The 284,554-nt window shown below is 41.2% G+C and overlaps 15 protein-coding genes and 1 long non-coding RNA gene across 48 annotated transcripts; 9 read left to right on the top strand and 7 right to left on the bottom strand.

Moving 5' to 3' along the window:
- Positions 1-6,145: 6,145 nt before the first annotated feature.
- Positions 6,146-13,953, bottom strand: mapk12b (mitogen-activated protein kinase 12b). 3 transcript variants are annotated; one of them, XM_080886647.1, is made up of 12 exons: positions 13,640-13,953; positions 11,637-11,766; positions 11,444-11,502; positions 11,251-11,362; positions 11,131-11,160; positions 10,060-10,107; positions 9,854-9,968; positions 9,681-9,779; positions 9,362-9,441; positions 7,506-7,584; positions 7,257-7,430; positions 6,146-6,310 (listed from the first exon to the last, which is right to left on the bottom strand). In XM_080886647.1, the coding sequence occupies exons 1-12, from the start codon at positions 13,756-13,758 to the stop codon at positions 6,246-6,248; spliced, it is 1,110 nt and encodes a 369-aa protein (XP_080742773.1). In that variant the 5' UTR covers positions 13,759-13,953; the 3' UTR covers positions 6,146-6,245. The 3 variants fall into 3 exon arrangements, with proteins under 3 accessions (XP_080742773.1, XP_080742774.1, XP_080742775.1); XM_080886648.1 differs by having other exon boundaries at positions 9,681-9,752; positions 13,640-13,951; XM_080886649.1 differs by lacking the exon at positions 9,681-9,779 and having other exon boundaries at positions 13,640-13,952.
- A 367-nt stretch (positions 13,954-14,320) lies between these two features.
- Positions 14,321-30,694, bottom strand: mapk11 (mitogen-activated protein kinase 11). The gene is made up of 12 exons (XM_080886659.1): positions 30,449-30,694; positions 23,352-23,481; positions 23,190-23,248; positions 22,851-22,962; positions 21,086-21,115; positions 20,725-20,772; positions 20,518-20,632; positions 20,341-20,412; positions 19,857-19,936; positions 19,566-19,644; positions 19,203-19,376; positions 14,321-18,021 (listed from the first exon to the last, which is right to left on the bottom strand). Exons 1-12 carry the CDS (start codon positions 30,559-30,561, stop codon positions 17,948-17,950), a joined length of 1,086 nt encoding a protein of 361 aa, XP_080742785.1. The 5' UTR covers positions 30,562-30,694; the 3' UTR covers positions 14,321-17,947.
- Positions 30,695-37,961: 7,267 nt separating this feature from the next.
- On the top strand, positions 37,962-50,306 carry LOC308399163 (FYVE, RhoGEF and PH domain-containing protein 4-like). The gene is made up of 16 exons (XM_080886200.1): positions 37,962-38,195; positions 40,702-40,842; positions 40,970-41,534; positions 41,656-42,133; positions 42,343-42,488; positions 42,719-42,875; positions 42,956-43,094; positions 43,278-43,336; positions 44,487-44,630; positions 45,699-45,871; positions 45,991-46,021; positions 46,128-46,211; positions 46,352-46,477; positions 46,568-46,711; positions 46,810-46,950; positions 47,919-50,306. Exons 1-16 carry the CDS (start codon positions 38,075-38,077, stop codon positions 48,216-48,218), a joined length of 2,949 nt encoding a protein of 982 aa, XP_080742326.1. The 5' UTR covers positions 37,962-38,074; the 3' UTR covers positions 48,219-50,306.
- A 1-nt stretch (position 50,307) lies between these two features.
- Positions 50,308-63,580, bottom strand: LOC308399165 (DENN domain-containing protein 11-like). Its single transcript, XM_080886202.1, has 9 exons — positions 62,769-63,580; positions 58,204-58,303; positions 57,833-57,991; positions 52,893-53,049; positions 52,663-52,801; positions 52,221-52,352; positions 51,929-52,079; positions 51,224-51,292; positions 50,308-50,945 (listed from the first exon to the last, which is right to left on the bottom strand). Exons 1-9 carry the CDS (start codon positions 63,154-63,156, stop codon positions 50,750-50,752), a joined length of 1,491 nt encoding a protein of 496 aa, XP_080742328.1. The 5' UTR covers positions 63,157-63,580; the 3' UTR covers positions 50,308-50,749.
- Positions 63,581-63,732: 152 nt separating this feature from the next.
- Positions 63,733-70,233, top strand: arl1 (ADP-ribosylation factor-like 1). The gene is made up of 6 exons (XM_080886203.1): positions 63,733-63,879; positions 65,488-65,625; positions 68,217-68,298; positions 68,678-68,789; positions 68,963-69,141; positions 69,234-70,233. Exons 1-6 carry the CDS (start codon positions 63,876-63,878, stop codon positions 69,262-69,264), a joined length of 546 nt encoding a protein of 181 aa, XP_080742329.1. The 5' UTR covers positions 63,733-63,875; the 3' UTR covers positions 69,265-70,233.
- A 56-nt stretch (positions 70,234-70,289) lies between these two features.
- Positions 70,290-95,104, bottom strand: utp20 (UTP20 small subunit processome component). 2 transcript variants are annotated; one of them, XM_080886199.1, is made up of 61 exons: positions 94,884-95,104; positions 94,624-94,704; positions 94,462-94,528; positions 94,226-94,358; positions 93,949-94,137; positions 93,604-93,685; positions 93,066-93,203; positions 92,800-92,955; positions 92,571-92,723; positions 92,326-92,460; positions 92,116-92,193; positions 91,860-92,038; positions 91,614-91,778; positions 90,662-90,750; positions 90,151-90,256; positions 89,870-90,020; positions 89,651-89,713; positions 89,404-89,571; positions 88,632-88,708; positions 88,302-88,381; positions 87,928-88,183; positions 87,656-87,838; positions 85,241-85,331; positions 85,021-85,106; positions 84,371-84,496; positions 83,665-83,831; positions 83,014-83,222; positions 82,754-82,897; positions 82,586-82,665; positions 82,254-82,489; positions 81,567-81,711; positions 81,345-81,432; positions 81,039-81,182; positions 79,731-79,784; positions 79,430-79,582; positions 79,169-79,324; positions 78,918-79,058; positions 78,699-78,836; positions 78,459-78,598; positions 78,290-78,372; positions 77,908-78,200; positions 77,676-77,815; positions 77,414-77,570; positions 76,968-77,066; positions 76,686-76,853; positions 75,430-75,596; positions 75,143-75,290; positions 74,919-75,035; positions 74,658-74,828; positions 74,449-74,580; positions 74,246-74,356; positions 74,012-74,161; positions 73,699-73,881; positions 72,418-72,549; positions 72,199-72,331; positions 71,931-72,112; positions 71,750-71,821; positions 71,351-71,641; positions 71,125-71,251; positions 70,875-71,020; positions 70,290-70,785 (listed from the first exon to the last, which is right to left on the bottom strand). In XM_080886199.1, exons 1-61 carry the CDS (start codon positions 94,932-94,934, stop codon positions 70,630-70,632), a joined length of 8,436 nt encoding a protein of 2,811 aa, XP_080742325.1. In that variant the 5' UTR covers positions 94,935-95,104; the 3' UTR covers positions 70,290-70,629. The 2 variants fall into 2 exon arrangements, with proteins under 2 accessions (XP_080742325.1, XP_080742324.1); XM_080886198.1 differs by having other exon boundaries at positions 91,614-91,781.
- A 3,351-nt stretch (positions 95,105-98,455) lies between these two features.
- Positions 98,456-105,440, top strand: slc5a8 (solute carrier family 5 member 8; the record flags this gene model as incomplete). Its single annotated transcript, XM_080887027.1, has 17 exons — positions 98,456-98,674; positions 98,795-98,914; positions 99,518-99,583; positions 99,683-99,734; positions 99,848-99,915; positions 100,297-100,335; positions 100,617-100,732; positions 101,127-101,267; positions 102,057-102,186; positions 103,328-103,416; positions 103,595-103,704; positions 103,812-103,879; positions 104,013-104,099; positions 104,467-104,681; positions 104,857-104,957; positions 105,050-105,138; positions 105,219-105,440. The coding sequence occupies 17 exons, from the start codon at positions 98,456-98,458 to the stop codon at positions 105,336-105,338; spliced, it is 1,830 nt and encodes a 609-aa protein (XP_080743153.1). The 3' UTR covers positions 105,339-105,440.
- Positions 105,441-108,166: 2,726 nt separating this feature from the next.
- Positions 108,167-112,344, top strand: LOC308400136. Of its 4 annotated transcripts, none has more exons than XR_013972318.1 (5): positions 108,167-108,396; positions 109,472-109,563; positions 110,289-110,446; positions 110,866-110,923; positions 111,858-112,344. It is a non-coding gene; the product is annotated as an uncharacterized lncRNA (long non-coding RNA). The 4 variants fall into 4 exon arrangements; XR_013972319.1 differs by having other exon boundaries at positions 111,861-112,344; XR_013972320.1 differs by having other exon boundaries at positions 110,869-110,923.
- A 2,520-nt stretch (positions 112,345-114,864) lies between these two features.
- Positions 114,865-119,750, bottom strand: LOC308399189 (uncharacterized protein). Of its 23 annotated transcripts, none has more exons than XM_080886273.1 (9): positions 119,582-119,750; positions 119,206-119,285; positions 118,047-118,131; positions 117,389-117,568; positions 116,812-117,035; positions 116,199-116,319; positions 115,991-116,041; positions 115,597-115,718; positions 114,865-115,454 (listed from the first exon to the last, which is right to left on the bottom strand). In XM_080886273.1, the coding sequence occupies exons 1-4, from the start codon at positions 119,731-119,733 to the stop codon at positions 117,406-117,408; spliced, it is 480 nt and encodes a 159-aa protein (XP_080742399.1). In that variant the 5' UTR covers positions 119,734-119,750; the 3' UTR covers positions 114,865-115,454; positions 115,597-115,718; positions 115,991-116,041; positions 116,199-116,319; positions 116,812-117,035; positions 117,389-117,405. The 23 variants fall into 23 exon arrangements, 19 of the variants coding, with proteins under 19 accessions (XP_080742399.1, XP_080742397.1, XP_080742392.1 ...); XM_080886271.1 differs by having other exon boundaries at positions 116,812-117,311; XM_080886266.1 differs by having other exon boundaries at positions 117,389-117,563; positions 118,040-118,131.
- Positions 119,751-125,479: 5,729 nt separating this feature from the next.
- On the top strand, positions 125,480-139,493 carry LOC308400392 (sodium-coupled monocarboxylate transporter 1-like). 2 transcript variants are annotated; one of them, XM_080888054.1, is made up of 17 exons: positions 127,788-128,731; positions 129,094-129,213; positions 129,388-129,453; positions 129,561-129,612; positions 129,705-129,772; positions 130,600-130,638; positions 131,068-131,183; positions 131,303-131,443; positions 133,878-134,007; positions 134,100-134,188; positions 134,315-134,424; positions 134,551-134,618; positions 134,789-134,875; positions 136,939-137,153; positions 137,539-137,636; positions 137,770-137,858; positions 137,941-139,493. In XM_080888054.1, exons 1-17 carry the CDS (start codon positions 128,675-128,677, stop codon positions 138,043-138,045), a joined length of 1,650 nt encoding a protein of 549 aa, XP_080744180.1. In that variant the 5' UTR covers positions 127,788-128,674; the 3' UTR covers positions 138,046-139,493. The 2 variants fall into 2 exon arrangements, with proteins under 2 accessions (XP_080744181.1, XP_080744180.1); XM_080888055.1 differs by lacking the exons at positions 127,788-128,731; positions 129,094-129,213; positions 129,388-129,453; positions 129,561-129,612 and adding an exon at positions 125,480-125,495 and having other exon boundaries at positions 137,941-139,491.
- An 11,538-nt stretch (positions 139,494-151,031) lies between these two features.
- Positions 151,032-165,014, top strand: LOC308400393 (sodium-coupled monocarboxylate transporter 1-like). The gene is made up of 17 exons (XM_080888056.1): positions 151,032-151,341; positions 151,704-151,823; positions 151,949-152,014; positions 152,125-152,176; positions 152,269-152,336; positions 153,218-153,256; positions 153,690-153,805; positions 153,966-154,106; positions 154,430-154,559; positions 154,653-154,741; positions 154,868-154,977; positions 155,109-155,176; positions 157,822-157,908; positions 163,517-163,731; positions 164,273-164,370; positions 164,506-164,594; positions 164,677-165,014. Exons 1-17 carry the CDS (start codon positions 151,117-151,119, stop codon positions 164,779-164,781), a joined length of 1,818 nt encoding a protein of 605 aa, XP_080744182.1. The 5' UTR covers positions 151,032-151,116; the 3' UTR covers positions 164,782-165,014.
- A 9,104-nt stretch (positions 165,015-174,118) lies between these two features.
- Positions 174,119-180,577, top strand: LOC308400391 (sodium-coupled monocarboxylate transporter 1-like). Its single transcript, XM_080888053.1, has 17 exons — positions 174,119-174,373; positions 174,736-174,855; positions 175,030-175,095; positions 175,206-175,257; positions 175,350-175,417; positions 176,247-176,285; positions 176,714-176,829; positions 176,959-177,099; positions 177,423-177,552; positions 177,657-177,745; positions 177,872-177,981; positions 178,442-178,509; positions 178,655-178,741; positions 179,563-179,777; positions 179,903-180,000; positions 180,078-180,166; positions 180,249-180,577. The coding sequence occupies exons 1-17, from the start codon at positions 174,149-174,151 to the stop codon at positions 180,351-180,353; spliced, it is 1,818 nt and encodes a 605-aa protein (XP_080744179.1). The 5' UTR covers positions 174,119-174,148; the 3' UTR covers positions 180,354-180,577.
- A 1,176-nt stretch (positions 180,578-181,753) lies between these two features.
- Positions 181,754-182,990, bottom strand: lyrm5a (LYR motif containing 5a). Of its 2 annotated transcripts, none has more exons than XM_080886400.1 (3): positions 182,931-182,990; positions 182,670-182,725; positions 181,754-182,582 (listed from the first exon to the last, which is right to left on the bottom strand). In XM_080886400.1, exons 2-3 carry the CDS (start codon positions 182,712-182,714, stop codon positions 182,370-182,372), a joined length of 258 nt encoding a protein of 85 aa, XP_080742526.1. In that variant the 5' UTR covers positions 182,715-182,725; positions 182,931-182,990; the 3' UTR covers positions 181,754-182,369. The 2 variants fall into 2 exon arrangements, with proteins under 2 accessions (XP_080742526.1, XP_080742527.1); XM_080886401.1 differs by lacking the exon at positions 182,931-182,990 and adding an exon at positions 182,827-182,919.
- Positions 182,991-183,037: 47 nt separating this feature from the next.
- Positions 183,038-194,072, top strand: dnai7 (dynein axonemal intermediate chain 7). Of its 3 annotated transcripts, XM_080886397.1 has the most exons (16): positions 183,045-183,059; positions 184,374-184,391; positions 184,585-184,663; positions 185,675-185,763; positions 185,874-185,978; positions 186,066-186,203; positions 186,441-186,575; positions 186,680-186,783; positions 187,576-187,764; positions 187,841-187,947; positions 189,753-189,913; positions 189,994-190,153; positions 190,226-190,440; positions 190,535-190,693; positions 191,496-191,609; positions 193,669-194,072. In XM_080886397.1, the coding sequence occupies exons 1-16, from the start codon at positions 183,057-183,059 to the stop codon at positions 193,942-193,944; spliced, it is 2,052 nt and encodes a 683-aa protein (XP_080742523.1). In that variant the 5' UTR covers positions 183,045-183,056; the 3' UTR covers positions 193,945-194,072. The 3 variants fall into 3 exon arrangements, with proteins under 3 accessions (XP_080742525.1, XP_080742523.1, XP_080742524.1); XM_080886399.1 differs by lacking the exon at positions 184,374-184,391 and having other exon boundaries at positions 183,038-183,059; XM_080886398.1 differs by lacking the exon at positions 183,045-183,059 and having other exon boundaries at positions 184,509-184,663.
- A 580-nt stretch (positions 194,073-194,652) lies between these two features.
- On the bottom strand, positions 194,653-222,479 carry lrmp (lymphoid-restricted membrane protein). Its single transcript, XM_080886396.1, has 39 exons — positions 222,436-222,479; positions 220,841-221,556; positions 219,482-219,592; positions 218,475-218,655; positions 217,716-217,777; positions 217,497-217,572; positions 217,187-217,345; positions 216,971-217,088; positions 216,490-216,540; positions 216,252-216,329; positions 216,004-216,060; positions 215,793-215,852; positions 215,395-215,459; positions 215,114-215,207; positions 214,141-214,284; positions 213,896-213,991; positions 213,068-213,219; positions 211,639-211,750; positions 210,416-210,695; positions 209,077-209,129; positions 206,897-206,996; positions 206,097-206,274; positions 205,081-205,162; positions 202,174-202,220; positions 201,973-202,061; positions 201,711-201,847; positions 201,001-201,085; positions 200,869-200,911; positions 200,758-200,785; positions 200,293-200,433; positions 199,761-199,895; positions 199,529-199,676; positions 199,225-199,268; positions 199,050-199,115; positions 198,457-198,515; positions 198,122-198,220; positions 197,004-197,129; positions 195,371-195,519; positions 194,653-194,812 (listed from the first exon to the last, which is right to left on the bottom strand). Exons 2-39 carry the CDS (start codon positions 221,499-221,501, stop codon positions 194,670-194,672), a joined length of 4,509 nt encoding a protein of 1,502 aa, XP_080742522.1. The 5' UTR covers positions 221,502-221,556; positions 222,436-222,479; the 3' UTR covers positions 194,653-194,669.
- A 972-nt stretch (positions 222,480-223,451) lies between these two features.
- bcat1 (branched chain amino-acid transaminase 1, cytosolic) lies at positions 223,452-236,278 on the top strand (the record flags this gene model as incomplete). The annotated part of the gene is made up of 10 exons (XM_080887449.1): positions 223,452-223,481; positions 225,759-225,953; positions 226,292-226,402; positions 226,530-226,649; positions 226,735-226,895; positions 227,082-227,224; positions 227,798-227,883; positions 228,127-228,267; positions 231,050-231,121; positions 236,240-236,278. The coding sequence occupies 10 exons, from the start codon at positions 223,452-223,454 to the stop codon at positions 236,276-236,278; spliced, it is 1,098 nt and encodes a 365-aa protein (XP_080743575.1).
- Positions 236,279-284,554: the final 48,276 nt, after the last annotated feature.

A 284,554-nucleotide genomic window follows, 5' to 3' on the forward strand; every position in this document is an offset into this window, starting at 1 on the left:
TCTTCGCAAAACTGATCCTCAGCACCTAAAAAAGGATCTGAGAGAAAAGAACACAGAGACAAGAAGATAAATTATTTATCTGATGAAAAAAAATGTTATTGACACTAAATTGATGCTGACACTTAATAAATACTGTATAATAATAATACTCAAACGTAATAATAAACATGCTACTACTACTACTACAGCCAAAAACTATTTGTGTAATATTTAATAATGATAATAAACTGTGCAACATGAAGAGCCTCACCTGTTCTGTACTCAATCACAGTGTGAAGGCAGCAGCAATGCCGAAGGCAAGGAGCAGCAGGGCTGAAGTTTCTTCAGGGCGAGTGGACAGACTGCGGTCTATCACTGAACACAAGCAGAAAGCAAAGATCTGAGTCAAGTATCAGTAAAAACAGTTAATATCTTGTAAGCTTTACATCAAACCATGGTTTTCAGACTGTCTACCTTTCATCTGTACAGTTTTTAGGGCTGTAACTGTCTTCCTTGAGGCAGTATTTTGTGCTTCACACTTGAGAGTCACCGATTTAAGCGGATGATCCAGTGTCATCTCGATCACATTGCCCCTCACGGTCTGACTGTCCACAGACGACAGGAAGCGACAAGAAGGGTGACATTCGGCAGTACACACGTATTTATACGTTTCCGCAATTTCTACAACGTCTGGGCCTTCAATCTGAACCTTTGATGGTCCAACTGAAAGACAGATGATTTGTGAAACACATTGTCGTACAAAGTTAATATACAATTACCTCGTCAATATCTCTTTTAAACACACTACCAACAAACATGTGTCATGACAGCAAACATTCGCTTATCACTTCTGTTTCTTAGGTTAGGAAGGTAGCTAGTAGCTGGCTATACTGTAGCGGTGTCCCAAAACGTAGGCCGCATCCTTCGGACCGGCCTTCGCGGTCTACGTGGATCGGGTCCTTCGAAGACCGACAAGGCCGGAAGTGCGAGGCTGTGAAATGGGACGGTCTAGCCTTCAGATCTGCGTCTCCGTCTCGGTGGAGTTAAATAAACTCAGCCATCTGCTCCTTGCTATCTAAATATAACCGGACGCTGGCGTAAATTCTCGACCATCTCACACTTCTGTTTAGTCAGTTTTCTGTTTGACATTTATTCAGCTGTGCGAAAATCCCAGAGGAACCCACCCGAGTTTAAAGTTTAATTTAATCTAATCTAATCTAATAACTTTGATCTCAGCCAAACCAATTTACTCCGGAAAAAATAATACACCGAAAAAAGCCAAACAATTACATTTTTAAGTTATCCGAGTGACTGCAAAAGTATTCAGCCCCCTTGAACTTTTCCACATTTTGTCACATTACAGCCACAAACATGAATCAATTTTATTGGAATTCCACGTGAAAGACCAACACAAAGTGGTGTACACGTGAGAAGTGGAACAAAAATCATACATGATTCCAAACAGTTTTTACAAATAAATAACTGAAAAGTGGGGTGTGCATAATTATTCAGCCCCCTGAGTCAATACTTTGTAGAACCACCTTTTGCTGCAATTCCAGCTGCCAGTCTGTTAGGGTCTGTCTCTACCAGCTTTGCACATCTACAGACTGAAATCTTTGCCCATTCTTCTTTGCAAAACAGCTCCAGCTCAGTCAGATTAGATGGACAGCGTTTGTGAACAGCAGTTTTCAGATCTTGCCACAGATTCTCGATTGGATTTAGATCTGGACTTTGACTGGGCCAGTCTAACACATGGATATGTTTTGTTTTAAACCATTGCATTGTTGCCCTGGCTTTATGTTTAGGGTCGTTGTCCTGCTGGAAGGTGAACCTCCGCCCCAGTCTCAAGTCTTTTGCAGACTCCAAGAGGTTTTCTTCCAAGATTGCTCTGTATTTGGCTCCATCCATCTTCCCATCAACTCTGACCAGCTTCCCTGTCCCTGCTGAAGAGAAGCACCCCCAGAGCATGATGCTGGCACCCCCATATCTGACAGTGGGGATGGTGTGTTCAGAGTCATGTGCAGTGTTAGTTTTCCGCCACACATAGAGTTTTGCATTTTGGCCAAAAAGTTCCATGTTGGTCTCATCTGACCAGAGCAGCTTCTTCCACATGTTTGCTGTGTCCCCCACATGGCTTGTGGTAAACTGCAAACGGGACTTCTTATGGTTTTCTGTTAACAATGGCTTTCTTCTTGCCACTCTTCCATAAAGGCCAACTTTGTGCAGTGCACAACTAATAGTTGTCCTGTGGACAGATTCCCCCACCTGAGCTGTAGATCTCTGCAGCTCGTCCAGAGTCACCATGGGCCTCTTGGCTGCATTTCTGATCAGCGCTCTCCTTGTTCGGCCTGTGAGTTTAGTTGGACGGCCTTGTCTTGGTAGGTTTACAGTTGTGCCGTACTCCTTCCATTTCTGAATGATGGCTTGAACAGTGCTCCGTGGGATGTTCAAGGCTTGGGAAATCTTTTTGTAGCCTAAGCCTGCTTTAAATTTCTCAATAACTTTATCCCTGACCTGTCTGGTGTGTTCTTTGGACTTCATGGTGTTGTTGCTCCCAATATTCTCTTAGACAACCTCTGAGGCCGTCACAGAGCAGCTGTATTTGTACTGACATTAGATTGCACACAGGTGCACTCTATTTAGTCATTAGCACTCATCAGGCAATGTCTATGGGCAACTGACTGCACTCAGACCAAATAAGAGTAATATTAAAACTTAGTAGCTGCCGCCATTGTTGGAAACTGGAATTGGCTGGGTCGCGCTATGAATTCTGGGATATGGTGGGCCATGAAGGACACACCCGACCCATCCTTCAAATTTGGGGAAATGAAGGACGCATTTGTTGGCCGCATTTGAAGGAGTCGATGAATTGGGACAGCCCTCATCGCCTGGCTGTGACGTAACGGGTCTTCAAATGCAGCCTCCAAAGGATACAGCCTACGTTTTGGGACACATATAAATGGTTATTGTTAGCCATTTATAATTCTTAGATACAAATTTACTACCCATGGGTCAGAGCCAGCCAGCAGGGTTGGTAAAAGAAAAGCATCAAAGCAGTTGTGAGATGAATAAAGAGGATCAGTGCAACTTTTGGTACACAAATCTCTTGCTTTTGTTAGGTATGGTTGAATATGTAAGGTAAAATGGGATGTACAACAACTATTTTAATATCTGAAAAACATTTTTTCATCATTTGTAGCTCTTTCCAGTAGTAGGTGATTTTGTTTGAAGTTGTTTAAGTGTGGTAACATATTAGAACTTACTGCAGTTTGGAGTAAATATTTATTATGAACCTAATAGTTTTGCATTGAAGAAAAATTTTTTTTTGTCTATACTGTCAGTTATGGTTCTTAGAAAAAAATGAATTGGTGCATCACTACATAAAACAAGTCCCTTTGACACTTCTGTTTTTGTAGAAGATTAAATATGGTACAAAACATCTAAACCTATAAACTTTAGAGTTAGCAAATGAAAGGCTTGCAGTTCTGCTTGGGCAGGCTAACCGTCTGTAACAATCTTCTTTAAATATTCAACTTCCAGATTTCTTCTATTTAAAAAAAATTACTGGAACTTAAGAAGTAGTTATGACCATATCCCTCTTTTATTAGTAAAATAATCTTTGTGTAAAGGTATTTGCTCCCAGTTTTGCATTTGTCTCCAAATCTTGACTTACATGTCACAGCTATGTTTTGAGTAGCAGTGGCAAACAGCCCAGAGATGCGATTGGTGGCTTTGCAGGTGACAGTTTTGGAGGTGTCCATCTCCCGAGGAGTGATAGAAACAACATTTCCTTGACTACGGATCCATGGGCCTTTATCTGTCCTCCAGCTGTAGTAGCAGGATGGCTGACAGTACGCATAGCAATTATAGGTATGGCTCACTGTGGGATTCATCAAACTGGGGCCTGAAATGGAAACATTGGTAGGTCCAGCTATAATAGAAAAATATATATTTGTCATTAGTGGAACCAGTATGGGCTAGTGTCCGTAATTTTTCACATGACAATAACTCAGTGAACTGCTCTTAGTTTTGTAAAAGATCTAACAAGCTCATACCTAAAACCTGGATGTTCTTTGTTGCCGTAGCACTCAGCCCGTTGTCGCCTGAGACTGTACATGTCACTGTTAAAGAAGGTACCCAACTATTAATAGTAAAGGCTAGCATGTTGCTTTGACCCACGGCACTTTGTCCATCCAGAGACATGGAGTAGGTACATGTCCCACAACTGGAACCGCACTCAATGCTGCTTGGCACACCCACCGTCACATAGTTTGGGCCAATAATGACTGGTTTCAAGCCTTCAGAAAATGTCACAAAAATTAGTACTTTATTGCACATAATGTTCAAATTTATTTACAGCTACAGTTCATTTATTATATATTGTTTATGATGATACCTAGAACAGCATTAGCATAAGACTTGTATTGAATTAAATGTAAAATCACTTACCACTGTCAGCCAGTTCAGAGGGCTTTCCATCTGAAGACAGTACTGGGTGAAAGCCTAACAACCAGTAAAGCAAACTACATAAAACATGTAAGCTTTTAAGTTTACAAGAAAATGTAGGCCTAAACAAAGTTTCAGCTATTTTGGGCTGTTTTCGGTCATACAAGGTAAGGAACAGATTGTTAACAAGTTTTTTATTTGGGATTGTTTTTATTAATCAACTCTACTTGCTGCTTATCTTAAGCTAACAGGTATGTGAAGAATCATCTAACGTTAGCAAAGTGTAGCATTACTGCAGGCCTTGTGCTGACTTTACACTTCTTCTGTACTTGTGTTTATAATTACACCGTGTTAGTATTATCTTGTTAATCATGGCCATAGACCTATGCATATATCTGTGCAGGTTCTCAGTCATCCAGGTCATGCTAATCTAAGGAGCTTGGAAAGAAAAACAACTGGACTTCATTTCACCTCACCTCACCATAAAGAAGTCCAGCCGCTTTTCTCGCCAAGCTCCTTGGATTACTGATGCATAGGCTTACAGAGGCTGATGACTAGATATTACCAGTAACTATTTTACTTGGGAGGCTTAAATAAATTGCATAGCCTTCAAATTGTTTTTATGAATAATCTTCACATGGATCCATAAGTTACCCACTACTAACTTGGCAGCTGTTGAGCTTAAAGTTATACAAAAAATATACGATAGCAAAACATATTTTAAGAATCAAAAATAATAGTGCTCATAATGTCTAACTTGATTCAATTTACTTTTTCAGCATACTTTTGTAGATAAATATAGAATGTTAAACGTAAGAATTTGGAAAAACAGCAACAAAACTGAAAAAGCAGAAAAAGGTTAACTGTCAATAGAAACGCGTTAGCCCTATGTACAGTGTGCCACGCTAACTTTTTTATCACAGCTACATTTGAGTTCATCGAAGGATTGTGTTACCTGCCAGAAACAGAAACACCGAAATTCTGATGACATTTGTGTTTTCTCCTTTTGGTTTGGATGTGAAGGTATTATCCATTTTTACTGTACGAAGCTGAAGTGTATCTCCGGGAAACAGTCCACTGACACAGAGCAGTCAGGCAGCCAGTCAACATGACTAAGCACACAGCTCATATCAGTAAGAGCTGAAAAGAAATCACCCTTCTTCGTCACCGAGCAATCCATTGCTTTTGTTTCGTAGCACAGTGCGACCCATAGTGGTTACACAAAGGTTTCAGAATTTCATCAGCTATGTATAACCGATTTAGATGGATGAGTTTGTGCACCTTGGGTCAATTTTCCAGAAGCTGATTTTAAAGAGTGGAGAATTACACTGCAGCAGTACTCCCATCTTTGGGCTACAGGCTCAGAGCCAGATAAAAGGAGTGCTTTGAATCTAGGGTGGTGATAGTTGTAGAGAGTAGCCCAAAAAGGAAATGTCACAGGTCTGACCACTCGAACAGCAAACATTTAAATAGAAAGGCATTTATATAGCAGTTTTCTAGTCTTATTGACAATTCAAAGCACTTTATATATCTCAAACTAATCAAACACATGCATATAATAAACTACAACACAACAACTTAACACAACTTAAAACAACTGAATAGACCACATTTATTGAAAGCAAACATTTTGACAAACTAATAACATTCAGTCTTTCTACACAAATACTAAATGTCAAAGGAAAAGAATACTTGTGGGTGTAGGTGCAAGTAGGTGCAATTTTATTTGTAAGAATGTGTGTGTGTGTGTGTGTGTGTGTGTGTGTGTGTGTGTGTGTGTGTGTGTGTGTGTGTGTGTGTGTGTGTGTGTGTGTGTGCTCTTAAAGTGACGTCTCTTTCGAGTCCTTGAGTGGCCTGAAGGTCAGTATCTCTGTGAAAGTGTGACCTGCACAACACAAAAGAGGAAACTGTTATTAACAGCAATGCTAAACTCAAGTTTAACAACTAAGACACTGCCTGCCTTGCTGATTATGTTACGAATCAAGGCAGCTTCTGTGTATTATTAGATTTGAAATCTGCATCAAGTAAGATTAGCGTACACTGACCTCTTTTGGCCTAGGGAAGGTACTGCAACTTCATGGAATTAATTTTTTTTTTTTTTTTTTTTTTTTACTGTCATTCACATTGTCAATTTTTACCTATTATCTATACATCTTTTCTGTATGTTTGGGGTTATCTAAAGGAAAAATCTGGTTCTTCAGCAGTTAAATGCCCCACTTTGTTTGGTTGTTTGGTGTTAACCAGGAAGCATTAGAGGCTTTCTTAGATTTGTTTTTTTAACCTGAAGAACAACTGCTGGCTGCAGATTAGAACAAAAAAAGGAGAATTGGGGGGAAAGGACCAAAACAGTAAAGATCTGTGCCAAAACATTAACAGCTGAGTAATAGGTTTTTTGCAACTCGATTAATTTCAATTGAATTCTATTTTATATAATGTAAAATCACAACAACAGTCATCTCAAGGCGCTTTATGTTGTAAAGACCCTACAAATATGCAGAGAAAACCCCAACAATCAGATGAGCCCTGTGAGCAGGCACTTGGTGACAGTGGGAAAGAAAAACTCCCTTTTAACAGGACGAAACCTCTGGCAGAACCAGCCTCAGGGAGGGGCGGGGCCATCTGTCGTGGCAGCTGTACCTCCCATTCTACTTTTAAATACCTTCAGAACCACAAGTAAGCCAGCAATCTGATAGTGTGATGTAGAGGGGACACGGTTTTATGAGGTCTTTTAAGCTAAGATAACATGATTTTACATTCGATTCTGGATTCAACAGACTTCTGTCATATTTCTTTCAGAATATTTTTGAACAACTCCAGTATTTTTTTATTACGTTTCCACAGGTCCAGCGGCAGTTCTGTGTTGTCTAGGGTCTGATCGTATGGCAGCGCCTCGGTCTCCTCCTCCGTATCTCTGAACTCACTGAAGAAAGGGAGGTCAAGCGCCTCAGAGGCGCTCAGCCTCTGGTCAGGGTCCAGAAGCAGCATCTTTTCCAAGACACATACAGCTGTAATGCAGAGACATGTCATATTCTGGATGATAGTAGCTTAGTGTAATTTATGGATGGTGTATGATCACGTACCATTTGAGCTAGCTTTGGAGAAAATTGAGTGCAAATCCTTTTTTGGCACTTTTGGTAAGCTTCTGATGTAGTTTCTGGCCTGTTCGCAGAGGGAGAGGAAGAAGGTTGATCATTTGAAATATTAAATCAGTGACAGCACATATGTCTACTATTGTCATTTCAACAAGCCCCACCCACTTACTGCTCAAACCTTCTATTTGTGAGGGGCAGCCAATCATGAGAAAGTTGCTTTAAAAGGAGGAGGGGGCTGCACCAAATCAATCTAATGCAAACCAAGATTAAAACTTTTGGAAATGGAATTGAGCATAAGAGGTGACCTTTCCACATGCTTGATTAAAGTCTACACAGGAAAGTAATTCTTTAAAGTCTAATTCAATGCAAATGTCACCTGAGTGCTACTCATGTAGAATACAAGAATAAGACGCATGCACCAGTTTGGCGAAATGTACCGTATTTTCCACACTATAAGGCGCACTTAAAATCCTTTAATTTTCTCAAAAATCGCCAGTGCGCCTTTTAACCTGGTGCGCCTTATGTATGAATTCTGGATGTGATTACTGACCTCGAACTGATTTTATGTAGTACACGGCGCTCAAAAATCTGTCAAAAAATGTTTTAGTACGACTTTGGTAAGCTATGAAGACACAACGCTTGATGGAATGTCGGACAATTGTGACTACCGTAGTCAGAAGCCTTGCGGACTCTGTGTAATCTGGGTCTAAAATTCCGTCAGCTTCAGGTCCCAAAGTCAAACGAACACTGCAGCATCACTGAGAGTTAAAAACTGTCTAAATTCTTTCATCTTTAATAAAATGATCAGCGTGGCTGCTTTACCAGGTGTAACAATTAAGTTTAATATCCAGGCATCCATGAAAACAGAATTTATTAAATTTAATGGAGTTAGAAGTTAGCAGGAAGTTAGCTCGCTAGTTTCCACCTAAACATGATATAGCATGTTCTGACTGAGAGATTTCTGAAAAAATTCAAACGTACAGCTCTGCTGTCACTTCCAACATAAATGAAGACAGAAAACTAAACAGCAGTGAAGTTTGTAGGGTTACTGAAGTTGGGCTAGCTGGTATATAATGATGTGCTACGTGATCACTAGCAACACAGCTATGTTAGCATAACATAAGCACAGTGAAGCTGGAGGATGAACGCTAACTTTTTTCCACTCAATAAAGGTTTATGCGAGGGTTCCCGATGGTTAGGAACAAATGCAATTACATGGCAGGATGCTGTAAACTGACCAAACTTCAGTCAGGAGAACAACTGAGATAATCCATCCACAATATGAGGTTAGTCATTAATATACTGCAACAACATGGGAAACGAGCAGCTGCGAGAGAATTCAACATTAATGAATCAATGTTACGGAAGTGGAAGTAGCGAGAAGAATGAGTTGAGTAAAGTTTGACTTATCTGACTGTTTTGTTTCACTTAATGCACCTTATAATCCGGTGCGCCTTATGGTACGAAAAATAGAGCATTACAGTAACTAAGAAAATAGGTAAGGAAGATGCACTGCACTCGACTCCCAGTGCCGAGAAAGTCCTAAACACAGCTACTCCTGTGCTTTCAATCTGAAAAATATGTGTTTCAAACATACTGTGAGAAAAAAGGAATGGTTTTGATAAACTTCTGTGCATCTTTTTGTGATGAGAACTGTGAAAACGCTGTGACCAACTTTGTATTGGAATGCATTATAGCAACTATGAAACCAGACTGACCACAGCTGCTTTTCCCTTTGAGGTCTGAGAGAGCAAATTGCATATCTTTTACAGCCCTCCCCTTTTTCAACTTTACAGCCAGTGTTTCATACTCAAAGGGAACTGTAACCCCGGGTTATTACTTACATCTTGACTTTGTAGTTTCACAATAAAGTCAGGAGATGGGGTTCCTGTAATCTTCATGATTTCCCTCAGCTGGTCCAGGTCTGACAGTGAAATATGGTTAAGAAGGGTGTGTTTAACTGATTTTTGATATTCAATTGTGAGCTTTCTTTTCAGCTTGCAAGTATAATGGGATCAACATGAAGAGACAGTAAAAATAGGAAAATGGGGAATAAGTCTTAATTTTGCTGTGAAGTGAAGGATTCAGGTGGTTAGTCTTAAACATAGACTGCATATAAAAGATGGCAAGGGTTACACGCTAGACTAACACGGTGAAGGATACGGTCGTTGCCTTTGAACAACGGCTTTCCCAGCAGCATCTCCGCCATTATGCAACCTGCCGACCAGATATCCACTGCAACCCAAAGCCAAGCATCTTTATCTGCAATTTTGGATTAAGAAAGAAATATATCCTCCTGATTTTTACCCCCATCCCTATAAGAAAGATAGCTGTACCAGTTTGCGTATAGTGCATCCAGTTGAGGATAACCTCTGGCGCTCTGTACCACCGTGTCACCACATAGCCGGTCATTTCAGAATCAGCCTGCCTCGCCAGGCCAAAATCCAGAATCTGAAGTGGAGGAAATAACTGAACTTTAACACAGAACGTGACTACGTCTAAAGACTTCACATCGATACATCTTCATGCTATTCGGCATTACCTTTAACTCACAGTCTGGGTTAATGGCTAAATTTCCAGGTTTAAGATCCTGTGGTGAAAAGAAATGTTGAGACCAATGAGACCAAGAGATACAAACAGTATGTGATTCAGGTTTAACATTAGTCATTAAAAGTAGGAATTCAACTCAATTTTATTTACATTCCATGTAACAACCCTTATTATTGTGATACAGCACCACTAGGGGGTGTTGTCCTGCTATTGTAGTAGTTGGGGAGACTCCTAGTGTGTGTGTGAGTGCAGCGGCAGCCATTACAGCCGAACAGTCTGTTCAGAGAGAGACCTCATCATTGTAACGCGATGGCACCGGCGACTACCCATCCCCGCACATGTAAGTATGGACAGAGGAGAGCCGTGGAGACCTGGCATGTATGGTCTTATGTTGCTAACATCAAATAAGGTCTGTTGTTCGATTTAACTGACTGGCCTCGAGTTATCCAGCTAACCTACACACCACATGCCCGCTGGACCCACTAGCTGCTCTTTCTTCGCCAGACTGCCGTTACAATAACAGACATTGCCTCAAAGTGCTTTATATTGTATGCATAAATACCCTAAAATTTATTAGATTAAATTACATAATCCCCTGTGAGAAAGCTCTTGGTGACAGTAGGAAGAAAAAAATCCCTTTTAACAGGATGAAACATCTGGCAGAGCCAGGGTCGGGGAGGGGCGGCCATCTGCCGTGAGCGGTTGGTGGTGAGGGGAGAAGAAGAGAACGGAGGGAGGCAGGACAAAGGATTTGGAATTGGAAGGCTTGTTTCTTTAGCAGGGCTAGCAAGGGTGAAAAAAGGACACATTTTTTAGCAGTAATTGATACGTTTTCTGCTCTAATAAGCAGTTCTCTGAGAGGCAGGAAAAATCAAGGAAAGGCTTTTGAAAATAGACATTTCAATAACACGATCTAACAGTCAGCGTATCAGACACAAACGCACACACTCACATAACAAAGCTCCCTGTGTGGGAATCGAGATGAATGGGACCGAGTATAAAAAAGAGAAAGTAGCCCCGCCACCCCCAAAGCTCATAGTCTAAAAGGTCAAAGGTCACCTACCCTGTGAATGATCCCTGCTGAGTGGATATACTGTGGAGAAAGCAGAGAGAGGGGACATCAGATCAGCTCACTGAAACACTTTCCTGTTGTTTCAAGAAATTTCATGAGGGTTTCATTCACCTTGAGTCCTTTCAGCATCTGATAGACGAGGAACTGCACTCTGTCCTCCGATAACCTCTCCAGCTTCATCAGCTTGCCGAGGTCGGTGCCCATGAACGGCATCACCAGATAACTGCGGAGAGGCATGGGATCAATTCAAATGAGCTCTGTCTGATTCTTTAAGAGTGGTTAAGGAGAGCAGAGAGAAACTTACAAGTCACGAAACCGGTCGAGTGAGATTTCAGGAGTGAAAACATCCAACAGCCCAATGACCTGATAAGCCAGGAGGGAAAAAAAGCTCAATTAAAATCCGACTGGAATGATATTTAATCACATCTCTTCTCCTTCAAGCATGAACTTCAACATCTGCTATAATGTGAGTCGTATTTGCTGTTCCCGCGTCTTACGTTTTCGTGCTTCATGTGTTTGAGAAGTCGCAGCTCTCTGTAGGCCCTTTTGGCAAAAAGTTTGGTCTGGAAAGGCCGGTGGAGTTTCTTGATGGCCACCTGTGTCCCTATCCGGCGGTCCCATGCTGAACTGATGAGCAAGAAAACAGGTTTTATTGTCAGACTGAAATTTAAACTGGAATTACAAACCCCGATTGCACAATGAAACGTTTTTTAATGATCTGAATTAAAACCAGAAACAACTGCATCTTTCCATGTTTTTTCCATAGAAATGTGTTTCTTTTGTTGTGTTCTTGGTTTCAGTCAGGCACCTGCCCCATTTTTAGTGTGTGTGTGGATGTATTTCCCAGTTAAGCAAACTTGTGCTTTTCCTAGCAGGACAAGTCACCGTGTCTGCAGTGGAAAAAAATGTAGACTGCAATGTGACTGGAGACAAAGTGCATTCTGAGGAATTAACTCAGGGTCTTTAGCTTGACCCTAACAATAAGAGTTGGGGGTGGGTTTTCTTTGTTGACCCTCAGTCACAGTACACAATGCAAAGAGGGGCCCTAGACAGCCATCTGTGGAGAGACCACTGACCAAAAGAGCACATACAACCAGGACCTGATGCTTAGATAGGCTTTTATTGCAACATAAGATGCAGTGATGTGCAGAAATCTTGAGTCGCTTTTCATTTATTTACAATTTCCTAGAAAAATGGGAAATGGAAACAGAGATTTATTGAGACAAGTGTTAAAACATACATGGAAATAAAGCATATAAGCCAAAAACAGAATTTATAATTCTAATAAGCTTGAAAGTGGATAATTGGTAGGTCCAACATCATTCTTTAACACAGCCTGATCTCTCTTTGGCAAGTTTCCTTGTAGTTTCTTTAAGAAGTCTTCAGGACGGACATTCAAAGCTCTCCTTTGGATGTTGACTGACTGATACTACACTGCTTTGACAGTGTTGAGGTCCGGACTCTTGGGGAGGCCAATGCAAACACATACAATTGGCAATGTGTTTGTTATCAATATCCATTTTGACGAGATCTCCAACAGCTGGCTAAAATGGAGCCTCAAACCATGACAGAACCTCCAACATGTTCTATGGATGGCTGTAGACACTTGCTGTTGTACCTCTGTGCTGTCCTCTGAATCAATTTTTTAAATTTGTATTCATCAGCCCACAACACCCGTTTCCACTGATTTTCAGTCCAGTTCTGGTGTAATTTCTCTTCGTCCTCCTTCCTTGACAGCTGCCCTCAATAAACAGTAAATGGATCAACTGAAGAGTCAGGTGCATCTCTCAGGTCCTGTGTCAGCTTGGTTTTTTTTCCAGTTTCTTAAGGACAGGACTCTTTTTTTAACAACACACTGCACACGCTGCTAAGACATGCCAAGTTTTTGGCTAATAGCACTTTGGGAATTACCTTGTTGGTGCAAGGCAACATTTCATGCCTGTCCAACTGTGTTACTTTGGTATTTCTCATAGATTCAACTGAAGAAACAGGAACAAATGTTGTGTTTTTGCAACAAGCTGCTAGGAACAAAGTGCAAAACTGATTATTTGCTAAGCTGACTGTTGTCTGTAGGCAACACTTGAGTTAGGTGTCTTCTTCATGCTTTGCTGACCAATCAGCGAACAAGTAAGCAGGGAAAATAATCCCTCTGAAAATGGTCAGGTACAAGGACTGGACTGAAAATGGGTCAAAAAGGAGCCAAAGAAAAACGTTGAAAGATTTTGAGAAATCCCGAGGAAACAATTTAGAAATTACAAGCAAACCTGGCTCCCTGGAAGCAAAATATAAAGAAATGAAAGGAGGCTCAAGACTTTTCAGACCGTACTGTACTTTATAGCCTTTCACAGTATGTACACAGACGTTGCTTAAAGTCTAACAGACTTGTCCAACTGCATAACACGCACAGGATAGGTTTGTTGACAATCAGTCCAACACAACAGATTTTTTCTTTTTTAATCAAATTCTTTTAAAACTTTCAGCTACAGCTTGCATAACTCACCACACAGTCCCATATGCTCCCGTTCCGACCTGCTTCAAGTCTCGATACCGCTCCGGTACCTCCCACACGGTTCTGTTGATCTCCTGCCTGTAGAACCCCGTCCTGGAGCGCACAGCCATACCCTACCGACGAACAAGGCTGCGGCTCCGCTCCAAACTCTCATGTGAAGAAATAAAAGTTCCACAGTAAAGAGCAGCTGTAGAAACTGCTGGGGCGCAAAATTCCTCCAGATGCGATCTCTTGTGCGCTTTGGAGGATCGATACTCACGGCCCCCCAGGACGCACACGCAGACTCACGCGCACTGAATTGTTAGTGGTTGTTTCTGGTCGCCCATGGCACTCCGTGGGTGTGTCTACAATGTGGGGGAAAGACTGCAAAACATCTGTCCACCCTATAAGGTTAGGTCCCCCCTGCGTCCCTTCAGAGCTAACCTTGGCTTCTAACATAAAGTCAGTAAACTTTCTTTTTTTTGTTTTAGGGATTTTTAGGATTTTGATATTTTTTTGAGTTAAGTTATATTTTCTTTTACACCTGGTTGTGTGCACCTCAGTTTAAATACCTGATATACATGTCAGTGCTTTTAGCAGGGGAATGTCCAGAGTGGGCGCATGGGGTGCCTTGACCCCAAATCCAAAATATAGGATGTCTGAGCAAAATCCATGTTCAGCTGTCTTAATTAATTATTGGCAACACAAATTTTATTTTTTTGAATTCCTTCTACAGTGGCTCTGAGAGTTCAAACGCACTGCAACTTTAGAAAATTTCTGGAAAGCACAAAAAACACAGTGGATGTTAAATAAACACAACAAAAGCAGAAAAAGTGAAACAATGGAAGTAGAAAAAATGCTAGTGTTTGGGGGGGGAAGATAAAGATGTGATGGAACAGCTGCAGACACGACAGAAATCCAAATATGCGAAGGATTTTACTTAAACATGCTTAAAAGAAGGGGAGGATTCACTGGTGATGTGAGGGAGAAAAGATGCTAGGCAATGTGTCTTTTAATCACATTATTCATAAAATACTGTTTATGTTTGCTATTTACTGTTTAGCCTGTCATCATGAATTACTACCCCCCAATAACAAATTCTGTGTTTTGTGAGGGGTTTTTGTGTGGGGGCTCTTGCTATTTTTTTTTTCTCTTTTATTCAACTTTGATCGTCTTTGTGTACTTTTCCAGTGCTGGTGTTTTCTTACATTGCAGTGCATTTTTCCTCACAGGGGCACTGTATATTTTTGAAATATACAAAATATACTGCAAATTCCCTGTGAGAAAACCCATTTAGTCAGTTGGAACACCCCATTAAAAAGCAAACAAACAAAAATGGAAAACCTGTTTTCTTCAGAGCAAAACAAATACTAAATGATGAGGTTTGTAGTGTCTGAGTTTTACATGTAAAACCACCATCATCATCTAGATTGCTTTATGTCTTTACAGTATATATTTATGTCAACAATGTATTTTATTCACAATTAATGGTTCTAGTCCAAACTATAAAAATCACACGTTTAATGATATGAAGTATGCAAGAATGATGTGTACTCTATGTGAGACATTTTGGCAAACAGAGATGATCGAGTTTATTCTGTTGAAGCCAAAGCTTAAAAGTCATGGTACTGTCTGATGACGAGAAAATCCTTTGAATCATTTGGAAACTAAGAGCTGACATTCATTTTAGCGATTTGAAACTCAGGACTACAGTTGACTCACACGCCACCATGTATTCAAAAGTCATAACTTGTAACAAACATACATACATACATATACATTCAGTTTGCAGTTGCTAATTAAATCCACCACATATACAACATAAGCACATAACACTGTAACATTCAGAGCTCACACCTTGACTGAGACACAGTTTTGATTAATTTAGACTTCAAATTCAACATTTTTCATCCAGTATTAGTGGACAACTTGCACAAAAGGCTACATGTAGCACTCCAGTGTGAACCAATCTGGGGGGGGGAAGAAAAATAAAAGAATAAACTTTCTTTCTTGTGTCCTTAAAGAATTATTCTTCACGCAGAAGTAATCTTGCTGGTTGAGTTTAATGTGAGCAGATTGAATCAAGAAACTCAGAAGACTTTGCATTACTGCGATGGAGCACATATGGATATGTCCACGGGTACATGGTAATTTTTTTAAAACAGCGTTTTTCTGCTTTTTTGTTGTTAAAAAAAATTGTATTAAAAAAAAAAAATCACAGTGTCACACTCATTTACCTTAATTATGAGTGGACAAAAGGCCAAATGCAGAGAAAGAAGCTATGTTTACCAAAATGCCCGCGTACATGTGAGCAAGTCTGGGATACAATTTACTTCATGTAGCTAGGAGTGGTTTATCTGTCAAGACACATGCTAAAATTCAATTCATATGCTGTAGTATTAAACCTTAAATGAGTGCCAATGATGTGTATAGACCATTCTTTACTGACAGAACTGTATCAGTACATTTATTCTAGCTAGTTTAAAAAACCTAACTAGGCTACAATAACAGCTACAGTTTCACCTTAGCTAGTCTTGTGAATGCCTGCGCTAATACCTGACATCGGAAGGCAAGCCAATTCACTTATTTGTTTTATACCTGACATTCTAGCCAACATTTGCCAACATAGTTTACATATTGAATTAAACATCAGCAGCAGTCAGATATAAATGTGAATAGAGTGTTTAACTGGCTTACTTTGCTTCTTATCCTGTTGTTCAACATGGACAATTAAAATGATTCAATTACAATTTAAACCTATTATTTAGTTTGTTGCATTCAACTTCAAATACCTTTCACTTGATATTTTCACTGACCTTCAGGGCAAAATCTGTGGTTTGTTGGCTGTGCTTACAGTGGTTTAATACCATGCTATTATTAAAACAGCAGCAGCAGCAAAAAAAAAAAAAAGTTACGAGAACTGAAACTCCAGTTTGTGGCAAGATGAGTGACACATCAGTGGGGAAGTCAGCCATTTGTTAGAAAAATGCATATATGCGTTCGGCTTGTGTGCTTACGCAAATATTTCCAGTCAGAGTTGCCAAGCATGAATATTTATGTTACAATGTTGCACCAAGCTTTTAACTGCAGCAAACTAAAATACACGTAATGGAGGTTAAAAAAGAGATGATCCAAGAATTATGGAAAGAAAAGAAAAAGATGCTTAGGTAACATGAAAGATGACTAATGAGCTCCCTGGTTGCCACAAGCAGCCAAATATGGCTGCTTTCTGTGAATCATCAGTATGTGGTGTTTGACCGGTCAATGCTTGGATGAAGCTACAAGTTGCATAACAGATTATTATCCAGCATTGTTAGACACCTTCTGGGAACTGATTCTGACAATTTGCACAATGTCTGTAATGTTAACAGTTGTAAACACAAATGGGGATCTGTATAAGACAGCAGAGCAGTAGAGAGACCTTACGGAGCAGGGCCAAAGCCAACAGGTGATCGGTTGACAGCGGAATCTGTATATGAGGAAAGAGACTCACACTGTAAACACAGATCTGCAGGGCAATCATTCTGTTTCAGCTTTGGCATATATTAATTATCTTGCTAATTAATAGCACAATTGGTGTTTACTATTCTGTAAGGATGGGATGACTTTTCATCCATGGAAGAACATTTTCAGACATGAATTACAAAGACAGAGGAGGTGAAACACTGGTTACATTTCCTGGTAATGCCTCTTTCTCAACCCCAAACTGGTTTAATAGCAGTGTGGCAGACACAGTAAGCAGTGGTTATAATACACCACCAGTAATATGCTTTAACAATAAAATGCACAGAAGTCATGCATCAGTAGTATGCAGGCTGAATGCTAAGCTGTTCTGTGATGTGAAATGGTATCACTGCAAGCATGATTTTTATATATGAAAGCTTAATGGCATTCGTCTTGATGATGACACAGCATTCCTGTTGTTGCTTTGGAAATCCTAGTGTGCATTTTTTCCTCCTCCCACACCTTCTGTTGGTCTTTAAACAAAGTTCAGTTTCTTAAAGTTGCTTCCTCACATGAATCCTCACGTCCTCCGTGGCCCCTGATATTGAGCAGTTCCTTATTTTACCCTCAGTGAGCGGAACCATAACAGGAAGCAACTTTCTGCACTGGTGAAATCCTTTTTTTAAACTCGAAAATGTTCCCTGTAATAGTAATGTTCACATGTGATCCCATGGAGACCATCCTGCCCTGCTGCTCAGACAAACTCATGACAGGAAATCAAACACAGTCATTTCCTTTGCTTGTTTTTCCAGCCCTCCTTGCATTTATTGACTACATGGTCCTTCTTCAAGCAGAGGAGGCAGAGCAGTAAAAGTCTCACTGCTCCACCTGAAGGCTGTCAGTCTTGCTGCCAGATGCTTTGAAGCTGTTCACCTCTTCAAATACCAACTCTGTGGACGTAAATGAAGAAGAAGGGAGAAGAAACACTGTTAGGCGTGCTGCTCAATATTCGGAATGTAACAATAGAAACAATAGAAATTGTGACATTGCAAAAGCACCTTCTTGATGTTTCATGGCAACAACACAGGATAATATAATGTGCATACTTTAAAGTTTCTTCAGGTTGCTATATTAGTCCAATATAGCAACATATTACAGTCGATAAAACCCAAACATAAAGCATAAACTAAAGCTGGCTGCCCCTCCCTGGTTCTGCTGGAAGTTTCTTCCTGTTAAAAGGAAGTTTTTCCTTTCCACTTTTGCCAAGTGCTTGCCCTGAGGTCCTTGGATGGTCATCTCTGTGTTCAATATAAATTGCCTTCTTTAGGTTTTCAACAAACTTAAAGAAGTCCAGATGCTTTTCTTTCCTCGCTCCTTAGACTACGATGGCCTGGATGACTGAGAACCTTCACAGACATACCACCCACCATAACATTAGTACAGATGGTGTTTTAAGATCAAGACCGTGTGGGGCTATAGACATGACAGTGCTGCCCCCCCTGCAGAATAATCCATCTCATTACACCCCCTAAAACTGCTAGAGAATGATTTGGCAACGATGAAAAAAGAGCCCAAGGCACAGACCCAGGCTCAAAACTCTCCAAACTGCCTCTATTGGTTTTGCCAAAACAAACTCCATCCACAGAGGCCCCGTCCTGCCACCCACAGGACCCCATGAATTAGCTGCCAGTGTGCTCTTGCCAGACACCACAAGGTTTTCCCAGATGTCACGTGTCTATGCCCTGGCTGGTCAGAGTTGTTTTGGCAGCACAGTATGAGGCAGGTGGTGTTGTGGTGAATACTAGTCTCCGATATTGCACCATATTGCTTAGATGGTGCATTTCTGCAACACCCATGCAATATGAAATGTGAAAATCAGTGCAGCTTGAATATATTGTCTTCTTGTTCCAACAGACTTTTATTTCAAATGGTACTTTTTTATTTGCAGAAGAGGAAGTTGCTACTGGCACCACAAATCTAAAACCTCGACAAATGTCTTTCATAGTCATATTTTCTAGTTTGACAGCAGGGACTACAGCAGAATTCTGTGTTTCAGGTAAGACGTGAGTATGGTATCTTCTGTCAGCTGTTTTAAATCATAAAATCACCAAATTTTAAAAAGAGGCTTTACCTTTCCATTCTTCTAAAGTTCGGTCTTTGCTCTCCAGTGTTTGGTCATAGGGCTGGGCCTCTGGCTCGTCATCTGGATCATGGTACTGGGAGAAGTAGGGGTGGGAAAGAGCTTCGCTAGCTGAGATCCTCCCGTCACAGTCCAGAACCAGCATGCGCTTCAGCAGATCAACAGCTAAAAGAGAGACAAAAAACTAGACAAATAAAAGAAGGAAATAGCAGGAGGTCCAAAATTTAATTTAAGCCTATATGGTTAAAATGCATTTCAAATTTGCAGGCTGGAGAGAGTAACTTTTAGCAGAGTCTTAATGGTTTTCAATTGAATTTGAGAAGCTGATAATCCAATCTGCAGTCCATCACCCACCCAGTGGATTTGCCCCTCTGAAGATCTTTTCCAAGTCCTGTTGGGGCATGAAGGGCAGAGATTGGATGTACTTCTGTGCCTGCAAATACACACCAATGTTACACTCATGGCAAGTCACAATTTGGATAACATGTCCAACCACTGGTGATCAATTATGTCCAACACTCAGACATACTGACAGCCAGGTCAATGGAGTGACTAATCAATCAGAGCAGTTTGCTTTTGTCAGTAGAAACAGCTTTTGCGGAAAGCATTATTTTGACATTCCCAATCTCTTTGTAGAGTCCTCACATGTTCAGAGCAGATCTTCTTTAACAGCTCTGGTGTCGGAGTTCCCACCACCTCCATGATTCTCTTCAGCTGGTCGATATCTTAGCACAGGAGGAGTTAAGGGCCATCGAGATTTGCGGAAGTCATCAACTCGCAAGATTTGGCTCATTAGAGTATCTTTTCACATACCGAGGCAGATCGCTGCTTAAAAGACATCTCGAAGCCTGATAGCACAGAAAGATCAGTAAATCAAATTTGTTTTAGAGCCCCTCCGAGACACTGAATACAACAGCCTAGACAATTCAGTCTTTTGTGTTTGCTCCTATTCATTCCCCAGTTTCTCTCTGTTGAAGCAGCTCCCCCCATAGAAAGGCCTATGATTGTAATGCAAATCCACAAGAGGTCCGCATCCATGGGACGGTTTAAAGAGGCAATGGAAGGTTCCCACTAAGACAGAAGAAAAGCTGCAAATTGCGGTGGACTCACGCCACGATGATAAGGATACAGTCAGTGCCGGGAAAAAGGACTTTTCCCTTCAGTAGCTCTCCCATAATGCATCCCACTGACCAGATATCAACTGAAACAGAAACACTACAGGTTCAGCCATTCAGCATTTGCCCATTTTATTGCTGCCAAATGCAAAATACTTTGAAAACCTCATTTTCATTCGATGGCATCTTACCATTCTGATTGTAGTGCATCCAGTTGAGCATGATCTCTGGTGCTCGATACCAGCGAGTCGCCACATAACCTGTCATCTCATCATCTGTCTGCCTGGCTAAGCCAAAGTCAAGGATCTGTAGGACAGGTGAACATTTTATTTCCAGATTGATGGATTTCATTGGGTGTAATGTAGCATTTGTAGGGTTAAACTAAAGACCAGTCTTACCCTAAGCTCACAGTCTTCATTCACTGCCACATTGCTTGGCTTGAGGTCCTGAAGACGTTGGTTAAATAGATAGAGAAACATCACAAGAATTACAACATATCTGAAACTCAGCAGCATGAGCAAAATAACCATTATCCCATTTTCTGATCGACTTTTTTTTCAAAATGTGAAATGTACTCTCAGAATTTCACCCAATGAAACATGCTGATATGTTTATGTTATAATGCCGGACAGTCTGGAGGTGATTTTATCACCTTAAAACATTTTAAGAAATGAAATAGGAAAATGCTTAAGATGTTGTCGTTTCAACCACCAAAGTGCAGCAGTGGTCTCTTGACCAAGGCAAGAAGAAGGAACTCACTCTGTGGATCAATCCAGCTGAATGGATGTACTGTTCAACAGGTGGCGTGGCAGGGGTACAGGGGGAGGAGAGAGAGAGAAGATGGGGGTCAACAGTGCAGCTCAGAATTTAACTTTCTGCCTCTTTTGTCTATCGGAGAGTGAAGAGCCAGCATCTACAGGCAGCTGGATGATTCAGTGTTAGATGGCAAATCTTGGAATTGTGGATTTCAAAGTCTGTGTGCACTTCAGTGTAGTGATTTCAATGTTACATTGTATATAAATGATCAAAAGTTATCTATTTGATTTTCACAGAACTGTTTTGAAGCCTCGCCATCCACCATCTTTTGTTTTTTGAAGTCACATGTCAGTGGTACACTATGGTAGCAGTGTGTCAATCACCCTAAAGCATATTGAACTTTTTTTAAAAAACAAAAAACAAAACCAAACATAATGGGATGTATAGAACGAATGTCTTGTTATATAAAGTCACCAGAAAAATGTCAGAAATGATGTGTTTTTTTCAGCCAGTCTTCAGCACGTTTTAGGCATCAACAGATTAAAGGTGGACCTAGTGTTTGCCCCCTTCCTGATTTCCTAGTGTGTTGCATATTTGTCACACTTAAATGTTTCAGATTGTCAAACAAATTTTAATATTAGACAAAGATAACCCGAGTATATAGAAAATGAACTTGATAAAGTGAAAAAAGTTACCTAAACCTACCTGGTCGTGTGTGAAAAAGTAATTTCCCTTCTTGTTAAATGATTGATTAACTGTAATTAATCGCCATGTTTTGAAAATTTGAGTTCAGTTTGGCTAAACACACTCAGGCCTGATTACTGGCAGGACTGTTGAATCAAGAAATCACTTAAATAGAAGCTGTCTGACGAAGTAAAGCAGGTAAAAAGAGCTCAAAAAGCAACACATCACGCCACAATCTAAAGGAACTACTGAGAAACAAAGTTATTGACATCTATCTGTCTGGAAAGGGTTAAAAAGCCATTTCTAAGGCTTTAGGACTCCATTGAACCACAGTTTGAGCCATTATCCACAAATCGAGAAAATTTGGAACAGTGGTGATGATTCCCAGGAGTGACCAACCGACCAAATTTACTCCAAAAGCATATCAACAACTCATCCAGGAGGTCACAAAAGAACCCAGAACAACATTAAGGAACGACGGGCTTCACATTTCTCAGTTAAGGTCAGAGTTCATGGTTCAACAATAATAAAGAGACTGGGCAAAAATGGCATCCATGGGAGAGTTCAAGGAGAAAACCACTGCTGACCAAAAAGAACAGAAAGACTCGTCTCGCATTTGCCAAAAAGACTTTTGTGAACTGACAAGACAAAAGCTGAACTTTCTGAAATGTTTTAGTCCCGGTGGTAGTGTGATGGTCTGGGGCTTTCTGTCAAAACATCCTGAAGGAGAATGTCCGGCCATCCGTTTGTGACCTAGATACGGCAATTTGTGCTTACTTGTGTTACCTTTCTCTAAATATTTAAATTTGTTTGATGACCTGAAGCATTTAAGTGTGACAAACATGCAAAAAAGTGATCTCCAGTTAAAAAAACAAACAAACAAACAAACAAGAAAGAAAGAAAAAAACAAGATGGCGATGACCAAAATTCCAGGTTTGTGTATTCAAATCAGAGTCTGTCTGTCTTTTGTATACAGTCTATGATTCGCTGCTGTTACATGTGTCTGCTGGCATTAAAACAGACACAGCTGATTATTCATGTTGCAGTGTGGCATGCAGGAGATACTCGTGATGCAGTAAATTACCTTGAGGCCACGGAGGAGCTGGTAAATTAAGAACTGCACATGCTCATCTGACAACCTCTGAAATTTGACTATATTATTGAGGTCTGCGCCCATCAGGTTAGTCACCAGGTAGCTGGAAAAGAGGAGAGAGTCTACATGAGTGAATGGGGGAGGGCATTTCAGTTCAGAGGAGAACATGGAGGTGCTGCCATAGCAACCATCTGACATCTCTACAAGCCTATAATCCCCCTAGGATTGCCTGTATATATGCATCAGTATGCCCTCTAATAAGAGAAATATCTAAAAAGGTGGACAGCTGTACAGCTTGTAGAAAACACCGAGGGAAAAACAAAGATTTACAGCTCATTGAAGTCTTCTAATGTGGCAGCAGGTGTGAAGACGTCGAGCAGCCCTATTACCTGCAGAGACAGAAACAGAAGCAGAGCGGATCAATAACGGAGCGAAAAACATTCAGAGAGCCACGTCTGTCTGTCTCTGGGTATTTTTATAAGGAGCACTAACATTCTCGTGTTTCATGTGCTTGAGAAGCCTGAGTTCCCGGTACGAGCGGCGACTGTGTATGAGAGACTGGAAAGGCCTGGATAGCTTCTTCACCGCAACCTTTTGCCTTAAGACCACATCGTACGCCGAACTGCAAAGAGCAAACAGATAAAGCATTTAACACGTGTGTGGATATACTTAAATGCAGTGCCATTAACACACGAGCTAGGCTAAGCTACTACTTCACGCTGTGATGAATGCCTGAAAGTTGAAAATAAAAAGAGAAACGGGCTGGAAGAGTTTGAAACGCAAGCAGACGGGAGAAGTGAGTGAAAGAGGATGTGGTGGAACAAGGGAAGCGAGGATGTCAGATATTGTAAAAGTGCTGCTGGGTTTTTTTTCATCTCATCTCTTTTGAAATGTAGATGTCACTCCACATATTGAACACTGAGCCCTGCTGCGGCTCATGCTGAATGCCTTTGTGGTGCCAGTGTCTTTTCAGGCCTGCCAGCTTTGCAACCGCTCTTAGAAAGAATAATAATACAGCCATCAGAGGGTGGAACAGACCAACAGGAAGAGCGGGTGGGAATTGAGTAACAATGCATAACATTGCAAAAATAGACCAAGAAGTAAGAAAAAGAACTATGACCTGAAAATTTGTGTGATGAACAACACTTGCAAAACAACTGATGCAATAAAACGACTGTAAACATTTGACATTTTAAAACAAATATCATTTACATCTGGCAGCATGGATGAAATGTTTTACTCCGGTTTATGATAACATACTGTACATAAAGGATGGACAAAGCTTCCTGTTCTGATAAGTAAAGCCAGAGCTAAGTGCTTTAAAACCTGCATTATGTCTACTAGCCAGCGGGGGGGGTTACTCCTTTGGGCGCAGTGCCGCATTCCAGATTAAGTCTGAATTTCTTTATCTGGAACACCCTTTCAAGTCACATTTCATACTTAGAAAGTAAGAGCAGCCCCGCCAACCCTGAGCTAACAATCCAAAGTTGCATAAGTGAGCATAAACAGCAGTAAAACTTTAAAACTAATCTGTGCTGCCACTGTTGGCTAGCACTGACTCGACTCTATCCACGAATGTGCTCCAGTAGTGGTTTTAAGCTAAAAGCAAAGAAGTAGTATGCTCTATTACTCGTGATACTTGAAAAACTCTACCTTGCTAAGAACTAAGCAAGTTTTTTCTCGCTTTTCTAGCTTTACTACTGGAATTCACTAACTTCAGAGAGATTTCACTCCCAAGTTTCGACATCTGACTTCTGAGGTAACCGGAAAGTGACATAAAAGGAGGTTAGATTGCACAGACGTCATTGGGAAAATTATCCTAAAGCTCAGTTGATTCATGACCTCAGTTTCAATACTTGAAATGTGCAATTCACTTGTATTTTTATTTTTTATTCCTATTTATTCTATTTATCCCCTTCGTATATTTTATTTATATTGTCTCTGTATTTATATATATATGTGTGTGTGTGTGTGTGTGTGTGTGTATATATATATATATATAATATTCTGTAACTCTGTAACTCTGTAACTTCTGTCGGTGCTGTGCTTTTTTGGAAATCGAATTTCCCAGAGGAACCCACCCGAGGGATTAATAAAGTTCTATCTTATCTTATCTTATCTCTTATCTTATCTTAGTTATCATTTTCCTGGTGAGCTTATGGTCTCAATTGCTAGTCTCAAGTCTTATTTTATTTAATATATTATTATTACATTGTTATAGTACATTTATTCAGAATTTTTCCATTTTGTAATTGGGAAGTTGTTACCATATGACTGTGTAGCGTCCTTGATTTCCAGAAACACAACAAGATCAAGTCACAAATGCATAAATCAAGGCTTCAGAGTGGGACTGTGTAAAGTGATTGGTGACATGATGGTGCCTACATGTTAAGCTTTAGAAATCCTGTGTACGTTAGTGATTAGTATATATACATAGTGGCCTCATCTTCTCACCTAAGATGCCAAGGGAATGAAAACGCTTTTAACCAGAAAGCATCAAATTATTCTTCTAATTCATAACATCTTTGTTTAATTGAGTGTCCTCCTGTGCAGGTAAAAAGTACTGTTCCCTACAGAGATTGTGGATGATGTTCTTAGGCCATTTAGCAGCTTAATACATTTTTTCTTTTACCCTTAAGACCTGCAAAGATTCAGCTAACAGCAGGTATAACGTCTGTTTACTTTCAGACAGTTACAGTAGAGGTGTCCATGAAATGATGCATGTGTCCTGTTTTTTTTTCCTATACATACTATAAATATTGCTGTATCTTTTCCTGCTGATATATAATGCTTACGTGCTTGAGTTTGCTGCACTTTTGCACACTTCAGTGCATCCATGCGGCTCTCCGTCTCCAAATCACCTGCTGACAGCCCGGATGTCCCAGCTGGGCTACGTCCAGGTCAGCAGCCAGCCTCCTCCGTCTGACATAAAGCAGGCCTCACCGCCTTGAGCATATCTTCCCCCCTGCCATCTTCCATACATGGGTATGATGCACCATTCTCAATACAAACAAGCTAGCAAAGGCATCGATTTCTCCACTGTCCTTTTGTCTCAGTATGCCTTTAATATCCCAGCTCTTAATGCACATTGGGTTTCTCAGACAGAGACGGTGGAAGTAAACTGTTTTTGCAATGAGGAGAAATGTTTCATATAGATAAGATAGCTAGCAGTCTAAACAGTGATATATTCAGATTAAATTTAAGAGAAAGCCAAAAATGATTTGAGGGAGGCTGCTACATGGTGCTAAATCAAGTTGTCTGCATTAAGAGAATTTTATGTTATTTACATTTTTTTATAGGAATTATGCAAAGCTACGCAAACAGCTGCTACATTTAAATTTGTCTTCCAATAAGCTTATTTCACAGCTTTTACCCTGCGATCATTCACATGCTATTTATTCATAAGATCCACAACAACTCAGAATCCCAGTGTGCTTTTTCCTCCCTAATTTATCAAATTTCCAATCAACAATCTGACAAGCAGAGATATAACAATCTCGACAGGAGAAAATGAAGCAGTCATGTTTTATTCATAGTAATCCAAATGCAAGGCTTCATGCCCAAAGTCTAGTGAACAGATGTTACATATGCTCACATGAGATGAAAGCAGCCTTGATCAGCTCAACATATATTCTGTCTTGATGTTCAATCTCGAGCAAACGGTCCAAAATTGTCCCATTTTTTTGGTTGCGAGAAACCGAAGCAGAAAAGGAATATTAATTGGGATTATGGCTCAAGGCAGGAAGCTGAGAAGACAGTGAGGCTATATTAGACATAGAGTATGACAGCAAAATTCAAGAAGCAGTGAATGGTAAATTATTAAAACAGCTTTGTATTCTTGGTGCTACTTGCTCTAGTGTCTGTACTCCAAAGTTATTCCTTATGTATTTCCATGCAACTATTCCATTTTTCTCTCTTAAATCTGCCTTTTGATTCCCCTACTCCCAGTAAGGATGGGGGATAGATGTTCTTCAGCTCCAGCTATAATGGATTATATGAGCTTGTCGGGTCCTTGACCTAAGGCCTATTTTCTCGAGAGATTGCACTGAGAACATGGATCATTTGTGCACATTTCAAGACCTGGACTGCTTGAGTATCGACCCCCCCCCCCCCCCTCTCCATCACGACACGACAGATACAGATGCCATACCCTTAACCCCATCCCCCTACTGTTTGCTAATCAAGTCTTGCCATGAGAAAGTCAGTGACAATAGCTCAAGATCAACATTAACAATGCAGGGAAGCACTCGGTGTCAGCATGTGTGTGGAGGAATGCCCTTTGTGTATTTGTATAATTGTATAATAATCTAAAGCTCAACCATTCGCACTTGGCCTGTCTAGAAATTATGCTTTGAGAAGCAGGTGAGTAAGATAAAAGGATTAAGAGACCTGCTATGGAAGAAAGGTTTGATAGCTAAAAACAGTGGATAAATGGTTAAATTAATTAGCTAAAACAACTAGAACGAAGCTGATTAACCCTTTAAAACCTGAACCATGAAATAACTGCCAGGAAGTGTTTGTTGAACCTTTAGACAAAATATATATAAAAATACATCAAATGTTAATCTGCATATGAGTTTTCATTTGTATCGCATTTGCTACATTAGCCATATTTTTGCAATTTAGTCATTACAAATGTGTCATGCAATTTATATCATTTTGGGGGGTAAAAAAAAGTCCCGCTGATGATGCAGAAGTCTCAAAAACTCCCCAAAACACGTGTATCAAATACGATACGCTTGGCTTTAAAGGGTTAAAACAGTTGGCTGATAAGTGTTGGAAGCATTTAGCTTTAAAAAATGGATCGTTGGATAATGGATAAGTAATTAATAAGTGGTTATTACTTCTTCTTTTTTTTTAAAGAATGTAAGTAAGCTAAATAATGGATGAACTGGGCTAACTTAAAATAGGTGTTAAATGGATTAAATAGTTAGCTAAAATTATAAATAAATAAATAAATATTTTTAAATCACATACTAAGGAGGAGTAATGCTATATAAAGGATGAATTAAACACTTGCTAATACCTTAATAATGCTTAGTAATGTGACATTATTCTAAAGTGCTACCACTAAACCTCAGATAAACGGATTCATTTGGCTATAAACTGTTACATGCAAACTCTAATAGGGCGTCATTGTCCACTTTTATATATAAACAAGGGAAAAAATTCATTTAAATCAATATAGTTTGATGATCCAGAGTAATATGAGTGAACAGGTTCTGTGAGTTCACCTGTCAGGGCTGTGGTGATGTGTGTTAGCCAGGAAGGGTTTGAATAGCTCATATCTGTAGCCTACTGGCAACAGTTATGCATCATTTTCAGCATGAATCTGTCCTCAAAGGGGGGATTATGAGAGTCACTCACAATGCTAATGTTTACTTCAGTAATTAAGACTCAAGAAAACAGTCTATCAAATCATAATCATCCTTTTATGTAACCAGAGAAGAAGTCTAGAAAGTGCGTCTTGTGGCAGTAGCTAGCTATAAATAATAACTCTGCTTCTGGCATTGACTTTTCTGTCTATACACAAGCTCACTGCACCTTTAGAGAATATGAGTTACAAGCGTGAATTGCTTAGGGCATTTTTTTTTTCTCAAGAAGGACAAGATACGTGTTGAATGGACTTTTTTTCATAATGCATCCTTTGTACCATGAGTATCCAAAATGGGAATCAGACCTTAAACTTACTTTAAAAAATGTCCATGTGAGTATTACCTCGAGGCTGAAAGGCAAAGTCATGATCCACCCCTGTGCATTTTTAGTCTGCTGCTATTCTGAGCAGAACTCTAAAGCTGCAAATAGGCAAGATGCTAATGCTCAGTACTCCTGTGAAAGCTTCTATCACGACGTGAGGTAAGTGAGGGAGACACACATCCCATCATCCCATCATCCCATCCCAGTTCAAATGTTGCCTTAATTCAAATCTGACAGAAGAGGATGTTAGCCATCAAGACATAAACTGCTTTTGTGAGGACACAGGCAGTGACATCTTGGGTGTGGTTTAACGGGCTGAGATATGAGCTCTGTATATGTGTGTGACTGGACACAAGCTCCCACTACTACTGTGTAAGAAGGAGATAATAAAGTGAGACTAAGATGCAGGAAATTCAGCCTGGTTTTGGGTTCGGTTATTGGCACATTTTTTTGCCCGTGCAGAGAAAGCTCAAACAGAAAATGACACATCAAAACTTGACAGGCGATTCCAAACTGGCTGCACAGAGTGAGTGCTCCATCTGTAGAAACTTGGACTCCCTGCTATTATATCATATTATATCATCTGCCTCTTTTATTTCCTTGCTACAAAGCATCACAGGATTTGGGTTTAGACTTACAGGATTTGGGAACTTAGCAACGCTGACCTAAAATTTTAGAGTTTCTCATTTTAGCCTGAAAAGGCTGAGTGGGCTTGTGTCATGTGATGTCGTCACTTGGTGTCTACCCGGTTTAATGTGGAGGTGATGGCATAGCTTTTAACTACCTCTCATAAGGCTTTTAGAGTCATTGGAGGAAGGTCCGTTATATTATATCTGTAAACTTCTCTACAGTGTTTGGGCGTTTCGGCTCATAGATAAGTGTTTTGCTCAGCTGCCAGGATCAATCAGTTTGTAGTGGAAGGTTTTTCAGACTACTCACAGCTTTAATAGTCATTTCTCACTGATACCACTGAAGCTGGCAACATGCAAATCCGCTTAAATACGTGGCACAATGTGATTATTCCTCAGGGATCTGTCACACAAACACAATAACAATTTTGTCTGCGTTTTCATAGCCTCCTGGTAACAGCTTAATTAATATTAACTGTCAGAGGAGGTTATGCCATGACATATCGCCATGGCAACGGCATCCCACCGGCTGAGGCAGATTTATCCAAATCTAAGGCAGTTACATTTTGCAAAATTGATAGTGCATCCACACAGAGCGTGGGGGTTATAAACAAAGGAGAGTGAGTGTGCAGGTGCAAGGAATACAGCATCAAACTTGCAGCTGTGTTCCCATTCCAGATGTGCTACACACACACACACACACACACACACATATATATGAATATCTGCTGAGGTGCTACTCAAATTAAATCTTAAGATTCGAGACTTTTTTCCAAGACTATTTCTGTGTGTGTAGAAGCTGGGTGGGGGTGAGGAGAGGGTTATTGGGGAAATTCCTGTACTGTCTCATTCTGTCTTTCCCTCCCACACACAGGCTGTAAGACCCACAGACAGTGAGCGGTGGGACAAAAACAAGCCCTGCAGACCTGCCTGTCTTTCTATAAGGCTGACATCAGTGCAAGCAATGAAATCTTATTCATGCACACAAAAACAGGGGCGGAAATGGAATTTGAAGGTGTTTTGCTGAATATTGGGAGCATGATAATTAAAAAAAAACGCCAGTAATAACAGCAGTGAAGACAATAAAACATCCCAAACAATCAGTTAACAAAGCAGCTCGGTCCTGAGAGACACACACACATAAAGCGCTGTAGTCTACTGATGCATCATGAACAGAAATACCGTAAATGTTGTGACTGTTCAGCCTCGCCCCTCCACTCTCACAGCACACACACACATACATACACACACGCACACACTCACCACACCGAGCCGTAAGCTCCGGAGCCCACCGGCGTCAGGTTCTGATAGCGCTCTGGAACCTCCCACACAGTCTTGTTCAGCTCCTGCCGGTAAAATCCCGGTCTGGCGGACATTTCTGCGAGCCTGCTACAGAAAATAAAAGGTGTGCAATAAAGGGGAAGAGGGGGAGAATAGAAACGAGAGGAGGAAATCGGTAGATTGGCCGCCGTCTGCTGACTGAGCCAAGCTACTGCTGCAAGCACTGCACCGGCCAGTGACAGGCTCTCTCTCTCTCTCTCTCTCTCTCTCTCTCTCTCTCTCTCTCTCTCTCTCTCTCTCGCTATCTCTCTGTCTCTCTCCCACTTCTACACACCCAAGAATTTGTAACACAAGATAATAGACCATCATTAACAAAAACAAAGATTTATATTATATTATATTATATTATATTATATTATATTATATTATATTATATTATATTATATTATATTATATTATATTATATTATATTTTAGCTGAGTGTGCAGTTTCAATTTTTTATTTCATCGTCTCAAGGCTTTTTATATTGCAAAATAAAGAGTTTCCAGTTCCAGATCAGATGATCTCCTGTGACCAACCTGACCCTGGCAAAGGTAGGGGGGAAGAACTCTCGTTTTACAGCCTGTGGTAGCACCATGCTCAGGGATGGGCAGCTATCAATTTTAACTGCTTTGATGATGACAGAAAAGAGAAGTGTGGAAAGACCAGAAGCAACAAACAGCGACAAAACATAGTCTATGGGAGAGAGAAGACCAAAGTTAAATGCATGGGGTCTAAAAACACAGGGAGACGTGATCAGTCATTGTAGGAGCGGGGTGGTAGCTGCAGACTCTGCCTCCCTTTCTACTTTTAGACACTCTATGAAGCACAAGCTAGCCTGCAGTCTGTGAGAAATGTGTTCGGCTGGGTGGTTTTGATGATATGATGTGTTTGAAATGTCTGGGCCTGGTTATTCGGAGCTTTGTGTATGAAAAAAATGGGATTTTAATCTCAATTCTGGATGTAGCCGGGAGTAAACAAAGAGCAGATGATCTGTGAGGGATATGTTTGTAGCATTTTAGATCAAATGAAGGCTTTTCGCTAAGGAATAACAATAATCAGACTTGCAAGTAATAAATGCATTAACTAGTTTTTCCTCATCACTCTTCTACATCACTCTTATACACTCTTCTACAGCATGTTCACAATTTTGACAATATTGCTCAAATGAAAGAAGGCAGGCCCACACGTAGCTGTAGATTAACAGATTCATTTATGTTGTCTGGCTTCATCTCCATAGCAGTGTAAATGTTTGATGTGTTTCTAAAAAGACTGCTTAAGCAATGCTGCTCTGTGAAACCTCAGCTGATATCTCTCTGATATTATGCTGACTTCTCTGTGTGTTGCTTCTATGTGTTATGCTCACTTCTCAAACCTGCTAAAACCAGATTCTCAAATGGCACCAAAGGAGAACTAGCTCTTTATGAGCCAGTTATTTTTGGTCATAACAACCTTGTAAATTACCATTGAGGAAACCTACTTAATGGTGCATTCACCACAAAAATCAGTGACAAACCTATTTTGCATATCACTGTTTTTACAGACCAGGTTGCTGAATGTAACGCCATGAATTATCTGCTTTTGTCTAGCATATATCAGCCTATAGGCCTTCAAGGTTTATTGGGAAACACATACAAAGCAATGGCTTTGCTTCTTACTTCTTAAATCTTGTGTGGCCAATTATGTACGTGGTTACGCAAGTCCAGCAGCTTTCCTTCCACTGAAAATAATATCAGGGCCTTATGAGTTACACTGAGTCTGAGCGACTGGAACGTGTTCCGCCTTTATAAAGAAGACCAAACCTGAGTGGGCCATTAGTGGTGTAATGAGTAGCTCCCGGCACTCTGAATCCAATGATTTGAGTTCAAATTTCAGTGGAACCTCATAATAAGAAAAGAAACACAGGCTGTTTAGAAGCTGGAGTGTTTCTTATGTAAGTAGATATTTAGAGTCTGTGCTGATTATAAAGCTGTTGCTTAGAACTTTTGATTTCAACGCCTGTAACCCCATATCAAGCAGCTTGACATCTGTGCACTTGGTCTAAAACATACTAAAAAAGACTCTCAGCAAGGGACAAGAGCTTTGTGTTAAAAGTTCAATCACCAGCTCACTACATGTAATTTCCACCTTTTCCATCACAAGTTTAGATGCATTTTTTTGTCTGAATATTTTATAGCCTTATTAACAACCTCTGACAAGAAGTATATTTTAAGGAGAAGAAGCATGTTTTGTCTAACGTGAGGATGCCTAGTCAGTTAGCTGATGATGCAGCTTCTTTTTTTAGGTACAGCAGTCGAACCTCTGATGACATCAGCCTGAAGAGAAGCTTTAAAGGGGACATATGAGATATGAATGTGATACTAGTAATTTGACTGAATAAACTTTATTAGAACCAAGGCGAAATTATACAAGCTTGAACTGACGGTATTGCCATTAAATTCCTGAGCAGTTTCAAAGGTGTGCACGATATAATCTCACGATATAATGTAATATAACTTCATGTTTCCTCAACCCTTAACCAATAAATCCACTAGAGGGCAGGGAAAACCAGAGTGAAAGACCCTATTCACTGGCAGTAAAATTAGCTCGGTTACATTCATTTGATTAGCACTTGATTTGATTGTTTGTTTCTTCATCTGGCAGTACAGTACAAATACAATCCTTATCAGAAGGATAACTTCGTAAGATTATTGATAACAAATGAAAATAGTGAATCATCACTGATTATTGTCATTTACTGAGTATAACTGAAGAAGAACATTTATCCCAAAGGGGGTTAAACAAGCCTTTGAGTATTACAGTATTTCCTGTGCTGCAGTTTAGTAGACATGTGTGATGAATGTAGCTTTAACACTCCTGATGATCTTCATCATCAGCTGTCTGTGATGATGATGCTGCAGCAAATGAGGAGGACATGGAAGACCACTCGGGAACAAAGAATCATAGTGACAACCACGGGACAGATGAATAATAATAATAATAATAACAATAATAATAATAATAATAATAACAGATGAAGGTGGAAAACAGTAACAGCACTAAAGAAAAACAAAAAATAGCAATATTGTTGGTAATTACTGCATGTATTAAGCATCTGTTGGTCTTCACTGTTAAAGTAAGTTAATTATGTGTTTTGATCCTTGACACTGACTGTATATAAAAGATGGACATGACAAGCGAGTGTTGGATCTGATCCTGACCTACTGAAGTCTCATATGGTAGTGATGTGTTAATCACGACGTTACTTTGAAGTTTACCCTCCATTTTAAGTCCAGAGGTGACCATCAATTACAAAGTAATCCTCATGCTGTATACCAAACAGTACAATACAACTTATCCACAAAGTGCTTGTTCTAAATCACAGATCTAGGCAGTAGATGCCTGAATGCCACGTACTTCTTTACAATGAGATTTAATTAATCCTAATCCGTTAGGAGCTGCCCCCTGCTGGCTTTTGGAAAGAATTCAGGTTTAATGCACTGTAATGACGGCACTTTTACCTGGGTGTCCACATCACTCAGGACCTGTCATGGTCCTGTCACATCAACACCCTGGTTAAGAAAGCCCGTCAGCGTCTCTTCTTCCTCAGAAGACTTAGAGACTTCCATCTGCCACTGAAGGTGCTCAAGAACTTCTACTCCTGCACCATCGAGAGCGTCCTGACGTCAAACATCTGCACCTGGTTTGGGAACAGCACCAAGCAGGACAGACGAGATCTGCAAAGGGTGGTGCGCTCAGCCGAACGCATCATTCAATCAGAGCTCCCTGACCTGCTGTCCATCTACACCAAGCGGTGCAAGTCCAAAGCTAGGAAGATTATGATGGACCTCTCCCATCCCAACAATGGACTCTTCTTACTGTTGAGGTCTGGGAAGCGCTTCCGCTCCCTTAAGGCCAAAACAGAGAGAATGAGGAGGAGCTTCTTCCCCCAGGCTATTCGGGGCCTGAACCAGGTGTAGGACTGGACTCTCCCAAACACGTCACTATAAGACTGGACTCTCACACACGTCACCACACGCACCACCACACATTTCCTATAATCCTATAATTCCTATAATTTATAATCCTTATCTTTATAATCTCTTCTGCTATTTGCACATTCTTTACTGTAATTTCCTAAGTTAATTTGTAAATTTTTGTAGTAAATTGTAAATATTGTAAAACTTTTCTTCTGTCATTTAATGGTCGGGCATTGTACAGCTACAAGCATTTCACCCCCATGTCATACTGTGTATGGTTGTGTGTGTGTGACAAATAAAATTTGAATTTGAATTTGAACTTTTCAGATCTAGAAACTAGAGTGTGTCTTTTATATATGCTCTATGTTCTTTAACAGCCATGTCTTCCACTCTGTCTACTGTTTACACATGTTATTACCAGGCAGAGAAATCTCAGCCCTCTTTCTGGGTGCTTGTTTCATTTTCTGCTGCTTCTGTCAAACTTCTGTTCTTTGTTGTCATTTATGGATTAGTACTAGCTCTCGACGCTTCAGCTGTTGTGATCAAAAAGGCAAATTTATTTTTGATCCAAAAAGCTCTCTCAGGAGATCCGTAACTTTGTCATCATATCAGAAATAAAAAGCACTGAGAAATCAAGCGAGGTCCAAGATGGAGACAACACTGGCCTGTGTCCCATACTTGTGACTAAACTTGCTCTGGCCCCACTAAGTTAAAGTGTTTTATACTGGCATATACTGAAAAGCATCAGCTTTCCTGACCTACAATGTCATGGGTCAAACGCACAACTGGCAAAAAATGTCACCCTCAGGGACGCCTGCATCGTCATTGCTGTCTCTCATACTGTTTACAGCACGTTTGGTGCTAAAGCACATCAGAGGTAAAACCAGATCATCAGGGCACAACATAAACATTTAAAATAGTGTAATTATCTTGATAACTGTGAAAGTTTAAATAAGTGTCCAAATCTATGACACTAGCACTATAATTACAGTGTGTGTTAAAATGCATTGGTTCCCATAGTGGGGGGCGCAAGGGGAGCCCTATATGAATGATTTAAAAAAAAGAATGGTTGGACACTGCTAGCATAATGGACAGGTTTTTAATGGGGCTCCTACAACCGCAAAGCAGAAGATGAAGCATCGCCAAATATGCTTCCAAACCAACGTCCTTCCAAGCCAAAGACTAGAAAATATGATGAAGCATATCTTGCCTTTGGCTGCACAACGGTGGTGCCAAGGTAGGAATCCCGAATAGAACTGGGCTGTCCAAATTTATGTTTTTAAACCCATTTTAAAAAAAAAAATGCAATGTTGAATATTCTTACACAGTAAAAAAACAAACAAAACAACTACACGTAAAATAATTACACCATAAAGATGGTTTGCTTTTCCATTATTTAAAAGAGGTAGTACTTTATTTTATTGCTACCTGTGATTTGTTACAGTTTACTTTTATGTGTTTCATTGTTTACAAAAGGTTCGAGGTGTGAAATGAACCGCAATGGAGTTTGAAAACAAACCATGGTGTGTGTGGTTGGACGATGTCTTTGTGCCGGAGAGGGGGGTTATTGTAAAAACAAAGGGGGGCCTAGCAAAAAACGTTTGGGAACCACTGCATTAGAATAAGTTGGGTAAACTGGTGCATTGGTTTTTTCCCCTATATTGCTGTTCAATATATTTATTTAAAAGATACTGGACAGTTTTTTATTTAATACATGGGGGGTGCAGGTGTCAATGCACAGAAACTGGTAAATCTACTGAATGACAATGGCTTTTCTATTCTAGGTTTATGAAATGTGCAGTGATATGACATTTAATAGTGTCTGTGAAGGTTCTCAGTCATCCAGGTCATCGCAACCTAAGGAGCTTGCAAAGAAAATCGTCTGGACTTCTTTAAATTGCTTGAAGATGTTTCACCGCTCATCCGAGAAGCTTCTTCAGATGGTGGAGAGTCCCAGATTTAAGCCCTATTGGAGTGTCCCCACAAGAGGGACATGGACCCCCTATTGATCCTCTACCTAATCACACGAGTCAAGGTGTGAATGCGGGTTTGGGCACAATCAGCCAAGGTTTCAGGGGAACCCACTGTGAAACCTGGCCGCACCTTATCATGTGATTTCCTGAGGTCAGATGGCCCAGGATGTGAGTGGGCATTGAGCGTCTGGGGAGGGATCTCAAAACTGGATTATAGATGGCAGACAGTTGGTGTCGTAAACCACCGCCTCTGTTCAAAGATGGTCGCTCACAGTGGAAAAGCACAACATCCCGATGCACTTCAGACCCAGCCAAACACTCAGCCAAAAACTGGTTCATCCCAAAAACAAAACTCCAAAACACAAACAACAGCGTTGTGTATGCTGTACAGTACAACGAGGAATGCTCAGACCTCTACATTGGTGAAACCAAACAGCCACTTCATAAATGCTTGCCACAACATAGAAGAGCTACCTCGATGGGACAAGACTCAGCTGCCCATCTGCATCTAAAGGACAAAGGACACTAAAGGACACTTTTCGGGGACGCCAATGTTCACATTTTGGACAGAGAAGTCAGATGGTTTGAAAGAGGAGTGAAAGAAGCCATCTATGTCTTCAAGCAACTTAAAGAAGTCGAGACGCTTTTCTTTCCAAGATCCTTAGACGACATTTAGTAGCCATTTTCTGTTAGCATTCTTTTGACATTATTAAACACAAAAATTACAGATACCATGTATGGCGCTCTAATGCTCTCGTGGGTGTATTGGTAATACTTACAAACAAATATGTTGTAATCAATAAGCACTGTCATCGTGGTATGATGCTGTTTCATCAGTCTTAAACCCACTGGCTTCCTCAAAACGCCTCGCCCATCTCATGGTCTTACTGGGCCAACATGCAGTAAAGCTGAAGGCGGCTTGTTGTTAGTGCACTTTCATTTGTAACTGCTATCGCTACAAATGACTGCTTAAAATAAATTTGCCACTTTATGAGCTCACCTTGTGTTACATCATTTGGAGAAGGGCTTACTGCCACTTTATCCCCCTGTCTTCGCCTCAGGACTCATTGTAAAAAACATTTTTTGTGTGTGTTTAAGGCAGCGTGTCAATAAACAGCTTCAAATACAAATGGCTTATGTTTACTTCCAGGCTCTGGGGAGGCCAGTCCAGGTCGATTAAAACATGATTGTACTTTTTTTGCAGTTTTTGCATTAATAATTCCATAAATTTTGACAACACCCCCAATAGCACTGGGTGAAATGCAGCCCTCATCTATCGATCCATCTATAGATATATATAGATGACCAACCATATATATAGATGGCCAATGACCAAAGCAATATTGCTTTGGTCATTGGCTGCTTGCTCAGTCATTTCAGTTCCGCGGTTCCATCCACAGTGGTGAAAGTGATTGCGCTCTCTGATTGGTCTGCGTCCTCCTCCAGTGGACTTCAATTAGAGGCGGGGATTTATCAGCAGCTGTACGTGACGTTAGTGACGCTGATTAAACAGGTGAAGCAGGATCTTGTATTTGCTGGTATTTCGCGTTTGCTCTCCGATTGATTAAGAGCTCGTGGACTTCAGTGAAGCGTCTGCTTCAGTGGGCAGAATTTGAAAGCAGGGCTGCTCTGTCACCATGTTTGACCTGAAGAAGAGGAATAGTTTGACTCTGAGGGACAGCCGTGGGACGGAGGAGTTCAGACGAGTGGCGGTCAGACGGAAAGTCCAAGGTCCTGTGGGTGACTGTCAAACCTCAGGTGAGATACTTTGCGCTTTGGAAGGCTTTATGATGTTATTGGCTTCTAGACTGCATCAACTTTGGGTGTTAATTAAAAATAAATAAACAGATGAGAGTTTAGCTTTTGTGTTGATGCTAGTAGTTTATCCTTTCAAGGGGCAAATGTAAACTGCAGTGAAAGCTGGTAGATATAAGCTAATATTCACAATAAAACTCATATTACACTCATACTCATAACCAGTACTTATTGTATTCTGTATTATCCCGTTTCTATGTGTAGTTGCCAGTTTTACAAATTTATAAGCTAATACTAGTGAACTCTAAATTATCAGTCCAGCAGTAGAGACTGCATGCTATAAAGTTTATAATGTTTAGCCTCCGGAGGCCATTGTTTGTGGTGCTGTAATTGTGCATATAATATTTATACTTTAAAGGGCTTTCTAATATTTTGTCTGCAAGTCGAAACGCTTAAGAGCAAAGAAAATGCATTGAAAATAAAAAGGCACAGCTAACACTGGCAGTTTTGGCTCTGTATGAGGGTGACCAGGGCAGCAGGGTAAGGGCATTGACCCTCCTTGTTATGCACGGATTACATCAGTTAATACTATTTTGGTTGCTTTGTAAATCCAGTCCCTTTGGATTGTTCTCTCTGTGTGTATTTGAATTTTTTTTTAGCCACATTTGGCACCGTAGCTTGTTGGATTACTGATGTGAAATCTCTTCCCCCTGATTCAGCCTGGACTTTGGCAGTTTGTGCTTTGAGACCACCATTTGTCAGTTCCACTCAAAAGCGTCCACACAAAGTCTTACTGTTCCCTCACTGAGGCAGAATTATGTGCTTAGAAGTATGTTAGTGTCAATGGTACTGTCGCATGCAAGAGTGGCATCCATATTCTGAATGCAAATTATTCTTTAGGTTACCACTCTATGCAAAAAGCTGTGTTCTAAAACACAGCTTTTTGCATAGAGTAGTTTTTATTGCATGTTCAGAAATGGGAAGAAAAGGCAAAGATTTCCTTAAGATAACTTAAAACATTGCCTTTACTGTATGATGCAATTATGCTCAGCGCCATGCCCTCTGCACGGCAGAATAACCCACTCTGGCTCTATCTAAAGGTAAGAAAACCTAACAGTAGCTTTCAGCTGGTAGAGGAAAAAATAACAAATTTCCCAAATTAGTTGTTGATTGTTATTAAGAATTGTATTGTTGAATGATCTACCTACGTGCCCTTTAAAAACCTCATAGACACAGTTTCACTTTATGATAGTTTATTTAAAAAAAAAAAAAAAAAAAAGTCAGTGTGTTTCTTTGCAGTTCCTCTCAGATTCATGTTGTCTTGTAAACGCTGATGTAACTAATAAAACTGGCAAAGGTTAGACTCTGTGATGAAATACCCAGAAGTAAGAAGAGGAAGTATTACATAGAGAATGTCGGCTTTAGCCCCTCCACGTGACCAATCAATCCACCACACTTCAGCAAGGCGTTAGTTGGAAAGCTTTACACTCTCTAACAAGTAGCTAATATTACTGCGTAGGTTTGGCTATAATGTGCAGGTAAGGAAACGATAAGTTACACAATTACAAGTAGTTGTTGTTGGGTAAGGATGTCAGTCAATACAGTTAGAGGTCAGATTTCAATGAAGCCATAAATACTGTGTGGTTTCTTTTGTTTTGTTTGTTTTAATGGGACTTTTTTTTGGGGGGGTAGTTAAACTGGTCGTAACTATTACGACCAGTTTAACTAACAATGAAAAATGCTTGTGGAGGATTTGGAAAGTAAAAGAATCCTTACTGTGTGTGCATGCATGAAAAGGGAGCTTTATTCAGTCACTGCAGAGAATTCAGGTACTTGACTTTTTAATATTAACAAGATTATTAATAACAATATCATTGTGGGAAAATCACCACCTGATAGAAAGCATGAAATGGACTAGCACACTTTTTTTTTAATTTATTATTATTTTTTAAATAAAACCTTTAAGTATGTTAGTTAAGAATTGGAGGGGGCAGCTAATGTTTTCAGAAAATGAAAAAATATTTTTACTTAGAAATAAAAACAACTTTTCTTGATTTATAAAACTTAAAAAAAAGCTAAGAATATTTGAATGACACTTGCACTCTTCTTCATAAATCAATAAAAATTTTAGCAGCTGAAGAAGAAATGCTTTAAAATAACCAGGAAAAATGTCCAGTGAACATGCATAAAAACATTTAACGAGATTAAAAAAACAAAATCAGAGCTTTTAATAATGCAACTATAGTAGAAATTTTGGTAAAGGAAAATGACCTTGAATCATCCTCTTCAGTTTAGAGATGTCTTATGTTGTTCCCCGAAAGCAAAAAGGAGGATCTGTGAGGCAGATTCCTGGTCGTTGGCTGTAGCTGATACTAGTGAAAAGTTTAAATTGTGGCTCAATGATTTTACAATGTTTAAATGTTTAGTTTTCTGAATGTGTAACCAACTGACTACAATAACTACAACATGCAGAAAGCATGTGTGGTTTAATAACAGTGTTTGTTTTCAGATGTGAGCAGTGGTGTGAGTGGTTCATACAACGGTGGCCATGCTCATGGCAGAGTTTCTGGACCAGAACTGATCGCAAAAATTGCTACAGAAAAAGATGATGAGAAAAGCCCAACGAAGAGATCACCTTTTAAACCCCAAGGTAAGTTTAAAATCCTGCAAACTGCATACACAACTTGCAATGTTGTTGCCTCACATGGCAAATTTGTTACTGTAGCTGTTCATTGTTCTGCAAAGATGCTCAGCAACCACAATGTCTGTCTTTGCAGTGCCTCCTCAACCAGATCACCTCCAGAGCCCTCCGAGGGTAGGACAAGATCAAGCCTGCAGTCTCACTCCAGGAAAAGTGCCACCCCAGCAAAATAATGGAACAGAGGAGAACCAGAATAGATGCAATGGCGTTTCTATTTCCTGTGTAAGCCCACAGAATTGTTTAGACTCTCCAAGTAAAGAAGGGGGACGTTATTTTCTGAATGGGGTTTTGGATCCACACATCAACCCTGCCAGACATCCTCAGGGGATTCTGAATCTTACAAGCAGGCCACTATCAGGATCTCCAAGCCCAGGCAAAAGAGGCATTCAGAGCTGTAGCCCTCTGAGAGAAGAAGGCCACAGCCCCGGTAAGCTGTCCCCAAGAAACTATAGACCTCTCACGGGAAAACTACGTGCTTCGAGCCCTGTTCAAGGGAAGATGGGAAGCTACAGCCCTGCCAAGAGTTCTAAATCCTTGCTAGGACTGCACAGAATCTCAAGCGAGAAAATAGAAAGACGGGAGAAGAGAGCAGGAAAGTCTCTGAGTGTGCCTGACCTGATTGTGTATTTGGATGAGAGCAGGTAGTTGTTCAGTTTGTGATATGTTCTTGTAGTGCGTGTTGCATAGCAAGTGTAAAAGTCTTTTTTTTTTTTCTTTTTTTAATTGATTACATTTATTTATTTATATTTTTTTCCCCTCTAGGATTCCCTCAGATAAAGCTGAGCGCTCTCCACTCAAACTGCTGCACTCACCCAATTTTAATATACCTGCCATCACCGTCAAAGCATCAGCTAAGCATAGACGCAGTCTTACCACAAATGAAGAGCATCTGTTACACAGCGGCATAGAGCATTTCCCAGGACAAATGAATGGCATTGTGCAGGAGAACAAACAGCCAGCAGCAAATGGGATGAGGCAAAATGACAAAATGGAAGAAGGCAAGATACCTACAGGGTATGGCTCCAAGTTTTGCTGCCAGTGGACAGTGGCAACCACAGAAGATGAGAAGATTCACAATGAGAGAGCTGAACAAAATGAGGAGGAGAAACAGAAGCAAGAAGAGAGGGAAGGAGATGAGGCGAACAATAAAGAGAGCACAGAGCAGAAGCTGTTTAACATCGCTACTGAACTCCTGCAAACAGAGAAGGCCTATGTGACCCGCCTCCACCTGCTAGACCAGGTGAGTGTTTATGCTGTTGGCACGTCTAAAAGACAAATATGTGCACAATGCTTAAACGGAGAGTTATTGAAATGAAACTTAAAAACTGTTTAATCCTGTAGAATAATCATGTTATCACTGCTGTTCATAAGTGACGTTTACTTGCTGTGTAGAAGATTAATATCTGTGAAACTAAATGTGATGTTGCATTTCGCTGCCTCCCACCTCAGGTTTTCTGTTCACGCCTAACAGAAGAAGCAGGTCGAGGCTCATTTCCTCCCGAGGTGATAAGAAATATCTTTGCGAACATTTCCTCAATCTACTCTTTCCACAGCCAGTTTCTGCTGCCTGACCTGGAGAACTGCATCACACACTGGTGAGTCTTTCAGAGAGTTGGTACACTTCATAAACTTGCAACCCAAATACAAACTGCCTTATTGTTATTATTGCTATTTATACAGTTAACCTGAGAAGCTCATAACCTTCATATTATCATAAAGCTAAATGCTTTTGCACTCTTGTCCAAATTATTGTTTCATTTTAAAGCCAATGTGAACCAACATGTAATGGCTCCCTACATTTGCCCTCTCATCTGCTTAAATGTAGGTGTAAGAGCCCAGGCCTGGGTAAGGTTCTTCTACAGCACGCACCCTTCCTGAGGATGTACGCTGACTACGTCAGAAACTTCGACCATGCAGTGGAGCTGGTGAGGACCTGGACCGAACGCTCCTCTGCTTTCAGAAACATCATCCAGGACATACAGGTAAGAAATATTCTGCACGGTATACATCATCGCAAATTCATATTCCTCTCTCATCACAAGGTTTTGTATGTCTGTTTTAGAGTCAGGGGATCTGTGGCAAACTCACCCTGCAGCACCACATGTTGGAGCCAATCCAGAGGGTTCCACGTTATGAGATGCTGCTGAAGGTTTACCTGAAGAAACTGCCTGAAGATGACCCGGATTATGAGATTACACAGAGCAAGTTGTCTGTGTATTTATACCATTGACCTGTTCATTTTGTTATTGATGGTCTTGTCACACCATTAGTAATGGATGCTTATGTTGAATTTTTGTGTTGCCTTATTAATTACTATACATTCATCATCACTGTCCCCCATTTTTCTGCCTACTGTGTGTAATGCCTCCTGTCTCCTCCAACAGAGTCCTTGCAGACCATTTCCATGGCAGCCACACACTCTAACAGTGCCATCCAAAAAGCCGTATGTAACATTACTGATACTGTTTAGCAATGTTGTAAGGTTTTCCAGAGGTGTGGACTTGAGTCACATGACTTGGACTCGAGTCATTAATTTTATGACTTTAGACTTGACTTGAAAAAATGTTCTAAGACTTGTGACTTGACTTGGACTTTTACACCAATGACCTGGGACTTGAATTGGACTTGAACCGGTTTACTTGAAAAGACTTGATATTTCACCCCAAATATAAAATTTTACACGCATATTATATAGAAAGTGTGCACCATTAGTTCACTTCATTTATTCAAACCACACTCCATACATATGTGTGCGTGAGCTGTAGCACAGCCAATCAAATTAACCAGATTTTTAAAAAAAACTAAAAAAAAAAACTTCAAAAATGCTGCAAGGAGTTATTTTTTCAGGTACATAAACTATGAAGTAGTGAACAAAAAACCGAAATGCAATATGCAAAACATGCAAGAAGAGAATCACAGACAGATGGAACAACTTCCAACTTTCTCCGACAGTTGAAGTTGCATAAAGAACGGTAGGTGGTGGTGCTTTTGCTACGATGAGATGGCTGACTTCATCTAACTAGCAAATGTTGTCCAGGCTCCCTTGGTGATACGTGTGGGGTTTGTTTTTTTTTTTTTTTTTTGTTTTGTTTTTTGTTTTTTAAATGTGTATGATATTTTTGTCATGCGATTTTAAAGCCGGTCCTACAAGCGCATCCAAGAATAACATGCAGCTTATCTCAGAACTGTCGGTGAAAATTATTCTAGGAGCTAGGTTTAATTGAGCTGCATTTTATAGAGGTGCAATTTCACAATTTGTGTATATTTTCTAAGTTCACTATTTCGTCATGTGTTGAGAAAAACAAAGATTTAAAAATTACATGGTCTAATATTTACTTTTCTTTTTTATATTTTATTTATTTATTTTTTTAAAAAGACTCGAAAGGACTTGAAATTCAAAGTTTCAGACTTGTGACTTTACTCGGACTTTTACACCAGTGACTTGAGACTCTACTCTGACTTGCCTGACATTACTTGAGACTTGAGGATAAAGACTTGAGACTTGCAAAACAATGACTTGGTCCCACCTCTAAGGTTTCCTGATATTGTCTTGAACTGTTCCAGTATTTTATCTGTGAACATTTCCTTAACAGGAGGGTCTGAAGCGACTCTTGGAGATCTATGAGATGGTTGGAGAGGAGGAAGTCGTGAATCCAACCAACGAGTTTCTCAGGGAAGGTCGTCTGCTCAAGCTTGCTGCCAGGAACACATCAGCCATGGAGAGACACCTGTTCCTGGTTGGTGTATATAGAAACACATGCACACCCTATCTGTGACTGATTTTTCTCTTACCTCTGTCGTAAAGTTAGTAATATAAGTGGCTTAATCCCAAAAAGTTGATTCTGTTCATCTGGACGTTTTCGGTGGGAGAAACGTTTCGTCACTCATTCAAGTGACGTCTTCAGTCTCAGCTGACTGCAGGTTTCAATCTTATAAACAGTACAGTAATGACTGAAACCAGCCCAGTGAAGGAACAATGGGCTGGGAGGTCAGTTCCTTCTTCATGATTATGAAAATTCTCATGAACACTGATCAATGGCCATGAGTACCATTCAGAGTTGGGGAATGGCTGCACCCTTAGATCCCTCCCCAATTCAGAGATGGTCTTTCCATTTTCACTTGAATGGCCTTCTTGACTCTCACTTAAACCAGCATTCCTCCCTGTCCAGGATGTGTACATCCTCATCATTGAAAGAGCGTCCACTGGCCTGTAGGTGTGAATAGTCTGAAGAGTCCTGGCCTGGTGAGAAGGCCCTGAGTAAATGTGGTTATCCTAGTTGGACATTTGTCAAAGCTGAGCGAGCACCTAAAGAAAGCTCCAGCCGATCGAGGAGAAAAGGACAACTGCTCCATAAGCTAAAACTCTTAGTTATCCCTCCACCCCAAGGAATCAGTCCTCCAACACAAACAGAATAACATAGTGTACGCTGTTAAGTGCAGGAGGATTGCCAGGATTTCTACATCAGGGAAACCAAACAATCTCTGGCTAAGCAGACGGCACAGAAGAGCCACCTCGTCAGGCCAGGACTCTGCAGTCTATTCACACCTACAGTGGACACTCTTTCAATGATGAGGATGTTCACATCCTGGACACTCATCACTTGGATGAGTGCCGAAACATTTCTCCCATTGAAAATGTTACATCCAGATGAACAGAATGAACGTTTTGGGATTTCCTTACCTGGATGATTGAGCTTGCATGAAGACATAACTTGCTTAAATGGATATCTTTGTTTCACTCCAGCTGTCATCAGTCTAACACTAGTTCATTGCATAACTGATTGCTTGGTAACTTTTATCTACAGTTTAACAACTTCCTGCTGTGCTGCTCTCCAAAGTTCAGCCTGGTCGGTCAGCGTTTCACTGTGCGCTGCAGGATCGGGATGGATGGGATGCAGGTGCAGCAAACCACCAATGAGGATCATCCATACACCTTCCAAATATCTGGAAGGGAAAGGATCCTTGAGCTGCAGGCCAGGTGGATGTCATGATTGAAGCACATCAGTTCTTCTTGTTTATGTTTTTAACTATTTACTTAGATTGTTTTGAACAGTTACACTTATTAATTGTAAATGCATTCAATTTTGGTTTTCCAAGCTCCAAGCAAGATCGGGATGAATGGATAAAGGTATAATCAGATTTTATTTATTAAATTCTATTTTCTAGACATTAAACGATACATTGATTAGGAAAAAATGAGTTTTCTCATCTTCTAAAGCAAGTTTTGTCCCCAGGTGATTCGTGAAGCCATTGATGTGTTTCAGAAGAAAAATGATACCTTCAGACTGGCTTCTAGGGAGCTTACTGTAGCAGAACCAGTAAGTTGTATCAATTCTAGGAATATGGAGTAAAGGAGGATTTTCTTTCCTCAATGTTTATTCATCCATTCTCCTCAGCTTATTTAATTCAAGGTTGCCGGGGGGCTGGAGACTGTTTTAAAACAAAATGTGTTCCACAGACAGAGCAGCTTGGCAAACGAGCCCCTCGCTGGATCAGAGACAATGAGGTGATCCTGTGTATGTCCTGCATGGAGCCTTTTAACGCCCTTACCAGAAGAAGACATCACTGCCGTGCCTGTGGTTTTGTGGGTGACATGATAAACTGCAGCTTTGTATCACACAAAACTGAACTTTATCTGAGAACAGCTCACACATGATGGTTTCTGTTTCTACAGGTGGTGTGTTGGAAGTGTTCAGACTACAAAGTGGCTTTAGAGTATGACGGTTACAAGCTGAACAAAGTGTGTAAAGCTTGTTACGCCATCCTGACTGGCCCGAGAGGGGAGGGCTTGGATGGAAAAAAGAGAAGAATGCTGGATGTGAGCCTTGTCGTTTCAACTATTTAAACTTTATGGGTTGTTTTAGATCAAAAAGGCCACCTAACAAATTTTGATCATTGGTTTTTGTTTTTCCACAGTCCAAAGCATCTCCAGGGCCTACTGACAGTGTAATGAGTGGTTTCCTGCAGTATGGGGACAACCCCCAGACCTGGCAGCGAGTGTGGTCCGTGCTCACCAGGGCTGAGCCTCCGGTTCTTTACCTGTACTCCGTTCCACAGGTAAAGTGCTCTGAAAAAGTCAGGAATAATAATAATGTTGAAGGGATTTTGCTTTTACGTATAAGGGTAAAACTGTGTTTCTTTGGGACACCAGGATATTATGTTGCAACACAGCAAATACTTTATACAGTCAAATGAAGACAGACTTGAAATGCAGCTGGGACTGTAAAGATGGTATGGTACAAGCAGTGTTTGCCCCTCAGCTGTAAAAGACTGATGGGGTGTTGCGGTCACCCTGCCGGGCAGGTGGGCAACACGGACACAAAGTTTGCGAAAGTGATAACTCGAGAATGAAGTAATGTAGGACTTTTAAATTGATACCATAGGTGCATCTACTTGGGCATGGGTGAGGATCTCCAGGCCTTCAGGGCCAGTGTTCTGCAGGTTTTAGATTTTACCCTGGGTCAACACATCTGAATCAAATGATTAGTTCATCACCAGGCCTCTGGAGAACTTCAAGACATGTTGAGGAGGTAATTTGGCCATTTAAATCAGCTGTGTTGGATCAAGGACACATATAAAACCTGCAGGACACCGGCCCTCGAGGCCTGGAGTTCCCCCGCCCCTGCACTAGGGGGTTGAGGGGTATGACTGGCCACCACCAGTGTTTGGATAATTGGTCAAACACTCCTTACTGTACAACAGAACCCTTTGATGACAAACGTCCTTCGTGTCTGACTGGAGTCTTCTGTTATTATTAAACCAGTGAAGGCAAAGAGAGCCTACCTATGCCAAACATGCTTTTAAATACATCCCTCCACAAGTCATTTGGTCTCCTGGTGCACATGGTTTTCTTTCTGTTCTTAACGAATGTACTGCTGGTTGGTGTGCTGCCCCTCCCACAGGTGAAGGATGGTGTCATGTTATAAAAGGGTTCAGCCTCCAGTCTTTTATTGCAGCCCTGCTATGGGTCTTGTCATTTAAAACAAACCCTTTTTGAATCATTGTTTGTGTCCCTACATTTCCAGGATTTAAAGCCCCTCTTCACTATACCTCTACTGGGCTGCAGCGTAGAGGCTTTCCCCCAGGCGTTTCAGGGTCAGTCCTGCTTCTGTCTGACCCAGTCCAAAACCAGCCACACTTTCACCTGCGATTCTCGGGACATCAAACGCAGCTGGCTGAGTGCTCTGAAAGTTGCTGTGACAGGATGGCGTACAGCATGCTCACTGGCTGTTTGTGACAACAGCAGAGGAATCAGGTCTGGCATTAATGGGAGTCTCAGTGGTGAGAACTTTGTAGTCAGTGGCAACAAGGAACATCGCTCTTGAATGTTTGTAGTGTGTCACGTATGCAACAGCAGAACAAATGTCCATTGTTGTAAAATGAAAGTTCATGAATACAAAGGTTACAGTACTCTGAAAACTGTCTTTAAAAGTGTTGTGCACTTTATTTCAGAAATGGTTTACAGTAAAATAAATAAAGTGAAGGCGTTTTAACGTGAGTGAGACTATCCCTTCAACTACGACTGCATTTGCTTTAGCTCTGTACAAGTGCTAAGGTGCCAAGTGGAGAGAGAAAATGTGCTCAAGGTTATTTTCTTACAGCAGACAGTAGAACACACGATTGCAAAGAGTTCCAGTGACACACAGAGGCTCTGCGGGATCACGATCGCCTTATAAAACACATTCAGCTGATCCCATTTCTTCACATATTATTACAGTAAGTGGATATTTACACTCAACAGTTTACAGCTAAGCAACAAAAACACGAAAAGAACTGGAAAAGGAATGTTTACATCCTGTCATGTCTGCAGCACATAGAAACCAAAAGCACCAGGTTCATTTACTGTACAGTGTGTTTCAGTCACTGAGATGATGAATACAAATGTTCCTGTCTGACTGCATGTCCATGAAGCGGTCATGTGATGACAATAAAGAAACTTCCTCACACATTGGCTGTAGTGTTTGATGGCAGTTGTATCTGACTTGTGGAAACGTGCAGGCTAAACCTGAAAACATCCCACAAGAAGGAAAGCAGATTTGAAGCTCCATTAGGATAGTTTTTCACTTTTACATGAACAATTGTGACAGGAAAAGCTTTACTTTTGATAAAATTGCCACCAGAGCTCTGATGTCCTTTATACATGTTGGTTGTGCAGTAGAACCTCACATTTAAGCCAGCTTTTATCTACGATCAACAGTTGTTTTAACCAAAAACTGATCAATCCAGTGTGCAGCTTACAAAACAGCTCTACAAACTTTGCTGCTAGCTGGTGCCGTGGTCCTATCTGCTAAAAGAGCTAACTCGTGCTATTTTAGCAGTGAGCTTTTGAAGACAAAGGAACTCTTAAAAAAACAAAAAAAAAAAAAACCTGAACAAACAAATGTATAATTATAAAAAATGCATTAGTGTTTTAAATAAAGTGAACCTATATTCTCATTTCCAGCTAAATGGTTCAGCTCTAGGACTAGGATGTACTTGAAGGATCCTTGCTCAACTTATAAGGGGCCTTGGTGTAGCCCTTGAGTTCATCCTGTGTTTGAAGTTTTAGCTCACTTTCACCTTCTCTTCTGATTGGCTGCCCCTCCGGACAGCAAGTGGGTGGGGCATCTGCTACCATATTAGGAATATCCTCTCTTACTGACATCATACAGAGCCAGGATCAGTCTAAGACCTGAGCTTTTGTTTAAAGCGATTTTTTTTTTTTTTGCACGTACACTGACCTCAGTATTTCACAGTATCATCTTCTTTCGGTTGCTCTCTATAGGAGTCGCCACAGCGAATCGTCTGCCTCCATTTCACCCTATCTCTAGCGTCCTCTTGTCACAACAACCCTCTGCATCAATCTTCTTTGTCTCCTTCTTTTCCTCCTGCCAGCAAGCTCCATACTCAGCATCCAGAAAAGGAGGCAATAAAAAGCTAAAGCACTCACCCCCTGACTTGCTGGAGGTGAAAATATATAGTGAGTTCATTCTCTTCCTTACTTTCTCTTGACACTGGAGATGGTAAATTAAAATGAAAAATGAAAGAGACTTTGGGTGCCAACAAGCCATTTCAAAACTCCTCTGTGTGCATGGAGACAAATGATCTGTAGTCTTAGCTTTGCCTGGGAGATGTCAATGAAATTACTCAGCAACATCTTCCATTAGCTGCTTTAAATGCCACTTAAACGCTTATGCTTACGGACTTAAGAGGAAGGCAGTTTGACCTGTTAGTGAGGATACAAAAAAGGAGGCCCTGATATCGACAAAGAGGCTTCTTAGTTGGATGTTTAAATCCAGCACTTGATACAAGGAGAGCAACAGTGGCCTGAAATTTGGCCCTCCAGACACACATGGACACACGACACAAAGGAAAAATCGATATTTTATACAACAACCCTAACTCTTTTACTTAGATACATTAATTTTCAGTTTGAATAAAAGTTTCCATCTCTCTGTCTTCATCTTCCACTAGATGCCCCAGTTCTGTTTGTTCCAGTTTAGCATCAGTTATATCATCGATCCTGGGTTCGGAGAGGCTTCCTACGGTGTTCAAATGACGCGTTTCTTTCCTCGGCCGAGTTTGAGAAATTCAAACAGTTACTTTATCTCCTCTGTGAAGCTGTGCTGAGTAAAACTAACTACGTTACTTTCGTTTGTACCACAGCAGCTGACTTATTGTTGATCCTGCCAACAGGTTATGAAGGAGCAAAACTACAGCAAACAAAAGAAGCAGGTGGAGATAGAAAACAAAACGAAACAAAAGCTCCAGAGATGTTTCTGGACGCTCAAACTGTCCTGAAGACTCCATGAAGTGCAGCACTCTCAGTTGGCTCGAGGCAAGTCAGCCCACCTTCTAAAACCAGCAGTGGCGACTCTCAGCTGCAGCACAGCTGCTCTGACACCAGCAGGGTGTCGTAGCCGTAGATCTCCAGAAGGTGGAGCAGGAAGAGCCTGTCTCCGTGCGGATCCAGGCCCATGGCCCTCACGCTCTCCTGGGTTACGGTGGGGTCGGGGCTTCCTGCCACCTCGCTCAGCGTCTGGAAAATCCTGTTGTTCTGTTCCAGGAAAAACCTCGGGTAGACCAGGCAGACAAGGCAGACGAGTCAGTCACTGAAATCTGTTCAATCTGTTCTTTTTTCCTCCACTATTCATAACAGTAACTGTGGAGAAATCACAAAATCAGCACAAAACGACCCTCTGTGACACGTAATAGCTACCATGAGGATAATAAAGCAGGCTCACTGCCTGTTCACTGTTCTTTCTCTACAATCTTCATAAGATAGAGCCGTGTCTGCTCCGAGTACTGTAGTTAGTCACTAGACCGATTAAATAAACTGCTCTGTACTCACAGAATAAAGAGATCCTCTTCACTGGACACACAGTCTCCATTCTCCTCCTGGGAGTACAGCAGCATCTGTCTGCACACACACACAATTTACAGAAGTTCTCATAAGACAAAGTCATCCCAGCGTGCACACATGCAGCTGCTAGCAGTAAAACGAAGGCCAGGCTAGCAGCCCTGTGAGGCTGTATGTAGGCTTAACATGCTAACCCCACCAGCCAGCAGGTCCGAACCACCAACATTAGCACGACTAAATGTATAGAGTTAAATCATAACGCTACAGCTGCAAACTGTTTCTCCTGGGTTATCATGTTAACTTTTGCTACATGTAAGTACAGTAGGGGCAGCAGTGGGTCAGTTCTGTGAGCAAAAATGCCGTACGGAGGTCAGAGGTCAGAGGAGAATGTCCAGACTGCTCTGAGCTTACTCAAATACCTGCTGGGCCCAACCAAAGTATGCAGAAGAGCCTCTCTGTGCACACAATTCATTGAACCTTGAAGCAGATCGGCTCCAGCAGCAGAAGACCGCACCGATAGTCACTCCTGTCAGCTTAATGAAGGTATGCCATGAAAAACTAAGGCCGTTCTGAAGCTAAAAGCGTACTAGCAAGATTTACCAAGTGAAGAAGAATATTTGTAAAAAAAAAAAAAACCCAAAACAAAACTCAAACTTTTGAGCCTGTTAATGTTTTAAAAAGCAGACTTTAGCCTACCTCTGCTCGGTGAGCTTACGATACTTTTCCCTGTCGGCTGTGCTGAGGCGGAGCAGAGGCTTCAGGCCGTCTCTGTAGGTCTTTACATTCTGGTTATCTACGTACACGTCGTACAGATCCTTCTTCTCCTCAAAGATCTTCTCAGTGGTGCCTAAACATACAAACATGCAGAATCCCTCAAATTTAAGAACATGCTCAGCTCTCCTGGTTACACATCAGCCCGATGAGTCTGTTTTTTTAGTGAGGCTTTTTGTTTTTAACAAACGTCAACTTATTTTGAGCATCTACTTACACGCGACATAGGAAAGCTCGTTCTCCAGGGCGCTGATATCAGCCACATTAACGTAGAAGAAGGGCCGGAACTCGGGCACGGCCACGCCCACCCCGGGGATAGAGATGTTTGCCAGGCAACAGCAGCAGTACACTGACGGGGTGGAGGGAGAAATTAGAGAAATGATGCACGAGTGTGGGGGAGACCGAGAGGAGCAGAGCAGGTAATGTGCGCGTGATGTGTGGGCTAACAAAAGCTGCTACAGCTGGAAAGGAACTGTTTGTCCTGTGATGTGAAATCCCCACACCGTGACAGCTTAGTAAACAACAAAGATTTAATTGGCTGATTCTGTTTTTTAAGGACTTGATTAACATTTCCGGAAAGAAACATTTTTCACTACCTTGCTGAGGACCAGATGACAAGCAATAACAGGGAAGTCAACCTTCATCCAGATGTTTCTCACCTCTGTAGCAGACCACACCCACGGGTGGAGGAGAGAAGATGAGGATGCGTCGGCGGAGAAGAGCCAGTTTCCACAGTACCATGATCTGCTCCCCGAAGAAGCGGATGAAGTGGGACATGCAGCCGGCCGGGTGGGTGATCTGCTCCAAATGTATCCAAGTGAAGAAATATGCATTACTGAAGAACAAATAATCATTTAAGCTGTTTTAGGAATAAAATGGTCCATCCCACCTTCATCTCAGGATGCATGCTGTGGTTGATTGCTGCACTCCAAGCATTGGCTGGTAACGCAGTGACAACAGCGTCTCCACTAGGGGGCAGAAGTGCTCTCTTGTCCTCATAGAAGGCCTCAAGGTGAGAGTAGTGGCCCGGGGACTGAAGCTGGAGCCTAGAGAAAGGTAACAATGGCATCCAAAAAAAAGAAAGAGGTAAAAAAAAAAACAAAAAAACAGCGGGTTATTAAAAAGAAATGCAGATACCATATGATCAGTTTAACAGACACTGTCTCAAATCAGTTCACTGCTCTGTGTCTGCACAGATGGTGCTGCTCAGGCCATCAGCTAATTAAGTTAAAACGCAAACACTGTTCATCAGAGCGAGCCGTGATTTCAAAATAAAATGTGGAACACATAACTCTCGCTCATTAGTGCAGCGGTGTTGTTAAACAAATGATCATCTGCAGGGTTTTGTTACACAAATGAATTTCTGTATGGCCCTTAAATCATGCTTTAATGTGGCTCAAATTCCCATCAATATGCGGTGGACTGGACGTCAGTCTGAGGGAAAGAAAATGCTACCAAGAAGTCTCAATAACTAACTTAAAGCTGCCAAATGAAAGCTATTCACATTTTTTTCAGGACTTACTTTCCAAGTAGTATCAACCTTAGTCTAGCACATCAGGATAAATAGAGCCCAACCGGATTTTTGGAAGCCTGATACTGATACCAATATTTGGTGATTTAAAAGTCTGATATCTTGATATTTCAGACAATATCTTTTTCTTTCACACATGAAAGAAATAAAAGCTATCTAAAAAAAATGTGTTATGTTCAGTGATTTATTAAATTGTTTACCCTGCTCAGATCAGCTGATTATTTAATTTGTAGTGTTGTTGGTGGCAGGAACCTCTGTAAAATGAAGTCACTGCAGAAATGCTAAAATCTGTAATCCCTCAACTGGTAACTTTATCGTGCACTCATCTGGTCTGCATCAGCTAGCTGGTGTTATCTGATAACTTAGCACCTGCCTCAGCTGCAGCAGCCAAAATGATAATGCTGACGTTTACCAGGGGTCGTGGGTAAAGTTAGGGCAACTGCATCCATCTTTTATATACAGTCTATGAGTTTCATTGAGTTTTCACTGATAAACTAGATTGGAACAGCAATGTAATATATTCAGTTTTAACATTAATAAACTGCATTAAACTCTTACTCTGTGCTGCCAAAGCTACCATTCTGTCAAAAAAGGGGGAAAGTCACGCTAGCTCATTAATTTTTTTCCCAATATGCAGCTTACTCCTCATGGATTTGAGCTAAACTTTAAGTTGATCATGTTTCTTAACTCCTGAACCTCAGAAATGATTTAATATTGTCTTTTTTTCAAATTTTATTTCTTCCAAATTAGAAACTAAAATTACCAAATGCTCCTTTTTGGCCTGATAAATCTTTTTTGTTATTGTTGTTGTAAACCTACTGTGGATCCATTTTCTGTGACTCAACTAGTAAAACAGTAGTTTCAGCAATGAATCTTATTAAAGGCCTCAAAGGTTCATCACACAGGGTAAGTACTTATCAAGTAGCTGTTTGTGCTTAATCTCAAATCAAGGTAGAATTCTAGTCGCTCTGGCTCCACTGTCGGGTTTTACTACAAGATAAAGGGTCACATTTATCACCTGTAAATGTTTTTAATGTGTTTTGTGTTGCAGTGGGAGTTGCTTAGAGTTTTCAGGCTGCAGTTACTCTATGCCAAGACACAATTTCATTCATCACACCTTTCTTTTTTTAGCTTTTCCCTGCAAAACTAATGAGTTCCACAAGCTGCGAGTGCAAAGAGAAAACAAATAACAGAACATGTTTAAAAAAGCAGCGAGATCGAGCGAGCGAGGGGGGAAACTCTTCGCAAATTGCTAAATATCTTAATTGCCTTGTGACCAGCAAGAGAGGCCATTATGTAAGAAACAGATGACTACAATGGCAGCCAGCAGATGGGGAATGTGGTGTGAGCTATGTTGGAATTGGTGAGTAAAGAGCATGACCGCTGCATGACTGGAGGCCAGGAGAGGCCAGGGTGTGGGAACTGTGGAAAGAGGAAGAGAGGACTGTCAGGGAAAGCAGGGAGAAAGAGAGTCCGAGAACAGAGGGAGACGTGTTCGAGGAGCTGCTGAGGAGGAAGTGTGGCACGGCTTGGGATGAGGCACTGGAGTAAAAGGGCCTGTGCACACCACTAGTAACAATAAAGGGAAGTGAAGTGTTGTCTGGAGGAATGTGCTTCTTTTCAGAGAAAACAGGAAGCATGGAAAGTGCGAGCTGTTGCTGTAAGCAAGCCGGTGTCTTCTGTTGCATGTAGAGCTCTCACTTATTTGTATAGAAGAGATCGAGCGATTCTGAGCGGTGGAAGTAAAACGGCGCCGCCGGCTCCTCCACGTTGTCCTTAACCCCAAACTGCTCCCTGTGCAGCTGCTCGACAGCAAACACACCAGTCTGCACCAGGTGTGTCTGTGTGCTAAGGGTGTTCCCACTAGCCAAGTTTGCACACCCACATCAGGCAGAAATTTCTTATGATTACATCTTTTCAGACTTGTTTCAGCACAGAAAGGAAACATGGACACTGAATGCTCACTGTTAAGCTACTGATTTTTTTTTTTGGTGATTAATGAAATAATGATATACAGAAATGATCGTTTAGCCTTTAGTCTCAGTGTCACTGCTCTTCTGCAGCTCCTTACCAAAACTGCACTGTGTGATAACAATGAGAGGTGAACTATAGGCGATAAGACTGTACGGGATACACTGGTGCAGATCACATGACAGAGGATCAACAAGGAAGCCTGGTTCTGTGCCAATTTAGTCTTTGTGCACGTGGACTCAGGGTATCTCTGTTCAGAGCAAGTTGCACGGCACTCTGCACAACTGCACAGATTAACAGTGAAGAGAGGTGAAAATTAGCACTTCATTGCTGCCAAGCACAAGATTCCATTCCACATACCAAAAATAGCTGTAGAGACACTGATGTTGTCTCTTTGTAGGACACTTAGTGATAATCTTTTTAAACCGTTTGTTATTCTAGTGAGCAAAACTCACTCAGAATTGGCCAAAATCTGCCATTTTCTTAATGCTACATTTGGTTGTGAATAATCATACTGACCCAGGGTGAGTCTAATCTCTAATAAAGACACAATATAACACTAAACATTTATCGATCAATGAATAACTCATTGCAGTTTGTTCAAAGTGGAAGATTTGCTGAATTTATGACTTCTCACTATCTTATCGATTGATCTCAGCACTGAGAGAAACACTGACTTGAAACATGGACATTTAAACATCTGATCTGAGATCAGGACATACTTATTCTCTGGGAGAAGACATGTGGTCTGATCAAAACCTTCTTCTGATATATTTATCCTTTCATTTATCTGGATTATTAACAAGTGACCAAAAAGAACCTACAGTACTGCGTACTCATTTCTTTATAGTTTTTTTAATAGAACAGCTGGTAATAGGTGCAGGAATTTATTGTAACATCCAATCATAACAGGAAATACTTTATATAATACAAATTCTTGATTTAAAGTTAATATTTGGTATGCCCACCTTTATTCTTTAGCCTGAACTCTCTAAGTTAAGCTTTCTTATCATTTGTTTGATTAGTCATCTGGAATTTGAAAATGTTGACACTGACCTTGAGGACATGACTTTCAGATTCCGTTTGTCTGCTGCATTTAGTTTTTAGCCCTGTCACTTCTTCTCCTATCCTTCACTTATCCAGTTTCCCCAGATTTTTTTAAGGACGCATTGCACACAGTGCCATGATATGCCAAATTTTCAGCTAATGACCCTTTGTGATTGACTTAGTTTGCAAACTTATTTCAAGCTTATCTTTGGCATTTTTGTAGATTCAACAAAAAAAAAAAGTGAACAAAATATGTGTTATGTGACGTGCTGCTGATAACAAAAGTATCTGAAGATGGGTGTTATGCTTAGACAAAACTCTGGTTATTCTGTTTAGATAGTTGAGTAATTAAAAGTGTCAAGTGGCTTTAAAACATTCCCCTGAAACGGATGGGCACAGGGACTAAAAATGAGTTAAAAAGCAGTGAAACTCCAAAGGAAATGTGTTGAAAGACCTTCAGAAACCCTGCAGAACTATTGTTTAAGCAGACATTAAAAAATTACAAGTCTGGCTATTAGGAAGAAAAAAAACAGAGGGGGGGGGGGGGGGGGGGGGGGGGGTCAAGACTTTTAATCAACACTGCATTCAGTCACTACAGGTAATTACATGTTGTGTACAAGTAACATTAATTGAGGTGTACCACAGGGTTCTATTTTAGGTCCTTTTAAATTTTCAAACCAGTTTTCTTAGAGTTCAACTTGAACAGTCGACTAAAACGAAGGTCAACTCTTTTTCATTATAAACAAAAAGTCACTCACTCACTGGCCTTAAACCAGTTCAAAATAGGCATCACATCACATAACTCCAATTTCCACTGTCTTTGAAAAAGTTTCCTTTGCATTTTGTGTCCGTTCGGTAGGGGTTTTATATTTCTCTCAACTGTAGCTTGATGTTCATCTTATTTTGTTGCCATTACTGTTTTTGAAGTATTCTCTATTCAAAATATTATGAAAGCTAGAAAAATACATGCACACTCCTACCAAAGAAAGGGGATAGGTGCCGGGCCAAAAACAGATAGGAAAACAGCCCCCCCTCCCCACCCCCTGCTTGCACACTGCAGGGATAATTACATTGTTAATTCATGTGCACTTTGGGTAAACTTCTGTTGCTTTTAAACATGCAATATAAATAAGAGTGACCCACAATTCCCAAAAATATGCTATTTTCTTTACTAAAAAACTAAAAAGTACACTCAGTTGGTTGGTCTAAATGTTTCGTTGATAGAAAGTCATAGATCTTGATGAGCAGAGCTCTCCATTGTACAAGCTCAGTGCTCTTACCTGACCTGGTGCTCCAGGAAGCTCATGTAGCGGTAGAGCAGGGTGTAGGAGGGAGACAGGATCCCAACCGACTTCATCCTGGCCCCCCTCTCCACCGTGCTCTCCACTGCCATGTTGGCAAAGCAGGCGAGGCCAAAGTAGCAGCCCTTACGGAAGTAGCTGTGGAAAGAGGGGAGAGGGACACAGATGAGGCCGTGAGTCATGAAAAAGCAAAGATGCTGCCAGATGGCTGTTCCTTTTTTTTTTTTTTGTCAGGCAACACTTTCCTCGGCTCTGTCCTGCCAGGATGAGGACATGGGGGTGCATCCTAATACTTAAAATTAGCGACTCGGCTGTGTAAGAGTGTAAGAGACACAGATACTGATCCTTACATGAAGTCTGTGCTGACTCGGTGGGAGCCGCTGGCAATGGCTTTGAACTCCACTCCATCCAGGTCCATGTCTTTGGGCAGACACCACTCCAGCATGTTTCCTATCACACCCAAACAGCACAGAGACAATAATAATGATAAAACTTGAATAAATGGATATAGGCTGATACAGGAACAGACAGTGTGTTTTCAGGAGTCCAACTATATTCCCTGGAATTCATTACTTGTTGGTTGACGCAGCTGAGCAAATATGAGCTGACAGGAGCTGAGAAACCGAAGGTGACTCAGCCAGTGTGCCTTTCAATCTCATCATGAGATCTCTGCGTAAGAGTTTCTGCTGAAATATGAGCTGATCAGTGCTTAATATGAAGTTGCTGGTTTCTGTCATCCACGAAGAAAAGATGCTTTACCGACAGCTGGTAGTGACTTCAAGTGTTTAACTTTGACTCTCATGCAGTGCTAGGTGTATGGACCAGATGTTACTCATGGGTCTTGCTAAGAATGGAAAGTCAAAGTAATTTTACAAACATCTGGTTTTGCTTTGATCTATGATCTATGGGTGTGGATGCACAACTAACATCCGGGAGGAATTATCCTAAAATCCAAATTTTGTCTAAACATTCTCACAGCATCCTACAGCATTATTATAGGTGGAATAACAAAATCCCTGTACACTGAGCCTGGGTGTGCCTGAGGTTTGTTCCTGTTAAAAGGGAGTTTTTCCTTCCCACTGTTGCCAAGTGCTTGCTCATAGGGGGTCGTCTGAGTGCCTAAAGCTGCTATAAAGCAGCTTGAGACACCTGTTGCAGTAATTTGATGCTATATGACTAAAATTGAATTATATTGAATTCTGTCTAGGACCTGGTGCACCTTAGGACACTTACACTTTCCAGGAACACATTTGCCCAAATAACACATCCACATACCAGATACAAATACGAGAGAAGTTACTCAGCAATGAAAACCACGAACACTTGCCCACAACGACAATACAGCGATTCTGTGATGCTCAATATATTGCATGATAATCTAAATCAAATTTCATAAGCATATTTGCGATAAACTGCTTTATTTACTAACATGAGCACATATGAGCTCAGGGACTGAACCTTCAAGTACAAACTAATGATGATTTTTTTTTCATGTGTCCATCTGCCTCTGTGTTATTATGTTTCATTTCGATGTAAGGAATGAGTCATAAAACGGCGCTTCATCTCGTATCTGACATCAAATGCTGTGTATCAGAAAACAACCTTGATGAAGAACTCGTGTTATATAACTTCAGTTCAGTGCCTTTTCTAAAAAAACATTATAAAGTATTAAAATTAGATATTTGCAGAGTACCACAAGATCCAGAGGACACATATATTTCTATAACTTAAGGAGGAGAAATATATGTATTTATTCACCATGTTGTTTGTCTGTATACGTGTTATTATTTTCCAATTATAACGGTATATCAGTTCAAGTAATTAGCTCTACTTTGCTGTTCCTCACTGTCTGCCATTTTTCCATTATTAACCTTTTTATCCAGTACAAATTTTTTCACTTCAGTTCCCTTCGCTCTCATTCATCTGATAAGTGCTGCCAATGGGAGTCACGCCGAAGTGAGTCTGCCCACATAGCAAGCAGGTCTGGCCCGGATCTGGTATCAAGCCGGCACTGCTGGCTGACTTCTGGCATGATAAGACGTATGTGGTGGATCAATCTCTGGCTCCTCTAGTCTGCATGTCAAGAGTATGAATGTAGTCAGGAAGAACTCAGTTTAGAGAAAGTGTGTGATTGGGTAAATGTGGCATGTTGTATAGAGCACTTTGAGTAATCAGGGAGACTAGAAGCACTATATAAGAATCAGTCCATTCATTGTGTGAACAGAGTTTTGTCATGTTACTTTTGCACTGTTTTGCATGTTCTGGCACATGTTGTTTTTACATGGCTTGATTAAGGTACACATTAGGCTGACATTTGGGACCAGAGCTGAAACTATTCTGAGCCGGCACAGGGCCAGCAGCAGTGTGTCTACAACTGGCCCGTGGCTGCACACAACTTAGACATGGCCCACATACCACAAAGAATGACGGCCCTTTGGTGACCCAGATCAGGTTTGCCAGAGTAGTCCACATATGGGCCAGCACAGGACCACCAGTTTGTCTGCAACTGGCCTTGTGCTGGCCCATGTGTGGGCCCCATCTGTCAAACCAGATCTGGGCCACCAAAGGGCCGTCATTCTTCGCAGTATGTGGGCCATGTGTAAGCACACTGTGTGGGGCCAGATCCGGGCCATACCAGGTGGTAGGTCAAACCAGCATGGGGAATCCTTTAGTTTCACTGGTGTAGTGTATAGATAGCTGTGTCACAAGAAAATATATATACACATCGATATTCTAACAATGTTACAGTAATGTGCATAGAAGCTTTAAGAAAGAAATCATGGTAAATAATCATAATAACTCCCCCAGTAACTTTGCTTTGTTTGATATGTGATGAATAATGAATAACACTCAAAATATGAGTAATGACAAAAATAAATATATTCACTGTAAGTAACTGTATATGTATGTGTAAATAATTTCATCTTACAAATAATGATTTTGATTATTTCATATAAAAATGTCTGTGAAGGTTCTCAGTCATCCAGGTCATCATAGTCTAAGGAGCTTGCAAAGAAAAGCGTCTGGACTTCTTTAAGTTGTTTGAAGACGTTTCACCTCTCATCCGAGAAGCTTCTTCAGTTCTAAGGTCAAATGGTGGGGAGTCCCAGATTTAAACCTAGTGGGAGAATATCTCCCCACAGAGGGATAAAAGGACCCCCTGATGATCCTCTAATCGCCTGAACCAAGGTGTGAAACTGGGTGTGGGTCCCAATCAGTGGTGCATGCTGTACAGTGCAGCGAGGAATGCCCAGACCTCTACATTGGAGAGACCAAACAGCCACTTCACAAGCGTATGGCACAACACAGAAGAGCCACCTCCACAGGACAAGACTCAGCAGTCCATCTGCATCTTAAGGATAAAGGTCACTCTTTCGAGGATGCCAATGTTCACATTTTGGACAGAGAGGACAGATGGTTTGAAAAAGGAGTGAAAGAAGCCATCTATGTCCAGTGTGAGCGACCATCTTTGAACAGAGACGGTGGTTTACGACACCAATTGTCTGCCATCTATAATCCAGTTTTGAGTTCCCTCCCCAGATGCCTTAACGCCCACTCACATCCTGGGCCATCTGACCTCAGGAATTCGCATGATAAGGTGGGGCCAGGTTTCACAATGAGCTCACCCGAAACCCTGGCTGATTGGGACCCACACCCAGTTTCACACCTTGGCTCAGGCGATTAGAGGATCATCAGGGGGTCCTTTTGTCCCTCTGTGGGGGGATACTCCCACTAGGTTTAAATCTGGGACTCCCCACCATTTGACCTTAGAACTGAAGAAGCTTCTCGGATGAGAGGTGAAACGTCTTCAAGCAACTTAAAGAAGTCCAGACGCTTTTCTTTGCAAGCTCCTTTGACTTCATATAAAAATATTTGCCATTATATTATGTTGTGACAACTCTACCATTATAAGACACTATACTTCTATATTGATGCATCCTTCCTTTATAAACATATCTGGGTGGCGTTCGACTTAGAAGGGCACTGATGTTTCTAAGTGGTGGTTAAAGAAGAATTTGTCCAATGTGCCGCTGCTCGTTTGATCTGGTTTTCTTTTAAAATCCTACAAATGAACATCTTTTGTGTCATCCTGTTTTTATCATACCACAGACTAGACTCCTTAACAGAATGATGTAACTGGAAATTATATTGTGGAGATAAAAATGTATTATCACGTGGTTCCAGCAATAAGCAAGCATGTGGGATCGGGTCATGAGTGGCCTGGAAGTCCACGGTAACACTGATGAGTGGGAGCTGGGAACTGATTCAGCTTCAGCTTATCTGGTAGCTTGCTGGTTTCTAATTGAGGTCTTTCAGTGAAGCCCCTGTAACACAGGTACTTATGATTCTTTTCGTCAAATCTAGAAAATAAAACTGCTCATCACACCATGCTCCTGGTCTTCACTCAACCAGACACCGCAAAATCATAAAGTGGCCAGCTCCACCCTGTAGGGAATATCCTGCACTGCATGCCTCCAAAGCATCATCATGAAGCCTTAAATCCAGTGAATCGTAACCTGATCTCCTGCCTCCTAAGTAACTGTTTCATAGTGGGTTCGCCCCTGTCTTTAACATATCTGTCATTAAAAATGTATGGCTCTACTGTGCATAAAGCACCAGCTGATTGATTTTCTACCACAGCACTCTTCCTGACATTTTGTCATGGCTTATTCTGCCACTAGGCTTGCAGAAGATGTCGTGCCTTTAGATAATGTCTCCAAACTACTGTTGCAGGTCAGAAAAAGCCACACCTGTGGTGGTCTGCAGACTTGGTCATTCTGAGCGTCAGACACAACAGCTGCATCTGTTTATTCTGACCTGTCTATAAGCTGATCATTGCCCTTCTTTTAAAGCCTGCCTGTATTTGTTTTTATAAGGTTAAATAAATTCCATATAAGTACATTTGATGTCCCACCTGATCTGGTATTGAATGTAACCACAAACACCGACACTATCTGGTCCTTTTCCTCCCATTTCACCATCCTGTCTTCTAGCGACACCTCTCTCGGTCCTGTATCCGAGAGATGCTCCTCCTTGTCGGGTGGCAGCGCTTCGTCTGTACCCGCCAGATCGCTGGAGGTCGCGGGCGGGGCGCTGCAGCCGTCTGCGTTGGAGACAGACCTGCTGGCAATGGGACCCCCTGGTCCGCTGCTCCACCCAAACCCGGGCGCGGAGCATCCTAAGGCACGGCTGTTGGAGGGACTCGACAGTCGTTCCTTCGTCGGAGAAGTACCTCCGGTCTTCTCCGCGGACGGAACCTCTTCCCAGTCTAGCAAAGGGGCTCGGTCCGACCGCTCCACCATCCTGGCGGTCCCGCCTCAGTCTCACCGCGGATTTGTAAATGATGTCTCAGCCGACAGTGACCAGGTCCATTCGTGGATAACTAGAACTCAGAGCAATTTCTTCACAGCGAAGTTACTCCTAATTCATAACGGCTATTCATAACGGCTGCATCTCGTTTTAAATAAACATTACGTATTAGCAGCTTGAAAGCCTAGCTTTAAAATCTTTCCAGTATCTGGTGATCATAAATTTGATGCTGTTCAGAGAGGGCAACTCCTTCGTCTAATGCGAGTTGCGTTCAAAACTCTTCGCAATTTTATTTGTCACATTCCCTTGGCTGAGACTGGCTTCAAAACAGTTAGGAACGCGACTGCTTTTTGTCTTCTTGAATGTAGCCTGCGCTTTAACGTCTTCTTTTCGCGTGCCGCACTTTCGATCACTACGATTATATTTTTATAAAGCAGCGTAGCCAATACGACACATTTTATAGTAATATTTTTTTTTATAAACGGTCAAATTATTAATTTATTAGCCAGAGTTACTGAAGTTTGCTCCATTTGTCGCGATTTCTTTATTTTATATTTTATTAGCGCTTTTGTGTGTGACGAATGTTGCTAAGCAAACTCCAAGCGACAAGTTGGTGACGTCGTTCAGCGACACGTCAACCACACGGAAGAAGATCCGCATCCTGTGAAATCTGGCACTTTAGTGTGGAAATAAGGACCCTGGCTTTATCAAAATGGGTGAGTATTTTCACAATTGCTCAGCAAAACGTGATTTTGTGTAGTTACATGTAATCTTCGTGTGTATTAATGATTATATCCCGGTATATCCCTGTTTGTTTGTTTAATTTAATGTGCGAGTGTAGCCAGTTAGCTTGCCTGCCAAAATTAGCAACTTACAGTGAATATGTTTTGCTCTTTATTAACAGCATGTTGTTAATATTCCCCGACCAAACATTTCTGTTGTAATTAAAACATGAACATACTGGCATTGATCATGAATGATGACATGCATTTTATTTTCTGCTAATACCAAAACTCCATAACACTGTGTGTAGCTAAGCTAACTGCAGTTTGCCTGGTTGACAGTGACAGTAAATCGGTTAGTAGCTTCCATGGAAATCAGGAAGAGAGTAAAGAACTACAAGCCTAAATGTATTCGGCATATTCGCCTTTTTGGTCACTTCTGCTTGTCAAATCAAATCAATTTTATATTTATAACACCGAATCACAACAACAGTTGTCTCAAGGCGCTTACGATAAATTAAAACCAATAGAAATTGCTTTTATTTTATAATTTACACAGCTTTTTAACTTTGGTGGGAAAAATCATAAATTATATACATTTTCATAAAGATTTTAAGAACTGAAGCAGTGGAATCTCTCGCACAGGGCATCATACATTTTCACCTACTTAAAAGTGAAAAGCAAAGACTTGCGTCCATTGTTGGGGGCTGTATAGTATTTGGTATTCTGTACCTGTTTGGTCATTTATGGTTGTGATAAAAAGGCATGATTTTATCTGTCCAATTATGTCTTTGCGTTAAAGCATCTGCAGCTAAGCTCCCACGTGTTCAGTATACCTACAGTATGTAGTATGTGTGTGTATTATCATTAATACACTCTGCAATTAATCTCGGGCTTTGCTAACTGCTAGCTTGGTCTCTGTCGATGAAGATTTTTATTTTGGCCGGTGTTGTGCCAAAAAGTGATCGTCTGTCAAAAAATGATTAAATAACATTACAATTAGATAAATAACTATGTTAAACATATGTCAAATTTATCCATAGCCATGAGTGAAGTTAAGTTATCTTGAGATACAAACAATATTCCTGTCACAAGGGAGAAGCTGCAATCACTTTCTGGCAAAGTGATTTTTATATATCCTTTATTTACCCAGTTAAAAACTATCATTGACATTGAAATTGTCTCCTTTAAGAAGGATATGGATAAAGGGGTAGGAGAAATTGCAACAAATATAACATAAAATTTGTATAAAGATATTTGAAGTGGCTAAAAAGGTCTGGATCGGTTATAATGTGGGTACAATGTCACAAAGTCATAAAGATACTTTCGAGTTAATTTCTCTGTTTTTCATAAAACCCCATATAAATCCTGTTGACTACAATCTTTTAACCAATGCAAGCACAGACATTACACATTAAAAAAAAAAACACATAAACATCGGAAATGACTTTTTGGCGCAACACCAGCACTCTGTCAATGTTAAAAAAGAAAAAGCAATACTACCCCTAAAAATCCAAGGAAACTAGGTGTTTGATGAAAAGTAAATATTTCTGCACATTCATCCTTTTTTCTCACTACTCCTTTCTTTTTCTTCTTCTTCAGGTGGTTTCTTCTCTAGTCTCTTCTCTGGCCTGTTTGGCACCAGGGAGATGAGGATTTTGATCCTGGGTTTGGACGGTGCCGGGAAAACCACAATTCTGTACAGACTGCAGGTTGGAGAGGTGGTGACCACAATTCCCAGTACGTATTTGTTTTGTCTGTATCTCGATTGCACATTTAGTGGCTCCATAGTGTAGGGGTTAACGTATTCACCTTAGAGATTCTAGACTGATATCAAGAGGGGAGTCAAACCCAGCTTCAAGGGAGTCACAAGCTAGTGTTCTCCTGTGGTATTCCCAAGCCTGGGAGGCATCCATCATTAAATCTGCCATATACAATGTGGGTCTCCATGTATAGATTTGCTATAGTGACGCCTTTGAAAAAAGGGAGCAGCTGAATGTCTTTATGCCTTCATTTTCCTGCTGTGTCAAGTTCAACTTTAAATTTTCACACTCGTGTGCCTGACGTTCAGGAGCTCCAAACTCCTGCTGTTTTTCTGCTTCGAGAAATATTTGTATAAGCAATACCACACCCCCTCCCCTCCTCCCACATTCCAGTAATTCAAAGTGAAAAAAAGCTACCGATATTGTTATTGTGAAGAAAAATGCTGCAGTGCCTGTTCCACCTGTACCCGTATGAGACATGCTCCACCAGCGCGGTGCTGATGCAGAGCCTGTTCTGCCTTGGTGTCTTTTGAAAGCCAGCCAATATTTTGACAGGTTTGCCAATGATTTGTACATGGCATTACTTGCACAAGTAGCTTTGATATCCATGTGAGATGAATCATGCAGCAAAGAACTGTGCCACTGACTTTGGGCCCAGCAATTATGTGGTACGCTGTGCTGGTGGAAATACATAAACCGTTTTATGATTGGTCACCTCTACTGTGATTTTGGAACAGTGGTGAGATATTATAGGTGGATTTAACTGTTACATGAAGTGCCTCCCTGTAGGGCTGACACAAACGATTATTTTGATAGTCGACTAGTCACCGATTATTTTTGCGATTAGTCGACTAATCAGATCATCATCCATTGGACGGAAAATGTACAGCTTATTGCACCAGCATGCATCTGCTCTTATATAACTATCATTAGCTTACAGCTTTAAGTGTTTCATTTGTACGTGCTTTGTCTTTAGGGGCCACCGCATATATTTATATATAAACATATAAATAAAACCACTTTTTTTTTACATTAGTAATTCCTTTTGTGCATAATTTTATATTGTTGTTAATAATAAATTAATTAAAGCAACAAAACAACCTGAAGAGCCGGTTCGGAGCCGAAAGAGCCGGTTCTCTAAAAAGAGCCGGAAATCCCATCACTACTGAGCAGGGCCGCGCTATGAATTCTGGGACACTGCTTCTTCTTCTTCTTCTTCTTCGGGGTTTAACGGGAGCTGGCATCCTTGTACATGCAGTGCTGCCATCTTCTGTTTCAGTCCGTTATTACACTCTTAAATCCTGCTACTTATTCCTGCGTCTTTTGTGATCTTACAAAGCGTCAAACGACGCGTCGACTATTAAATCAGTCGTCGACGATTTTAATAGTCGACGTAATCGTGACTAGTCGACTACCTCCCTGCTAAGATAACCCAGCATCTCCAGCACAGATGACCTGATCCACAGCCAGATAAAATTAGTGCATTTGGCAAAGAATGGCCTGACTGATTTCCATGGCTCAGGTTTTATGTTGGCGAATGATAAGAAAATGTAATGTGGTTCAGTGAGAGAAAAAGAGAGAACCAGTGTAATTCGTGTAATATGCCTTTAATCAACTGCCAGACAGTGGGAGTTATCAGAGTTTGACACATCAAAGGCCAGCGAGCCGAGCAAACTAACGAAGCACTCTGACCCCAAACATCCCTTCTGTGAGAAACCTGTTTTATGCAATCACAGCGGATTTGACTTGGCATCATGTCAGATGACATGGAAGCTACTGTAAGTAGATATGAATACAGGTTTGGGGTTTTTTTGTTGCAATTTTTGCACATTGCACTTTATGTAGTCCTGTGTTGATTGTCTGTTATATGTAGCACCGTGGTCTTGTCTTGGAGGAATGTTGTCTTGTTTCACTGTGTACTGCACATGGCTGGAGTGACAATAAAGCCTCTTGACTTGACTTGACTTGAGTTGTGGCTGGGACAGAAAAGGTTTAAATGTATTGCTATGGAGACAGAGGTGTCTGTATAAACCAATCGAGAGCAACACCATAAATATCCAAAAATGTTCAGCTGACCTCGAGACTGGTTTTAATCAGATTTTGGTTAATTTAGTTTTAAGAACTCAAACTATCTTCTGTGTGTGAAGTTCACTTCACAGGTTGTTTACATTTTTAGTAGTTCTTAATCACAGTTCCACCCAAACTTCCCTCAAAGCCATGTTGCGTCAGTGAGTGAGAATCTTTTTATTTCTTTTTTTGTAAGATACCTGACTTATTTAGCTGTTATTTAAAGATAAGGGTATTTTGTTGTTTCCCATAACAAACAGGAAACCGTTGGATAAAACATTACAATAAAAACCCTTTAATACACCTGAAGTGATTGGAGCTACTCAGCTGCTTTCACATATTTCTTTTCCTAAATAAAGTGTTTTAATATTGAGCCTTATTTGTTTTTCTATGTCATCTTTAAACTGCACCACAAATATCTTTGCAGTATGCATTTTCTCCTCATCTTGTTATTATAGTGCATAACTTGATTATATGAATAATATTTTCTTTTGTCGGCAGCAATTGGTTTCAACGTTGAGACGGTCACGTACAAGAACCTGAAGTTCCAGGTGTGGGATCTGGGAGGACAGACGAGTATCAGGTAGGTGGTGCTGTGAAAATGCAAGAAAACAGCCTCCTGTGGATTTGTTAAGAGTAGAGAATTGAGGCCTGCGTGTGTTTCTAACTGGAGATTTACATTTTTCTTTTCATTTGAATAAGCAAAACAATTTCATCTTTGGTTGAGACCATACACAGATTACTGCTGTAAGAAGCTGTTGTGTTATTAGCTCGCCATCATTCATTTTCATTATTTTCTCAGTGTTTTCACCTTCCAAGTGTTTGGTATCTTTGCCTTCATCTTTATTTTTGGATTGTTGCACTCAGTCTCCACCTCTCACTCGCTCTTTGATGGAGTTCCTTCCTCTCATCCTACCTGTCTCCAGTTTATCAGCATTTCTATTTAATTTTCTGCTTCACAGGCCCTACTGGCGCTGTTATTACTCAAACACAGACGCAGTCATCTACGTCGTCGACAGCAGTGACCGTGACAGGATGGGCATCTCGAAGTCTGAACTGGTTGCTATGTTGGAGGTAAGTGTGCTAACTGTCAGCTAGCAGGTGATAATGAACCCAGCAGCTGGAGCTGTAAACGGCTTCCGTCATTTGTTTCCGTTTGTCTGATAATGTACAGCAGCTGCTTATTGAAAGTTGGAACAAAAAGGTCCACTTTTCACGCTGGAGTTTTGTGACCATGTCTTGTTCAGGAAGAGGAGCTGAAGAAGGCGATCCTTGTGGTGTTTGCAAACAAACAGGACATGGATCAGGCCATGACACCGACCGAGGTGGCCAACGCCCTGGGCCTGCCTGCCCTTAAAGACAGAAAATGGCAGATCTTTAAGACTTCAGCCACCAAAGGCACAGGGCTGGACGAGGCTATGGAGTGGTAGGCTGCTAATCACACAGAGCAATGAGACTAATGGAAGGATATCATTTACGTGTTCTCCTCTGAACTCTGTTTACTCTCACTGCTTGCAGGTTGGTGGATTCCCTGAAGAGTCGGCAGTAAAAGGCTGGCACCTGTTCTGTCAGAAGTCTTGTAATGGACTGCTCCCCATTTCCCTTTTTACATTGGACAGGTGATTGCACTCCTACCCTTCCCCATCACCTTCCCTACATTTGACCCATCTGAAGCCTTTGGCCGAGTCCTCCCCATGCCAAACGCCTCTGAAGCCTGGGACCGAGCAGCAGAGGCTGCAGTAACATGTGGACTGGACACAGACAAATGAAGGTTTGGGAGAACTGTAAGACTGCAGCAATGGATGAGCAACAGTTTAAATGTGGTGTCAACATTTTCCTATATCTTGGCAACACAAAGTGACAGCTGATAACTGTGACATATATAAATAAATGTTGCTAATTTTATTAATACATTTACGGTAGTTTTGAAGTCATCATGGATTAAAAATATTCATTCAGCTTCAGTTTTAAATCCTCCTGAAGGATGCTTTGCAGCCAGACAGCATTTACCATGTGACGAGCACTACAGTCACTGAAAAGATCCAGCAAATATCCACCAGGAGGCAGCGTTTGACCATTAAAGACACAAACATTACAGGACCCGACAGTCCTGCTCCTGAGAGGGTGAACGTCCACCTCAGTGCAGAATGTTTATAGTACACTGGACTCGCATTGATTTTCCATTCCTTGTTGAAAACAACATTCACTAAATCGCAAAAAAATTATTTTGACTCAGAATGTGGAAGAACACGTTTCTTTGTATCAGCCATCGTCTAGCCAAGTGTTACTGCAGCCTGACCATTTTTTGTACTATATAGCAGGCAGATGGTTTGTCACCAGTTTCTATTTTTCCTTCTGTTGATTTGTTTTAAATAATTTAGGGGTTAAGTTTTTGGGTGCAGCTTTGGCATATTAGTCTTTCAGCTACTGAACACTAACTGTATGCTCAAAGTTTTATGGTTGTATCTGCTTGTACAGTGAAACTTATTCTCAGTAAAGTTTGCTTTCAGTGATTGTATCAGCACTGAGACTTGTTTTTTTGCTTTTCATCGAGTGACATTAGACATGACAATAAACAGATGGATCTTTTTTAATTACAAATACATGTACATTTAACTGCACGGGATAGAAATTGGGGCAAAACTGTAGCCTGTTCACAGCAAGAAGATATAAAATAGATTCCAGCTTTGCAATTCACATGAATGAGTGCTGCGCCGTGACGTGTAACAGACGTTAATTCTGGGTTTTTCCACAGCGTCCTTGCTCTGTACACACAGTCAAGCTTCTGTTTGGTCTTTTGTGTTAAGTTGAATCGGAAGCCCACAGGATTCTGGGTATACTCTTATCCATGCTTCCTTTTGAGTCTGTTCTGCATCAGCTGGCCTAGCTTTCATCCCCTCCTAGCGTCCTCGGCTCACTGCACCATGGCCAGGTCTTTGAGCGCGTGGCTTCGCTGCTTCTTGGCTTTATATCCAGGCCGGAGGAACTCGATCTTCCTCTTTTTGGCTTCGATTTTGTTCTTGTGCTTCTTCAGCTTCTTCTTTGCAGCGATGTCTGGGTTTGCGACCGCCTGCAGAGACCGGAGGAGAAATTGTGAGGACGATCGATGGCAAATTAAAGTTGTTTCTCGTGTGTGTCTCATTGCGATGTCTATCATACCTGCATGGCTCTGTGTTGTTTGCGTGCCGCTCGTCTCTGTGAGAATTCCTTCTGGACGGCAGAGAAGGCCAGGGAGAATCTCTCCAGGCCCACATGTTTCTTCATCAGCTCGATGAGCTCCTGAGCAAGGTTCTTCAGTGTGGGATCTGGATCAGAGATTAGGAGACAACAGGGGTCATTCGGTGTATCTAACACTTTTTGTCAGGATGGGTTTTTTTTATTCTTGGCAACACTGGTTCAGAGCAGTTACCCTGGTCTGCGTATGTGCTGTCCAGCTCTCTGTACAGTGGCGTGATTATTGTGGTCAAATACGGGGCGAGCCGTTCTTTCCCCAAGTCCATGGCCATTGCTCCCAGGAACTTAAACACGCACGTTCTCTGAGAGAAATCACAGTGAAGGACAAACAGTGTCACATTACGGGCACTTCAAATCATCACTGGGTTTAAAAAAAACAAGACAAGTGTTTCTAAGTTTACCTTGAGGGGAACTTTGGGAGCATATGCAGCTTCTCTCTTTGCCATCAGAGACAGCTTCTTCATCAGCCACAGCAGGGAAGGAGGCCTGTCTTCTTTGTCATCTTCTTCCTCCTCCTCCTCCTCCTCTTCTTTTCCCTCTTCCTCTCTCTCCTCCTCTTCTTCATCTCCCTCATCACCATTCTCCATTTGCTCATCCTCTCCCTCTTTCTCTTCTTCCTGAGGAGTTATGATTTGGGACTCGGGGGAAATGAGGTAGATCACCTTGCCGACGAACAGCAAGTTCTTGATCACCTGTGGGTGAAGCAGAAGCGCCTCTGTTAGCCAAACACCTGTATGAGCTGATCTTTAAATGTATGAGGTGCAGGAAGGCAGGTGTGTGGCTCGGTGGGGTTTGCGCACCTGCTCTCCTGACGCCGTGTCCAGGTACTTGGACTGCAGCTGATAGCAAAAAGACAGCGCCAACTCTCTCATCTAGATTTCAGAAAACAAAGGGAAAGAAGATTTCATTTAAAATATAAGATGCAGAAATGAAGTCTGCTGCAAGAGGGGAAAAAAACAAAAACAAGCATCTTGGCTCTACCTTCTTATCCAGGTTGCAGGTGATAAAGTCGGTGGCTGCCAACTCTGATGAAGCATCTCCTTCGCCTCTCCAAACGGCGACCAGCTGCTCTGCCCGGTGAGCTGCAAACAGCTGGCCGAAAAGCTGTGAGGCCGTTAGCCACACCCAGCAGTGAGGGTACCGCAGGTGGGCTTCGATGTGACCTAAAATAAGGCAAAGACATGTTTTAATGAGCATGTGCAGAATGCATTTGTCAGTAACGGCGAGGTGATGCATGTGCGCTCTTTACCCCAGATGTTCCGGAGTGTGTCACTAGGCTTGCTGAGCTCCAGGAATCCACAGTGTTTGCTCAGCTTAGTGAGGAGAGTCAGATAACTGAAGAGCAGCCTGTCAGCTCCTTTCTCCTCCTGCTCCTCTTCGATCTGAAAGAGAAGGTTACAAATTAATCATTTATTCTGAACTCACTGCCTTCAATCGCACTTCTGCTCCTCCCTGTGTGATGACTCACATCTTCATAGTTGTCGGGGTCGATCTCCTTCTCCAGCAACGGCAGCAGGTCCTCCAGTCGACGGGAAAATTTCTCCTCCTCCACCTCCACGAACAGGCCGCATATCTGTGCCCCGAGACGCCGCAGGCTGACCTGGGAAGGAGAACATTTCTCAGTTTATACAAGGACAGATTTTGTAATAGGACCTTTAATATATGGAGGGCCAAAACTGCCAAATGTTGAATAAATAAATAATTGACACAAGACATAAGTGCATCAAGTTTGTTTTTCTGTTGAAGAAATGTAATCTTTCATGCAGCTTATTAATTTAATGTCACTATTTCCAAATGTAGCCACTACATGCACAATTAAACAAATTACATCAACCAGTCAGTTATGTAACCATCTCCTAACTGCTTATAGTAAATAAATGTGACCGATGAATGATTTATTGTGGATTTTGGCCCTTCATAAATTTTGACTAGTGCTGTTAGCGTTAATCTCGTTAATAGGACGTTAACGCCATAACCGCATTCACGAGGCAAATCCCCGTTAGCGAGTTAACGCGGATCACCGCATGCGAGGGTTAAATGGGGCGATCCGCGTTAACTCGCTAGCGGGGATTAGCCGCGTTAATAACGCTGACTGCACTAATTTTGACATTACTACACTATAAAATATAAACAAAACGTTAAAAATTATCTATTATAACGGTTCACTTTAACTAAAAAACAAGCAAACTGTAAAACTGTTCCCCTGCAAAAATCTATACAATCACGGGCCACTTTAGGTACACCGGCTCAACTTCTCATTAATTCAAATATCTAATCAGCCAATCACATGGCAGCAACTCCACATATTTGGGGATGTAGTCATGGTCAAGACAACCCGCTGAAATTCAAACTGAGCATGAGAATGGGGAGGAAAGATGATTTAAGTAACGTGGCGTGGTTATTGGTGCGAGAAGGGATGGTTTGAGTATTTCGGAAGCTGCTGGTCACACAACCACCAACAGGGTTTACAGAGAATAATCCGATAAACATAAAACATCCTGTTTCAGGAGAACGGCCAGAGTGCTTTGAACAGATGGGAAGGAAACAGTCACTCATAAAAACACAACCAAAATGCAAAAGAGCATTTCTGAACGCACACGTCTAACAATGAAGCAGATCGGTTACAGCAACTGAAGACCGCAGCGAGGGCCACTCCTCTCAGCTAAGAACTGGAAACTATTCCACCAAGAAATAAAGCACGTATGAAGAGCAAATGAGTTCCAAACCAGTAAAGCGTTTTTGTATGTACCTTTTCTGCATTCAGCCAAGTGCTGACAATGGAGAACAGCGTGTTCTGGTTGTTCGAGTCCAACTGTGTGAGCAGAGTCTTGATGGCCATGGCTGCCATCTTCTTGCACCGCGCCGAGTCATCGTTGACCACAACAAGAGCAAGCGGGGCAAAGAACAGAGCGCTGTGCCCCAAGAGAATTTTCTGAATGGGAGGGAAAGAAAAGAAGAAGCAATGTTTGACAACAGGACCGATGTTGTGAATGTGCAGTGCGGCTGGATTTCATTATCCTGCAGAGTATGCCGTTTCTATTATTTTGTATATTTTTACACACCTGAGGGAAAGTCTGGAAGATGTATGCCAGCATCTCCAGCACTGACTCCCTGCCCGTGTCTTGCTCATAGCGCAGCTGTGCCACCACAAACTCCAGGTGTAGTTTCAGCTTCTTCCCCAGCGGGTAGTCCAGCAGGTACTTCAGATAGATCTGCACCACATAAAAACATCATTTAGAAGCTGCACCTGAGAGTCTGCCAACGAGTCGGTGTGAAAGCAGAAAAGGAGTTTGTACCTGTCGACAGTGGATTCTGATCATAGCGTTGCTGCCAGTAACCGACAACTTGGCCACTTTTTTCATCACCTCCTCCATCTCGGGAACAACGAGCTTCCTGGACAGAATTGCCTGGAGTGTACACACACACACACACACACACACACGTAAGCACACTGCACATTACATTAGAAATGTTTCTGACTACAGCTCCACTGGTTTACCTTGAGCAGACCGAAGGCAGTAGCCTGGCGAGACTGGTCGTAGATGTCCTCCTCGGCGTATCCCAGAAGCACCTGCAGCTGCGTCTCAGAGATGTTGTTGGTTTTCACATTCTTCACCAGAACTGTCATGGCCTAGGAAAAAGAAAACATGTTACCTCATTCTCGATCATCTTTAAACCTCACTTTAAAGAGTACGATGCATTTTATACCTTGAAGCAGTTCTGGACCAGGTGGTAGTTCTCCCCGCGGGCGGCTCCAGCCTTGGAGTAATCCTTCAGCAGGACAAAGAGCTGCTTGGTCAGCTGCCCAGCGTTCTGCTCTACTGCTGGCAGAGGGAACTTTAACAGCCAAGTGAACGCTATCAGAGCCTCTGTGATCACCTGAGAGGGACACAAGCAGAGGTTGATGGAGGTTTATTTAAGCAATCCATGATAAACGAAATAAAAAGATGCCCAGGTAAGTGTTGGTACCTTGACATGCATGGAGTCGAGGCAGGTGAGCAACAAGTGCACAAAAGGATCCAGCATTTCCAGGACTGAGGGATCGGATGATGTCACTTTGGATTTCTTCAAACTCAGGTGGAGCAGCTGAGCATTAGACACGTGCACACATTAACACACATTTATTCCTTCTTGAGATAAAAGTACAGGGTGCCATGTTACAGAGATCATTCGTATTGTTGGAGAAAGCGCACCTTGAGGCCGGCATCCACCAGGATGTGCATGTTGGTGCGGCTGCTGACGGGAGCTTTCTGACCTCCTCTCTTTGGAGTGGGAGGCAGGAGCAGACAGCTGGGAGGGGGCAGTCTGGGATCTGGGGGAGGCTTAGCTGATGCTTTGTCCCTACAAGCAAACATGACATAGGCAGGAAATTGGACAAAATATTAGAAATAATTTATTGCACTCTGATATTAGACTGTGTGTGTGTGTGTGTGTGTGTGTGTGTGTGTGTGTGTGTGTGTGTGTGTGTGTGTGTGTGTACCGGTCTCTTTTTGTTAGAAGTGGCAGGCTCTGGCTGACAAGGCCATGGCTCAGCAGAAGGATGTCTTGCGAAGTCATGCCGCTGTTGACAAGCAGACCTGAGACCAGTCGCCGCAGTACTGCAGCCACCCGATTACACACCTTCAAACTCGATGTAGCCTCCAAGATCTGGTTTGAGAAAAATAAACGTTAGAATAAAAGTTATATACGTGCGTAATATACCCGTCACCAAATTTCACCAAAATTTGTATCGACAACGGCATTTTGTTCGACGTATGAATTTTGTTGTTAATAATTAACAATTTAGTTAAAAATGTTGTTGCTAACGAAAGAAAACATGGACTTAAAAATTAAGAAAGAAATACTATTAAGTAATGTTAAAGACGCTAGCTAGCTAAAACAGCTAACAAAATTTATTTATGTACAAGAGTTATATAAAACGGATGTGTATTAAATATATGGTTATATTTAATTCAATCCAGCAGCTAGTTAGCTAACTACCTAGGTAGCTAACTAGCTGACAATTCAAGTATGTTAGATAGCATTTTTAATGAAGCTAAACTAGCCACACAGTAGGGCTGTTACTTCACTGATGTTAAGAAATGCTTTGCAATTTTTTGTAAACTCCATGTAAGTACTAGCTATGATTATTGTTTATATGTTTTTGTGTTTAAAGTTGTTACTTAATTACTTTGTTACTTAATAACAGATTTTAGAGATTTTAAAAGCTATAAGTTAAAAAGAAGAAAAAGAGCTCAGGTGATTTCATCCCGAAAACATTACTGGAGTGCAGATAAGTTATAACAGAAAACTAATTGTAAAAAAAGTCATTATTAGAGGCCTTCACAAAGGGTATTTAGCTAGGCAGGTAACCTTGTGTTTGTACATTAATCAAAGTCTTAGTAAAGGCAAGAAACATGATTTATGTGATCAGTAGCGCCTGATTGCCAAATATTTCATGTCAATAAGTCTGCTGGAAAGTTTTTAAAAAATTTAACCGAATGTAACCATCTTTATTTTTAGCTTTTTTATAATTATTGATTTTTAAAATATTTTTTTACATTTTATATTTGATAACCTGACAATCAGTCAATAATTCATTATTTGGCACATTTAGATGCATCTTCATCCTGTCAGGGTAATCTTAAAACTGACAAAAAACAAACAAAAAAATCTTGTTGGCCACTTGGCCATATTATCCGCCACTGTGACTGATTACCAATTATCTTCTGTTTCTAAGTTCAAACCCCTCCTCACCTCCTTCAGGGGCAGTATGAGCTTGGTGATGCTCTCCTTGCTGCAGAATTGTGCCAGTAGCTCGTACGAGTCCATGCTCTTACTGTGGCGGGCCTCCATCAGCTTGGAAACGATACCCTTCACTTCCTTCTCCTCGGCGACCGTCCCAAACAGCTCGTTATTGAAGATCTGGTCAGTGGAGCAACAATAACAGAGAGGAGGAGAGTGTAATAGGGGGACAGAGATTAATATAAACACAAAAAAGTAAAAAGAAAAAATGTTCCTGAAAGACGTCAAGCTTACATCAATGAGCATGTTCATGCAGGGGTCCAGGTCTCCACTCTTTAGGGTTGGAGTGAGAGCTGAGAGCAGCTGGTACACTGTGAATGTTAACACGTGGAGCTGGATGGAGGAGGGACAAAAACAGACAAATATTAGGCTGATCAGGTTTGCCTCATGTCAACAAAGGTTTCTACTGTTATGACATCAACTGTAACATTAGATTATATTTCCTGTCTAGGGTTAGCTCAATTACATGTACTCATACAAGTCTGAGCATGCACATAAAAACATAACTGTCACGCTCTTTTATCACGTTTTACTTACTTGTACTTATGTTGGCATACTTCTACTTGAGGTACTCTTTTAAGCACATACTGCTGCATGATGCGTGCGCTATATTAAAGCTAAGGTGACCTGAAGCATTTATTGATGTTTGCAGGACTGCATTGTTGCGTGTGTGTTCCTACCTGGTATCCCTTGACCAGAACGCCTTGCATCTCTTTGAGCAGGTACTGCAGGTATCTGCAGCCTAAAGTCTCGATTATCTTCACCAGAGTTCCCCTTGCCACGTCACGGATCTCCTGGAAACGGTTCCTCAGCAGAACACAAATCTTGATCAGAATCCTGTAACAGAAGCAGAAATAATCAATCAGATGTCATATTACTGTCTAAGGTTTGAAATACACAGCAGATGATCTTTTTTGTGCTTATGGACACACGGCTGCGTACCCGGGGAGGTTGACCTCCATGACGTGCGGAGGCAGCGTCTGCATTAGTTTGACCATGGCGAAGGCGATTGGTATCCGCACCACCTCCTCGTCTTTCACATCCTTTGACTTCACTACCTTGTGCTCCTCGTCACGCTTCACCTGGAGGAAACCCACACATTATCACCAACACTCTGCTCCTGAAGGTTTTTAGAAAAACTACCAACACATCCACACGTTCGTGTGCATCGTACCTTTGCATTGAGACACTTGTGGAGACGGGGCAGGACGCTCTCATTAACAGTCTGATGGATCAAACCAATCAGAGACTCCAACTCTTCCGCGCTCTGCGGCAGTCCACTCACTGCCGTGGATAATTTAGGAGCTGCCTGCGCCTTGACTTTAGTGGCAGGAGCTTCCTCCATTTCCATGGTGACATCAGTGGAAGCATTACCATCGACTTCCATCGCTTCCTCATCGTCGCTCGCGTCAGATTCGTCATCCGCAGCTATGTTCTCGTCGTCTGCGTTGATTTCCACACTCCCAGCTTCCCAAAGACACACATTTATATTTCTTTACTTCATTTATTCATGTAGTTAGTCAAGAAAATTCATGTCACCCCCCAGAGCCGCTCACCCTCTCTGGCTTTGGCGGCTTCCATTTCTCTGCTGAGGGTCTGGTGGTCAAAATGGAAAGCCTCCAAGACTGTGACCAGCAAACTGGAGCAAGTAAAGCAGAACAACAGGTAGTGTAAAAAGAAAAGACAAAAAAGATATACTCAGATTACAAATATATGCAACCTTACCTGACAGCCAGTTTCTGTTCAGCCTGCGCTGTCTGCAGGATGTGGACGAACTGCTTGAGGTAGTAGAGGTATTTGGACCAGGTGAGCCTGCGACATACCGCGCCCACCACCTCCACCGATGCTGATATCATGTTCTCATGCTGCAGTATGGAAGGAGGAGAAAGAGGAAAGATTTTAGACACAAAGAAAAAGGAAAAAAATACGTCCTTAACTTTTAAAATGAAACCACAATCAAGTAACCTTCAGCATCTTTTCGTCCAGCAGGGCCGTCATGGCGTACGGCATGATGTAGTTCTGGAGGGAACGAGGCGTCAACAGCACCGTACCCTCGGTCAGCTGTTTGGCGAGCTTCCTCAGGGCACGACCCCGACGGTGGATCTGAACAGAGAGAAAAGGTGATCAGTGGGATAAAGGAGGAGGAGAAGGCAGAAGTGTGAGCTTTTGTGTTCCCTCTTTTACCTGGATGTGCTTCATATGCTCAAAGAAGTCAGACTCGGGGTCGCTGTAGTTGGCGAGCTGCACCAGGTCTCTAAACTCTTTCTTGGAAGGAAAGGTCTTCACCAGGCAGGCCAGTATGGTTGTATACTCATGCTGCACACTCTTGAAAGATAAAGAAGCACAACAGAGTGAGCAAGTGAGTTTAGTGGCTTCACAGCATCTGTGTCATTTGACAGAAACAAGAAAGCGGTAACCATAGTTACAGCTGTTACCTCCGTTTTGCTGCGGAGGCCCTTGTGCACAGCGTCCAGGATGATGTGTTGCACCACGTCCCTGTAGATCTGTTCTCCGGGCCCGACCGCTGCCAGCTGGGCGATCACTGCAGACAGACACAAGGTGGCGTTGTCTCCCAGTGACATGTCCCCGATCTGCATCGGAGGAGCGAGATGAGAATAGAAGCAAAACATCAGCCAATGAAATGTTTATCCTGAAGGTAAACAACTTCTAAAGTGTAACAGTGAATATTTATTTACCTCATAGGTGTGGAAACAATTGTGCATGACAGTGCTGATGTAGTCCAGGTCCAGAGTCTGCATGCCTTTAACTCGTCTGGTGGCGTCTTGGAACGCCGTCAGACGCACGTCAAAATGGATCTCATCCAAGTGTCGACTGTCAAACGCGTTCAGCTGCAAAGGTGAGCACAGGAAAAGCCCGTTAGCTGCTGCTCTTTGTATCGTGACCCAGACTGAACATGACGGCAGAGGTTACAGTTCAGACCTGTAGAAAAGTTGGACATTATTTCCTCTCTAATGTTCCTCATCACAGTCATCTCACCTTTGTTGCCAAGTCAGTGATGTATGTGAGTGAAGGGTCCAGATCCGACAGAGTCTGAGAACAGAGCAGCGCACAGGAGGAGTCAATTAAAAGGGCTACAAAAACTAATAACAACTTTCTTTTAACTGTTTTTTATAAGAACATTGGTTATTTGCTACTTTGGTTATTTTTCTTCATTTACACTGGCCATCGCAGGCCACATACAGCCCACCAGACTGGTCAAACTCCACTTTCTGTCAGTATACAAAAGCTTAACTACAAATTCGATCCCTGAGATATTTTATTATTAGAAAAAGAAGTGCAGTTTCAGCAGTACTTTCTACACAATGAAGGAATACCGGCTTAAACTGTAAGCAGTAAACATTTAAAATTACAGAAATCTATTACTGGATTACATTAGTGTAGTATGAATGGTTATGGGAAAGTTCTGTATCAGTAGAAAAATCTGCAAAACTTGTGAAAATACAGTTCAAAGTTCAAATTTGATTTCCCCCTTCACATTTTCCAGTGCCGGGCCACTTCTGGCCCCCAGGCCTTATGTTTCACACCATTGTTTTATGCTATTTTTGGACACCCAGTGTAACGACATACAATAATTCCCACAGCTAATGTTGTACAGGAGTGAACACATCTCTCTTTTTATTTTATGTGGCTTGATGCACTGTCACAGAACAGTTTAGCTAACATAAAGGATATTCAGTGCGGTGTAGCTAAGTGAAAACAAGAAGAAATTTAAAGACCTGCAGTTCCTTGAATGACCACTTGAGGCTGACTCTAAAAAACCAGTCAATCCCCATAGACTCTCATGATAAATTCACCAACTCACATGTCTGGTACAAAATTCTCAGTTCATAACAGCCGACAGGGTGTTGAATTTTTACATAATGCACCTCTTTCAACTAAGGCTTAAAATTAGGCCTAAATAGGGGCGTGGCTGCTTTGAATGACAGAACGACAGGCGGGAGCCAACACATGGCCGCTATAGCAGCTAGCTAGCTAGGTGTGCAGTGAACTGGAAAAGTAGTCGAATTTTTATTTTATTTTTGCTGAGTATCATTTACTCTTAGCTGGTAACTTCAAATACAGTCATCCACCTCCCCCCGATATGAATAAGAATAAATAAATAAATAAAAATAACCCAAAGCCAAACACATTTCAACACAGTGGCTAACAGGACTGTGGTGGAGAAAATGGTGAGATTAAGTGCTCTGGCCTGCTTTGCATCTGTCCACAGGCTGATGGTTGATCTCACCATGCCTATATTATAAGTTCCAGACAGCGTAACGCTGCATTAGTTCTCTGCTGTACCTTGAAGACGTTGGTGAGGGCCTGCCTTGGCAGCTTGTTGTGAATGATGGAGAAGAGTTTGCTGAGCGGCCGGAGGAAGGCGGAGGGCTTGTCACACTGTCTCAGCAGGTTCTGTATGGTGGCCAGGAGGTCGATTTCTGTCTCCTGAAACAAAGTTTATCTTGAGCGGAACTTCTCGAGCACACACCATAACACTGCAAAACTCTGGCTTTTATGTAAAAGTTTTTATAAATTAATTAATTAATTACTACAGATTGTTAAATGACTGTAATTTCAAGGTTCAACAAACTCAGTTGTAAGTCTTACTTGTGATTTGTTGCCTTTCTGGAGGTAAGGAAGCAGCAGGCTGATAAGCATCGAGCTCTGCTCCTTGCTGCTCACGAATCGGCTGACCCTGGCAGCGAGAGAGTAACACATCCTACTGTTAGCTGGGGAAGAGTCAACCGCGTGTATAACGATAACCACAACCACAATCATAATCATAACCTTTATCTCAACCCAAAATGAGTCACTTGACATTCAACTCACTTGGACAGGATGTTGAGCTCTTTGGCCACCTGTGCCCTGAACTTCTTCTTCTTGAGTCTGTCTGTGTTGCGTACAATTCCGCTGAAGTAGTGCAGCAGCGTGGGAATGTGAGGCAGCAGCAATCTGGAGCCTTGAGTAAGTGAATCTGGAGGATACAACATGTGCACGTTTAACGGTGATCAGCAGCAGAGGGAAATGAATCCTATTCTACATCCTAGAATGTAGCTAAGTCCAGTGGAGTGGTTGGGTTTAAACTAGATTAAAACTAACAATCCTCTTAAAAAAATTAGAATACTTTAAAATAAAAATAATTAAACATATTAACCAAAAAATTGACTTAGCTACATTTTGGACCGTCTTTCCGGAATGCAGTAGCTAGCGAGCTGATCGGAGACTGTAACAGCCAATCAGAATTTTTGCCAGTCTGTGATTGGTTAGTTTTGTGGCAACAACTGAGCGAGAGGGGCTGTTATTGTGTGTGTATATGTGTGTATATGGATAATAGCAAACACTGAAATGCATTTCTTGCACGCGGAAATTAATTTTGTTTGCTCAAATTAAACTTTTCTTCACGCAAAATAATTTTCTCCTCAAAATGCAACATTTGTGCTTGCAAACTTTTTTTACATGCGCTCTGAATAGAAGCACAAAAATAACGCCATCAAATTCCTGTCACGATCTGCTAACCTGCTGCGATGAGAGCTCCCTCTGCAGGCTGTGGAAACACACAGCCGTTGACACTGAGCTCCGTCTCAGTTTCTGAGGCAACAAAGTCTGCAGCTGTTGCCAAATACTCGGCTATGTCCATTACTACTGCGATGGTTGCTGGAGATACTTTCTTAGCTGAGAGGAGGGCGAAGACATTTAGAAGGATGTCGCACTCTGGGTGGTCCGGCTTCTGCTTGGCAAGGAGGGGGAAGTACCTGAGACGGTAAAAAAAATATATCTTTGAGCACGCTTTACTAAGCCTGGATGAAGCTTTCAGCCGACACTCAGAAACATTTGTGAAGGATGCTGACCTGGCATCTTTGGACCACACATGGATAAGTTTCAGCAGAGGGGTGGGGGAGTAGGTGCTCTCTGTTGGGAGACGGTGCACCTGCATATAAAAAACAAATTTAAACTCATCAGAAAGCCGGGACAAAGTAAAGAAATACTCAGTAAGAATACAAAAATCTTTCTCTGACCTGAGGCCAGACCGCTGCCTCAAAGACAGCATCAATCTCATCCGGCCTGAAGCTGTAGGTGTCGAAGCAATTGAAGAAGTCCAGGATCCTCAGGATCCCGAGTCTCCTCAGGTTCTTCAGAGGATTGATGCAGCCTGCTCGCAGCTGAGGAAGCAGATACGAACTTCTTTATTTTTATGTTTTACAGAAAGTAATAAGGACTGTTAAAAAGTGTTAGGACTATTAAACAACTTCAACCCTGAAAGAATAATTCTGATTACCTGTTCTCTCTGGTCCAAAATGGTGGACACGGACGCTGTGACACACACTAGGATCTGCAGCACTTTGGGCAGGTAGACGTGGATGAGGTGACCCAGTTTCTGGATCACCACATTTATAGTGTTCAGCAGGCTGTGAAGACGGCCCAGCGGCAGGACAGCACACAGGTCGGTCTCTGCTACCGCCCTCTGAACTGCAGCCAGACATGAACCTGAGGACACAGGAGGAGGAAACGATGAATGAAATATTGGTTTGCAGCTCTCTGCGAGTGCCTGTTGTACCCAAATAGTCTGTGGAAGCACTTTGCTAGATGATCTCGCTTGGATTATCTGATAATGTGCAACAATGTTGTCCAATATTACTTCGGGCTCTCAACAAAACTACATGGCATCTGTTTCTAATAAAGCCTTAAAAGTCGAGCATCTGTTGCCGTTCTACAAACATAGAAAATGTATATATAAACTGTAAATAGATGCAGGCACTCTGCAACCTTCCTTTTATGTAGGAATGCACCAGTTGAATCAAGTCCCTCACTACAAAGCGATGCGTTGCAGACAAGATGCACATTTTACCACAAACTGACTCGGATTAATTGCTACCCGTTGACACTCTGTCTGTTTTTATAAATTACTTGTGACGTTTTCATATCCTACCTTGGCAGTGATGGCTGACTGACTCAAAAAGCAGGTCAATGAACATCTCCAGCTCCTCAGCCTGACATCCTGCCAGGAAGCGTAGAATGATGGAGGACCGGTAGGTAGCGCTCGCCTTCCCCTGAAACTTGCTGCCTGCTTTGGAGCGCAGACGACCAAACAGGATCCTGCGTCGTACACAACACAACACTGAGCTGTACAAACTTACGATAAAATACGGGATTATCTGAAAGAAATTTTCCCCTTAAAGCCAAAATAAATGTAGAAATGAAAGTTAAAGGTAGTAAAAATGTTTTACTACTTCTCCACAAATCCACAGCATGAAGCTGTGATCATACTGATTTATGTAAAACACTGGACGGATGTAATGCAGAACAAGAAGCTTGTTCCCTGTAATTGCTATCAGACACACTATTAAAAAAGCAAAACACAGAAGAAATGTTCAGTAACTGGAGGTTATCAGACCAACAGCCAGAATCTGAACAAAAGCAACATCCTCTTTTTCTCGAGGACACCAGAGTTCATCTATGAACTAAAAACGCAATATGTAACCTTATTTAACAACCAAGTAAAAATACTGTGCAAGAGTCAGAAGTTTTGGGCAAAACACCTTCTCTTTGTTGTTGTTGTGTGGTAAATTAAAATGATGATATTGCTCATGCATGCTTATGCTGCCTCTACCTTTACAGTGGAACTTGTACAGTACCTCATGAGCAGCGGTATAAGTTTGCCTCTGTGGGAAGCATCAACCACTCCGGTCTCCTCAGAGATGTTGAAATGGACGATTTCCTCTTTGAAGTGTTTGTCATCCAATAGCCTCTCAAGATTCTCCCTGAAAAAATGCAAACACACACACGCAGGTCTAATCACTCTGTAAAGGTGTTGCAGAACCTTTGCTAAAATATCTTCTCCATATTGTAATAACTTTCATAAGCACAAACAATACATGTGTCATATGAAAGAATAAGAATTCCATCTACAAAATAATGTAATTAAGACTCTGAAAGCAGCTCAGTGTGTCAGGCTGATCCTGAACAAAGCAACACACACACACACACACACACGTGTCTGTAATGCTAACGGCCCCTGGATCAGACCGTCTGTCTGCAGCTTGGCTGAATGTGTGGTAAATGGATATCTTGATAACAGACAGCAGAGAACATAATGTCAGACAGAAACAGCACGGAGGTGGAACTCAGCATTCCTACATCTGTAACCACAGAGGGCTGATGATAAGAGCCTTAACAATAAAACCACTGAAGAAGAGACGGAGGGAGAGAGAGCTGCTGCCAAAGAGAAATTTCACTGTAATCACATCCTCTCCGTCTCCTGAGGTGATTAAGGTAGTTTCCTTACTTGTACGGAACTATGTTGGGGTCCTTGTACGTGATGACACACTCCAGGGCCACTTGCTGAATCTGCTGATCCTGATGGGTGAGCAGCTGAACAACAGATAGATAAGAGAAGAAATCTGTGATACAACTGCAAGAAAATAGCAACTGCCTCAAAACTGACTTGAGTAAGGGAACAACTCGTATGTTTTAAGGACAGGGTGTGCTACAGACTTGGGCACTACCTGATTATAGAGCTCACGGAGGCTGCTTTCCAGATAGAGAGCTCGAGGGTTGGTGAACTTGGCAAATACTTTCAGATGAGCGATGAGCTGTCTGAGAAACAAAAGACAAATTCAGTTCATTATGTTCTTCTACTTACTGTACAATACACTAGAATTATATTATAGTTATATCAAAGTTTTATTTAAAAAATGAAAGTTTTCTGGTACATATAAGTTGATGAACATACTTCATACCGTGTACATTATAACATACCATAATAGACCCATTTCTGTAATATACTCACATAGGGCTGCTCGATTATGGCAAAAATGATAATCACGATTATTTTCACTGAAATTGAGATCACGATTATTTGACGATATTTATTTAACCCTTTAAGACCTACTATAGAACCAAGTCCACCAGAGCTTATATTATTTTTTTACATGCTGTAGTGCCATTTGTGGGAGCATTTCAAGTTGCTATACATCAATACAACTGTTATAGCCCATATTTTAATAATATGTATGCATTAAGTCCATAGTAATTACATAAATTGCAAAAAAGTGCAATAAACTACAAAAAAAATTGAAAATCGCTTTTGTTTTGTTTACATATATTTCTACTTGGAGAAATTTAAGAGGCTTATCCCTCAAAACTTTAAATACAATAAAGTTGCAAAAAATAGTTTACAACAACAGGAAATTTATTTTGAGTGTCTTCATAGTTTTATTTTGGAGATACAGCAATTTTTATATACTGCAGGAAAAACAAAAAACAATCCTATGATGCAGATTTGCAAAGAAAACAGCATGTGCATCATTTCACTGTGGGAAGTGTTACGAACAGCTGATAGGAACGGCAAAGCGTGTTTCTGGAATATTATGTTTTTGTTCCTGCAAGCGCTTTTTATGCAATTTTTGCAAAGCTATATGTGGAACGAAACCGTGACCGAGGACAAGCTGATGGCATCAGATGTAAGTACAACTCCTCCGGTTTCATATGCAAAACAAATTATTGCGCTAGCTTACACGGTCCAGGTTCTACAGGGATTTAAAAATAGTTACGCAAAACGGAGCGTACTGCTCTGACCGGCTTTAAAGGGTTAACAATGACTTTAAAAAAATAATATAAAATAGTGTGCAACACCACTGAAGTTTTTTTTTTTTTTTAAACTCTCTTTTCAACCAACGGCAGTCACTCTCCAAATAACTTCTGCTTAGCTTTCCGAGCTTCCCTCGGGTCCTCTTAATCAGCGGTCTCCAACCTTTTTTGCGCCACGAACCGGTTTATGCCCGACAATATTTTCACGGACCGGCCTTTAAGGTGTCGCGGATAAATGAGGGAGGGGCTAATAATCGGCTCAGTCATTTTTAATGATCGTTGAAAGCCCAGATCGTAATCGTGATTAAAATTCGATTAATTGAGCAGCCCTATACTCACATATCTTTATTATTGCTAATATATATTGTAATATATCTATATCACTAAAGCACTTCTGGATGGATGCAAACTGCATTTCGTTGCACTGTACCTGTGCATGTGCAATGACAATAAAGTTGAATTCTATTCTATTCTATGAAGTCTTTATTTAATTCTGCACACTGGGTAAAAACTACCCCCATGCCCAAGCACTTGCAACACATGGCCGCCCCTCCCTGAGTCTGCTGGAGGCTCTTTCCTGTTAAAAGCGAGTTTTTCCTTCCCACTGTCGCCTAGTACTTGTTCATAGGGGGGAAGTGTGATTGCTGGGGTTTTCTCTCTATTATTGTAGAGTCTAAAGCCCCAGATGGCAACTGTTTTTGTGATTTGGAATTATAAAAATAAAGCTGAATTAAATTGAACTGGTAACCCATAGAGCTAAAAAAAAAAAAAAGAAAAAAGAAAAAAAAAAGAAATTGTGGCAAAAGCTGCAGTTCCCTGATTGGCCACTTGAGGCTGAATCCAAAAGAGACTCGATCCACATAGACTTCCATGGTAAAATGCCAAACGTCAAAGCAGAAATAACATCTGATAAAGGTTTGGTGCAAACACATTTTTGGTCTCTTGGTCACTTTTAACCCCATAAAACCTGGAGAGAAATGTATTTTTATAACTTGCTCTTTTAAACCACATCAAGGTGAAATCTAGGAGAGTGGTCTCTAATAACAAGGAACTTAGGTGGCTTTTTGGGAGATATTTTTAGACAATTATCCAACAAATAAATTGAATGCTGTGCAGTTAAATACCTTAAACACACTTTACATGAAGTCTAAAGTGAAAATGGAAACCAGACATGACACTAGTAACTACAAATAATAAAGCAGCTATCGCTTTGACATCAGAGCAATAACGTGGGTAAAACAATTATGGTAAAATCAAAAACAGCTTGCAAATCAGAACCCTGAAAACAACGTCATCGCTTTGAGGACAGCAGTATTACAAATATTTCTTACTTGGCCGTTGCTCTTCTTGGAAGGGACTTCCTCAGCTGTTTGCTTCCTTCCTCTGCCTCCTCCTCCTCTTCCCCTTTTTCCATGTGCTCAGTCATCCCTGATTTATCCTCCAGGGCAGCATCGCTTCTCTTCCTCAGGTCCTGAGTGGGCGCCACCAGCAGGTCTGTGAGATAAAACTCATTCCTGCAAACAAGCGCCGAGTTTAAGATCAGATAACAGAACATATTCTTATGATGGAATTTAAGGAAAATGGTCAATCAGCTGACACTGACCTGATAAACCTGAGCAGCAGCGGGGTCAGTTCCCGGCTGCGTGGCTCCACTCTGTCGGTAAACTGGGCCATAGCGCGCCACAGTAAACTGCGGAAGTTAGTGAAGTCTGTCCTTTCACTGGGGTCGGAGGCCAATTTCAGCTGCTCTAGGAAAAGAGTCCCCACATCCCCGCTTTCAATGACATCACAGCCTGGCTCGCTCTGAACACTGAGCTTTTCTTCATCATCATCGTCTTCTTCTTCTTCCAATTCCTTCTCTGTTACATGCAGAAAGCAGAATTCCCTTTTAACGTGTTTTTGGCAGTTCAAGGGATTCATAGGTAAATAAATGCCATTATAATTACATGCTGTGACACAAGTACCAAACAGCCTTACCTGCCAGCCCGGCCACCATCTCCAGATGTTCATGGTACACCATCCAGAAGTCCTTGTTGTCCATGCCTCTGGCATGGCTCCTGCAACGAGGAAAGACAGAAACCCATTTACGCCAAATGTTTTCCATGGATACCTCAAAGTGTCAATGTAGTTTTAAAGGAAATGCAGACAAATGTCTGTAATTTGACAGAAAGGCCAGCTTAGAGCAAATCCCCAGCATTCGATAGCAGCATACTCATTTAGAAAGGCCCAAGTAACAAGACTGGAGCATAGATGATGGAACGTACATGGTTCTTGAAGTATAAACAAGCGTGATTATTTTACACTCACACAATAAGTTCAATGACTGGGTCCCACAGTGGCCTGAAGTTCACAAACAGCATTGCAATGAGGTACCGCAGAGGAACCTGAAGTCAAACAAGAGGAAGGTTATCCACCCAAGCATCTAAAAATAAACGGGACTCGTATAACTTCTCTGTAACTACATTATACGGTGGCTCTGAGAGGCCAAACGGACTGCAACTTAAGAAAACACCAGCAATAAGATAAACGCTGCAAAAGCACACAAAACACAGCGGAAACAGGAAAAAAGAAAACAGAAATAGAAAAAACTGTTTTCCAAAAGCACAAGGGAAGTGTTTCTGGGGAGACAATAATCTGACGGACCAGTTGCAGGAACCAAAACATGCTAGGTAAGTGTGTTTTAATCACATCATTCACATAATGCTGATGATGGATTTTTAGGCTAATAGTTAGGCTAACACACTTGCCTCTCATCTTTACTTTGCTCATAAAACCGATGAATCCTCTACAACTGGTCCGTCAGGGTTACTGTCTCCCCAGAAACACTTCCCTTGTGCTTTTGGAAAACTGTTTTTTCCTATTTCCGTTGTGTTTTTGTGCTTTTGCAGCGTTTATCTTATTGCTGGTGTTTCTTAAGTTGCGGCCCATTTGGCCTCTCAGGGCCACCGTAACATTATTATATATGCCAACATACTGTATTTATACTCTCTGCAACAATAAAAAAACAAACTTATCACATGATAAAGAACACGCATCATTATTCATCCTGTCATGCTTTCATCACTGCTCTTCTCCACACCTGCTGGATGGTGCCAGGAGGTCCGCGGGGCAGGCTGCGCGGCACCAGGTCGTGTCTCAGCTTCCGGAGGTGAAGCAGCTTCTCCCTGTAGTCGTGCACTGAAGCCGGCACCAACTGCGCCTGCAGACACACTGCGAACACCGACTGCACCTCCACATTATCCTCACCCTGGACGAAGACAGTCGAACAACATTTCCAATAACTCCAAACTTTAAATGTGTTTAATGAGAATCTGCGGGTGTTGTACCTCAGTCTGTGGAGGGAGCTCTGCATCGAACTGAGAAAAGAGCCTCAGAGTCAGCAGACGAATCTGAATTTTAAAAAAAGAACAAAACTGTGTTTAAATATGTCTGTTTTCACCAACACCCAAACCACCAGCGCCTTCAGGTTGTGAGATATCTTAACTTTAAGGGGGGAAAATTTGGTCTTTAAACTATTCTGAAATGTCCCGTGATCTGGCACAAACCTTAGAAATGTTGGACGAGAGGTTGCAGTACAGCATCTGGTAGAGTTCAAGCAAGGCATTGTGGGATAGGTGCTCTGAAACCCCACTGAGTGACAGACGGGTGTAGTACAAGTCTGCTAGCAGCAGAGCTGACAGGTCTGTGGGAAATTTCCTGTGACAATCACGACGACAGCGGTTACAGGTTGTTGAAAGGTGTTTTGATCTGATGCAATAGATGGAAATTCATTCGGCAACAGAGAAAGGGTGCTAAATGTGTTTTAGGTCGCACACGCAGAGCTTACTGTAGGATCGAGTTGACTTTTTCCACCGTGACCAGTGAGAGAAGCTGGGCAGAGCTGTCCAGAGACAGGAGGCAGCTCAGGGCTTGCCTGGCTACGAACAGAGCAGCTGGAGAGAGGACAGGAAAGAAAGGAGTCACTCAATTTGCAATTTTAAAAAAATCATTGTTCACTTTTTCACCCCTCACCAGTTTTGGGGAAAACCTCATTAAATTTTGGGAGATTAAATATATAAAGTATTTTAATTTTTTCCTTCATTTAATCTGTTTTTGTTTTGGTGCCCAAATTTAGGGTTGTAGAAATCCCAGACATGAAGTTTAAGGTTAACTCAGACTTTTAAAAAATAACTAAAATCACAACCAGTCATTCTAACTTGTTGGTAAATGATTAATTCCAGTCCTTATTTTATTTGCTTTGGATGTACTTGTTAATTACCCCACTGAGCCGTATGAAACTGCAACCAAATGAAAACATTTGTGTTAATAAAAAACCAACCACACAAATAATCACAAACCTTTCCCTAGTTTCTCTGCCTCGATCTCACACAGGAGGCGGTTTAGGAAAGCTGTCACATCAGGTACGACAGCGGCTGGAGCCAGAGGCCTGAAGCAAAAGAGTGTAAATATTAACATTTAACATGTTTCTCTCTTTTTTTGCCTGTGTATGAATACACTGTAAGCTGACAAAGAAAAAACTGAAACTTTCCCCAACTCTCTGGGTCAGGGGCCCCCAACGCCGACTAAATCTTCTTGTTTTTTGGTACTGGTTTTATTTTGTTATATTTATCTGCGACACCTTAAAGGCCGGTTCGTGAAAATACTGACGGACATAAACTGGTCCGTGGCGCAAAAAAGGTGGGGACCGCTGCTCTGGGTTGCCTCTGAGGTGTGGTCGGTTTTTATTTTAAGCACTCGGGTCGGGTTTGCCATGAAAATCCAGAGGAAGTGATGGATCCCTGGCTCCTGAATGCCTCACTTCTGCTCCCTGGCAGCAGCAACTTTGAGCTACAACTAGTAAAGTTAGCTCACAGCAACCTTTGTCCAAACTACAGGCTCCCAGCACAAAAGCCAGACAAAAGCCAGTTTTACGCATTGAACAGACAGGAGAAAAAGGAATGTATGAAACTACAATGCAGGACCAAAACTAATCCTCTCCAGGCATCTTCTCTGGATGTTGGCTGCCTTTTGTTTTGTTCTCGGTTAAGATGACTTAAACAACGTTGAGCTTCGAGCTCCAGGGGAGGCCAATCCATGACTGATGTGCTTCTGTGTTCATATTTCTATCAATTTTGACAAGATCCCAACAGCACTGGCTGACAAAAGCCCCAAACCATGACAGAGCCTCTAAGACGCTTTACAAATGCCTGTAGACACTCACTGTTGTAGCTCTCTCCTGACCACCTCCTCATTTTGACCAATGCTGTTGCACACGTGACCAAAAGGAGTCTGCCTGCAGGGAGGAGTTACCTGAGATGAGGCAGCAGTACAAGTGCAGCCCACGGCAGCGAGAGGTTACTGACGGGTTGGTCCGGCTCATCGGGAATTTTGATCATTGACAGCACCAGCTCAGGCACAGCTAGTGTCTCTGACTCCGCATGGCTCCGCTGAATTTCCTCCTTCCTGCTAAACACTCTGCTGGAGGAGAAAACAGATTTACCTCGTGGAAAATGACACGACAACAGTAGAAAATAACATTTCACCGTAGAATCTCACCCTGTTGTCTGACCGGTGAAAAGCAGTGGGTAGGTTTCAAAGGCCATGGAGCCATCTGTGGGGGGCGGAGCTTTAGCGAGGATGAGACTGACCAGCACATCCAGGCTGCTGTGGTGAGAGAGGGCATCACCTTGGTTGAACAGCCCTGTGGTGAAGCGCAGCAGGGTGGGGAGGAAGAGCTGGAGGACAGCAGAGGAGGAAGCCAGTTAGTCCGCGAGATTTAAAAGAAACAGAGGAAAATAAAAAGTGAACTCACCTGCTCAAACTGTTTCATGGTGAACATCTCTTTGGTGAACTCCAGAATCAGATCGTGCCCCACAGTGCTCCGAAATATCTAATAAAGAAGATTTCCAGAAAGTCTGCACGTAAGCAACGGGCAACTTTCTCTTTCTGGTCGTGTTTATAATGCAGTCCTTACGCACACTGTGACACCAGACGCAAAAAACCCATCTTTACATGCACAAACCTTTTGCACAGTCTCTTGGATGAGTGAGTTTGGCAGGCTGACGTTCTCCCCGAGGAGCAGAGAGGATGTGATCTGGAGAAGAAGACGGGAGCAGGAAGCTGACAGAGACGAGCTCTGAATCAGCCTCAACACCGTCTGCGAGGACGAGATCGTACCATGAGACGCCACCTTCATATGCCCGCGCATAATCCATGGAATTTCTCGCATTTCTATATATAATTCAATCTCTTAGATTCTCCTCTCACCTGGCAGACAGACTCCGGTTTGGTAATCTTGGCTCCACCCTTGTGGGATGCCAGGGTGTGCAGAATGAACAGAAGGCTCTCCAGCTGCTCTGTTGCCGGGTCTGCGTCTTTCCCCTTTGCCTCCATAATATCCAGCACCTCCGACATGCTGGCCTTAAGAAGAGGACACGGCGCCATCAAAACACGTGAAAAAGGCGCAGAAAAGACACAAAATAGAGTCCAGCCTTACCTGGAGGGACTCCCACAAAACCAGCATGTGTTCTCTGTCCACGTGATCGGCTGCTGCCTGGGCCATGTGATCCAGAGCGTCCCTAACAGAGGTCCACGGGAGAGAGACTCCACGGCTCATTGTTGGGCCAAGCTTACGCAATGCCACAGAGAAAGCCTGGAAAGATAAAAAGGTTGCTTAACACATCAGGTTATATAAACAACACCTAAAAGTGCTTAATTCAACCTAAGTGATGTCCATCCCGCGCAGTCACTCTGTTAACTCACATTAGCAGCACAGGAGTGGAACATGTTTCGCACTCCTTTGCACATCTCAAACAGCAGCTGGCCCGTTCCCTCCACCTTCTCAGGGTGCTCCTCTAGGTCGGAGAACACGTGGGTGAGCAGAGCATCGAGATCTGGAACCTGCAGACAAAGTGATACACCAGTTCATCGGGGAAAACGACAACAAATAAAGAAATACAGTAGAAGGAAAGAAACTGCTACAAGCTCAGGAGTTAGCGCAGGTCATCGGTAATCAGAAGTTTGGCAGCTCGATCCCTGGATGCTCCAGTCTGCATGCCAACCTATCCTTGGGAAAGACGCTAACCCAAGTCCCTCCCAACAAGTACATCGGCGTGTGAATGTGTGTGAGTGTTAGATAAAGGTGCACTTAGAGGTAGAAATAAGTGCTGAGTGGACAGGAGAAAAGCACTGTACAAGAACAGTCTATAATAATAGAAGATGTTCAATGGAAATGTATCGCAGCAGATGACAAGTAAATCAAAAGTAACAAGAAGTGGAGACATGAACCCAAATCACCAACCTTTCGCATCAAAAAGGAGAAGCTTTCTGCTGCAAACATGCGGATGTGCTCCTTCTTGTGTGCCAGCAGGCTGCTATACAAACTGTGGGGTGGAAAGAGGTTTCACATTTAACCATCATATGTGCATCTGATCTCTAGTAACACAAGTAACCTGCGAAGGATGCAGAAGGAAAACCAGAGCACTTCTAGGGTCAAATTACAAAGCATACACCCATTTTCACCCACTTTGCTTCCCAAAACTAGCTCCTTAGGTCGTTTTAAGTCTTAAAAATAGATTCCTGATTATCTCAAATTTCATTAAAAAATAAAAATCACTCGCCCCTCTGACTTTATGTAATGCCTCACCTGTAGATATTGGTCATGTCCTTCACCATAAGCCTCCACAGGTACTTGTAGAGGTAGGAGAGGCAGGTGAAACTCCACTCCAGGAGCTCTGTGTCCTTTGTGTCCAGCAGTGAGGTGATCAGAAGGAAGAAATCTGGGAAGTGGGGGTAAAAGTCGGTCTGCAGGTCTCTGGCCAGCTGCACCACGAGGCTGGAGGAAGAAATTAGGCGCTTAGATTGCAGCCTGATGATTCTATGCAAGCCTACAGCTACAAAAAATAACATAAAATACTTCTTACTCTAGCAGGGGTTGGTAGGCCAGACTGTTTTGGACGGCCAGGTGGGTTTTCAGAGATTCCACGATGGACTTCTGATGGAAAACCAGCATGTTGAATGACTGGCTCTTGTTGGAAACCTCTTTCAGAAACGTGGCTGTGAAGGAAAAGTATTAGCTTTGTGTGCAAATCTCTTCAATAAAATACTAACACACAAGCTCCCCCTGAGTATGGGATACTTCATGTTTCCTTATACATACTGAAATGTTCTGTCAAGTTGAGGTCCCTCCATTTTGTCAGTCCTTCAGAGAAGTATGTTTCTACTTCCTGCAAAGAGAGCAAAACAGTCCTCACCAGTAAGACACAGATGAATGGATGAGAGTGGTGTTCGTAATAAGAAGCGGAACATTTTGATTCCAAACCTCAGCGTAAGATCCAGTTCTGTCAATGCGATGGATCACGTTGATGTTGACGTTGGCGAGTCTTTCAGCAAATGTGAGAAACTTAAAAAAGACAAAAACAAACAAACAAACAAAACAAACCCAGATCACATGACTTTAAACGTGCTGCAGATGGTACACAAATTATTCTAAATGTGACAGAGTCATACCAAACTAGCTTTTCCCCAGCTCTGTCTTTGCTGCTGTACTATTAACACGCCGCAGTGTTTGTGGGCTCTTACCCTGAAGGTGTTCTCAGATTTGTGATACGAAGACTTGGATTTGATCTTCATCTTGGCCTCGTCGCTTGATAAGAAAAGAGCGGATTTCCAGAGATCTGTGTGCGGCTTAAAAGACTCATGAAAACTGCACTTTGTTTTTCTTTCTTTCTTTTAGCTAATGTTACAACTGTTTACACACACGCCGACAACAGGAGGCAGCCATGCTGAGCAAAGAATTATGGGAAGTTTTCCTCTCTCCGCGTGGTTAGACCGAAGACAAGCTAAAAGGCGAGAGAAGTAACCCATAGTTACTTCCGGTTTCGTTTGTGCTCTCTCGTCTCTCTGCTTCTCAAGTTATTTAGGTTCTAAATGCACAAAAAAAGAACAAATAAGGATTTTTTAAGACTTTGTTAGACATGCCAGAATAGACTTCGACACAAAGAAAACAATAGTAAAGCAGTATTTATCTGAAATAATTTAACTGAAACCTGCCTGAAATCGTTCTACGGAGCGCCACTGGGTCCAAATCATATGACCATATCCCGATTACCTACATTTAACAAGGACAACAGAGTTTGGTGTCCACTAAACTTTCACATTATTGTAAGCGTTATGGGTTATGTTTCATTTAAAGGTTTAATTGACTGGAGAAAAAATATTTATGGTGGATGCAACATTTTTATTTCATAAAGGACATCATCATATCTGCCCATCCATCCAAATAAGACGTGACCAGACTGGTAAACGTGCCACTCAAGCAACTATTCACACTAATAACATCTGAGTCTTTACCAAAAGTGAGAGGCTTGCTGTAAACAGAAAAAAACATACTTTATGGTTTATTATTAATGTATAAATTGTTAGAGTTATATTATTTTTTCATGGTAGTGGCGCTTTTTTTGGAAAGAGTTTAGTTTCTTGAGTGGCTATTTGAAGATGGCTTTAAAAGTTAGTCAGTCCCCAATTTTAAAATGTTCATCTTCAGTCATAAATTAACTTATTTACAGCCTCATACAAAAACACATATTTTCCCCTTTGTGAGGACTATGTTGGGAGTGAATTTATATAAAGGATGATATGTATATAATCATTTATATACTCCCCAAAGATCATTGCATACCTGATGTAGTTCACTGGTTTTTATCATACTTGAGTTACTATGTGGAGATTTGGGTTACCATTTACAAAAGTACACCATGTCATACAAAATAGAAATAAGGGTGCTTAAGTATAGTTAACAAGGGTTGTAGCACAAACATTCATTATTTTTAAGGTCACACGTGGTAAAATAAAAAAAATGTAAATTTATTTATGGATAATGTCTATGTATATATTAGACTGTATAATCAAAACAGATATATACAATCAGCTAAATAGGGGTTGGACTTAATAAGCATGTGTTACCTCCTACTGAGTTTCAAACAGGGAATGATCAATATTTCTCATCATTTGAATATAATGTCTTTCTTTTTTTATTTCATATTCATTTATTTATCTTTATTAACATTTATTACATATAGGTCTGAAATAAAGATTCTGATTCTCCAGGTGTTTACAGTCTGTGCGTGTGCAGACATTTCATTACTATAGCATATATTTATAGACAATAACATAAGATATTATTTTCATTTATATCATAGTCTACTCTAGAAAAATGAATATTGCTATATTCCTATTTTTGAAATGATTAATGAATCCCACACAAGGTTTGATAAAGATAAAGTCTGATAAACTGTAGCCCAGCTGACTCTGGTGCTGCAGCAACAACAAGGATTCAAATCCAGAAAAATCCAGTCCCATAACTTTCAAAATCTAGTCCACATTCTCAAAACTGCCAGTAAAATCACACTTTACACAACTTCTCAAGTCCCTTCCCTCTTTTTATCTGCTTTGCTGAATTCTGAGCCGTGTATCCCTTATCAAAAACTACCACACACTCTTCAGACACGCTCAAAAAGTTACGCTCTGGGTGTATCTGGGATGATCAGGAAGAGGAGTACAGAAGTCTGGTGAGGAACTTTGTCGCATGGAGTCACACAAACCACCTGCAACTCAACACCTCAAAGACTAAGGAACTGGTTGTGGACTTCGGGAGGTCCAGAGAAGGTCCACTGCCAGTTCAGATAGAGGGGGAGGAGGTGGAGGTGGTCAACAAGTACAAGTACCTCGGGCTGTGGGTGGACAATAAACTGGACTGGTCATGCAACACAGAGCACCTGTATAAAAAAGCCCAAAGCCGACTGTACTTCCTCAGGAGGCTGAGGTCTTTTAACATCTGCAGGAAGCTCCTGAGGATGTTTTACCAGTCAGTGGTTGCTGGAGTACTTTTCTATGCTGTGGTGTGCTGGGGGAGCAGCACAGCAAAGAGGGACTCATCCAGGCTGGAGAAACTGATCAGGAGGGCTAGCTCTGTGGTCGGCATGAAGCTGGACACTCTGGTGACAGTGGCAGAGAAAAGGACATTAAAGAAACTGATGGACATTATGGACAATGCCGGGCATCCTCTGCACACGGCCATTAACAACCAGAAGAGTCTGTTCAGTGACAGGTTGCTTCTCCCAAAGACAAGAACTAACAGACTTAAAAACTCCTTTGTCCCACACGCCATCAGACTGTCTAACTCCTCTCTGGAGGGGAGAGGGAGGGGAAACAGGAGGACAAAGGAGGGAACAACTAAGCTGCAGTGCCTCTGCACCTCACTGTACAATACCTTGTGCAATACTTTTTGTAAATAGTCAACAGTGCAATAGACTCAATACTTGAAATGTGCAATTCACTTGTATTTTTATTTTTTATTCCTATTTATTCTATTTATCCCCTTTGTATATTTTATTTATATTTGTCTCTGTATTTATATATGTGTGTGTGTGTGTATATATATATATATATAACAGTTCTGTAACTGTAACTTCGGTCGTTGCTGTGCTTTTTTTGGAAGTCGAATTTCCCAGAGGAACCCACCCGAGGGATTAATAAAGTTCTATCTTATCTTATCTTATCTTATCTTATCTCTGCTAGCTCCGGTTATTGTTACATTGGTGGACAGTAGTGTTTTTAGTATGATTTGAAGAGGGGCTTTTTTCTTATACTGAAACAGCAGCAATGAGGAGCAAGATAAACATAATAAACGTTTGTCTCTATGACACGCTGCAATAGATTTTTAATTAAAAAATCATTTTCTTGTGTTAGTGGCATGATCATTTTTTTAAGTGTGTATTTCTGCAAATTGAAGTATAAAAAGGCGAAAACATTGTCAAAAACACAGTTTTCTCAAAAAAAACCTCTTGAAACACAAGCATGGGGTTGATAAAAAATACTTTTTCTGCGGTCACGAAGACTTGATATCACAAATATTTGCTGGCCTGTGGATTTTTCATATATTGCAGCTACTGTACTTCCCTGGAACTAACTCTCTCTCTATATCCACCTGTCTCCCTCCCTCCCTGCCTCCCTCACACACACCCACAGCGGTGTGATTTTGCTCTCAGCTCAGTGTTCAGTGAGATGGTGATGTGCCAGGACTTCTACACATGGGGGAGGTTTGAATAACTTTCTGAATAAATCTCAAAGCTTTGTTTCCAACTTTGACTAAAATGGCAGTTACCTCCTTCGCATTGGCGGACTATGTGGTGTTCGCTCTCATGCTGGTGGTGTCCGCTGCTGTGGGGATCTACTACGCCTGGGTGGACAGGAGCCGGAGAAACCCCGGGAACTTTTTAACTGGAGGCCGCAAGCTGACAGCTCTGCCCGTCTCCCTGTCCCTGACCGCCAGCTTCATGTCAGCCATCACAGTGCTGTCCTTTCCAGCTGAGGTAAGGTAAAACGCAGATTCACAAGGGACAAATCCAAAATGTGACGGTTATTGAATGGAAGCAAGGCTGAACTTTCTTTTTTTTTAAATAGCTACAATAATTCATACAATCCCTCTGTAGGTTTACCAATACGGAGCCAATATCGGATTTTACGGTCTCTCCTATTTAATGGCGATGCTGATCACATCTGAGGTCTTCCTCCCCATCTTCTACAAGCTGGAAATCACCAGCACTTTTGAGGTAAGAGTACTTTTTCTTCCCCTTTTTTCAGCGCTGTGCTGTGTGGATCGTCTGATTTCTGTTTTGCAATTCCACCAGACTCTGTTTACACAGGAATGAAATGTCTACATGTGAAAGATAATTTTGAACTGTTATCGAGAAAGGGACAGAGACATTTGATCACCGTTGCACTACTGTGCAAACAAAAGGCCTGTGTTAGGCTTGGTAAAAAACAAAACAAGAATGACACTGAAAGAATAAAGAGCACGTCGTTTTTGTGGACTGAGATAGATAAAATACAATATGGCCAAGTAACTTGGTAAAAGTCAAAGAAAGTCGAAAGTGGTTTGTAAAGAGAGCCCCGGCTACTAAACATTATGGTGTGTGGTTTTCAAGTTTCAGATGTTGCTTTTGTCTCACTTTATGTCATGAACTATGGTGCATGGAGATGAAAAACAGATTATCGATAGATTCAAACCAAAGAGGAGTAAAGGGAGTGATTGGGTTCGACTTTAAGGCGCTGGTTAATTTGTAAACATGAGACGAAAACATTTTATGACTTGATAGAAATGCATCACCTTACTCATACTTTTATCTTGTCTCTCTACTTCTGTCACTATGAAGTATCTGGAGCTGCGTTTTAACAGAGCAACCCGTCTGCTGGGCACACTGCTGTTCATTGTCCAAACAGTGAGTAAGAGGCCTGTCTACACATAATTACAGGGTTTTGACCTGTGTAGGTAAAACCACATATCAGTCACTCGGGGAACTTTTTTTTTCCTGTGACAGATCCTCTACAGTGGAATTGTCATTTATGTTCCAGCTCTTGCTTTAAACCAAGGTATGTTTGCTTGCGGTCCAACACAGTGGTCACATTCATAAAACATTCCTGCACGAGGGCACTTACGCGTACTCGGTTTTATCCAGTTGACTGACCAGTGGTTCATTCCTCAGTGACCGGGATGAATCTGTGGGGTGCGGTCATTTCCACGGGAGTGGTCTGTACATTTTACTGCACACTGGTATGTAACAAAATTTGATTGAATGAATTCTGCGGTCCCCAATTTTTTAATGCATTTTGACAAGAATGATTAAATAATGAGAAAATGGGTTCATTCAAGCTCAGCCCCGATCACCATCGATCAGAGGATCCCAGTGTCATCATGATGATACACTTCTGCACACCTAGGAAACCTCAGAAAGTGTGCACTACTTAAGCTTCCCTAGACTCATGCACATGTGGAAGTTTTTCAACCTTCTTTTAATGCAATGTCTGACTCAATAATTGTAATCAGTATTATATCTGCAGTTATTGGTTCTTGAAGGTCTAAAAGAGTCATACCACCAAATGGAAATATACAGCAGCCCTTTGTGAAATCTGACTTTGGTCTGCATTGTTACAGGGTGGTCTAAAGGCAGTGGTGTGGACAGACGTGTTTCAGGTAGGCTCCTCGGGGAAATAATAACACACCAGGTGGTTGGTGTGGTACTGACTAAATCAGAGCTCACCCGTTATGCCTCATGCTGCTTGTGGTTGGAGAGACAACAATGTACACTGGTGTTTCATAAATAGTAACTGCACACCACATCAGCATGCTGGTGTTTTGCTTCATTCAAAACACCAGCATTTTCTGCTCTTCTTTACAAGTCAAACACTAGTTTTTATCACCGTTTCCATCAACATTCAATAAGCAAACTAAAAGTGGTATTTTTTTCCCTCCAGCTCGGTGTAATGGTCGCAGGTTTCCTGTCTGTCATCATCGCATCTGTGATCCTACAAGGTGGAGTCATCAACATCTTTTCAGATTCACAACACGGAGGGAGAATCAACTTCTGGGAGTGAGTATTCACCAAAACATTAAAATGAACGTTCAATTTAGCAGCAGGAAAAGAGTCAACTGTCGGCAGAAGAGGAACAGTAACACTAATTTACAGTGACAGTTTTCATGCTATGGGTTGACTCAGTATATCATCACTAAATCAACAACAATATACATACACAGCAATAAGAACAATTCTTTCCACAAATGCAGCTAAGCACCGTAGCAGTTCTGTGGAAATTTAATGTCTCATACTGTGGAGCATTCCTAGTGTACTGCTAGTGATTTCACTTGTTGTAAACTCCTTTAAAGCACATTTTTGTGAATGGTGCACATTGGAGATTAGCTAACCAGCCTCTTGAATTCAGAAGCAATCAATAAACTCAAATTTCTCCCTTTTTATGTCTCATCAGCTTTGATACAAACCCTCTGAGAAGACACACTTTTTGGACTGTTGCCATTGGAGGGACATTTCTTTGGACCAGTATATATGGGACCAACCAGTCGCAGGTTCAGAGATACATCTCCTGCAAGAGCATTGCTCATGCTAGACTGTGAGTCTTGTTTTATTGCACGATGTATGTATGGTGGTGGTGGTGGTGGTGGGGGCTTCTCAACAAAAAGCTTGCCTTAAAAATGCCAGTTAGCGGTCAGTCATATGTTACACTGCAGAGACTAATATAGAAATTCATCCATATTTAAAAGACGGGGAGGCAGAGCTTTCAGCTTTCAGGCTCCTCTTCTGTGCAACCAGCTTCCAGTGTGGATTCAGGAGACAGGCATCCTCTGTATTTTTAAGATTAGGCTTAAAGCTTTCCTTCTTCATAAAACACAGTCAGGGCTGAATCAGGTAACCCCGAATCCTTCATTCCTATGCTGCAGTAGGTCTAGTGTTTCTTCTTCAGTCACCTTTTGTAGTCACTTTATGTTCATATACCTGTCTGCCTTTAATTATTAGTTATTATTAATCTGGCTCTCCTCCACAGCATGTCTTTATCCTGTCTTCCTCCCCTCACCCAAACCGGTCGCAGCAGATGGCCCCGCCCCTCCCTGAGCCTGGTTCTGCTGGAGGTTTCTTCCTGTTAAAAGGGAGTTTTTCCTTCCCACTGTTGCCAAAGCGCTTGCTCATAGGGGCTCATGTGATTGTTGGGTTTTTCTCTGTATGTATTATTGTATATTGTATTTACAGTATAAACTGTTTTGAGGCACCTGTTGTTGTAATTTGGTGCTATATTAAAAAATAATAATAATAATAATAAAAAAATATATATATATTATATAAATGTTTTTTTTTATATAAATAAATGGATGCAAGTACATTTATTTTCTGTTTTCTTCTTTAGTTCTTTGTTCATCAACCTGTTAGGTCTGTGGTTGATACTGTTGTGTGCAGTGTTTGCGGGAATGTGTCTTTACTCAATCTATAAAAGCTGCGACCCCTGGACATCTGGACTGCTTTCTGCACTTGATCAGGTATGACATAGCTGAGAGTTACACTGTAACAAATTACACTCACGCATGATAGAAAGTTTACCTCATATTACTTCTTATAGTTCTTATATAACTGCCCCAACAAGCATCAAGGCACCTAATTTGAGAAATAAACCAGTAAGAACCCATTTTAAACGATATCTTTAGGCACTCTATTACCAGAAATTTGTGCCAAAAACACATCATTTTCCTAGTTTCTTTAGCTTAATCCCAAAACTAACACAGTTTCTCAGGCAAAAAATAGTATTTTCCAACCAACAAGGTGATTTCCAAAGAGCTACTAGTCAGAAACTTCATCTCAGCATGGTGTGCAGAGTGCTCTTTTGGGTGGAAACAAAAGGCCTGTGTTAGGTGTTAGATGATAAAAAAGTGGTAGGCCCAAGAAACTACAGAAAACTACAGTCGTGGTTTATGGTTTTTTCCCATTTTTTCCCAGTAGCATTTAAAGAAACGAGGAGTGTCTCAAGACTGAGAATTCACTTCATTAAACTGTAATATGAAAATGTCCTAACCAAGGCCCTTATATCAACATTTGATAGTTAGACTCACTATCACTTCCAAAAAAAAAAAAAAAAAAAAAAAGAACAACTCATTCTTTCAAAAGTGAGTAAAATTACACTTCGTGGCCATGCGCTTAGTTTTGCACACCTGTGGCAATAAGACTGCAAACATCTGGATTTAAAGATTAAGAAGAGTGGACCAACACTTTGTCTATATAATGTATTTCAGGGACTGCAACAATCTTGTAACACCAAACCGACTGCAAATTAGCTTCTTTTTAAAGATCTCAACAAACAGATGGTATATAACTGCAACTAATAAAAAGATGAGTAATGTGCTAAAAAAAAAAAAAAAAAAAAAAAAAAGACTCACTATTGTTATGAAAAATGTGTAATGGCACCAGTGTGTCTTATCAGTGATAAAACCTTACAAAAGTAACAAAGTTACAAAGTAAGAAAAATTTGAATATTACTAATCAATGGTAAATAGTAGCTACTTAATTACTTAACTGTGTGAATACTGTTGAACTAACAGTTTAATATCATTATTATCAGTAGTTTGTATAAGGTATGACTCTCTGGCCCTCTTGATCCATTAACCCAGTCTCACTGTTCCTCTGTAGTTGATGCCTTATTTGGTGATGGACGTCTTGGGAGACTATCCTGGCCTTCCTGGTCTGTTTGTGGCAGCAGCATTTAGTGGATCTTTAAGGTTATTGAATATTTAAGATAATACTTTCAACAGATTAAGTACACAATGAAAATTTAGTGTGTTTACTGTAGCAGCTTGCAGTATAATGCTGTGATTGCTATCTAAAAGGCAGGTTAGTTGTATCGTGCCTTGTTTTTGACTCGACTGTTCTTGGGTTTCCTACTATTCCAACCCATAGCACAGTCTCTTCTAGCATCAATGCACTGGCTGCAGTGACAGTGGAAGATCTAATCAAACCATATGCCAGCATGTCAGAGAGACAACTGGCCTGGATCTCAAAAGGAATGAGTAAGTAGATAATCACTGTGTTCAGTTTAAGACTGGCATCGCTAAAAAGCAATTATGAAAAATTATTAACAAATGAACGCCCAATATTTTACCATTATTGTTTGCAGGCCTCCTGTATGGAGTTTTATGCATTGGGATGGCTGGGTTGGCCTCACTTCTAGGACCGATCTTCCAGGTACAAATCTGTCAGTGTGTAAACTCCACGGTTTATTTAATCAAGAAAGGAAAACTATTACAGGATCTATGCATTTGTTAATGATAGAATATGCTGTCTGCAGCTTAGCTGGTATGTGCTTTCCTCTAAACAGGCAGTCATCAGTATATTCGGGGTCATTGGAGGTCCTTTACTTGGACTGTTCACTTTGGGGATTCTCTGTCCATTTGCCACGTCAAAAGTAAGTATATCCCTGTTACACCTAATTCCAAAAAAGGCTGTCAATAAACATTCAGATTAAAAAAAAATGATTCAGGAAAAAGTTTTAGTCACATTAGACCATAGAGACCCAGAAAATGTGCCATTTCTTAAAAAAATAACAGCTCATTTTGAACTTGACAGCAGCAACACGTCTCAAAAAAGTTGAATTGAGAGCAACAGAGGCTAAAACCCCCACAGTACTTTATCTACCTTCATACTACATATATCCCTGTTATTTAATAAGGCTTCATCTTTAATCGTCCCTTTAAAACGTTTGCATATCCTTTGTATCTTTTTCTATGGAACTGTACACTTTTTCATGTTGCACTCATTAAAATGTTTTTCAGGGAGCTTTGTCAGGTGTTGTGTTGGGGCTGGCTGTGTCTCTCTGGGTGGCCATCGGAGCGCAGATATACCCTCCTCCCCCTGAAATGAGTCGGCCTCTGTCACTGACCACTGAAGGCTGTAACTTTACAATGACGGACAGCTTCAGCTGGACCTCCACTCATGTCCCAACATTGCAGAGCTCCACAACAACAGCCCCAGTACTTATCAATAGCAAGTAAGTGTAGCTAATAGAAAAGATCCATAAAGTAACTTTTTTTTTAATGCCCTGGATGAACATTTATAAAAAAATTTAGCACACTGATGAGTAGACATTAGAAATCTTGATGACAATTGTTCTTTTGATGGTATGAGCAAGATTTCACTTCTGGTTTCACGACTCCCATCATCAGGCCTGCGCTGGCAGACTGGTACTCAGTCTCCTACCTTTACTTCAGTCCAATTGGAACTATAATAACTATAAGTGTGGGTCTGATAGTCAGCGTGTTGACAGGTAAATAACATCTTTATTCAGCGCACTATGGTTAACGCTGTCCTCTTAGGAGGTTATTGATGCTTTTTGTGTGTTGTTATTGAACATTTCAGGAGGTTGGAAGCTGAATGTAGAATCCAGGCTCAGGCTGACAAAAGAAGACACAAGTCTTTACTACTTGTTTAAATTGATCAAAGACAGAGTAAGTACTGCTTCAGTAAGCGAATGTCATATATGACAGGTTAACTTACTGAGTTTCTGCCCTGTTTTCCCATTTTTTAGGCCATGAGACGAAAAAGAAAGCTTGATCTGAAAAAGGACAGGAAGAAGACATTTGGCAATCCTAATCCTGCTTTCTGTGATGTTGAGCTGGATTTGCCACAAAGCAGCATTTCCACCTAAGAATGTAGCTGCTTTTTTAAAGTATAAGCTTCTTTGTTTCTCTATGATCTTATACAGGAAATGCAATGTAGAAGAGGAATTGTGGTGGGACTTTTTGCAAATGCAGACTAGCACTTGTTTGAATTTAAATTGTGCAATAGTTATTATGTACTGATCAATCAGCAATAAATATGAAGCAATAATTTTAAATGATGCCACAGAAATATATAAAAATCAAAGGTCTATTTATTTAAGTAATAAAGTTTTTTAATCATTTTTCATGTAATCAGATTCCATTAAAGTTAACATATTGTTATGCAATAAAATTACATGTAATTAAATTGATTAGAGTCTGTATTTTTGAATTGCTTCGGAGGCATGAAAAGACAGCTAGGTTCTCAGCCTGGTTCTCTCCAGTGTGATCCCTTGTGTGCCATGGGAGTAAAATAACTATCTTCATAGTCTTGGTGGAAAATGTTACTATTGTGCCAATATGCCATGCTGATATGTTTCAAGCTCTGTCTTCCTGGGCTACAGAAGAGCCCAGTGAAAATTCATCAAATTAACTGCAAAATGCCATATTCCAACCATATTCCACTCAGTAAGCAGATAAATATAGTGTTCTTATATCTTTGAATATGTGTTTGCTATATTTTATATTGATACAACATTTTTATTGGTTTATTTCTGGTTTTGTCAACAGTTTCACACTTTTTCCTTATTAAATCATCCAACTCAACTGTTCCTTGGATTTTGATTAGGAGAGTGTTTAGCTGTCTGTATAGCTGAGTCTACGTTCACGAGGACAACACTTAGTGAGGACAGAACATGCACCGTGCCACGTGGCCCATAGGGCAGAGCCCCATGTCCAATGTGCATGCAGTTCTGCAGAGGCTACCCTGCTTACTTCTTCCCTTCTTCTGAATGAACGTGGCATTTAGGTCTTAAAAGTGAATTAAATGTGTGTAAGTGCATTAAACCTGCATTTTTTTTGTGGTGGCCATTAGTGTGACTGCTTATAAAAAAATTATTAAATTCTCACTTCTATTGTAATCTTATTAAAAATATTTTTTAAAGTGGTTGTAGCCTCAGTTTCTAGATTAAGTTCCGCTTAATATGTATATATAAATATGGTAACATTGAGAGTAAGAGTTGATGTCCTGTACAGGGTACCAATCACAGACTTGGGCAACCTTATAGCTGGAAACTTGGCTCTTTAAGGAGCCACGTCTAGACTTGATGCCTCAAAGGATTGAAAAAGTGTCCCAAGAGCCTTTGACTGAAAGTGTTGTTAGACCAGGAGATCCCAGAGGTTATATGAAAAATGCAATTGGCCATATAATTTTGGTCTAAATGGGAGTCACCAAGATGAGGCTCACATCTTACACATCTTTAAACGAGCTGACGGTTCACTCGTTAAGCTGAAAGAAAGATGCTTTAATCACAGGAGTCACACATGTGTCCACTGTACCATCTGGGAACTCTTCTTGTTTACACTCGTAATAACACAAACACTAAATCCTGCTTCTCTGGTGCTGTTTTGTAGCAGTGTGTACACCTGAGACTGTCACCTGTCTGTCTGTCCTGCACTCTCTCTCTGTTTCTTTCTCTCTGATTGTGGAATAAAAGTATGAACATGTGTTTATAAGTTACACTTGTGTTTGAATCCTGCAGCTTATCACACATTTGATTTCCATGTGTGACAACTGCAAGTGTCCAGAGTGAGGACAGACTGAGGGACCCACAGCTGCACATCATCTGTGAGGCTTTGCAGCCCTGATGATCCACCAGGACAAACTCAGCAGTGTGTGAGGAAGAGGAGGAGGAAGAGCCAGCAGCAGCTGACAGATGGAGAGAATAGACAGACTGTTCCCTGTTTGTGAAGGACTGCTAGGAAAGTTTAAAATAACTAATTGTCTGTCCTGAATCAGTCTTGTTAGATAATGTTCAAATGATTTCATCATTCCAGTGTTTTCAGTGTGGGAGAAAGTACTCAGGGCCTTCAAGTTACACACTATGAAAGGCAGCACCAAGTTTAATGTTCAGAAACCTAAAGTCTGTATCAGCAGCAGAATGGAGCTAAAAATAAATGTTTGTTCCAGTTCTATGAAGCTTTGAGTATTTTGGATTAGTAGCACTGCTGTGTTTGTTGCATCATATTGCTGTGATTGTTTATATGCTTTATATATTCTGAGGTAAGTTGATCTATAGTGTTACATCATATTCTATAAGGATGTTATGTGTTTGTATACTTTCTGCCCAGTTTGACCCATTTAGCAGAAGTCAGCCTGTTTAAGGCTCTGATATCTATTCTGTATGACTTAAAGCAGTTATGACATGGTCTGATTTTCTCACCCAATAAAGAAATATTCAATATATCAGTCTACTCTTCATTTTATCAGAAACAGTTATCACAGCTCGTACATTTTCTTTTTATACATATATGTAAGCATTGAGCCAAATTTAGTAATGCCAACATACTGAAGGAACATTTGTCTCTTAACCTCCTAGGACCTGGCGTCCACATATGTGGACATCACATCCATCCATCCATTCAACACGTTCTCACTCCCAACTCGTCAAACGTGTGACGCATGGTCAGGCTCCCTCTGCTGCACTTATGGACGCGCAGGGTACCCCTCTCGCGTCGGGAATTGACGTGAAGGGTCCTCCGATTGAAGAGATTGCCGGGAAGTGCCTGTTGTCGGTATATTTAGACATTTTCCAAATCACATTGTAGTGACGTATACAGAACACAATAAATTATATAATGTAAACAACTACCTGAAAAACAGGTAGAACAATACTTTTGTATCGTTTATTGCATTTATGGAGGGAGTGCTGTATGCTGGGTAATGGCACAGCTAGCGACTGGGTGACTTTATTCACCCGCTTCGGCTGTTATCAGTCCATACATTAGCGTTATTAGCACAAACCAGTCCCATAGATATGGGCCATCTCCTGCTAGATTGTTCAGAAGGTTGTTCTCATCCATCCAGATGGAGGATCACTAACAGGAGCGTGGGAAGACTCCAGAATCCACTCTGGCTGGAATCCGGTGGATATGCAGTGTGTACAGGTAAGACCATTTAAACGGACAGCATTTATAGAATGACTATTAAAAGTCAGCGAGTGTCAGTAATGTTTAATGTGGTTATGTTAGTAATACACCGAGTGCTAATATAACAGCTTTAAGATGCATTTGTAGATGTTATTACGTGTTTTACCGTCTTTATGGTGCTAGCTTAAAGTTACGGTGTAAACGTTAGCTTATATTGGAGGAAAGCTGTTACTGGTTAAACGATGTTAGCACAGAAATATTAGCTTCTGTCATGACTGATGAAGTTACTAGTTAATAAAGTTTCCAGTAAAGTGTTTAATCGCAGCCACAGACTGACAGCAAATATCTCGATTAGCTTCAGTGCATCTGTAATAAATATGTGCAAGTTTCAGTGCTTCGTTTAAACTGTATGATACTTATACTGACCCAGGGTCAGTGTAAAATACAATCCTAGCTGTGTGAACAAAGCCTGGCTCCTTTAATCCTGCATGACAAACCTCAGGATGCAGGTTATTATTACTCTTTCCTGCTGGCACACCTGTCACACCTGAGAGTCAGCTAGAAACGTACAGTGACGTGGACATCATGCAAAGACTGCCAGACTCTGTAATACTGCAAATGATCAGTGACTCAGGTTAACACTAAACTTTAAACAGTACCTCTGTGTCTCTGTGTGCTGAACATCTAGGATTGAGTCAGGCTGCATTGACTGTGGGACTTTAATGTGTTAAAAGCAGGTTGAAGACGGCTCAGAAACATTTGAAGATTAAAATTTAGCATTATGGCTGCTGGTGGTTTGTAAAGCCTCTACTCAGCTGTATTTTTGTTACTAATTTATGTTTGTTGTTGTTTAACACAGATTTCAGAAGAGCAAATATGCTTAATAGTTTAACTAGATTTCATTTGTCAGTGTGGGACTGCTGAGTCACCTGAAGAACTCATTTCATTCATTCTCCACATGATGTTCATTTACAGAAATGTTTCACAGGAACTGATTCCTCCCAAAGGTTGAACTAGTGTGTTTCCATAGATTACCTCTGTATGAATGTACTTCTTAAATGAAGGCAAGTGTTTGTCCTGTTTTGTTCCTCAGGTACAGTACGTGATATCAAGGGCAGGCGGTCAACACTGGGGGAAGACAAGAAGCAGACGTACTTCCAAGAGGGAGCTGCAGTGAGGTCAGAGGTCAGAATCTGAAACAGCTCAGGTTTATATTTTAGAGGTTATAAAAAATCAAAATGTATTTATAAAGAAACCTTTAAATAATAGTCATAATTATGATTATTATAAGAAATATCAAACATTTAAGTGGATTTTCTGTTACACATATTGTGTTAGCCCTGCGATAAACTGGCAGCCTGTCTTTGTCCTGTATCAGCTGGGATAGGCTTCATCCTCCCGCAACCCTGAATTGGATACATTGTATTCCAATTATGTAATCTGATCATTTACAAACTCAAGGTTTATAATCAAAATGTAAGTAATAATTATAAAATGGGAAAGCAGAAATAAGTGTGACATGAATGTAAATGTGTGAGCTGACATAGAGGACAGCTACATGCAGTCTGAAAAACCTTTGTTGTCAAGTTTGCTGGTATATCAGCACGAGATCTTCTTACATAGAAGAGACATTAAAGTCTCTAACTCAGTGAAGCATTATTGGTCCCGTCTGTTTGGATAAATATAGTAAGTTGATGTATGTCCATTTATTGACACATTTTCTTAAGTGCTTATCCAGCTCAGGATCACAGTGGAGCTGCAGCTGGATATGTTCACTAAATAAACCTTCCAAAAGTCAACAATAAACCTGCATCCATGTACGTTGTTGTCCACAGGATGAGAAAATCAAACTGGAAGACTGTGGAACATGTTAATAAATGTTTGTGTGTTTATGCCTGTGTCTTTCACAGGAGGCGCTGGAAGGTTTCCCTAATAGTTCCTGGTGAATCAAAGCAGAACCATAAAGGTTGCTGGACTGCATGATGGCCTTACCCCTGAGCAGTCATCCTGTTACAGGAGGAACCAGTTAGAAGCTGTTTTCAAAGTAGCTGAGCAGATTTCATCTCAAGTAAGCAATTAAGTGTTTGTTCGTTTGTTCTGCCACTTAAAGAGCATTTAAGGACGTCTTTCGAGTGTCCAGTTGAATTAATTCTACTGGCTCTCATGGTCATTTGTTATTATAGACATATTTTTCATGTTCATCCAGCTATTTAGTAAATTCTATCTATTTAGTAATATCCGTCAGCTATAAAATGTAATATAAATATAAAAATATCTAAATATCTCCTGTCCTTTATGTTTTAATGATGTAAGTCTGTTTACATTAGCATTCCTCACATATCAATGAGATGCTGTACAGTACAATCCTGCTGACACAGCAGAGGGATAACGACAGCTATTCAACATCGTTACACGACACATTCGAGCTGCATGATGCAGACAAAGTGACTAAATCATCTTTTTTATGGTTTATTGTCTTCAAACCAGCAGACAAAGCTGATGGCAGAAGATGTCGGAGAAGAACTTCAGGCCGTGGACTGAAAAGGTATTTTTTTCTTGTTATCAAAAGACATTTGGAGTGGCAGCTTCTACAACTGGTTGTGCTGAAGTAAAGCTTACAGTCTAAGAAATCACAGTGTTGATATTCAGCACAAAGAGAAAAGCTCACTTGTTTGAATTTATTTACAATCATAGTTTTATAAATTCTGACTGTAAAGAGCTTTTACAGCTTTGATATTGTTTGACACTCGATATCAGGTGATGGGTTTAATTTAAAGGTTTCTGTGTCCCAATGAGCCATTTACACTGACCAGTGTCAGTTTAACTGTAACACATTCATTATTTAGATTCAACAAAGAAATAACTGAATGTAAAAAAATGGCAGCCCTCAGGCAGGTTTATAGAGATATATGCATGCATTATGAAATTTATGTATCCCAGATAATTGTTATACATCTAGTCATGGCAGACCTACCTCTTCCTCCCAAGTTAACTGCAACCCAAAAGAACTAGTGGGGCTATTTACACACTCACAACCAGTGTGGGGTAAAAAGAGCCACCAAAAAGCTGTCAGCCACAGATGTGCTAGAAGAGTTAGAAACTCTACTTATGGAGAAACTTTCTAAGTCCAACAGGGGACAGGTACTCCTGCCCAAATAACATGATATAACCCCACATACAGCCCAGCCATAAAATGAACCAAGTCATTTAGTTAAAGACAGCATGGGACCAAATGCATGTAACCAGCCTGCATCAACCTGACATTTCTTCCTCCTGAATTAAATGAATGAATGGATGAAAGTTAAATGACTACAAACCTAAAGCCACTAGTTCCCACACTGGAGCTCCCTGACACTGTGTGTTAACCGTATTTAGCTTGTATCAACAGTTGTAACAGGCTAAGCCACCTGAGACACTGCATTGAATGATTGTTCCTGTCTTAATGGTTTCAGCTCAGATGTTCTGCTTTTTCCTTTCAGTAGATCAAAGCAGCTCGTGCTCCTTCTGCTTCCAATTTAGAAGAAGAAGAAGAAGAAGAAGAAGAAGAAGAAGGCGAAGGCTTCAGCAAAGTGGCGTTCATGGTCTCAGTGAACAGTTACGGTCACACACTGCATGTGGTTTTAAAAGCAACATGTCTGTTCACCACAACAATGGAGATGTGTAATATTAGTGCAGCTACGGTTTGTTCTTGAACATCAGTTCTGTTTTCTACTTTGATCACTTAGACCAAAAAAGTGTTGTTTTCAGATTCTTTCTTTTACATCTATAAACCACCTGTTCATTTTTTTATTACAATTAGTTTCACATGAATGTTAGTGTTTCCTTTATGATCTTTTAATGCTTACACTACACTGTACACGTCTACATTAGAGACATTTCTGTTGACTCAGAGTTGTGAAATGTTCTTTTATTTGATGCACAATATGAAGTTCATAATTTTCTTACAAATAAAACTCTAATGACAAACATGAACAGCTGTGCTTATTTCTGAGACATGAGTTTTTGAATGTGTTGATATTTACACAGTGTGCATCTGTCTGCTGAAACTGTAATGGTGAACCTGAGGTGATGGTCAACAGAAGGCAAATATAAAACAATATTGAAGTAATGTCTTTACCCTCTGCAGCGTGTGGACGCTGTGCACACAATCACCTTATTCACTGTAGTAAACGTGCACCGCTAGCTCACGTGACTGACTGTCTCCATGGTTACATCGTATATTATTAGCTATGCAAACAGCTTCCAAAGATACCGCCATAGCTCTCTGCAGCTGTAACACTTAAACACTTTGCAAATCATTTCATGTTTTTGATCGTTATGAAGACAGAATATGTTTTTAAGGTCATGCTAGGCGGTTGCTATGGTGGTTGCTGTGGACTTGGCTGGACCGCGTCCGATTCCTGTTATTAGCTGTCCGCCGCAGGAAGGCTGCGTTCCACTTACAAGTAGTGACAGTCTGCCGCAACTCGAACTCAAACCCCGCTTTGTTCTGTAATTATAGGCCTTTTATAGCCGTTCATGACACGCACACACACACATAAAGCACTTTGCCTCACCATGAGAATGCAACTTTACCTAACCTAACCTTAAAGTATCTGATATAGGATAGAAAAATGAAGCAACCAGAGATTTAATGATGATGTCATGACCCTGTGCCTTCTCGGCTGACTCTGTATGGCTACAAGTGTTTTTGTTGTGCTGCATCTCTCTCTCTCCCCTGCACTGCGCTCTACCGGGGCGGAGTCATGACGGCTCCAGCCCCTGGCTCGGACACCTGCAAGCAATCATCTCACTCACTTCTTAAGGCGGCTGCTGAGAGTGCTTCCTCGCTGGATTATTGTGTAACACTCGTCAGTGTCATCACCTATCTGAGCCGTTTTTCGAGTTTCTGTCGTGCCACTACTCACCTGCCTTTCCTCTCTGTGCCAGGATTCTCGCCAGCCTGAGGACCGCCGTTGGTGAGCTAAAGCCTGAGTCCGAGCTACCTGAGCTTCAGTGGATTTTGTACATAGCCCTCTTCTTCCCGTGCCTGTGCCCCCTCACCTGTATATATTCGCACCTGGTGTCTGTGTGTGTAAATAAATCACGAACTTAAGTGACGGTCTGCCTCCGAGTCCCTCCTGAGCCTGACAGATGAAGACTCTGGGTTCTGTAGTTCACGTTTTACAGTCCTGAATGACTCTTTGCATATGATTTATTGAAGAGGACTTTAGAATGCACTTTACATTTAGACTGTTGCTGTTTAATTTTTTTACATTGTTGCCGTGTTATGTCATGAATAAGGTTCACCTGCTGGGGGTTTGATGGATCAGCTGGACAATACAGTCAAAGACAGACTTCATTCATCATATGCAAGAATCCTAGTTGGATTTTTGTTGTCACTCGTGTTTTTGAACCAAATATTGAAAACAATTCTGGCAGACTGGATACCTGGTCAGGTGTACATTACCTTGTACTCAAGCATCCCAGGACAGAGCCCTGCCCCACCATGAGCCTGGGTGGATACGTGGTTATAATATAAAAGGACCGATACTGAATATGAATATTTCATGAAAATTGAATTATAATACGAATTAGTAATAAGGGTTTCTCTGCGCCCTTATCTACCCCATACTCAAAGAGCTGCGGGCAGAGAGGGTGACAGGAGAGGATGGCACTGAAGAGAAGATGCTCGGTTTCTGGAGTCTCCTGGTCCTGTCAGTATTAGTAGGATGCATCTGCTGTGTCTTCTCGTGGATGCTCACTTACCTTGACTCGTTCCAGCCTGGTATGGATTTCCCAACACTGCAGACAGTGGCCCACGTCAGAGACGTTTAATATTGATTACATATGTCTGAATTGCTAACCCTAACCCTAGCTCAACAGACCACAGTGCCCTGGACTGTCAGTATTATTACATGCTGTGAACATAAGTACCTTTGATCACAGTTTAAAAGAGAAGGAATATTGGAAAAAAGATCAACATTGTGATATTATTTCTTCCAAACTGACCAGAAACATGCTTGTCAGACTCTCACAGCAAAGGATCAGACTCACTGTGCATGACAGCTCAGGCCAATGATGTCTGTTAGATTGTCAGTTGTTTAGTGCTTCTGTACAGTTAGGGTCACCGTCTCTATTTCAGAATAATTAATATGCGGAAAACACTAAAAGTTGATTGTCTTCCAATATTCTAGCATAATTAAAAAACTTTGACTTTAAGTACATATTATTAGTCCTAATGCCAGCATGATTCTTCATAACTCCTGCTTTGAAATACTGAACTTTAAAATTTACCTGATGAAAGATCATTTACAGTGGCACTCTGTCAGGATCATTCTGACTGTAAGATCACTGTATTAATCTGAATCCTTCTGAAATGTGCTGTGAATGAATGCTGATGCAACTCACTGTGGGAAAGCTGTTAATAAAATGAATCTGTGACACATGCAACACGTTCACAGAGGAAGAGGACACAAAGGGAGGACACGCAGAGGCTGTGTTGAAGTCAGAAATCCAAATCTTTATTAAAAAACAGGCGGCGGTTACAAACAGGAAGACAAGCAGTCCATCAAACAGTCTACAGGGTCAAACATACAGAGAATTCAAACAGCAGTAAAAAATAACTGGACACTGAAAAACATAAAGCAATGTGTGACGCAATAGAAGGAAGCAGCGCAGTATATTCACTGAATTATCATCAATTACAAAAGAGAAAAAGGACGATTTCTAAGGATCATTTTCTTAAATGCAGTTAGAGTGTGGCTGGTAAAGATGGAAACATACAGAATGTAAACTGTGTGAGTTTGTGAACTTTGTTAGTAACAAATGAGGTAAAAAAAAACAAAACAGACAAAACACAGAAAGAGGCTCTCAGTATTCATTAATAATTAGAAAGAAAAATTCTGGTCGTGGATTTTTACAGTCTTAGTTCCGCTCGCTGTCATCATTATAATCATCATGATCAATGGCGAGGTCCTGAGGTGGGTGGGGCTGTCTCTGGTGATGTCACCATGAAGGAACAGCATCTGGCACGTGTTGGTGAAACATCCCAGTACACTGGTGTAGTTTCCTCTCCAGCTGTTTGACATGTGACACTTGAACATTAAGGGGAAGAAGAAGAAACAGTGTTAGGTCAGGTGACCACTTGGTTTCTAAAGTAACTGACAGGAAGTAACCAGGCCGTTAGAAATGGATGGCATGTGTTTAGAGTTACTGGAGTTGGGTAACTCTACTTACCAAAAGCAGCAGCACACAGATGAAGGATCAGATGCTGAATGTTGCAGGAACATGCTCATGTGTGGTGGTCATTCAGTGCTGCTCCGGCAGGTTAGACAGTCCAAGACTGATATGCTGCCCATCTGAGAGTTTGAAAACACACATGCAAAGATTTATTTTGTATTACAGTCAAAGTTGGATGTTCATTTTTGTCCTTTAAAAATGTTTGTGTATTTGAAAGCACTAACATTTAAGGATGACTCTAATCGTCTCTCTCTAAGAGTGTCTCCTTTAAAGGGGAGACAAGTGTATCCACTGATCCACGTCACTTTACCTGGATGATGACTCCTCCCCCCTCACTCAGAAACACTCCTAATATAACCAAGCAAATAAATAATATTGAAGATTTACTTACATCATTACAAAAACAGCAAAAACATCTCCCTTTGATTCCATTTCTCCATTCCTGCTGAACATCAGGCAACAAATATCTCAATAAATCACAGTAAAATGTAAAGCACATGTTTTCTCTGCTTTGTCTAACCTCTGCAGAGCCTCTGTCAAGAAAAACATAACTGTAAGCATAAAACAAATATACATTCATAACACGTCACTGGACAAACCTCGGTCAGCTGATTTCCTCTGTGCAGTGCAGACGAGCATCAGTCAGCGAGTGACTCTGCTGGTTCTTCTGAGGAAACACCACCGTCTCTCCACACCGTCACCATCTGTGAGCACAAACTGCTGCTCTGCCAGCATGTAGGAATCACATATCACACACACAAGGGTGAAGAAACATCAGAGCTCAACTTTGGATACTTTAGATCTAAACAGATCAAAGCAACTCTTAGTTTCAACAATCAGTGAGCAGACAAACAATGATACCAAACTGATTCTGTATGAATACAATATGGTATTTTCAATACAGCTGTCAAATTAATTTATTAAAACTAATACAGATATATGTATATTTCTTTTGATAAATTAGTTTGCTAAATTATAAGAATATATTTTTATTTTTATTTTCATTTAACAATTGCAACTGAAAGAAATTAAATATTGAACAAAAATATATTGTCACATTCTGAGCATGCTCAGCACGCTGACAGACTTGAAGTTGCTACAGATTTTAAGAAGTGATAATTATAGGGAAGAAACTTCTCTTTTTCATCCGTTTAATCAAACATTTGATGCCTCAGCTGTCTCAGTCTATAGCGTTCTGCAACTACAACTAACCTGAAGCTTGGATTTGGCTGCAGGTGCCCTGTACATCCTTCTCAGCAGCACACATGTGGGTACCATTTAATCACACTTCTTCCTGAGCTTTGCTTCATCACAAGACCAAAGGTGGCATCCTGTGTCACAGTCTTATCATCATCCAGAAGAAACATTTGAAGAAACATCATGGAAAAGAAACATTTACGCGCCTCCTGGTTTTGTTTTCTGATCCTGCAAAAAGACTGAGGACAACAAAGCCCAGAGAACACGAGATACACAACATCCAACATTCAGACTCAACAGCCTCCATAAATGAAGAGCACCAGGTTGGTTCAGTTATAGTAGATATGAGCATACTTCACATTACTGGGTATGAATAATAATGAGGAGGCAAACTTTGAAGATGCAGAGCATGATGTCCCATCATCAGACTGTAAACAAACATCCACCAGGCTTCTTTGTTGCCAAAATTGATGATTCTCCCATCAGGGATCAGTAGAGTGTAGAAGCAGCAGTCACTGAAATATTACCGTTTCAGATAAGAAATCTAGCACATAAAAGCCAGGGTGGGAGGGATCTCTGCAAACTGACTTACCTCTGCAAGTGTGAAGCTCAACAAAAATCTGACTCTCCAGTCACTGACAAACAAAAACTCCAGCTGGGAGATAGAAAACGCTGTCTGGGTCCTGCTGGATGTTGCTGGTCAGAGTCCCACATTAGCAGAGTGCTTCTTGGTCCCACTGACCCATGTGGACAGCGACTGTGGAGAACTGTTCTGGAAAACAGAGAAGAGAATTAAAATGACAAAAAGCCAAACAGGATTTCCACAAAGACTATCTTGGAATCAGCAATCAAAAAAATCACTGGTTCATATTTCAATTAAATATGACCAGGTTCCTCAAATGTACGCAGTTCAGATCTGATTTAATTTAATTTCCTTCACACAGCACATTCGTCCAGGCTGACAGGTAAACATAGAATTAATCTCAGGTAACATGACTCATAGTAGAGATTCAGTAAGAAAGATTGCAGGCTCTAATATTATTACCACACAATCCAAGGACACACCGACAGCTCAGATTTGTAGAACTATTTAAACAAATATGTGTAACAGAAAATCCACTTAAATGTTTGATATTTCTTATAATAATCATAATTATGACTATTATTTAAAGGTTTCTTTATAAATACATTTTGATTTTTTATAACCTCTAAAATATAAACCTGAGCTGTTTCAGATTCTGACCTCTGACCTCACTGCAGCTCCCTCTTGGAAGTACGTCTGCTTCTTGTCTTCCCCCAGTGTTGACCGCCTGCCCTTGATATCACGTACTGTACCTGAGGAACAAAACAGGACAAACACTTGCCTTCATTTAAGAAGTACATTCATACAGAGGTAATCTATGGAAACACACTAGTTCAACCTTTGGGAGGAATCAGTTCCTGTGAAACATTTCTGTAAATGAACATCATGTGGAGAATGAATGAAATGAGTTCTTCAGGTGACTCAGCAGTCCCACACTGACAAATGAAATCTAGTTAAACTATTAAGCATATTTGCTCTTCTGAAATCTGTGTTAAACAACAACAAACATAAATTAGTAACAAAAATACAGCTGAGTAGAGGCTTTACAAACCACCAGCAGCCATAATGCTAAATTTTAATCTTCAAATGTTTCTGAGCCGTCTTCAACCTGCTTTTAACACATTAAAGTCCCACAGTCAATGCAGCCTGACTCAATCCTAGATGTTCAGCACACAGAGACACAGAGGTACTGTTTAAAGTTTAGTGTTAACCTGAGTCACTGATCATTTGCAGTATTACAGAGTCTGGCAGTCTTTGCATGATGTCCACGTCACTGTACGTTTCTAGCTGACTCTCAGGTGTGACAGGTGTGCCAGCAGGAAAGAGTAATAATAACCTGCATCCTGAGGTTTGTCATGCAGGATTAAAGGAGCCAGGCTTTGTTCACACAGCTAGGATTGTATTTTACACTGACCCTGGGTCAGTATAAGTATCATACAGTTTAAACGAAGCACTGAAACTTGCACATATTTATTACAGATGCACTGAAGCTAATCGAGATATTTGCTGTCAGTCTGTGGCTGCGATTAATCACTTTACTGGAAACTTTATTAACTAGTAACTTCATCAGTCATGACAGAAGCTAATATTTCTGTGCTAACATCGTTTAACCAGTAACAGCTTTCCTCCAATATAAGCTAACGTTTACACCGTAACTTTAAGCTAGCACCATAAAGACGGTAAAACACGTAATAACATCTACAAATGCATCTTAAAGCTGTTATATTAGCACTCGGTGTATTACTAACATAACCACATTAACATTATTGACACTCGCTGACTTTTAATAGTCATTCTATAAATGCTGTCCGTTTAAATGGTCTTACCTGTACACACTGCATATCCACCGGATTCCAGCCAGAGTGGATTCTGGAGTCTTCCCACGCTCCTGTTAGTGATCCTCCATCTGGATGGATGAGAACAACCTTCTGAACAATCTAGCAGGAGATGGCCCATATCTATGGGACTGGTTTGTGCTAATAACGCTAATGTATGGACTGATAACAGCCGAAGCGGGTGAATAAAGTCACCCAGTCGCTAGCTGTGCCATTACCCAGCATACATCACTCCCTCCGTAAATGCAATAAACCATACAAAAGTATTGTTCTACCTGTTTTTCAGGTAGTTGTTTACATTATATAATTTATTGTGTTCTGTATACGTCACTACAATGTGATTTGGAAAATGTCTAAATATACCGACAACAGGCACTTCCCGGCAATCTCTTCAATCGGAGGACCCTTCACGTCAATTCCCGACGCGAGAGGGGTACCCTGCGCGTCCATAAGTGCAGCAGAGGGAGCCTGACCATGCGTCACACGTTTGACGAGTTGGGAGTGAGAACGTGTTACCATTCGCTACCGCTTATCCTTTTCAGGGTCGCGGGGGGTGCTGGAGCCAATCCCAGCTGTCATGGGGCGAGAGGCGGGGTACACCCTGGACAGGTCGCCAGTCTGTCACAGGGCTAACACACAAGGACAGACAACCATTCATACTCAGTGGCAATTTGGATTATCCAATTAACCTATCCCCACAAACTGCATGTCTTTGGACGGTGGGAGGAAGCCGGAGTACCCAGAGGGAACCCACGCAGACACGGGGAGAACATGTAAGCCGGCGAGCACTGTGAGGGTCATGTTTTTTGACTTTTCCAGTGCTTTCAACACCATCAGGCCGACCCTCCTGGGTGATAAGTTAGCAGCGATGCAGGTGGATGCTTCTCTGGTGTCCTGGATTGTTGATTACCTGACAGGAAGAACACAATATGTACGTCTCCCACAGTGTGTGTCTGACAAGGTGATTAGCAACACAGGGGCACCACAGGGGACTGTCCTCTCCCCCTTCCTCTTCACCCTCTACACCACAGACTTCAGCCACTGCACAGAGACCTGCCATCTTCAGAAGTTTTCTGATGACTCTGCGGTGGTTGGATGCATCAGCAGGGATGATGAGACAGAGTACCGGGCTGTGGTCGACTCCTTTGTCACGTGGTGTGAGCAGAATCATCTGCAGCTCAACGTGGCAAAGACCAAGGAACTGATCGTGGACTTCAGGAAGACCAGGAAACACTTGACCCCTGTTTCAATCCAGGGGGTCAGTGTTGACATTGTGGAGGACTATAAATACCTTGGAGTACACATTGACAATAAACTGGACTGGGCTAAAAACACCACAGCACTTTACAGGAAGGGCCAGAGTCGTCTCTATTTTTTGAGGCGACTGAGGTCCTTCAACATCTGCCAGAAAATGCTGAGGATTTTCTATGAGTCTGTTGTGGCCAGTGCGATCCTCTATGCTGTTGCATGCTGGGGGAGCAGGCTGAGGGTCGCAGATGCCAACAGACTTAATAAACTGATCCGTAAGGCCAGCAATGTTGTGGGGATGGAGCTGGACTCCCTCAAGGTGGTGTCGGAGAGGCGGATGCTGTCCAAGATAAAGACAATGTTGGATAACACCTCCCACCCACTCCATGACATGTTGGTCAGTCACAGGAGCTCGTTCAGTGAGAGACTGAGATTACCGAAAAGCACCACTGAACGACACAGGAAATCATTCCTGCCTGTGGCCATCTCCCTGTACAACGCATCCACTTAACACACTGTTTGCTGCTACAGCTACACGTTTCTTTTCCAAATATTTATTTATGAGTGACTTATGTATGTATGTATGTATATATATGTATATATTGTACTATTCTTAGTTAGCGTATTGTCTGTCTTGTCTTAATGTTGGTTTAAAATGGAGCACTGTAACAAAAAATAATTTCCCCCAGGGATCAATAAAGTATTCTGATTCTGATGTAAACTCCACACAGAAAGACCCCGGCCTGATGGTGGAATTGAACTCAGGACCTTCTTGCTGTGCGGCAACAGTGCTAACCACCGTGCCACTGTGCTGCCCCATGTGGACATCACATTTTGGGTTATTTAGACCAAAATACTCAATTTTGCTCTACATGGGCCTGATATCCACGTACGAGGACATTATACTGCCACTGTTCTATCAAATATTTTAAACGGATATCCTCATATGTGGCTCTTATTGTTCTTAAAAACAAAAATAAGGTAAAAAAAAATCTGATAATTCTCTGTTTTTACATTCATCAGGCACCAATATGCCCAGATATCAAAGAGAAATTAAAAATGCATGTCATGGAAGAGTTCGGGTCTTAGGAGGTTAAATATAATACATATACATATACACTGTCAAAGATAATTGTCTTTGAGTGAAGATTTAAGGTGACAGGACATATAAATAACTGCAACTTGAATCTTTACTGAAGCTCAGTATTTGACACAGAGTTCACTCACATGAATTTCACTCACATGTGCTGTACCAGTGTACCTGCACATGTGATGTCACAATAGAAGTGATTTGATTTGAGAGTTCAAACTCACTGCTGTAATAACCTATAATGATTAATATAATAACTATAGTATTGGTCATCTCATATTTACACTGACTTTAGTGAACATGAACAACATTAACTAATTGTTATTTACTAGCTAATCTTATATGTAGTGATGTGACGTTCTGTATGGAGGCTTCGAAGCCTGTGTCGAGTAATTGAGGGGGTGTTTCCGCGATGCGCGTATCGAGCCTTGCTTCATTTATGGGAGGAGCTGAAAATGATGACGTCCGAAGCCTCGCTGCCCGGCTGTACCACGTGACTGGTTCATGAAGTGGTTCGAACTTTGCCGCGAGATATGACAGCGATATAAACCCCTCAGACTTCATTCAAAAATGTGGGTGTTTGATGGAGAGTTGCGGTTAGTGAGAGTTTGGAGACCGTTTGGAGGTTTATGAGAGTGAGGAGAGAAAGTCAGGAGAGAATGGAGCCAGCTAAGAAGAGGAGCACAACTACTGTCCACACCCCAACCACACCTCACAGTAAATGATCATTTCCATTTTAAGCATTTCCAAATAATCATTTTCCATACTGCCAGTATAAATATACACAGTATGCTGCCATCACTACAATATACATGTTTTACACACTCCTTGTGTTGTTGACATTTACAGGCTGTGTGCAAAAGGCCACACTCTTCAAATTCATGCCAACTAATATTTTTACGTCCAGTAGGTCTCCTACTAGAGCAAATGAAGCTTCAAGAAGCTTTGCGCTGGGATGAACCAATTGGATGAAAAGCTTCAGTGCTTCATGAAGCTTCATCTGCCCATCACTACTTATATGACTGTTCAGTACAGATATGAAGCCCAGCAATCATGTTTTACAGTCCTGTGGTCTCAGCCTCAGATACTTATCAAATCACACAAAGCTCATGTAGAAACGAACAAAACATGTTCTCCCTCATTACCCGCCTGTTTCCAATCAGTGCACGGCCTTAATCAGGAGTCTTAATCAGCGTCACCTGTGGAGGTTGTGGCTAACAACGAACATAACTATAGGTGTTTAGGAATATATAAGCTGAAGAGCTCGGACACATAGCGAGTTTGTGTGTCATGGAGAGCAGGGTTCGCAGTGATTTGTAAAGGCCTATCTGGCGTTATAGTTAGTTTTGCTCTGACTTGTAACAAAATGTGTGAGGACTTGGCTGGAGCTGACTCGTTGCACATAGCGGACTATGCAGTTTTTGTGTTGATGCTGCTGGTGTCCGCAACCATCGGCTTACACTACGCTTGGATCGGAAGAAGGCAGCAAAATACCCAGGAATTCTTAACCGGAGATCGAAAACTCACCGCTCTGCCCGTCTCCCTGTCACTGACCGCCAGCGACCTGTCGTCCATCATACTGATATCCATTCCGGTAGAGGTAATGTGCGGGATTGGCCTCAGATTAAAATTCTCTCATTGCACTTTCATTTTTTCCTGTGATTGGCTTTCCCCGCGAATATTTGACTTTAAACTGTACTTGCATAAGTATAAGGACCTTCCTCGTGGCAATTAATACAACATTTAAGTAACAGAAAAACTAATTGCATAGAACTTTGAGTTTATAGTAAAAACATTCTGTTAGCTAATAAAATATTCCAAGCTGTATTATTGGAAGTATGACTTTTATATTTAAAATATCTCAGATGAAATGTGCATTACATGTCTTTACACTGACGGTAGTTTAACTGGTCCAGTCCATTTGGCCCACGATGAAAAATGAGTTTGATAATTTTAAGAAACTCCATTCTGGGTTTTTTTGAGGCCTGGGCTTTCATCATCAGAGTTCAGCCTTTAACCTATAACAATTAGAATATTCTCAAGTAACACTCAAATATGATCAACAGTTAATTACGGCACCGGCCGGAGTACCGGGAGCAGTTTGGAAGAACAAGAAGACGCGGAGACTGTTCTAGATTGTCATCCCAAACTAACTCGGTTTATTCTTTTGTGCAGCAGTTTTTATAGGCAGACAACAGGTTTCAGTTCAGACCCTGCCCACTGGGTGGGGTGGTGTCCTTCGACAGTTGGAATCCTTTGTTCAGCAAGGGCAATAAAGATACACTCACAAGGCCTATAAATCTTATACAGAGGTCTCCTACATCCGTGAGTTCTGACACAACCCAGATGGTCTTCACATAAACATCTTCTGCAAGGGAGTGATAAGTAAAAGAGTGATTTGTTGGTGTTTTCCCTCAAACCTTAGTATCTACTTTCACACCATAAAATCTTCAGTTGACACAGCAAGAGAAAATGACGGTTAACATAAAGAGCCTTGTTGAGTCACAGAATCTTCTGTCTAATATCATCAAAAAAAGTACCCAGTAAATGCTCCCATAATACTAAAATATCTAATATCCACGCTGTAATAAAAACATTTATTCAGGGTTGGACTCCTGTTAGTATTTCAAGTCTACTGCACCAACTCCAATAGCCCGACTGTGTGAATTGTTAAAACTTTATAAACCTGCATGTGTGTCATGGTCTTGCTCATTTTCCTGTTTGTTAAATTGGAAACGCTGCTTGTCTGTAGGTGTACCGCTATGGAGCCATCATAGGGTATGCTTGCTTCGGGCATTTTCTGGCCCAGGTGTTCACATGTGAGATCTTTCTCCCAGTCTTTTACAGGCTGCCCATTACCAGCACTTTTCAGGTATGTGTAGTAGCTTTTTGCAGATTGTGTACAATAACCAGAAGCGCGTCCGTAATTTAAAGGGAAGATATCAGCTTATTTGGTTTCTGGTTAAACCAGTTATGATTTATTGTGTAATAAAATGTTTTGTTTTTTAATTAGACTGCTCTATGGTACAATAAATGCACCACTAGTTTGTTTGTTTTTTAAAAAAAGTCTGTTTGGATGCTGTATGAGTAACTGTCTTCTCTACCAAGTATCTGGAGCTGCGTTATAACAAAGTAACCCGTCTGCTGGTAACATTCCTCGCTATTATTCAAACAGCGAGTATGGCAGTAAGCAAGTTTTAAGACGTGTTTGGCTAGGGCCACATATCTGTAACCAGATGGCCATTTGTCCTTTTTTTTTTTTTTTTTTTTTTTTTTTTTTTTTACCACAGCACCTTTTGTCTGGACTTGCAATTTATGCTCCAGCCCTCGCATTAAATCAAGGTATAGTCAGGCCAAAGCTGACAGGTTCAGGAAACATTACTGCACAAGTAAACTTGTGGGTACTTGAGTGACCAGTATCTTAAATGTTCCCACTTCTCTGCAGTGACTGGCTGGAATCTGTGGGTGGTAATCGTGGTAACAGGAATGGTCTGTACGGCATACTGCGCATTGGTATGGAACAACAAAAGCTGCAAAAGTCATCTCTCTCTCTGCTATACATTTCCCTTAAACTGAACTGTTTCTTGCTTTGACTGTCTGGATTTAAATGGGCTCATTATTTCAGGGTGGAATGAAGGCAGTGGTTTGGACAGATGTTTTCCAGGTAGGCTTCGACACGCAAGATTACTGTTAATGCTACATAGCCTACATAGAAGAATATCAAATGAGTCAATTTCGAGTGCCAGGACATTTGGCTTTAATTCTAAATCACAATTAAACTTGAATTCTAGTTGTAGCAGTGGGGTAAATGTCTTGATATAATCCGATTTTTATCTTCTAGGTTGGAATAATGTTAGCCGGCCTTCTGTGTCATATCCAAGTGTCTCTCCTTAGGAGTCTCTATTCTGTCCAATTCACAAGGAGGAAGACTGAACTTTCTGGAGTGAGTATAAGGGAAGAAAGTAAAGTAACTTTAAGAGCCTGCATATTCAAACCCTTGCATCTCAATACTGAGGAATTGTTTTGGCAAATTGAGTACAATTTTGCACCATAATTCAAATGATAGAAATGTACAGTACATTAAAGTGTGTATTTGAGCCCCACTGTTGGAACTGAGTGCAACAAAAGCACTGCTTTCTTTACTTGGATTTAAATCACAGTACTTGAACTAGGCACGTTGATAGACTGAACTTCTGGAAACAAATTGCTTCTGTACTATAGTCTGAAAATAAGCCAAAGAACTCTGGCTGAACCCCAATATAGGGAGTGATTGTCCAGGTAAAGGCAAACATTTTTTTATTTTTTTTTTAAACCGCTCTAAATGAATAAGTCAAAACGACTCAATAGCCCAGGGGTGTCAAACGTAAGGCCAAGGGGCCATAATTGGTCTACCAGAGACTCTGACCAAAGTAGATAAGAAAGAACAATCAATTATTATTTTTTTTTTAAAAAGTGGGTCAACAGTAAAGACCTCCAACAATTTTTAAACTTTACACATTTCTTACATTTTAAGATGGTCCATTGATGGATTTGCAGCTATATTTAAATGTATAATTAAACTGTACAGAAAGGAAGTGACTGGTTCAGCCCATGTCTCCTGCAGTGCTAAGGCTTTGACATCCCTGCAGCAACTTCTGACATGTTTGACCATATTAGCGTACTCTAATCTACTCTTACTCGGGCTTATTTGGATAGATTGCAAAGATGCTGAATATGTTACAGTGCTGGGGTTTAAAATCACATTAACTTTTCTGAGCAAATATTATTCTGCCTTTTCACTACAGTATTGTCTTGTGACAAACACCAGGCCAGTTTTTCCTGGAAACCTCATTGACATATCTGTGTAGGCTCTTAGTCATCCATCATCAGTCATATAAGGAGTTACGGGTCATATTGATGCATTTGCGTGAAATCATTAGGGTCTGTAGTTACTGTTTTTTAAATATGAATAAAGTTGCACAATTGTCACTTCACTTTAGATGATTCATAGGTATACGGTTTTCCCAGTTTTGACTTGAACCCTCTGAGGCGGCACACATTTTGGACCATAGCCATCGGTGGGACACTCGGCTGGACAATGACCAGTGGAACTAGCCAGACTCAGGTTCAGAGATACAACTCCTGCATGAGTATCACTCATGCCAGAATGTGAGTCATAATTTAATGGGAGGATTTTATAACTGAAACAATACTATATCACTTAAAATGTGGAAAATTTTCAGGCTTGCATATGGAAGTGTAAAAATGTGCTAGTCAACTTTCTGCTTGTCTAATCTATTAAGTGCAGTGTACTTGCAAGCAGGACCATAGAATACTCAAAGTCTAGACTTGGTATGATTTAAGGACCCTCAGTCTTGTAACTAATGGGACCCGGATACAGTGCATCCATAAACAAGTGTAGATTTTTCTTAATGCCAGCCTGGCAAGAATGGAAATTTATCCTTTCAACTGTTTCACCTGGTCTCTTTCAGAGCTGTGTTCATCAGCGTGGTAAGTTATTCTTTGTTCCTGGGATCTGCAGTGTTTTCAGGATTGTGCCTCTACTCTTTCTATAAGGACTGATCCATGGACAGCTGGAAAAATTTCTTTTTCTGATCAGGTATTGAGGTTCTGTGTCATAACTTATTCCCTTAAAGTACTAGTGGATCTGCCTGTGGTTTTACAAGCAACAAGTTGATCTTTGTTTCTTCATAGCTGCTGCCATATTTGGTAATGGATATCCTGAAAAGCTACCCTGGCCTCCCAGGACTTTCTTGCAGCAGTTTACAGTGGCACCTTAAGGTTTTATACTTTTATTTGCTAATAAAGTATTGCAGTTTCCAACATCAAAAGCTGGGCCTCATCCTGTACTTAATGAATCTTGTTTCCTAGCTGGTTCCATCAGTTAAATGATTGTCAAATGTTACGTGACTGGTTGCAGACCTTTTAATAACTTTTATTAAGCTCAGCACAGTCTCATCAATCATCAACACATTGGCTGCAGTGACTCTAGAGGACCTGATCAAGCCAAATGTCACACTGACTGACAGACAATTGCTTTACATCTCCAGAGCACTGAGTACGTACCTGATCTGTTCACAGTACATGGTGAACTCTGTCCTTTGAGCACTGGTATGTGACTGAGGCTAAAGCTGAATTAGTTAATAAATCTTCATGATTAAAATGTCAGTTTTTACACGAAGTTGTTGCAGGTTGCAGTATTGGGTTGTGTGTTTCTATGGCTGGCCTGGCATCACTTATGGGACTACTTGCTCAGGTAGTGAGAATCTGTTGATACAAGTCACAACATGAAAATACATAAATCTTAAATGTGGCCTACCAAACACTTGGACTTTTTAAACATGTGCGTGTGTGTGTATATAAAGCATTTAAGGTTTCACTTAGGATGTTTTGATGAAGAATAATCATCGGTGAGGTCAGTGGAAGTCCTGTTTGGTCTGTTTGTTTTACTTTTACTGGAGAAGCACAATGTTTAAACACGTTCAATAAAGGCGCTTAGGAGGCTATAACAGTGTGTCTGCAATAACTGATTATCAAACCTTTAACACAATATCACAGAGGGCCCAGAACAAATACACATGGTGTTCCAAATGCAAACACAGCGTAATCTGCAGAAACGACCCAAATCCCAGGACAAAGAGCACATCCCTATCTGACATCCACCAGCCACAGCACAAGAAAGAGGTCCTTTAAACATGCATCCAGTTTTCTGGTGGTGGCACAAAGCACTATTGTTACCCAAGTTTTATGTGTTTGGGTTCACACTCGAAATTCTAAACTTTATTCATTAACTTTGAGCTTAACCTGAAAGGACACGTGCGCGCACCGCCTGGAATAATTTATCTTACAGTTCAATAGAGTACCTGGAGGTGATGACACCGCCTTCCCAATGATCTACAAAACACTGCCTGATAAACGCTTTAGCTTTATTTCAGTTTTGCTCCGACTGATAAAATGTCCGGGGATGCTCACTTGCTCGTGGCAGCAGACTATGTGGTGTTTGCTGTCGTTCTGCTCCTGTCTGCTGCTGTTGGTTTTTATTACGCCTAGAGAAGCAGGAAACAAGGAACCTCCAGGGACTTTTTAACTGGGGGCCGAAAACTCAATGCCCTGGCTGTCTCCATGTCCCTCACTGCCAGCTACATGTCATCCGTCACTGTGCTCTCCAACCCAGCCGAGGTAACGTGTCGGGACTGTCCTGGATCTGCACTCAGCTTCCTCAGCGCACAAACATTTATTCAGAGCTTAAATTAGAATTGTATAAAATGCGTAAAACTGTGATTTCTGTGCATTAGAAGACGGCTGGAGTCAGCTAACCGAGCATTACTTTGAGTGCACCGCTTTCAATTTCAAACAAATCAAATAACGAATTTAAAGTTTTCGTGTTACTCACCAGAGTTCAGCACTGTTCATATGTTGCTCCAAAGCTCGTTCAGTATCAGCAGCATCAGCGTTTCAAATGATCTCCGGCAAAGTTTCACCAGCCAACCAGCTGTTTTGCTATTTTGTGTTTCCATAAATCTTTTTCAACCTGTCCGTAGGTGTATCGCTACGGAGCCATATTTGGCTATTTAAGTATTTCCTATGTAATAGCAGTGGTGTACACATCCGAAGTCTTTCTCCCAGTTTTCTACAGACTGGCCATCAACAGCACATATGAGGTAACTGCGGTTTTGTTTACAACATTATTTTAGCTATATTTTAAACTGTTGGCTGGGCTACACCTGTCAGTAAGTGTACAAAGTACTAGCTTTGAATTGGAGGGAGTGAGGGGAACTAGAAGTTTCATGTATCAGTATCAATATGCGTCTTTTCTCTGTCTGGTCTCTGCCAAGTATCTGGAGCTGCGTTTCAGCAGAGCCACTCGTCTCCTGGGAATGCTGATCTTCTTTTTTAACGTAGTAAGAAGCCAGTGGTTCAATCTTTGTAGTGCTTTGACTTCTGCACATAAAACTACGTTGGTATCAGCAGAGACATGTTGTTGTGACTTTCTAACTCTTTGCCACAGTTGCTCTACACTGGACTTGTAATTTATGCTCCAGCTCTGGCTTTGAACCAAGGTATGTCAGCTCCAGTTCACAGCAGTTAAGTTCGTGAAGGGATCTTGAACAAGAGTGTTTCCCCTGTTAATGAATTTCCCTTCTTTTTGCAGTGACTGGTATGAACCTGTGGGGTGGGATTATTTCGACAGCCACTGTTTGTACTTTGTATTGTGCACTGGTTAGTAAAACATTTATTACATACGACACACACACTGCAGTGCATCACATTGTCAGTCGAACCTCATCGAGCATCACTAAGCCAGGAACCTTAAGAGACCCCCACTTTCACATTCAGCAGAGATTAAATGAGAATATTTACATTTTCCTAAAATTCACGAGGTCCCCTTCCCATTTACCCTTTAAAACAAAATATCTCTCATTTAACATCACCTCTGATTTCTTGACTTTTTCATTTGGATGATTTAATTCAAATGATTTGTTTTGTTTCATGAAAAATATGTGCCCATTTTTAAAATTTGATGTTTTCACCTGCAATCACTAAGGGTCAAAAGTTGAAACCGTGATTGCATAATGTGTTGCGTCACCTGTTTTTTTTTTTTTCTAAAAGTCTGCAAACATTTGAAAGCTTAGAAACCAGTTGTTGTAGTTTACAGAGCACAGTGTTTTCTCATTCATGGGTAATCTAGGACTTCAGCTTTTCAACAGTCTCCACAAAAAATGTGACTCTTCAGACAGGACAAATTTTCACTTTGCTCCATTGCAGATTAAACAGAGGTATACAGCTGCCTGTGGATGCATTAGTTGTTAGTAATCTCTGGCACTTTTCCTTCGCCTGTCCATTGTCCTGTCCCCCCCTTATTAATGTACTTGTTACTGAAAAAAGTAACGTCGTTAGTGACGCCGTTATTCCCATCACTTGTGCTTTCTGAAAATGTTCTACTACAGAATACGGTCACATATTTCCACGTTATGCATTCTGTTCATTAATACAGCTTCCTAACCTTTTTGACAGAGATTTTTCTTGTTTTGTGGCGTTTGTTACAGGGTGGCCTGAAAGCTGTGGTGTGGACAGATGTTGTTCAGGTAGGGTTCTGGATCAAATAAAACGAAAAAAAAAATACACAAATGCCTCCAAATAGTTGTGGTAGATGGCTGCCCCTTCCTGACGTTCACGTTTCTTCCTGTTAAAAGGGAGTTTTTTGGTTCACACTGCCATTTGATTGCTGGCGTTTTCTCTGGATTGTAGGGTCTTTATCTTACAGTATAATGTCCTTTTGTTATGATTTGGAACCATATAAATATATTCCATATTCTATGTAAGTAAAACTGAATTAAATTGCAATCAGGTTTCAGTCTAATTTTATCGACACCACAACCACGTTTGAGTCATGTCTTGATTCTTTGCAGTATTCATGTAAATTAGCAAGAATTTGATAACTGGGACCAAAATCTGTCAACATAGTTACAGAATACAGATCTGCCAACCAAACAAATCTCTGATTTTTCTTCCAGATTGGAATAATGTTTGCAGGCTACATGTCTGTTATAATCAAAAGTGTGATCTTAAAAGGAGGAATCTCCACTATCTTGTCAGATGCCCAAGAAGGAGGAAGAATTAACTTTGTGGAGTGAGTATATGTGTGTGTGTGTGTGTGTGTGTGTGTGTGTGTGTGTGTGTGTGTGTGTGTGTGTGTGTGTGTGTGTGTGTGTGTTATACTAAAATCATCCTTTCATTGTGTAATCCCAGCTTTGACATAAACCCTCTGAGAAGACACACTTTTTGGACACTAGTCATCAGAGGGACAGTTGGTTGGAGTGCAGTTTATGGGACCTACCAACCTCAAGTTCAGAGATACAACTCCTGCAAGAGCATTAAACATGCCAGATTGTGAGTGATTCAAAGGAATGTATTCCTTCCTTCCTGTTTAGCTTGCAAAACTAATAATTAAAATAATAATAATAAAAAAAAAATTTAAAAAAAGCAACAATATATGACACGTCTATTTCCACATCTATGTAAATTCTGATTCAGCCAAAGACACTACATTGGTGGGGTTTGCTGGCAAATGACACGTTCTTATCATAAACTCGGAAAAGAAAGCTATGAAGCTATTATAAATGATGACTTAATTTAATTTAATTTAATTTAATTTAATTTAATTTAATTATTTATTTCACACTTGGTCAACAGTTTCCACAGTTAGTTCTTTCAAACAAACCAACTACACTTTCTGTCAGTAAAGCACTGCAACCACGTGTGAAAAGGAGCAGGCAGAAGAATATATTCTTATTAAACCCTGCCCCCTATCTACAATCCAACTTATTTCGCAAGTGGGCACCAAAAGTCAAGGAACAAACTAACATTAACACTTATTTCCAGTCCTAACTCAAACCAAACAACAAATTTACAATCAGAATATACCACTCCACCAGGCACGTGCAGAGGGGGGGCTAGAGGGGCTTGAGCACCCGCCCCTTTCCTGATGGGTGCCCTTTTGATAAGGCAACTTTTTAAAAAAAATTATTTTTTTTTTTATGTGTGTGTGCGTGCGGAGTCCTGTCTGTGCCCCTCAACAATAATATTTAACTATTAATCACAGTTTTGCTAAATAAAAGGATCTGGCTTGCATCAGTCACATGATCACATTTAACCAATGATCGCCCTCGACGGCAGAACGCGCTGGTTACGAGACGGGAACGAGCTCACAAAGAGCACGCGCATTTTTAGCGGTCCGGAGCTGTAGGAGAAACACAAGTTATCTCAGAGACACAGACTGATGCGACAAAACCAGTAAGTAGGTGTACAGCGTACACTGTAGTGTGTAGCACCCAGGAGTATTAGCTTATTACGTACACGTTGGTAAGATGTCTTGTGTCAAATGACGAACTGAAACAAACGAGCGTGCTGTGTGTGCAACAGCGCGACAAACATTACCTGTCCTTTTATTAACTGCACAAGTAGTGCTGGTCATAGCTGCTGGCTACCTGTGTAAGGCTGTCATGGGTCTGTAGCTCTGTCACCGTTTTAGGGAACATATTTAGTTTTAAAGTATTTAGAACATATTTAGTTTTAAAGTAAGTTTCCGGGCTTTTCCTGCCTTTCTGGAGGGATTATATTTCACTAAAAAACGATCTAATATGCATGTCCACATAATTATGCATTATAATAATTATAATACATTAAAAAAACACACGCTGTATTTTAAAGAACATACATTAAGAAGCAGATTATATTAGATTTATATTTTAAATAAGACAAAATTTGGATTTTACAGCAGTAAAATGATTGTATCTCTACAGTTTAAAAATGTAATAAGCTTTGCCCCTGCACAGAGTGGATAGTGAAACAAATGGAATCATCATAATGACATTATTTCATATTTATTACTTCCCCCTCCTCATTGCTTTATTATTGTAGCTCTAGTAATAAAAAAAAAAAAAAAAAAAAGATTCTGGATCAGCACCATGATGCCCATAGTATATACAGTATTCTGAAGAAGGTCTAAAATGTCATTGTGTGTGCGTGCATGTGTGTGTTTTATTTAGATGGATTTTTAAAAAAAATATTACTCATGATATAACATTGTCCAGACATGCCTGGTAAGGACATGAGGAGGAAACAGCAGGAGCTGTGTGAGGCTACTAAAGGCAGTGCTATAACATTTTTCTGTCATCATTTTATTATAGATTAAGTGCAAGAGTTGTTAGGTGTGGATAATTAGATTATAGTTTATTGCAATAGCAAGTTGTGCCTTGTTCTCAGATAGACAGCAAGTGGAGAGTGATATATGAAATGATGGGATGGAAGGAAGAAGAGAAGCAAAGAGTGAATCACAGGCAGAGCCTAAATTATTTCTCACAGTTTTTTGTTGCCTTATGGTTCCAAGCGCTGTCACCAATCTTTGCATTTTGTTATTATCTCATGACACTTGTTTAATCAGCTACCATCTCTCCTATGGACTTTTTAATGTCTACAGTCTCAGATCAACACAGCCCTGCCCTTCCCATATTAGATTCTTGATGAATGTGTGTTGTTGTTATTCAACCTGGTTCAATGTGCCCCTTTTTAACTTTGAGCACCCGCCCCTTTAAACCTCTCTGCACGGCCCTACACTCCACATAGTAACGAGGAGAAAAGATAAGTAAATGAAACAAAAAATAATGGATCCTTATTCAATTAACTCCAACTTCATTCACATTCTTCATATTGAGTTATCGTTTTAGACATCATCAGCATACAGTGATAAGAAATATAATCTCGTTTGCTATGCTACACTGATTTTTGTTTGCATACGTCACTTTTTCGTGTTGTGTTTTTTCAGAGCTCTCTTCATCAACGTGTTAGGCCTAGTTTGCACCCTGACATCGTCAGTGATTTCAGGGCTGTGTCTTTATTCGTTCTATAAGAACTGTGACCCATGGAAAGCTGGACAAGTTTCATCACCTGATCAGGTCCATACACATAAACAAAGAAACCACAGGATGTTTGTTTTTATTCAAGTTATTTTATGATCTTAAAATAAAAATCTTTTTTTCCTTTACAGCTGTTGCCTTATTTGGTGATGGATATCTTGGCAGATCACCAAGGTCTTCCAGGACTATTTTTTGCTGCAGTATATAGTGCCTCTCTGAGGTTCATACAACATAATTTGATATATTTTTATTCATGTTGCATGTAACATTTAAAGCTGTGCCACATTTGAAGTGTCAGTTATGTCCATTAGTCCAGAGTAAACATGGTTCATTTCTTCATGTTCAGCACAGTTTCTACTTCAATCAACGCAATGGCTGCAGTGACCACGGAGGACCTGATCAAACCACGCATTAAACTATCTGAGAAAAAGCTTCTCTTAATCTCCAAAGGGCTGAGTAAATAACAAGTTTCCAGTTGTTTGTTTATAACACAGACTGCATGTTATATTAGATTAATTACTGCTACATGGATGCGGCTGGTAGTCGATAAAAATGTCATTTTGTGATGTGATGTTTTTGCAGGTGTGTTTTTTGGAATTGTATGCGTTGCCATGGCTGGACTGGCATCACTCATGGGACATATGATGCAGGTAGAGGGATCTGTTAATGCAGAGCTGTCAATGTGTTCAGGCAAACACATCCAGGAACGTTGTTGTTGTTTATTAGAAAGCATGTTAGTTACGTAAATAAGTAAATTTTTCACCTCAGTAAATACGACCATTCTTAAAGTGTTTTTTGAGCTGCAGGTCTCTTCAAACAGGCAGTGTCCATCATTTGGGGGGTCACTGGGGGTCCTTTACTCGGTCTGTTCAGTTTGGGTGTCCTCTGTCCATTTGTCAACTCCAAAGTAAGTCCATTCTCATTTTGGTATTTTCCTAAATCAACCTAACATCAATTTATCATCGTATAACATAGTACGGGAGCATTTTTCTTATTAACAGTATTAAAAAACACTTTATTAAATGCTTAATGTTTTAAAAAAAATGTTAACAGCAGGATAAAAATAATAATGACCAAACTCAGGGATGTGTGCCGAGTCCCCTGCTGTACGCTCTATACACTCACGACTGCACCCCCCACCCACCCATCCAACATTCGTATGCTGTAAATATTAACTTTAACAAGTTTGCTGATGACACAACTGTGATTGGGCTCATCACGACGGGAGATGAGTCTGCATACAGGGATGAAGTCGAAAATATGTCATCAAGGTGCAGCTGAAACAATCTGGTCGTCAATACCAAAAAACCCCAAAGAAATAGTAGTTGACTTCAGAAGGAACAAACCTGACCCCCAGCCCATACACATTAATGGGGACTGTTTGGAGAGGGTCTCTGACTCCTGGGCCTGCACCTGGGTAGTGACCTATCCTGGAAAACAAACACCACAGCTATGATCAAGAAGGCACAGCAGCGACTCCACTTCCTGAGCGTCCTGAAGAACAACGCCTTAGCCAAGGAGCTGCTAGTGTCCTTCTACAGGTGCTCCATTGAAAGTACACTGACATACTGCATCCCAGTGTGGTTTGCCAGCAGTATTGCTTAGGAGTAAGCATCACTCCAGAGGGTCATCAACACAGCACAGAGGATCATCAGCTGTGATCAAGAGCTGTACTCTTCCCTGGAGGAGGTGTACAGGTCCTGCTGCCACAGGAAAGCCTACAGCATCCAGAAGGACACCGTGACAGTTTCACCTCTCATCCGAGAAGCTTCTTCAGTTCTAAGGTCAAATGGTGGGGAGTCCCAGATTTAAACCTAGTGGTAGTGTCCCCCCGCAGAGGGACAAAAGGACCCCCTGATGATCCTCCAATCGCCTGAGCCAAGGTGTGAAACTGGGTGTGGGTCCCAATCAGCCAGGGTTTCGGGTGAGTTCATTGTGAAACCTGGCCCCACCTTATCATGCGAATTCCTGAGGTCAGATGGCCCAGGATGTAAGTGGGCGTTAAGGCGTCTGGGGAGGGATCTCAAAACTGGATTATAAATGGCAGACAGTTGGTGTCGTAAACCACCGCCTCTGTTCAAAGATGGTCGCTCACAGTGGACATAGATGGCTTCTTTCACTCCTCTCTCAAACCATCTGTCCTCTCTGTCCAAAATGTGAACATTGGCATCCTCAAAAGAGTGACCTTTGTCCTTAAGATGCAGATGGACTGCTGAGTCTTGTCCTGTGGAGGTGGCTCTTCTGTGTTGTGCCATACGCTTGTGAAGTGGCTGTTTGGTCTCTCCAATGTAGAGGTCTGGGCATTCCTCGCTGCACTGTACAGCATACACCACATTGTTAAGTCTGTGTTTTGGGGTGTTGTCTTTCGGGGTGAACCAGTTTTTGTCTGGGCGTGTTGCTGGGTCTGAAATACACCGGGATGTCATGCTTGGAGAAAACTCTCCTGAGTTTTTCTGATACACCGATAAGATTCTGATAAGAAGGACAGACGCAACAACATTGTCATCCCCTATGTAGCCGGTGCAACGAGCTCACCCGAAACCCTGGCTGATTGGGACCCACACCCAGTTTCACACCTTGGCTCAGGCGATTAGAGGATCATCAGGGGGTCCTTTTGTCCCTCTGCGGGGGGATACTCCCACTAGGTTTAAATCTGGGACTCCCCACCATTTGACCTTAGAACTGAAGAAGCTTCTCGGATGAGAGGTGAAACGTCTTCAAGCAACTTAAAGAAGTCCAGACGCTTTTCTTTGCAAGCTCCTTTGACTACGATGACCTGGATGACTGAGAACCTTCACAGACAGACTTGTACATACTATTTTTTTTTCTTTGTTTAAAATTTATCGTACATCTATACTTGTTTCTCTTAACAGTGCCCCCTTCCACTTGTACTGAATGGGTTTACATGCAGTTTTTGTTGTTCAAAAGCGCAATGGCAATAAAGATTCTGATTCTGATATTTGTCCACAGGGAGGTCTATGTGGTCTCGTGACAGGATTCGCTGCAGCTGTCTCTGTGAGCATTATAGGGATGATATCCCCTTCTCCTCCTGAGATGACCCGACCTCTCTTTCTGAGCACTGAGGGTTGTAACTTTACTACTGGTAGCAGTTTCAATTGGACTACCCCACTGCCAACAGAACCAAGTCTTTTTACCACAACCCCAGGACAGAATACTGATGACATGTAAGTGTGGTCGGGTCTGTCTTGAATGAATGAAATATTATCTGGTGAGATGGGATGACGGAGCTTTCCTATAATGAACGAAAGTATAGTAAAATAAAAAAAAGGCCATATGATTTAAAAAAAAGTGATATAGTAAGGGGCAATGTTGTGAGGTCATTAATAATAATAATAATAATAATAATAATAATAATAATAATAATAATAATAATAATAATAATAAACCTGGTGGAAAGCATAAATGTGCCCTAGTCTTGTTGAATATATTTTTCATTTGCAAACTGTCTTCACAAATTCCTTTGTAGCCTTCACAATACTTTCATAATATGGTGTAATTACATTAATAAGACATTTGTTAACAAGATATCTACTAATCTCTCACCACCAGACATGCGGTTCAGTGGCACTCTCCATCCTACCTTTACTTCGGTGTCATTGGAGGTTTAACATCTGTTATTGTTGGAATAATCATCAGTCTCTTGACAGGTAAAAAACAAATGAAATAAAATAAATAAAGATTTTGTCATTAATTACCTGTACTTGGGAATGGATCTGTGATCTCATTTTCTTATTATTTCATAAGGACTTTTTGTATTTGTTCTTCCACTTATCATTTCAGGGGGATTGAGGGAGACGGTGGACCCAAGACTTATGCTAATGAAAGAAGACACTCTTTCTTATCACCTGTTCAAACGTGTCAAAGATGGGGTACGTGCTGAAGAGCAAAGGTATCAAAAGCAACCGACTGATGACAGGCGCTCAATTCTGTCTTATACTTTTCCTTCCTTAGGTCATGGGAGGAACAGACAATGTTGGTCAGCCAAACAAGGAGGATGGAATCAATAAACCTGCAGTAGGGAAATTTGACAACAATACCCGTGTCTCATCTTTTTAATGACCGATACAGCTGAAGAATTTCACAACAAAGCTGCTGTAAAGCTCAAATCCAGGATTGTACTCATCTGACTTCATAAGAAATGAGACCAAAGGAACTGAGTTGTCAGCGAGAAAATAATGTTTTTATTTTTCCAGTGATTCAGTAAAAAGTAGAAAGCACTTCTTTCAAATATCTACTTGTGTACATGATGATTGCATGTTTCTATTGTTTAGATTAACAAATTATTAATAAAAAGCCACATGATAAACATTCCAATTCAAATTTATTGTACAGCGCCAAATCACAACAACAGCTAACAGCTTCAAGGTGCTTTATATTGCAAGGTAAACCCTACAATATGACCCCCATATTACCAAGTACTTTGGTTACAGTGGGAAGAAACCCAAATGTCAACAAAGCTAAGGGCGGCGAGGCGTCATTGCGGGTGCCGCTCAGGTGCGTCCGCCTCCCCTGCAGCGGCATTGCAGACCACGCCCCGCAACACACATTAACGTGGTAAAATACATATTTAGGCAGAATTTTGCAAATTTCTATTTTTAATTTTTTTTAGCAGCATATTGCTTTTTTTCCAATTATTTTTTAAAAGTCAGGTCGCCCTATGACAGCTGGGATAGGCTCCAGCGCCCCCCGCGACCCTGAAAAGGATAAGCGGAAGCCAATGGATGGAAGTCAGGTCAAGGCTCCAAAAGCCCAAAGGCAATATGAGGGTGGCGGCTCACAACAGTTTTTGTTAGCTACATGGATCATTTTAGTTCAGCTGGGTGTGTTTCCTTTTGTTTCCTTTAAGAGTTCAAAATGTGTTCATTACATAAATAAAATGTAATTTTCTCTATAGCACTTCATGGATTTCATAAGCAACAAACATTAGTTGTTCACACAATGGTAAAAAAAAAAAAAAAGGTAAAAAACAATGTTGTGTACAGTGTTATTTTCATTTTAGATGTCAAAAAGTATTTGCGGCTAATTCATTCAATTTATTGTCTTTATTTATAACTGGCATTATTGTTTCATTCTATTATAGAATCTTACAAAAAAGAGGCAAAATTGTATTCCATTATGCTTTATTAGCTGTTTCGGTGAAAAACAAATCAGCAATGCAAAAAAAAAAACAAAAAAAAACAAAAAAACCCAACATACTGGAAAACAGTTATTCATCACTTGATTGCTTCAATACAACCCTTGGGCACCTCGCTCTCTCTCTCGATCAAATCTCGCTGTGGTAGACTCGTATGACCCAGGCTGATACAGGGTGCCCAGTCTGGATCCAGCATTTTGTAGTCTCGGTCGTTGTGTCCTTGGGCAAGACACTTCACCTAATGATAAATTACGTAATAACTAACAGAAGACTTACCTTTGTGGAAATGCTTGGAGCAGACTAACATGTGAGCTGGAGTGTTCTGAGACGTTCATTGGCGGTCCCAGCCCAATTGGCGCCCTGGGCGAAAACTCTCTCTGCCCCCCCCCCACAGACACACACACACACACACACACACACACACACATAAAACATATTAAGGATTATACATTAACATAAAACTGTTGTCAGAACCATACTGAATTTCGCCAGAGAAACACACACAGACACACACATATGAAGAGAGAGAGAGTATGCATTGATGCATTGTATGCAAACAGCTACCAAGCAGCCATCATAATTCCTCATACAATGAGAACAGGACAAATCAACAACTGACAATGACTAATTAATATTAAAATCTGTAACATATTGTATTGTTTGGAGTTTAGTCTGTTACTGTTACTATTTTACCATTTCTTCTTGGAGCAGCTCTAATTCGCATAATTTCCTTAGGGATTAATAAAGTATTCTGATTCTGATTGTTTCAGGATGACCTGCCATTATCCAATGACACATCTGCTTACCTGTATCTTTTGCTCGTTTCTCCTCCTCTTCTTTTCTCTTTTTTCTAAACTGAGGACCTGATGGCTTTGAACTTTTCTTGTCCATCTTGGTTTTAATTTTGCACTCCAGTATGAACACAAATCCCCCAACTCGAGGATCACCACAACATAACCTAATAGACGTCTGTGAAGGTTCTCAGTCATCCAGGTCATCGTAGTCAAAGGAGCTTGCAAAGAAAAGCGTCTGGACTTCTTTAAGTTGCTTGAAGACGTTTCACCTCTCATCTGAGAAGCTTCTTCAGTTCTAAAGTCAAATGGTGGAGAGTCCCAGATATAAACATAGTGGGAGTAACCCCCCCACAGAGGGACAAAAGGACCCCTTGATGATCCTCTAATCGCCTGAGCCAAGGTGTGAAACTGGGCGTGGGTCCCAATCAGCCAGAGTTTCGGGTGTGTTCATTGTGAAACCTGGCCCCACCTTATCATGCGAATTCCTGAGGTCAGATGGCCCAGGATGTGAGTGAGCGTTAAGGCGTCTGGGAAGGGATCTCAAAACTGGATTATAGATGGCAGAGAGTTGGTGTCGTAAACCCCGTGTCGGGATACATATTGCCGTACATTTTGGGAGGAACACCCTTCAACTGGTGCGGGAGTATGAAAGGGAAACAAGGAAACTAGCGGATTATAGGAACCATCTCCGTTTCAACCTAAGATGTAGACAAAGCAGAGTTGTTCCTAAGAGCCTGCACCTTGGATCCACTCTCAGGGGATACAGAGCAGACTTGATTCTACAGAGAGCACAAAATCACCTTTTAAGTGAAAGGATAAGACAGGTCCATTTCATCATAGATGCCCTCTAGATCAAGATCAGCCAGACCCTGCAGGAACTGGAAATCCTTCTACCCTCTCCAATCTTAGAAGAGGTTTACAAGTTTGTGGACAAGGCTCAGCGGGCCCAACACTCTAAAGGAAAAGAAAGACAACGCAGGAAATTTCACACCTTGCTTTCAAAAACACACACTCCTCATCCTGAACCTACACAACCCAGAGAAGAAAACACACCTGAAGTCAGTCAGGAGAAATGGGTTAAGAACTTTTCAGACAGGATTCTCACTGAACCTGAAAAGAGAGTATTAGCCAAAGGACTTAATTTTGCAATATGTATCCCGACACGGGGTTTACGACACCAACTCTCTGCCATCTATAATCCAGTTTTGAGATCCCTTCCCAGACGCCTTAACGCCCACTCACTTCCTGGGCCATCTGACCTCAGGAATTCGCATGATAAGGTGGGGCCAGGTTTCACAATGAACACACCCGAAACTCTGGCTGATTGGGACCCACACCCAGTTTCACACCTTGGCTCAGGCGATTAGAGGATCATCAAGGGGTCCTTTTGACCCTCTGTGGGGGGTTACTCCCACTAGGTTTATATCTGGGACTCTCCACCATTTGACCTTAGAACTGAAGAAGCTTCTCGGATGAGAGGTGAAACGTCTTCAAGCAACTTAAAGAAGTCCAGACGCTTTTCTTTGCAAGCTCCTTTGATAACCTAATAGAACTACACCCTGGTTCACAGATTCACTTTGTCTAGGGTTTATTTCTGAGATTTCACACAACCCAGGATTCAAATCATGAATACATAATGGGCTTGGATTTACAACATTATGAATGAAATGTGCTCTATTTGGAAGCAGCTGGCCCCCCTCCCCTTTCGACGGGTTGTGTGTGAGACTTTAAATCATCAAACTGTAAATTATAAATTTTAAATTGTTATTGATCCCTTTACCCCTAGTCCTAAAGTGTATATTTTTTCTTACTCTTTTATATATATATTGTTTGTTTACTTGCACTGCTGTAACTGGAGCCTCGTCGTCTCGTCTCTCTATATACTGGACTGGATGTAGCGGAGATGACAATAAAGTTTACTTTGACTTCAGCAGCAAGCAGGCGCACCGAGGGCTCTTGCGCTCACTTTTCGTGTATAGAATTTCGAATTTCAAATTATAAGTGTGTATTATAATGTCTGGTGTTTTCGTGTTTGTTGTTTTGTTTTTATTTTTGTTTTATTTTGCGAGTTGGTTATTAGATGCTGCTCCAGCCAGCCAGAGAATCCCCCGCCGCCCCGCCCTCTCCTCCCTGTGCCGCAAGCAGCAGGTGCACCTCGCAAACGGAGGGCGCCCTTACTCCCAGCAAATGGGCGATAGAAAACCGATCGGTGCCTATGCCATTCCCAGTATGCGCTGGCTGATGTCGGGGCAGCATAAGTACGAGCAATTTTTTATTTTTTTTGCAGATATCCGTGATGCCGCCCCCCACCACGATGCAGCAAGAGTCCTGACAGGGACTAGAAAGAGAGAGCAGATTTCTCCTGTTTTGGCTTCCCTTCATTGGCTTCCTGTTAAATCCAGAATTGAATTCAAAATCCTGCTCCTCACATACAAGGCCTTAAATAATCAGGCCCATATCACCATATTACCCCATTAGAGCACTTTGCTCTTGCACTGCAGGCTTACTTGTTAAACGTAGAATGGGGGAAGGAGCCTTCAGTTTTCAGGCCCCTCTTCTGTGGAACCAGCTTCCAGTTTGGATTCGGGGGACAGACAGTATCTCTACTTTCAAGATTAGGCTTAAAACTTTCCTTTTTGCTAAAGCATATAGTTAGGGCTGGACCAGGTGACCCTAACTGTAACATCAGTAAAACCTTTTCTCTGAATGTATTATTATATTATAGGCGACTGTTGTTGTGGTTTGGCGCTATATAAATAAAATAAATTGAATTGAAAATTGAAGGCTGGCTTCAGGTACTGTCTGTAGTACGCTGCTCCCCAAGGGTATTTACGGCCAAGATACAGGAGCTTGTTTGGAGATGAGAGACACATTTTTAAAGCTCTACAGCATTGCACACCACCCAGCCTTTTCTGTTTTAACACCAGTGTACTCACATTTTTGTACAGCCTGAGAACTTCAGTTTTTGGCCATGGTCTTTCACACTTTTCAAAGCAGAAGAGGAGAAAGTGAAGGCCAGGAGAGAGAGCACACAGAAACCATTACACAACAGTAGAAAGTAGTAATGGCCCGCTGAAGCTGAAGCTCCGGTGCGTGTGTCAAAAAAATCAACACACTGCTTCAGAAGCACTGTATCGAAGCTTGATTCATTTGGCCAGAGTCACGTGATTAGTGACGTCCGAAGCTTCATTTAGAACCTAACTGCTTCGGTATCTGATTCAATGGTTTATAAGAAAGCGAATAATTCGCGGGATTTGTGGAGTGTTTTGATGGTGACGGATAGCGAACCACTGATCATTCCACTGAGAGATTTGGAGCCAGCGAGGAATAGAGGAGGTTCTGTTGTGTGGGAGGATTTTGAGTTGATTTTTGTCAATCGGGTGGATTTTCCAGCTTTGTGTTCTGGCCGTTTGCTTTTGTTTGTGCGTGTTTATTTTATCTTTTTTTTTATTTTTTATTTTTTATCTGAAAACGGGAAAAAGGTAAAATGTCAAAAATCTGCTTCCATAATATAAATATTGTAGCGTCCCTCGACAGAAGACACAGACGATACCCCATAGGGTACCCTGAAGGAAACTGTTGCAGTTGGGCATGGGATTTGGCTGTGGGTCCCTTCCGTGCTGTACAGCTGTCACAGCGGCGGCAAAAGTCCTCTACATCCCATCTATGTCGGGCCCAATAGAACCCCTGCCGGAGGCGGCGGAGTGTTTTGGTGACACCAAAGTGGCCAGACCCTGGGGCCCCATGCACTGCGCGAAGCACCATCTCCTGCAGGGCCCGCGGGACAACCAACTGCCACCTCGTCTCGCCCGTAGCCGGTTCCTTCCAGCCCCTTTGTAGCACTCCATCGTGCCGCCGCAAGGCATTAAACATGGACCAGAGTCCCTTTGTGGCCCGTGACAACATGGCGATTTCCTCCCATTGGGGTTGTCGCTGTTCCTTAATCCACCCAAGCACTGGCTTGATGTCAGCATCCTCCTCCTGTTGACATCTCCACTCCGTTACATCCACAGCAACCAGCCTCTGACTGGATGGCCATTCCTCCACCCCCGTCACAGCACACTTTACATCGGGCACCAATTGGTCCTCCTCCTGAGCTTCCTTCCTCTCACAGTAGTGGCATCCATCCTGGGCACAGGGTCTGCGGGAAAGCGCATCTGCGTTTCTGTGTTGCACGACCGCAAAATCATAAGCCTGCAGGTCCTCAATCCAGCGTGCTAGCTGCCCCTCTGGCTCCTTGAAAGACATGAGCCACTGCAAGGCAGCATGGTCAGTTCTGACCGTAAAGTGGAGGCCCCCGAGGTAGTACTTAAAGTGGCGTATGGCACATACCACTGCCAGCAGCTCCCGCCTTGTGACACAATAGCGGTGCTCAGGTTTGTTGAAGGCCCGACTATGGTATGCCACCACTTTCTCCCCGCCGGGTGTCACCTGGGCTAGCACTGCACCAGATCCGACACTGCTGGCATCTGTGTCAAGGACAAAGGGCAGAGTGGGGTCAGGCGGAGAGAGCACTGGGGCCCCCACTAGGGCTTCCTGCAGTGAGGTGAAAGCTACCTGGCAGCCTGCTGTCCACTGGAAGGTCACACCCTTTTGGAGCAGGTGGAACAGTGGCGTGGCTATGCAGGAGAAACCCCTTACAAACCGTCTGTAGTACGATGCCAAGCCCAGGAAGCTCTTTAACTCCTGCACAGATTTTGGGGTGGGCCAGTCCTTAACAGCTTGGGTCTTATCATCCATGGTGCTGACCCCCCGGCCCCCAGTGGGTGGCCCAGGAACGCAACCTCATGTCGCATTAAGCAGCATTTCTTTGGGTTGAGTTTTAGCCCTGCTGCCAATACCCTCTCCAGGACCCGTCTGAGGGCCCCGAGGGCAGCGTGGAAAGAAGCACCATGGACCAAGATGTCATCCAGGTAAACCACGCATTCTCCGCAGGGAATTCCAGTGAGCACCTTATCCATGAGTCTCTCAAACGTGGCAGGGGCATTGCAGAGGCCGAAAGGAAGAACTTTAAATTGTCATGAGCCTCCGCTGGTAATAAATGCAGTCTTTGGTCTGGCATCTGGTGTGAGGGGTACCTGCCAGTACCCGCTGCGTAGGTCTAGGGAGGAGAACCATGAGGATCCCGCCACAATGTCAAGGGTCTCATCTATACGTGGTAGAGGATATGGGTCCTTCTTTGTCACCTTATTCAAAGGCCGGAAATCTACGCAGAACCGCCAGTCTTCCTTCACTTTCTTTGGAACCATAACAACTGGGGAGGCCCAGGGGCTGGTGGATGGTTCAATGAGTCCAGCACGCTGCATCTCTTGCAGAGCCCTCTCCGCTGCAGTCTGTCTGGCCAGGGGGAGGCGTCTAGGCCTCATCTGAATGGGCTGTGCATCTCCAGTATCGATGTCATGTTGAAGGAGGTCAGTGTGGCCCATATCATCCTCTGAGAAGGAGAAGCAGTCCTTAAAGTCCAGCAGCAGCTGCCAGAGCAGGCCCTGCTCGCTAGCAGTCAGTCCATCGCAATTCTCCTCCCACACCCCCCTCACAGCTGAAACTCTCCCGCCCTTGTCCGGCGGTTCCTTGGGGAGAAGGGGAGGGCATGAAGCGGCATGGGGTGCAGTTGAGGTCAGTGTAAGTGGTTCCTTGGGGGCGGCCGGACTACCAGTCAGGTCCGGGGAGGAGTCGGCTGCCAGCTCAGAAAGGGCGTGGGCCTCAGGGTGATCAGGTTGGGGTGGCCACCTCAACATCCGAACAACACCACCGTCAGGGAACGAGAGCGTCCCCCCCCCCTTGTGTCAATAACGCAGTCCAGTGCCCTGAGTACATCCAGCCCCAGTATACAGTCTTCCAGGTCTGCAACCCATACAGAGCAGCGGACTGACTTCCCCCCCACACTCAGGGTGAGCAGTGCTTCCCCTAGCATGGGGGCCCGCTCTCCCGTCACAGTCTGAAGCTTCACCATGGTAGGGAGGATGCGATCCCCCCTTCCCACCACATCAGGTCTTAAAACTGTCGCTGAAGACCTGGTATCCACCAGGGCTGAGCACCATAGTCTATTCACAACTAATGGAGCATACCAGCAGCTGCCAACCCAAGTCCTGCCCAACAAAACAAGACGCTCCACCTGTCCATCCACAGCTCCGCAGGGGCGCTGTGCACCCCCGTGGGCCCTGAGCTGGGTTGTTCCTCTCGGAACAGGAGGTCGGGACACAGCCCCAGGGTCCTGCATCGTCCCGGTTATGCAGACCCCATGTCGTTTCCCTGATCCTGGCGGGCGTGGGGACAGTCTCGGGCTAGGTGACCCGGCCGTCCACATCCCCAGCAGACCCTCGGCCCTCTTCTCGGCCTTTGTTCCCCACGTAGCGTGACAGCTCTCACCAATTGGGTCAATCCCTCCGCCCATGCGGGTTCAGCAGCGCCCGGTGCAGTCCCTCCTGTAGTCCCCGTCTGCAGTCCCCGTCTGCAGTCCCCGTCTGCGGTGGCCTGGTCAACTCAGTCAGGGGTTTAGCAGCCCCAGCACACAGTAACTCTCTCTCTGTAGCCAGCTCCAGGGCCTCCTGAAGGGATTTAGGGTGAGCTAACAGTGTCTGGATCCTCAGCTCATCTGGAAGCAGGGCCTGGAGGAAGTGGTCACAAGCTAATTCGCCCTGGATGGTGGGGGGCATGTGGGCATAGGTGCGGTGGACCAGCCCTTCAATGTCATTAGCTAGGTCCCTAATGGATTCTCCTGGTCGACGGCGGCGGCTGCACAGTTCGGAGCGCAGCAGGTTCGGAGCAGAGCAAGAACCAAACCGCCTCTTCAGAGCCCCAACCAAAGCATCATAATCCCCCCTGCCCTCTGGGCTCAAAAGCAGCAAGCTAGACAGGGCATCGCCAGTAAGGCACATAGCTAGCTGCAGGGATTTCTCTTCAGCAGACCACCCACCAGCCCTGGCCAACAGTTCAAATTGTGCATGAAAAGCTTCCCAGTCAGCCTTGCCATCATACCTGGGGGTCTTCATGGAAGCGTGGAAAGTGCCTCTATGCGTCGGTATGTCTTTCTCCACACCCCCAGCCGCTGCAGAAGTCCCCAAATAGCTCTTTCGGCCACTCGAACGGTGAGAGGATGCAAAGCCGGCTTCTCTCGCTCACCCGCTCTCTGTGCTCCGCGAACCTCCGGTCCCCGGCGGAGCAGTCGTGTCCGTGAGCTTCCGCTGTAGGTTTTCGCTTGATCTTGGAGTAATCCATCGGAAGCATTCCGCAAAGTCCCGCAAAAATCTCCAGCGTCCACAGCCAATGCCGTGAGTCGGGGCGGCGTGAGCGCAGATAACTCCGGAGGTGAAAGCTTCGCTTTTACTTCTGACACCAGTGTAGCGTCCCTCGACAGAAGACACAGACGATCAGCGTTCCGGTTACCGGTGTTTATTCAGAATAGTAACACGGGCTACTGTGGGCCGTAGCCAACGCCAAAACAACAGGGGAAAAAGTGCGCTCTACAGCAACAGCACAACCCCCGACACTCTCTCTCTTCCGCCCCACACCACACACACTCTCTCTAACCCCCGCCCCCGAACACTCTCAGCCAACCACACACCTGCTCTCCTCCAGACTCTCTGTCATTGGTAGCTGATCTGATTGACAGGCCAACCGGCCTCTAGACTACCGCACATTCAAGGACACTCAGTAAATCACCATGCTGCGGGTGTGGTCCAACTATGCCATAAGTAACTGGCAATTCTGAACACAAAACACTGATAACACAACAGTCAACTAACTTGTAACCCAGTCCATTACAATATCATTAAATAACTTTAGAAAAACTTCCACTTGACTCTTTACATGTAATGTTGTAAAAATATATATTTTATTGTTTAATTAATCTGAAAATGTTAGTCTTCCAAATGTGCAGCAATTTAATTTATTTATTCTCTTTAGCTGATAGTTTGTGGGGCCCAGGTAGACTGTATAACTGCATATCTACCAGTTTCTCTGCACTCCAGCCTCCTCTGTGCCATGTGAAAGGATTTTCCTTAAGGCAGGAGAAATGATCTCCACGAAAAGGAACAGGTTCGGCCATCGCACACTAGAACAAATTCTCTTTTTAAATAAAAATGAAAAAGGGTTACCTTAAATGCATCATGTTTTTAATTTGCAAGTTCATAAGCATTTTCCTTTTCCATTTCACAATCAATTCTACCCCCAGGTCAAAAATATGTCTGGGAAAATTTCCCTAATATAATATTATTTATAAATACACCCGTCTAGCAATTAATTGCATAAGTGCATGGAGGCAAGACCTCAGAGCAGAAGCATATTCCATAATGTGTTGTACATTATTATATGTATATATTATATTAAACGTGGTATTTTTCAATTATTGTATTTACCAACATCAAGAAGTCACAAGCAAAGAAAGACCACACCATGGTGCATATTTAAACAAGGAGAGTTTACTGGTCAAAACTATTTATTAAACAAATAAAACACATTTTTAACCACCAAAAAATACACGTTCAAAGCAACACAACAGCGGCCCAATATCAGACAGAATTCCACTCTGTAGAGTGGGCAATCATAATGAAGCAGTTGGTTTTATTTTGTGGATTCAAGCTGCTCTTCATATTTTTGGCCACCAGATGTCACCAGAGAGGACTGTGTTGAAAAGCTTCGAGTAATGAACCGTTTTTCAATACAAGCTTCAGTGCTTCAGGAAGCTTCATTTGGCCATCACTAGTAGAAAGTAAAATTAAATAGTCGGGGGGGGGGATGACGACTGACGACTGCTCAAGTGAACTACAGATACCTGAAAGTTGTAGGCCCTAGTAGGGCCTCCTGAATTTTCCTGTGTCAGTGTGTCCTACCATCTGTCCTGCCTTAGGTGCACCTTTTTCTTTTGTACAGCTGAAAGGTGAGCTCTGGTGCCAGAGAGCAATGTTAGTTGCAGTTAGTGAGGGGTGTGTGTGTGTGTGTGTGGGTGGCTGTGTTCGGTGGTTATTTACCCCTGCTCTGCGGAGAAGAGTGTTTAATGACTAAACTCTTTTTTTACTTTTCAGTTTACTGACCTATGCCTGAGTTTTTGTTTGTTTCTGAAAATGGTGATAGCGGCTTGTCCGTCTCTTTTAGTTGAGTTATTAATAGAAACTTTAATAACACTTTTTAACCCTTTTGCCTCCCTGTGTCCTTTTTCCGACCCAACACTTTTTGTTACATTCCCTCATCGCCTGGACCCTTTTAGGGGAAATATAAAAAAGTATTTGTACTTTGTTACTTAACACCTCTGGGCCACATAGTTTACTTAATGCAGCTTGTTTCCTAGCTGTTTCCATCACTTAAATGATAAATGTCAAATGTGAAGTACAGGATTTTAATAACTTTCATTACACTCAGCACAGTCTCTCATCAATCATCAACACATTGGCTGCAGTGACTCTAGAGGAGCTGATCAAGCCAAATGTCACACTGACTGACAGACAATTGCTTTACATCTCCAGAGCACTGAGTACGTACCTGATCTGTTCACAGTACATGGTGAACTCTGTCCTTTGAGCACTGGTATGTGACTGAGGCTAAAGCTGAATTAGTTAATAAATCTTCATGATTAAAATGTCAGTTGTTACACGATGTTGTTGCAGGTTGCGGTATCGGAGGGTTGTGTGTTTCTATGGCTGGCCTGGCATCACTTATGGGACTACTTGCTCAGGTAGTGAGAATCTGTTGATACAAGTCACAACATGAAAATGCATGAATCTTAAATGTGGCCTACCAAACACTTGAACTTTTTAAACATGTGCATGTGTATATAAAGCATTTAAGGTTTCACTTCAGATGTCTCTCACAGGCAAGAACCATCATGGGTGGGGTCAGTGGAAGTTATAGAACTGTTTGGTCTGTTTGTGTTGGGTATCCTGTGTCCATTTGCCAACTCTGCCACTTTTTCCTCTTCCTTTGATTTCATTACATATATATGATCAGATAACCATGACAGGACAGCTGCACACAGATTGAAGATGCATTCAAAAACATTGAGCCAACTTAAACGTTGAGTCAATTGGGAAACATCTCCCTAAGTTAACAAGTGACTTGCTCATTTAAAATGAATTTGACTCATAGTCCATCCATTTCTTCCACATATACACTCCGGGTCACGGTTGGACTGGAGCCCATTCCCGCTGTCATTGGATCACTGTAAAAATAAAAAGTGACTAAATTATTCTTAGCACCTGCTGGGGTTATTAAACCATAAACAATCAGAACATAGATGGGAAGGGAAAGGTGGGATTCATAAAATCCATCAAATGAAATGTTAGAGTGAACTTTATTGTTATTCGTACGAGCATCCAGCATTATACCCTGCACAGTGAGAAACTAAAACAGTCGCTTCACATGTGAAAAGGTACAACACCAGGGAAGCGACTAATCACTAAACAGAAGAGGCAGTTTATGAAACTCTTATCAGCCACTTACAATTTATTGTTATTACTGTGGACCCATTATGACAATATAACAAATGAAAAATACTAATGAAAAATTTCCATTGAGAATGAGAAACAAACAAAAAGAGGAAGGTTTCTGTCATTGAATTATTTATCCCTTACTTTGGTGTATAATATGAATGGTCATGGTGAACATCTTTATCAGTAAAAACTGTGAAACTTATGAAAATACAGTCAAAAGTCCTAAGTTTAAGCTCTAAAGATATCCAGTGGGGCAGTCTTTTGGCCCACGGGCCCTATGTTTGGCACCTTTAGTCTATAGGATTACTTTTAATGGAGAAGCACAATGGTTAAACAAGTGCTTAGGATGCCATAACAGTTTCTTAAATGCAATAACCGATTATTAAGAGAGCCCAGAACAAATACACATGGTGTTCCAAATGCAAACACAGTGTAATTTGCAGAAATGAACCAAATCTCAGGACAAAGAGCACGTCCCTGTCTGACATCCACCAGCCACATGCATCCAGTTTTCTGATAGTTTTCTGGTGGTGGCACAAAGTACTATTGTTACCCACGTTTTATGTGTTTGGGTTCAAACTCTAACTTCTAAACTTTATTCATTAACTTTGAGTGTCAAGTTAACCTGAAAGGACACGTCCGCGCACCGTCTGGAATAATTTATCTTACAGTTCAATAGAGTACCTGGAGGTGATGACACCGCCTTCCCAGTGATCTACAAAGCACTGCCTGATAAACGCTTTAGCTTTATTTCAGTTTTGCTCCGACTGATAAAATGTCCGAGGATGCTCACTTGCTCGTGGCAGCAGACTATGTGGTGTTTGCTGTCGTTCTGCTCCTGTCTGCTGCTGTTGGTTTTTATTACGCCTGGAGAAGCAGGAAACAAGGAACCTCCAGGGACTTTTTAACTGGGGGCCGAAAACTCAATGCCCTGGCTGTCTCCATGTCCCTCACTGCCAGCTACATGTCATCCGTCACTGTGCTCTCCAACCCAGCCGAGGTAACGTGTCGGGACTGTCCTGGATCTGCACTCAGCTTCCTCAGCGCACAAACATTTATTCAGAGCTTAAATTAGAATTTTACAAAATGTGTAAAACTGTGATTTCTGTGCATTAGAAGACGGCTGGAGTCAGCTAACCGAGCATTACTTTGAGTGCACCGCTTTCAATTTCAAACAAATCAAATAACAAATTTAAAGTTTTCGTGTTACTCACCAGAGTTCAGCACTGTTCATATGTTGCTCCAAAGCTCGTTCAGTATCAGCAGCATCAGCGTTTCAAATGATCTCCGGCAAAGTTTCACCAGCCAACCAGCTGTTTTGCTATTTTGTGTTTCCATAAATCTTTTTCAACCTGTCCGTAGGTGTATCGCTACGGAGCCATATTTGGCTATTTAAGTATTTCCTATGTAATAGCAGTGGTGTACACATCCGAAGTCTTTCTCCCAGTTTTCTACAGACTGGCCATCAACAGCACATATGAGGTAACTGTGGTTTTGTTTACAACATTATTACTAGTTTTGCCTCTGATTTGTAGGGAGTGAGGGGAACTAGAAGTTTCATGTATCAGTATCAATATGCGTCTTTTCTCTGTCTGGTCTCTGCCAAGTATCTGGAGCTGCGTTTCAGCAGAGCCACTCGTCTCCTGGGAATGCTGATCTTCTTTTTTAACGTAGTAAGAAGCCAGTGGTTCAATCTTTGTAGTGCTTTGACTTCTGCACATAAAACTACGTTGGTATCAGCAGAGACATGTTGTTGTTGTGACTTTCTAACTCTTTGCCACAGTTGCTCTACACTGGACTTGTAATTTATGCTCCAGCTCTGGCTTTGAACCAAGGTATGTCAGCTCCAGTTCACAGCAGTTAAGTTCGTGAAGGGATCTTGAACAAGAGTGTTTCCCCTGTTAATGAATTTCCCTTCTTTTTGCAGTGACTGGTATGAACCTGTGGGGTGGGATTATTTCGACAGCCACTGTTTGTACTTTGTATTGTGCACTGGTTAGTAAAACATTTATTACATACGACACACACACTGCAGTGCATCACATTGTCAGTCGAACCTCATCGAGCATCACTAAGCCAGGAACCTTAAGAGACCCCCACTTTCACATTCAGCAGAGATTAAATGAGAATATTTACATTTTCCTAAAATTCATGAGGTCCCCTTCCCATTTACCCTTTAAAACAAAATATCTCTCATGTAACATCACCTCTGATTTTTTAAATTTGATGCTTTCACATGCAATCATTAAGGGTCAAAAGTTGGAACCGTCATTGCATAATGTGTTGCATGGTCATAAGCAGAGAGGTCTCGCTGCGCTGCCCTTAGACAGTTAACATGACGAAGCTATTGAGGAAAAAAACGCCACGTATATCTTGTTTATCATGACTCTGGTTTTACGTGGCCTATCACCACAATTTAAAAACTGGTACATATCACCTTGTTGCTTTGGCATCTTAAAGTGGTCATGTGATTGGCTTACCACGACCACTTTATTCTTCCTCAGTCAAACAGCAGCACTCATGCGATTGTTTTGCCCCTTAGCTACAGGTGTTGTGCCAAATTACAGCTGCTTCCGTGCAACTTCTATAAGATGCGGTAAGCTGAAGACAGCTTCAGCCGTCTGTTTGTTGAAAAATAGTAACAGACCGCATTTTCTTGTTAGTAACGGTAACGGCGTTGTAACAAAAGGAATAGTAATTAGTTCGATTACTCATTACTGAAAAAAGTAACGCCGTTATTCCCATCACTTGTGCTTTCTGAAAATGTTCTACTACAGAATACGGTCACATATTTCCACGTTATGCATTCTGTTCATTAATACAGCTTCCTAACCTTTTTGACAGAGATTTTTCTTGTTTTGTGGCGTTTGTTACAGGGTGGCCTGAAAGCTGTGGTGTGGACAGATGTTGTTCAGGTAGGGTTCTGGATCAAATAAATTGAAAAAAATACACAATACAACATGCCCTCCAAATAGTTGTGGTAGATGGCTGCCCCTCCTTGATGTTGACGTTTCTTCCTGTTAAAAGGGAGTTTTTTGGTTCACACTGCCATTTGATTGCTGGCGTTTTCTCTGGATTGTAGCGTCTTTATCTTACAGTATAATGTCCTTTTGTTATGATTTGGAACCATATAAATATATTCCATATTCTATGTAAGTAAAACTGAATTAAATTGCAATCAGGTTTCAGTCTAATTTTATCGACACCACAACCACGTTTGAGTCATGTCTTGATTCTTTGCAGTATTCATGTAAATTAGCAAGAATTTGATAACTGGGACCAAAATCTGTCAACATAGTTACAGAATACAGATCTGCCAACCAAACAAATCTCTGATTTTTCTTCCAGATTGGAATAATGTTTGCAGGCTACATGTCTGTTATAATCAAAAGTGTGATCTTAAAAGGAGGAATCTCCACTATCTTGTCAGATGCCCAAGAAGGAGGAAGAATTAACTTTGTGGAGTGAGTATATGTGTGTGTGTGTGTGTGTGTGTGTGTGTGTGTGTGTGTGTGTGTGTGTGTGTGTGTGTGTGTGTGTGTGTGTTGTGCGTGTGTGTGTGTGTGCGTGTGCGTGTGTGTGTGTGTGTTATACTAAAATCATCCTTTCATTGTGTAATCCCAGCTTTGACATAAACCCTCTGAGAAGACACACTTTTTGGACACTTGTCATCGGAGGGGCCTTTACTTGGAGCTCAATTTATGGGACCTACCAACCTCAAGTTCAGAGATACAACTCCTGCAAGAGCATTAAACATGCCAGATTGTGAGTGATTCAAAGGAATGTATTCCTTCCTTCCTGTTTAGCTTGCAAAACTAATAATTAAAATAATAATAATAAAAAAAACACCAATAAACAACGATATATGACACGTCTATTTCCACATCTATGTAAATTCTGATTCAGCCAAAGACACTACATTGGTGGGGTTTGCTGGCAAATGACACGTTCTTATCATAAACTTGGAAAAGATAGCTATGATAAATGATGACATCATCAGCATACAGTGATAAGAAATATAATCTCGTTTGCTATGCTACACTGATTTTTGTTTGCATACGTCACTTTTTCGTGTTGTGTTTTTTCAGAGCTCTCTTCATCAACGTGTTAGGCCTAGCTTGCACCCTGACATCGTCAGTGATTTCAGGGCTGTGTCTTTATTCGTTCTATAAGAACTGTGACCCATGGAAAGCTGGACAAGTTTCATCACCTGATCAGGTCCATACACATAAACAAAGAAACCACAGGATGTTTGTTTTTATTCAAGTTATTTTATGATCTTAAAATAAAAATCTTTTTTTCCCTTTACAGCTGTTGCCTTATTTGGTGATGGATATCTTGGCAGATCACCAAGGTCTTCCAGGACTATTTTTTGCTGCAGTATATAGTGCCTCTCTGAGGTTCATACAACATAATTTGATATATTTTTATTCATGTTGCATGTAACATTTAAAGCTGTGCCACATTTGAAGTGTCAGTTATGTCCATTAGTCCAGAGTAAACATGGTTCATTTCTTCATGTTCAGCACAGTTTCTACTTCAATCAACGCAATGGCTGCAGTGACCATGGAGGACCTGATCAAACCACGCATTAAACTATCTGAGAAAAAGCTTCTCTTGATCTCCAAAGGGCTGAGTAAATAACGGGTTTCCTGTTGTTTGTTTATAACACAGACTGCATGTTATATTAGATTAAACTGAGCACTGCTACGTGGATGCGGCTGTTAGTCAATAAAAATGTCATTTTGTGATGTGATGTTTTTGCAGGTTTGTTTTTTGGAATTGTATGCGTTGCCATGGCTGGACTGGCATCACTCATGGGACATATGATGCAGGTAGAGGGATCTGTTAATGCAGAGCTGTCAATGTGTTCAGGCAAACACATCCAGGAATAGGAATGGGTATCATTTAGGTTTTATCCGATACCAGTACCAAACCGGTACTTTTGAAACGGTGCTGGTGCTTAAACGGTGCTCGAACCGGTGCTTAAAGAATGGAGAACACACACTTTGTCCAAAAACCTCTTATGTTTAGCTGTTTTTTTTGTAAAAAGGTAACAATGTTAGCCTTTTCTGCAGCTATAGGGCATATATGGTGTTACGTCCCTCTGCAGCCTCTAATCTGCTCAGTGTGTTCAGCTGGTGCTAATTGGCCACACCTAGTCAGGTGTGGATAAAAGCATACCTGAGGCAAGTGTCCAGGGAGCTCACTAGTCTTTGCCTTGGTGGTACAAGCCATTTGAGCCAACCTGCTAAGCCATTTTAAGCTAAAGCCTCTTCACACTAACACTCTGTTATTCATCTCCGTTTTTATGTTGCGGCTTTTGAGCTGGGTCATAACATAAGTGGCGGCTCATCCGGGATATTTGGACATTTTAGTGAAGATTGCATATCAGTTTTTTGTATTGCTTTTAAGTGGGTGAGTGAAGGTGTTCACTGTGATTGAGTAACGTCCCTTTAGTGAGTGTGTTTCAGCTGGGTGTCTGTGCTGCCCTTTCAGCGAAGCACTTGTTTGTTGTTTTGCTTGTTTTAATTTGTTGTGTTTGGTGGCTATTTTGGGTGGGGGTACGCTTCAGAGTTTGGTAGGAGACTATATCTCTGGTCTGCTGCCTGCTCTCGAGTTCGTGTTTAAAGTTGCCTCGAGCCTGGTACACCACTGAAGACTAGGATAGGTAAAGCTAGTGTTTTGTTGTTTTTAGTGTTTTAGGCTGGGAGTTGCACATAGTAAATCAGTGGCACCAAACTTGGTAGGAGGTTTGAGACCATTCATGATTATGGTCTGTAGCTGAGGCAGGTAGGCTGTTTTTAGGTTGGCATTGTGTGTACACCATGTGTGTGCATATGTCAGTGTTGATGGATGCTAATGAGATCTTTGTGAGGTGAGTGTTTTGTGTTGTGACCGTTAGTATTGTGGGGAATATGGCTATTTTGTTGGATCACTTGTGAGTGTTGTTGGCCAGGTGATGGCAATAACACTGTGGGGTGCTGAGCCACCCTTGATGTGATCATTGTGTGGCCGTAGCTCTCCATTTTGTGGTTGGTCACTAGTGTGCTTGATTTACTGAACTTTTTGGATTAAAGTAACTTGTTGTGGTATAGGGCCACTTGTATGTGACTGTTTGTGTGGTGGAGACAACAGATCACTTAGTTGTGATTATTTGTTGCTACTTTTGGTTTTGTGTTGTAGCAGATCAGGTAATCATTTTGGGTTTGTGACTGTTGTGCTCCTTTGTGTTGGTCACATGTTACTTCAAATCCTCATGCCCATCCATGCTTAAATATGCCAACTTATTTTTGAGGGTTCAAGGCTTCAGAGGGACTTTTAATTTGTTTAGGGGTCCTAGAGGGACCCTTTTAAGGGAGGTGTTACGTCCCTCTGCAGCCCCTAATCGGCCACACCCAGTCAGGTGTGGATAAAAGCATACCTGAGGCAAGCTGCAGGGAGCTCACTTGTCTGTGCCTTGTCTTTTAGCCAACCTGCTATTCCATTTTAAGATAAAACCTCTTCTCACCCATACTCTGGTATTCATCTCCTTTTTTATGTTGCGGCTTTTGAGCCAGGTCGTAACAATGGTATCACTCTTGGCTGGAAGCAGTGCTTAAACAATGGAATAAACACAGACTTTGTCCAAAAACCTCTCATGTTCAGCTGTTTCCCTCTTTTTCTTTGGTCATTTTAGCCTTTTTGGCCAGGGTGAAGGGAGTATCTGCCATCAAACAAGAAGACAGCCGCATGAAACTACGACGGTGTTTGCTAGTTCACCTTACGTGCATTAAATTAATAACGTGGTTAGCCTACTCAACGTAAATTACACACGAACAACATTAAGCTACTCACGCAGAGAAGAACGGCTGCTGCTGCATCATCATCCGTCATCATTTCTGCTACACTGGCAGGGCTAGGGGCCAGGACTCTCCTCTTCGGGTTCTTGGGGGATGTTGCTAACTCCGGGTCCGATAACAGGGGCCACACCCGCAGTAGATGTGCTCGGTGTGAGGTCTCGCAGCAAGCTATCAAATACGGTGCACTTCTCGGCTTTTAACAAAATGCTACACGTCGCCAGGTGTTTCATCAGATTCGAGGAGTTACCTCCCTTGCACAGTATCAGCTTAAAGCACTTGTTGCAGGCTGCTGAGTTTGCATCTTTTGCTGTCAAGTACAGCCAGACTTTTGACCGCTTCGCCTTGGGCATTTTTAATCTGTAGCTCTATTCTAAAAGAACGTACGCTTGCAAAGGTAAAATGATTGGCTAGAATCCAAAGTGTATGACATCTCAGGAAAAAAACGAAAGCACCGAAATGTGCGCTGCTTTTCGGTCTGGTTACTACAGTTTGTCAGAACCGGTACTGGTACCCATCCCTATCCAGGAATGTTGTTGTTTATTAGAAAGCATGTTAATTACGTAAATAAGTACATTTTTCACCTCAGTAAATACGACCATTTGTAAAGTGTTTTTTGAGCTGCAGGTCTCTTCAAACAGGCAGTGTCCATCATTTGGGGGGTCACTGGGGGTCCTTTACTCGGTCTGTTCAGTTTGGGTGTCCTCTGTCCATTTGTCAACTCCATAGTAAGTCCATTCTCATTTTGGTATTTTCCTAAATCAACCTAACATCAATTTATCATCATATAACATAGTACGGGAGCATTTTTCTTATTAACAGTATTAAAAAACACTTTATTAAATGCTTAATGTTTTAAAAAAAATGTTAACAGTAGGATAAAAATAATAATGACCAAACTCAGGGATGTGTGCCGAGTCCCCTGCTGTACGCTCTATACACTCACGACTACACCCCCCACCCACCCATCCAACATTCGTATGCTGTAAATATTAATTTTAACAAGTTTGCTGATGACACAACTGTGATTGGGCTCATCACGACGGGAGATGAGTCTGCATACAGGGATGAAGTCGAAAATATGTCATCAAGGTGCAGCTGAAACAATCTGGTCGTCAATACCAAAAAAACCCCAAAGAAATAGTAGTTGACTTCAGAAGAAACAAATCTGACCCCCAGCCCATACACATTAATGGGGACTGTTTGGAGAGGGTCTCTGACTCCTGGGCCTGCACCTGGGTGGTGACCTGTCCTGGAAAACAAACACCACAGCTATGATCAAGAAGGCACAGCAGCGACTCCACTTCCTGAGCGTCCTGAAGAACAACGCCTTAGCCAAGGAGCTGCTAGTGTCCTTCTACAGGTGCTCCATTGAAAGTACACTGACACACTGCATCCCAGTGTGGTTTGCCAGCAGTACTGCTTCGGAGTAAGCATCACTCCAGAGGGTCATCAACACAGCACAGAGGATCATCAGCTGTGATCAAGAGCTGTACTCTTCCCTGGAGGAGGTGTACAGGTCCTGCTGCCACAGGAAAGCCTACAGCATCCAGAAGGACACATCCCACCCCGCACATCACCTGTTCCAGCTGTTACCCTCAGGAAGGCGGTACTGGACAATTAAGGCCAAAACAAACAGACAGAAACAGCACATACGCCAGGGCTGTTGCATTTATAAATACACTTGGGAGATAAGCCACTGCAAAAACACAACCTTCAACTGTGCAATATTTTTTTTCTTTTTAACTGTGTAATATTCTTGTTCGTCTTTTAATTGTGCAATATTTCGAAGGAACTGTGCAATATTCTGAGGACTGAAGCACTGTGTGGCAACCGTATTCTCACTTGTACATTCTTGTATACAGACTTGTACATAGTCTAAGGAGCTTGCAAAGAAAAGCGTCTGGACTTCTTTAAGTTGCTTGAAGACGTTTCACCTCTCATCCGAGAAGCTTCTTCAGTTCTAAGGTCAAATGGTGGGGAGTCCCAGATTTAAACCTAGTGGGAGTATCCCCCCGCAGAGGGACAAAAGGACCCCCTGATGATCCTCTAATCGCCTGAGCCAAGGTGTGAAACTGGGTGTGGGTCCCAATCAGCCAGAGTTTCGGGTGTGTTCATTGTGAAACCTGGCCCCACCTTATCATGCGAATTCCTGAGGTCAGATGGCCCAGGATGTGAGTGGGCTTTAAGGCGTCTGGGGAGGGATCTCAAAACTTGATTATAGATGGCAGACAATTGGTGTCGTAAACCCCCGCCTCTGTTCAAAGATGGTCGCTCACAGTGGACATAGATGGCTTCTTTCACTCCTCTTTCAAACCATCTGTCCTCTCTGTCCAAAATGTGAACATTGGCATCCTCAAAAGAGTGACCTTTATCCTTAAGATGCAGATGGACATAAAAGACGGTCTTTCTTATAACTTTCCGGAGTTCAAGTTTTGCAACACGGACGCTCCGTTTGCAGACCCCCCATTCATCTCACCTGAGACGCCTTTGTTCTCTGTCCCTGGAGGCCACAAACGCCGACGCAGAGGGAGAAGATCTGGCGTTCTGGTTCGACTGAGACGGCGCACTAACAGACCACCGTTACCCAGTTTATTACTGGCTAATGTGCAGTCTCTGGAGAACAAGCTGTGCGAGCTTCGGGCACGGATCTCATTCCAGCGAGAGATGCGGGACTGCTGTGTGATCTGCCTCACAGAAACCTGGCTATCGGACAAGGTACCGGACTCCGCAATACAACTACTGGGGTTCTCTGTGCACCGCGCGGACAGGTCACAGGATCTTACTGGGAAAAGCAGAGGCGGTGGTGTATGTTTCATGATCAACAACAGCTGGTGTGATTATGCGAACGTGCACCCGGTCAAATCCTTCTGCTCACCGGACCTGGAGTACCTGATGATTAAGTGCCGGCCATTCTGGCTACCGAGGGAATTTACAGCAGTGATTATTACGGCCGTTTACATTCCCCCACAAGCCGACACTGACCGAGCACTCAGGAAACTGTACAGCGCGATCAGCAGCGAGGAAACCGCACACCCAGAGGCGGCGTTTATCACAGCCGGAGACTTTAATAAGGGAAACCTGAAGAAAGTCTCACCAAAACTCCACCAACACATCCATTTCAACACTCGTGGAGATCGGCTACTTGACCACTGCTACACCTCTTTCCGGGATGCGTATAAAGCCCTCCCCCGCGCCCCATTCGGCCAATCAGATCACCGCTCCATCCTGCTCCTGCCCGCCTACAGGCAGAAGCTGAAACAGGAAGCTCCAACCCGGAGGGCGGTGCACTGTTGGACGGACCAATCAGAGTCTACGCTGCGGGACTGTTTTGATCACGCGGACTGGGAAATGTTTCACGTGGCTGCTAGGGACATTGATGAGTACACAGACTCAGTCTGCGGATTTATCAGGAAATGCGTGGAAGATGTCGTCCCATCCAGAACAGTTAAATCCTTCCCAAATCAAAAACCCTGGATTAACAGAGATGTTCGCGCGGCACTGGCGGCACGGAGCACCGCCTTTGCCTCCGCGAACACATCGGACCACAAACACGCACATTACCAACTCCAGAAGACGATCAAAGCAGCCAAACGTGAGTACAGGGACAGGGTGGAGCAACAGTTTGACAACCCTCGGAGTATGTGGCAGGGACTAAACACGATCACAGACTTTAGAGGGAAAACCAGCACACCGCAGACCACGGCCTCTCTGTGTGAGGATCTAAACGTATTCTACGCTAGATTCGACACAGCAAACACCATGAGACCGGACAGTGTGTGCACCACGGATGACGTCAGTGCGCACACTGTGTCTGAGGAGGATGTGCGGAAGTGCTTCAGGAAGGTGAACGCACGCAAAGCTACTGGTCCGGACGGGATTCCCGGCCGCGTCCTCAAGTCATGCGCGGCTCAGCTGGCTGGAGTGTTCACGCACATCTTCAACCTTTCCCTCTCTCTGTCTGTAGTCCCAGCCTGCTTCAAAATGGCCACCATCGTCCCTGTACCCAAATCCTCCACCATCTCCTCATTGAACGACTGGCGACCTTTAGCCCTGACCCCCATCGTAAGCAAATGCTTCGAGAAGCTGGTCAGGGACTTCATCTGCTCTGCACTACCCGACTCACTGGACCCTCTACAGTTTGCATACCGCCACAACAGGTCCACTGATGATGCCATAGCCCTGACACTACACACTGCCCTGTCACACCTGGAGAAGAGAGACACGTATGTGAGAATGCTGTTTGTAGATTACAGCTCAGCATTCAATACCATCGTTCCCTCGAAGCTGGACAGGAAACTGCAGGATCTAGGACTGGGAAGCTCCCTCTGCAGCTGGATCCTTAACTTCCTGTCTGACAGACGCCAAGTGGTCAGACTGGGCAGCATCACCTCATCCCCCATCACACTGAACACTGGTGCTCCACAGGGGTGTGTACTGAGCCCTCTCCTGTACTCACTCTACACCTACGACTGCACAGCCACTAACAACTCCAACATCATTGTGAAGTTTGCGGACGACACTACAGTGGTGGGTCTTATCACCAATGGTGATGAGACGGCCTACAGGGAGGAGGTCAGCGCCCTGACCCACTGGTGTCAAGACAACCATCTCACCCTCAACGTCGCAAAGACAAAGGAGTTGATAGTGGACTTCCGGAGGTGCAGAGAAGTACACACCCCCATCACCATCAACGGCGCTGCTGTGGAGAGAGTGAGCAGCTTCCGGTTCCTTGGAGTACATCCGGCTGAGGATCTTACGTGTTTAGTACACATAAACAAAACAGTGAAGAAGGCGCAGCAGCGCCTCTTCTTTCTCAGGAGACTGAAAAGATTTGGCATGAACCCCCGCATCCTCAGGACCTTCTATCACTGTGCCATTGAGAGCATCCTCACTGGATGCATCACCACCTGGTATGGCAACAGCACCGCCTACAACTGCAAAGCTCTCCAGAGAGTAGTGCGGTGCTTTGAACGGATAATTGAAGGTGAGCTTCCCTCCCTCCAAGACATCTACAGGAAGCGCTGCCTGAGGAAAGTGGGGAGGATCATCAAGGACTCCAGTCACCCCAGCCATAAACTGTTCAGACTACTTCCGTCAGGAAGGAGGTTCTGCAGCATCCGGTCCCGAACCAGCAGACTGAGAGACAGCTTTTTCCACCAGGCCATCAGACTGCTGAACACGTCATAGACACCTCAGCTTCACTACTGGAACTTTAACATTATGCACTACATACTGTACATTAATGCCACTGTTTTGCACATGTCTCAACTCTGTATGTTTTTATATATTTTATTTTATTGTTTACTCTATTTAATTTGTAAAATATGTGTATACACACACACACACGTAGAAAAACATTTAGTATACACATCCAGAAATGCATATACTATTATATATTGTACATATATTTATTCGTTTCAGATTTAGCCATTCTTGTATTTTGCTTGTTTACGTTATTGTATTTTGCACAACTCTGTTGCTTGTGAAGCTCGCACACAAGAATTTCACTCACATGTACTGTACCAATGTACCTGCACATGTGATGTGACAATAAAAGTGATTTGATTTGATTTGATTTGGACTGCTGAGTCTTGTCCTGTGGAGGTGGCTCTTCTATGCTGTGCCATGCGCTTGTGAAGTGGCTGTTTGGTCTCTCCAATGTAGAGGTCTGGGCATTCCTCGCTGCACTGTACCGCATACACCACATTGTTAAGTCTGTGTTTTGGGGTTTTGTCTTTCGGGTGAACCAGTTTTTGTCTGAGCGTGTTGCTGGGTCTGAAATGCACCGGGATGTCATGCTTGGAGAAAACTCTCCTGAGTTTTTCTGATACACCGATAAGATTCTGATAAGAAGGACAGACGCAACAACATTGTCATCCCCTATGTAGCCGGTGCAACGAGCTCATCCGAAACTCTGGCTGATTGGGACCCACACCCAGTTTCACACCTTGGCTCAGGCGATTAGAGGATCATCAGGGGGTCCTTTTGTCCCTCTGCGGGGGGATACTCCCACTAGGTTTAAATCTGGGACTCCCCACCATTTGACCTTAGAACTGAAGAAGCTTCTCGGATGAGAGGTGAAACGTCTTTAAGCAACTTAAAGAAGTCCAGACGCTTTTATGCAAGCTCCTTTGACTATGATGACCTGGATGACTGAGAACCTTCACAGACAGACTTGTACATACTATTTTTTTTTCTTTGTTTAAAATTTATTGTACATCTATACTTGTTTCTCTTAAAAGTGCCCCCTTCCACTTGTACTGAATGTGTTTACATGCAGTTTTTGTTGTTCAAAAGCGCAATGGCAATAAAGATTCTGATATTTGTCCACAGGGAGGTCTATGTGGTCTCGTGACAGGATTGGCTGCAGCTGTCTCTGTGAGCATTATAGGGATGATATCCCCTTCTCCTCCTGAGATGACCCGACCTCTCTTTCTGAGCACTGAGGGTTGTAACTTTACTACTGGTAGCAGTTTCAATTGGACTACCCCACTGCCAACAGAACCAAGTCTTTTTACCACAACCCCAGGACAGAATACTGATGACATGTAAGTGTGGTTCAGTCTGTCTTGAATGAATGAATGAATGAAATATTGCCTGGTGAGATGGGATGACCGAGCTTTCCTATAATAAACGAAAGTATAGTAAAGTAAAAAAAGCCATATGATTTTAAAAAAGTGAGTAAAAGGCAGTGTTGTGAGGTCATTAATAAAAATAATAATAATAATAATAATAATAATGATAATAAACCTGGTGGAAAGCATAAATGTGCCAAGTATCCTACTGCTGGTTTTTAGCCAAGCTCGCAGTGGCACTGTAGTCTTGTTGAATATATTTTTCATTTCAAATTCAAATTCAAATTCAAATTTTTATTTGTCACGTACACAGTCATACACAGTACGATATGTAGTGAAATGCTTGGACAACTGCTCGTGACCTAAAGAAAACAAAAAAGGAAAAGGCTATGAATAAGATTTGCAAACTGTCTTCACAAATTCCTTTGTAGCCTTCAGAATACTTTCATAATATGGTGTAATTACATTAATAAGACATTTGTTAACAAGATATCTACTAATCTCTCACCACCAGACATGCGGTTCAGTGGCACTCTCCATCCTACCTTTACTTCTGTGTCATTGGAGGTTTAACATCTGTTATTGTTGGAATAATCATCAGTCTCTTGACAGGTAAAAAACAAATGAAATAAAATAAATAAAGATTTTGCCATTAATTACCTGTACTTGGGAATGGATCTGTGATCTCAGATCTTCTTATTGTTTCATAAGGACTTTTTGTTTTTGTTCTTCCACTCATCATTTCAGGGGGATTGAGGGAGACGGTGGACCCAAGATTTATGCTAATGAAAGAAGACACTCTTTCTTATCACCTGTTCAAACGTGTCAAAGATGGGGTACGTGCTGAAGAGCAAAGGTATCAAAAGCAACCGACTGATGACAGGCGCTCAATTCTGTCTTATACTTTTCCTTCCTTAGGTCATGGGAGGAACAGACAATGTTGGTCAGCCAAACAAGGAGGATGGAATCAATAAACCTGCAGTAGGGAAATTTGACAACAATACCCGTGTCTCATCTTTTTAATGACCGATACAGCTGAAGAATTTCACAACAAAGCTGCTGTAAAGCTCAAATCCAGGATTGTACTCATCTGACTTCATAAGAAATGAGACCAAAGGAACTGAGTTGTCAGCGAGACAATAATGTTTTTATTTTTCCAGTGACTCAGTAAAAAGTAGAAAGCACTTTCAAATATCTACTTGTGTACATGATGATTGCATGTTTCTATTGTTTAGATTAACACATTATTAATAAAAAGCCACATGATAAACATTTCAATTCAATTCAGTTTTATTTATACAGCGCCAAATCACAACAAAAGCTTCAAGGCACTTTATATTGTAAGGTAGACCCTACAATAATACATACAGAGAAAAACCCAACAATCATATGACCCCTGTGCAAGCCCTTTGGCGACAGAGGGAAGGAAAAACTCCATTTTAACAGGAAGAAACCTCCAGCAGAACCAGGCTCAGGGAGGGGCGGGGCCATCTGCTGCGATGGAGTGAAAGAAGGAAGACAGGATGAAAGACATGCTGTGGAAGGAATAGTCGGAATAGTTCAAACATAAGTGTTCCTCTCTTTCCGGAATGTTTGAATTTCTCTGACCAGGAGGGAAACATAGACTTTAATGAAACATCCACAGGATACAATCCACACAAACAGGCAATGAATACATTCAAGGTAGTTTTGATGCTATTTATTATGAGTCACAAAGCTTTTTTAGCTTTGGTTTATTAACCCAAATGTCAAGAAACTCTGAAAGCTACAGTAATGGTGAAAAGAAATTACACCCTCTTTAATGGTATGGTTTTACATATTAGAGCAGCAAAAAATAATCTAGTGCTTAATGTATCTTAAAATTAATAAAATGCAACATCAGATGAACGACATCTGATGCACATACTGCATCATTTTATATCTGACAAAAACTAATCCACAATGCAGATTCAATGTGCGAAAAAATTAAATACACCCATACTAAATCCGTAGGAATTAGCAGGGTGTGTAGCAGCTGTGTGCTCCTAATTAAAAGCATTTGATTAACTGATTATCAGCAAGTGTGACCACCTCTATAAAAGCAGAAGCTTACAGGTCTGGAGCAGTGAGGTATGTGTTTTACACAATGCTAAGGAGGAGGAACATCAGCAATGACCTTAAAGAAGAAAAGAAATCCAAGAGCTACTCCTCAGGCTCTCTTTTTCATAAAAATGAACATGGCAGCATGGTTCAGGCTCACAAAGTGGAATCTGAACAAACCAGAGGTGGGACCAAGTCATTGTTTTGCAAGTCTCAAGTAAGTCTCAAGTCTTTATCCTCAAGTCTCAAGTCAAGTCTCAAGTAATGTCAGGCAAGTCAGAGTCGAGTCTCAAGTCACTGGTGTAAAAGTCCGAGTCAAGTCACAAGTCTGAAACTTTGAATTTCAAGTCCTTTCGAGTCTTTAAAAAAAACAAACGAAAAAATAATGTTGCAGTTATATGCTAAATGTAAATATTAGACCATGTAATTTTAAAATCTGTGTTTTTCTCAACACATACAAAATAGTGAACTTAGAAAATATACACAAATTATGAAATTGCACCTCTTTAAAATGCAGCTCCAAGAATAATTTTCACCGACAGTTCTGAGATAAGCTGCATGTTATTCTTGGATGCAGTTGTAGGACCAGCTTTAAAATCGCATGACAAAAATATCATACACATTAAAAAAAACTGTATCACCAACGTAGCCTGGAAAACATTTGCTAGTTAGATGAAGTCAGCTATCTCATCGTAGCATATTTATATGCATATTTATAATTATACGGTTCTTGGAGTGAGTGCATACACTCATGAAGTTTAGTAACTTCCGGTCACTGCAACAAGCCCAGGTACAGTTTACCGACGGATGGGTGCAGGACCTTGAAATGCACCGTGTAGAACGAAAGACCATCGTACGTATCATAAGTTTACCAGTCTCACAAATCGTCTTCATAAATACACATTCGTTAACCGTTTATTAATATAACCTTTGAGCTCAACGGTAATTAATTAGCAGTGGAAATAATTTCTGGTAGCATCACAGAAATGTAGCAGTGACAATAATATTGTATGCTGTAATCGTACTGGGCAATTAGTGATACAAAAAACCTGTTTTATCCTGTGAATAAAAGTATGTGTTTTTGTCAGTGTACCATAATAACAGAAGCGAAACGCAATATTGTGTCAGGATAATTTACTATTTATGCACAATAAATAAAGGAGCATAGCGCGACAATTTCTGTTCAGCGCCAGACTTGCTTGTAACCTATATCACTAATTATGTTAAGAAAAATGACGCATTAACTACAACAGCAGACTGACCTTTGTGTAAATGCTTGGAGCAGACTAACCTGTGAGCTGGAGTGTTCTAGGACGTTATATTTGATCTTTGAATGGCTGCAATCCAGTCGCCTCTTTGTTACTTCGGAAACATGGCTCGAACAATTTCTCTTCAACGACGTAATCCGATAACAACCGATCTCTTTACCCGTCGGCTTCCCGTGGCTGTCATGCGACCGGCTATTGCAGTTAATAATACAACGGCTTCTTGACATTTTTGTGTTTCTTTTTATCGCTGTGTGACTGATTTTAATTGAAAGCCTGCGTGCGCTAGTACCGCTTGCCACGAGTTCCCAGAATCCTTTGCGGTTCTACCCGTGAATGACGTCACATTTTCAATCTCCATATAATATGCATGTTAAATTTTATATTTGGGGTAAAATATCAAGTCTTTTCAAGTAAACCGGTTCAAGTCCAATTCAAGTCCCAAGTCATTGGTGTAAAAGTCCAAGTCAAGTCACAAGTCTTAGAACATTTTTTCAAGTCAAGTCTAAAGTCATAAAATTAATGACTCGAGTCTGACTCGAGTCCAAGTCATGTGACTCGAGTCCACACCTCTGGAACAAACCACAAGACGACGTGACCATTATCCTTCAGAAAGACAACAGCGCCACATATTTGCAAAAGTTAAACATAGCACTTCAACACAACCACCTCATGACAATTGTCAAGCCCGGTGGTGGAGAGGTTACAATTTGGGCTCGTTTTCCAGCGACAGGACCCGGGCACCTTGCCGTCAGAGACAATCAAACTCCTCTGTATGCCAAAGTATTCAATAGTAAGATATGAAACCATCTTTCTGGCCAACAGTTAAAGCTTGGACCAAATTGTTTCATGAAATAACACCAGCTAGTCTATAACAGAATGGCCAAAAAAGAAGAGTCTGGTGTTGCAGTGGTCCAAACTCCAGACATCAGCTCAATTAAAACACTGTGGCAGGATCTTAGCAGAGCTCTGCATGAACAAATACCTGCAAACCGAAGCAATACTGAAAAGAGAAGGAGCCAAGATTCCTCCACAGGAATGTGAGAGACTGAATAAGTCCTCAAGAAAACATTATTTCAAGTTATTGCTACTAAAGGTGGGTCTACAACCTACTGAAAGATGCAGTGTAAGATTTCATAGCCCTATGAGAACCCCCCTTTTCAGAATCCAACTGTATCTTTTAAATGGCTGTGAGACTGACACCCACTACACCCTTTATACACTTTTCTCAGACAGGCATGAACATTTTCAAACTTTTCTCTCTTGTTTAAACACTCAAAGTTCAAACCTTCGTAGAAAAAGAAATCCCGTATTATGGGATTAAACCAAAGGCACCCGCAGGTGCCTTTCACAGTGCAAAATGTTGATGTGTTTGTCGGGGAGAAAACTTACAAACATACAGTACAGCGCTTCAGAGTTTTTTTTTTATGACACCGCACGAGGAGATTGATTGACAATGGTCTACAGCCAATCAGAGCGCAGAATACAATGCGCTGTTTAAAAAAAAAGCATGCAAAAGGTGAACCGCGTTATTTGCATGTAATTGTGGGAAAATTCCATGAGATTACATTATTTTTACGGTAACTCACCGTACTCATGGAAACAGCTGTAAAATACAGCAAATGTAACAATTGGTGATGTTACTGAGATTATATTCACACACACATTCACACACTGGTGATGGCAGCTACATTGTAGCCACAGCCACCCTGGGGCGCACTGACAGAGGCGAGGCTGCCGGACACTGGCGCCACCGGGCCCTCTGACCACCACCAGTAGGCAACGGGTGAAGTGTCTTGCCCAAGGACACAACGACCGAGACTGCCCAAGCCGGGGCTCGAACCGGCAACCTTCCGATTACAAGGCGAACTCCCAGCTCTTGAGCCACGATCACAATTTTTAACAGCCACACTAAAATTTAATTCCTTGAACTGAATGGAACCTCATATATTAATAAATGTATTTGTTTATTCAAACAATGTGAAACATTATTAATACTATTAATTAATAGTATACTTGTAAGGTTAGTATTGTGATAGAGTCGAGTATATTTTAACTATACTCTTGTAGACATTATGACATTATGCTAGTGTAACGTGAGGGTTCACTAGATGGTTTGGAATCTCTCTGAATAATTAGGAACAGCAAGACGGAGACGGATAACTTTTTAGCAGCCTCTTTACTTTTAGCACACGGCAACAACAACCCACACTTCCTGTGTGCCGCCCTCATGAATACTTCACTGGCCTCTCAGAAGCCAGGAAATCTTACTCAGATCAAAACAGGGAAAACAACCAGGTAGATATAACACATACTTATTACTGGTTTGAACATGCATGTCTAAACATTCAAACATGTAAACATGTAAATATCAAAACACGTAACCACCAAATAGCTACATAACTAGCTTTATAACCTTTGTAAACACCTCTTTGTATATCAAATTAGATTTAAATTTACTTCTACACTTTACACTAGTACAATATGGTGAACAAAAAGTACATCTAAAAGTTAATTTCAAGAATACTAAAACGGGAGCCAATATAGTCCCAAGAAGCATTATTAGAATACGTACTAGGTAAGGTATACTTGGGGAATATGATTGAAGTATACTTATTTTTTGTATGGCCAGCAACAAAAACTAATGGCTACATTTAGAGTAATGTTTAAAAATGGCTTCATTTAGCAGGGTGTTCCTTTTTTTCTCTTCTTATTCTTTCTTATACTGGACCTTCATTTGTTTTGTATAAGGTGGTACTTTTTAAGACTCAAATAAAGCTGCAAAGCAGGAGAACAACATGGCCATCAACTATTCTGTGCTACAGATCCAGTTCGCTGCAGCACAGAGTAATGATGAGACCGTTAACATGTGCAACTTAGAAGTAGTCAGAGGTAACTGGATGTTCAATCAGGTTAAATGCAAGGTTGATTGGATTATATCTGAAGATCATATGCTATTCGTGATAACTCTGCTAGACTCCAAATTGCTCATCCATGCGGGAGTATCTCAAAATTAAATGAAACCACTTAACACTTTTTCCCTAAAATGGACTGGCATGGGACACATTAAAGTTTGATCGGAACCTGCTAATCAGTCTGAAGGTAAGTGTTTTTTCACTTATTCGAGAGAAGTCCGAAATGCGTTCTTATTACTGTTTGTTTTGACTTTTAAGCTACCCTACCAGGATATTTTCATTCAAATGCTAAGTCAAAATGTCAATATCTATGAATGTGGAGACTCAAAAGACTAGTTTGGTAATAGTTGCCGATGGATTTATGAGACTTGATAGAAACTTGGACGTTTCCAGCAGGTGAATCGGTGAACTAGGTTGCGCCCAAATGCTTAAAGCTGTTAGCTGGTCAGTGTTTTCAGGTGTGCTTGTACTACCTGTATGGTGCGGAGTGCTGACTAAGTCATGTTAAACCCATTAAAGCGTCGAGCTCAAATATCTTTTCATTTTTCTGCACTGTTCTCTTGTCGGCACACATTTTCTGTTTATTGAAGCCTTTTGTGAATAATTTTGATCATGTAAAAACTGGGAATTGGTCCCTATTGACAATACTCTTATTTTTTGCATTGCATATGTCACTTAGGAAAGGTAATTGGTCACTGAACTTTTTGCAATTATGTGTATTTCTAAATTTTGTGGCTTCAGTGCACGCAAATTTATATTGTTCAGTTTGCATGTTAAAAGCCTGCCAGGCACCCCAAGGCTGATTATGCTTGGTAAGAAGTCATTCATGAAATAGAGCTGATTAGACCATATTAAAATTTCTGTTTGGCACAGGAGCTTTTCGTGGACACAGGTATCCAGCCTCTGTTTTGTTAGCTCAAATTTCTGTAATTTCCTTTATAAACCAAGGTTGTTGGACATGTGTCTCAGTGAATCCAGCAAAGTAACAATATCAAATTTCACATTACATATTACTGATCAACATAGTAGTCTAGCTACACCAACAGCAGAAATACTGAAGTCAATACTGTAAAGTTTAACAGCAGCACAAACTATAACTCCAAAATAACCATACAGTTGATTCATCTCCGGTAATTTAACTGGGCTGACTCTTTGTTAGGTGTGTTTAATGTGCAAAATAATTCCCAATTATGTACAATTATAATATGTTAAAATGGACTTATGTACATAAGGCCATTAATAATTAACTGTACATAGCTATTTGCTTTATGACTATCTAGACAGTGTGAAGAAGTGAAGTATTGAAATTATTTTATGTTGCATAATGACAACATGTTGCCCCTGTACATTTAAGGACAAAGTTCAATGACCGCCACCTGCTGGATGGTGAGTGCAGAGGGCCGTGTAATTGTTGAGCTGGACAAAGAGAACATCTTTGCTGATGCAATGTCAGTCTTCTTTGGTTCATTCTATGTATTGAACCTGGAATACCAGGAGTCAGCGTGTGCAAGGTTTTTTGTAAGGATAAACCCTGATGAAGCGCCTTGAGGCGACTTTTGTTGTGATTTGGCGCTATATAAATAAAATTGAATTGAACTGAATTGAAGAGGGAACAAAATGTACCTCCAAGGTTGGGACAAGCAGAAGGACTGAAGCGAAAGGTTGTTCACATTAACCCTCATGTCACAACTTTCCTCCAGCGGCTTACTGAATTTGAGTGGAGAACTTCAAATTAGGTAACTGTTTTTGCCATTTTTAGTGAATTTCTTGTATAATTTAAGTGTCCAATGTGTTGTTACCCGTGTTTCCACAGATGATCCATGGCCCATGCTTTCTGGACATTTACACAAGACGAACAACAATGAAGACAAGCTCTCTTGCCATCTTGCAAGACGCTGTCTCTGTCCAATAGGTTTTTTTGAGTGCGACAGTTTTGATTTTTTTCCCTTCTTTTACCCGTTTGTTAAAAATTATTTCAGCTACTTACACTTTAATTGTCACATGTATTGGCTCACCCTACAAATCAATGAACTCAGTCCACAAAGCAAGATCAGGGTTCAGTGCAGGACAGTCAAGTTACTTCACACCACACACCCTTATCCATGTCCTTGTGGACCCTGTTTTGTGCATTGATTTGGTGGTGTGAGCCAGTATTTTGGACAAAAGGCAGAAGTGTGGGGCTTGATATTATATTCATTACAATTCAGTTTATTTGTATGGTGCCAACAAAATGAATGCCAAGGCACTTCACATTGTAGGTTTAAGACCCTACAAAATATAACTAAGAAAACCCAACACTTGAGCATATGTGGATGCCATGATATGGATATGACATAATATCGTTATTGTTTGTACAACCATCTGAGGAAATAATGTATTACATGGTTTAGTAAAAACAAGTGCTTCCTCAATGAAAATATGTTTTCAGTTCTTTTCAGTTTTTGATTTTGGAAATGTGTATTTCAGCAGGGAAAAATCAGAATTGAAATAAAGTGGTGCAAAGCACATGAATTATATTTTGTGTGTGTCTATCTATCTATCTATCTATCTATCTATCTATCTATCTATCTATCTATCTATCTATCTATCTATCTATCTATCTATCTATCCTTTTGGAATCCTCCAGTCTCTTACAGTATGTTACTGTTAACTGAAATTACGGTAAATTACGACCTGTTAAACAGTAAATGACCGCCTGTTGGGACACGGTATCCTCTAGCAGAGATGAATATTTTTGGTACTGATGCGTGATAACGGTAAGTTACTGGTTAATATATTGCAGTTTATTACCTTGCAGCGGGCTTACAGTGACAAACCGTGAATAAACGGTAGTATACCAATGTCTTAATCACAGTATGATGTTACTTTGTTGACGTAATTTACGACATAACGACATAACAGTATCTCACTGGGGACAGTGACGCCGTGATGTCGTTATGTCGTAAAAAAGGCTACGGTGCGTTACCATAATTTGTCCAAGAGTATTATACCACACCAGCAAAAAACGGTATCATCCTGCAGAACGGAAAGCTACCGTAACACGGCGTCACGGTATGATGCTGGCAACAGTGACGCCAGTATGTTACCGTAAAGTGGCGATGAAAAGTCTAACAGTGTACTTTGTTACTTCCCACCTCTGGGCCACATAGTTTACTTAATGCAGCTTGTTTCCCAGCTGTTTCCATCACTTAAATGATAACTGATAAATAAACAATGATGATAATTGTCAAATGTTAAGTGCATGATTTGCAGACATTTTAATAACTTTTATTAAACTCAGCACAGTCTCATCCATCACCAACACAAATGATCAAGCCAAATGTCACACTGACTGACAGTCAATTGCTTTACATCCCTAGAGCACTGAGTACGTACCTGATCTGTTCACAGTACATGATGAACTCTGTCCTTTGAGCACTGGTATGTGACTGAGGCTAAAGCTGAATTAGTTAATAAATCTTCACGATTAAAATGTCAGTTGTTACACGATGTTGTTGCAGGTTGCGGTATCGGAGTGTTGTGTGTTTCTATAGCTGACCTGGTAGTGAGAACGGGTTGCAACTCCACAATATGTCTGTGACTTTTTCCTCCTGCCTTGATTTCATTACATATGTATGATCAGATAATTTGTCTGCAGCACTCCTATCATGGTTGAGGCCACATTCAAAACATTGAGCCAACTTAAATGTTGAGTCACTTGGGAAACATCTCCCCAAGTTAACAAGACTTGCTCTGGGAAAACTGTGAAACTTATTGAAATACAGTTAAAAGTCCAAAGTTTATGCTGCTCACTTTTCCTAAAGATATCACGTGGGGCAGAGTCTTAAACAAGTGTAATAAAGGCGCTTAGGAGGCCATAGCAGTGTGTCTTAAATGCAATAACTGATTATCAAACCTTCAAATATCACAGAGGGTTTTATGTGTTTGGGTTCAAACTTTAACTTCTAAACTTTATTCATTAACTTTGAGTGTCAAGTTAACCTGAAAGGACACGTGCGCGCACCGTCTGGAATAATTTATCTTACAGTTCAATAGAGTACCTGGAGGTGATGACACCGCCTTCCCAGTGATCTACAAAACACTGCCTGATAAACGCTTTAGCTTTATTTCAGTTTTGCTCCGACTGATAAAATGTCCGGGGATGCTCACTTGCTCGTGGCAGCAGACTATGTGGTGTTTGCTGTCGTTCTGCTCCTGTCTGCTGCTGTTGGTTTTTATTACGCCTGGAGAAGCAGGAGACAAGGAACCTCCAGGGACTTTTTAACTGGGGGCCGAAAACTCAATGCCCTGGCTGTCTCCATGTCCCTCACTGCCAGCTACATGTCATCCGTCACTGTGCTCTCCAACCCAGCCGAGGTAACGTGTCGGGACTGTCCTGGATCTGCACTCAGCTTCCTCAGCGCACAAACATTTATTCAGAGCTTAAATTAGAATTTTACAAAATGTGTAAAACTGTGATTTCTGTGCATTAGAAGACGGCTGGAGTCAGCTAACCGAGCATTACTTTGAGTGCACCGCTTTCAATTTCAAACAAATCAAATAACGAATTTAAAGTTTTCGTGTTACTCACCAGAGTTCAGCACTGTTCATATGTTGCTCCAAAGCTCGTTCAGTATCAGCAGCATCAGCGTTTCAAATGATCTCCGGCAAAGTTTCACCAGCCAACCAGCTGTTTTGCTATTTTGTGTTTCCATAAATCTTTTTCAACCTGTCCGTAGGTGTATGGCTACGGAGCCATATTTGGCTATTTAAGTATTTCCTATGTAATAGCAGTGGTGTACACATCCGAAGTCTTTCTCCCAGTTTTCTACAGACTGGCCATCAACAGCACATATGAGGTAACTGTGGTTTTGTTTTCAACATTATTTTTGCTATATTTTAAACTGTTGGCTGGGCTACACCTGTCAGTAAGTGTACAAAGTACTAGCTTTGAATTGGAGGGAGTGAGGGGAACTAGAAGTTTCATGTATCAGTATCAATATGCGTCTTTTCTCTGTCTGGTCTCTGCCAAGTATCTGGAGCTGCGTTTCAGCAGAGCCACTCGTCTCCTGGGAATGCTGATCTTCTTTTTTAACGCAGTAAGAAGCCAGTGGTTCAATCTTTGTAGTGCTTTGACTTCTGCACATAAAACTACGTTGGTATCAGCAGAGACATGTTGTTGCTGTGACTTTCTAACTTTTTGCCACAGTTGCTCTACACTGGACTTGTAATTTATGCTCCAGCTCTGGCTTTGAACCAAGGTATGTCAGCTCCAGTTCGCAGCAGTTAAGTTCGTGAAGGGATCTTGAACAAGAGTGTTTCCCCTGTTAATGAATTTCCCTTCTTTTTGCAGTGACTGGTATGAACCTGTGGGGTGGGATTATTTCGACAGCCACTGTTTGTACTTTGTATTGTGCACTGGTTAGTAAAACATTTATTACATACGACACACACACTGCAGTGCATCACATTGTCAGTCGAACCTCATCGAGCATCACTAAGCCAGGAACCTTAAGAGACCCCCACTTTCACATTCAGCAGAGATTAAATGAGAATATTTACATTTTCCTAAAATTCACGAGGTCCCCTTCCCATTTACCCTTTAAAACAAAATATCTCTCATTTAACATCACCTCTGATTTCTTGACTTTTTCATTTGGATGATTTAATTCAAATGATTTGTTTTGTTTCATGAAAAATATGTGCCCATTTTTAAAATTTGATGTTTTCACCTGCAATCACTAAGGGTCAAAAGTTGAAACCGTGATTGCATAATGTGTTGCGTCACCTGTTTTTTTTTTTTTTTCTAAAAGTCTGCAAACATTTGAAAGCTTAGAAACCAGTTGCTGTAGTTTACAGAGCACAGTGTTTTCTCATTCATGGGTAATCTAGGACTTCAGCTTTTCAACAGTCTCCACAAAAAATGTGACTCTTCAGACAGGACAAATTTTCACTTTGCTCCATTGCAGATTAAACAGAGGTATACAGCTGCCTGTGGATGCATTAGTTGTTAGTAATCTCTGGCACTTTTCCATAGCTTGTCCTTTGTCCTGTCCCCCCCTTATTAATGTACTTATTACTGAAAAAAGTAACATCGTTAGTGACGCCGTTATTCCCATCACTTGTGCTTTCTGAAAATGTTCTACTACAGAATACGGTCACATATTTCCACGTTATGCATTCTGTTCATAAATACAGCTTCCTAACCTTTTTGACAGAGATTTTTCTTGTTTTGTGGCGTTTGTTACAGGGTGGCCTGAAAGCTGTGGTGTGGACAGATGTTGTTCAGGTAGGGTTCTGGATCAAATAAAACGAAAAAAAAAATACACAAATGCCTCCAAATAGTTGTGGTAGATGGCTGCCCCTTCCTGACGTTCACGTTTCTTCCTGTTAAAAGGGAGTTTTTTGGTTCACACTGCCATTTGATTGCTGGCGTTTTCTCTGGATTGTAGGGTCTTTATCTTACAGTATAATGTCCTTTTGTTATGATTTGGAACCATATAAATATATTCCATTGCTATGTAAGTAAAACTGAATTAAATTGCAATCAGGTTTCAGTCTAATTTTATCGACACCACAACCACGTTTGAGTCATGTCTTGATTCTTTGCAGTATTCATGTAAATTAGCAAGAATTTGATAACTGGGACCAAAATCTGTCAACATAGTTACAGAATACAGATCTGCCAACCAAACAAATCTCTGATTTTTCTTCCAGATTGGAATAATGTTTGCAGGCTACATGTCTGTTATAATCAAAAGTGTGATCTTAAAAGGAGGAATCTCCACTATCTTGTCAGATGCCCAAGAAGGAGGAAGAATTAACTTTGTGGAGTGAGTATATGTGTGTGTGTGTGTGTGTGTGTGTGTGTGTGTGTGTGTGTGTGTGTGTGTGTGTGTGTGTGTGTGTGTGTGTGTGTGTGTGTGTTATACTAAAATCATGCTTTCATTTTGTAATCCCAGCTTTGACATAAACCCTCTGAGAAGACACACTTTTTGGACACTAGTCATCGGAGGGACATTTGGTTGGAGTGCAGTTTATGGGACCTACCAACCTCAAGTTCAGAGATACAACTCCTGCAAGAGCATTAAACATGCCAGATTGTGAGTGATTCAAAGGAATGTATTCCTTCCTTCCTGTTTAGCTTGCAAAACTAATAATTAAAATAATAATAATAAAAAAAACACCAATAAACAACGATATATGACACGTCTATTTCCACATCTATGTAAATTCTGATTCAGCCAAAGGCACAACATTGGTGGGGTTTGCTGGCAAATGACACGTTCTTATCATAAACTCGGAAAAGATAGCTATGATAAATGATGACATCATCAGCATACAGTGATAAGAAATATAATCTCGTTTGCTATGCTACACTGATTTTTGTTTGCATGCTTCACTTTTTCGTGTTGTGTTTTTTCAGAGCTCTCTTCATCAACATGTTAGGCCTAGTTTGCACCCTGACATCGTCAGTGATTTCAGGGCTGTGTCTTTATTCGTTCTATAAGAACTGTGACCCATGGAAAGCTGGACAAGTTTCATCACCTGATCAGGTACATACACATAAACAAAGAAAACGAAGGATGTACTAACAGTGCCACTGTTTTTATTCAAGTTGTTTTGTGATCTTTCAATAAAGTTTTTTTTTCCTTTACAGCTGTTGCCTTATTTGGTGATGGATATCTTGGCAGATCACCAAGGTCTTCCAGGACTATTTTTTGCTGCAGTATATAGTGCCTCTCTGAGGTTCATACAACATAATTTGATATATTTTTATTCATGTTGCATGTAACATTTAAAGCTGTGCCACATTTGAAGTGTCAGTTATGTCCATTAGTCCAGAGTAAACATGGTTCATTTCTTCATGTTCAGCACAGTTTCTACTTCAATCAACGCAATGGCTGCAGTGACCATGGAGGACCTGATCAAACCACGCATTAAACTATCTGAGAAAAAGCTTCTCTTGATCTCCAAAGGGCTGAGTAAATAACAAGTTTCCTGTTGTTTGTTTATGATATACAGTGGGGCAAAAGAGTATTTAGTCAGCCACCAATTGTGCAAGAGAGGCCTGTAATTTTCATCATAGGTATATCTCAACTATGAGAGACAAAATGAGAAAACCTTGTGAAGATTTACAGAAAACGTTTGACCTCTGTCATTGCCAACAAATGGTATATAACAAAGTATTGAGATGAACTTTTGTTGTTGACCAAATACTTATTTTCCACCATAATTTGCAAATAAATTCTTTAAAAATCTATGATGAAAATTACAGTCCTCTCATGTTTTTAAGTGGGAGAACTTGCAAAATTGGTGGCTGACTAAATGCTTTTTTTTGCCCCAGTGTAAGCTGCATGTTATGTTAGATTAAACTAATCTCTGTTTTGTGGATGTGGCTGGTAGTCGATAAAAATGTCATTTTGTGATGTGATGTTTTTGCAGGTGTGTTTTTTGGAATTGTCTGCATTGCTATGGCTGGACTGGCATCACTCATGGGACATATGATGCAGGTAGAGGGATCTGTTAATGCAGAGCTGTCAGTGTTTTCAGGCAAACACATTCAGGAACGTTGTTGTTGTTTATTAGAAAGCACCTCACCTCAGTAAATTCAACCATTTTTAAAGTGTTTTTTGAGCTGCAGGTCTCTTCAAACAGGCAGTGTCCATCATTGGTGGGGTCACTGGGGGTCCTTTACTCGGTCTGTTCAGTTTGGGTGTCCTCTGTCCATTTGTCAACTCCAAAGTAAGTCCATTCTCATTTTGGTATTTTCATTTGAAAATTTCTACCTCCAGGGATCTCAAAATCTGGCCAAAATCAGCCCTTGGTAGCATGAAAGAATCGACATTTGTATCATTGTTTCAACTGTATTGCATCAACCTGTCATCGTATAACATAGTGCAGGGAGCATTTTTTTCTTATACGGTATTTACAGTATAAAAAGCCACCCTTATTAATGTTCAATGTTTAAAAAATGTTAACGGCATGAAAAAAAATAACAATTACCAAATACCTTTAAAAACCAACTATAATCTTTATATTTTTTTATTTATTTATTTTTGTTTGTTTGTTTTTACTGCATAGCTGTAAAACCCCATCAATTGACCCTGTTCAGTGGAACCAACTCGCAGGATTTTATAATTTGTTGAGATTGAGCTTTTTGAGCTTATTGTTAAGATTGGATCAGGTGCTGAGCCGTCTCTTGGTTGCGCGGCGTTGATGGGGGCTTGCTGGTTGAGCATTTCCACTTCCACTCTCTGTGGTTACACACCACTTTGTAACAAATCATTAGTTATTATTCATCATCTAGTTATAATCCATCTCTCTGGATTGTAGGGCCTTTACCTTACAATATAAAGTGCCTCCAACCAAGTTTTTGTTGTGATTTGGAACTGTATAAATGAACTCAGAAATCATCCGTTTTCGCTTACATAGTTCTGCTGTCAAACTGAAAATAATATTGAAAAATGAGCCTGAGCGTTGAGTGACACTCGACTCTGACAAACATTTTTGACTGTTGGTCTATGTAATATATATTTCATGAAGCTCCTTATATTTGTCCACAGGGAGGCCTATGGGGCCTCGTGGCAGGTTTGGCTGTAGCTGTGTCTGTGACCATTGGAGAATTGATATCCCCTTCTCCTCCTGAGATGACCCGACCTCTCTCGCTGAGCACTGAGGGTTGTAAATTTACTTCTGGTGGCAGTCTCAATTGGACTACCCCACTGCCAACAGAACCAAGTCTTTTTACCACAACCCCAGGACAGAATACTGATGACATGTAAGTGTGGTTCAGTCTGTGTTAGATCAATTAATATAATATTGCCTGGTGAGATGGGATGACCGAGCTTTCCTATAATATAAATAAAGGGCATATGAGAAAAAACTAATTTCTCTCACCACCAGACATGCGGTTCAGTGGCACTCTCCATCCTACCTTTACTTCTGTGTCATTGGAGGTTTAACAGCTATTATTGTTGGAATAATCATCAGTCTCTTGACAGGTAAGAAAAAAAGAAAAGATTTTGCCATTGGAACTGTGATATCATTTTCTTATTGTTTCTTCCACTTATCATTTCAGGGGGATTGAGGGAGACGGTGGACCCAAGACTTATGCTAATGAAAGAAGACACTCTTTCTTATCACCTGTTCAAACGTGTCAAAGATGGGGTACGTGCTGAAGAGCAAAGGTATCAAAAGCAACAGACTGAAGACAGGTGCTCAATTCTGCCTTGTACTTTTCCTTCCTTAGGTCATGGGAGGAACAGACAATGTTGGTCTGCCAAACAAGGAGGATGGAATCAATAAACCTGCACATGGGAAAATTGACAACGATATCCGTGTCTCATCTTTTTAACGACCGATACAGCTGAAGACAGAGCTGCTGCAATGCTCAAATCCAGGATTGTAATCACCTTACTTCATAAGAAATGAGACCAAAGGAACTGAGTTGTCAGCGAGACAATCGTGCTTTTATTTTTCCAGTGATTCAGCAAAAAGTAGAAAGCACTTCTCTCAAATATCTACTTGTGTACAATGATGATTTCTGTCTGTATTGTTTAGATTAACACGTTATTAATAAAAAGCCACATGATAAACATTTCAATTCAATTCAATTTTATTTATACAGCGCCAAATCACAGCAACAGTCACCTCAAGGTGCTTTATATTGTAAGGTAGACCCTACAATAATACATACAGAGAAAAACCCAACAGTCATATGACCCCCTATGAGCAAGCGCTTTGGCAACAGTGGGAAGGAAAAACTCCCTTTTAACAGGAAGAAACCTCCAGCAGAACCAGGCTCAGGGAGGGGCGGGGCCATCTGCTGCGACCGGTTGGGGTGAGAGAAGGAAGACAGGATGAAAGACATGCTGTGGAAGGAATAGTCGAAATAGTTCAAACATAAGTGTTCCTCTCTTTCTGGAATGTTTGAATTTCTCTGACCAGGAGGGCAACGCAGACTTGTCTGAAACATCCACAGGATACAATCCATACAAACAGGCAATGAATACATTCAAGGTAGTTTTGATGCTATTTATTATGAGTCATAAAGTTTTTTTAGCTTCGGTTTATTAACTCAAATGTCACAAGACGACGTGACCATTGTCCTTCAGAAACACAGCAGCTCCGCATTTTGCAAAAAGTGAAACATAGCACTTCAACACAACCACCTCATGACAATTGTCAAGCCCAGTGGTCATGATTTGGGCTCGTTTTCCAGCTACAGGACCCGGGCACCTTGCATTCAGAGTCACAATGAACTCCTCTGTATACCAAAGCATTTTAGAGTAAGATATGAAACCTTCTGTGTGCCCGGCAGTTAAAGCTTGGACCAAATTGGATCATGAAATAACACCAGCTAATCTATAACAGAATGGCCTAAAAAGAAGAGACAGGTGTTGCAATGGTCCAGTCAAGGTCTAGACATCAGCTCAATTAAAACACTGCAGCAGGATCTTAGCAGAGCGCTGCATGAACAAATACCTGCAAACCTCAATAAACCGAAGCAACACTGAAAAGAGAAGGAGCCAAGATTCCTCCACAGGAATGTGAGAGACTGAATAAGTCCTCAAGAAAACATTATTTCAAGCTATTGGTGCTAAAGGTGGGTCTACAACCCATTGAATCATGCCAAGTACTGTGTCATAGGATTTCATAGTCTCATGAAAACTTCCTTTTTCAGAATCCATGCAGACTGACACTAGATCTGCAAGGTTTAGGTTGATTGCAATAGCAGGAATAAGTAACACTAAGCTGTGTTTGTGGTTTATTATGACACGAGACACCACTCTAAGAAATCTGTAACATTTATGTTTGCCTTTTGTGTAACAGCACATGAATCCATTCCCATGTACACTTATTTCTCAAAAAATGTGAGCATGTATTTACAAATATATACACTGAAATACATTCTAAAACTCACGTATTACATTAAAGACAGCTGCTTTAAAAAAAAAAAAAAAAGTACACAACCTCTTGTACAAATGATCAATGTTACAATTTGGACACCTTGGTGTAAACACTGGGTAACTCATCTGGTGAAGCATTTGTTTTAAATACACTAAAATGTGACAATGGGACAAAGAATGCATAAAACATATTCTAGGCTTACAAACAGTATATGAAATTGAAAGAGTGGCCTTAGGTACAAAATATCAATGACAGTGATGATCGCTTTGCAACACCCAGAGATGAGGATTTTATTTCCCTTTCAGAGGCAACCTTAGTTGAGTTTAATAAAGGAGCAGCTGATGTAAATTCTGTTCTTTGTTTTGGACCCGGTAGGTGTTAAAAGGTGTTTGTGAATCCGAAATAACCGATTACCACACTGTAATCCAGGAAAACCACTTGGAGCTATCAGCGTGTGCCATTATTTTTCGGGTTCATAGTATCTTTTTTTCATGGCCCGATATTTTCGGAGGAAATACAGAGCTTCTAGCTCCTTGATGACATGATCCCCCCGGGCCACCAGCTGTTTGATCTTCTCCGGGTCGGTAACGTCTTTATGCTTCATGAATGCTGACTTCAGGCGCTGTTTGAAGTACGCTGCTCCCTGAGGGTATTCACGGCCGAGATACAGGAGCTTGTTTGGAGAGGAGAGACACATTTTTAAAGCTCTGCAGCATTGCACACCACCCAGCGTTGTTTCTCTTAACACCAGTTTACTTACATTTTTGTACAGCCTGATAACTTCAGTTTTTAAAGGGTTGGACATGGCCTTTCACACTTTTGAAACGAGAAGAGGAGAAAGGGAAGGTCAGGAGAGAGAGCACACAGAAACCATTACACAAAATTAAGTTTAGCTTAGCAGCTAGCTTACGAATTACCATGTAGAGCACCGCATTTATGCCAAGCGCAACAAATTGACATTTACACGTGTTATATTATGTACGCCAATGAAGAGAAAAATGTCTTTTCCTTGCGTCCTTACCTATGAATGCAAGGGACAACTCCGTAGTGCACGTTGTCGCACGTCGTTTCGTTCTGTCGCAAATAAAAAACATAGCAAGTACGCATGCGTATAGGTTGCCACGGTTACCCAGACGCGCGGACGAACATGGTGAGGGTTTTTCCCCTCTATTATTTCCTTATAATAGACCAACTTAAATATTATTTTTAAAGGTCTATGTGATTACAGGCTACCAGTTAGCGCAATTACGTAGTAACCTATTAGTTTACTGTACGAAATACAGTTTCGTAGTTCTTAACTTCGACACTTTCTCTCTCTCTCTCTCTCTTTATATACAGAGGTGGCAAAAGTACAGACTTTCTTTACTTAAGTAGAACAACTAAGTAGTACAGATACCTGGGTTAAAAAAATGCTCCACCAATAGTTGAAGCACTGAAGCAACTGTTTTACTCAAAAGAGGAAAAGTACAGGCTCTGAAATGTACTCCAAGAAAGAAAGTAGCTCTTTGTAGGACAATTCTAACAAGGAAACTGAACCTCCTGCTATATTAATATAATATCATTATACTATTAGTACATGATAACACAAATACAATAATCTAAATTAATACAATAACATAAATTATAATCCCAGTGAATATGCCCAGTTTGAATGTGTTATATAGGACCCAATGCAGTGGAAAGGAATATTTAAAAAAAGAAAAAAAGAAGCGGTTTTCTGTTGCCTCCACATTTAAACATTAACTCTTGATTTTAAAGTGAGATTCAGCAGGTGGGGGACACTAAGATCTGTGGAGTGGCTCAGCAAAGGGAAAAGAATTACACCTCATAATAATGTCTAATGTGAGATTCAGTAGATTTTATTTGTGTACATGCTGTGGTCAGCTGACCTGCTGCTCTTTGTGAATTTACACAACTGAATTTAGCAAGATGTCAGCAGTTTTCACAAGATGTCCTGGGTGATGTCCATCCTCTACACTGACACGGACACCACTCCTCTACTCATTAGATTGTCTTTACAGTAGACAGTATAAAGTTCAGTGAATTAATCTAAACATCATCAGCTTAAGTGTGAAGTTATTTCACAGTCTTTTCTCTCCCTGTGAAATAAAACCGTAAATAAACAGTCTGTGTTTTAGCTGATAGAAATGTTGAATTTGAAATTACCTGCCACTTAGCGCTAGCTAGATTATGAAGTTCCACTAACACAAAAGGTCACCTGCACTACTTCTGGAAATGTAGGCAGTAAAAGTAAAAGGGTGTCAGAAAAATAAATAATTAAGTAAAGTACCTGGATTTTCTACATAAGTACTGTAACAAAATATTTGTATTTAGTTACTCCCCACCTCTCTATATCTATCTATAGTGTATATAGATATAGATAGATACATAGTTTCTTGAATTTCTGTTGTGAAACATGACATTCTGTAACTTTCTCTCTGTCTTTTTTTCCTGTGAATGAAAGCTTCCCAAGAAACAACAGGTATGAGCAACAGGCAGTCAGTATATCGTCTGTCTTTGACAATTAGACACAGAACTCAGCTCAAGATACACACAGGAAGCTTCCTTACTCTCTTTCTCGCTGCTTCGTTCTCTTCAGCAATATATCCATTTGCTAGTAGGTACACACTGAACTGTCACTGTTAAACTACACTTGCAATGCTCTGATGCCACAGAAGAAGGCCGGTAAGGTGTCCAAGGCTCAGAGGACAAAGCGGCAGCAAGAGGAGGAGGAGAGGAGACTTCGAGAGGAAGGTGAGCAGTCTCTCTTAATTTAAACCTCCAGTGTAGGTGGCGTTTCTGGCACTGAGACTTTAAAGGGAAATTGACTTTTAAAAAAATGAATCTGTTACACTTTTTGAGCTTCTCTCAAGATTTGTTCATTGTCATTATGTTGCTAGAACGTAACAAAAATTGCAATGGTGCTCTCGGTAATAAAGAAAATGTAGAAAAGATAAATAAGATTTACTTAAAAAAAGATAAATGCAGAAGCCTTTAGCAGTCTTTAGAGTAAAGTGACTGGATGTGAGTGTTCGTGCAGGTGGTCCATGGGGAAGGGCAGGTGGACGGATGGCTTTCACAGCTCTTGGAAAAATAGCTGTCCCTCAGCCGGGTGGTAGTGGTCTTTATGTATCTATACCATTTCCTAGATGGCAAAGGTATGAACAGTTCGTGTCCCGGGTGAGTGGGGTCAGCAGCAATATGGCTGGCCTTCCTTTGCAGTCTGCCAGCTTATACTGAATTGAGGTCTGTTAGCTGCTTAATGTGTCTTTGGAGGATCCTCTCAAAGAACTTCATGATGACTGGGGTCAGTGCGACTAGGCAGTAATCATTTAGGCAGGCCACAGCTGATTTTTTTTTTGGCACAGGCACAATGATGGAGGACCTAAGGCAGACAGGGATAGTATAAAGTTGCAGAGACAGATTGAAAATGTCCAAAAAGACCCCAGCCAGCTGGTCAGCACATGTCCTCCCTGACACCTTTTCCAGTTTTGCAGCTTTGTTAGTGTTAGTTCTCTTCAGAGAACAAGTCACTTAGTGGAGCTGCAGGATCAGGGGCTGATGCTGCTCCTCTAGTTGAAGGGGAGCAACGGTTGCACCTCCATTAGTGTTGTCAATCTGGAGAAGAAACTGTTCAGGGTATCAGGAAGTGAGGGATCCCAACTGATCTACTGCTCTATGTAGCTGTTTATGAGTAGGAGAGATAGGCGCTTGTTGGTGGATGTGTTCTCTGTTAGCACTGTATCTGTAACATGTACATTGTAGAGGAAGCCCGGATCAGGGCAGAAAGAGAAGAACAGGAGAGAGTGGAAAGAGAGAGAAAGCAGAAGGAAGTGGAAAGGCTTGAGCTAAAGGTAAGAGCCCAGTTTAATATTAACCCTAAATGAAGCATAAAAGAAGAAATGTACATACACAGAAGAGTACTTGGGAATGCTTTGTGTGCTTGGATGTCTTTCTCTGACAGGACCTAGAGCGCAGAGAGGCCGAGTTGAAGGAACTGCACCATCTACTGGAGGAGAATCATACTGCAGTAACCAAATGGAAAACTGAAGCTGTGGAGACAGCCAAGGTGTGGATCCACAAGCATTCTGTCCAGTAGATATGGACATTTTCTTTTTCCCTGATGGATTTCTGGCAGTGTATGCTTTGTGTCCAGTGGGAGCGATACATGCGTTGCGACGGTGCACCAGATCCAGCAGTACAGAAAGAGATGAATACATACATGAGTTTATGGAGAGATGACCCTGAGGTCAACATCACGCTTGTGCTCCAGCAGTGTAATCTTGCTCTGCAGGTCTGTATGTGTTTGTTGATCAATGACAGTAAGGTTATTTTATTTCCCTATTATCAGATAATAACCAGCAACAATTTTCTTTATGTTAACTGGCAATAATTAAGTGATAATAATCAGGATGAAAAATTAAGCACAGGACAAAAGTAGCTCGAGCTATTAAAAATAGAGGTAACTAAAGCCTTGTCTTCAAGTGAGTTATCTGCTGTGTGTTCTAACATAACAAATCTGTTCTTACAGCTGGTAGATGAGTTGGAAGATTTCCTCAAAGATGTTACAGATCCCCAGGAGGGCCAGAAGTACCAGAAGGTTCTCATAAATTTGCAGGAGCTAATTCACTCAAAACACCACCTTGCTACTGAAGAGATCCTTAAGGTACAAGATACCTGATTATTCCCATGATAACACATCAGGATGCAGTTTGATTTATAGTAACAATATAGCAATAAGTCCAAAACCCTGCGTGTCCATGGTTTCAGAGTGCCAGTGAAAACGTCAGCACTGAGACAGGCAACATGCAGACTGTGATCAAAGATGACAACATTACACTATGTCTCTGGGCCAACCTCAATAAGATTCCAAGGTTTGTTCATAAAGCTATCATCTTAGAATTTCATTCTGTTATATATCCACTGTTACAGTGGTGGATGCTCATATTAAAGTTTCACATGGTGAAATCAGTGTATGTGTAAGGAATCTCTTTGAGTCAACGCTCACACTTCAGACTCTTCAGTTCTAGGAGTGAGCACAGAAGCTCAACCCTCTCTTTAGCAGCCATTCAGAAGAAAGTTGGTTTAAGTGAGCAGGAAGGAAGCCAGACAGCGGTTAGACAGACAGACCAACTGTCCGTCTGTCCACCCATCTTCTGCTGCTTATCTAGGTTTGGGTTGCAGGGGCAGCAGTCTAAACAGAGACAGCCAGACCCTTGCCAACTCCTCCAGTTCATCTGGGGGGACACTGAGGCATTTCCAAGCCAGCAGAGAGACACTAAAGACATCTTTTCAGCATGTTCTAGGTCAGCCCAGGGTATCCTAGTAGGACATGCCAGAAACGCCTCATCATCTCATCCAGCAGCAATGGGCTAATTGTCCACGAACTCCTGAAACCCCTTTTGAACAGGGGGACCACCACCATGATCTGCCAAATGTCGCTGGCTCCCACATTTTCCTTCTGATGCTGCCCATCCAAAAATAGAAATATGGTGCTAGAAATGAACATCATTCCAACGTTAAAGAAAGTCAATCATTTGTAGCTGTGCCTTATGATGAAGATGAAATTTGTGGACAGTACCTAAACACAGACTTGTACAAATGTTGCCTGTAGGTACACAGGCTGATGTTTTATTCCTCTTTGTGTTTCTACCTGGTCCATCCAGGTTTAAGAGTGTCAGCTTCAGTGAGGCAGGCCTCAGCTTTGAGCTTCCCAAGCAGCTGGCTGTGAGTGACATTGCTGTGCGCATCCTCCACACCCGGTATGACCACCTATCTTCATTAGCCAGGATGACTCATCTGAGAACACACACACTCAGCAACAGGGTCTACCCGGCGATGCAGTCCACCCAAAGGTTAGGCGAGAGGGCGGTAAGATGAAAGCTTCTGTTGTGGGTTCCTTCATTTACTGGGTTCTTTTCCTTCCTATAGAATGCACATCTCACAGAGTGCAGCCAGTCTGTGGTCAAGGAGGAGCAGTCCAGAGCCTGAAGAGAGCCAAGTGAGCCACGTCCAAACACTGATGGAGGCACTTGATGGTAAGATGGTCTTTAAATACAGTGGGGCAAAAAAGTATTTAGTCAGCCACCGATTGTGCAAGTTCCCCCACTTAAAATGATGACAGAGGTCAGTAATTTGCACCAGAGGTACACTTCAACTGTGAGAGACAGAATGTGAAAGAAAAAAAATCCATGAATTCACATGGTAGGATTTGTAAAGAATTTATTCGTAAATCAGGGTGGAAAATAAGTATTTGGTCACCTCAAACATGGAAAATCTCTGGCTCTCACAGACCTGTAACGTCTTCTGTAAGAAGCTTTTCTGTCCCCCACTCGTTACCTGTATGAATGGCACCTGTTTGAACTCATCTGTATAAAAGACACCTGTCCACAGCCTCAAACAGTCAGACTCCAAACTCCGCCATGGCCAAGACCAAAGAGCTTTCGAAGGACACCAGGAAAAGTATTGTAGACCTGCACCAGACTGGGAAGAGTGAATCTACAATAGGCAAGCAGCTTGGTGTGAAGAAATCAACTGTGGGAGCAATCATCAGAAAATGGAAGACATACAAGACCACTGATAATCTCCCTCGATCTGGGGCTCCACGCAAGATCTCATCCCGTGGGGTCAAAATGATCATGAGAACGGTGAGCAAAGATCCCAGAACCACACGGGGGGACCTGGTGAATGACCTGCAGAGAGCTGGGACCAAAGTAACAAAGGTCACCATCAGTAACACACTACAACGGCAGGGAATCAAATCCCGCAGTGCCAGACGTGTTCCGCTGCTGAAGCCAGTGCATGTCCAGGCCCGTCTGAAGTTTGCCAGAGAGCACATGGATGATACAGCAGAGGATTGGGAGAATGTCATGTGGTCAGATGAAACCAAAGTAGAACTTTTTGGTATAAACTCAACTCGTCGTGTTTGGAGGAAGAAGAATACTGAGTTGCATCCCAAGAACACCATACCTACTGTGAAGCATGGGGGTGGAAACATCATGCTATGGGGCTGTTTTTCTGCCAAGGGGACAGGACGACTGATCCGTGTTAAGGACAGAATGAATGGGGCCATGTATCGTGAGATTTTGAGCCAAAACCTCCTTCCATCAGTGAGAACTTTGAAGATGAAACGAGGCTGGGTCTTCCAACATGACAATGATCCAAAACACACCGCCCGGGCAACAAAGGAGTGGCTCCGTAAGAAGCATTTGAAAGTCCTGGAGTGGCCTAGCCAGTCTCCAGACCTCAACCCCATAGAAAATCTGTGGCGGGAGTTGAAAGTCCGTGTTGCTCGGCGACAGCCCCAAAACATCACTGCTCTCGAGAAGATCTGCATGGAGGAATGGGCCAAAATACCAGCTACTGTGTGTGCAAACCTGGTAAAGACCTATAGTAAACGTTTGACCTCTGTTATTGCCAACAAAGGTTATGTTACAAAGTATTGAGTTGTATTTTTGTTATTGACCAAATACTTATTTTCCACCCTGATTTACGAATAAATTCTTTACAAATCCTACCATGTGGATTCATGGATTTTTTTTTTCACATTCTGTCTCTCACAGTTGAAGTGTACCTCTGGTGCAAATTACTGACCTCTGTCATCATTTTAGGTGGGGGAACTTGCACAATCGGTGGCTGACTAAATACTTTTTTGCCCCACTGTAAAAAGCAAGCACATAAACTAAACTCGTTTTAAAAATACATATCACACTATGTCACAACTAACTCTATGTCAATGATTATTGTAAACTTAGCTTAGAAAGAATGTGTTTATTTCTACAGACAAATTAACCAGCGGTTCTTCTAAAAGCCTTAATGACAGTTCTGTCTGTCTGTTCACCAGTCAGGGATCCGATTGGTCCCCCGGAGGAGCACACAGTGATCAACCCTGTTGCCCAGGTGGTAGACTTGATGGAGTACACACCTCTGGGTGGAGTATTCTACTATGATGCGTTTCACCTCCCACCTCAAATTCAATATGCCCATGGCTGGAAATTTGTGCAGGTGAAGAGATAAGGGTCTTCCAGCTAGCATGAGATCAAACCTCACTTGTACTCAAAGTGCATGCCTGTTTTTGTTTGTAGGTGTTGAGGACAGGTATGCAGGTCTTCTCTTATCAGGCTGAGAAGTCTGGTTTGGATGGCCACGAGGCTCTCCCCTGTCCTCTTATTGGGGTGTCTGTGACACTGCCCGACTCTGTTGTCTTCTTGGAAGCTCCACAAGTGGCTCGCTGGGATGCTGCAGGTATACCACACTCTGAAATACATCTGAAAGACCCCACAAAGTCAAAGATATTGAAACTGTCTACTCCCAAAGGTAAGCAGTGGAGGATGGATGGTATCACCGACATCTCCTATGATGAGTCTGAGGCCAAAATCTCTTTCAAGATGGACTCCTTCCAAGCGTTTGCGCTGATGCAGAAAACCTACGCCAACCTTCCTTTTCAGAGCTGGGAGCTCCGGCCACTGGGCCAGGACTCTGCTCTCTACACTGTCAACGGGGCGTTCATAAACATCAGCATCACTATTCAGGTAAGACGGCAGGAGCACTGTGGACGCAAGACGCAGGAAATAAACAGGAGATGTGGCTTAACTGTTACAATTTGTGCATCTGTGTCACTGATAGGATAATAAATGTATGCTGCAATCAGAGCAAGAGGGGGGGCTCTCTCACCTCATCGGAAAGTGGATGAGTGGCTCGGACCTGCAGAAGGCCATGGTCGACGCTGGGGTCAACATCTTTGTGAATGAATACGCGCACAAATACGTCAGCAGCACTGCCAAGGTCTGCAACACAAAACCAAGATGCTAAATTTGAGACGCTAATATGAGAAGCTTAATAAGAATCCTTCAAAGATTGAAATGCATTTTATGAAGTCAAATGGGTTTCAGAATGGAAAAATGGACTTGAACGCCCCTTTAAATGAGGAGATTGAAAAACAAGGTTCGGCTGATATTTCACATGGTACCCACTATTTAAGCAGCTCAGACTACCCCCAGTTGTTGTGCATCTTTTCATTCATCTGACTGAAGAAGTGAATAAGTGCTTTTCATGTCACCAATTAGGGCTGTCAACATTAAGGCGTTAATGCGTCATGACGATTAAAATTTTTAACGCAATCAACCCATCTGGAGCGCAGACTGGACAAACTGCCCAAAATGCATTGACAGAGACATTTCAGGGATTTTGAGTCATTCTGCGCTCCAGATGGGTTGATTGCGCTAAAAAAAAAAAAAAAAAAAAAAAAAAAAGTAAATAGCGTTATTTGCGATGACTGCGTTAGCGTTAGCATTGACAGCCCTACACCAAATATAAATGACTACAGACGGAAATGTCAGTTAGCGTGTGACTTGGTTGGTGAGATTTTCACCTGATGGTAGCATTACGTTAAAAGGTTTGAACCAAAGTTTGTATTACACAGTGCATGTAAGTGTCCCATGAAATCATAAGATAAATACGTTTTTCTGCATTTACACAGGGCTGCCTGAAGCGGTCCTGATATGTAGTTTTAAACAACAATTTAATTATTGTGTTTTTGCAGTATTAAGAATTACGAAATGATCTGTGGGGTTTCTGTCCTCTTCAGGACCCACTCACACAGCACGCTGCCTACGAACAGATGGCCCTCTTTTCCTCTGCCTGTGCATTCTCGTGGAGCAAGTGGAATGCTAAATGTGGAGCTGAGCATCTGGTCATGCAGGTACTCTCTCACACATAGATACACTTTATGCAATGTAGTATTTTACTCCATTATCTACTTAAGGCCTCAGTCACACTAGAGTAAAAATAGAACGGCTACCTCTGTGCGAGCAGGAGAAAAAACTGTGGCTGGTGAGTGATTGTGCTGAAAATATTTTTGCTACCTGGGAATGACCGCAAGAAGTTGTGGGGACCACTTTTGGTTGCAAGGAGATTCAGCATGTTGCCAGGTGGGAGGTAACCTGTCTCTGCCTGATTCGGACCGACTGCAATCCCTCTCAAAGAGATTGGTGAAGGTTTGCGATTAATCGCCATCCACTTTACAAATGCAAACATGCTGTAATCAACTGGAGTCAGTCTGTACCAATTAGCACGACTCTGCTACCTGATCAATTAATGAACCAAGAAAACGTGAATTACTAAAGTTTGTGCCAGAAAATTTTGCATAAACTGTGCTGAATTTTAAAACTAAAAAACGTGTTTAGTTATTTAGAATGGGAGGTGGACATGTTTTCAGAACGATTGCATAATTAATACACCCGATTGGCTCAAAGTGGAGAGCGAGACATAACTTTGGCTCCGTCCTGTCATTCTTTACTCAGTCCTCTGAGTGTTTAGAGCTGAGCCTCGTGTATTCCTGCTGTGCAGTAACACTGGGATTTAATTAAACAGCAGAACTCAAAGAAGCATCGGAGGGAGGCGGGGGAGATGTTGGACAAATGATGCATACAAGGATGTGTCTTGTTTTGGCAACCTATCATTTTTATTATAATGGGCAGAGCAGGTTTCAGTATTCAGGGTTTTAGAGATTTGAAACATCTCTTTAGAAATGTTTTCTCAGCAGTGTGCAAAGACAGGAAATTTTAAGGTTTTCTTTTACTTCCTTAATAGATGCATTTACATAACATCTCTGTCAAAATGCAGCTGTTTGGGGACTGTGTTAGTTTAATATGCAGTATGAACAGCGTTATCCTCTCTACTCGAGAAACTGGCAAACGCAATTCAAATATTTTAAATTACCAGAATTAAATCCTGTGTCTACTTAGTGCTACTTGGCCAGCTGTACCACTTTATGGTACGTAGAGTAAAGTGAGGTGAATGTTATCTGTATCTCATTACCATTATTTTTCTTTTTTTTTTTTTTTTTTACTTTAAAACTCCATGTAGAGGAGGAGGCATCTTCTTCCATGTACTAAGACCAACAGCAGACGTTCAATTTGAGAATTGATAAATAAGTGAACACGTTTTACAGAATCATGAAGCGAATGAAGGTCAGGTTAGAGTTTACCTTTTAATTGAGAAGTCTAGCTGGTCTTACCAGCTGCACCACAAATTGTGTGTGTAACATTTGTTGAGCGATGCCTTCAGTTTCTAACTGCAGGATGTGTGACAGCAGCTCTGTTGCATAACACCAATTCAGTTTCACACACTGCAGAGAAGCTCAGACAGATGCATGCATTTACACATGTAGCAGAGTAACAGCACATTAACACAGACGGCAAACAAACATATTGAGTCTCCTTCGGCCCGGTCTTGTTTATCTGAATTGCTTTCTGTTTTCTGCCCCAGGCTCTGCTATAGAATCACATGTCTGATGCAGACAGCAGTAGATTTGAGAGCTATCACAGGTAATTGTGATATTATTGAAAACCCGATTTTATGTAATTGTCAATTCACCCTCCCCCCGCATGTGGTCTCAGACCTGGGCCCGGTCTCTGAAGCAGCCATTTCAAAGTCAAGGACACGGCACACAGTTGCAACAATTGTGGTTTGGCTGCAGTCTCCAATTACCATTCTCTCTAGTGCAGCTCTAGATTAAAGCAGACTACCACCTGGGTTCTCTTAACATCAACCTTTACGCAGCCAGAGCTATGAAAAAGGTAAAACAGTAGGCTTTTTATAGAACACAAAACCAAGAAGCAAAAGTGATATTAACTTGTGACTACCTGATTCTCACCAAAAGGTTACTGACCATAGTTGAGCAGACAGAACAGAGATGAAATTGGCTAACATTTAATATGCTTTAATGTTACATCAACTTGCAAAACTCTCTTTGCCAGGTGTGTGAGCACCACAATCCCTCCCCCGTGCCCAAGGACTCATGGAGTCTGTACCTTCTGGGAGCTCAGAGGAGTCGAAAGCTGGCGATCACAGAAACAAGTGAAGCTTTTTCTCCAGATCATTATCCTGGCAGCGAGTTTCACTCCACCTTCATCCACTTGCTTCAGGACACCATGAGTCCTGATGGCGTCGCTCGGACCAGAAATTCCCATCATTTGTTTGTCGACACAGTGCAGAGCCTGCTTTGTGCCACAAGGCCCCTGATGTATTCATAATCCCAGTGAAATAAACTTAAAAATGCACGACTAAATACAACAACGAGAGAGCTGAATTTGAATTGTACACTTGGATACACATAACACACATCTTCTATTGTAGAATTGGCTACTTTATTTGTGAAAAGATCCACGCATCTCCTTTGGAACATACAAAAGTGTATGAAGTTGTGGCAACCACAGCAAAAACTTGAAGATGGAAAATACAAAAAAAACCAAACAAAAAAAAACGTTTGTGTTGAAACTGTAATAATGCAGAAATACAAGTTAAAACTCATAATCACATTTTCCACTCAAAACTAGCAAACTCATAAATATAGACTTCATAAACACTTAAGAGTTTTATTACCAGTGTTTAAAGAGTTAAGTTATAAACTGTCCTCAGCAACCGATGAGGTAAAATTCCATTAAAAATGCTGGTATTCTCCTGCATCCTCAAGTACATAAAATGTGTTTAAAAAGCCACAGGTGGAGCAGCTCACTGAACAGCTGAGCAGCACTATCACACATGCATACACACAGATAATCTTATTTAGCAAACATAATGTGATGCATAAACTCCTCTATGGGGTTAACTATTCCTGAGGCCAGGCCTGTGCTGTCGATGCAAGTCTTATAGGAATTTGCAGGCACAGTAAACATCCCAACAGCCTCTGCTCTCCCAGTGCAATAAATATCTCTGGAGGGCTGATGAGCACTAGCACCATCGACCCTCAGGACTTCGACTAGACAGGGGGCTGGCCATTGTACCGGAGCCCTGTGTAGGGCCACAGCAGCTGCTGGATGGTCATCCAGGAGTCCCCGGTCCCTACAGGGGCTGCGTCTACGGCTGGCTGCATCACCAGGCTGGCCAGCAGTGCCAGGAGACCTATGCAAATAAACAATGATAACAATAAGAATCCTTTGTTTAATTAAGAAAACACCCCCACTTCTGCATGGATAACAATCTCTGAATTATTGATGTTTTACTTGAATGTTACAGCTGTGCTATTGCTGGGTACCTTGATGCAATTTATCTGAAAAATACTAGGTAAAGATTTAAAACGCACGGTATCAAGAACAAAGTACAATATTGGTGTCAAATGCATATATGGCAGTTTTGATTTTGATGGCACATTTTCAGAAAAACTGAACAGGGGGCGATATTAAAAACGCAGGTGGAGGAAGATTTTGCAATTAGACCAACTATCAACAGGTATGTAAAGTTTCATGAATTTCCAAGCATGCTTAGGCCCTCAATAAAGGAGTTTATTTGCCAAAATAACTTTACCATTATTACACAACTTAGGGGTTGCCAAAGCATCAACGTTGAGACTTCAAGGTGGGGGCATGACAAACGAGTGGAAGATGTCACGGTCTGTCCTTTATATACAGTCAATGGAGTGGTTCTAGGTTTAAACCAGTAATGGTAACAAAAGGAGCCTACCCGCTAGGAGCACCATCATGGCTAGCCAAAGCCAAAGACCCCTGCCACCTCTGGCTACTGCTGCTGCCGTCCGGGAACTGGTTAAACTATGGGACAGAGACTGGGCCGCTCCTGGTTCTGTAGATGTAGGGCTGGATGAAGGGCTAGGCCTAAAGAAAACGAAATAACGTTATGACACGAACTAGGTAAGACATGGTTACTACGGGAAAAAAAAGATAAAATGTTAAAAAGATAAAGCGAAAGACTTAAGTTACCAAAAATACTTGTGACGTAGTTAGCTTATTTCAGGACACTGTCATGAACACAGTAAAATCTGTTGGTCATTTGTGGTAACTTAATTACAGCAGGCAGTAAATTAGCTGTGACTTGGCTAAAATTACAATTTAAATGCAGTTAAGTGCATTAAACCACCCATCTTATAACTGCATCAAAGCACAACCATACACATCACTGTTAGCATAGAAAGATGTCAGCAGTTGTTAATAGCAGTTGGCACTGAGCTGGATTTCAGCATTAGCTTATCAGGCAAAGGCAACAGATAATTTTGGCCTGAAATCTGTCAACAGCAGGAATGCCGCTTCAATTTAGAGTCCGTGCAAGGTCGTAAGTGGCCTTTGACTGGCACTCCTTCCAGATAAACATAGGCCTTTTGCATGCATTAATAGTGTTTTCCCCCCTTAGACAAAGTCAGAATCCACAATCACTTCCCACTTTGTATTTTCTCCCAACACACTTACAGCATTACAAAGAGCTCATCCTGATTCCTGAGAGATGTAAAGGGAGGAAAAGAGGAAAGGATAGTTCAGAACAACACCTGATCTGCATAGTTTGCATGATCTGTCACCTCACGAAAACAAAGGAACAGGCCAAGGTTTGCACATAAAACAGGTGGCCGAGCATGTTAGTAGATGACAAAAGCAAGCCTGGAGAACTTGGACTGGTTATCACGTTGAATCAAAAAAAAAAAAAATGCAGAAACAAGTCATAACACAACACATAAAAAAGCATGCATTAAAAAGAACACATCCAAAAACAAACAAAAACACACAAAGTCTCCAGCTGAAGGAAATGATGAATTTCAAACAAAAGCCTCTGAGCCCCTTGAGCATAGAAGCTAGTCCAGCACAGATCTACATCATGAAAGAGTTTCATCACTTAGGTCTCACAACGTCCTCAAAGTTTTGAAACAAAAGGATGTGAACATCAGATGTTAAAGACACATTACATTTCTGGTATTAATGATACTTTGACCCAGGCCTCCGTTATCATTATACACAGCAGCAGGGCAGTGTTGACCAAATAGTATAAATGGGGATGGTGTCTTAAAATTGACATCATCATTAATGCCAAAATGTTACATGACTATTGATTTATGATGCAATATCTCTATACAATCACAAAATTTCAGTAACTAGTGAAAGTTCATAAGTGGCAATGAAGCGGTTATTCCATTCTAAAATAAAAACATTAATATGCCACTTATGAACTCTGATATCACAAGACGTTCAGGTTACAACTACTGGAACCTGAGCACAGCCAAATGATCAACTCTTTCACCATGTGTCAGTCTCTTGGTTTGTTGGCAGACAGTAGTGCTACCGTACGGTAGCGGTGGGCATTTAGTTGGACTAACGTCTTAAGGGGCAGAATGAGTGAGGTGAGTTTGCTGCCCAGCTCACTGAGACTGGACCTCCTCTCCACCACTGTCTCCTCCTTCTGCTCCTCCTCGGACTGGCAGTCTGTGTTGTTGCAGGCTGTCCTGTGGGCATGCACGGGTTAGGCATTCAAACAAACTTTTGAGCTGCACAATGACATATGACCATTGCTACAAAACCACAATTTTGTGTGCACACATGCCAAAGTCATGCATATGAAGCTAACAAAAGCAAGCAGAGAGACACCCCTGCAGCAGTCATGGAATTATATTCACCTCCTGCAGACCAGTAATTTCTCAGACATGAAGTCATGTTTGAAATTATAATTAGTTTTGCATGAATCAGTTCATTCCCAGCAATGCAGAGTATATGCTTAAATATAGCACAAAGCCATAAAGCAATTTCACAACCTTTCAGTTATTTGGAGATTATTCAGCGCTTGACTTCCATCATCTTTAGCATTAGCTTTTACATTAGTTTTCCAAACATGTGAAAGCATACGGTGCCCCATAAGAAAAACAAACATGTCACAAATGTCCACAGCAAAGATGTGTCACTTCAATATTTTGTCTTTTTTTGTCTTCTTTTATTTATTAGTACTATTTGTATTTTATCTGTTCTATTTATATATTAATTGGCATCTGTGTGTGGACAGCAAAGAAAGAACTTCATTGCACAAAGAAATGCCTTTTTTTCTTTGGACACATGACAATAAACACTTTGAATCTTGAATCATATAGAAAAGAGGCTTCAGACAAATACTTTCCCAAGCAAATGTGGATGGACCAGATGCATGAAAGATGGCTGCTGTGTGGTTTGCTGTCTCTGCGGTTTGTGCTTTCGACTTTGTTTCTGCTAACTAGCTTCACTATTCTCTTTTTAATACCCACAAAGTCAGTCAGCACTCTCTCACTAACAAAATTCTCTTGTTTTGTTCTCAATAACATCTGCTGTTGACAATCAAAATTATTTCTGCATAAACTTATACTGTAACCAATATTGCACCTAAGAGCCGCCATTTTTATGCATCAGGGTCTGCGCTAAAAGAACTTTGGTGATGCAGCCAGTGCAGTATCCTCCTCCTCACATGTCTTACCCCTTCATCACAAGCGAGGGCTCTTCAGTGTCGACCCAGGGCACAGAGCTACTAAAACGTTTGAGTGGGGGACGCGCTGTGATCTTCCCTGCCACATTCCTGTAAACCAACGTTATCACATAGGGGCATAACAACAACAACCCTCAAGTCATGATGCAACAAGCCTTGGTGGAATTAATAACCAACCAGAACCCTCAAATCTTGCTGTAAAAGGAGTCCCAAAAAAAAAAAAAAAACCCACACTGCCTTTATATACAGAGTATACATTTTGTTGTAACTTAACTTGAAGATAATTTAACACACACACACACACACACACACACACACACACCCACCATGGGGACCGTCTGGTCAGTCGTTCCGATTCAACCTCTGAGCCATCTTGTGTTTTGGACTGTGTTGGGGGGGACAAATCAAGCCATCATGAAAACCATACTCTTAAATAAAACTTAATCACAATCATATTTTGTCTGAATACATTTTCTGTATCAATGCTCTGCTTGTTGCTCTTAGTTCATTTAACTTTCCCTACGTTTTACATGTCAAGGACAACTGCAGTTTGTCTAACTACAAATACAGTCCAAGTACAGTGTGAAAATGTAATTTCAGTTTTCACTTTACACTATTATACCTCCTGTCATTTTATAGAAAAAGGACTACAGAAAAACTACAATTACAAACTACAAAATGCCAGCCTTTGCAGGATACCGTCATCCAATGAGCTAGCTAGCTGCATTCCACTTGATCCAAAGTTCTCAGTTTCAATAATTACTTAAGAATGAATGATTTTCAAGCTGAAATATTGAGTTCAGACTTTAAAATATAAGGAAAGCTGCATCTTTGGAAATTATACATACAGTGGAGAAACAAAAACATAATGTAACATATTTCCAATGTGATGATGTAGAGTCTTGCAACTGATACTCACTGTGTCAAAATGCATGTTGCCTGGGCCAGCACGAGAAATTGTTATCATGCTGCTCCGCCGGGCTGTCTATGAGAGCACGCGCGGTGGTGGTAAATAAATATTGTAATTTACAGGATTAAAAAACAGTCAACAGAAATTTGAATAAATGATCATGATGAAATTGTGTGTAATCCACCTTGTTGTACTGTGATGACTGTTTCCTTCTTTCACGGAAGTCATCTGGAAAGAGGAACATATAGGTTACCCTTGCATGCAAAATATCACATGTATCACAATCTACACAGACCTGATTCCTGAGTCTCTACTCTAGTGAGTATAGTGGTTCATGTGAGGACAGCTACAAAAGCATTCATTGCAAGGCCCAGTGCATATTTGGCATTTAACTTGGTATATAAAAAGTAATTATGAGTTTGCAGGAGTTTACAACCTATTGTATGCTACGGTCAGACTTTGTATGTCTAACAGAAAAAGGGTACAACCTTTTTCTGTTTGTGATCCAAACGACCTCTCATTCTGCATGAGCGTCTCCCGCAGTTCCAGCAGCTCAGCATGCTCTTTGGTGTACAATCTCCTGAGGTTCTCCACGTGCTGAATCATTACCTCCACAGCCTTTCCAATACGACTCTCCTGCAAATCCCAAACAAAGGAAACCATTGAATAATGAAAAAGTTTCCTTGTTATGCAGAAAACATGTTTAAATTCTCCACTTACCTGATGAATCGCTCCTAGCATCTCAGAGCGACTGGACACCCTAGTCATGGACTGGATGAGAATATCCAGGTTTTTCTGGAGCCTCTGGATGATCTCCATTGATTGGTTGTCATTGTCACAAAGAGGACTAAGAGCCTAAGCAGAAAAAAAGGAAAAGTGAAAAGAGAGAGCTGAAGAACCAGTGAGAAAATATCATACAATTTCCTCAGTTTATTTTTTGTTTCAACATATACATTTTCTTATTTATATTATTATTATTTACATATATTAAATAAATCGTACAAAATACATTAAAACCATTGTCCACATTCCCTCCACTACACTTCGAAGCTCTCGTGACCTTTGCACCTGTCAGCCCTTTTACTCAGTGAAACCAATAATTACACAATATATTGTAACTTCAATCACACTATGTTTGTGCAACAACCCTCTACTTCATTTACTTACAGAGTTATCACAGCTACCAGTGGTACTTTAATAACAAAGGAAAAAAAAAAAAAAGAGTGTGCGCTCAACAGCTGCACACACACACCTGCAGTAAGCCCTGACAGCTGGACACTTCTTTGCGGACGTTCTCCTCGGCTAGGTCACGTGACCTCTCCTCTAGCCTGAGCCTCTTCTCCAAAGTGAACATGTCACACTTAAACCCCAGTGCCAGACGCTGGAACTCTGCCTGAAAACAGAAGAGAGGCACTTTAGTCTGAAAAGAAGTACCCAAACACCACCTCAAAATAGTATAAAGTACATTTCCATACGTTCTACCTTAACATCGACAGCGGTTCTGGACCAGCAGAAAAGTTACACCATTGAAGTTGTGAAACTTCCACATGCACACACTTCATATTTCAAGAGAATTTAATAGACTTGATGAAAAAAAATAGTTATAAAGTAAGCAATAAAGTACTATAAAGTAAAACTTACTAGCATTCTACATGGACACACCATTTTTTTACAAGGTTAAAAGGCAAACACGTGCAGGATCCAGTGGTATACATACCTCAATCTCCTTATCACTAGGTGACAGGCTGTAGACAGAAAGACAAGATCAGAAAACTTCATGTGCATACGAATGATTTACAGATTATGTTGGAATGATAAGTTGTCTTACTTGTTCTTATCTTTGAAAGTGTCAGGAATGACTAACATCTCAGCTATAAGGAAACCAAAAAGCGTGCATGCAGTCATTCAAGTCCATGAATATTAAAAATGCATTTTAATACAAGAAATATTTTAAACATACTTTCCGTGTCCGTGGCCATGCTGGCTACATTTTGGTCCTCCTGAACCTTGTGCTCCTTAACGGCCTCCACGGTGCGAGTCAGCTCCTGCAAGATCGGTACAAACATTCCAGTCTCAGTTTCTTTCTCGTCCCGCTTTGCTTCAGAGTCCGATTCTTCCATACTCAAATTCTCTTCAACACCAGTATTTCTCATGGATTTCACTACTTTTTACATAATGAATTGGAGCTGAAGAGTCAACACAGCTGGTTGTGCACTTGGCTCTAGATTCTGAATGATCCGATCCTGAGTAGAGGTAAAACTCAAACTCTCTTCCTCCCTCTCTCGTGGTCATAGACAAGTGTTCACATGATTACACGCACACACTCACTCAGCAAGAAAAGCTGCATTTCTCTTCACGGTCCAGTCAAATGTCACCTTAATGGTGCCATCTTACAGCTTTGTATTTCAAGATGCTGTAAGATTTTTATTTTATACATTTTAATTTGTTTTTTTTTTTTTTTTTTTTTTAAAGATAGAATCTGACTACATGTGGTGGGAAAGCTAAAAATTTAAGATATCCACTACCATTCTCCAAGGCCTTAAGAAGAAAACTAAAGTTCAAATTACTTTAAAAGTAATATTTATAAGTGGAGTTAAGCAGTTAAGAGCAAAGTCAGTGTGCAGGTCTTACTAGTTCTCGCCTATTTTTGTCCTTTTTTCCTTCACTAACCTCTGAATGGCTTGGACCAGAGACCGTACTGGCCATGCCACTCCCTGATTGACTGGTGTGTGTGACAGATGATGCCGACTGAGGAGGACTGCTGTCAGAGAGGGTGGTTAGCTTGCTGCTGATGAGCCGGCCTGTCCCTGGAAAGAAGACTTGCTGTGTGGGTGGTTAAAGTTACACACAGACGCACGAACAAAAAGCATAGCCATTTCTGGTTGTGGTTCATTTCTTGTTCCAGCACGCATATCTGTAAATAGTTCTTTACCTGCCGTGCTGGGCTCTGCTTTTGGAACCCCAGCTGCACCGTCCTGCACAGTCTCCTCTTCTTCCACCAGCACAGGTAGCAGGCTTGTGCTTGAAAATATATACTTTTACTTACACAGTATTATAGCAACCTACACTTTTACGTCTATTTATGGTATTTTTTGAAACAAAGTTTTCTCCAAGCTGACGTTGAACCACTCACCTGTCCTCAGCTGGTGATCTGCTGGCCGACTGGTCCTGGCTTAGGCTCTAAGATGGACCGAATTAAAAGCGACAAAGAAAAGGATGAGAAAAAACACAAGGTGGCCTTGAAGCACATTTTCGGTCCCAAGAAATTGTTAAAAGCTGCATGCACATAAATGTTCGCGTACATGTAGCGTACCTGTCCCATGGCAGTGAAATGCTATCTAAGCTGTACAGCGTGTGGAACAGAAAGACTGGATTGATTCCTTATATAATGTGGAGCTACATGGAGAGCTCTGCTGTTTTATGAGTGTGTGTTGCCGAGAAGAGTACACAGTTAACACTGGCACAGTGCTAAGTAGTGGAGGCGGACTGTGTGCACACAGTTGTATGGATACACTCATACAACGTAGCAAGGTGAGAGCTCAGACCAAAGCAGTAGGATATTGTGTAATAAGTGTAGATAATATGACTTCTGACACAACTGCTTCTTTATTTGGCTGCTGCTTTAGGGGTCGCCAGAGCGAATAATCCCAGCGCAGCATCCTCCTCGGTGACAACAGCCAAATTTGAGCCCTACTCTCACCACCATGTTCCTGTCTTTTCTACTCTGGCTTCCTCCAAAGAGGCCTTACTCCTCTCCTCTTCCTTTGTCTTCGGCCAACTGTAGCACAGTTTTCACCGACATCCTGTTGACCAACAGCACTGGAGGTGGTCCACATCATAAAACATGCGGATGTTTGCAAACTTTTACATCAGAATCCCTTCCTGATGCAACAGTCTCCTTTTATTTGGACTCTCAACACCATTTTACACCCAAAGCAAAAGGTGGAAAGGTTTGAGGCGTGGCTGCAGGGGAGGCGATACATCTGAGCTCAAACAGCTCATCACACCTCCCCGGCATAAAAGGAGAATGAACTGGGTCCCGATGTTGTTGTTGATGTGCGCGGCTAGCTGCTGGGAAGCTGCAGCTTAGAGTGTAAAGTTACGACAACCGGAGAATAAAAGTGCAGAAAGGCGTTGAAAATGTGGTCGGGTCTGTCACGCATCATTTACACTGCCACTGAGTGACAGGAAGTGTGCACTCTGGACACTCTGGTCTATCACAGGGCTTCTCAAATTACTCTCGTGCTGTGAGGTGAAAAACCACTACAGCACCACACATTGTGAATACATTAATCTGATTAAACGTTCTTCTTGTGGTGCTAGATTTCCAATTTGTAATGCTGCATTTAGACTTTAGACCTGGACTTTCCAGGATCTGCAATGCTTATCATCTTGCAGCAGTCTACAAATATCTCTAAAAACAATGCCTGAAAATGTAGAGTACCGAACAGTTTCTGATGCACAAGCTGCAGCACACCATTCTCATCATTGAGAAAACCTTTCGGTTGCAAGACAGGAGCCCCTGCTCAGTGCAGCGACACGGGCTTAGGGGTGAAACCTGGACAATCCGCAAGCAAAATCTGCACCCTTGATGATGCTGGCAACTTTTGCTTCTTTGGCCTAGGACGGTGACGGTGTCGACATTGGGATCGATGAACAATTTCTTGTAAACTTAGTACGAAACAAGTTTTTAAATTCAGTTAAATTTTATCATTTCTAAACATGCTGTGAGTATCTTTTTGCAGTTATTAATCAAAGAATGAACAGTTTGACATTGTCAAGTCAAAAAGTCCTAAAAAATAAACAATGATGAATAAACACATTTATTTTGTTGATCAATTTGTTTGTTTTTTTCATATTAATCTGGGAAATTTTAGACTAGTCAGGTTTTCGCATGCTGTGTCACATCCAATTGAAACTAAATAAAAAGTGCCACTATTGGGATAAATAATATGGTTGACTTTATTTATATTCTTGTTGTCAATATGAACGAAGTCCTATGAAAATGGATTCATTTACAAGTAAAATTACAGTTTGAATATATTTGAATAATAGGGTTCAAATAGAATACTCAACTTTAAAAAAAAGATAAAAAAGGCCCCAATTCTTAGTTATAAACACTGACCTGGCCATAAAAATAAAAACAATCACTATCTCTCAGTAGGGTGGCAGGCCATGAAGTTAACATCAAGTAGGAGACTAAAAACAAACCGACAGATCTGGCAGAGAGCAGGACGTACACTAGCCGTGGTGAAACAACTCAGACATCTATGGTTCCAAATCTCCAAACAAAGGAATGTAATTTGCAAAAATGTACTTTTAAAACCCATTCATCTGGACACAGAAGTCATTCAAGACCAACCAATAAATTAAGAGGTAAAAATAACTAATAAATAGCAGTCAAGTAACTGTGTAACTAACTTGTTGAGCAAAAATGCTAAAGAACACACACGTTCAGATTGTGATTAATTATATTTGAGTTAAATTCTTGTTTAAAAAATTAAAGACTCTGTTCTTGAGATCTCATATCTAATACTTTTTCAATGAATACAAAACTTAATTTTGTTTTGATTAAGCTACTATGTATAAACTTCTTTGCCTGTAAACTTTACCGATTTCAACATGCTCTGACAGATATTAGATTTTTCATCGTTTTTTATGAACTACACAAACCTGAGACATCTTGAAGTAAAGAACTTTAACACAGACTTTGATGAGCAGTATGAGGTATAACACACTTGCCTTGTATGTTAACAGAGCTGAGGGAAGCTGACAGTCAAGCCCATAACTCCTGATGTAACTAGCTTGATCAGTCTGATCACATACCTTTTCACTTTTCTAAGGAAAACCCAGCCCCTGCCCAGCCTGTTGAACTCCACCTCCCTTTATAATACACCTTCACTGACTCAACACACACAAAGTTGCAAACAGAAAAAGTGTGTCAAAAAGAGGAAGGGGAAGTAGTCATGAGTGGGCGCTGAAAAGATGAGAGGAAATTGTTTTCATTTATGCATTAAAGCACTTCTCTTCTGCTACTAACCTTAATATAGCTCATGTCTCCGGCAGTTGAGTCCACCTTGCCTCTCTTCTCTTCTCCTTCGTGGTCCACACTGGTTGGCTGGCTGCCGACAACAGTTGAAAGATCAGAGATCAACTTTTAGGTACTGTCCATTTTTGGATTCTTTATTGATATGCCTGATAAACTTTCTAGCTAGCTAATAACTGACACAGTGAAAGGCAGCAAGAGAGATGAGGAACAGACTTCATCTCTGTGGAGGTAGACTGTGCCTATGCAAAGCATGGGCACAGAGATACCAATTAGCCTTTGCACTCCTCCCACAGCAATGAAAACGCCCATTTGACTAGCAAATGTTGCCCAAGTCGCAGGGAAATGTTCAAACTTCATGAAAGACTGCTTCAGTTATGACTATTGTGACTACTGATAATTCCTTTCAAGTTCCAATTCAAAAGAGGCCGTTTATGCTGCTATGCAAGAATAACCATGTGAGACTGAGTGACAAAATTATATTGTGTACTAAAGAGACGTGTTTTCTGTGCCCCAGGTGAGGTTTACCAGTTCAGACCTCACACAATGATCCTTTTCAGTGGCACTGAAGGAAAAGGCTGACCAGGAAATGTTCATCTCCATTTCATACCAACTTTCACACTAGATGTGGTTGCAATTCACAATATATTCAAATTACCACATCACTAGTTGATCATCAGTGATAAGTAATCCTCTGGTTCTCTTCAATTTCATTATCATATTCTGTCTTTTGGAAATTCCCATTTGCACATTGATGACTCTCACTCTATCAGCACAAATAAACACAAAGTATCTTTGTTTTGCAGCTCTATCAAGTCTTGTGAACTGATTGCAACAAACTAGCCTCACAATTTAATGTAAGCTATTACAACTGTCTTTCTTGCAAACAACTTCAAAATTCTATTATTTGGCGCCCCCTAGTGGCAATGATAAAAAAGTCAATGACAGCAATCCAAGAGTCTTTTTTTTTTCTTTTTTCCTGGTAGCAAAGTCAAATGTTTGTCAGTCACCTCTCAGTCTGGCTAATGGTCTCATCTGATCCAGGTGAGGTGCTGTTGGGAGAAACCATATCAGCTGCTGTGGGAGGGGTGCTAACAGGAGTTATAGTTTGGTTCTGATCAGGTGAGTTTCTCAAAGTTTCAGCTGGACCACAGGAGTCAGACTGTCCATTTTCACAAGCCTCTGCACCTGCTGATACAAGAGCCAAAGTTAGTTTATTTATAGACTATCAGTATGAAGTAATGTGAATATAATAGGATATTTCACAATTACGAGTTTCTCTTTTGTAATATTTTGCACTTAATTCAGTTCAAACTGCGTGTAGTTTACAGTACATGAGCATTAGTTATAATTACACATATACAGAGAAACCATTTTAACGCATTAGTACCACATTTCCCCTCTCTAGGTCATACTTAACCACAATAATCATCATAAAAAAGTTAATTTTGCAACTTCCTTATCCAGTAAATAAAATAGGATAGGACAAAGATAACAAGAAACAGTAATGCAGGGTTTGCTTACCAAATACAAGTTCAACCAAAATAAACACAGCATAAGGTCATTAAAAACATAAGTGATGTGACTACTTAGTAGCATGTGATCATCTTGCACGATTTAGTAAAGCCTTGTCTTGTCTAAACAAACAGCATACCAAGCCATTCAGGAAATGACTCACTCTGGTTAAGGTGTAAATGCAAACAGTTGAACTGGAGTCTAGCTGACAGCAGGGGGAGAGGAAAGTGAAACAGAAAGATAGCAAGTAATCAGCACTTCAAGTGTAATACAGAGACAGAGGAGGAGGTCTTACCGTTATTTTCTGAGTGGGGCAGATCGGGGAGAGCATCCGCCTCTGGCTGTGTAACGCTGACAGCTTGTGAGTGGGAGCTCAGTGGTACCACTGCGTCTTCCTGGAAGGAAGAAAAAAAAAAAAGTGCACACACGCACACAGAAATATTGACAAATATTCAAAAAAAGAGAAAAGGAGTGAAAAGATCAAATAAGCAGCACACTAAACAGCACACACCATATACTAAAACAGCAGGCACACAGTCAATAGAAACAAATCTCTGTCAAATGAGGAGACATTACATAAGTCAACAAAATCTTACAGATGACAGAAAGCACAAAGAGTCTGCCCCATCGTTGATGGGCTGCTGGAAAGACCCCCAATTACTGTCATCATCATAGAAATTCAAAAGCAAACATCACTTTCATAATGCTAGCATTGATGAGTGATTAAATTGGTTTTATCAACCTCACAGGCATGAAATTAATTAAACAGTGAGCAAGTGGGAAGAATTCATAACATGCAAGATAAGCAAGTGCAAGACGCCAAGATTATAGCTACTTTTCCCTTTCACATCAGTGTGATCGTAGCGTTTCATCAGTGACAACCTATATTTATTAAAAAAATAAAATTTAAAAAAGCAGTTTCTGTACAAGCATGCAGACTGCTGACTGTATGTAGAGGCTGTGAATAATATGTGACGAGCAATTTGGTAGGCAAATGACAGAAGAGGACAGGGAAAGGAAGGCAGAGACACTGTTTAATATCTTACATCATAAATTCTTATTTAGTGGAGTAAAAAACTAGAGACAGCCGTCAATGACAGGCAGAAGAAACTGAGATTTCAGCACATTCAAAGCAGTTATTTGCAGCTAAAGACCTTGAAATTTAATAAGTCAAAAGGATCCCTGAATAGGTAGACTTCAATGAAAGAGTCACTGCTCTTAACAGAAAGTTACTTCCGTACAGTTAATATGACAGAAATATGCCGACAATGACCTCTGCAAAACTTCAAACACCACAGATTGTCACAAATGCTAGTTGCGTAATTATTATTGCCGTTGACCACAGCCAACTGATGCTGGGTCATCCAAACTGAGTTTGTTAATAATATGAAGCATTATATTACTTCATTGCAGTCGCATGTGACAGATATGGTTATATTTTCAACTGCAGCCAAATTAAATATTAACAACTTAAATGAACCGTGGAAGGTGCAATAAGCATCAAATCAGCTTAATGGAACCGTGCTGCTGAAGTCTCATCTACTGTTGGCAGAGTTGCTGATGATTCAGTGTCTTGCTCAAGAGATCAACATCAGTAATAGTTGAGAGTGGAGTGGGGAGTCATAGAGGAAAGACAACCAGAGTAAATTGATTTCACAATCCACATTCTTCAGATAGATGGTTTAGAAAAAAAAAAATCTTTTTAGTTTACCCCCTTTAAAGAAAGCCATCTATTGAATGGCGGACATGTATTCTTAACAGCAAAATCTGAGCAGGTATTCAGACAGGTCACATTACTCTAGGTCAGGGGTAGGCAATTCCAAGCCTCGAGTGCTGGTGTCCTGCAGGTTTTAGATGTGTCCATGATCCATCACAGCTGATTTAATGACTCCTCAGCATTTCCGAAGTTCTCCAGAGGCCTGGTAATGAACTAATCATTCAATTCAGGTGTGTTAACCCAGGGTGCGATCTAAAACCTGCAGGACACTGGCACTCGAGGCCTGGAGTTGGACACCCCTGCTCTAGGTAATCAAAGGTTTCAGATGCTAAAGTGTTAGCAACAGTCTCAGTTTTAGCTAGTCAGCTAAGGCGATCCCAAATTCCACAGCAATGCTTTTAGATCTCTTTTAACAGCTACATCTAATGATATAGGACATACTTATGTACCCATTTGTCACATGTGCCATCAAATATGAATTTGGCCATGTTGATTTTAATTAAAAATACATTTGAGAATCTTGATTACAAATATGTTTCAAGGAAAGAAAACCTGTTTTTTTTTTTTTTTTAAATGGGGTTTCATTCTGCAACATCCCACCAAGATGTATTCTTATTTGGCTTCAGCATAACTTAACATTAGAGCCTGTTAACCAAGTTGTGTCATTTCAAGTGAATCTTTTGATCAAGCATAATAAGAGCAAAAGTTAAAAAATGACCTTCAAATTCAAATGTAGTGAGCACCTAATTTCAATGTACCTGCAAAGGTTGACAGGTCACCTCTGGCTCTGACTCACTACAGGCTGCAGAACCTGGGACAGAGGGAAGATGAGAAAAAAAATGAAACAAAGAAATGAGAGGAGAAAGGAGGAGGCTGAGAAAAATGACAAAACAACGAGGCTGATCGCTGAGAACCCAGAGCCCTGTCAAATCCATCCTGGGGTTAATTCACAAACCAACTGCACTGTCGCCATAAAAGGTCAGACAGTCTATTATGTAAAGAACTGAGCCGAGGGAGGGGCAAAGGGGTTAAAATACCATCCATGGCTAAGGTGGCATTAATGACCACACTTGCACACTTGTTTTCTGTTTCTCGGCCTGCCAACCGCTCATGCAGACAGAGGAATGGGGATTACTGTGCTCACTTCATGGCCTCAGACCAGTCACACACCTGGCCATAGAAGGATCTTGAGGAAGAGAGGATTTCTCGTGCTGTGTTGACATACGCACACACACATTCCCTCACTGAACCTTTAGAAGCCCAGGGCCACAACAACCATAGAAGGCAGGGGTCTGCTTAGAATGGCCTCAGAGATTGAGCATCCTTACAGTAAGACAGTGAGCGAGTACTGTACTGGTTCTAAAGGTAGCTGACTCCCATGAATTACTGGGGAATAATCCAGTTTATCTCACACACACGCACAAATAAATCAGCACTCAAAGACAATGGTAATCTGTTAAGAGTTTATCATATACAGCGTAGACTGATTCGTCACTGGAGGTATATGTGAATTCAAGGTCACTGAAAAAAATTGGCATTGTCTGTAAATGTTCTCAAATCAATAACCTGGTTAAACAACCTCCGTGTAGATAAAATATGCTGTCTATAACAACTTCTGCTTGGAAGAACACTTCAGTTAGAGTTTTGCAAATTAACAAATCATTAGCTATAATTTTAGATTGGAAAAGTTCCCATTCAAACAATTGCTTCAATACTTTCTTGCTAAACATTTACAGGATGTATCAGATCACATTCGTGCTCCATGACGCTAGCTCATATTTCATTTTTAAACAGTCGATTCTCCTGCATTTAATCCAGAGCTAGGAAGAGGGAGAACACATGGGTCACAGCAAGGCTAGAAAAATACTGAACTATATTTAGCTCTATTTGGCTTGGCCAAGAGGTTCCAGTTAGCTCTGGGCCAGTTATGCTGAACACTGGATATTAAGGGCTCAAGGAAAACTCCTCAAAGGTCTCAACTTTCCTTGAGATAACGAGGAATATTTGTTCTTGTTTAAAGCCAACTCAAAATCAACACCCTGTGAGTCTTTAAAGCGTGAGCAGTTGTCGTTATGCCTAACTCTTGTCCTCACTCACCTCGACCTTCTCCCACTGTGCCCTGCCCAGATTGGGCCTCCACTGTGACAACAGACAGCGGAGTTGATGTGTCCCTCACGTCTCCCTCCCTGCCGCTATCCACCACTGTCCACCTCTCCTCTGCGTCCTCCTCTTCACCTCTGTCTGTTATTTTATCTCCCGTTTCCTCGAGCCTCTCTTCTCTTTGCCCGTCATGTACTTGGCAATTTCTCTCTGCTAGCTCATTCTTAAGGAAATCTTGAATAGCAAATTCCTCGTCCCAGTCCAAGTCATCTCCAACCTAAAAATAAAAATGCAAAAGTGAAATTTGCAGAAGCATTTCAAAACCCACTCTAGTAAAAAAAAGAGAAAAAAAAAAAACATCTGGAGGACTGAAGGTGGCATAGTTACAGTTACAAAAAAAATCTTTTTGATGCCAAGTTTCTGTACAGCTATTGCTGCTTCTGGTCAAACAAACTACACACTTAGGTATTATGAGAACTATCACCATAAAACAAAATACAGTATTTACAGTAAGAAAAGCTCTCAAACATGCCAGCTTGATGTAGAAGACGTCCACAGCAGCCTGGTTTAATTCAGGGCTATCCTGTAAAATATCTAAAACTTAAAGCTTATTTGTTATGGACAGCCTGGTTACTGTATGCATGTATATGGTTGCTGTATAAACATATACACATATGCATTTGTGTGAGGTACATCAGCACCTCACATATTCCTTTTTAGAGTAAAACAATGGTGTTGGAATGGAAATGTTCAAGTATGCGTCAGCGTGTTATTAGCAGTGCGTAGGTGTGTGCTTGCATCTGATTCTGCGTGCATGTGTATTTATGTGCGGGGGTGCACATGTCCACTTCAGTCGCCAGCTCGCAGTAAGCTCTCCTCTACTATCTCTACTCCATCTGTCTGAATACAGTGCGAGCTGTCTCTCCAGTGATGCACACACATTGTGGTTACTGATAATAATGTAAAAAGAGCATACATATATATTATTACATCTGATTATTTTCTAACCCCAGCTGAGAGAGGATTTAAAAAGTGCAAAGTGATCTGTCAGATGGTGTACATCACACTTCAGTCTTACTCATTGAATATGCAAATAATTATGCACACAGACTATAGATGAAGATTTTTTCTAGGAATGGTGAAAGCAAGGGTCTGCAATCGTTTATGGCATAAAACTTAATAAAATAAAGCATAATGAGCCCCATCCCCTGTTTTCTGACCTCCTCTTCTAGTGCAGGTGTCTGGCATGAGGCCTCTCTGCTATCCTGAGGGGTCTTTAGCTGCTCGAGCTCCTCACACAGCTGCCGCTTCTGGTTCTCCTGCTCCTGCACCCTGTATGCAATTACACGGTGCCACATTAATAACAGCTCAAGCATTATTAGTTTAACAAGAAAAGATGGGGTAGCTACATCTAAACTGTCTGAAGACTTATCCAAGCCCATGCAAGCAGATCCTAGTAGAAAGTACAGCGGACATACTGTACCCAATCCGCAGGCCCATGCAGTGTCCCATTCTGTTGCCCAGGGTGACCAGCGCCAGTTCTCCGACTGGCCCAGTAATGCTTCCTTCAGTCTGTAACAGTCTAGATTTTCAAGTGATCCAGAACTAAACCTACAGTGAGCCCTCTGCAGTTTCTTCCCCCCCACCCCCAAACAAGATCACCCTGACAGCTGAGCTTCTAAATCCCAGGTGGACAGTCTGACCAGCTCTCTCCCTCTGGTCTTGTGGTGCACCAGACCAAACCCTGTTATATATCCAAAGGGGACGGCCGTTTCTATGAACACACATCAACAGACACGCGTAGAATGCAAGACAAATCCATCCAGAGTCAGAATACAATCCAGGAATGGCCCAGACCCAACTTAGTGAGGCAGGCCCTCCATGGTCACTGAGGTCAGGATGATTAACGGGTCTTTCCTCCATTCACTACAACAACTGACTGCCCAACTGAAACAGAGCCTGGACAAGCAGAGCCCCCCCTCAGTGACACCTGCAGCGGTCTGAGTACTCTGTGTGTGTGGTTATTTATCTAGACTAATCAAGGTTTTAGAAACACTGCTCAGATGACCCAAAAGTAGAGCTTAGCTAAAATTGACATGTTACCAGGAAAGCACCATGAAGCAAACAAAACCTGAAGTCTTGTAAGCATCCTAACAAGCCTATGCAGATAGTGTATGGACTTGAAAGGTCAGCTAGTCTAATCAGCTAACCTTGGGAACTCATTATGTCTAGACTGCATTTAAATCAGTGATTACACTGCTATCCTTAACCAGCTTGTAGTCTTCATTATCTTCAGTGGTGCCAGTATTACTTTCTAGCAGGATATTTTCCTTTTAGCTCTGCCTATAAGTGTTTAATCCAACCAATGAGATCACGGCTACTCAAAACAACTCCGCCTTAAAAAAAAAAAAGTTTCCCTACCTTAAAAGCAAGTCGTCTTTGATTAGCCGCCACAAGATCCACTGGAATTCTGCTCTCTTACATCGATTTTCCCTGGCATTAATCTTTCATCCACCTCCTCTCTCATACCAGACTCAAAACGAGAACTGCCGTTAGTGTTTAACGGATCGCTCGGTTCTGACTGCCCACCTTTTTTCACATGCACAGCTACACATGAACAGGCAGCGCATACAGCAAAGATGTACTCACCTGACAGAAAGGTGGAGGATCTCAGTGCGGGACCTCCTCATGTTTCCGGCCATTTTGATCAGCTCTTTCTCCAGTGAGTCAGTGTACTGGGCCAGCTGGTCCAGGCTGAGGACCCAGTCTGCCCTACGTGCGTCCAGCTCGGCCTGCACAGTCTGTAGGAAGATGAGGCTGAGGGGTGAGCCTCTCGCTCGAGTAAAAAGGCCGCAGATTTAATAGCTGGGTGTCTTTTACGCCCCCAAAAGTTGTGACACCTAACTGACACAAACTCTTTCCGTGACAGCTAGCACGCTGAAGAACCAGCAAAACACACACTGGCACAGCTCAGGTACACTAATGATTTCTGTCTCATTTGGCATGTTTACTGCTTTATGGCAGAACGTGGCTAATGAATGCAGAGTGGCAACAATGCAGGAGGAGGGGGGAAGAGAAACAGAGAGAGAGTGAGCGAGAGAGACACAGAAAGAGTGAAAGAGGAGGGGGAAGTGGGTTGTGCTCACAGTAAAACACTGACTAAACAGCACTGCTTGGATGGGGCCTGTTGGAGAGTTATATAAGTGAGAGCTCTCGAGACCAGAAATGGTGGGTGGGAAGGATAGAAAGAGCAGATAGGCTGTGATAAATGGAAAAAAAGAGAGCAACAGGTGGAGGAAGAATAATTTATATAATTTTATGACTCATATTTTAAAAAGTATAGCCATCTGCAGACTTGAATTACTCAGACCCAGAAATGTACACAGACACTTATTCTGTGGTCAACACTGACAGCATTATTAGCTAGGCTGATGCTGACTGTAAAGTTCAAAATGTGAATGTAAAAGTGTATCTCACCTGAAGACTGGTGTCGCCTTCTGTCTGTGTGTGGTCATCTAACAAAACTCTAACTGAAGTTAAGACAGAGTCGGTTTCTTTTCTGAAGTCCCTTTTCTGAGAGACAAAAGTGAAAGAGGAATACTTCAAGACAGGATCACACAACCCTCAGCAACTCAACTTCATCTCTACACCTCAAATTCCAAATAGGTGCAGTTAGAAATGAAAACGCTGAATGTTATACAACATAAGAGAGACTGGTTTACCAGTTTATTTATGAGGTTTTTGAACTCCAGTGCCATGTGTTCAGGGCTGGGTCCCTGCAGCATCAGCAGCACCTCCCTGTCCAGAGTCTCATCCAGTGGGGAGGCAAAGCTTGTAGTGGACAAATAGTCAACTCCATGGGGAGCCTGTAGACAGGGGCAATAGATTTATATGAACAAGTCAAAGGCTTTCTTAAAAATTATTATTGCAGAGAATCAGAATACTTTATTGATCCCTGGGGGAAATTATTTTTTGTTACAGTGCTCCATTATAAACCAACATTAAGACAAGACAGACAACATGCTAACTAAGAATAGTACAATATATACATATATATACATACATAAGTCACTCATAAATAAATAGCTGGAAAAGAAACATGTGTAGTTGTAGCAGTAACCAGTGTGTTAAGTGGATGCGTTGTACAGGGAGATGGCCACAGGCAGGAAAGATTTCCTGTGTCGTTCAGTGGTGCTTTTCGGTAATCTCAGTCTCTCACTGAACGTGCTCCTGTGACTGACCAGCATGTCATGGAGTGGGTGGGAGGTGTTATCCAACATTGTCTTTATCTTGGACAGCATCCGCCTCTCCGACACCACCTTGAGGTAGTCCAGCTCCATCCCCACAACATTGCTGGCCTTACGGATTAAAGAAGGTGGTCTCTTAAGTATGCGGCCTGTGAATGGCTGCATCAGATGTTAGGACAGCGGTTTGTGTTGCTTTGCAATGTGTACCGATTATGTGAGACACTCTGGAAAAGACTAATCATCAAAGAACAGTTCATTCACCATCAGAAGCAAAAGACCAGATACTGAAAACATTGTGCAAAGAAATAAGAGTAAACATCAAACTTCAAGCTAAAACAACACTAGATGGATACATTAATGAAGCAGCAGCAGAAAGCAGGTAGAAGTGGCAGTAATACAAGGCATAAAAGAAAGATGTATAAATGAGACAGAGCATGAGAGTGCTGACCTCCAGTGGTGACTGTGCCAGAGCGAGCTCTGTTTGCAAGGATCCCGAGCTGCTCTGGTTCATCCGATAAGCCACTGACAAAGAAAGACTAGCCCTGCAAGAGACAGGAGAAAGGGAATTGATGTTCAGGTTAAGAAAAAGACACTTAATAGAAAAAGTGACGATGAAATGTGCACACAAAATAAAACTTTTCAATCCATTTTGTCTTAGTTGTCCCTCAATCCTCAGTCTAAACATTTAAACTCAAATTTCTATTTTCAGGTTATTTGTGGTTCACTCACCCAGCCAAGTCTGGGAGAATCATCTGCATCTGCCTCTCCAGCTTGTTCTTGTCCACCCTCAGCAGCTGGAGTCAACAACAGATAACGCAATCATGAGTCATCCCAACCCATTAGATAGTTAAAGGCAGTCCGTGCAGTCTACCCTTTCTACACTACAATAAACATGCGGGCCATGAGGCGCGTGTTTGGATAGAGGGCAGGTGATTTCATTCCCACATCTGAACCCAACACACCAAACTGCTAGCGTGTCACTGATGACTAATACAGAGGACAGGAATATGTCGCTGAAGGCTTTTTGTCTTCAGTGACATATTTCTGTCTATAAATAACAACAACAAAAAAAAAAAAATCAAGCAAGGTAGAAACTCAAGAGCTGATAGGATGTTGAGCACACCAACCTCTGTAATGGAAGAGTATTCCTCCACTGCTGCCTTCAGCTCATCTATCTGTCTGCTTTTCTGTATAAGAATGCAAATGACACAAAATGTGGGAGTTTTTTGAAAAAACAAAACAAAAAAACCCAAAAAACACTCATTTTATATCATTATGCAAGATTCTAAAGATAATCAGCAACAATAAAATAAAAATTCAACAAGATTAGGTACTGACCTCTACTATCACTGCATCCTTTTCACTAATGACTGCGTCAAAAGAGTGAATCTGCATCTGAGGACAAGAAAAGAGCAGTTACATAATATAAAGAAAGCACAGCAAGTTAAACATGGCAGAAACAGAAATACAATGAGCGCTGCAGATATCGTCAAATACAGAACTGAGGGCATATTTGAGTGAAGCACAGAGAGAGAGAGATAAAATAACAGTTCAAAATATAAAAGTATATTTTACAGTAAAGGTACCTGAAGGTCAGCGTTAATATCACACAGCTCCGTTATTCTCCTCTGAAGCTCATCTGTCTCCATAGTGACCTTAAAGTTCTGAGGAACCATCAGAGGGGAGTTAGAGCAGCTGGACACATCCTTTCATGAACAAACTTGTGACATTATACTACGCAAGAGGGCTAGGAATTGCTGAGTGCTACTGGTGTGCGTGCAGTAAGGTCATTCGTTTCACTGTGAACTGTGCTATAATCATCACCTCTTCCTGAAGAGAAGCAATCTTAGCGATGAGACTCTGGTTCTCTCTCTCCTGGATAAAAAAATAAAATAAAATCAATATAATAAACATTAAAAAGACATAGGCCATTATTGCGTTTGGCTCTGTTATATATTCTGAGTGTTTGCCCTAAACTACAGATTACTATTATAAATGCGTCCTCACAAGTTATGGTACATACTGTATACAAACCTGCACATAGCAAATAAATCTTATCATCCAATCAGAAAAGATCTCATTCTGAATATTAACACCAGCTGTCCATATTTCAACCACCTGTTTGCTAAAGAGAAACTGATTTCAAATAAGACATTTAAAAAGATCTCAAACAAGAAAGTGCTCAGTTTAAAACAAAAGAAAAAACTCACAAGTTTCATAAAACTACCATAACTGACTGAAAACTGCTGCAAGGCAGCGGAAAAGAAAATAATAAGACGATTCTATTTCAACACTTTTGACTCACCACATGTTTGCTGTGTGCGGAGGCACGGGCTCTGCCTTCCTCCGTACAGCTCAGAGTGGCCTTCATCTCTTCCACCTCCTCCTTCAACATCTTCTCCTTCTGTGCCAGCTGCTGGTTACTGTCAAAGACGACAAGTACAAATGGACATTACTACTGTGACTGCTCTAATACCGTGTCTGTGTTCTGTATGTTTACATGCGCATAAAAGCATCTTACATTTTTGCTTGATTGTGTAGCTCCTCGTTTTCCTCCGCAAGCTTCTGGTTACTCTCCTCCATGCTCTCCACCACCTGCTTGAGCTTTTTTACCTCCTCCTGCAGCTTTTGGTTGCTCATCTGGAGGTCAGCAACACAGTACACCAGCTCTGATGTTTCACTGAGGAAGAAAACACACAAATACACACATGCAGGCATAATGTATCTTAGCTTTATAGATCAAGGGCATGCGTAGGTGGTCACAGACAAATATAGGCAGTAACAGGTCACATTATAAACAAACACTCGGTATTGCACAAAAAATCTCTTACAATTCAACTCTGGATGCCTCCCCTCCAAATGCCTCCAAGCTTCCTGAGGTCACATTAAACAACATCGACCTCCTGGCTGGGGAAAATAATAAATAAATAAAAATCACAATCCAACATATATTACATCAATTAAGCTCCTGGTGTCACCAACACTGGACCCATACACACAACATAAAGGGTATAAAAAACAATCATGTATGTGATCATATGGAAATTCACCACACAGGCTGTCTCTGAGTTTTACTGATTCCTGGGTGATGTCATCTTCTGTTGGCCGTTCCCTGAGATAAACCAGAGAGGACAACACATTAAGATAAGGTAGTTTTATGATCTTCGCCAGAATTTGGAAGGCACTAACTACTCTTTACTTTATCCACAAACATACTGACAGCATTTTAGAGAGAGCTCTCCGACTGGCACACAGTCAATATTAATATTATAAGCAGGCAACTAGATTGATAGATTCTCTATCTATATCTAAGCAACCTTCGTTGTCAGATGATGATGATGAAGACACCCTTCTTTTCTACTCAGTAACAAGACGCACCAGTAAAAAGATACGTCATGCAGCAGTTACTCTCACTTCATGCAATGTCACTTTAACCAGCCCACACATCAGACTAAGATGCAAAACGTTAATTTTCCATGGCTTCACCTAAAACAAACTAAATATTTTTTTCTGAAATCCACTTGTGAGTGGATATTTAGTTTAGCTCATCCTACAAGAATGCCTTAAAGGTGATTTCTTTTTTATATATGGAAATATTAAGCATCAAGTAGATGTGAAGCCTACTGCCATTAGGACACCTTATCAGATGCTCCAGGATGTTCACATTCATACTGCAAATCTCACAATGTCTGATTGGTTTCACCATAAAATTGCAGACCTAACAAATCCTTAGCTTTTTTTTTCCTTTTTAAACTGAAAAGCTTTCGACATACATATTTCTGAAATATAACTGTAACATTTTCTAGTACCCATTGTTGCGGCAGTCATCGATCCACTCTCTCATGACAGCATGGTATGTGTCCAGATCAATTGACACGTCTTTGTGTTCTGGATCCAGCATGTTGCAAAGTTCCTCCAATCCGCTATCTTCAGAGCTGCGACTGGTGGTGTGACGCAGATAGTCCACAATATGGGACACATACACTTTCCCTAGAAAAATAATAGGGGGGAGAAAAAAGACCCGTTAGATACACTTTGATGTTCAAGATATAAAAGAACTTTATCTGATCATAAAGCTGAAGACACTTTTTATATTCTTGTTCATTTCAAGTTGAGATTTTCTTTCTTTGCACAGTTAAACACCCCCAGATACATTGTGACAGATTGTGGTTATAGGTGTAGGCAGCAAAAGCAGTAACCATAGTGACTGAGCCACAGTTAACTTTTTGGTGGTTGGTTTCACACATTTCTCAGTGCCGACTTTACTCAACAAGCTTCAGACAGTAATCAGAAAAAAGCTCTGCGCACCATTTTTCTGAAAATCACCTGAGTAGCCCGAACACAAGAAGAGACTGCAACCTTGGATTTAATCAGATTTGGTGGTTATAAAAAAAAAGATATTTTTTAGGTTTGTCTAACTGTTTAAAAATGGTTTTATAAACAGAAGAAAGAGGCAAAAAACAAAAACCCCTCTCTCTGTCTATTAATATGCCATCCATGCAGCACCATGAGTCACAGCAGAAAATCACTAACATGTCAGAAAACACAGAAGCTTCTGTAAAAAAGCAGAAGAAACATTTTCACATTCTGAGATGTGAGAGTGGCTGTGAGCAAAAGCAGGCACAAGAGGAAGGCGCAGAGAGGACTGATACTATGCAAATGTTTTAAGCTGAAGAAATGACTTCTGCAGTCTGTACAAAAGAGGCACTGTTGCACTACGCTAAGTAGCGACTTAAAATTCATTGTTAGGCTTCTGTATTGAGCTAATGGCTAGTGCCTGACTGACTGATTACTGTGCGAGCACATACGGCCGTACCTCTGCGCTGGGTATCACAAGCATGGAAGATGGTGTCGAGCAGATTCTCTTCACAGATAAGACTGATTTCAGCCATATTCTCCTTCCCTTTTTCGGAGGCAACTGAAGGCCCTGAAGAAAAACACACCAAACACAGAGAATATTCAGCTGTGTAGCAAAGAAAGCACATGATACATTTTCCTGCAGGCACAGCACGGAGTGTGTGACAGTATAACGAGGAAACATTATCCATTACAGAGTCACAAAAGGAAAGTCACTTCAGAACTACAGCTAGTAATTATTGCTTTTAATTAATAATCTACAGTCTTGAATTTAAATTAAACCATCTGGAAGCAAAAATCTGAAAATGTTACATAGTTTCTGTCTGAAAACTAGTTCTGAACCAGCACCAGTGACTAAACAAAAGCTCTTGGGCCAAATTTCTGCCACTCTTTCCTCTCACTCTTACAGCCGCTTCCATCCAGGAATTCTAACTGGCCCGATGTTTGATATGTGGCAAGATTTACTGATTGATTTAGTTCCAGTGCGGAGGAAGAAAGTCCAAACAAAAACAGTGACACCCTCCTCAAGACAAGGACTTAAAGAAATAGTTCATGATTTTCTTGTAGTCACTCCTGCTGTTCATCCCGACTGCAGAGGACCAATGCTGGGCAGGAAAATCCAGAGTGCTCCTTCTCTGACAAAAAGCACTGTGCCAGCAGAGGACAAGGTAGAGATGCTCCAGTACATAACATTACACACTTCCAAAGTGCTAGTTGTTCAAACCCTGTCTGTGATGGCATAAAGAGGGCATTGTGAAGTAAAACACATTAACCTCTAGAGGTACCGCTTTGAGTAACAAAGCCAGCCTCGGCTCTAAGACATATTTTTGCACTGAAGCTTTCATGTTGATGCCTGCCACTTAAAAATCACTTTTTTTATGCTTACTTTGAAACTAAGGATTAGGTAATGTTAATGTACTGTAAACACTGTACTGCATATTTTAACCTATTTTTAAAGATGGGTTAATAAATCAGAATCCAGTTTAACATTTGCCCCCATTGTGTATCCTGCACAATAGGAGTCCACAACTATTATATTATACCTGAAGCATGGCAAGGCTTCTGAAGCCCTGGGGCAGTCTGCTTTGCTCGATTGGTAAGCATGCCTTGCTGAGGTCGTTTGTTCACAAGCGGTTTTAATTCAGACTTTTAATTCAGAAGTAAATCTGCAGTTTGACATCTCCATGCTTTTCTAATCCACAGCTTCGTGACTACAATCATTTTCGAGGATCTATTGCTGATGTAACAGTTTTTGTGCAAAGATAATTTTTGTCAACTGACAGTTTTAATGATCAGTGAAGCTACTTCTGCACCCTACCTCCATCTCCCATAGACAGTCTTTTCACAACCAGAGCTGGGTAGGGTAGCTCACACTCAGCAGGGTTTGTATTGTCTGCAGAACTGAAGTTGACGTTGTAGGAGAGGGTGCTGCGACTTTGGGTGAAGTTACGAGACAAAGGTGGGCTCCTGCTCGGCCTCTCGCTATCAGGCTGTGCTGACTGAGGTCCTCGTGTGAATGTAAAGTAAGGGGAGTCCTTGGACTGGCCCGTGGGGGTCGAACAATACCCCTGCCACGTTTTAACTTGTCTTAAATCACTTCCATCAGCACATCGCCGCTCCCCCAAAGTACTAGTGATAGTGTATGTGACATTAGCTGGTGTGGAGCGGTTGCATGTAGGAGTGGAAGGTGTGGTCAGAAGGACAGAGGAATGCTGGGAAGCTGCTCTGCTCGGCATCCCCATCTCTCTCGTTTTCTCCTTCTCCCTGTCGTCTCTATGGAGGGTCCCTTTCTTCAGGATGGCTTCCAAGTTGTGCCTGAGGCCACACTGAGGGCTGTCGTAACTGTTGGAGGACAGTTTGGGAATCTGGAAAGGTGAATTGGGCTCTCGGTCACCGCGCCACTGAATCGTCTGCAGTTTGCGGCAGATGCTGTCCACGGGATTGTGCCGGCGCGACGGCTGAGGTGTGCAATAGTCCATGCTGCTGATGGCGAGGGTGTGATGTTGGTTTCCTGGCTAGAGGAGAGGCTGAAGTCTGAAAAAAGGACAAGAAAGTACCGTTTTGATAAAAATGAATTAAAATAGAACCTTGCAATATCAAACAGGTTTTTCAGCAGGGAAACCACAAACACTGAGCAGCATAACACCATGAAGCACTGGATAAATAGCACATTCACCACGTATATGACAGCTTATCTTTGGTTGGACTAACTCCAAGGTTAGAAGCAGATAATGGGCAAATAGAACTACAGCGTGAATAGTGTTATATAAGAACGACTGGGGATTTTTTTTTTCTTGTTTTTTGGAGGAACCAAATAACAAAAATGAGCTATGTGATCATTCAAGTTATCCAAATATTTAGAGGTTCAGTGTTAGGAAGGGTAAATAAGCAGGAAGATATCTTTTAAAAGGAAAGAGTAATCTATTAAAATTAACTAAAAGCCCAAATAGTTTAATAAGACATGAATGTAACAGGAGGATATACAGTGTTATATACCAACCAGTCTACAAGGCTGTAAAACGGTAGCATCTCATGATGCGAACAGATTCAAACAAATGTGTTCAGATTCGATGATTCACCTACTTTGGCGCACAGGTGTGAGAACGAGCCAATTAATTCCAGAGTTAGCTTGAGATTAAAAAAAAATACACAAAAGCGTTTTTTTTTTGTCTCTGTGTGTGTTTTTAGCAAAGCTTTCAGGTTTGTTTGTTTTGTTCTTTTAATACACCCCGTTTCATTTAAGTTTAAAAGTGGGCGTCATTTAATTATACTAAATCTATAGAACGAGCTACTAATTGTACGCATATCTACGTAAAAAAACTGTGCTATAGGAACATTTAAAGTCAGTCATGCACATGCAAACCTCTTTAAATATCCTTGTTCAATATTCATACATATGCAGATATTTGTTACCTTTTTAATCTCGTATGATCGAATCCGCCACAAAATGTTTGGCCAACTGTCCAGATGCTCAAGCTGAGCACGCGCACAGGTAGTTGGAAGCTCGAGGCAGAAGGAGTTAAAACGTCGGTGGGTGTTTCTGACTCTAAAAAGTGAGTCAGCACCCCCTCCCTGTGGTTTCAAGGGGACACAGCACTCAGTGTAGCAGGCTAACAGTACGTTAGTCTCGCTTTATAGTCATTCCTTTAATTGTGTCCCACAAGCCTACTCCCCTCCACACTCAGACACAGTCCTATAACCTTATTTCCATTACCAATACAATAAAATAGAACAGGTCAAATAAAGAGAATAGAAAGAGAGAAAGAGACTTATTTCCTGCCTGTAACACAAGGTGGGTTCATTTGATTTTTGTTGCCAGTACAACTCAGTTATGGGACTGGTTTCAATTCGAGAGATTAAGTGTAAGCGGTTTAACAAGTACAACTTGGAGGTCTAGTGCCGGCTTCACTGCCATCACAGCGACCTCAGGTGTGACGTCTCCTCTCTCAAGGTAACGTATCACTATTAAAGCACTGTTAAATGTCAGTGACCATGTTTGTTCTTTAATCTGGTAGTAAGCACATTTCCTATCTCATCTCTATTTCCTGTAATCCCACCTCTTAACCAAGTGTGACAAACACAAAGAGTTGCAGTGACAATATCAGCATTTCACACTCAGCTAATTATTTTAAAGAGAAATGTCGCAATATACAGTATAACACAAACTCACACAGTCAGCAGCTCTGATGATGTTGTTCAGTAGAAATAAGAGTCCAGTACATTATATATCAAAACAAGCCACTTTAATTAGTAATGTGAAAGGGGGTTTATTGCTCCCCCTGACTAAAGCAACTTTCCCAGGTTATATGAATAAAAACTTGTACAATCCAGACACATTTGTATGCTGTTGATTTTTATTGCCATCTTGATATTGTTTAGATTGTTGTCACTGTTTTCAGGGACGCATCTGCGACCGAGCCACCACCCGAATGGCTGACGACAGTACTCAGAGCTTCAAGGTAATGAATCAAATTCATGTGTCTGAATTCTATCAATGTCTTAAAGACACCTACCCTCAGTAGCAGCTCCAGGTGTAGCATCTTGGTGATTCCTCGGCTTCTCAGCACCTAAAAATCTTCCCCGTTCCCCTACAGAGTAGATACTCCGGTTCCGCTGCTTTTCTTCATGTTGCCAAGGGCAGCGCCGAAAGGCCTTGAGAGTCAGTCATGAACCGGCGTTCATATTGTGACGACGAACACTTGAAAAACGAATCCCAACAAATCCCAGCACTTAAAGAAGTCCATTTGTTGTCAACCCGAGTAAGCCTTTTCTTTTGATGATGCTGCCATTTTTAGAGAAGGGAGAAAGAGGAGGGAGGGGGGGGGATATGTAGTGCATTCTGGTTCTTGTCACAAGTGCAGCCTGCTCAGCAGAATCCACTTTCCCAGCTCACGCTAAGTAGCTGGGGCTTTGCTTGTTTTCTGACCCTGACCACCTGAGCAGTAGATAGCAGGCTCAGGTAGAGATTAGGGTGGACATGTGCAGACGCACACTGGCCCGGGCTTGGAGATGTCTGCCAACTTTCACTTCCATTGAAAGAAATGTAAAGTTGGAGTTATGTGTTGCAGTTTGACCTGTATGTTTGGTACCTGAGCGTCTCCATTGGTTCTACCCTGAAACCTCTTATTTTCTGACAGGTCAGATATTTGAAAGGCACCTCACATGAAGGGACTCAATTTGCCTTGTAGTGGGAGTACCCAGGTCAGACGCCCTGTGCAGCCTTCTTTCTTCTTCTTGCACATTGTAGACACTCAGCTACATTCATATTTATAGCCATTTAATCCCAGCCAAACACTGGCTGGATGCAGATAGCAGCGAAGAAGGATTATGGCTCATTCTGAGGACGGTGCATGCTGTCACATTCTAAAACTACCACTGCGTTCCGGTGCTGTTCTGTGAAGGTGTGCGACATAGGAGCTAATACTTTGGTTTGTCTGCAGAGAAGACGTGCATCACATTTGTGTATTTATGTTCAGAATGATTGAAAAACAGAATAACTGCACTCCTCTAATCAATTTCACGCAGTGCTCGTACTGCGGTCACTCACCACTAGCCACCGGAACTGTAATCTGGGATTATGGCGCAAGTAACCGTCTGCACCAGAAGGGAGTGGATAAAGTGCCGATCTAATCCTGGCCAATTCCAACACACAACTGACTGCTGGCCAGCAGGAAGTGTCTCTTCAAAAGAAGGATCACATTATTCCGTCTTGCTGAACAGCAGGAAAGGACAGCACTCCCAACTGTTCCTTTTTTTCACATAGTTCTTGATAAATCTTTCACATCTCTCTCAACCTGCTGTCACTGCAGCAACACAGAGGTAGCTTGGTGACATCACGGACTCAGAGACTGGATGACTCATATTCAAGGCGTCAGTGTTAATTTGATGCTGTTCTGTTTCATACTTAACCCACTGATCTTTGACCTCTGGGTGGTCTAGTTGAGACAGAGAGCTTCTAGGGGGATAAATATTGCTTTGCTTTTGAATGCAGTTCTCATTTGTGTGTTCCAGTCCCACTGATTTAATTATAAAGCCATATCACTGGAGGTTAACTGTCCAGTTCTTGAATTACCTTGTATCGATGTTGGTGTTACAACAACCCCTGGTGGCCAAACATGGATGGGGTAATATGGTCTAGCATGGTAGCAAAGCATAGCCACGGCCTGTTTATGAACACAGTGGGTCTCAGAGACAATCAATGTCTGTTACCAAAATCGGGCTATTCCAGATGCGGTGCACTGATGACGGCACCTGCATTCCAGTGTCGTGACATAAATGCTTCAAAGCCACTGAAAATACTTTAATAGCCAAATGAGAGCCAGCATTTAGGTAGGAGCACCAGTTGTTGTGGGCAGGGTCACAAAGGTCAACTTCAAAATGAACAGTGCAAAAATGGTGCAGCTGTGTGCTAGATACTGCATCGTCCTGTTGTTTTGTATCACTAATGAAGCATGACACAAGGAGTACTTTATTTTCTATATAACATGATTTAATGTGCTGCATTTGTCTGTGAGGAGAGGTGAGGATTGCAAAGAAAGCCACAGCATGCAGATTATATGCTTATGATCAGAAAGTGCGCTCATGAGACTTTGCAGGGAGCGCTTTTCCCTGATTAGTGGATCAGTTGGTGAAATGTGATCGCAAACGTAAATGTTAACACAGCTTGGATTCAGATTCATGCATCCCTTTATTTTAAAAAAGAAATAATAATAATTCTGCTCTGTGTTTTTAACCAGGCAGTTGACCTGGCTGTTCAGCTGTCCCCAGCTCTAAAAACCAAGCCACATGTGGTTGACTTCGGGACTGTCTTCACTGACCACATGCTGACTGTCGAGTGGAGCGTGACTGAGGGCTGGCAAGCCCCGTTCATCAGGCCGTTCACAAATCTTTCCCTCCACCCAGCCTGTTCCTCACTACATTATGGCATTCAGGTACACCAAACCCCTCCTTATTTTAAGAGTAGCTTACTAGAGTAGCTTTGCATGATTCACATTTCAAATTCTTATTTATGTTATACCAGGCTGTTTTTAACACCTATTTTAATTTGGTACTGAGTAAAGACAAAATTTGTAAAATTCTGACTAATGGACAATAGCACACTGAGCTTTAATGGAATAAACAATTAATCTGTACTGCAGTAAAATAAATGCATATACTAACAGAATAAAGCTGTTGGCATTATTTCAGTTTACAGTTTGAATGTGTGGTTAAAAAGCCATCAGGGTTAAAGAGAATTCAGTATTTTCAATGTTCTCTGTATTCTCAATAGCTGTTTGAAGGCTTCAAGGTATACCGCGGAGATGACAGCCGACTGCGTCTCTTCCGACCGATGCTCAACATGAGCCGCATGGCTGACTCTGCCAAGAGAGCTTGTCTGCCTGTAAGATGGATGTAGAGAAAAACAAAGGGGCTTAATGTGGGAATAAATGAACGAATGAGCTGGGGAAAAACAATGATGAATAGGTTTTTGCTATCGCCCTCTGTCTTTTGTTGTCTCACTCCTCCAGGCCTTTGATCAGACAGAGTTGCTGGAGTGTATCAGGAGATTGGTAGAGATTGACCAGGACTGGGTTCCTCAATCAGACTCAGCAAGTCTGTACATAAGGCCAACATTTATTAGCACTGAGGTGAGGAGGATGGTGACGTTCTTGTGGGGGCGAATGTTTTCTAAAACTGAAAAACAATTTAATTTCCTTAATGTGTTTATGGCAGCCTTCTCTGGGCGTAAAGCGGCCTGGCCGTGCCTTGCTGTATGTGATCTTGTGTCAAGCTGGCTCTTATTTCAACTCTGAGGCAGATGCCATCTCCCTGTGGGCTGACCCAAAATACACACGGGCCTGGAAAGGAGGAACTGGAGACTGCAAGATGGGAGGGTGGGTAGATGCATACTGCATGAAAGCTTGCTTAAATTTCCTAAGATATCAGCCATGGCACTCTGATATAAGACTTAGTTTGATTTGGTAATTAAGATTTTACAGTGTGGGTATGTATAACACGCAGAACGATCAAGTCTTTTTTTTACAGGTGTATCCTAATGATCTTACTTTGGATTTCCACAGGAATTATGGATGCTCCCTGTTTGCCCAGTACGAAGCAGATGATTACGGGTGTCAGCAGGTGCTCTGGCTGTATGGACAGGACCACCAGATAACTGAGGCAGGAACTATGAATATTTTCCTGCACTGGATCAATCAGGATGGAGGTTGGTCAGTTGCAGAGACTGTATCTTAATAACGATGACGCTACTTTCAGGGGCTCCGTATGTTTGGTATGGCAGAATTACACACAAAAGTCACCCCCTGCTGGTCATTAGAAATAATGTAGGTTTAAAGCACTGTATAGAAACGATGGACATAAACCTACGTCTGTCTAATAAGCAGGAAGTGGTGACCTTTCTAGTCAAAGAAAGAACTTAAAGCTCTTTGGATGGCTGTGAGGAAACTACACTGCTAGTCACTTGATTTATTGCCTCAGTAAACACTTTTCTGATGTGTTTATGGTTTTTGTTGCTAGTTTTAAACCTTCTTTACTAATGTGTCCATTTTGTAAATTGCTCAATTTCAACCATTTTTGTACAGTGGGTCTAACAGGAAGTGGAACTGCTCTTAGGTTGAGGCTTCATAACAGTCCACAAAACCAGGTTTTACATCAAAGGGTACAAGGTTATCTTTTAATATACAGTCTATCCATAACAACAGTGAGAAAATATTGCCAAAAAACCTCATATTTCTTTTATTTTTTATTATATCAAATAATGTTTTTCTTTTTCTAATAGAGGAGGAGCTTGCAACTCCACCTCTGGATGGCATCATTCTCCCAGGCATTACTCGACGGAGCATCCTCGAACTAACCAGGAAATGGGTAACAGACACACATAGAGTCCAGATGTGCATATTTTTAAAAGAAAATGAGATTTCCTGTGTAAAATTTCATGTAATCTGTGAAGTTGGTTTGATATCAGTAGCTGCATGCCTGACTCTCTATTGTTTGATGGACAGATGAACACACTTTTAACAACAGCAGCACAACAGATGCTGATGACATATCTCAAAGGTTACAGTGCATGAACACATTTTCAAAAGATTGCTGTTCTGTTTTTTTCAGGGTGAGTTTAAAGTGACAGAGCGCTACCTCACCATGAGCCAGCTATGCTGTGCTCTCAAACAGCAGCGGGTCAAAGAGATGTTTGGCAGCGGGACTGCCTGCATGATCTGCCCTATTGGACACATTGTCTACCTGGGAGAGGTACTGTAGGCATGAGGGACAAACAACATGTTTCCTGTCTGAAACTAATTTATATACATTAAATCCAATCATACATTAAGTGTATATACACTTAATGTACTGTAGTGTGGATCACTAAAGATACTGATACGTGTTTTTGTTAAAGATATTTCACTTTATTCAAATTTTGCAGCAAATGCTATAGTTTTAAAAATGTTAGTTGAATATACTAACAGTATTTAATGATAACCACCAGTGAAGTGTGATCATAAAATCCTGGGACTCCTGGGAATCTTGGGCTAAATAGCAAGTTTAGCTAACTTGGTATTCTTACACTCACTAGCCACTTTATTAGGCACATCTTACTAGTTCTTCCTTCAGGTTTACCTTGAGAACTGCGTTAATTCTTTTTGGCACAGATTCAACAATTCAACAAGTAGCATAACATAGCTGTTGCAGATTTGTCGGCTGCACATCTGTGATGGGAATCTCCTGTATCACCACATCGAAAAGGCACTGAGATCTGTGAATGTGGAGGCTTGGTTGAACAGTGAACTCATCGTCATGTTCAAGAAGCCAATTTGACATGATTTGAGTTTTGTGACAGGGAATGTTATCCTGATGGAAGCAGCCATTAGTTGGTGGATACACTGTGGACATAAAGGCAAAGAGACAGTCAGCAACAGTGCTCAGGTAGGCAGTGGTACTTAAATGATGCTTAGTTGGTACTAAGGAGTTCAGTATGTTCTAAAACATATCCTCCACACTGTTACACCACAGACAGGATGGATCCACAGTTTCATTTTGTTCTGACTCTACCACCTAATGACATTTTTCCAGTCTTCTGTTTTATGTTTTTGTTTTAGCCCATGCAAATTGTAGCCTCAGTTTCCCTTTTACTGCTCAGCTGTAAAATTTGATGGGGTATTTTTGTTACCTCATCGGGCAAGTGGGCGGCATGGAACCCAAGTTTGTGATTATAATAACAATTATAATAACTTAGATTTGTATGGCGGTTTTCAAGAAACCCAAGGACGCTTTGCACAAGATAATTTTGAGACCGGAGCAACGGTGCAGCCACTAAAAATCTTGAACGAGTTCGAATCTCAGTGACTTCAAGGTCAGAGGTCAAGTTTTCAAAAGTTTACTGAAATCTTTTGAATCTGATAATTCAAGAATGAAGGAACGTAGGATTTCTAAAATGATGCCATTGGTGAATCTACCAGTAATGTGTTAAAAGTAACACGTTACTGTAATCTGATTACTTTTTTCAAGTAATGAGTAAAGTAAGGTATTACTATTGCAAAAAAAAGTAATTAGATTACTGTTAGTTTCCCATAAGCACGCTGCGTTACTGCATCAGTAAACCGTGATTTTGTGTGTGAGAGTATCTCATGACAATGACGTCCGAGCGCGACATCCGTGGCAGCAACAGACGTGTGCAGATCAACAGTGGATATTATGGAGTGCAGGAGAGAGTACAACCATGCAGCGTTTAAAGCTTGGACGTACTTACATTAATTTGAGTTTGATTCCGTAAAAAGTGACTAAAAACACTGACGTCTGCTGTACGCTCTGCGTGGGAAGAAAACGTCTTTCGACAGTGAAAAATGAAACTTTAAATCTGAACAAGCACCGAGCACGCTGCCACGGGAATGTGACATTCACAGAGAAACCCCCGGATCCCCCCACTGACATGACCACTGCGGCACAGCACAAACCTCCACCCATCCCACTCCTGCTAAACAGCTGACAATAGATTTAAGAGCAACAGGACTTAGTGCCGCTGAGTCTTTGATTTTATTTATTGTTTGCTGTGTTTTACTTGCATCTATTTGAAAGAGTGAGTGTAAACACAAAACATTATTTTATTTTATATGCTGGAATATGCAGAAAATAGGTTTGAATATTAATTTGATTTCATTTGAACAAAGTAACTGGATTACTTTCTTGAAAAAGAAATCAGTAATTACTCACTATGTAATTACTATGTTCAAGTAACTTGACCAGCACTGCGGGCGGTCACCAGTAATTTCTTAACTGATAAGTCTGGCACCTGCTGTGGTCTTCTGCTGCTGCAGCATCTGGTTCAAGGCTCGACATGCTCTTTTGCATATCATGGTTGGAACAAGCAGTTTTTGTCACTGTTGCCTTCGTACCAGCTCAAAGCAATCTGACCATTCTCCTGCAACCCCTGACATCAACAAGGCATTTACCCCCAGAGAACTACGGCTCAGTGGATATTTTCATTTTTTCAGATGATTTCCTGTAAACCCCAGAGTTGGTTGTGTGGAAAAATCCCAGTAGATCAGCATTCTCTGAAACGCACCAATAATGATGGCAAATTTCCTTAAATGGCCTTTTTTCCTCCATCCTGATGCTCACTTTGAGCTTTAGCATGTCAACGTGGGGATGAGCTGTTGAATAAGTATATCTAATAAAGTGGCCAGTGAGTATACAGCGCATCACTTTGCAAAAAGTTTTGCCATGTCACATTCTGCTTAATCACAGCTTAAAGAAATATACATTTTGTGATTACATTTCCCTTTAAGAAATTATAATGTAAGGAAAAAAGCCTGCTTCACCATCTGTATTTGATTAATGGTTTAATATGAAAATAGCATACTTTAATACTTATAGGGATTGCTTTGAATAATGAGGCTCATGGTATCCTGTGACCAGAACCCTGTGGCCTCTTGCGTTAACTCCATCTGCTCACTTAATGTTCACCCTTTTCTCTAAACTTATTTTACAACAAGTTGATTTGCAGAGACAATAAAATTATTAAAACTGTGTGTTTTAGAACTTGCATATCCCCTGTCGAGATAAGCAGTCAGTGACATCACGGCTCACAAAAGAACTCACGGATATACAGGTAGGTGGATGCCCACACATATGCTGACACTGTTTTCCCACAGATGCCTGCTCGAGCTTAGTAACAGCTGATTGAACATTTATGTTCTTTACACTCCTTTTACCCCAAGGATTCTTCTCTCAAGTATTATTAAATTACTTTGAATAAAGCCTTCAGTAATGCGAAACACTCTAACTTGAGCAGTATCCTACAAAATAAAAGATGGGAGCTGGATTTACTGGGCTAAATGACAGCAGTGTTATAATTTGTCACAGGCCTGGCTTGTTAGTTACTCACTTTTGGTAGACAACAACTAAAAGGTTTCGCTGGAAAAAAGGCAAATAAATGGAAATGTTACTAAATTAAATGATTAATGTGGCTGATGAAAGGCAAGACCTATTAAAAACAAATATTCCCTCCAAATATTCACTTATCTTGCATCTCCATAATTGCATTACAGAACGGTTATCTGAGTGGTTATTATGTAAGTCATTGAGATAAAACTATTAAACTGTTATTTTTTGAACAAACCCCCGTCGGTCGTTATTTATCATACACCCACCGATTCCATTATTTTGCTGTAAGTACATGATAAGTGAAATATCTCATTAAGTAATGAGTAATGACTTGGTAATATTGTACATGGCCTATAATCAGGTCACATTTAAAGTCTACTCAGCACTGCAGGTTTAAAGAGATTCATAATATGCTTTGCTGAAGGCTAGATTTGTGTTAATGAGGCTGTTGTGTATTGCCTTCTTTCTGTTATTGTGCTGTGCAATGAGCCTATTAGCAGCGATATGAGCTTGAGTGTGATCCTTACTTTAGTTCCTTGTTAGTTCTCAGCACAGTGCATTTTGTCCTCAAACAGTGTTTTCAACTGAAATGTACCTGTGCATGCTTAACAGATGACCTCAACATCCTACATGTTATAGAAACAAACTGACGTACAGTATATAGCCAAAGGTATTTGCTGGTCTGCCTTCACATACATATGAACTTAAGTAACATCCTATTCTTAGTTTTCACATGATGTTGGCCCACCCTTTGCAGCCGGTTGAGTGTGTTTATGGGAACTTTTGACCATTTTTACAGAAGCACATTTTTGATCTCAGCCCCTAAAGTTAGGCGAGAAAGCCTGGCTTGCAGTCTTCAGTCTAATTCATCCCAGAAGTGTTCTGTTAGACTGAGGTCAGGACTCTGTGCAAGCCAGTCAAGTTCTTTCAGCCCAAACTGGCTCATCCATGTCTTTATGGAGCTTGCTTTGTGCAATTGTCCACAGTCATGTTGGACCATCTCCAAACTGTTCCCACAAAGCTTGGAAAAAAATGTCCAACATTTCTTGGAATGCTGAAGCATTAAGAGTTCATTTCAACTAAGGAGTCAGGCCCAACTCCCGAAAAACAGCCCCACACCATAGTCCCCCTTCACTTTGCACAATGCAGTCAGGTGAGTACCATTCTCCTGGCAGCCGCCAAACTCAGATTGCCTGAAGGAGAAGTGTGATTCATCGCTCCAGGGAGCACGTCTCCACTGGTCTATAGTCCTCTGCTTTACACCATTGCATCCATCACTTTCCAATGCACTTAGTGAGGTAAGGCTTGGATGCGGCTGCTCAGCCATGGAAGCCCATTCCATGAAGCTAGTCTGAAGGCCACATGAAGTTTGGAGGTCTGTAGCGACTGACTGCAGAAAGTCAGCGACCTCTGCACACTATGTGCTTCTGTGATTTTACTTGTCCTACCACTTCTGGCTGAGATGCTGTCATTCCCAATCACTTCCACTGTGGAACATTTTGTAGCGAGGACAGTTCATGACTGGAAGGTTTATACGCCTGTGGGAATGATTGGAACACCTGAATTCAATGATTTGGTAATATAGTGTATGTTTAGTATCAAAGCTATTCTCCATACACAATGTGATGCAGCTTGAGGTCTAAATAGGCCTAAAGCTCTCTTGGCTCTCTCACAGGGTATCATCTTGCTCCATCTCACCCTATGAATCTTCCTCTTCGTCTTTTCCTCTTGCTTGGCAGCTCCATTTTCAACATCTTTTGTCCAGTATTCCATTATCCCTCCTCTGCACATGTCCAAACTATCTCAGTCTTGGTTTTTTTTGTCTCCAAACCAATCAATCTGAGCTGTCTCTTTAATGCACTCATTTCTTGTCCTGTCTTGTCTGTCCCAGGGAAAATCAACTCTTCCACATCTAGCTTGGCCCCCTGGCTTTTTGTTAGTGCCACCATCTCCAAACTATACATCATAGCAGGTCTCACTACCATCATGTAAACCTTCCCTTTCACTCTTGTTGCCATCTTTCTCCTGACACTCGTCTCCACCCTGTCTGCACTCTCTTCCTCTCTTCTGCACTGTCCATTACTTTAGATAACTAGGCTTTAAAAAAGGCATTTAAAATCATAAGGCTTAGTCTAGGATATTTGAATTAATCTATGAATAGGCTTCAGAACCAGTTGTATGTGTCAGTTTACACTCGTAAGGAAAAAGCAAATAGGGAGGCAGGTAGCAAATGAAACTATAATGAGCTTGAATGGAGAGAAAAAAAACAATTAATGCCCCTGCAGGGAAGTAGCAGGATGAGTCTAATAAAAGTCCAGGCAAAGTATTTATAACAGAGAAAAATCAATGATCCGAATGGGTGATAATTAATGAGAGCAAACCAAAAGGGAAGCAACTGGGAACAACTCCAAGACACAAGCAGGCAGGCAGGTGGAGGGTAAACTGACACATTAGTAGCTAATAGGAAACAGGGGAAACAGTCTGGGAATCAGAAAAACAGGAAGCGCTCCAATAAACACAACACTACCAAGTTAAACAGAAAGTGACATCAAGCAGTAACAAAAGAGAAAAGGTTATCTCACTTCTCTAATTTGCTTCCTCATCTCCTCTGTTCTCCATCCTCTTGACTGTGACCCGTAAACCAATCCCAGCAGTAATGTGTTTTGTTTGAGCTCCAACCAAAAAAATCTATGATGCAGTTGTGACACATATAATATTTGACTGACATCGCTTTAAAAAGAGGCTCCAAAGGACAGATGTCTCATATTAAGTGCCAGTTGACTTGACTCCCGTCTCTTCCTCAACTCCTTCACTCACATCTCTGGTGAGAGTCACTATAACAAAGTGAAAGTAGTCGAAGATGTGCAATTTCAGAAATGAAAATGGAATATAAGAAACAGAAGGCAGGGACAGACAAGACATGGGCGTAATCATAACAGAGAATGTCTTCAGTGGTACAGCAGATAAATTAAAAAACCAAAATAAATAAAACATTTCTGCATGTTTTCTGTGTGCTGGATGTGAAACTACAGGAGGCGGTATTATAAAATTCAGTGGCTTCTACCAATAAATTAAAAATCTTAAATGGACTGGGTCTTATTTGGCACTTTACTCTTGCCTATGGATACTTTGGCATTCAGATTGGAGCAACCAGGCTTCCATTTAGCAGATGACATGCTTTACCTCCAGAACCATAGCCACCCAGCATCTGACTTGAACTTCTCCTTCGAGATCGTCGTCTACTACTACGTCTACTACTCGTGGCTGCTACTTTGTTGTGCTCTTGCACTTTTACTTCTGCACTTGTACTCATTTTACACTGAGGGTCACATAGGGCCCACTTTGTTTTCAATGAGCTGTGTGCTGGTGTACACTCGGACTGATCCTCCTGTGCCTTTGGTGGTGCCTCTCAACTGCTCCAGTGCTGGCCTATGCAACTGCATAGCTATAGACCCATATGCGTTATCACCACTGATGAAATCACATAGTGCACAGTATAGTGATCAGAATGAAACTTCCTGCAAACAAACTAAAAGATGGCAGCTGTCTGGACTTGTGTGGGAGATATTAAGTCATCTAAGGGTTTATGATTCTTAAAGGTCAGTTACCTTAACTGTTGATCACATCTCCTACATCCTTCGGTGTTCTGACATTCTGGACTGCAGAAACTGAAGGACTTTCAAAGCAGAATCAGTTATTTTGACTACATTTGCATTGGAGGCCTCACTACTGCATTACAGTGTTATAAAGATATTATGTCTTCTTGGTCTCCTAAATGTCCTCTAAGCACTTTGATTAGTTTATCGCTTCAACTTGCCTTCTGTCTGTCTTCTTCTCTTTACTTTCTCTGCTCTCTGTTTGTTTTTTTGTTTGTATTTGCAAGTCTGCGCTGGTCAATTAGCATATCTCCTCTCTCCATCATCCAGGCCTTGTAAGTGATATGTGCGACAAATGCACTGCCGCCATCTTTGTGTGCGATAACATCCTCCTTCGTCGACAGAGTAGAGACAGTCGCTGGCCTAATGGAGAGTTGCAGATAGGGGCAAAGACAAACTCCCGAATTCTCTCATTAAGCTTGTCGTAATTGCACAAACCCAATTATTGCCTCAGCCTTTTGTGATCTTCAAAGCCAAGATGCTGCAAATGAAGCCTCGAACAAGTGCGAGAGGAGGAGGAAGAAGAGGATTTGGGGGAAGAGGGGCGAGGGGACGGGGTTGGAGGGTGGGGGGGTGCGTAGCTTAATGAACAATAAAATTGACAAAACGCTGGAAAACGCTGCGCTCCTTCCGCAGCGCTGTTAAATCTGTTGACATTTCATTTGGAGGGAAGCAGTGCAGTGTTAGCCCCCCACACACGCTCTTCCTCCCGCCCCTCTTGAAGACAACATTGTGCAACAAACAAACGAGTGGTCTGAGGCAGCAGATGAAAGATGGGTTTACTAAGTCGCCCTGCTGTTTCTCTTTCAAGTTAATTAGAAATCACATTCTTTTGTTTCCCCTTCGCAGGCGTTTATTTACTTTCTCACTTCGACCATTAGAACAAATTTGCAACATGAGACACAAATAATTGGATTTGTCTCCGCGGCTGTCACGGATTGGGGAACATTTTGTTTTGATTTTTTATTATAGTTCCTTTCTCTGTGTTGTGTTGTGTTCCGTTTGGCGGCTGAGTTTGCAGATTCGCTTACGGATATTTGAGTTCATTTTTTGATTTGTGTTGCGCTCGCAATTAAGCAGATTGAGGCGAGAGAAGTTTAGTACTTAGTGGCATGAATTTTCTTCTGTGCGGGCCCCAAAGGACCAGATTTTCACGTAACCTTTTCGTGACCTTGGTTCTGTTGCAGTACGGACGCACACCTAGTGATTGGACTTTCATGGTGTAGCAGTGTCGAAGGAGCCTGGACACAGTGAAGCAATGTAAAGTATGTGCAATACTTGGAATTTAACTGCAATATAAGTGACTCCTTTACTTAGGTTTACACTTAAATTTAACACAAACACAGAACTGTCCAAAGTAGTTAATAAAGTAGGATAACGTCTCATGCAATGCTGCACAATAACTTACATTATCCCCGCCATGAGGACTTGCTCTGTAACTTCTTCCCAGCATCCCAGCGTTGATAAGTTTCACATGACTGCGTAAGAATTTCAAAGTTGCTACAAAATGTCTTGAACTCGTGAGGTCTAAAATAAAAACATGAACTTAAAAGTCAATTTCTGTCAAGGATGCTTATGTTTTAAACATATTAAAGTTGTGTTGGAAGTAAAATTTTCATTTTCTGTATGATGAACCAGGAAGCTGAACAGAAACAGAACAGAAACAAAGGTGTCTTCCCTGACTGGTTGGTTAGTGTTGCTTATTGAAACTGGTTGTAAAAAGGTATACAGTGTGGTATGAAAAACTTACTTTGGTCACTAGCAGCTTTGACCTTACAGGGTGCAGAAACATCTTTTTCCATTCAGGTGATGAACTGCATCAAGGCCTCTTTAAGAAAATGAAGAAATACTACCAAAAAGCACCTACAGGCCTTTCATTGGTCATTAGCAGGCCTGCAGTGCGTATTTTTACGATCATGTATAAAAACACAGACATGTATGTTAATTGTGATATTTTTCTTTTTATCTTCATTATATTATTGAATAAAACAAACAGTGATGAATAACACAGCCTCTCTGTAAGAATGAATAATAAATAATAAGAACATAGTTATTGTTATTGTCCTTCTTCTTTGCAGCATACATCAGTTACAGGCGCTATTAGTGTCACCTCTTGATTAACACCTGTTTGCAAATAACCATGACAACACATTCCACGAAAAAAATAGTTTAACAACATGCATTACAAAGCACCAATGTGCAGGTATACGTAACATATATGTCAACAGCATACACCTACGCATGCTCATAACATGCATGTGATCTAATATATATATATATATATATATATATATATATATATATATATATATATATATATATATATATAAATTTGAGTGTTATAAAAAAAAGTTATGATTCCCAAAAGCTATATAGATATTGATAATCCTGGAACATTCAGCAGTTTTTATAGCAAGTTTCATCCAGTTTGATTAACGCCTCCAATAGGAGTTAGGAAACAGATCTAAGTACGCGGACATCACTCGAGTAATATTTTGAATGGTGAAAAAATAGAAAATAAAAATATGGAACTGGAAATCATGATAACGGTTCCACTTAAATATAGACTACTCTGATGAAACTGACTAGAAACTGTTAATACTGTGTAATTAGCCATGTTTTAAACTTAGCTTGTAAATTGAGCTCTTGTCCATAACTAGCTTACTAGCAGTTTGACTCTTATAATCAATAAGCAGTGATTAGGAGGTTATTAAGGGCAAACTCAGCTAATGTCTCAGAGGACACAGAGTTTGGTTTTGGAAGAATAAGTCAATAATAATAATAAATGTTTTCTAATGGTTAATAAAGGGCAAATAAGCTACAAATGTACATGCCTATAAGCCACAAGTTAATGGTGAATATGTGTACCTTAAGATAAAGCTTTATCAAAATTAGATATAATATGTTAATTGCTGAGTTTTACTGGCTGCTGGCTGTAGCCTCACAGTTCTTAATGTAACACGAGAAATGCATCAGTCTCTCACCGTCACAGCACCTAACACGTAGCTGTATTCAAAGATTCTCTATGGGGTCTTACCACACATCATGGAAGGAAAACTTATTTCCTTCTTTTATTTGCACATCTAATAAATGAACTGAACTCTTTCTAGCTCTCTTGGTTTGGCAGATATGTAGGAAAACGTATGAGGTGTAAGAAGAAGGATGCAGTCCCACATGCATCTCACCTCTGTATTTTCAATGTGAGGAAGATGTTCCATTCAAAAGACCCTGTCCTTGACAAAGAAAGACCCTTTGAATGGAACACATGATACTCTGTGTGTGTGCTGGAAATCACTACTTCTTTTTCACTGAGACGTTTGCGGTGCCGATGCAAGTCAACATCTAAAGAATTTATAGCAGCGTGCAATGGTTTTAAACAAAGTACTAATGCATGAGTAGTTCTATAATGCTCCAGGCTGTATGTTGTGGGTCATTACACAAAGCTAAAGAGATGTATTTACCATTTAAATTGTATATTTACAAATAGTTTAAAAATCAATCTTAGGATCAATAACAGCATGGAATGCCAATTTGAAAGAGTTACCAGGTGGGTTCAGAAGTAAGCAAGCACATCAGGTGGTTAACTTCCTCTTTGGAGAGTGGTGAGAAGTGGGCAGGCAGTAATAATAAGAGGGTGATTGTGCATCCAGAGAAACTCCAAGGGAAAACAGAGCTGAATTGACTGACTGGAAAACGAGCTGAGAGATCGAGGACCTGAAGCTGAGATGGCTGTGACGACCTGGTGACGAGTGGATGTTGAACCAGCTCTTTTATATGCACACTGATGAGGAAATGGGAAGCAGGTGCATCCACTGGAATTCCGCCAGTTGCTAGAGCAGACCTCTGGGAGGGCCACGTAGTGCAGGTAGGTGCCGCCCACACTCTCAAAGGAGAGAGGGAAAGCTAAGAGAAATGAGAATAAGGAAAAGAGAAAGAGAGAGGAAAAGCAGAAGTAACCAGAGCCAGCAGTGGAGTCCAGGCAGTCCTGTTTGATACAGGGAACGTGAAAGTCAAGTGGAATTCTGGACAGGCGGTGCAGAATCCTCTCAGGATGTCAGAGCCTGGCTTTACAGAGATGCCTCGACAATTCTTAATGATGCAAATGTTTTTCTGTCATCCTCTGTGCGCACACACACAGACACACAGTCTCCCTGAAAGAAGCTGGAACATAACCAAAGTAATTAGCATTATGGAGTCATAACAGAAAGCCATCAAAATGGAGAGTGCTTATCTGTTTGTGTGTGCCCATATACACACATACGCATACACACACTCGTGAATTCAGGTAGCTTAAAGATGGGGGTAAGTTGTGTCCACTAGTAAATTCATGTGCTATTAAAACTGTCGTTAAACTAAGCTGTCATAATCTGTCTGTGCATCCCATAGTTGTGTGTGTGTGTGTGTGTGTGTGTGTGTGTGTGTGTGTGTGTGTGTGTGTGTGTGTGTGTGTGTGTGTGTGTGTGTGTGTGTGCGCGCGGGTGCGGGGTTGCCCGGTGGTTGGACAATTTTTGGATCTTTCTGAAGATGGCTCATTTTGGCAGCAGCTCCTTCCCTGTGTGCAGTGTGCACAGCTGCTGTTGAGTGCACATGTACACACACAGACACAAAACACAGACTTAAAAACGCCAAACGCTGTCTAGCCCGCCTAATCGATGGCACCGGTGGAGTAGCCACAGAGCATCTCTTAGCATCTAATAATAATCCTCCTTTTCCTTCCTATTGCTGTTAAATGCAGGCAGTTTGTTGAGTAAGCATCAGTTATAAATTAGCTTCTAAAAGCTCATTAACATCATTAACATTACATCTAAGACAGGTGGTTGCTTTAAGAAGGGACAAAGGTAAACCTGAGCTGTTACGTCACTTATATTTAATTTGAGCTGATCAGATGATTCTTATAATAGTATGTGTCTAACAGCGGCAAGCTGGTAATTTATGGTATTCTTTTTTTGCGGTTATATCAGTAAATCATCATCATCATTATCATACATGTAATAGAAGCTTCTTAAAATCAGAGCTTCCAAAGCGCTGTGAAAAACAAGCAAAAAATAAAAAATTCAAAGAAAAATAAACCAGACATGACAAGATAAGAAGGACAGCAAAGAAACCAAGATCAATAATCAGTATGGTTGCTTCCTTATTCAGAAGGCTTCCACAGTGGGTAGCTCCACATGGTTGGTTTGGCAGATTGTTACACCAGATGTCTGACACAACCCCAAAGAGTTTTGTCTCCTCCTGGAGCTCAACTGGTGAACTTTTACTTTTAGTAGGTAAATATGTGAACCACTGCACTAACACTATAAGTAAATGGGAAATGATTTTTTTTTTTTTTTAAAGGATGATAAAAAGTGAAACCACATCAAATCCAATCTGTTAAGATGTGTTTTTAGAAACTGATTTTAAGGAGGTCACTAGTTATAGGTCTCCTCGGGCAGGTCCTAGCCCAGGGGCGCTGCTCGTGCTTTCAGAGTTCAGTACGTTGCCAAAGTATCTCTCCACTTTTCTCTTCTTAAAGTATTCCCCCCCCGTAGCTCCTTCATTTCTTTTATTTTAGTTCTCTCTCTCTCTGTCTCTCTGTTTCCCAGGCAGGCCGCTCCCATTCAGCCTGAAGACGGTGATGATGTTTTAATTGTCACTCCTCGTTAAGGCAGCCGTGACATTCACGCGAGGACAGAGGGGAGGCAGTCGGCATAATCAGAGGAAATGGAGAGAAGGGGGAGACGGAGCGATGGCACCCATTCAGTTACTAAGAGTGGTATTTGGCTCTGAGCAGTATGCCTCCTTCTCTCTCTCTGCCTTCCCTCTCTCTCATCCCGCCAGGGCATGATCTGATTTGACAAGCGCAACGCTGTCATCTTGAGTTTGTCCAATTTGAAATTCTAATTAATGAACTCGGCGCCACTATGTGTTTTTGTCGTTGTTGTTGTGTTCTCCCTCTTCTTCTCCTTCTTCATCTCAGGCCTGTTTGTCTTCTATTCGCCTTTTCTTTAACCTTCCTCCTTCCCTCACTCCTCCGGTCTTCCTCCGACGGGGCGGTGTATCTGCACCGCCGCTCGCTCTGGGTGCGATTGTGGTCTCACACCATGGCAGATGATATCAGTGGCTTTGGGTCACCCAATTAGAATCAAACTCTGTGTGTGTGTGTGTGTGTGTGTGTGTGTGTGTGTGTGTGTGTGTGTGTGTGTGTGTGTGTGTGTGTGTGTGTGTGTGTGTGTGTGTGTAGTGCCATTGTGGTTGTCTGTTTGTGTCTCTTCAGTGTTTTTCTCTCAGAATTGCTGTAAAGAAGTAGAAAGAGGCGCAATTGCTGCTGATCACGGGTGTTAAGGGGCAGAAGGGTGTTTAAGAACATCATGCATTTACTGCACAGTTTATATGGAGGAAACAATGCAAACTAATGCTGATTAATCCCTTGCAATTTGCATTTTTGGGGCGTGATGTTCACAGTATCAGCAGGGCCGATATCACATCTACTCTTAGTGAAGGTTTTGATGGTGCAAAGGTGAACTGATGATCAGCTTCTTCACAGAGAGTCATAACTCATAGAAAGTACATAGAGATTAATGTTACCCAAACACAGACTCCATATAGAGGCACAGATGCTGGTCTACTGTCAGTACTGCTGGGTGGAACACAATAGCATCACCATCCAGCATACCTCGGTCTGTTAGTCTTACTGTAAAATCAGATTTTCTTACATAAAAGCTTTTGTATAGATCCAGTAATGCTGCCTAAATTCTTTTTTTTCTTTTTTTTTAAATCAACATAATAAAAAAAACAATTTAAAAACCGTGACTGCCAAGTTGCAAAACTGATGGGGAGCACAACCGATCCTTTGGTTATGGTTTGGGGCGGATTACACTGTTTATTTAGTACAGAAAAGTTTAACAGCGACCTGAGTCATGAAACAGGATGTACAGTGTGCAACCAAAACCATGACCTTGTGAACTCTCAACCACTTAAACCTCTCACGGGTAGAAGAACAGAGCGCTTTCTTCACTCAGAGAAAAGAGCTAGTGAGCACAGAGCAAATGTCTTTGCTGTAAGCGGTCCTTCACACAAATAAATGGTCAAAAAGCCCAATTTTAAAACACATGAGGTGCAATCACTCATGCAGACACTCTGAGCAGAATTAGGCCGAGGTATTTTTACACCCCTGTCCTGTGCTTGGTGCCTCTTCTGTTCAGTTGCATCCTCTCAGGCAGACACTTTGCAACTCTCCTTTTTGCAGAGATTTCCCCGCCGCTCAACCCAGCTCTGAATTCAACTTAAGAAAAAGGAGGAAATGTGCCACGTCTTTCTCCACCAGCTGGTGGTGCTCTCTGTCTACAAAACCTGCGCCTTAACGCAGCTCTGCCTCACACAGGGAGACGCAGAAAGAGAGAGGGTGAGAGATGGAAAAAAAAGGGAGAGGGAGTGAGTTTTTGGAGGCCTGCCAATCATGATGAAAAACCACTGCAGAACTAATCTATTTCCATGCCCATCTTAATCCACGAACACAACGATGGCATCATTTAATCACGAAATCATCATCACCCTCCTCTCCCTCATTCCAACCCTCCCTCTCTGCTGCATTAATAAAAATGTATTTAAAATTTTTCTTTTTGGTAAATAAGAGCTCGTGATTAAGAGGAGATTAGCACGTCTTCAGACGGACGGACAGACAGACTGTGATGGGTTTTGTTAACACGAGGGTAACACTGGGTGTCAGTTGTGTGCGCCTGACATTACATCAGCGTTATCCTCCTGTCGCTCATGTTATCGGTCTTGGCTTAGAGTTTTAGGGGACTTTTTTAACAGCAGCACTGCTTAAGAGCTTAGAGTAAATGGATGGATGGGTGGATGGATGGATAAAGATCAGGCACATACACACACACACGCACGCACGCAAAGAGAGAGATCAGTGTCACTCACACAGCTTCAGCGCCAAAGCCTGATTTGCTTTGTGGTAAAAGCTGTTTTATTTCTCACCAGCGTTGTAATGGAGATGCTCCACTGTCACACTACACTTGAAGTCTCATTTTGGACTGAACAAGAGTCTCTCTCTCTCACTCTCTTTTTTTTTTACCACTAATGCATTCACCTCCTTCTGCACTATAAGGGCATCTAACGCTGTTATACTCTACATTATTTGTAATGGCCAGGTAATTGGAGTTTGAATGAAGGAAAACACAGGGGTCGAATATGTACACTAGATGTTTAACATCCTATCCAGCATGCAGTCCCATCTGGGGGGTTTCTTTCTACATCATAACAATCAGGCAGAAGGAAGAACCTAAAACTCATGGAGAGACTGCGGTGCGTTCTCCGAGATGCCTGAAACGACCTCACTGCCAAGTTTACCTAGAAGGGTTGGTCCCATTTTAAAGAACAGTAGCACTAAATATGGATTTGTTCTAATTTTTCTCCGTCTATATTTAAGTTTGCTGATGACTTGGTAACACTTAGGAAACACCCACCAAGGCAGAGAAAACACATTACAAAACCGTGGAAACATGCTGTTCAAACCAGGAAACCAAAACAAAACACAGAGCACCGTTTTCAGGTTTGAAAGTGCCCCACTTCAGTTTAGTTTTACTTTATATACATAACTGTATCATATATTTGTCATATCTTAGTTCCACTGTTTCCCCGACACTCTGAAGTGGTCTGCATTTTATCTGCACGGTGAATAAAAAGATCTTATATTTAAAGCTGCTTTAATTCACTGTCAGTGTGAGGAAATTTTGCACTGTAATGCACTTAAAAACTAGGGGGACTGCATCATTTTTACCCTACAATCCTTTCTATTTTTTTATTCTCCTTTGCACATTGATGATGCTTTCTTAGATTGATGATTTAGCCCTTGTGGTTGAAGGGTAATGATCATAAAACACATTATACTTTACCTTTTCACCCCTTGTGACCACTTAAATTGCAGCAACTAGGGAAAATATGAGAGGAACGGAGGTTTTAACAAGGGGATAACTGCGGATTTGAGGAACCTTTTATTGTTAATTCCACTTCTTACATGTAATCTGAGGGCTATGTTAAAATTTATGTCCCCCTGCACATTAATCACACTTTTTGTCATAAAGAAAGCAAATAGAATTTTTCTTATGCTGGTGGTCATTGAAACCATCTCCTAAAATGATGATTTATTGGTAAAATACCAAACATAAAAAAGCAACAGCAACAAAAGCTTAATATCAAAGCATCTCTATGCGACTGCTTTCCCTCAGCCAGCCACTGTGGGTGTAGTATGTACTTCATTTCGCAGGTGGGCACATTTTGCCTTGGAATGCAGGACACCTACTTATTATTCAGCAGCGCGCTGAATATTTTTGTATGTATGTGCGCGTGTGTCAAATGGAGACGTCGGTCCTGACGGTGAGTAATGTTCTCCAGGCCTGGCGGCTGGCACTGCTCTGTATCCCTGCAGGTGGGAGTGAGTCACACACACACACACCGAAACGCACACACATGCACACACAAACACTCCAACTCACACAGACACACACATATGCAGCGCCACCCATTTCATGCTGACCACCTTGGCGTGCAAGCACAGCGACCGCGGCAGCCAACTGGCCAGTGAACAACTGTCTGTCTGTCTGTCTGCGGAGCAACAGCACATACCACCACAGCAGATAGAGTGAGTGTCTGTCTGTCTTCGAATTATGTCCTCTCTCCCTCCCTCACACACACACACACACACACACACACACACACACAGAGTCATTCTCTCTCATTACTCACACAAGTCTGACACATCCCTGTCAAATGCCAGCTCACATTAAGGTGGAAAGAAGCTACCTTTCTCTCCTCTCTGTTTATTCCGCATTCCTCTTATGCTGTCAAAATTCATATCTGAGCTGCTTTACTGTAGGAAGTAGAAATGTAAACAGCATTAAATTAAGGTAAGACATAAAACAAACACACTCGTGCATTTATGTCTGATACAGAGAAAGCTCTTTATTGATTAAACAGCCCGGTGACTTAAAGTCATTTTGTTGTATTGTTTGTCAGTTTACCAAATAAAGGTTTTTCAAAGAAATATCAAGACCTGGCTGAAGAGTGCATACTGTAAATGCTTTTTACCAAAAGGTTTAAAATGCAGAAGAAGAAACTGCTTTACATCCTCTCTGACACCGTTTTTCTCTACACTGTTCTCTATAATATATAATTGTTGTTGTAGATTATAGATGTGCTTTAATATATGAGTGTAAACAACATTTTCTGCATGTAATATTATAAGCCGTTCCATGCCGACTTCCTCTCTAACTGTATAGTAAACGACCACATTATAATACTTAACTGGTGAGTCTATCCATCAGCTTAAAATCATGGCTTTACAATGAACTCTGGATGTGTGTGTGTGTTTGTGCTGCGTGTGCCTACTGCTGTGTGTGCGTGAGACGCCCTTTTCCATCATTTGCTAATCAGATATCATAATTTGCTCCAGCAGAATATTGAAATAGTCTGCCGGTATTTGTATCACTCCATCATGGTTGAGTAAATGACGATGTGACAGGCATGAATAAGCCACCAGACGTGATGTGACAGTGTGTGTGTGTGTGTGTGTGTGTGTGTGTGTGTGTGTGTGTGTGTGTGTGTGTGTGTGTGTGTGTGTGTGTGCGTACGAGCACAGTGCTCGTGTGCGTGTATCTAAGTGTGTTTTAATGATGTTCTGTGGAATCTGCAATGTATGGTTGCCTCTGTGCGCGGATAAAACAGTTAAACACAGTAATTGCCATTTACTCTCAGCTGTGCTTGTGTTCCCAGGGGAGCGCACGGCACTCAACGGGTACCCCCTCACCACACACACACACACACACACATGCACACTTATCTTACTTTAGAGAATTTCTTTATTCATGTAGCACCTCTTCTGCCTTATTTTTGCATATTGCCTCAAACAGACTGTGTTGTATAAACAGTACTGTGCAAAAGAATTGAGCCACCTCAATTTTTTCATATTTTTTTCATATTTTGCTTCCAAGGAGCCAGACTTTCTTGTGATTTTTTTAAATGCTCTTGAGCAGTAGTCCTCCAGGCTTGCTAAAGGTCTTGACATCGGCTTTCCCCCCCGCTATTTTCAGTCCTTTTACCTGACCATGATTAAAGAAATTTTTTTTAGATTTTGTAATATTAAGCCTCTTAACACTGACCAGTGGATCACTCAGTCATAAAAATGGTAGCTTACTCAGGAATAACCACAGTTGAACCAATTTTAAATTGCACTTTGTAACTAGCACCATGTTGAAAAAACACACACCATTTGCACATCATTTTGAACCATCAAGAAAAAAAAATCCCAAATGTAACACAGTTTGACACTCACGAATTAGTATTTTTGCATCAACAACATAATTCCCAAAGAGCTATTTGCGGAAAACTTGGCTTAGAATAATTGCGAAAACAAGGACAAAAGAAGTGGCAAACCTTGAGTAACAGATTCATTTTTCAGCATGACAATGATCCCAAACACACCGCCAATGCAGGAAAAGCATATCTTAATAGAGAAAACCCCCCCATGATGGATCACTATCAGTCATGGATTGACCTCCCAAGAGCCCCACACTCTGTTTCCTTTTATATTTGGACATGGTTCGATAAATCACTGCACCTATTTTCCATTTTCTTAGGAAAAAATTATTAAGAAATGAGGTTCACGACTTTTTTCACACTGCTGTAATGTTGCCACATTGTGTGTCTAAGAACCATCATCGTTTACTCTGTTTCTCTCCGTGTATATTTTCCCCAAACCGTCTTTAAATAGTCACTTTATTGACTTTGCTTGCGTATGCCACACTTCACACTCAAACAATGAGCGTATATGTGTGTGTGGGTGTGAGAGAAAGAGGTGTGTTTCCTGGTGTTTAAATTAAGAGCACATAATTTTTCCTGCAGGTCGCTGAAACAACAGAGCCCTCACACACCTGCCAAGTCTGAATGTGGGGTGCAGAGAGGGACATAAATGACCCATTGTTCGTGTGTGTTTGCCTCAGTCTGTGCATGAATGTATGATCATTTACATGTGCCTACAAATGTGTGTGCAGTGTTTCTGAAAGTGGAAGAACGCACGTATTTTTGTGTGTGCGTGTTAGTATGTGTGTGTGTGTGTGTGCTGGGGCTCACCGGGTTTCTCAGTGTGTGTGTGATTAGGTGATCACTGCTTTATATTCCCTCCAGAGGAATAAAGAGGGTATTTCTCCTGAAAAAACAACAGTGCACAAAGGGTCCTTTGACAAGGCAGTGTGTGTGTGTGTGTGTGTGTGTGTGTGTGTGTGTGTGTGTGTGTGTGTGTGTGTGTGTGTGTGTGTGTGTGTGTGTGTGTGTGTGTTTGGGGAAAGGGGGGTTGGCAGTGCAGGTCTTGGACCCTCTGAACTCCCCGCAGCTGTGACCCAATGCAAGCGAGGCTTGACAATACCTTGTATGTGTATGCAAAGACAACATTACTCAGCCTGCCCTGGCCAGAATCAAAGGCTAAAGGCAGAACTCTATTTTAACACCGGCATGCGTTTAGTGACATATTGGGCATGCCATTTGCGATTACTGATCAACTTTTTTTTGTGCATTCCAGAGGTTATTTAATATTTTGTGATTAAGTGTTCAGTTGACTTTTCTCTCCTACCGTCAGTGTTGTTTCCAGACACAACACGCAGCTGTTCTCAGTGAAAAACCCCACTGTGTGCCACCTGCCCAGCAAGTTAGCAGTAACATAGTGGAGCATTGAGCAGATAATAAGACTGAATTTCTTTCTTAAATCTCATCTTTGTGGAGACCAGAATAGAGCTAAAAGCAAAGTAAAAGTTGCAGCTAATTCGTCAGGTGGCCAGAGACATGACTCCATCTGAGCTCTGATGTATAAATGGGTAACTGTTTTTCTAAGTTGATAATGCCACTTTGTTGCTGAGAAAGTTTGGATGCATGCTACGTGCCAAAGTTTGGCCCAAGCTGGGTCATGAAACAAGACAATGATCCCAAGCACAGCAGCAAATCTACAACAGAATGGCTGGAAATGAAAAGAATCAAAGTGTTGCACTGGCCCAGTCGAAGTCCAGACCTCAATATCACTGAAGTGTTGTGGAGGTACCTTCAAAGAGTTGTGGGTGTGCCATCTTCAGTGGTTGTGCCTCAGGAGATAGGTAGTTCAGGTCATCTCCAGTCTGTGTGCAGAAGTATACTTAAGATACTGAACTCAGAGTTGTTCCTCATATGTTTGTTGGAGTGGGAATGTTAGCTAGAAAAGCACTTAGAAAAACAAAAAACAAAAACAAAACTTCCTCCCATCAGGAAGTCTCTGTAGCAGAAAAGTCCACGTGCTAAACTGTCCTGCCTGACTGTGAAACTTTGCACAATTATATTGCACTTTAATGTTACAAATATGACGAAAGATCCCCTGAAATATTAAGCAGCTGAAATCCATCCATTCACCCTTCCATCCATACTGTTCTGCTCATCCAATTCTTAGCCCGATATCAGGAAGGAAAGAGAAAACGTTTGACTTTCAAAACTTCTTCCTTTGTCCAAAAACTCTTATACGGTGATAATAAAATAGATGTTTAAAAGACTTTACAGAGAAACCCAACTCTTACACAAACTGAGTTTAACATTTTCTTTAAATCTTAGTCTGTTAAACTAAAGTGGCCAGTCCAGAACCATGACAACAAAAAATGACCAGGAGCGAGATACACAGGTTTAAAGAAGCAATATGTAAGATTCCCCTACAAATGATTAACAAAAACTGCTACCACAGGGGTTAGAGTTTTTACTAGAAAGTTAAAATGTTCACTCCCAATGTAAGAAACAAGGTCATGTATGACAGAAGACATGTTTAGCATGCAGATGTTTGTATGAAGCCATGCCAATTAACCACTAGTGATGTTTTGTTGAGAAAGGCAGGATAACAGGATATCATGGTGTCAGTGGAAAAAGCCTCAACTTTATACAAATTCAAACCCACTGTAGCTTTTGGGAAAGAATTACACTATTTACTGATTACAGTACAACAATCAAACATTCTAATGTAACACCATCGCTGAAAAATAATGCCAAATTATCACAAGTTATTGATCCATTTAGCTAAATGAAAAAAATGTATTAAGAGTAAACACTAACATTAACCCAAATTAGCATTTCTTAGAGGGGTTCATTCCTATTCACCAAAACTATTCTAGTTGCACTGGGAGTCCCTGTTTTGCAGAAGAGTGCATGTGTAATTTCATTTGTTGGAGATGGTAAGTGCACGCTGAAACACAGCCTTGGCAATTAGAGTAACAGGGAGCTATTTATACCTTGACTAATGCGGGTGTAAATGTATGGATGGTGTCTACTTCTCTATATTTTTTTCCTTCTCTTTTTCATTTCCTCTTTTCTCCCGTTTCACTCTCTCTCCTCCTCTGTGTTTGCTGTCAGGGCATAATACCATGTTGCACCAGTGTCACCGAGTGTTAATACCTTAGCTGTCATCGCAAAATCCCAAGTCTCCTGCCCCTTTTCCTCTCTCCACCCTTATTCACATCAAAGGTTACTGCACTTCTATCCCTCCACCCCCTTTGAAAAAGACAACTATTAGTAAAAGGCAGTCCAGACAGACTGACAAACAGACAGTTATATAGATAGATGCTTTCCATTTTCCCCAGAGATCAGCGCTGTACCACACACAGACAGGCACACAGGGGGATTATTTGGGAAAATTCCAGGGCATTTGTTCCAGAGTGGCACCGCGGGCCTCTGAACACCGGCGATTCAGCTAATGTCACTGTGTGAAAGCATCAATCTGTCAACAAAACCCTACTTTGTGGGTCAAAAGGCTTTCAGCATTGCAGAAAAAAACAGGGGAAAAAAAACAACAACGGCTTCACATTTCTCCAATGAGTAAGAGAAAGAGGCCTCGAGTGAGACTGAAAGGAGAAAATTGTTACCATTACCTTGGAAAGGCAAAGAAAGTACACAGCTGGAAAAAAAATAATCAAGATGGTTATTTTTATTTTACTTTTTTCTTTTTCTTTTTTTTTTTTTTTTTTTTCAATGAATGCCGCTGCTCCCTTGCATTATCAAAATTGATCGTGGCTATAATTTCAGAGGGGGAGAGAGTGAGAAAGAAAGAGGTTCGGAAGGCCCTATTGTTGGGCCGGCACATATCAAACGCTGTGATATTGTAGCAGTTAAGTGGTAATTTTGTTGGGTGCACGCAGTTTTTTTTTCTAGCAGAGTGATGCCATTCTCTGTTATTTTTATTTTTTATTTTATTTTTTTTTAGCGATTTTAACTGGTGAAAGGGACTCATAGAGCAGATCACAATCACATAAACCTTCTTTTCTGTTTGTATGCTGCACCTGCTTTTTTCTTTTTCGATTCTGAAGTCTACGCGCATCCACATCAACTTCCTGCCTTTTTATTCTCAACACCACTGGAAACTAATATCTGTCATCAGGACAGCCGATATCATACATTCCTTTTTCCCTTCAGATGACATGTAGATGCTTCGGTTTGACACGAAATGTTTTGTGTGTGTGCAAAGCATGGGGGTGTTACGCAAGTTTGGAGGTTGAAATAAGAATGAAAGCGGCATTGCATGGCAATTTACCCAGAATCAGCAAAGACGAAAAATAACTTAAGGAACCCAATTTTGCATGTCATAGACAAAACAGGAGAGATGACATCAGCTACTGAAACAAAGGCATAATCATCATCAGAGTGACACGCACATGAACCCATGTGCAAACATACACCTCTCTGCCCTCCAGAGGTACACTATCTGCAGCAGGAAGTCCCATGCAGACACTTCCCGTTGGTCCCAGGAACAATGGCTATTGTCGTAAACTGCGCCACTCTGATATGCCGTGACCTCACCTCCGTGTCTCAGCTGACAATAAATCCTCCACCTTTAAATGGACCCAGTGATGACAGATTAACAAGGTAATGGCGCCAAAAGCACAAAAAAGCAGCAAATGAGGTTAAAAGTGGTAAAATACGTAAGACTGGGGTCAAAAAAGAAGCTTGGATGCTTTCAAAGTGTCATGATCCTGGGTCTTTTGACCCAGCGTTTTAAGTTTGAGTTTATTTTGTTCATTAGGTTATCTAAGTTCATTTGGTTATTAGACTCCTTGTGTTTTCTTCCCCTGTATTTAAGTTTCCCCTCAACCTTCGTGTTTCATGCTGCGTGTCATTTGTTATCAAGTTTGTATTATTATGCCTAAGTGTTTCTAGTTATTATTTTCCCCTCGTGTTTCCAACCATGTTAAATCTCCCCTGCTCTTCATGCGTTTCATGTCTGTGTCTTACGTTGTCAAGTTCGGATTGTCATGTCTATGTCTCATTATGTTTCCTGTTTTATTGTGAAGAGGTCTGGTGTTCTGTGTTCATCATGTTCAGTTTTACTCTCCCACTGTGACGTCATTATGTTCATGTGTGCCAGCTGTTTCCTCATGTGTCTCCACTTCCCCTAATCACCTCCTGTGTATTTAAGTCCTCTGTTTTCAGTGTGTGATTGTCAGGTCGTCTGTTGTTCACGCCATGTTCTCCATGCCATGTTTCTAGGTTTCACGTCCAGGTTTTTCCATGTTGTTTGTTTAGTTCTCCCAGTTTAGGTTAATGTTAGTTTTATTTCTGTTTGCCTTGCCCTTTATTTGTACCTTTTCTGCCAGCCTCATTAAACGGCTCGCTTTTTGTTGATACTCAAGTTTTGATCCAAGTTCCTTGGTGTCTGCATTTTGGGTCCACTCTTCACAATACATACAGTCTGCTCTCGCCAGACTGTGACACAAAGTGTATTTTCCTAAAATTGTTCACCATTGTTTAAATTTGTTACCAAATTCTTACGGGGAAGTCTCAAGTTTAAAATTGCTTGCACTTCTACCAAAGGCTTTTGAAGAACCATCTTTCACACATGCTCTTGTTTCCAGGAGTTAAGAGCCTTTACGTCACAGGTGTCGAACTCTAGGCCTCGAGGGCCAGTGTCCTGCAGGTTTTAAATGTGTCCTTGATGCAACACAGCTGATTCAAATGGCTAAATGACCTCCTCAACATCTCTTGAAGTTCTCCAGAGGCCTGGTAATGAACTGATCATTTGGTTCAGGTGTGTTGACCCAGTGTGAGATCTAAAACCTGCAGGACACCGGCCCTCGAGGCCTGGAGTTCGACACCCCTGCTTTACGTGATATAATACTAATAGACCCTAGGTTAAACAGAGGCCCAAGATTAAACTCAAAATCCACTGATTGCAGTGGAGTCAGGACTCCTCATTTCCCAGCATATCTCAAAAGCCCAGCATCCCTGTGTGTGTGTTTACACAACCAGTTGAGTGCCACTGCAGGAAGCACTGCGGCCTTCATTTAATTAAATGCCAAAAGAAGATCTACAGTTTTGGTGTTAATTAAGTATTTAGTAGGGAATTATATGTAATAAGTAAGACAGTAAGCATTTAAGTATTAGCGGTATGTTTGGTATCCACCAGATACCAAGAAAATATGGGGCGGTATTACCTATACCAATATTTTTATCTTCAAACGACAGGTTATGTGGGTGAAAGCAGTATGTCATGACTTATGAGATAAACCATCAATTTATGGAAACAAACTAAAGTATCGATCATATTGCATGAGTATCAGTCTGATACCAATCAATATTTGGATTGATCTGCCCACCTCTGGTAAATATATGCAATCAGAATCAATCTTTAATAATCCCTAAAAACATTATGCTGTATATTATTAAATGTAAGTGGGTAAGCATTGAGTAAAAGTGAGTATATGTTAAAATATTAAAAACTAAGGCTGTTGTGCATGTAATACAGAACAAAATAAGAACTGACAGTGAATTTTGAATTTAATTTTTAAAGAACAGAAAATGATGACGGTAAAGTCATTTCACATGGCGCTTTCATATATGTACATTTGCCACACAGGATGGATGAACCATATATAGCACATTTGCTTCCCCAGACAATCTCGCCATTCCAACTTCTGTGCTGTACCGCGAGATAGATAGACCGTTTCTGGAGAACATATTTAGAGAGAGAGGGAGAGAAACAAAGAGCTTTGTGTTCATTAATCACCTGATGCCACAGCTCCAGTGGTCTTTGTAATGTGGGAAATTATGAAACACAACCAGGTTCCCTTACCTTATGCTTAGCATGATCCTCGAGGGTGTTAGAAAAAAGCTTCCAACATTCAACAGTGCTTTTTTTCCTTTTTGACACAATGCATGTGTGTACTGCAACATCCCTTCATCCCCATCTGTACGGAGCAGATGCCGTCAGGATGCTTCTGGGGATTAAACGCCTCTCGCAAACACAATCTGCCTTCGCCCCCCCACTACCCATTCACATCTTCTTCACCTTTCCACCTTTCTTTCATTTTCCCCTCTTATTCTCCCTTGTTTATTATTTCAATTTTTTGCCAATGCTGACGCCTCCATTTGTCTCCACCCTCATATTTTAACGGCTTAATGCTCAATTGTTCATCACCATTCCTACCCAGGTGTCAAAAGCCGTTCAGCCTCCAGTGCTCACCACACGGGATGCATTTGACATTATCCATGTAAACTTGAGATTTAAACTTAAAAACCTGCACTGAGAAAGCTGGCCTTGTGTTTTGGTTTTGAGAACAACTTTGCCATTTTGATTTAGTGCAATTGCCCAAAACCAGACTTCGCAATCAGTTGTCCAACTGTGCACAAATGAGCAAATCCACATCCCCTTGTGACTTGAAAGAGTTACAAATAATTAACTGAAAGTGAGCTGCTGAACACCCACCTTTACCTGACATAATTTACCTTATCAAATAAAAGATAGTGTAACAGATTTACAGAACAAAACAAATGTCATATACTTCTATCATTTTCCAGTATGTTACAAAATCAGGGCTTCAACCGTGTTATTATTTTTCACTCGTAATTTTTCTCACAACCGCTTTGATCCTTTGCTCACACCGAGGCTCCTGCTGAGTCTACTGGCTTATCACTGGCTCTGAGCTCTGTTCATGTTCAGCTGGGTGAAGGTGATTAAAGCGTCTGATTAGGTTTATTTTCACAAACATTTTGTGCTGATCTTCCCATGATTGACTGTGGCAAACTCTGTGTCTTCACTCACACAAAGAAGAGTTTCCACGCAAACTGCTGCTGTGCATGAAAGCAATGGGCATGCGGGAAGCTAACCAGCCAGTCACCAGTTCCAGTCCGTGGCCAGTCAGTCAGGGGCATCTCTAGTGTCATCCAGAAGAGGTCAACCTAACTGCTAATAGAAATCCCTCCAGGCAGAGCGCTTATTAACACAACTTGTTTATCAGTCTAGCTTGAGAAGACAAAAAATGCCCCCCACACAGCACTAGAGTGATAAGATTCCCTTATTCGGTTTGAACGTTTTCACTTTAATTTGTCTCCTCTCTTTGCTTCTCCTACATTTATTCCTAGAGCTGTTTTCCTGAAATTCAACCTTATAGGAAAAACAAAATCATGGTTAGTATGTTGGATTCAACATGAACCAGGCCAGACTGCCCTCCCTGTCACACGCCCGTTAAAGTCGCAGTGGCACAAGTTCATATCTACCTCTGTATATTTATGAGAACGATATCTAAAATAAAAATCACGCTCACTGTTAATGCTTTAAAGGCTGAGCATATACACGGGACTCTTTAAATGAAACATTATGTGCATGTTTGTGACAAAAACTCTGCGTGACAGAAAAAGAAGTAAATTGTGCATGTGTGTAGTGTGTGCAAGCATGGCTCGAGGGGCGAATGACTTTTATCCTTCTGTCAGAGGGAATGTGTCAGATTTCGACTCTTTTGTTCCTTGTCGCCGAGCCTTGTCGTTACGTCTATCCGCGCGCGCGCGTGTGTTTGCCTGCCATCCCTGTCGGCTTTAGTTATTAGTCACTGGCTCTGTCGAGAGGCGCCTTTTTTTCCCAAATAGTTTGGAAGTCATAAATCCATAAGCAGACAGATGTAAGCTGGCGACCAAATACAGACATATATTAGGCATTCCCCTGGATCCAGCAAGCTGCTTGATGGGACATAAATGTAATCATATCCTTTCTCCTAAATCCCTCAGAGCTTTCACATTCTCCCTTCACCATTGCTGATAGACTATTAAGATACAGATGCTACTGTGTATACACTACACTAAGTCTGTTGAGATCATTCTCATGTATACCATATGTCTCCCCTTAAATTTTGATGCACTGCGTCTTCTCTGAAGTGTTGATAAGACATTTGAGTGGAATACAGCAAGCATTATGGTCCATGGCATACTGTGGGCTGCAGTGCTGGAACGATCACAAAGAAAAAGCAGAATGAAACGGAGAAACTGAGCGAGCACATTTTGCAAAAAGGTTATTCAGCGTAGCATGTAATAACCAAAATGGAAACCGAGGTGATTTTCCTGTGTTTTTGAGGTAATCTGTCTGTGTGTGAGAATGAGAACGAGATAGGTCACATCCTGTCTGCCACCCAAAATGTAAACCCTTTGAAATCATTATGCTACTATTACTGTAATTGAGTTTGAGAATAATACCAAATGCTTAAATAATACCAGATTACGAATTCATTATGATATGCTATAATAATGCTGGCCAGATGCTGCTGTTTTGTCTGGCCGGCAAATGAATCTAATCCAGACTGGACATCTGACAATGGAGGTTTTCATAACCCCCAAATGACTTTGAACAGGTTTCTGGTTGTATTCATTTGCAAAAAAGAAAAAAAAGGGGGAAAAGTACTAATTAAACACAGAAAAAAAGCACAGGAAATCAAAGCTGGCAGCAGCACAATGATTGTAGGTGAACAAACCCCACCACACCACAAAAAAAATCTGATATCTGAATCTGTTGTCTAGTATTGTTACATTAAATTAAAAACATACTTTTCCCAATGTTAGTCCTAACATTGCAGTTGAAACTGAGGCTACGCAAGGTTAAATGTTAGGTTGTTTACTGGAAATTTATGTAACAATGCAATGTTGTGGAGTGAAGCAGGAGCTATGCAATAAATGTCTAACCACAACTTAAACCTTCACGATTAATTAACTGTAAGGTTGTTGTTGGGGTTGTTTTTTTTTACATCAGATACTTTGAAACTGTGTCATCAGTTTCTTAGTCAGAATAAAACTATTTGCACTGCTCAGAATTCCAGAAAAGCTGGGATAATGTTCCGGTTAGTGTGCCATAAAAATAATAATCAAAGCATCATACAAGGCGCTGGTAACTGAGGGACTGTTTATTTTTATATTATGGATAAGTTCACTTATAGAGCTGGTGAGCAAAAGTAAGACATCAAAAATGAAAGAAAAAAGTAGCAAAGTAATGACAAAAACAAATGCTGAAAACCCCCGAAACACACAAGTGTAACATTTTTAGTTTTGCAGAAATCTGTATACTGTAGCCTACTAGTTGTTGGTCCAACCACATGGTGGAAATGACTATATACTTCCCTAAATCGTACTATGTGTTTTTCAGATGAGTTGAATATGCAGAGCGAGCAGTTTTAGGGGGATATCTGATCATAACACTAATAAGAGAAGTTTTGTGTCACAGCTGCCTGGCGTCTGCTTGCAGGCACACAGTGGTGGTTTCGGAACAGGAAGCGCCGCCTTGACCCTTGCTTCCTCCATTGCGCCTTGTTTATGTTCCAACGACTTCCTGCATTTCTCTGTCATTTCTCAGGCTTGGAATAGGCTTGGCCAGTGGATAGATACATCATGATATATTTGTCTAGCGAAAGCTTATACATGTAGAAACGTAAGCTAAAGGCGGTGGGATACTTCCTAAGAAGAGCAGATTGTTGTGGTGTGATTGTAATGCCGGCTTCCAGTCACTAGAGGGTGGTTGAGCCTGAGCTATGTGAGCGGGACTCAGCTGTGGGGATACTTTGCCTGACAGGAGGTAAGATTATTGACATGTTTCACAAAATGATCTCTGCTCTGTGTGAAACATTCTTGGCATTCGGGCTAAATAGGAAAAGAAGAGTTCAGACACATACATGTAAAAAAAAAAAAAAGGAGCTGAATGTTTGATTTGATTTAATTGTTTTACTTACCAGTGTTATAATTTTTGCTTTTTGCTTTTTAAGTTTGCCCAAAACAGACTTCAATAATTGCAGAGAGTCTTAGTAAAGTAAGTAGAATGTGACAGTTTTTATATGTATTTGCACTTTGTGTGTTTAAGTGCTGCTTTTTTTATAGTCTGCCTTATTGCGGTACATGTAGAGAGAAGAATACAAAACAGCGAGACTACATTATCTCTGCAGCAACTTCGCATACTGTAATTCCACTTTATCCACAAACGGCTCGAGTTGTATTCTCTGCTCAGAAGTTTTTCAAGGTTTAACGTGTGTGTGTGTGTGTGTGTGTGTGTGTGTGATAGAGAGAGATAGACCGCTCTTCCTTTGTTTTATTAAACTGTCTTGAATAAAAAGTGTCAGCACAAGTTTGATTTTCACCAGTAGATTTGTGATGATAAACGCCAGCAAATGTCACTGGTTTGGTTTGGTCTTCAAAGGCTGGTTATAGGACTGCTCTGTAGTGCAGGAGCGTGGGGCACGGACCCATCCTTACTGACCCAGCGGGGCGTCTCTTGGCCAGACACTTGAGCTTCAGGCCCCAGGGGTCTGATACAAGCTGCCAAATCCTGAGAAGGTAGCTGTACTACAACCTACTCAAAGCAAAGAACGATACATGATTAATATGTGTCTGCGCGCCCTTTGTACTTGCTGATAAAATCAAAGACCTTTATCAAAGCTTTCTTTCTGAGGCCAAGTATTTGCCAGGGAAAGATCATGAATTGCCCCCTAACGTTTTACAGTATTTATTCTGTCTAATACAATTAGTAGTTATATGCTATGCATTTTTTTTCCAATTTATATTTTGTGCGTAAGGAAAGAAATACATCAAAATTAATATTCGAGATTTATTTGATGGGATGATAGAAGTTATATGGCATCACAGAAATCTTGACAATCTTCAAAGGAACCAGTGGGAATGGCTGAGGGGTCAAAGACAGCTTTGTGCTCTTAAAAGAGAGGAAATTGATTATAAGATGTTAAGCATTAAATGTAATGTTCATAATGGGCTGACACAAAAAACAAATGAGAACATTCATGAACCGACTGTACATGCAAGAAAGTGAGAGAGAGAGAGGCAGGGAGAGGGCTGCACATGATCTTGATTGGGAACAGCTTTAAACAAATTAGGGTAATTCTGGTGCCCAGTTTGAAGTAAAAAAAAATACCAATACAGATTGTGGCAACGTTTCCTTTTAAACCTAAACAAGGAGGCTCTTACAGTGTTGTATTAGCAACATATTAATGCAGGTCTAGACAAAGAGAAAGGTTTTCAGTTTGTATCCTTTGAGAACAGCTATCCCGTCAGCCTTACCACAAAAAGTCAGTCAAAAAGCGAAAGTTTACATAAACAGTTCATTCAGTTAAACATGTTAAATATGTACATTTCAGCTGGGGGAAGCTATCAAAACTCCAACTAATATTACTCCTTCGACATGTTGTAAACTGCAGACCTATGAAATACCGGTCACATGCTTTAAATTCTGATTTGGTCTAGGTTCCTGACTGTGCCTTCATTTGGGTTTTCATCATACAGCTATGCTGAAGGGTATTATTATTATTATTGTTATTATTATTTTGCAGCTTGGAAAAGATCGTTGTTCGTGCCGAGGGATTTAATAATTTCTCCAATTTTCCCAAAGGTCAAATGCAATGTCAAATACAATTACAAAAATGATTTTCACGTTACTTAAAGCCTTAATTCTAATGAAAATTATAAAATTAATTATTTGCTCTTTTTGAATTTTATGCCGGTAGCATACTTTTGAAAAAGGGGCCGTGTCATCACAGCTTCTTTTAACAGCGCTCTGTATGTGTTTGTAAGTATTTGCATCAGCAGCCAGGTTTTAAAGCAAAATATTTTCCCATTCCTATTTTATATGGAAGTTCAGCTGGAAGAGTTTTATTACGTTATATGTTAAAGTGTCAGTCGGTGGCAGGTCTGGACAGCTGCTAGTCTTCCCAACTCTGAGCCGTGCTGTTGGAATACCTCCAAAAGTTGTTTTAGCATTGTCTTGCTGAAATAAGTAATGACTTCTTGAAAGCATTGGATGATAGCATGCATTGCTCAGAAACCTGTATATAAGGCATTGGTACCTTCACAAATGTAAAAGTTCCCTATGCAATGTATGCCATCGCATTTGTGATATTTTTAGACATTTTTCCACTTTATGCCAGGTCATGCTACAGAGAAGGTGACAGTGTCTGTGAATGCAACTGTTGCTTTCGGAACTATTTCTTAGCTTATGCAGCGATTTCCATCCTTTAATTTTCTAAAACACTTAATCCAGTATGGGGCTGCAGGAAGGTGGGTACTGGGACTATCCCAGCTAATACAGGTAGCAAGAGGCCTGCACTATGAAGTAAGTTCAGCATGCTAGGGGTATATTTCTGTTAAGTGAATTCACTAACCCTAACATCAGCACTGACGATAAGCAGTCACATGAAGCTGGTTACCAACTTGTCAAATTAACGTAGGGTTTCCTAATTTAATTATGAGTGTGTTCACATGAAAAGGTTGCTGCTGGCACCATCTGACCAATCACGAACGTGGATAAGTCCTGGCAGAAGACTGGCTGATCAAACAAAGGAAGAGAACTATAATTTTAGAAAAATATGAAGAGGTTAAACATACTACAGCGTGAAAGCAACACAGCCAGTGCAGACAGCACTGCCATATGAGTGAATGTGAGAGGAAAAGCACTGTACAGGAGTTTAGTGTAAAGAACGTATGAATGCATGTGAGCTTTAGTCAGTAAGACTGGAAAAGAGCAACTATATTGAAGACAAGAAGGAAAGCTGGCATGCAGACTGTGTAAGTCAACAGACAGCGTAATATCAGATCGCATTAGGTCACAGGAGAATCTGATAGTATGTCATAAGATTAAAACAAAGAGTAAAGAACAAATATAAAAACTAAATTCATCAGAGTACATGGAAATTTGACCCACAAATACTAAGAGGTGTGGTGTTTAAGGATCATATCAACGCTTACAGAACAAATAAACTGTTTTAAAATAAAGTGTTGGACCTTCCTGCTCTACACCCACGAGTTCCCAGGAATCTTCCAGGAATGGAGGCGCTATTTTCTTAGTAAATATATCTCAGTTTTCACCTTGTAGTAAATTAAGAAGACAAAGAGTTGCACTATGATGGTGGTTAAAATTTCCAGGTGTGATATTAAAGATACGAGGGACCTTTAAAATAGAGAAATGATTGTATGTTTATACTGTAATAATATTGATAATTTAGCAGTCATCCTGAAGCACCTGAAGGTAAATTGAACTGAAATGAATAAACAAAAACATCATAGACCTTGAGACGTTAGGGCACACGCAGGCACACTCACACATATGTAGAAACACACTCACACCATGGGAGAGAGAGACGGAGAGAAAGACAGATCCCTGAGTTACCTAGCTGCTAAACACTGAAGAGAGGAGAGTGAATTTGGAGTGACATCCCAGTTATTGCTCTTGACATTTGTGCATCGTCCAGGCGCATATGTGCAGTAAAAGCCGCACCTAGGGGAAACTCTGTGTGCGTGTGTGTGTGCGCACACACTGATGAGCTAAGCACAGCTGAGGACAGACAGTGAATGAATAATAAAGTGTGTCAAACCTGACCTATGCGGTCACTCTGCTGAGACTTTCCCTTGTTTGACCGCCTCCCCAACCTCCTCTCTAACACACACAGAAAAAGCCTCTTGTGCGCTAACTTTAAAATGATGAGACACCAATGATTGTCTTTGTTTTTCAGCTTTAACATACAGCAGCTATTGAACTGTGAAAGTGAATTGGACAGGGATCAACCATATAATATAGTTTTGACAGCCTTTGAAGCGCATCCGCTCTGCCCCCACACTTCTGCTGATTGCCCCTGAGCCCTCTTTCTCCTCTGCAAAGGCATACTGTGGCATTTACAAGGTACAGTGGGCAGCGGGACGCACATTAGAAACAACTAAGCATACATGGATGGAGAGCGAGGTAACAGTGATTTAGGGTGAATCATTTTGGTTGAGTCAAACAGCGATGCGATAGCAAATAAGAAGCTTGGCAAAAAGACAATTTGCAGCTGGTGACCATCACAAAGGAAAAGGTAGTGCCCACTAATCAATGTGAAATGCTTTAATGTTAACATATTTTATAAAATATGCTGTTACTAAGTGCAAGACAGGGAAGCTTATCTGGGAGATGGCTGGCAAATAAAGGAGAAAACAACAGAAAGTGTCTATTGATCGGTCCTCTCCACCATGATATCACCAAGCTTTTCCAAGTCTCTGCATCCCAAAAATATGTTTAAGAAAAAAAGTATATATTTTTGGATCCTTTTAATGATTAAATCAATAACAACAACTTACATCACAATTGTTTGTCCGGATGAAGAATATTCCAGCGTGGCAGTAGACTGTTACTATCGATTTAACAAAAATGAGTGAAGAAAATTTATGAATGGATTTTTGCTGCAGGCTGGTAGCACCGTTAAAGACTTCAAGAGACTTAATGAGTACTGTACAGCCTGTCCTTCCTGTGCTGTGCATTTGCAGAGAAAGGCATTCTTTCACAGGATACCCGCTCACTCATGTTTTAATGGTGCAAAATAGCCTGAAACTTCTTATATATGTACAGTGGCTGAGGTCTGACAATGGCAAAGAATATGTGATTTAAACCACTGAGTGTGAGTAAATTTTCTTCAGAACCTGAAAATGATGTTTCCCACTCCCCCACCCCCCGCCTATTTTGATCTGTATTTGTGAATGACAAGTGAGCACCTTGCTCACTCAGACTCCAGGGCAAGACTGACTATTTATCGCTGGCTCCACCTTCTTGCTCTGAGCTACAGCTCGGTCATTGCTTACCTTCCTGGTTAAGAGGTCCTGTGTCTGATCTGATGCCTGTTTGGTTGTGGTGCCCAGTCTTGAGCAGCTCCCAGCTCAGTCAGTATCAGCAGGGGGATGCCATTGCCTACATATTGTTCTTTGATTGGGCGACTTAGTAAAACATCATTGAGAAAAGACCCTACCTCAATCAGAAGCACTCCTGGAGAAAAATAAACAAAGAGATAAATGGGCCAAACTACTCAAAAGAAGTTTTTTGTTTTTTATTCAGTACAATTCAATTTTATTTATATATAGAGCCAAATCCCAGGAACAGTTGCCTTAAGGCGCTATTTTAAAAGAACAGCAGGGTTTTTCCTGGCTTAGAATGGGTCTTTAGGAAGTTATTATGTGCTTTAGCCCCCAACAGGCCATTGCAGATCGGCGCCCTTCCCTGAAACTGCTTCTGCCAGAGTTTTCTTCCTGTTAAAAGGACGTTTTTCCTTCCCACTGTCATTGAGTGCTTGCTAATAGGAGGTTATTTGATTGTTTGGATTTTCTCTTTATTATTGTAGGGCCTTTGCCTTAGAATATAAAGTGCCTTAAAGTGATTTTTGTTGTGATTTGGTGGCGTATCAGTAAAAATGAATTAAGCACAACTGGCTATGCATATTGTTTAAACAAGTCTGTGTTAATTTACCTGATGTAAGTCAGCACATTTGCCTGTTGTTTATGGCTATACACAATTGTTTTCAACATCTAAAAAATGGCAATATTTGTATCACAGTACTGGTGATTCTCCTTTGGTGAATGGTCATTAGCTCTCTGGTGGGTGCCAAGATTTTTAACATCCAGGAAAATTGTACTTAACGGCTTATGCAGTTGTTAATGTAGCATCACAAATGTGGTCTAACTCTGTTAGAAAGCTGCAGAATAATTTTGACTTGTGCCCAGCATGCATTTATTGTTATAGTTATTGGCATTTTGTTTTTACAATTTTGGCTGAGTGTTGAACAATAGCACAAAACGTTGTGGCTCAAACATTAAATCAGACTTGTCCATTTGTGCATTTGTCATGAGTCTCTTCTTATTTGAATGTTTTCTGATGATTTTCAGGAAAGGGAGCAGTGTGAACCCATATGGAATCTTCATGGGGTGTTTTCATGCTGTCATTTTGTGAAATAAAATCACAGTATGTGATCAATATCCACTGATTGATTGAAAAATGTGCAAACTTAGATAAAATACAGTTTTTAAGCCCTAACCATAGTTTGTACAATTATAATGAGTTTGAAATTCAGTATTTGGTATTATCACCTTAGCAGGCTTTCTTGTAATTTCTTTACGCGGTCTTTAGAATTAGTTCTCCAGGCTGAGGAACATTTAAAGCTCTTCTTTGAATGGTGAACGCATGTAGTGTCCTCAATTGCGTTAAAAGGACAACCTGCCAATATATGCCAAATTTTCCCTCAATGCATTTGGGAATCACAATGTTGGTGCACAAACACATGCCTGTCGAATTGTCTTATCTTTGGTATTTTTCATAGATTCAGCTAAAGAAATTGGTACAAATTATGTGTTTTTGCAACAAACTACTAGCAACAAAGTGTCTACAGATGCTATTTAAAATTGGCTATTTGCTAAATTATCTAAAATGAGTCCAAAGGAAAACTTTGAAAACCCTTCAAAATTCCTTGAGAAATATTGCTCAAGAGCATTAAAAAAAAATCTTACAAGAAGGTACTTTGCAAACAAAATATGAAGAAATAAAGGTTGCCTTGAGACTTTTACACAGTTCTGTATGACAAATAATTAGCTTTATTTCACAAGTTATCAAAGTCAGGGTTCTACTAATAAATGCACAAGTTGTCCCAATTTCATTGACATGAACTAATGGTTCCAACCAAAGACCATTGTCTTATCAAACAGGTTATCTAGGCAAAAACATGGCCTATTTTCATCTGATATATTTTTCTGTCTGGCTTCTACTTCACAAACCATGTGCCAAACGTTTCTCCACTTTTTGAGTCCTTTTTCTGGCCTTCATGTGAATTTTCGCAGTCTGGATGAGGACCAGTTTTTAATTAATTTCGGCACCACATAAAAAAGGCTACGTAACATATAAGAAAACCCCCAATATTTACCACCTGCCAAATTTACTTAGTTTCCAATGTTCAAGTTCAAGTTAAATTAAGTATGCGATGTCATTTTTAAAAATGAAAATCTGAATTAAATCAGCCAATGAGTGAACTAGGAAAGAGCGGTGTGGACCAATGGGGAAGAAGGAGGGGGGCACTGCGATGTATGCAAATTAGACAGTTTAGTCAAGGTCCTCGCGAGCTTAACAGGTGTGTGAAAAAAAATTTCTTTTCTTGTTTTTCTGCAGCCGAAGGGTGAGTGTTTTATTCTGAAAGTTAACCATTATACTTCGATAGCAGTAGACGTACTAAAAAAAGAAATAGTAGCCACAACTGCCTTTAAGCGAAAATATCCCAGTTTTGGACTAGCTTGCTTTCATTGTAGGCCAAAGTTTAGCCTCGGGCTAAATGTAAACGTCACCAAATCATTTAAATGACTGACTGCAACTATTCCGGCTCAAGGTGTGGTTTCTCCCTCGCAGTTTAGTGCAGGGCAGGTGACACTGAGGATTTTACATTACACGTCTGGGTTTTTTTTTTTTTTGAGTAAACCCACCTACTACAAGGCAGCATTTAAAATTGGTATTATTTGCTAGCCTGGTAGTCATTCAAAGGAGCCTACTTACTGTAGTTGGCAGAAACCTGGTTCTAAGGCAGATGGAATATAAAGCTTGTGGTTTTGAAGTGTTTTACAACTTATGGTAAATGGTAAATGGCCTGTATTTATATAGCGCTTTACTAGTCCCTAAGGACCCCAAAGCGCTTTACATATCCAGTCATCCACCCATTCACACACACATTCACACACTGGTGATGGCAACTTATGATAGTGGCACATTCAAAGTTATTCCTCTTGACAGTCTACAGCTTCAGGTCAGATTTTACCTCATGTGTTTTAGATTTTACCTTCTGGTTACACATCAGTTGTAGACTTTTAATAGTTTGTTCTTGGTAAGAGAAATGTCTTGACTTGAGGAGTAGCTATTGTGAAGAGGAAACAAATTGACTTCTCCTGCCCTTAGTGTCTCAGCTTTGTGTAATTTGCCCAAATCTTGTCCTGTATGTGTGCATGCATGTGTGTGTAATGTGAAGTGAAGTGAAGAGAGAGAGTGGAAAAGAGGTGGTGTGGCAAGAGGGAGAGAGAGACAGAGAAGTGACACAAATCAATGTGAGCACCCAAACCACCATCACCAGCAGCAGCAGCGGCGGCAGTCTTCCCCCTCTACCGACCTCCATCACCTCCCTGTCTTTCAGTGAGAGAGACCAGTGGAGAACGGGAGTCACAGGAAAGACGGGCTCCTCAGCAGCGCAGCATCCGGTAAGTCGTTAAAGAGCTAGGGATACCTCCCACCATGCAGTCAAAGTTGCAGAAGCGAAGGCAACAAGGGCAGCCTGGCAGTGCGACTTTGCTCTCCAAGACTCAGAGCATGCAGAACAGGGTACACGGTCGTGGATGAGCACCTTTTTAAATTTTTAAACCCCCACCGCACAGCTTCTCTTCGCTTCTTCTGTGACGGCTGCTTCTGTTGCAGCTATAGCACAGAGAAAATATCGCTTGGAAGAGGACAGCGTGAGAGAGCCGCCGCTGGTCCTCCTCCAGTCATATGTTTTAAAAGCCTGCTGGGGATTAGGGATTGGATTGAGGGAGGCTTTTTTCCGCCAATCACCGCCCTGCCTCTCAAAAAGCAGGAGAGGGATGGTGGACGAGCTGAGGAGAGAGAGCGGTAGTTCTCTAATGCTGTAATGTTTCTATAGATACTTACATTTTGCCCGTGGCTTTTGTTTTTGTTGACACTGTGGGTCTGTGTGGGATTAACTGGATCTCTTAAGTATCTATTAGCAAGCATGTGGAAAACTTTTTTTAAAGGGCTGTGCTTATACTGGATTTAGAAAATTACACGTGCATGAGGTGCACATTTGTGTTTTTCTTTGGTGAACAAAGAAAACCGTTCTGCATTTGCAGGGAATCAGCTTCAGTTGCATCTGTAATTGTTCAAGGTTTTCATCAGAATATTTTGGGTTTATTTTACTTTTTTTATGGCTGCTTCTCATTTCCTAGAAATGAGATGAGAGATGAGATGTGTTTTATTTGTCAGTTGCAGGTCTTTTGCCCACAACAGAGATGACAGACCTTGCCGACCGTACATACAATACACAAACATCACATTGGGGAGACAGGTCAGGCTAGGTAGCGAGGAAAAAGAAACATCGAAATGTGTAACACAAAAGGATAATACAGGAATGCACAGATATCAACACACCATAACACAATAAACACAGACAAGCAACATGGGAAAGAGTTCCAGTGTGTACATCTGATCTGGGACCGCTGCAATCTTCGACTGCGCCTCCAGCTGACCCGATGTCCACATCAGAGAAGATGCTATCAGTAATTTTGCTATAACAGAATTAGCTGAGTTTGTCATTTGGTTTGGTTGCCATGTTCGTCTAAATTATGCATCCACTTTAATGTCTTTAATCAAACTCCATAGGCTTACAGAATGAAGGGCAGCAGGGAAAATAGTTTAGAACAGGACTTGTGCTAATGTCAAAGCTTTCAAATTAGGACAATTATAGTAACACGATTATCTACAAGACAGTGATTGAGGGGCATCTTTATTCAGTATTAAAATTGTCTTAATCACAGTGAGATAGCTTGGCTTTCTAGTTTTGGCTGGTTTTTAGTGTTGTTTCACAGCAAGAAGGTCCTGGGCTCAAATCCTGCTTGGGGCCGCTCTGTGGGGAATTTGCATGCTCTCCATGGGTCTGCGTAAGTTCTCACCAGATACTCCCACAGTCCAAACACATGGATGAGGTGATTCTAAATTTGTCACATGAATGGTTGTCTGTCTCTGTGCATTAGCCTTACGATCGATTGGTGACTTGTCCAGGCTGTATGCCTCTTTTCACCCTATGACAGTTTGGATAGGCTCCAGGCCTCCACAACTCTGAATGGGATAAGCAGATGAAGATCGGTGGAAATTTTATGTTCAGATTAAAACCCTGACCATCAGTAGCAACCTCAGGTTACGCGACCTTTTACCACTCTCACTTAAGCCAATAACAAGCAAAATAGTTTTTTGGATAAATAATAAATCCCTGTGAAAATGAGTTGTGGTACACCTAACTTTCATGTGTATGTGTCTGCATTGTTTTGTAATTTCACCTCCAAAGAGTTACATCACTCCTACAATACTTCACTAACACCATTAGAGGAGTTTGATTCACTGACTGCAAGGTGCCTAAGTCCAAATCATCACCCCACTACCACCATGCTTGATGTTGGTACGAAGTGTTTGTGCTGATTTGCTGTGAATTGCTTTGCTTAATGGGTAAACATCTCCACCTTGGTCCAGAGCGATCTTTCCAGAGCTCTTGTGGTTTGGTCAGATGCAACTTTCCAAACCTAAGTGGTGCTGCCGTGTTATTTTTAGAGGGACAAGGCTTTCCCCTGGCAACCCTTCCAAACAAGCTGTACTTGTTCAGTCTTTTTCTAAATATGTTGTCATGAACTTTAACATATAACATATTAAATGAGGTCTGAGATGTAGCTTTTGTTATTTGTTTGCACTTTATCTGTGCCTTACTTGCCTCGGCATCCTGCAGGGTAAAGCCTCCCTTTATTGCATGTGGTGCTGTGTCAGTGACTGTGTAATTTTAGGGTCAGCATCTTCCCCTATCCGTCGTTCTTTAAGAGACTTAAAGAATGAGAGGCGGTAAAAGTCAAAGCTGCTCAGGTGTAAAGAGATTCTGCCATAAAACAGTGTTCTGTTGGTTCAGGGATTGTGCTTCTGTGTGATCTACGTTTTTACTTCTAAAGCAGACTGCAAAGCTCATTCTTTTACCATCCAGTCTCGTCTGACACTATTAGTATAACTGAGCTACTAAAGATTACTGAGGTAAAACCATTTTTCTCCATTAGCAAGATCTGACTTCATCATCTATAGTACATGACAAATGACGGATAAAGCAGCTGTATTTTTATTTCTGACATATTGCCATCAGAGCTGTGGATTTTATTATTAGGCTATTCTTTTCTGTGCTATTCTGTATTCAGAGTTCCCTGCACCCTCTGTGCTTGTTTTATTTGAACAACCAATTGCAGTCATTGCTGAGTGATACTGTATCTGCACCGAATGTGAAGTGCGTCTGCTATTTACAGTCCTACAGTATCAGTTGCTGCTGCGCTCCCAGTTGTTATTGTGGGAGCTTGGCAGCGGTGGATATTGTTATCTGTCCGTAGCATCAGGGATTGGTTTCCGCTCTGTTTTAGACAGTGATGAAAACACAAACATGTACTGTACACAGAAATACACACACACGCACAGACAGGCACACTGAGTTTGTTTGTTACATTGTTGTGCATGTGTGTCAAAGTGGGTGTATGCATGTCCCCAGGCCCACGGAGCGAGACACATTGTTAGATGCAGGTAAGAGTCAGACGGAGAGAGACATCTGTCAGTCTCTGAATGGTATTTTCCCAATGCGACTGATGAGGTGCTCTTTCTCCCTCGGTCATGGTCCCGCTCTTTCTCTCTCACACACACACGCACACACGGATTTTTGTGCACATGCATATGAGGTTAGGGCTCAGGTGAAGAAGCTGCACGTTTGAGTGTCACTGATTTAACGGGGTGTTGATCTCGTACAAGACAGGAAGCTGTAAACAAATCCCCCAACATGTGGTGACTTGCTGGAGCATATCCCTCTCTTCTTTCGCTATCAGAGTATGTTTGTGTGACTTGTAGACTAATGAAATATAACAGCTGAGTGTAAATTGGAACAGACAGCAGGCATTTGAAGTGGAGCTTTGTTTGGTTACAGTAATTATTCATTAAACACCTTCCAAGTAACTTCCAGTAAGTGTGTTATCTTTGAATGACTGTCCATATTTTTAGCTCACTGAGAGATATGGCTGTGCAGTAATTGCACTTTGTAGTTCTTAAATGCTTGTGCTATTATCAGTTTGGAGAATACAATAAAAAATTTGGTTAGTTTAAGTTTATAATCTACAAATGTGGTTAATGGGGTTTGTGAAATGCATCTTATTTCCCTAAACATCACTTTAGCCAATTTATAAATTTGGCCAAAATGAAAATAATAAACACATGCAATGAAAGTTTAATGAACTTCAATTTGATAGTACATAAAAATCTGAGCATCACTGCCTCCCAGCCCTGCCCAGTACTGGGTGGTTTTTATGATGAATTGTACAAATAGGGACAGTCACTGTCTGATCCATGTCAGGTTGAAGGTTGTTTGAAGGTAGGGCTGTTCGATATAACGATATATATCGGATGACGATATGAAAACGTCTATCGTTTTATATTATGCTATCGTTTGTTTTGTGGTGTCGCAAAATAAACTGTTTACGGCAATATTTTTTTTTTTTTGATGGTCACTGTAGTGGGTATATTAATTTCTTGAAGTTCTCTTTTTCTCTTATATTTATAATAACCACACTACAGACGAATAAGCAACTGTTTTTACTCTTTGTCGTTAGCAACAACGATGGTAAACACAACTAGTGGCTCCGCCGTCCGCTTGTTTAGTTTCCACATAAGCCTTTCACAATAAAGCTGAAGATCCTGTTGAGATTTTTCAAAATAAACTGAAATAATGACAAACAGGCCAGTCAAAACAAATTGAGGACCTTGCTCCCGAACATGGGGCTACCTCTGTAGCATGGACATGGTTTGGTTATGAAAAGTCTGACACCGATCAGAAAACTGTACTATGCAAATTTTGGAGGAAACTGGTCCCTACCTCAGAATCAAACACGGGAAACCTTTTCTACCGCCTACGTAAGAATCACGTGAAAGAGTATGGAGAGAGTTTATGGATGTGATACAAAAAAAGAGCCGTCACGTGTGTAAATGACCTTTAAATTTGGTAAATATTTTTTATGTTTGTTTGAAAGGCACTTCGGTTTTATTTTGAAATCCATGCTTTTATTTTGAAACAGGAAACTGGCACAAAACCGTTAAAGGGCTGTCATTAACGTTTCTTTTAGGATATGGTAAATGGTATGCCTTAAAGTGAAAAATATGTACGTTTACTTTGCCAATTAGTACCTGGCTGACAGTGGCACAAGGGTTGTTAATGTTTCCTTTAACGGAATAAGTTACATGCAATCAAAATGTCGTTTAATAGAGTTTATATTGTTAACCTTGACCTTGACCTTTATGTGTAGTTGTAAGTTAGTGAGGTGATATAATGAATTGAGTGATGTAAATTTGATGTATATGCTATATGTGAGCAGGAGAAATTTGTTTCCTTTGATGTTATGGTATTAATATTGCTGGTTTTGTTTTGCTCCTAGCTCTTACGGTGTCTTCACTGAATGTTTCAATAAAGACATTTCCAATAAAACCTCTGTGAAGCATCAGTATAAGAGACCATCATTCAGCCAGGGATGCTACAATGTGCTCCAAATAAAGCTTAGACTCAAACGTTAGAACAGGCTTTTCCCCGCAGCACGCCGTGTAATAAATCCTCACAAAGAAAACGGCAGCCGTTACAACTTATGCTTAAAAATGTATAGTTTCATGCATCGGTCAAAACACTCGACTCCGGTTACACGACGCCCAGCTGAAAACACTTCATGCAAGTCCAGTTGCTCAAGATTCACAGAATTTACAGAAACATAAAATGTTTGTGATATATATTGTTGTCAAGACGATAAATGTTTATATTGGGATATGAGGTTTTGGTCATATTGCACAGCCCTATTTGAAGGCTTCATAAATTTGTAAGAAAAAGTGAGCCTATGAATTCCAACAGTAAGAACATGTTGAGCAAGTGGATTTCAGGAGCAGCTGAACAATTTGTTTAAATAAACTTAATTTTTTTCAGTTGCCAACAGTAGTTGTGTTGCCGTTAAGGTATTTTTCTGGTGACTAATTTACTAGAAGATTAAAGGTGAAATGACAAAAAAATCCCAAATGTAAAATGAATCCCAATTTAAAGAAAAGAAAAGTTGATTGTTTTAAAAGTCAGAAAACAGTGGCTTCATAGTCTGGTGATCAGCGCATTTGGCTAATATGCCAATGAACCTAGGATAAGTTCCTTGGAGGGTTACATCAGGAAGGGCTACTGGTATAAAAGTCTCCCACATCAAACATGTAGATCCATCTTCTGTGGTGATCCCTTGTGAAAAGAGGAGCAGCCAAAATAGGTTTAGTTTTTTAAAAATCTGAAAACCGTGAAAATTTAGAACAGTTTAATGAGAATAATGAGAATAAGAATGAAATGAGAATTCTCTTGGGAGAATAAGAGACATCAGCAGACTACCAAAATGATGACGTAGTCAGGCTGGGGGAAAGGTAATGCGAAAAGCAGGGATAGCAGCAGTGAAGGAGTCGTCCACAAATGATGAGGAAAATAATATATATACTGTGGGCAGCATGACCAAGTAAGGTAACGGTGATGTTGATTGCAAACAGTGCAGAGTTAGATATGTTATGTTTTACTTGTGTTCTACCACAGAAGGAAGGTAGGGTTGCCCCAAAAGCAATAAAAATATCATCTGATATATGGAAATATTGGATTTTTAGATCGCCAGATATCTGCATTGATATGAGATATCAGTCAAGCTCTTATTTGTTGGAATTTTTAAATGCCCAGCAATTTGTGATTTTTACTGTGAGTTTGCCAGCTAACTTTCTTTTTTTCCCCTCTGACATTGATTTGATTGTGTCTTCATTGCTTTATTTATTATTATTATCATTATTTTTTATATTGAGAGTTATAAGTTTTATCATTGGCCTTATCAGTGAACCTCAAACAAGTCCACCTTTGCAGACTGAATCGCTGTGTTTTTCGCTTTAGCTGATATTTCTGTTTTTTCTCTCAAACAGATGTCTTTTTTATGTATCTGTAGGCTTTGAATGCGGTTGAGGAGTGTGCTGCCAAGACATATAAATTATTAGAGTAATGGGCTTAAGTGACTTGTCCTACCAGCATCTCAGTCCAGCATGTAGACATACAAAGGCTTAGAGAGATAAGATAAGATAAGATAACCTTTATTAGTCCCACACGTGGGAAATTTGTTTTGTCACAGCAGGAAGTGGACAGTGCAAAAGTTATGAGGCAAAAATTAGAATACAATAAGAATAAATACAGTACAGAATAGAATAAAATAAAATACTATATACAGTAGAATAAAATAAAATAAATATACAATAAGATAAAAATAGAATACAAATACAAATACTATATACAACTGAGTAAAAATACAACGATGACAGAAAGGATTATTGCACTTAGTAAGATACATGAGCCAAGAATAAAAAATTAGGATGGCAGCGAAATACGCCCCTCCTTACTCCCCACCGGTCTTTCTTTTTTCCAAGGTTAAGATTAAAATTCAAATTTTTGTCTTATCTGCTCCTCTCCGCTACCTCCTATGTTTTTATTTTTTAATTTTTTATTAAAAGCATAAAATGATCCATTGTTATTAAAGTGAGAAATGTGTTGTGTACTTTTGTTCCCAGTGGAGCAATTATAATATTTGACTTTAAAAGATGAAACGGAAAGGGACAGTCGAACACATGATCTGTGGAGGTGTGTGGAATGAAATGGAAGATATGTTTGAAGCAGGAAGGGAGAAGAGTCAGACTGTTAGCTCATTCCATGAGCTTAGAAATATCTTTGGGGGTTTTTCGATGGCACTTACGGTGTCTGTGTGTGTTTGTGAAGGTTGGTCATTGTTCACGAAGTAGACATTAACTCTCTCATTCCATATACCAGAATTTTCATTTTATCTGTCATTTATGGCCTTGGGAGCTTCAGTTATGATTGAATTTCAACTTTTAACATTTTTGGCATAATTAAATCGAAGTTTTGTACTTTACATCACTGACATAGCAAATATATTTTGTTTTTTGCTGTCTTTTGCTGTTTGCTTGTCTTGTTTCTATGGACCAGGAGACCGGACTAAATAGATTGAGCAAGATTGATTGATTAGTACAATGTGGAGCAGAGACAGATTATGGGGTTGTTCTGTTTTGGGAATCAACACCATCAATAAAAATTTTAACCCTTTTTTTAAAGTCTTTAACATTGAGCAGATCTCTGAAGACCCCTTAAGGGCATTAGGATGATACCCACCCTTCGTCCAATAAATGATAATCTAGTTGGCAAATGTTAAAAGCTTATAGTAGAAACTGTAAGGCACATATTAAAGAGTTTTTAGGCATTTTACACTTTACTATAATTTAAAAAAAAAAAAAAAATTGGGCAAATGTTAATGTTTTATATTGTTTTAGTTCTTTAGCTGATGCACTTGAAGGATTAAGAATTACTATACACTAGGTCATTTTTTGCTGTCTGTAAGTGACCTTAAATTTGACTTACTGTAGTGCTGTTTCACTGGCAACAACTGTGAAGTGGTGCATAATCTCTGTCTCGTCATCCATCTTTTCCTTACAGCTACCATTATATTGTTAAGTGCACCATTACATGCAGAATCAACTTTATATGCACAACTCATCCATCCATCCTGAGTGAAGTTAGCTTAAAGAAAGAGGAGCTAAAGCCAAGTGCAAGAAAAACAGTTATTTTGAAATGTCACTCATGCAAAGTAAGCTAGTTGAGCCGAAGAATAAAAATATGGAACTGAAACCGGGTATAAGATCCCCTGCAACTAGTTTCTGCAGACACTTATTCAGAAGGTCAAGCAACTCTCACCCCTTCAAAAAAAAAAAAAAAGCGAAATCCAGAAATATACAAAACAAAAGCCAACAAAAAGAAGTACACCTCTTGAGGCCTTCCTAACGAACCGAAGTCCAATTCGGACAGAGGGCGCCTATTTCCAAAGTTTTTTTTTTTTCCACTCTCCTGTTCCTTTGTGCATGAAACTCTTCAAAAAAAAAGGGTGGGGGGGGGGGGAAAGAAAAACATAACAAGCTTCTTTCATGGATCAAACGAGAGTGGCAGTACACATTGTGCCAAAGCTGGATAAATAAATAAAAAAAGAGAGAGAGAGTGAGGGAGAACTACCTTATTATTGTTATCAAAGTAAAGCCAGCTCCTCTCCTGCTGCTCTTGTGGGACCTCTCTTACTCTCTCTGCTTGTAGACCCAGGGGGAATCCAAACATGACCCGCATACACACACACCCCTCCTTCTGGAACACACACACACACGCGGGCCTGTCTTGCTGTACGTCGTTTCATTTGTGAAATTAGTCCATTCTCTCTGACCCCGTCTTTTCATCAGGAGCGTTGGTGCATATTTTAGTCCCTTTCCTGCGCTTGTTTTACTAATTGGTGGCTATACTTTGCCCAACACTGATATCCTTTGATCATCTCAGATCATTACGTTTACCTCATTAATTTGCTCAATGTGATTTTTCTCCCCCCCAAAAATTTAAGAGTCCGTGCAAAATTGGATTAATAATAGATCATATGAGCCAGGAGAAAGTGTAATTCCTTTGTGATTTCTCTTGCTCTTTTCTTCCCCTCTTTCTTTCTTTCTGATTATTTGTTGTCCTGTCACACGCAGGCTAGCGTGAGAGGAAAAGGTCAGTATTTTGGAGAAAGTGCTGAGATGAGCAGATCAATGCAATCTCTGTTAAGTAGAGAGCAGGAATTGGAACATCAGGGCTTTTTTAGCCTAGCTTAGCATGACAGGAAAAATATCTGCCCAGATTTGCATATACCAGAAACAGGGGGAATCCAAAAGGACCTCGACTGTATTATAGGCAAAAAAAATACGTATTTGTGAAAGTTTTGTGACTCATTTTACAAAAATAAGTTTTTATTGGTTTTCGTGGTGGCTGAAAGCATGGTCTTTTGCTCCACTGTAATTCAGAACCTTTTTTATTCTATCATGTTATCTCATTATCTAGCTAGGCCCCCCACTACCACTACCACTAAACATGGCAAAACATCAGAAGATGAAAAATGATGAAAGGGGTAAGAAAGCTCTTTTGCCATGCGCCATGGGTGGTAATTGTCGTGGGGGTAGAGTGAGGGTCCTTCCATCCGGGACATGAAGAAGGGCACCCGTGCTGGATCGCTTTTTATTATTTGTTGATCTCCTGATTATTTTACTGATCATTTTTATTAGGAAATAAAATTAACTCTGTATTTCAGACTAAGACTGAGCTGACCATGATGGAGTTGGAGCTAATAAACTTTGAACAACAGTTACCACAGAAGAAATCACTGCAGGGTAAAAAGATGGAAGACTTTGGAAGCAACTGAGTTAATTTGAATTATCCAGAACTACTGGCTCTTAGGCTAGCATTACTACTAGGAAGAGGCTAGGTACAGTCACAGCCTGTTACGTATTGCATGTTATTTGAAAGAAACATCTTTGCACAAGTCAGTATTTCATGTTTATATTGAGTTCCATTTTTACATGTTATATTTCTACCAGATATAGCTATTTACACTTGGTTGCATTTCCTAAGAGGTTGCATCACATGCAAATGAGACTATCACAGAAGTGTGTATGCATGAATGTAAACTGATAATCACAAGTCTTGATTGATCCACTTAAAATAGATAAATTAATTCCCCTCAGTCAATTTTCCATTATTTATCTAGCCAGTTTCTCAAGAAATTATTATGTCTGTAGACTATAAGTACCTCAGTGCAGTTTTCAGAATGTTTCAGGTAGATTTGTGCCTCATCATCTGTGATAATACCAGTATAAATATATATACCGTTTAAACAAGTGTCATATCTTGAAGCAATGATGTAGGGAAGTCATGCATTGACGCTCCCTTCCGTGTACAGCAGTGGTACAATCTCAGAAATATGAGAGCAAAAATAGCATCTCAGCCTCTGATGAAGATTTCGTGCGTAAAAAGGGGAGCAACCTCCAACAAAGAACAGTACTTTGCAAAATATGCGACTAAACATTTCCTGCTAAAGGCAGGAACAACAAACATGCTTCACCACTTGAGGCAAAAACACACTGTCAACGAGGAGGAGATGCTGGAAGCTGGTGATGTGTGACCCAAGAGTAGATAACCAAGCACTGCCAACCAAGCAACTGATAGGTACACTTAATATGGCAGGAAGATTGATTGATCATACTTCATTCATCCCAAGGGAAATTGGGTTAAGGCTGCCAGCCGTCCCAGTGCCACGAGATTACACAGTGGATAGAAATTGTGCATGAAGCTACACGGTGGAAAAACGTTTTAAGAAACTAGTTAAAACATTTGACCAAATACTAGTTAGTCTGTCATCAACACACACACAGTCTTTAAATTGTAATCTGCTAAACATGTCGTTACTCCTCACTTATTAATGGATCTTATCTAATTTTTCGTCAAAGGTAACGAATAAGCACTTCTCCAGAATTATGAGCTGTTCATTTGAAGTTCAACAAGCATGGTTTGCATTTAAGCTTGCACGCTCATACATAAAAACGCCACACAGGTAAGATAGAAACATCCTCCTTCGCATTATTTTTTCCACTTTATGCTTCACCTAGAGCAGTTCAAACGTACATTAGATATAAGAGAGACATTGTACGTGTGTCAGGTGTAGAATCATACTTTATTTACACTCACCAGTTGCAATTGTAAAAGCTGTCAGAACTTCCTGTATCACAGTTCTCCCTGTATTTCATCCCCTTTCCAACATCAATTTCTCCTCTAAAGATACTCCTCCCCAAACAACAGCCTGTTGTCTACACTTTTTTTTTCCTTGACAGCTTCATTGTCAACAGACCCTACTCTGTATTGCATATAAAGACGTGTATCTCCCTCTTTTCTCTTCCCTCTTACTCTTGTTCTCTTTGGAGAAGATTACATCTCACATCCTTCTGTCTACAGGCGTTGCTTGGCATTGTGCTGCGTTTCTCTCTTGTTGTCACATTGAGCTCTGCGCCCTCCTATTATCATATAGATAAGTGAATGTTTGTGTTGCGGTAAGACTGGGAAGTGCTACTCTAATGTAGTGTATTGTGTGCGTTGTTAAAATTGGCCTCTATTGCCTCTGCCTTTCAAGCGGCCCATTTCTCTGTTGCTATAGTTGTGAACATAATCGTGTGAGATTGTGAAACTTTTGTGAGTGGTGTGTGAGGAAGATGATGTTTGCTGTGTGTTTTTCTGCAACTTGTTTTTGTGATGTCAGAGAGGCAGTTTTTCCTTGTGTACAATTTATGCCTAGAGAAAGTGTGCGATGGTAGAAAACTGATCAAAAGTCTCAAACCACTTCTAATTTCTTTATATTTCACTGCAAAAAGGGGGAATATGTGCAAGGATTTATTAAAACGTGCAAACATAAACAGAACAGCATATATGGCTTTTGCCTCCTGCAGTAAGTCAGTGGATGTTTGTTTCCGGTGAGTGTTGGTTTTCCCCAGGTGTGCAGTTTGTCACGATTCTGCTCATAATTTTTATTGGTGGAATATCTGTGCCAGGTGGTAGAGAGTCTCCACTTTGGTGGCCTAAGATTTCATCTTTGCTTTTTTGCAGATGACTCAGATAGCTGTAAGCAGTCAGTTATGTCTGATGGAGATTTGAACCAGAAACCACTACACCAAAAGACCAGTTGCCACTGATTTTTAGCCCAGTTCTTATGTAATTTGACCTCAAATTACCTCAAACATTTCTCCTTGTTTCCCTTCCTTAAGAATGGAGCTTCAGTCAACAGTAGATGGGTCGACTGAAGCCTCTGCATTGTGTGTGATATTTAAAGATGCAGACAAAGCGGAAGTGTGTGATGACATTCCATGTTGCATTTCATTTTACAGGCAAATCTGTAAAGACACATTATGAAAAAAATGTAAAATCTCCTACATCTCTCAGGATGCAAACAGTCTTTGGGTGTCACTTATTTGTGTGCGTGTGACATGTATTGTGGTTATGTGTATAAAATGAAAGCAGGAATACTTAAGTCTCACAACTTTATTCTGCCAAGCCCTGAACACTTAGGCACGTGTCTGTGGCATTCCTGAAATAAAAAGCTCCTTTAGCATGATTGCAGCAGTTAAATAAGACTGTCTCTATGTTGGGTTAGTTGGACCCAGTCAGTAGTCAGGTCCAGCATCATTCAGACTGTAGTCTAGCTCAGCTCAGTTAAGTTCAGTCACACTTAGGAGAACAACATGAAATCGACCACAGGAGCTGCAGGCCATGATTTGATGACTCAGAGATGGAGGGAGACAATATGTTCCATTTTCAGACCCAGGTGTGCGTGTATGTACCCTCATATGTTCAGTGTATCCATACTGCGCTCCTCAGGGATTTTTAATCTGCTGTGATGTTGACAAGCAACGTAACAGAAACTATTTACCTCTAGTCCAATTTAACGATTGACAGTTTGGAAAGGAACAGCTTTGTGTGTTAGATTTCAGCGTTACCATTTATAATGTGGTGGAGTTAAAATATACATACACCTGTTCATTTTTTTTGACTTTCTAAAAAGCCATTTGTCTGACTTTTGACCTTGCTGTTACACAACATCTTCATATCATGGACTAATTTAAGGTGCATCCTACTGAAAATATTCAAATTTTAGCACATGCAAATTTTTACCTGACACAGTGTTCAATCCATGAGCATTGAGTGAATGTCCCGTTCTCACCGTTATTATAAAAGTAGTGAAAAATTATTATAATCCAGTTGACTTTTCTGTGATTTTTGAAGAAAAACAGTCAAATGAATGAAAGCTGACAAGATGTTATGTGCTGTAGAAACAGTAATGGCACTAATAGCTGATGTTTAATAGACTGTGTGGTGGAGTTAGACGTGCAGTTTTCTTTGAAATGTTTTGCCTGTTTGGATTTGTGTCTGTGTGCGTTTTAACTGTCCGCATCTCCACCTGTTATCCCCTTACAGACTTGCATTCCTGTCTTACTTTATGTTTAGGGAATACTTAGTAGTGGGTTACAGTAAAAAAAAAAAAAGAAGAAGAAGAAAAGAATAAAAAAAGTGTGCTTCCTTGTTTACGTATGCTTGTGTGTCTGAAGCAGTGAATGTGCCAGCCGAGCACAGCTTCCCTCTGATCCAGTTCTACCTCACGCACAGAAACACACACATCCTCCCTCCTTCATGCGTTCTTCCACTTTCAGCATCCTTCCCTTTCTTATGGAAAAGAGCCAATTAGACTTGTGTCTGTTTGTTTTAAACAAAATGGCTTTTAATTAGCGCGATCAAAAAGGCTTCTTTCTGCAGGCCCCAGGATCCACTTTGTAGTTCCCCCTCCAGATCGCGCATGGGTTTGATGCCACCTGATAGGACGCCAAGACAATTTGAACACTTTTATAATGAATACACACATGCGCACACACACTCTTTATCACTTTGTCTCCATCTATCGCTTGTTGTCTCTTAAAGTCTTTTGGTCTTTTGTTTTATTGCCTACATCCTCTTAATTCTTCCTGTGTTGCTCCTTTCTTCTCGTTTGTCCTTTCTGTCTCTGATGTGTGTGGTTTTATTGGTGTGGTCCAGTGTTCCTGCTTCACATGAACTGTTGTTATCTCCCTCTTTCCTCTTTTTACTTCGTTCATGTTGCAGATCAGTTTGTTAGTTTTAATAATATTTCATATCTGTACTAAAATAGTCATTATCTTGCATTGGATTGATTTTCAGTTGATGTTGATAGACATGGATTCAGAGTTTCTGACTTCTTTGTTTGGGCCTTGAACTTGAAGACTTCAATCATAACTTGTTTTGTTATTCTCTCCTGGCTCAGCACCTGCAGTTTCACTCAGTTGATAATAATAGCTGGTGTAAAATAATTCACTATTTCTGTCAGTTAATCTTCTGAACATTTTGGTTCACACAGAAATATGTAAACAGTTATTACATTGATAGCACAGATAGTTGGTGCAGATATGTCCAGACCCCAGGGTATAGAGGCCCTGACTTTGCTGATCCACTGACCTTTAATTTAGGCAAGTGACAACATCAAGTCAAAATGTTACTTCTTGGTTTGCCGTCCAAACTTTATGCTTTGTTTAAAATTGTAAACAACAGGGCTCTCTCCAAGTCATATTTTTGCTAATCCAGTTTAATTTGTTAGTCTTTGATAAAAGAGGGTTGATTTATTTTAATATTTAAAATTTGCTTTAAAGTTCTAGATGCTCCTGTGTCTTACTGTCTGCTTAGCTCCTAGCCTGTAGTATTCAGAGCAACTCTTCAGCAGTCATAGAGAAGAAAGGAATTGCAGTAATATTGCATGAGCCAGTATACCGTATCAGTAACTGTATTTTTAAAAATGAAAAAAAGGTTTTTTGAGCCAGTAATAACGATGCATAACAATTGTTGGAGTTAAGCTTATCTGTATGCAAATACTTTATGGTCTGTGGTGGTAATTCAGTCACAGACATGTGCATCAACAAATTTCTGACTGTAGCAGCTACTGCTAACAAGAGCGTCACTACTCAGATTTCAAACTTCTTTCATCAGCACACCATGGGTGCAGCACATTGTTATGTAAATTCCTCCAATAAGGAGCGAAATCCAGAATCTTGAACTGATACCTCAAAGTTTCATCTCTCGGGGGGCAACAAAAGTAAACGATCTACATTGTTAGCATCAGCATGTTAGCGTTAACCATGAATATTTATCATTGTTACGCCCCAGTCTAGGGGTACAGGAACGCAACATAAGTTTGAAAAGATTGCCCCGCCCTGGTCCCCAAAACCATACACAGAGGGAAAACCAATTTCTTAGTGAATGGTGGTTTATTTTTCTACACTGCAAAAATGAAGCTCCGGGGTGAACAAAGGCCAAAATAACAAACAAAACAAGCTAAGTCAGGAGGAGGTGCTATCTAAAACCCTATGTGAAATCAAACATCACAAAAGACAAGCGCTACACCTAACTCCCTAACTGAAATAAACAGGAGAAAACAGTGCAAGGAAAACAATAAGGCAGCTCACCCCTTCTGTCCCAGTGCTATTGACAATGAAAACTAATGTACACACTATATACAGAACTCAGAAAGTCGCACAAAGTCACAGGCACAAATGTCTCAGGTTTTGGAGGCCAGGGTCAGGTCTGCTGCTGCTGTCAGTGGCTGCCCCGGGACAACTGCTGGTGAGGGATTTTGAAGGAGACCACATGACCAGGGGACCAATCAGCAGCCGTCAGCTCATCCACTCCGGGGCCTGCAAAGACTTAAAGACACAGACAACAACAGCCACCAAAACAGATTATGGACAGGGCCATAACAATCATGAAGCATTGTTGTGTAAGTAGAGCCTCCATGTGCTGCTGCCATGGATGCTTGAAAATCACAGCGCTGTAGCCATGTCATTTGGTGTTGTCACGATATGATGAATTTAGTAGTCTATACCAGTACAAGCTGAATTATGTGATTCTTGATACCAAATACCAAAACAAAATACCTGTCCAGTTTAGTTAAACATAAACTCTTTTGTTTAAAAAGTGGTTTTAAGCCACTGACATTGTAGTAGCAGAATGGATGGAGGTCCTTTTAGGTACTTGGCACACTGGAAGAATTTCCTCCCTTGCCCTGAAAAGCATGATACCACCATTTACATGATGCCTTTTGCACCCCCCCCCCCCCCCCCCCCCCCCCCAACATACACACACAATTTGTTGTCCAACAAATGAAAAGCTCCTCCATAGCTGACCTTTACTGTCTGTCTTGTGAATGAGGTGGAGCAGCGCTATCATGGCAACTGCACGTAGGTCACTCTCTTCCACTGTCTTGTGTAGTTTATTTTGTTCCTGTGCATGTGGACTATGACTGGGCAATTAATTGAAAATTAGCCGATCAGCGTAGTCTTTCCCATTTGAGTTTAGTTTTTTCTTTTTAAATTCTGTTGGTACGCCCCTGCGGTATGTACAGAGTGTGCTATCACGTTATTATGGCCCATCAAGTAAGGAACATAGAAGCATCATGGAGGTGGTACTTAATTTGAATTCTGATATTTATTGGTATCTTAACTATCAGCTCTGGTGACACCCCTAATGCCACCCTACAGCTCCAACAAATGGAATTCCTTATTAAGTGAGATTAAATAGGTGTCTATGTAAATGTGTCTATATATGCATGTGGTACAGTCTTTGCATCTGTGGTTATATATACTCTTTACGATTTGTTGGTAGCTTCGGTAGTGGTACTATCCTGCCATCCTGACCACACTGCACATTACTATATGTTTGTGCATTTGTCTGATTCTTGGTGTGCCAGGTGATGTCCACTGTATAGTTGGTCTGTTGCTGACAGTGGCTGCAGGGAGTAAACATATTACCCAATCAGCTCACCACTGCTCAGTTCACCATAATTGACGTGTGTGTATGCTTGTCTGTGTTTGTGTGTATTTGAGCTGAAATGGGTTCAACTGACAGCTGTCAGATCACTTGACTCAATCGTGAGCTTCACTGTATTGCTGTTATTCACATATTCTGACATGCACACACCAAAGTAGCACCAACTCTATCCAGTAATGTGGAAACATTATCGCCTTATGCACACTGTATAGTGGATTGAGAATTAGCGTTGTTTTATTATTCACTGTTGCAAGAAGTCTATTCATTTATCAGTTACAGTTAAACTAAAATGAACTTAGAAAGTCTATAGATTACAGTGCCCACAGTTGGAATTAAACTGAGGGTCTTGCATGGTCATATAACAGCAACTTGTCAATCACAAGGTGAGGCCACCTTCTGCTATACCTTCTGCCTTAAACTTAATTTACTTCTTATGAGTAAGCAGAGCAATCCTTTTGGTCTTACTGTTTATAACATCATTTCTTTAAAGTGTCGAGTCTAATAAGTTTAAGGCACATCTGCAATGGGTTGATTTTCCAGACTTAAAATCTACACTTCCTTATTTTATATAATCTTTATTACAAAAAGAACATCTGAAAAATATCATACATATCATTTTTTTTCCATAAAGGAGTGAGCCAACACAATGAAACACATAACTACGTGTATAGTTAGTTATACATGCTTCAGGGTGGGCATCTTAAAAATCTATATGCGTGTACATAACAAACAAATGGTAATAAAAAAATAATTAATGTATAAAAAATGAATATGCATGAGCAAGCTCTGCTGTGAAAAACATTGAACATTATATACTACTAATGTATACCACCTGATAAAGCATTTATAATTTCTTTATGACTGCTCTGTGTTACTGATACATGCTGGAATTCTGCATCGCTGCAGCCAAGGAAGAAGTTACACAATTAGAGGTCAGCAATCTTTTCCCTTTTACGATTCAAAGTTGATTAGACAAAGATATCAGGGCTTTCATATAAAACGCTTGATTTGATAAACATGATCATAACATCAATCTGCCAAAGTCCTAAGGACTAACTTGTTCTTCTGACTAAATTGATAGCTCTTGGCTTGATGGATAAAGCCTGCTTACTAGTGAAACTTGTTGTGATGACGTGGTATGTCCAGATATGTTGTCTAGTAAAAGTCCAATAGCACCAGTGTGATTTCACAAAAGTGCCCACATTGGGGTTACGCTTCTTTTTTTAATTAATGACTGTCACATCCATCCATCATCTTATTCATTTCAGGGTTGCTTCAGTACTTTAATATTATGATTGTTCATAACAGTTTAAATAAATGCTAGTATCCTCATTTGTAGGATTTGATTTGATTTTGTAAGTAGTAGTAGTAGTAGTAGTAGTAGCAGCATAGCATTAAAAGAGGCTGTGACAGACAATAGTGCAGTACAGTTAGAGTGCTAAAAACAAACCTTAAACTTTTCCAACATCCAAAATGGCCTGTTAGGAAATAAAGGTTTAGATAAAATGCACATGTTCATGAATAAATAGGCTTGTATGCTGATTTAAAACTCAAACAGTGAAAAAGACAGCTAGGACAGTAGCCATGTTAAACTGAGCAATCACACTTTATTGATGACTCCATAGACAAATGCCTGGGCAGTAGCTTCACTTTAATGGCTGCACATGCAGGATTTATTATGAGTTAACCCTGACCCCACTCTACATCATCACCTTCACCACTAAACACACACACTCACATGCACGCTCGTTCTGGGACAAGATTACAGCTCCATGCATGTGTCAGATCCTGATGAATGGTAAGAAATAGAGCACAACAGGGACCAATAACAATACAGTTCAGATAATATGTAGGCCTATTCTTGAGTTATAGCTCAGAATTTGTATTTTGTGCATGCCCTGTTCAGAATCAGAATCAGAAAGGGGTTTTTTTGCCAAATGTTGAGCAGATTTACAACATTAGGAAATTGCTGTGGTACTTTGTGCGAGACATACGATAAGACAAACTTAAATAAAAATAAAACGTGCGAAGCAGATTGATATATACATGAATGCAGGGGATGATCAGTGCAAAAATGGAACAGGTGCACAGAACACAATACAGGGTCATGTGTTTGAATCAGAGCACGTGCTGGGAACAGTCTTATGGTTATTGTTCATGAGTCCAACAGCAGAGCGAGAGAAACTGTTCTTATGGCGAGAGGTCATAAGAACCTGTTGTTACCTACAACAGCTGCAGCTCTATTGTTATGTGCATGTGGATCCCATTTGCTTTCCTGCGCTTTCCTTACCTCTGTCACTG

The sequence above is a fragment of the Rhamphochromis sp. 'chilingali' genome, assembly GCF_963969265.1.
Source record: "Rhamphochromis sp. 'chilingali' genome assembly, chromosome: 7".
NCBI classification, from domain to species: Eukaryota; Metazoa; Chordata; class Actinopteri; order Cichliformes; family Cichlidae; genus Rhamphochromis; species Rhamphochromis sp. 'chilingali'.

Excerpts from the sequence above, each read along its gene's own strand:
- mapk12b (XM_080886647.1), bottom strand. The coding sequence starts at position 13,758 with ATGGCTGTGCGCTCCAGGACGGGGTTCTACAGGCAGGAGATCAACAGA. Across the intron at positions 11,161-11,250 it reads AGATGCTGAAAGGACTCAAG|TATATCCACTCAGCAGGGAT; the intron begins GTGAATGAAACC and ends CTTTCTCCACAG. Across the intron at positions 7,585-9,361 it reads TGAAACTACAAAGTCAAGAT|GCCAGAAACTACATCAGAAG; the intron begins GTAAGTAATAAC and ends CTCTGCGAACAG.
- mapk11 (XM_080886659.1), bottom strand. The coding sequence starts at position 30,561 with ATGTCCGCCAGACCGGGATTTTACCGGCAGGAGCTGAACAAGACTGTG. Across the intron at positions 23,249-23,351 it reads AGCACATGAAACACGAGAAT|GTAATAGGGCTGCTCGACGT; the intron begins GTTAGTGCTCCT and ends CTGTCTCTGCAG. Across the intron at positions 20,633-20,724 it reads ATGAAGACTGTGAGCTTAGG|ATCCTTGACTTTGGCTTAGC; the intron begins GTAAGACTGGTC and ends CCTGTCCTACAG.
- LOC308399163 (XM_080886200.1), top strand. The coding sequence starts at position 38,075 with ATGTTTGACCTGAAGAAGAGGAATAGTTTGACTCTGAGGGACAGCCGT. Across the intron at positions 43,337-44,486 it reads ACAGTGCCATCCAAAAAGCC|GAGGGTCTGAAGCGACTCTT; the intron begins GTATGTAACATT and ends TTTCCTTAACAG. Across the intron at positions 46,212-46,351 it reads AGCTTACTGTAGCAGAACCA|ACAGAGCAGCTTGGCAAACG; the intron begins GTAAGTTGTATC and ends TGTGTTCCACAG.
- LOC308399165 (XM_080886202.1), bottom strand. The coding sequence starts at position 63,156 with ATGGTGGAGCGGTCGGACCGAGCCCCTTTGCTAGACTGGGAAGAGGTT. Across the intron at positions 53,050-57,832 it reads TTCCTGGAGCACCAGGTCAG|GCTCCAGCTTCAGTCCCCGG; the intron begins GTAAGAGCACTG and ends ACCTTTCTCTAG. Across the intron at positions 50,946-51,223 it reads GAAGAGGATCTCTTTATTCT|GTTTTTCCTGGAACAGAACA; the intron begins GTGAGTACAGAG and ends GGTCTACCCGAG.
- arl1 (XM_080886203.1), top strand. Across the intron at positions 68,790-68,962 it reads AACTGGTTGCTATGTTGGAG|GAAGAGGAGCTGAAGAAGGC; the intron begins GTAAGTGTGCTA and ends TGTCTTGTTCAG. Across the intron at positions 69,142-69,233 it reads CTGGACGAGGCTATGGAGTG|GTTGGTGGATTCCCTGAAGA; the intron begins GTAGGCTGCTAA and ends CACTGCTTGCAG.
- utp20 (XM_080886198.1), bottom strand. The coding sequence starts at position 94,934 with ATGAAGATCAAATCCAAGTCTTCGTATCACAAATCTGAGAACACCTTC. Across the intron at positions 92,194-92,325 it reads TCCAAGAGACTGTGCAAAAG|ATATTTCGGAGCACTGTGGG; the intron begins GTTTGTGCATGT and ends CTTCTTTATTAG. Across the intron at positions 81,712-82,253 it reads GGGAGCTCTCATCGCAGCAG|ATTCACTTACTCAAGGCTCC; the intron begins GTTAGCAGATCG and ends TGTATCCTCCAG.
- LOC308399189 (XM_080886273.1), bottom strand. The coding sequence starts at position 119,733 with ATGGTAACACGTTCTCACTCCCAACTCGTCAAACGTGTGACGCATGGT. Across the intron at positions 119,286-119,581 it reads ATTGCCGGGAAGTGCCTGTT|ATGGAGGATCACTAACAGGA; the intron begins GTCGGTATATTT and ends TCATCCATCCAG. Across the intron at positions 117,569-118,046 it reads CAAGAGGGAGCTGCAGTGAG|AACAGTTCTCCACAGTCGCT; the intron begins GTCAGAGGTCAG and ends TCTGTTTTCCAG.
- LOC308400392 (XM_080888054.1), top strand. The coding sequence starts at position 128,675 with ATGTCCCTCACTGCCAGCTACATGTCATCCGTCACTGTGCTCTCCAAC. Across the intron at positions 129,214-129,387 it reads CCATCAACAGCACATATGAG|TATCTGGAGCTGCGTTTCAG; the intron begins GTAACTGCGGTT and ends GTCTCTGCCAAG. Across the intron at positions 137,637-137,769 it reads AATCATCAGTCTCTTGACAG|GGGGATTGAGGGAGACGGTG; the intron begins GTAAAAAACAAA and ends TTATCATTTCAG.
- LOC308400393 (XM_080888056.1), top strand. The coding sequence starts at position 151,117 with ATGTCCGAGGATGCTCACTTGCTCGTGGCAGCAGACTATGTGGTGTTT. Across the intron at positions 151,824-151,948 it reads CCATCAACAGCACATATGAG|TATCTGGAGCTGCGTTTCAG; the intron begins GTAACTGTGGTT and ends GTCTCTGCCAAG. Across the intron at positions 154,107-154,429 it reads AGCATTAAACATGCCAGATT|AGCTCTCTTCATCAACGTGT; the intron begins GTGAGTGATTCA and ends GTGTTTTTTCAG.
- LOC308400391 (XM_080888053.1), top strand. The coding sequence starts at position 174,149 with ATGTCCGGGGATGCTCACTTGCTCGTGGCAGCAGACTATGTGGTGTTT. Across the intron at positions 175,258-175,349 it reads AGCTCTGGCTTTGAACCAAG|TGACTGGTATGAACCTGTGG; the intron begins GTATGTCAGCTC and ends TTCTTTTTGCAG. Across the intron at positions 176,286-176,713 it reads TGTGGACAGATGTTGTTCAG|ATTGGAATAATGTTTGCAGG; the intron begins GTAGGGTTCTGG and ends TTTTTCTTCCAG.
- lyrm5a (XM_080886400.1), bottom strand. The coding sequence starts at position 182,714 with ATGTCCAACCCTTTAAAAACTGAAGTTATCAGGCTGTACAAAAAT. Across the intron at positions 182,583-182,669 it reads TTATCAGGCTGTACAAAAAT|CTCCTGTATCTCGGCCGTGA; the intron begins GTAAGTAAACTG and ends TCTCCAAACAAG.
- dnai7 (XM_080886397.1), top strand. Across the intron at positions 185,764-185,873 it reads TGGAAAGGCTTGAGCTAAAG|GACCTAGAGCGCAGAGAGGC; the intron begins GTAAGAGCCCAG and ends TTTCTCTGACAG. Across the intron at positions 186,204-186,440 it reads AGTGTAATCTTGCTCTGCAG|CTGGTAGATGAGTTGGAAGA; the intron begins GTCTGTATGTGT and ends CTGTTCTTACAG.
- lrmp (XM_080886396.1), bottom strand. The coding sequence starts at position 221,501 with ATGGACTATTGCACACCTCAGCCGTCGCGCCGGCACAATCCCGTGGAC. Across the intron at positions 215,208-215,394 it reads ATTCTCCCAGACTTGGCTGG|GGCTAGTCTTTCTTTGTCAG; the intron begins GTGAGTGAACCA and ends TGTCTCTTGCAG. Across the intron at positions 200,434-200,757 it reads CTAGTGATAAGGAGATTGAG|GCAGAGTTCCAGCGTCTGGC; the intron begins GTATGTATACCA and ends TTCTGTTTTCAG.